Source organism: Lepisma saccharinum, chromosome 19, assembly GCF_977018435.1.
Source record: "Lepisma saccharinum chromosome 19, izLepSacc3.1, whole genome shotgun sequence".
NCBI lineage: Eukaryota > Metazoa > Arthropoda > Insecta > Zygentoma > Lepismatidae > Lepisma > Lepisma saccharinum.
Genome location: NC_139247.1, coordinates 291,052 through 579,409, shown reverse-complemented (window position 1 = coordinate 579,409; position 288,358 = coordinate 291,052). Strand labels below are relative to the sequence as shown.

At 37.2% G+C, this 288,358-nt stretch overlaps 4 protein-coding genes across 4 annotated transcripts; 3 read left to right on the top strand and 1 right to left on the bottom strand.

Moving 5' to 3' along the window:
* Positions 1–133,584: 133,584 nt before the first annotated feature.
* Positions 133,585–181,388, bottom strand: LOC146002755 (uncharacterized). Its single transcript, XM_083140690.1, has 3 exons — positions 181,210–181,388; positions 143,489–143,916; positions 133,585–135,026 (listed from the first exon to the last, which is right to left on the bottom strand). Exons 2-3 carry the CDS (start codon positions 143,884–143,886, stop codon positions 133,739–133,741), a joined length of 1,686 nt encoding a protein of 561 aa, XP_082996816.1. The 5' UTR covers positions 143,887–143,916; positions 181,210–181,388; the 3' UTR covers positions 133,585–133,738.
* Positions 157,791–159,316, top strand: LOC146002754 (protein GVQW3-like). The gene is made up of 2 exons (XM_083140689.1): positions 157,791–158,334; positions 159,279–159,316. Exons 1-2 carry the CDS (start codon positions 157,791–157,793, stop codon positions 159,314–159,316), a joined length of 582 nt encoding a protein of 193 aa, XP_082996815.1.
* A 4,865-nt stretch (positions 181,389–186,253) lies between the features above and the next one.
* Positions 186,254–204,185, top strand: LOC146002753 (uncharacterized). The gene is made up of 3 exons (XM_083140688.1): positions 186,254–186,342; positions 188,416–190,793; positions 204,178–204,185. Exons 2-3 carry the CDS (start codon positions 188,483–188,485, stop codon positions 204,183–204,185), a joined length of 2,319 nt encoding a protein of 772 aa, XP_082996814.1. The 5' UTR covers positions 186,254–186,342; positions 188,416–188,482.
* Positions 204,186–204,356: 171 nt separating this feature from the next.
* On the top strand, positions 204,357–238,325 carry LOC146003059 (uncharacterized). The gene is made up of 3 exons (XM_083141225.1): positions 204,357–204,580; positions 224,005–224,411; positions 235,913–238,325. Exons 1-3 carry the CDS (start codon positions 204,560–204,562, stop codon positions 237,525–237,527), a joined length of 2,043 nt encoding a protein of 680 aa, XP_082997351.1. The 5' UTR covers positions 204,357–204,559; the 3' UTR covers positions 237,528–238,325.
* The last annotated feature ends 50,033 nt before the right edge of the window (positions 238,326–288,358 follow it).

Genomic DNA, 288,358 nt, shown 5'->3' with positions numbered 1-288,358 from the left:
ACATCTTTGACATTAATACCTGAATCTTCAGGATTTTGACTTGATATCAAGGTAAATTTGCTGCAAATCAATTTTTTTAAGCAACAAAACTGTAAATATAGAAATTTTACCTATTTGATAAAATCTACCAATCACGTAAATTCTGGAAAAATAACGTATGGTGAACACTGATCTAAATTAATGCAACGGTACTCGGATATGCTAATCGACACTGGACCTGCAGTTAAAAGTGGAAACAACCCACCTACAGTGAGTTTTTAACTGACAACAAACCTGATACCCTTTTATAACTAAGCCACAGTGTTGCCACGATAACATTGGGTACGTTTTTTTTTTTGCTAAGTAAAGTAGGATACACAAGTATTTCTATGTAAATTTCCATAATTCTCCTATGGCATCCAACTTGATTTTAAAAATTTAATTTCTACTTATGTTGCTCTATAGGCACATAGATCAAGATAAGAACAAAACACAGCTTGTTTTGAATTTTTTACAATACATGAGGCTCGCATTCTATTAAACAAGTAGAACAAACATTGTGATGGACAACATTTGCTGGGTAATATTACTTATTCATCCCACTTATCAAGCCTGCACAAGAGTTTCTCAATTTTATTAAATAGGAAGAGAAACAAACGCAGTATATTTTAGGTATTTAATATATTCTTTCATTGCGGTTTATGCAACAGATTTAATATGCACAATGAAATTTCAATATATCGAAACCTTACATTTTCATGTTAATTTTAACCATCATAGGCACACATTTTTTTAAAGTTATGGAAGTAACATATTATTTAGGTAAATATAATTAAAGTACAAAAATTCTGAGTGACATTTGACAACGAATGAAAGCATAATTCAACTTCAGAGAATACATTAAGTTTTGCTACACAAAACATTTATAACAAACAATAAATGGACAAATAACACTTTTCTACACACATTTCGTTACCGAAATGAAAGTAGCCATTCTTTAATAATTTGAGAAGATATAATCTTATCCAGGGCCTCGAAATAGGTATGTTTTTACGCCACTTCATGCAAAGAATGCTTACATTGCAAATAATTAAATATATGACACGTAGGAGCTTTCGAAGAATAAACATAAAGGATGCAGCAAGTAGGCCAAAGGCGTATCCATGCATGGGCTCACCGACTCAGGGCACTTTTTGCAAAACTACCCTCCTGACGCAAACACAAGAGGCGTTCTTTATGGATTTGGGAGTGTTGATTTCGAAAGTGAAATTGACTTGTGTTGGTTGGTTCTTGTCATATATCCTTTAAATTTTCCTACATTACGGGCGCACGTAGGATCTTTTTCAGGTAGGACACAATTATCGATGAATAATTTTGAGGAAGGAAGTAGGCAAGTACACAGCAGAAAAGAATAAAGAAGTAAAGTTATCCCCTGTAAACTGTACCGTGTCATTAAAACGGTGTGTAGAGGTAGGATCCTACACATTCTCGGTCTCGGCCATAGTGGATGTGATGTTATCAGTTAAGCTTCAACAGTCTTTAACCAATTGCTTAGAGGCTGATCTAACTTAAAATCACCGTTATCCCGTGACAGTAAGATACCATAACGATCTGTGTGGTCAGAATGCATACATTATTAAAGATAAAGAATGAAGTTAAACTTCAAGGAATACATTACAAAAAATAAATGTTTTAGTTAAAGTTATAAGTGATCCATTAGACAAAATAAAATATATTGGTGATATGTACAAAGTAATAATTAGATGAGATGAAGCATGTAGGTATTCTACAAGGAATACATTGCAAGAAAACTGTCACATACACAACATTTTAAAAGAAGCTTCAAATAATACTTCACAAAGATAAAGCACATAGATAATGTTCAACTCATATAATACAAAAATAAAGCAAATAGGTTACCTTGAAAAGACATTACAATAGATAAAGATCATTGGATAAATTTCAAACAATACATTACAAAGAATAAAACCATTTCTATTCCATTAATTAAAATATTATCTAAAACCTATGCAATAATTAAGGGACAACACATCCTCCATGTTAACACCTTTGTTATCTATATATACAGTATTGTGTGTGCTGCGAGACTATACTCTCACTAGACATCTTCACGACAGACACCCAATTTGATGCATAAATAATGTATCACTACATGATATTAAATATTGAACAATTACTTATAAATTTTACAAAGTAATAATTTCGTATTAAATTTTTCCATACGAATATTGTTTTCTACGAACTGTTAAAATGATCAATAGTAGTAAAAATCAACATGTACATTATTTTTGTAAGTTGATATTTCAAATTAATTTTATAGCTTAGAGTGAGCTTGTAATTTTGCAAAGTTTCGAAACACATAATGTGCTTATTAAAATAAATAGTGTGCTTTCGTGTGCTAACGAATGCCTAAACGTAGTACAATTTAGTTGCTCAATTTTTTTTTTTATTTGTGGCGATTTTATCGATATCAAGCCAGAATAACCACAATAAACTCATTAATATCTTTATTCATATTTGTGTGCTTATTAAAATAAATAGTGTGCTTTCCTGTGCTAACGAATGCCTAAAAGACAGTACAATTTGGTTGCTCAAAAATATTTTTTTGATTTGTGGCGATTTTATCTTGATATGAAGCCAGAACTGTAGGTGCAGTCCCGATTAGACTTACAGCATAAAGTGGACTTAAAAAACCAACTTAATCAAATCAGCGTGCGTCCCGTAGCCAGAACCCAAGGCCTGGCAGAGACACGTGCTGAGTTTAGTTACGGTAGGGGGCTGGGCCACGTATAATGTGATGGGTGCAAATAACTCAAGTGTTGACGTAGCCAAATCAATCAAAAAAAAAAAAAATGAAAGGACAATAGGGTCTCTGCAGCGCCGTCCCTGACCCCGGATACTGTACCAGGGATACAGGGCTCATAGTATCGCCAATTCGATTTCGAAGGTAACAATTTTATTTCAGAATATATTATGCATATAAATACTAATCAAAATTGAATCAGTAGTTTTAGATGTGCTTCAAAAATTAATTTTCTTACACAGAATCTAATTTGTCCACTCTGACGGTACTGCAGAAGTTGTTTTCTAACCTTACAAATGATAATTAATTAACATGTAACTGCGAGCAAGCATATTGATTTTCGCACCTGGGCCTCCCTGATGGTACAGTGGTTGTGTCGTCGCCTTGTAATCAAGGGGTCCCGGGTTCGATACCCGGTAGAGCCACAAGTGGTTCGGATCCCACTTTAAACTGTAGGTCCAATCCCGATTAGCCTTACTGTGCATAAAGTGGACTTAAAACACCAAATCAAATCAAACTCATGATTTTCGCACCGTATTGCAATGATTAGTTGATTTGATTTGTATTACGGTCCACTATATGCACAGAGGTCCTCCTCCGTGGCCGTGCAGCCTAAGTCGCTGTGCTTTGAACTCCGACTGCGGGACGGCATAGGTTCGAGTCCGCCTGGGTTCTCGGCCTGTCTCGGCCTGTGTATAGGACCGGTGGCAACCCACCATCGCGAGGAAATTGGGGAGCTACGAGTGAGTAGCGTAATCCGGTCTCGGAAATCTCCTATAAGGCTGGGGATTCGATGTGCTGACCCCACGTCATCCCATTACCGGTTAATAAACTCCAGACCCCTAGGGTAGGATTGTGGGAGGGAGACTTGCAGTCGGGAGATAGGCCTAGGGCTGTCGAGCCACGGATTATTATTATTAGAGGCTAATCAGGACAAGAGCTAAAACTTCCAGTGGAATCCGAACCACTTCATGAAATGTTACCTCCACAGGGGATAGAAACCGGGACACCTCGATATCAAAATAACCGTTTTAGCGCTAGACTATCTGGGCTCGGAGCCCAATTTTAATATTTCGAATTCTTAGCATTTCAAAATTAGGTAGTTGTGTACTCTTTGATTCCTTAACATCGTATTTCTCCCTCTCGAATATTTGCAGCGAAAAGAATAGATATAACGATGAAACCAATGAGGGAGCATCGCTAACACTCATGCAATTGTCAAAACTGGAATGAGGAACTAACGAACAGAAAATGAATACTGTATAACGTTCTTTAGATTTTGAACGTCGTCATAAATATTATTTTTTTATGCTTGTTAGACCTACTTCGAAATATACTGATACGATTTATAGAGGCTAATAATGCCCCAATGGAAGTTTTATAATGGAAAATGTAAACTTCTACTTTTTAAGTTTTCGGTCCGCAGGTTGTTGCCCCAAAGATGTTTTTCCCTGATTGTACATATTATCCGTTTGACAATAAATAACATCATTATAATGTATAATGTATATGTTTAACACACACGCATGTAGGCTATATATACTAATTATATTTTACATTGCAAAGGTTATGTGCAAATGTAACTGTTGATCAGTGTGTGATTGGGTTCCAAAACTAGGGGGGGCAAGGTGCAAAAAGTGGGGGAGGGGAGGGCAAGAGCAGTTTATTTTCCCATGGTATGTAAGATTTGGTATAGTGCTAGGGTAAAAGTGGCAAAAAGTGAGGGGAGGGCAACTGTTCCCCTAATCGCCGCCACTGCTGTTGATACATAAACAAAATGAAAGATCACGAAAAACAAATGGAAGAAAAATCTCTTTTTGTAAAAACTGTGACTGACGACTCATTGCGAAGGTAATTATTTAGCCTACTCTAGGCCTATTGCGAAAATTGTTTTTCAAATAATTGTTTCATTAAAAATAGCTCAACATTGTTTGTAATAATATAGTATATTACAATTATAGGACAACCTATTGCATTTGCTTTTGTGATGCAAAAATAAAAATAATAAACAATGAGTAAAAAAAATAAGTATATTCTTCCGACTATAATTTTTTTTTCTATAGTTTGAAACATTTATTTTACATATTATGCTGTTCATTAGATAACATTTTTGTAATCTGTAATTTTAAAGGCAGTGTATTGTTTGTAATAAAATATTCCAAACCATATCAAGGGTAGAACTACAAATATTGTCAACTGACCCCGAACATATGGTCAACTCACTCCACATACGAGGTGAATTTACATTACTGACACTCTTCGAAAATAAAGACAAACTCTTACAAGTTTTAGAAGTATGGTGAATTTTTAATTCATAGTGATCGAAGAAACTAGACGTATTGTTTGTTCATAGCATGTCGTCAATAGTAGATCTTATTTTTTAAGAACTTCAAAAACAGAAGGGTGCCTTAGAAAAATTGTTAAATGTTTCAAATTTCGCCACGACAGATAAATGGAAATAATGGCGATACACTTGAAATCATGGAGTTTATTGTTAGGAATATAGTCGAAGTCTTACTTTCAAGTAACTTTCAAGAATTATATGGCACGTTTGTTATTCTGTATTAACGATACAAGTGTTGCAGAAAACACATGCTGCACTCATGGCCGTCCGGAAGGGGGGCCGTGTCCCCTTCCTGGAAAATGAAAGTCAACCAAAAATTATCTATTTTTCACATATAATTTCATTTCAGCCACAGTAATATGTGTTAATTATTGCATGAATATGATAAATTCAAATTTAAACAATATTTTTTTGAGGGAGCAACACTATAATTGGGGAAAATGTGCATTATTTGCCATACCCCCTGGAAAAAACTACTTTCCTTGCCCCTCCCTGGAAAAATACTGTGGACGTCCATGGCTGCACTCCATATTTTAAAAAATGATAATGAAAATTTCCATAAGAGAACTTGAAATATTAAATATATATATATATATATGTGTGTGTGTGTGTGTGTGTGTGTGTATGCATATATATTGAGAACTGAATTTGAAAATTCAGGCGCCAGTTGAAAATCCCTACATTTTACATTACCAATTTCGCCTTAAAATAAGCACTCAGGGAAGCTATTATCAATTACACAGGACAGGCAAAGGCAACCTTATTTTCACGTAAAGATTCGGAAGAGTTTGTGGTGGATGACACGCATCGCACACCCAAACCCAGAGCTATAGAGCAAGGAAAAAAACCTTGGGACGGGAAGTCCCCGCGCAGCTTTCCTTTCTTCCCTTCTTCCCTCCACCTCGGGCCATAAGGAAGCATGGTCCACTCTCCCCCTCTCCTCTCGCGGGGGTACGGTGCACAGGAGTCGCGGCTTCGTCGGGTACAAGAGATCTGACCAATAAGGACGTTTGAAACCCACGTGACTGTCACCGAAAGAGCTCTCCCCCCAATTTGTGCTGGAAACAGCAAAAGAAGACGGCCGCGCCATCTACTGGCCACCGATGGATATGCAATTTCAAAGCGCAGCGAGGTTTAAATGTGGGGTAATCCTCTACTCCTTAACTCCTCTATGCTGAGGGCCAGAGAGAATGGAATTGCTTTTTTGGTGTGGAACGGGTGGGAGCTGGAGAAGTGTAGGTATTGCATGTGGTTGGTGGGTTTTATGTGGATGGAGGTAGTCAGGTGTCCTCCCTCGATGTGCACGTCCACATCCAGGAAGGTGATCTGGTTGGGGGAGTGTGTCCAGGTGAATTTTAGGGAACGGAAGTGGTTAAGTTGGTCCAGGAAGGCTGACAAGGATGGTTCTCCATGTGTCCAGAGCATGAAGATGTCGTCGATGAAGCGGAGCCAGAGGAGGGGTTGGAGGGGTTGGGTAGCCAAAAACTCTTGCTCTAGTTGACCCATGAAGAGGTTTGCATAGGATGGGGCCATTCTGGTACCCATGGCTGTACCTCGGATCTGTAGGAAATTTTGGTTTTCAAAGGTGAAGTTGTTACAAGTGAGGACAAGGTGGGCTAGGTGGGTCAGGAAGTTGGTGCTGGGGTTGTGAGGTTTGGGTCTGCTATTGAGATAGAATTCTATGGAGCGGAGGCCATGGGAGTGAGGTATGTTGGTGTAGAGGGAGGTGACATCAATGGTGGCTAGGATAGGTATTTGGGGGCAATGGTGGGAGGGTGCTGATTTTCTGGAGGAAGTGGTTGGTGTCACGGAGGTAGGAGGGCAGAGCTTTCACAAGAGGCTGGAAATCGGAGTCAACAAAGGCTGAGATTCGTTCTGTAGGTGAGTTATAGCTGGACACAATGGGTCTGCCAGGGTTGCCAGGTTTGTGGATTTTGGGCAATAGATAGAAGGTGGGGGTACGGGGATTGTCGGGTATTAACATGGCGGTGGTACGAGCTGTTAGGCCTTCAGGTGGGCCGCGGGTGTGGATGAAGTCCCGGATTTTGGTGAGGTGTTCGGCGGATAGGTCAACTGTGGTGGGTTTGTAGGTGGAGGGGTCAGCCAGCTGGCGGTTGGCTTCCGCCAGGTAGTCTTGAGAGTTCAAGACCACCGTGGTGGACCCCTTGTCAGCTGGGAGGATTTTGATGTTGTGGTTGTTGCGGAGGTCTCTGAGAGCTTTCTGTTGGGGGGGATTGAGGTTAGGTTGGTTGTGAAAGTTATTTTAGAATGAGCTATCAGAGGTGGTGGAAATGACGGCAGTGATGTATCTTTCCAAGGGGTGGTTGGTGGGCAGGGGGGGTGGATCTTGGGAGGAGGGGGGGCTAAATTGAAGGAGGCTCGGGTGGGTTTCACTGGTAGTAGTTTGGAGTGAGGGATTTTTGGCCCAGAAATGTTGCCATCGGAGGCTGCGAGCAAATGTGTGTATGTCAAAATGTAGGCGGAATTGGTTGGGGGGAGTTGTGGGGGAGAAGGTGAGGCCTTTGGATAAAACAGCTATTTCATCAGTGCTCAGTTTATGGCTGGATAAATTGAGTACAGTCTGGTTGTTTTTGAGTGGGTTAGGTTCATTGGTGGTCATGGATCTGGTAGGGGTGGGTTTGTCCGTGGACTGGTTGTTTCCCAAGGTGCGATGTATGGGAGTGCAGTTTTGGTTTTCAGGGGGGTCTGTGGTGGTGTGGGAGGGGTGGGCAATGGTAGAGGGGGTCGGGTAATAGCGGGCATGTTGGTGTGGGACTGAAATTGGGCGGTAGTGGAAGGGGAAGGGTGCAGCCAGTCTGAAAAGCTTGACGGCAGAGATTGGAGAATTTTTGGAGGTGTTTAGTGTTAAGATCACTGGCAATGGAATGGGCGGTGTGCCAGAAGGAGTCTATTTTGTGATGGTGGTTACCTGGGGTCAGCAACAGGATTTTGGTAAGGGATTGAATAGAAATGGACAGTTCTCGGGCGCGATTTAGCTGGGATTTGTACATGGCGTGGGTCAGTTCAATAGCGAAATTTCTCGCTAGTGGAAAAATCGTGGGTTTTATGCTTGGGGGCATGGCGGAAAACGGCAGTTTGGGTGTTAGGCCTAATATCAAACATGAGTGCAGGAAGCGTGCATGGGACGTAGCTTTGGTGTAGGAAACAATAAGAGATCGCAGGCGGTTCAGTTGATAGGAGTTATACGTGAAAGGATTCATACCAAAAGTGGATAATAATGGATAAAAGCAAGGAGGGCCAAAAGGGCTAAGTAAAAATCAAATAAGGTAAAAGGAAACACTCACCGGACAGTAGGAAAATTCAAAATTTTCGCTAATTTATAGCATCATCGGTGTGAGAAGAAACAGAAGACGGAACCGGAAGTTGGGGTCCTGCAGAGTTGCCAGGTCCCCATTGAAGAAGAAGCGGTGCGTAGAACGAAAAAAAACACTGTTTCGTCACCAGGCTCGTCGTAAACTGTTGAGGTGGGGATGATATTGGGTGATGAGTGCAGGTGGGTTGGTGGCAGCCTCCGATGGCAACATTTCTGGGCCAAAAATCCCTCACTCCAAACTACTACCAGTGAAACCCACCCGAGCCTCCTTCAATTTAGCCCCCCCTCCTCCCAAGATCCACACCCCCCCTGCCCACCAACCACCCCTTGGAAAGATACATCACTGCCGTCATTTCCACCACCTCTGACAGCTCATTCTTAAATAACTTTCACAACCAACCTAACCTCAATCCCCCCCCCAACAGAAAGCTCTCAGAGACGTCCGCAACAACCACAACATCAAAATCCTCCCAGCTGACAAGGGGTCCACCACGGTGGTCTTGAACTCTCAAGCCAACCGCCAGCTGGCTGACCCCTCCACCTACAAACCCACCACAGTTGACCTATCCACCGAACACCTCACCAAAATCCGGGACTTCATCCACACCCGCGGCCCACCTGAAGGCCTAACAGCTCGTACCACCGCCATGTTAATACCCGACAATCCCCGCGCCCCCACCTTCTATCTATTGCCCAAAATCCACAAACCTGGCAACCCTGGCAGACCCATTGTGTCCCGCTATAACTCACCTACAGAACGAATCTCAGCCTTTGTTGACTCCGATTTCCAGCCTCTTGTGAAAGCTCTGCCCTCCTACCTCCGTGACACCAACCACTTCCTCCAGAAAATCAGCACCCTCTCACCATTGCCCCCAAATACCTATCCTAGCCACCATTGCTGTCACCTCCCTCTACACCAACATACCTCACTCCCATGGCCTCCGCTCCATAGAATTCTATCTCAATAGCAGACCCAAACCTCACAACCCCAGCACCAACTTCCTGACCCACCTAGCCCACCTTGTCCTCACTTGTAACAACTTCACCTTTGAAAACCAAAATTTCCTACAGATCCGAGGTACAGCCATGGGTACCAGAATGGCCCCATCCTATGCAAACCTCTTCATGGGTCAACTAGAGCAAGAGTTTTTGGCTACCCAACCCCTCCAACCCCTCCTCTGGCTCCGCTTCATCGACGACATCTTCATGCTCTGGACACATGGAGAACCATCCTTGTCAGCCTTCCTGGACCAACTTAACCACTTCCGTTCCCTAAAATTCACCTGGACACACTCCCCCAACCAGATCACCTTCCTGGATGTGGACGTGCACATCGAGGGAGGACACCTGACTACCTCCATCCACATAAAACCCACCAACCACATGCAATACCTACACTTCTCCAGCTCCCACCCGTTCCACACCAAAAAAGCAATTCCATTCTCTCTGGCCCTCAGGGGACAGCGCCTGAACACTTCACCCACCTCCCGCCAGAATTATAACCTCCGCCTACACCAGGCCCTGGTTAACCGTGGATATCCCTCCATCCTGGTCACCAAGCAAATATCACGAGCTGCCTCACATACCACTACCACCAAGAAACCTGCTGCCACCAACCCACCTGCACTCATCACCCAATATCATCCCCACCTCAACAAAATCAGGCACACACTGCACTCTCTTCTCCCAATCCTCCACAGTGATCCCGAAACCAAAAACATATTTCCTGACAAACCCAGGGTGGTTTTCAAACGGCCCCCTAACCTCCAAAACATCCTGGTCCACAACACTCCTTCACCACACATCCAACACCCCCCTGCCCATAAATGCAACCGACCCAGGTGCAAGACCTGTCCCATCCTCATCACTTCTCACACCCTCCAGGTGCACACGCCCACTGGCAAATTTACCCTCCATCCCAAAGGGACCTGCCATGCCTCAAACCTTATCTACATCCTCACCTGCAACATCTGTGGTGATTTTTACCTGGGGGAAACATCAACGGCCCTCAACCTCCGCATCAATAACCACCGCTCCTCCACCTACAACCTGGACTTCACTGTCGCCGTCCACACCAACCACCACAACATCAGTTTCAACGACTGCTTCCGGGTAGCGCGGTAACATTATCGTATGGGTAAAACGGATTCCTTCAAATTTCCTTCAAATTTACAGGAGAAAGTACTTACGGAAATCATTTTCTTGAGCGTTTTGGAAGTTCCTGAATGTAGATTTGATCCATTTTAATGTGAATGCGTTTTGTTTTCTGCGAAAATCTCTGTCCGACACGCTGTTTCTGCTCCCGCCATTTGCTTTTTGCATGAGAGTGCAATGTTCCGTGTGTTAAGACGGTGCAACCCCGTAGCCAGTGTTTCATCCTCGCCGTGTTTTCACTAGAACCACCTGTCGAGTTCGGAACAAGCCATTTTCCCGAATGGGTGTCACTTATCGCACAACATTGTAGCAACATTGTGTTCGGACGTCACAGGAGAGAGCTGTTTTTACAATTTTTCTTTGTATTTATGCTAATGGAACCTAACCTAAGAGGCCTAACCTAACCACGTAGGCATTCCTCGTCTGACGTCAATATTCAAGGTTGCAAGATTGTTGTGCGTAAAGGAAGAGAATTAACGAATTACGAAAGAAAGATGGTTCCGACCCGAATGGGTGTCACTTATCGCACATCACTGTAGCAACATTGTGTTCTGATGTCCCAGGAAAGATCTTTTTCATGTTAGGCAATACAAGCTAACGCGTCTCTTAGCGAAAATAATAATTTTTCTTTGTATCTATGCTAATGGAACCTAACCCAACAGGCCTAACCTAACCATGTAGGAATTCCTCGTCTGACGTCAATATTCAAGGTTGCAAGATGGTTGTGCGTAAAGGAAGAGCATTAACAAATTTCGAAAGAAAGATGGTTCCGACCCGAATGGGTGTCACTTATCGCACAACACTCTAGCAACATTGTGTTCTGACGTCACAGGAGAGACCTTTTTCATGTTAGGCAATACAAAGATAACGCGTCTCTTAGCGAAAATATTATTTTTTCTTTGTATTTATGCTAATGGAACCTAACCTAACAGGCCTAACCTAACCACGTAGGCATTCCTCGTCTGACGTCAATATTCAAGGTTGCAAGACTGTTGTGCGTAAAGGAAGAGCATTAACGTATTGCGAAAGAAAGATGGTTCCGAATTGCGAAAGAAAGATGGTTCCGAATTGCTGTGTATGGACAATGAACGTGGTAAATCGCAAGGTTATTTTACAAGTTCTACACGTAAATGCGACGTATTATCATAATTTCAAATAGGGGCACGAAAGTAGATATTTTCCGGTGAACGAGGTTGCACCACTGCATAAATCGACAAAACACTCTCAGAACGCCCCCTAAACCAGTATGCTATCACGGCCATAATGTGTTACAGATTCGAAACAACAAGTAACAGTAAGTACTCGTAAATAGAGAAAATAAACATTATCTTAGTTAGAAATGCATTATTTCGCCTTAAAAAATGTTCCGCAACACGTTAGCAATGTAAAGAAGTCCGAAATATATGATTCGTAGGTGTTTCACCCATACGATAATAGTACGCACCTCTGTTCGCAAAAGATGGGAGAGGGCCTATATATCGGCCATGAGTGCAACCACTCCACCTGGCCTGAACAAGGCCACCCAGTAATGCCCAACCCTCACCCACCCTCCCAACTCATCCTACCCACTCACAGTTTACGACGAGCCTGGTGACGAAACAGTGTTTTTTTTCGTTCTACGCACCGCTTCTTCTTCAATGGGGACCTGGCAACTCTGATTTTGAATTTTCCTACTGTCCGGTGAGTGTTTCCTTTTACCTTATTTGATTTTTATATATATATATAAATATATATATATATATATAAATATATATATATATATATATATATATATATATATATATATATATATATATATATATATATATATATATCTGAAGTAAAAATAAAACAGACTGCTTCTTTTCACAGTTAGGTTGCTATATTACAACAATGTAACATTGACAACATCCATTATATAACGTATGTTTTTTGTTTGAAAGATTGCTAACCGTTGGTATAACTGTATCTTTAGTCAAAATGAAAATAAATATCTGATGAAGAAAGCGTGTGTTCTCCTGAAACGTCAAACGAAAAACAGTTTTCTTATGCTTGTAATAACCGTAAACTACATGAAAATAATTCTACAATGTAAGCAATGCATACATACAAAAAAAAACTACCATTAAATATTGCTGCTTTTCCGGAAAATCTTTTCTCCCACCATCCAAATGAAAGTGTGCCTATTCAGAAAAGAAAAAGATGTTCAGTGTTCCATTGTTATTCTCAGCCCAAACATTCTCTGCTGTTTCTTTTCATTTGTTTATTTTTATGACATGGAAATCTTTTATGAATATATATATATGGAGATTATTTTTAAAAATCTGTTGAACGAAACGTCTTGATATCCCTAGTTGTATTGCTTGCTGTTTTCCTAGCTGATTTGCTGGTACTCCTCTGCATAGCGACTCAAACAGCTTCAATATTCTCAGGCAAAGCCAAACATGTTTGGAACGATCACGCTTCAATTCCAGTACTGGTCCTTCCATTTGAAACTTTTCATGCAGTTTGTGGATCATCTTTCTAGAGGGTGCCCACCGAGTATGGAAATGTGCATGAATACGCGTCTTAGTCACAACAATGATTTTTGTTTCAGAAAAAAATAGCACAGTTGCAGATCGCTGTTGCTTTGCAAGTCTTACTTAGTCTGCCATGTTGTCTACCCTAGATCCCTAGTGGCAACACCTTGAATTATGCTTCACATTTCATGATCCAACATTTCCAATGGCTATTGCAACTGATCTTGATACACATGATGCCATTCTTCATCTCAGATGTGAAAAAGAAAAAAACAAATAGGGATCATTTTGTGTGCCACCCTGTATAATACGTCACATAAACTTAATTTTTTACTTCTGTTGCTTTGGTCTATTTGGCATCCTTTTCCTTAATTTCTCTCTCTGTATCATTTCTAGGTACCAATTTGCATTTTCTACAATGATTCTCACTGTAGTGCCATTTATGAAAAGATATAAAGTCTTGATAGGAGACTTGGTAATTTTGGCAGCTGCACATGGTCCAGGAAGCCAAAAAATGTTAATATTTTGTGTACAAAAATTCGAACATGAGCAGGAAACTTTTGTCATTTCCCAGTAAAAAATGTCCATCTTCTTTCAGGATATTTTTCTCTTCATCGCCACTTGTCTCATAATTACTATCATGTTCTGACTCTCTTACATGATCTCTTGCTACACGATCTGATTCTTGAGTCAATTTTTCATCTTGAAATGCTTCAGTCAGATGAAGTATGTTCATCCTCGTTTGAAATATCCACCAACTGCCGCCGTATAAACTCCACCTGTCTTTTATACGTGATTGTTTTGATGGATTTCTTAAAAAATGAAACATCAAGTTTAAAATGTGGTCACCAAACACAGCAAGAAAAACTGCTAAAATAATTCACTCATAAAGCACAGTAAGCAAAAGTTTTAAAAGTATTAGCAACAAAAAAATCACACAGGTTAGCAGGCACACAGGGGTAAATTTGACCCCCAGGAACTTTGGAACATTTTCACCTTGCTTCAGTTACATATTGAAGGAAGTGATCTTGACATGTGAGTAGATTAATTTAGGAAGGTACTAGTAGGCTAGTAGTGTCACCAGCCCACAAATGTCGGGGCATAAAAGGATCTACCTGGAGGTCAAATTTACCCATACATGCCTACTTAAGGGTTAATAACATATGTCTCCTCACTGATATATGTCTATATATCAATTAGAAATTAGATGTACTCTTCAAAAAAAATTCTTAGATAATGCTACGCATTTATGTCTTACACTCATTATGTTCCAAATCAAAATTTCAGACCCAAATCGCTTCAAATAGGATTTCTTTCTTGCAGGTCGACAGTAGCAACAACATTCTTCTCTGCATCAAAGACTAGTGAAACTAATCTAGAATCTACAAGGGAAGGAGAATCTACAAAATCTTCAAACACTGAAAGTTCGACATGTAACAAATCATTTATATGGAAGGAAGATCTTGAAAAACATTTACGAATTCATACTGGAGAGAGGCCCTACATGTGTTCAACATGTAACAAATCATTTACACAGATGGAAGATCTTGCAAGACATTTAAGAATTCATACTGAAGAGAGACCCTTTGAGTGTTCAACATGTAACAAATCATTTATACTAAAGGAAAATCTTGCAAAACATTTACGAATTCATACTGGAGAGAGGCCCTACATGTGTTCAACATGTAACAAATTATTTACACAGAAGGAAGATCTTGCAAAACATTTAAGAATTCATACTGGAGAGTGTTGAGTGTTCAACATGTAACAAATCATTTATACAAAAGGAAACTCTTGCAATACATTTAAGAATTCATACAGGAGAGAGGCCCTGCATGTGCTTTTTGTTCTTGATTAAAACCGTGTTTATAACATTTAAAACTTGTTTACAACAATAAAAACTGTTTGTTTGTTTTTTTCTTTAAGGAAGATAATTTGCCAACCCTGTATGTTATCCCATGGGTATTCATGAAGATAGGCTTCTTTGTTAACTGAATATACATATTTATCCACGAACAGATTTGTGTGCATATTATACAAAATGACAGATTGAATAAAAGGGCAAAGTTGCAAAACATGCAAATAACCACAGACTATCAAATATGTAGTATTTAAATGTGTTTGAAACTAACATAAAAATGTTTAAGATGATGTGTTTTAAACTTTCGTTAAAAAGCGAAGTAGTGTGTTTTAATGTTTAACACAAGCTGTTTCAAACGCTTTTGTTTCAAACATGCCAACCCTGTGCCACATTGGATGTTTCGGATCCACTATTAGGCAGAAAAGCAGAATAAGGAACATCAGAAACACTATACGTGTACGTATGTTGTTAGCTATAGACGGACCACAAGAGAAAGAACCTTTGGCCAAAAGTATTCACGCACCTTCCCCACTATTCTTGGGACAGTGTTGCTAGATCAGACTTGAAAAAATTGGGAGATTGTTCCTTTAGGAACCATAAGATCTGCGAGTAGTGGATGAACAACTTTATCTGGGGGTGGGGGTGGACAGGTATGCACACCGGGTGGCAAGGAGGGCAATTGCCTCCTAATCAAGGGGTGCCTCCAGGATCACTCAGCAACCCAACATTGTTGAGTAGCAAGAATCCTGGAGGCACTTGCTACCTGGTTGTTGAGACAGAGTGACCACGGCTTCACTCAACATAAAATTCTCTCGCTACCTGCAGTCAACATATTCATCTGACGTCTGCTAGTTGCAAGTAAGATGGCGGAAATTAGGTGTGTTGAATATGAATTCAATGGATTAAGGTATTCAGTAACGGAGCCAGAAGATATTCACAACCGATTGGAAAAAGGTAAGTAAAGTATATAGCTCTAAGTTTAATAATTTTTAAATAATTTGGCCCAAGTGCACCTTCAGGCTGCGTATACGGTATACTTAAATAGTAGCATCTTTCCCGCCACTTTATTCTTGGAGTTATCACCAACCAAATACTGCAGTATATAATTTATGAACCCAACACTGTTCACAACATTAAGTTTTTGCGAAACGGTTAAGCATGCTCATGCATATACGTGTCCATATAGACCGTGTTAAAAATGTAAACATAAACATTCGTAAGGTCTTGCCCGTTCCCCCCGGAACTTCCGATTTAGGCCAGTCCCCGTTGTTGCCAGTGCAGATTCACCGGCATACGAAGTAAGAAATGATCGCTTGTTTTCATCAGTTGTGCGACGATAGTCAAGAAAGGTATTTCTTAAAGTTCTACTATGAAGGAGTGGACGTCTAGAATCCGTCGGATGATCAACTGCAGAGCAGATTATTAAAATATGAAGTGTCTTTGTGGCTGCCAGTTGTTTAGCACACTACGTACATACAAGTATCTCATGTACACGCACGACGAACATTTAGATATATTCAATTATTTTGTAAATGGAAAAGTGAGGGGAAGATAATTCTATAAAACTAATGATATTATTATATTATAAAGTATGCTTAAGTGAATCTTTGCCAACAAATCTGCAGAAGTAATGACACATAATAAATGCTAGTAAATATATGTGCTTTCAACGTCGCCTTTCCGCCTGAGAGATTTAGGGAAAACCTATGATATGGCATGTCATTTTCACTTGCACGAATTTACTTCAAGCAACAAGGGAGTTTTCAGACTGAATCGACAAGCGATATCAGGATTTAGCACAGAAGCATTCGATCTAAAGCAAACCATTCACCAGTCACGCTTGTGCAACTAACAGGCCGGGGTAACAAAATTCACGGTATTGATAAAACGATCCAGTCCGAGCGACACCTGCAATTTTGTTGTTCGGAAGGTGTTGTTTATTTTTTAATGTTGGTTTCCAAGAGACACGTATCGCTGCAGTCTGGAAGCTTCCTTTCGAACCAATTCACCACGAGAAAATGTACGTGTTGCTTGGACTGGACTGTTGTTTTCTCAGTACCAACCATACATAGTGTCGCCTCACTCTGTTGTACTCGTATGCAAGGTGAATTGTTTCCTTTACAGTAAAGGGGCTGTTGCTTGTTGCTTCGGTGTGTAATCTCCGTGCCACTTAAAATAAAGTGAATCCTCAGTGATCAATGAAATTTTTCGAACCGAAGCGACACGACAAGCTGCACGTGTCGCTCAGATTCCCAATGGCGTGTATTGTGCCGCCTGAGACTTGATTTCCCATGAGCGGTAAATGCTTATTTATAGACTAAATGGGCCTGTGTCACTTGTCACTTCGGTACGAACCACTGCTGTCGCGTGTCGCTTCGGTTTGAAACCTCACTAAGAGGGGTGCTTTTCACCACAACACTAGTGGCGGGCCAAGGATTTTCGAAAGGGAGGGGTTATGTGTATATTTTTTAAGTAGTCAGTCGTCATTTTGCCATATTTCCCAGCCTTTGACGTTCTTTTCTTTAGAAATACTGGACCAAAAGTGGGGTTATAACCCCCACCAACCCCCCCTTGGGCACGCCACTGCACAACACAATATGCACACAAAGGATCAAAATGCAGGTCGTAAAAATCCTTTCCAGGTACCAATCCTTTCTTGTTCTGCTTGTATCAACAGGTTTCGTCTCTCTACGTCCTTCGGAAACCTACGAAGTGATACTTGACTCGATAAATTTGTTCACGATCGAACTGTGCAAACATATGCTGCACAGCTGACACGCTATTTCCTTGTAAAAGAATCTCCACTTTGCCCTTTCATATTAATGTCCATAGCATCGTAAGCGTAACCGGATGTTCGTGGGGGACCAGATGAGTGCGCATGCTCCGCAGTAGCTCCACCTTTAACACCGTCTATTGTGACCGAGCATATTAAGTGGTCGACTTGAGATCTCGCTACCCAAGTTCCCGGGCCCGAGTCCTGGTATGGGCATGGATATCATTTGTGAATGTCCCTTCATGTATGTGTCCAGCTTCTTTTACAAGGATTATTGACATCACGTATCGAGACTATTTCCTGTGTAAAATACATTATATTATTTTGACTGGTGCGCCATGTCAAGAAATGCACTGTTTAAGAAGATAGTTTTTTTTTTGATAATCGGGGGGAGAGGGATATTCCGATCATTTAGATGATTATCGTGAAAAAGTTAATAATAAATACTAGTAGTAAAATATTGTTGTATATTCCTGTTTAAACGCGTGCTCGTGCAACCTTATTTCTATTGCTTCTGTGTAGAGATTTTTTTTTCTCAGCTTCAAAACAAACAGAAGAGAATACTTGCTTGGAAAGGATCATATTTTTTTAGCAAGTTTTCAGTTTTTTCTGTAGAAAAGACGGCTTATGCATGTATACATCCCATACATATGTGCATGCATTTTTTTGACACAAACAACCGTGTAGTGTGTATAGGCAATAGAGGCTTCAAACACTCACATGTAAATACGTGTCAATGAAATGAAAGGATGATTTGAGCCTGGATACTATTGTGTGAATTATTTATCTTTCAACACAATTGAAAATTGTGTGCATATTGTGTCAGTTTCCAAATGCTTGGTGTTAATAAATATGGTATGTCACACAAAAAATAGTGTGGTAACATTTTGTTCATGTTGAAATACGAAATTCACCCTGAACAAATTACATAGTACAACACATTCCTATGTTTATAAAAGTTGTTTGTATGACTTCTGCATGTTAATGTATGCCCCTTGTAACCCAGTGATAACAGTTATTAAATTTGCATTTCATATTTTGACTTTGCAACTGCATTCTTCAAGAGCTGTGCTGGAGCTGCTGAATTGACAGGAGTGACTGACAGTTCCCTAAAAGGTAGGTTAAATAAAGTGTGGACACTGAATAGAAATTTATGTGACTTTGTTAGTAGGTTCCATAACTTATATGACATAATGTATGAGTAACCAGAAGCTTGCATAAATTGCTTGGGTTAAGTGTGGTATCAAATATATTTCAAAGGAACATCATGTATGTTTGTATGATGTGCAAATATAAAAGACCACAAGTGCTCACCATCTTGTAACAAAAGTGAATGAAAACAATAATACACTGTGCAGGAGAATATGTTCTGGGCACGATTGATTTTGGAAACAGTAAATTTGAAGAACCTGTATGGGCCCAAGTTCCTTTGGTTTTATTGCAATTTCATCATGCTATGAATGCAATTTTTACATGGTTCGATTTCGATGTACGTCTGTTAACACATATTGTAGAGTTTTAGTGATTACTTAAGGTTTTGTAAGGTATATGCTTTCGTGGTTATGTTAGGCAGGTTAGGTTTGGTTCCGTTAGCATTAAAATAAAGTCCCTAAATGCATTCTACTAACGTTCCGATTTACTTGAACATTCATTCCCAGGCTCTATGATATTTACTTTCGCTTCTTGACAGAGGATATCTTGTCCATGAGAAGTGTGTAAGGTAATTATCAAGTTATTTTATTTTCAACATTAATAACTTTTTTTGAGTCCAAACAGTGCTCATTACTTTAAGGAACATTCAAATTTCGTGTGACAATGATTTCCAAAATTCTACGATAATTAGTCTTTGTGCTAGGAGAAATTATAAAACAATCGGAACCATTACTGTGTCAGAAATAGGGCTGAGCCAATACCAATCTATCCATTGAAATTTTCCACTGATACCATTGTTCTTGATTCATTAGCAGCTTGTTCAAGAGCAACACGTGTTCCTTTCCAAAGGTTCATTCACCCTTCCTTGTGACATCTGTTAAATGCTGAACAAATCCCCACCCTTCTGGGAACCAGATGATTGACAAGATCAAAAGCTGCGACCAAACTTCTTTTGGACATGTAAAGGTTGTGTGTAAATAAAATAAAGCATTATTTTCCAATTCCTGCTCGCACACTCTTGCAGTAAGAAAGGTGAAAGTTTCTGAAACCAGCATTACTATCATGCTGGGTTGTTTCCGGGCCAGATGATTGCAGGGCTGTGTTTGAATTGACAAGCACTCTTTCCCATTTAGTCGTTCGAATCTGCATGTCCCCTTGAAGTACGGTTGCCACTTTCCCCACCAGGTGTCAGCTCTAACATCACCAACAGCGATCTTGGGTGCAGGCGTACACTACAGAAGCAGAAGGCAAACATGAAGCAAACATCACAATGATTTCCACCAAGGTAGTACTCATATTACATATGTGGCATGTGGTTTATTCTTTTACAACTTTTCTACGTACAGTGTTGTCGATAAAATGTTCAAGTAGCGCAGAGTTTTACATAGTCTATTCAGTAAATGTTGTTTCATCAAAGTAAACATTGCAATTGCAGTATGGCTCTCAAGTGCAGGGCAACAGCAAGTTGAAACATGCACCTTCCAGCTAGGTCATGTATTTTGCCAATGTAAACAATGGCAGTAGGCAGATTCTGCTGGTGGAACACTGCTCTAGGTGGCATCTGCTGCCAATTTGGATGCTGCGTAACGGTGTCGGGGGCCTTTGCCCAAGCACTACCGTTAGGGGTTATGTAACTCAGACGTCTGGGCGTAGAGCTGAAGGAGATTGCATTATTACCTAGGTAGAGTCGTAATACTATATAGGAGAACCTTTAAGATGTAGACATAATTAGGTGCATAAGTAATGATTAACAATAACAAGGTTTATTATAGATAACAGATGTGGCTGATATATGCAGAATATCCCAACCTGTGTTAAGGGAAGGGAGCTGAAATGAAAGAAGGGTAGATTAGCGATACTTAGTAGTCTTGAAGCGAAGTTCCTTGTCCATCTTCTAAGTGCCTGAAGATAGCCTGGATTTGGCTGGGTGAATAGCCATCTTGGGACGGAGACTGGACAGTACCTCCAGCCGTAATTCAGATCTGCTGGTAGACTACCACACCACTAGTCTTGTGACTAGGGATTATATACTTCGGGTGTGGCCGAAACAACCTTACGCAGGGTTATTTCTGTTGCCTCGTGTCATTGTCAGGAAGTGTAGAAGGTCAGGGAGGCATGGACAGAGGACTGACTGTCCTTGCATCGTGTCATCGGTCGTTCGCATGTGGTGTCCTCACATGTGGGGCTCTCCGCATGTGGAGTAGCTGATCGTATCTGGTTCCTAGAAACCTTCTCAGTAACCGCAGCTTTCCTGTTGTTGCTGACCTTACTTCACCAAAGGGCAACACGTCCATGTGGACTGAAGACAGGCAAGATAAGATCGATCCACAGCACCTTGAGTGCTTTCTGTTGAAAACTGCACCCAAATCCAAGTTTACAGAAAGTCATGAACGTGCAGAAACTTGCACGTTACACTGCCCACAGTTCTTCAGACAGATGAAGAATTAGTGTTTACATGAAACTGAAGGAGGCACACATTCCACCGATTTTTTATGTGACTACAACACTTTTAAAATTCTTGCAACATTTCAAAAACTTTTCTTTGCATCCTCTGGGTCTAGAGAGAAGTTCACATCAAATAAAACAAAGTGTCACAAGACATTTCAAGGTGTTGTAATGCTATATGAGAATAGCTTGGAAGTTACTTAATGTCTGTAAAGGAATGTGATGTGATCAGTAAGTATGACTGTAGATAACAAGCCTTTGTTATTTTAAATCGGTATCGGTGGGAATCAGAATGTCAGCATTGGTTGAAAGTGGTGTCAGCTCAGCCCTAGTCAGAACTTTTTAATGTGACAATTTCACTTTCAAACATCACATCCCTTTGTTTGTTTTTCTGGCAGGTTCAGCTGGTGGCAGCAGCTTGGAGCTGTCAAGCTTGGAGGAAAATGCAATGGAGGAAATGATCATAGCGAGTAAAAACTTGCATTTGCATCTAACAAAAATTGCGAACATGTGGTTTCACAAGAAAGTTCAGGTCTAGTAGATTCATTACAAAGAGATTGTGTAAACCTCAGTGAATGTATGTTTTTCTCAAACACAAAAGTAGAGTACATTTTAGTGAATGCAATAAGCAAATAAGTTGATTCACAGCATATTGTTTAGAGTGACCATGCATATATTTTAATTGGCCAAAGGTCGTATCATGTGAAAGTAGTTCATTGCCACAGAACAAAAAAATCAGCCATCCCTTTCTTACATGTTGACTTTTCTGAATAAAATATTTCCTTGTAAATAAGACCTTGTCCAATATCAGTGTTCAGAGACTTGATGCACTTTCAATGTTGAACAATAGCTTGGTTTCCAAGAAGTAAATAACTACCCCCTTTCATTTGTAGCACTAACTGCTATGTCAAATCAAGATTTATTTAATAAATGAGAGAGTAATGGATTTTTTTTTCTAGGCATGTTTACATGGAAGCAGGAGTCCACAAAGCTGCCTCTGGAGGTGTACAGTAAGAGGGTACATAAGTTCCAAGACCCCAAGGTAAAAAAGAATTTGTTGTGGAGGGAAATGCAGGATGTCTTCTGTAGCAAAGGTTACGATGTTACAGAAGACATGCTGAACCGCAAATTTTGCAATATGAAGAAGAACTTCACTACAATTTTAGATAATAAGAAGGCTTCAAGGAGAGGAAATGTAAGTTGGAAATTTTTCAGCACATTCCTAGAACTGTTCGATACAGATCGAACAGTAAATTTCAGTCCTACGTTGGCCATTGGCCTGTTCCTGAGGCCTTCCTATGTCAACTTCTTCCTTGGGGTCAGTGGTGCCAGTGCCTTCCTCTTCCTCCTCCTCTGGATCATTGGTGCCAGTGCCTTCTTCTTCCTCCTCCTCCTCCACCACTCCCCCTTCCAGGAACAATAGCTCCATTTCACATGGAAATGGACATATATCCAAAAGGCGGAAGCTTGAAGTCCATCGGACAACAATGGAGGAGCTAGCAGCAGCAAGGGTGCAGGAGGTTCAAAAATTAAGGCTGGCCATCGAGGAGAGCAATGCTCTCAAAAAGGAGAGCAACGAGATTCAGAAATGCAGGAATCACATGTTTCATCAAATGCTCCAGAGACTTAGAAAATAAAGTTAGATACATCTAAATAATAGTTGAAAATTTTATTATGTAATGTAAATGCTATGCTATTTGGATCACTGCAGGACATGGGATGTAAGGAAGAATGAAACTAAAAGTAATTCATTTTTGAAATTACACAGTACAAGAAGCAAAGATTACATGACGACAATGCTATCGATCTGCATAAATACCAGTACCGGTACCGAAATATATACCCTGCTCGACCCGTGTGCCACATCCCTAGCTGCTCCCTTATCCCACCCTGAGCCAAAGGTACCTAAACGCCTAAATGAAATTAACATCAATTCAAGAACTACAAATATATATTATGAACAAAATATGTTATGTATTACACCAAAGGTATCAGAAGTAACAATACAGATCAAATTAAGTAATGTACATACATCCAAGGATGGAAAGGATGATACATAAAGTAACATATATATAAAGGTGTTCAAGGTAGTCTTATCGGCGCTTCCGTTTGTACTGAGCACCCTCGTTTTCTCGTTTCAAGATCCAACAATAGTCAGCTAACATAGTAATCCCACACTTTCCCTTGTACCTTTCTTCCAAGACACACATGGTCTGATGAAATCGTTCACCATGTTCATCTGATACTGCACCTAAGTTTTCTGGGAAGAAGTCTAAGTGACTGTGTAGATAATGAAGCTTTAGGGACATGTGACAACCCATTGCATGAAAACTCAGTAGCAGTTCTTCTACAAGTTCGGCATAATGTTCAGATTTTCGGTTTCCAAGGAAATTTGTTATTACATTCTTCAGTGCAACCCACGTTCTTTTCTCGTTTTCATGCAGGATTTCGTCGAATGTTGATGTTTAATGAGTTCTCTAATCTGTGGTACGACGAAGATTCCTTCCTTTAACTTTGCATCTGTGATATGTGGAAATATTGTCTTTAGGTACTGGAAACTACCACCCTCTTTATCTAGTGCCTTCACCAACACAATCATTACTCCTAATTTTATGTGTAAAGGTGGTAAGTACACATTTTTTGGATGAACAAGAGGCGTGTAACTAACACTTTTCTGTCCAGGAACCATTGCTTTCTTGTGGGCCAGTGTTTCACACGATAGTGTTTCTCTTTCACCCTGCTATTCCGTTCACACACAAAACAAGTGTTTTGTATATCCTGACTACATTCCCAAAAGCAGACCAAGAACCTTAAAATCAGCACAAATGTGCCAAGGATTATCCGCATACTTCATTCTGTCAAGCAAGAGCTTCATATTTTGGTATGATTCTTTCATACCTAGAGCAGGCGACTGGAATAGCAGGGTGACTATTGCCATTGTGTAATAACACAGCTTTAAGACTGAATTTCGAAGAATCAATAAATAAACGCCATTGATTCATGTCATACTCAATGTTTAATGCAGTCATAAGTCCACACACATCTGTACAGTACACCAAACCTTCCTGACAGCTGAAAAAATTCACTAGATCACTCCCACGACAGCGATACATTGTTACTTTCGTGTCCTTTCCCAAAAGGTTCCAACCTTGTAGCCTGGAAGCTAATAGTTCAGCCTGTGATTTGGACAATTGCAGATCTCTCACGAGATCATTTAGTTCTGCTTTGCATATTATATGCGGTTCCTTTGCGTTCCACACATACGCAGGATCTTCACTTCCTTCACTTTCGGATTCACGTTCAGTATCACAGTCACTCAACGTCCAAGCATTTGGTGGTACAGGAACAGGTAACTCATTACAGTGTGGGACAGGCCTAATAGCAGGAAGGTACACATGGATAGTTGATTGACTTGTTTGTTTTTGCGGCTATTCCAAGAATGTTTGTTAAACAAAAATAACAGTCGGTGGTGTGGTCTTTTGGTTCACGCCATGCCATTGGCACAGCAAATGGCATTGCCTTGTGTGTTCCGTTCAACCATCCCCGAAGGTTCACAGCACAGGATTTACAACACACGTGCAGAGCCCATTTTTTATCCTGGTTCTCGACTTTGCAGGAAAAGTACAATTCATAAGCTTTTTCCACAGCAGGTGTCAGGTGAGTAACATTGGTCTTAACAGCCACTCTTCCACATATGTAACATAACTTGTTTGGGTTATTTACACAACTTCTTGGCATGATTTACAGTAAAGAAACATCAAACACATATAATGTCAGAACCGGAGATACTTGTCACATCCCAACAGGAATATCTAACAGTCACACGTAGCAACAAACTGAAAACTTTGTGCTGCAAGTCCAGCTTTCAGTACCTTCTGAGCAGTACATTAACACTGTGTGAACTCATACAAGAGTTCTCGGAACAGACAAACATCCAGAAAAACAATGAATAACAACACACAAACACACTCTCAATAATGTACCATTGGCTTCTGATATGGATTTTCACGCAGTGTTGCAACTCCACAAGGGGAAGTGTTGCCACTTTGAAAGAGGGAAATTTCGAATTTTAAAAATTCCTTTTTTCCATTTGCGGGAAAATGGAGGCTGATACAAACAAATGCAGTAGTGCACCTACATCAGGGTACCAATGGGTATTATGGTCACTACATACCATCCAGGAAAGAAAACCTTTGTTACACAGTGTAATCGTCGAAGCAGCTACTCACAAAGTGATAGGATGCTTCCTGCATGAGGAAGTTTCAGCCTTTTGAGTTATATGAAAATGGGTTGAAAGCATTGAAAAATTTTATTTTCTTTAATCTCCATGCAAAAACCTTTCAGTTTTGTCATTTTTTATTTAAGTTCACTTCATGCTGAAATAGGTATTCAGGACTGGACCGGTCACTTCCGCTACAGTGGCACTGTACTACTGGCCTCCAGTAAACAGTAATCCAAACCACTATCAGCCTCCACTGGGTTATCAAACACCTTGATTAAAAGTGAAATTGATGGCATAAGTGTGCAGAACATCCCGCACCTCAAGTAGTATGTCTGAATACGTGAGATGTGGAAAATGTTGCTAATTTTAATCAACAGAATGCAAGAAGCGACTAATGTCCTGCTGTCACTGGCAAGAGTATCTATCTATCTATTTGATGGAATTTCGAATGAAAATATTTTTGTATATATATTTATATATATATATATTCACAGATTTATGATGTTTTTGTAACATGTAGACATTTTTCCAGTTCTTGAACACATAAAAATACACTCCCTAATAATTACCTAACAACACTAAAAACTGCCATGGAAAAACATTGCTAGTTTTTTTGTCTTATGTTCAAGGGCATGAAGCCATTATCTCTGAATGAATATTGTTTTTTAAAAAAATATTGTACAGCTGAACTATAACACAATTAAGATAAGTGGGGTGTAAGGGATGCTCCTTGCATGTAGTGCACCCAATAGTCAACCTCACTTCCACATAGTCCACCCTGGACTCCAGACTAAAAAGGCTCTGGCGACTGGCCCCATGGCCAGTATAATTTTGTTTGTGTTGTCCTGTGTTTTGTCCTTATTTGTGCTGAGTGCTCCTTTACAGCCTCAGCTTTTAATGAAAGTCAGAAGATTTTAATATTTTATGATTTTAGTTCTGCAATGTTAGAGTTGTTTTGTGTAACGATAATGGGGTTGACCCCATATAATGTGACGGGTGCAAAATAGCCTTAGTGCTGACGCAACCAAAATTTTAAATTCAAATTCAAATTCAAATTAAGATAAGTAATAATAAGCATCAACCACAAGATATTGAATTGAACTTAGCAAGGTGAGCAATGTTGAGTGCAAGTATTTTTTCATAATGTGTAGAAAGATGAATTGTGTTAGTCTTAGGCATAGAATGCACTTGAAGTTTGTTCGTCCTATGACTCTGGATATTTGTAAAATCAAAACTCAATTGCTGTCAGGAGGCACCTATGTACAGTACACTTCCTTAAAAATGGCTGTCATATTTTACTTTTTTCCCCCCTTTCTTACAAGCACCCAGATAAAGCAATGAAGTGCCATAAGTTATCACTACATTTTCTGGTCTATTCATTTTTGCGTTAACGACAATACACTTGAATATAATCATGTAATGAAGTATTATGTTTATCTTATGTTCAACATTATTAATACAAAGGATAATGTTTTGTGTCTTGCAATACTGCTTTCTTAAATGAACCAGTGCCACAAGCAACCACTCACAATGCAAGTGTAAGTTGTTCAAAAAAGCATCTCATCGTAGAAACATTTCCACCTATTGATAAAGCATAAGTTATACATGGAGATGTGCATTTTGGTTTTTGACAAAAACTATCTTGTTTTGTCATGAAATCAACTGCAAAATAGTCACAATTTTATATACCACTTTAGATCTGATATTTCACTGCTATAACACCAACATTTAACTTTATTTCCCACTTTTGAACCTGAAATTGACTTTTGTTTTTTTAACTGAAATTTGCTTTTTATTCATCAAAAATATGTGTACTTATACCACATGCCATCTTTTCACTACATAGAGAAGTCCAGTTTTGGGATGTACGTACTGTTTTCCTCTAGCTTTCACCACATCACGTGGCTTCATCAGGAGATAGGACAAGAATAGCCTAAATTTAAAACATGTAGGTTAAAAAGGTAAAAGTGCCCTGCCACTCCTTCCTACTCCAACTCTCACTGGCAACTGGTTGGAGGAAAACAGTAAGTATACGCCAAAACTGAACTTCACTACCAGGGTGGCCACTCTAGGACCATGAAAAAATGCAAGTATAATTCCCAGTTTTCAAGGCGAACTTTCCAAAAATTCAAGGCAACAAGCAGAAGTTTTCTCTATTTCAACCATATGTAAACTGCTCGCCATTAAAAATGCAACACCCAGAAGGAGTAATCGGAATCGGACGAAATGTGCACAGTGTGTAGAGGAGAGGTGCAGAAGGAAATGATTAGGTGTTCAAGGCCGTCATGCGTCATGTGAGCCTGCCACGCCATCTGGTAAGTGGTACCTGTAGCAGGTCAGATAGGTGCATACGAGCAGGGAAAGTGCATGGTCGTGAGTGTAGTGTGTTAAAATCGGACAGCAATGCCACGTTGTTGAATACGGCAGCGATTCCAGCAGGTTTCCCAGTTCGATCGCGGCCGAATTGTTGCATACCGTGAATGCGGATTTTCCTACTGTGAGATCGGTGTCCGTGTAGGACGGGAATGCATCCACAGTGATCCGTGTATGGAACCAGTGGGCCCAAGAAGGCACTGTAGAGCGACGTAGAGGTTCACAACGTCCGCGTCAGATGACGGAACGAGAGGACAGACGTCTGATATGCATAGCCCTTACAGACAGAACAGCCATGTCAACGAGGATTGCGCATGAAGTACGGGATGTTTTACAACGTCCACTGTCCCCACGAACCGTGCTTCGTCGTTTGGCGAACCGGGGAATTTTTTCCCAGCGCCCACTGTTGCGGATTCCTCGGACGCTAGAGCATAGGCGTTTGCGTCTGAGATGGTGCCAAGACGGTCGTGCATGGATGGCGGAGTGGAATGCTGTAGTGTTCTCTGATGAATCCTGCTTCTGTATACAACATCATGATGGACGTACACGCGTGCGGCGGCACCGTGGCACTAGGCTTCATGATGCCTGCATCATGCATCATCACACAGGGCCTTCATTGGGTATCATGGTATGGGGTGCCATCGCCATAGGTGTTCGTTCGCGTCTCGTACGCATTCAAGGGACATTGAACAGCCAACGGTACATCACACAGGTTCTCACCCCTGTTGCTGTCCCATTAATCCATGCACTGCATAATGCCACTTTTCAACAGGATAACGCGTGCCCCCATGTTGCAAGGAATGTCCTCGCATTTATGGAAACTAACCATGTGCCCCTGCTTCCTTGGCCAGCACGTTCGCCGGATATGTCGCCAATTGAACATGTCTGGTCCATGGTGGGTCGCCGGCTGGCCCAACTCAGGTTTCCAGCACGTAATGTTGAAGACCTCTGGCACCGTGTGGAAGCCGCTTGGGAAGCCATACTGCAAGCAGACATCGATAGACTCATTCTGTCCCTGCCTCGCCGTGTTGAAGCAGTTATTGCAACCCGTGGAGACTGTACATGCTACTAGCTCCTTGGGGTTATGCAACAATGTTCTATGTGTCACATGTCACACCACCGAGCTCTAACTGTAATCATTTTCTTATCTTATTATGAACTACATATTTGCCAAGTTTCGTGTTTCTATCTCATTTCCTTCTGGGTGTTGCAATTTTAATGGCCAGCAGTGTATTACAACCTTTCATTATCCACACACAAAAATATATTAACATCATAAAATAAAAGGTCTTTGTGATTCTAATGTTTCCAGAAATTCTAATTCCATTCAATTAAACGGTACATGTATTTAAAATATTTAAGGTGTGGAGTTTACATTTGCCACTCCACATACTTGTATGTAGACTCGAAACACATCTCAAACACAAGTAACAATTGTTACAGGATATATTAATGTACGAGAAATTGTTAATTGTGTAAGAATTTCAAACTCGCATTTACTTACTACTTCATGATAGCTTATCTTTCATCAGCCAGACAGATTTTTCTGCAAAGAACAGTAAACTGATTGAAAGAATTCTGTTTTATTTTCAACGCTGCTTCCTTCCAAGATAAAAATAATGGCTAAACTGTGAAAAACTTCCACGATGGCATTTATAAATATGTATACATTCAGTGGCATCCTGGATAAATGTATGTCGTAATTTTTCATGTCTATGGAGAAAAATTCATGCAGAATTCACACAAAATTCCCGAAGCCATTAATTCACACACAATTCCTGGAATTCCCGGTGAGTAGCCATCCTGACTACTAAGTAATTTCCACATTTATTCACTACTTTTTTATTTTCTTCAAAGCCTCTACTAAATCTACTTCACAAGTAATGAGAACAAATCTTTTCAGCCATTACTACTGAAACACTTTATTCATTTATGTAATAGATATGATACAATATATAAAAGTTCATGGATTATGACTCTGATGATGACATAGATATGGATACCGTTTTAAATGTAGCTATAGAACTTACAGAAACACTAGAAGATGAAAATATTACAGGACCAGGAAGACTGACTCACAGATACCAAAATTTATTCAAAGTAACAGTTCATTTTTTACAATGTTGTTGACTTCAATCATAACATACCCTAACAATAATTATGATACTATAACAATGATTGAAAAATTAATTTTAAGAAATATCAGAATTGAACTACCTTCACTGCTTAACAAAAAAAAAAAAAATATTTGAGGGTGATTACAAACAAAATTCCCTGACCCATCCAGGTTTTCCAGTACAAGAGCAAAAAATTTCCTGACCAAATCAGGGCAATAAGTGAACATGTCTGGAAGAAAGTCTATATTTTGGATAAACGATTATGCTTAGAATCCAAATTTTAGAATATCAACTTTACATGTAAAAGTTATGAGAATCTGAATAGTAATTGAATATTGGGTAGAGGAATATAGTTGCTATGTAATGTAGTACTTGAATTATATAGACTAATGATTAACGAATAATTCTCTTCCTTTTAATAAATAACAATTGTAGGGGTAGACAAATCTAAAACAAATTTGGGCTCCAGCCTGTTTTGAAGGAACCATGATACTTTATTGGTGCAAATATGAGCTAAGAAACACCAAGATAAACTTCACATTTGTAATGAGACCTTGAATACATAAATTAATGATTTATTTAAGACTATTAAAAGGAATTCAGTTTTTAAGAGACTAATAAAAATTGCCATCAGTCAACTTCCAGTCATCCTTAAAAAATTGCATTGTCTATGTATTAGATTCCTAACAAAAAAAAGGGTCTTTGTGAGTGCCTTTTCATTGTATCACTCACTCATCCTCTCTTCGCAACTAGCCAAAAATGGCAGAAATGCAGAGTAAAATAAACCAAATCAATAAGTTTGCACCTGTTACTTAAAGCAAAGAGTACTCAAAACTCCTATGAGTGAACTTTAAATATTAAGAAAATGTTTTTTTAGAACTTAATTTGAAAAATCAGGTAAAACATTTCAGGCACCATGATGATCAGGTGGCCTCTATTTGTATTATATGTAATGATAAAATTTAGTAATATATTACTTCAGATAATTAGTTACCAAACACCCCTCACCGAAAAACAAAAACAAATTGCAACAGAAAAGTAGTAAATACCTAATCCAAATTATTGTAGTATGTACATGTCAAGGAGTTCAAAACATGACCTCTCTTCCCAGAATATTTAATAAACAATTTCTACTGTAACTATAAATTGTGCACAACAAACTGAAAATTGCTTGCTTGTCCTAGTGCTGCAATTTTCATCACTTTTCCAGGTTTTCCAGACTGTAGACACCCTTCATATTTTAAATTTACAGTAAAGTAACAATGTAGTTTCGATTTTGCTCACCTAAATTTCCATGCTGCACTTCCCCTGCTGCAAATTCAGGCCCATCTACAACCAACTCATCATTTGCCTCATCCACAACAACTGGTGCAGTGTCATGCAAAAGGATAAAGTTGTGGAGCATACATGCTGCCCCTATTATCTTATTGGCAAACTCAATGCTGTTCACATCCAACATTTTTAATCTAAATTTTCCCTTCAGTAATCCAAAAGCACGCTCTTGTCGACCTTACACTCGACAATTTATTATTATACCTTTGCTGTTCTTCCAAGAGGTGGCCATTGTCTCGAAATGGTGTGATAATGAAGTGCAGCATAGGATATGCAGCATATCCTATTAGGTGATGATTTGGTTGAATGTTGTGAGCCATCAACTTTTCATAACAGGACTGTTTCTGAACACTCCGGCATCGTGCATCCCTCCTGGCATCCCAACAAAAATGTCTCTAAATTTTAGAATGTTGTCGCATATACCCTACAAAATCACTGAATGGAACCCCTTTCTATTGTAAAAGTCAACACTATTACCCAAAGGTTGTATAATTGGGATGTGTGTCCCATCAATGACCCCAATAATTACTGGTATGCCTCGAGATTTGTTTTCAAGGACCTGAAAAGATGAATACAAAATGAATATAGGGGCATTTCAGAGTTACATTTCACATATAAAATGAATGGTTCTAGACATGAGATGGATTGAAATGTTCATAACGAATTGATTTCATAGAATTATGAAGTACTTTATGATGTCAACAAAAAAAACTTAATTGTGATGACAGCTTGAAAACATGAAAAGCATTAACAAAAATGTATTACGTGTGTGACATTTTAAAAATGTGCAATGTTTATCGTGACTGGTCTGTGAAGCATATAACCTACAGATGCTAATAATTTTTGTTTATGAAATATGCCAATTATATGCCTTCAACATTCAAACTTTATTGCGATTTCATCATTCTATGAATGCAATTTTTACATGATTTGATTTCGATTTATGTCTGTTAACACATACTGTGGAGTTTTAGCAATTACTTAAGATTTTGTTCAATATATGCTTTCATGGTTAGGTTAGGCAAGTCAGGTTTGGTTCTCTTACCGTGAAAATAAAGTCCCTAAATGCATTCTACCTACTAAGGTTTCAATTTACTTCTATATTTATTCTCACTAGTCTACAATACTTACTGTCGCTTGTCAATGGAGAATACCTTCTCCTTGGGAAGTGGGCATGCTTGTGAAAAGTAATTTTTAAGTTTTACTTTCAACATAAATAGCTTTTTTCGAATACAAACAGTGCTCATTACTTTAAGGAAGGTTCAAATTTCGTGTGACAATGGTTTTCAAAATTCTACGATAATTAGTCTTTCTGCTATGAGAATTCGAAAAAATAATCATAAAAATATATTACCAAAATATATTTTTTCTTAAAAAAAAATATAATTACTGAATTAAATTATGCACATCTGAACTTACTGTGGTTATTTCTTGGGACTGTGCTGCATCTAGCCATGTGATGTATTCATTCATTCTGTCACACATAGCTCCAACCACTTCATTAAATATATAGTGGGCTGTGCTATGTGAAAGGCCAAAACGGTACTTTATTATCTCCAACCTTCCTAGCCAGTGATGTTATCAAGGACTGCAAGAGAAGCATAATTTGAACACTGGGAGATTGAATCAAACATTATTACTGAAAACAACATGATTACTTATAAACATAATACTGTTTACAATTTTGCAACTTATGCTCAATGACCACCATTTCTGTTCTTAAATCACATATAGTATTCTCAAACGTAATAATGGCATTAAACTATTTACGAATAATGATCCAATTCTAAAAGCACATTTTCAAAACTAACTTTTCTATCAGTTTTAGAGTATCGTATGACATAGGTAAAATGTAAGTATTCCCGAAATGCATTTCTTTTTTTTACAGGAGAAAGTACTTACCGAACTGACTTTCCGTACACTTTTGAAAGGTCGTGGAAGTGTTTTTTCTCATCGCTTAATTTATATCACCAGTATATCATGTATTTTAGAAGATTAATGTCTCTCCAATCCACGAAACTTGTTGCCTCTATGTCCTTCTAGTAAGTGAACCAAATGCTGTGTGCACTCGATGACATAACCCCAGGTCAGTGTTTCCAGCCACGCTGTTTTTTTGCAAGAACATGACAATTTTGAGGATGACAAATTTAATTATGTTTGCCTAACCTAACCTTGTCGTGCATGGTTCGTGGGGCTATCCGTGCATGGTTCATGGGGCTATTTATGAATGTTTTTAACAATTTTGAAGACGACAATTTTAACTATGTTTGCCTAACCTAACCTTGCCGTGCATGGTTCGTGGGGCTATTTATGAATGGTTCGTGCGGCTATTTATGAATGGTTCGTGGGGTTATCCATGAATGGTTTGTGGGGCTATCCATGCATCGTGCGTGGAGCTATTTATGAATGGTTCGTGGGACTATTTATTGTAGAGATATGGTAATTAAAAGTACGAGAAGCCTCGTCAAGAGATTATTTTATGCTTGTTTATTCACTGGAATTGTCCGACCGGCGAGCAATCTCAAGAATGCGCACACTTCGTAACTTTCTCGATGCCTTGACTGAGAGGCAAATACGTGATTCTAACATGATCCAGCCTGCTCGAAAGGTGTAATAACCTTTCGAGGCAGAATATTATAAAAGCAAGCTCGCCCTAGAGCTCGCGTTCATTTATCTTATTTTACTCACACACTTTACAACGAACAAACTACAACGATGGTGTACGAAGTATACGGCTGCATCAGCCTGCAGCCAATCATGCAGAATTGCTCGGAATAGTAAGTCAAGGGTCACAGTATCGACCTTGGCATCAGTCACAATTCGGTCTGCAAGAAGCATCTGGACAAGAACATCATTCGCCTACCAGGTATGAACAAGCGTAAATAACCTTAAATTAAATCTTCCATATCTCCTTTCTCTTAGTCGGAGCAGGTTCAACTCACAAGTATATTTAAGCGCTACCTAAATGTGTTATTGAAGCATTCCTGTGACCTCAGATCCCTCTAAGATGGGATTACAACATGATGGAGGTGCTTCAGGCTCTTTTTGCAATTGAGTACCCTTCCGTACAAATTGCTTTAAAATTAAATTAGTTCCCCCCTTTCCTACTTTGGGAGCATTTTCGGAATTCAATTTTTCAGTAGTCACAATTTAATACTCCCACAGTATGCTTAAGATGCGTCAGGCCAAGTGACAATTTTGTATATTACCATATGGAATACAACCCATCTTTTCTTTTGTGCCGTTCTCCCCCACCTCACACACATTCTAGTTCTCTTGCATAATATTAATTCTGTACGTATTTAAGCATCCATCACACGGGAATGAGAACAATTGCTTATATTTATTTGAGAAACGACATATAAATGAATTAACTAACTGCATACCACTACTTTCATTTGCTCTTTGGTCAGCACGACGAACTTTAGTCTATGAATACGTAACAGATAGCATTGCACGAACACCTAGATGCCTCCCTCGACCAAATCATAGAGTTAGCTACTGCAATTACGGCGGGCCCAGTACAATCACAACCCCTATAACCAGCCCCCTCCCCTCCACTAAACCGGTTAAGATCTGCTAACAGAAACTACATCCAATTCTTACTAGGATTAGAAACACCCAGCAGAACCCGACACCAATCCTTAGCATACACCCCAACTAACATACCAACTAACTCTAACAGTACTAATAGCCCCGATAACGTTACTGCAGAAAATTCCACCACTAACATGGCCACTCCTGCGTTCTATCCGACGCCTTTCAGCGGAAACGACCCCAAAGAAGGCGAACCCTTTTTCCTGAGGATAGAGAATGTCGCTCACGCAGCTGGATGGTCGGAAGCGAAGCGAAAAGAGATGTTGCCTTTATTCTTAACTGACACAGCTCTGACATACTTTCACGACATACAGAAAATACCTAACTTCACGGACTTGACATATACCCAAATCAAAAATGAGCTAAGTACCCTGCTCAAAGGAGCTTTCCTCCATGCAGAGCCTGTCCAGATTGTTTTGGCGTGAAAACAGTTGATTACAGAGCCCATTCACGCATGTTATAGCTAAGAAGGCATTGGTCCAACAGTATTTCCCAAACGCCACTGAAGAATAGACTTTATCCTATATAATCACGGGACTGCGAGCTAAATACATTGGTTGCTTAACTAACAAACACTTTGCCAAAGCAGAGGAATTAATAGAACACCTACACAATTTTGAACGCCAACAATTATTGATTAATTCCCGCATGATGGAGGAGAAGTATGAAATTGATACGGCTATAGCGCAAGCAACCTTGCATCAGACATTGACCTCCGGGCCACTTCCCAGCTGCTCTTACGCACAAGTTTGCTCCCCCCTCCCAAGTAATACGCCAACTCCGGCTCAGCAATTTGTAGCGTACAACCAGAATTCAACTCTTCCCACACCCCGCTTATCAAGTCCAAAGTCTGCAATCAACTCATGTCTTTCCCTCGCAGACAGTTCAACAAGGACAAAATTTCTCCTCTCAAATATCCGTTCCACAGCCTGTTACGGCTTCCCAACCAAGTTCCCAAATTCCACACTATGGGGCCCCACCAGCTGTGGCCAGCGCTCAACCCACTGACAACACCACCACCTATAGTGACGATGTAAATAAGCTTTCCACGCAGCTTACAAATATGTCTTTCCATTCTCGCGAGGAACAACTGAATCCAATCTCATTACTTAACATTTGTGCTAATGCCTTTGAATTTGAGAAGAATGGAAATCAAAACACGCATAATGGGGATAATAGATTTGAAAACAAGGGGAATAATAACTCCTCTCCCTACAGAGGTAATTATAGGGCTAATCGAAGAGGAAAATATAGGTCGAACTCTAGAGGATAATTTAGAGGAAATATTAGGTTTCAAGGTAGAGGTCAGAATCGAAATATGGGTAATCGCGACGATACAAATACATCGGACTGTACTTTCTGTGGTCGATATAACCACTGGAGTATTAATTGCTATTACAAACCACAAAGAGACAATAGTTTAAACTAGAATCATCTTCGGTTTGCAGGAACGAAATCGAAGATATTGGTAGAATAGACAAAGTTCCCATAATTGAGTAAGATGGCTTGTATTATATCAACAGCAGTATACAAGAGATAGAAATAGATTTACTTATTGATGTGGGTTCCCATATATCAATTTACCCCTCCCACCTCCTCCCTTCCGAAAGAAAAACTTACAATGTAAAGTCCACAATTCAAGGTGTGTCTGGAACAAAACTGAGTGTGTCTGAAATTGTAGTACTTCCTATCAAAATTGGAAAATATAAATATTCGCACCCTTTCAGAATCATAGATTCTACAACCAACTTTTAGGAAATAACTTTTTGCGAACACAGAGGTGCGAGATGTCGTTAAAAGACAATACAATAACTCTTCATCATTTAGGACATACTCCAAATTATAGTATTTTGAGGTCAAAGTACAAAACTCACCAGGTGTCGTATGACATATTCAACCAAATTGAAAATGCAAATGTGTATACGGGGAAAGCTACCCTTTCAAACACAATTCAGCTAAATCCACGATCCAAAACTTATATGAATTTGAAACTTACCACTTTGACACCTTCCACTCATAAGTCTGTACTTTCTACCCCATCTGCTTCCCTTATGACTCAGCATGCAGTAGTTCTTCCCAATGCTACAGTAAACTCTCAATCACCTGTCATTCATATACACAACCCTACTGAAAACACAATCACTTAGGAAACAGACACGATATTATGCAAAATATTGACATGTGAAATTTTAAATGACGTCACTTCCATTTGGGAAAATAAAAGCGCAGATGTCACATTTTCATTCGCTTGTAATGAAAATAGCACAGCAAAACAACACATTAGTGAAAGCCAACAGAAATTTGATCCCTCCCTGCTCAAAGTTAACCCTGAAATTCTCCCAGAAGAAAGAGAAAAAATCCTAAAGCTCGCATACAGGTATGCAGATATTTTTCTCTGGCCAGGGGATGAATTAACTAAAACTAACGTTTTGGAATATGACATCAAGCTTACAGATAACACCCCAGTGTATGCCAAAACCTACCCTATACCCTTTCATTACAGAGAACCCATGAAACAGGAAATTTAGAAGTTATTAGACCAATGTGGTATAGAACGCTGTGAAGGGAGTCCCTATCGACACCCAGTCCTATTATTCAAAAACCTAATTGGACTTATCGGTTTATTTCCGATTTAAGGGCTCTAAATCTTTTAATAGCTCCGATTTATCTTCAAATTCCACATATCTCCACTATTATGGCAGAAATGGCTGCTAAGCAATTCTTCTCCATCTTGGATTTTTCCAGTGCATTTTTTCTGGTCCCATTAACAGAGCGTTCTAAGGACATTACTGCCTTCTCCATTAACAATCTTGGTAGTTTTAGATATGCTCGTTTATGCCAGGGATTGAAAACATCCCCCGGTGTAATGAACCGCGTAAGCGAGCTCGCCCTTTGTGGAATAGAAAGTTCAGAACTTTCTATCTACACGGACGATGTGATAGTTTATAGTTCAAATCTCCCAGACATGATTAACATACTGGACAGAGTCTTCCAAAAGTTAAGAAAAGCATCCCTTTAATTATCACCTTCTAAGTGTAGGCTAGCCTTTACTGAAGTAAAAGTCCTTGGTAATATGGCTTCTTGAAAGGGAATTAAAATTTCTCAACATATTCTTAAAGCTATTTTGGAATATCCCACCCCTAACACCAAACGCAAGCTTCGTAGTTATTTAGGACTTGTAAATTTTATTCGGGGATTTGTGCAAGGAATTGCAGGACCGACAGAATGTTTATTCAAGCTTCTCAAACAGAATGTCAAGTTTGAATGGACTGATGAACACTAGAAAAGTTTCGAAACACTAAAACAAATTATAACATCAGCCCCTATCCTCCGCCCATATGACCCTAAACGCCCCTCATATGTGTTCATTCATGCGTGTGCAGAAGGCATTGGCAGAGCGCTGTTACAGTCTGACGAAGAAGGAAATTTACATCCCTGCTCTTACTGCTCGAGATCCTTTAACACCAACAGAGAAAAAATCTGACACATTTTCCCTTGAAATTGCAGGTGCTTATTATGTTCTGAAAACTTTCAATTTTGTTCATATGAATCAACGATTTGTTGTCCTCACCGACAATAAACGATTATCCTATCTTCGTTCAACTAAACACCTTAGTTCCATTTTGGGAAGAAGAGCACTTTATTTTCAAAATGTTGACTTCGAAATCAGGCATATCAGCGCCAGTAAAAATGAACTTGCGGATGCACTTTCCCGTGTAAGCTTACCGCTTGAAAAGACTAATCAGGACAATAAGGACGATGATGATGATGATGATCTGTTCTTTCATCAAGTATTCCATACACAAGCAGAAGATTTTGATATTAGCACAGAACAACGTAAAGACCCCTATTTAAGAGACATTATTGATATTTTAGAAAAAAAAGATCAAGCTAACAATCCTAGGCTAGAAAAACTCTCCTATTCTTATGTACTCAAAAATGACGTCTTATACAGAACGACAAGAATCAAAACAGGATGTCGGGATAGGCTTTGCATCCCCCACGCATTAAGAAATCAAGTGTTCGATCTTATTCATACACATAAAATGAATGGAAGTCACCAAGGCGCACAAAAATCATATAATTTAATGCTCATGCGCTACTTTTTCCCTAACATAAAGAATTTGTCTATGATAAGGTTCGACATTGCATCTCTTACCAGATCTCAAAGAAACCACAAGGTTCTACCCCCATACTCTCCAGATATTCCCCCTGCCCCTCTTCCTTTCCAACAAATTCATCTTGACGTCTGTGGACCTCTAGTTTCTTCTAAGACGCACAAATACAAATATTTTTTATCAATAGTCGATAGTTGTACTAGATACGTCATCACAGCTCTTTTGGCTAATCATGATACACAAAACATAGCAACAGCTCTAGTTGAGAAAGTTTTTCTAGTCCATGGTCTCTCGACCACTATTTATTTAGATCGCTCAACACCAAATTCAAGCTTCCTTTTACGGGAGTTAGCCAATATTACCAGCGTACAGCTCAAATTTGTAGACACTTGTGCACATTTCACGAACAGACTAGTTGAGAGCTCATTCAGCTATTTAAAGAAAGTCATGAGAGTTTTTGTATTGGAAAAGAAGGATGAATGGTGTGTCACGTTTAGCCATAATACTACACTCCATTCTGGATTACGTCAGAGTCCATATTTTAGTTTGTTTGGCTATAACCCAAGGATCCTAGCAGACGCAGTCCTCCCTTCGAACCCTGACAATATCTCCCAGACAAACGCACAAAGACTTGAACTATTGACATCCATACGTAAGACCGCTCATGGGAATTTACAAAAGCGTTTCGAACAACAGAAACAGTACACAGACCGCACTTCTAGACAAATTTAGTACTCACCAGGCCAACATGTGTGGCTCCTAGATTGCACTCCGACTTCTGGGGTTTCTAAAGCGTTTGCGTCCTCCTATAAGTACAAAGGAACTATTCTTCGAAAAGTTAACGAGAATTCCTATGAAGTTACTTTCATTGATGGCAGAAACAAACAGAAAACTGATACAATCATGGTTTCTAGGTTGAAAGCCCGCTACGACTAGTGCCATTAAACACCGCTAACATATATATTAACATTTATTAACACATTCCACTCCCGTTCTCTCTTTAGCCTCCTCGCTACGTACATTGCAGATGCTAACATCCCACGCTCCAGCATTTTTCCACGCTTTCCCCCTCTTCACTTCCCGTGAACACAATGCACTTCTGCATCAGAACGAACTCATTTTTATTTTAAAAGCCCAGGATTACAGAACTCCCTCCTAATCACCTGAATATTTACAAGAAATCCCTTGCCTAATAATTAATTCCACCTGATACTTAAAGTTATTTTCATAATTTGCGACTATACGCATAGTAATAGTCTGTACATATCACTTAGCTGATTTGACTCGTAAGTACTTAGCGCGTTTATGGTTCTAACTACGTAGCAAACATTTTTCCCCATTTGCTGGTACACATACGCTCAAATGACGAAAAAAGAAAGAAAGAAAGAAAGAACTAAGAACAAGATGAACGACTTAAAGAACAAATGAACTGCGTAGATCTTGCTGAACTTTAGGCTTTTGGCCTTAGCAAATTTTTATTAACGCTCAGGTGTAGCGCGAACTGCTTCTTTGTAAGCTGCAATGCACTAAATATGTTAACAAACATATAATAAATATAGACAAATGTTCCCACTGTCTCCTTTGATTATAGAGTTCAACTATTCATACTACATATCACATGAAATTAAATACCTACTCTCTCTTTCCATGAACTTTTTATAAATCTATTAGTTATTATTTTTCAATTTTTCATATTTTTTTTTTTGGTTAGCAGCGAATCGAAGGCGCTTAATCCTTTACACACATTACATGTAAAATTCTTGCAATTATTTTTCTATACGACATTTACACATATTACAGACGGAAATGTCTCGTAATCACATAGTTCGTTCTATTATCACTGAACTTTCCTTTCTTTTCTCATTTCAGACTCCCACCCCAAGATGTCTCCCGCTCATTATGCTATTATCGCGACCATCGCGATAGCTCTTATCGGCATCCTTATCCTATTGATTCTATTAATTACATCTTGCTGTTGTTCCCCCAAATCACGTGTTATAACATCCTCAAAACGATTAAAGAAACCTTCTATAAGTTCCCCAATTGCTTTACAATCAATTTCACATGCCCCGGAGACAACAATTATCCCCCCTCTTCCCCCGCCCCTTCTTCTCTGGTACGAAACAACAAGCAACTATTCCTAACTGATGTACCACAACTTTTCCGAAAGGAAGTAGACTTCCGGTACCTCCAGTGGGCCTCCTCCCCCGCCCTCTTTCCCCGGCTTGTCCGGCTATTCCCCCAGCTCAACCATTGTCCCCCTGCGAAATTTCCCCCCTGTAAACCTGTCATTCATAAACAGGTCCATAATATAAGTAACCCCGCCCCTTCGCCGTCACTTCGATCATGTACTGCTTTCCCTCCCCCTCGAAATTCTTCCCCAGTTTATTTTGAAAGTCCTTTTTCTGTTGAGTTTATTACTCGACATCATTTATTATAACTCTGCTCCGCTCCCTTTTCATTTTCCTTAATTTTTCCTTTTCGCTTGTTTCATCATCATCGCCGCAACTGCTGCTGAATCATTCACGTCAATCTGCTGCCTGTGCTTACGAGAGAGAGATCTTGGCTCTTTGAAGTGAACGGATGAATATTTTTTATAGTGGAGTTCCATCGCTGAAGGACCCTCTCCCGTCTGTAACCATCGGCTGCCTTTCTCATCATCCCGGACGCGCAGCAGTATCGCAACATTTTACAACCATCCAACTCAGAATGTCGCCCCTCAAGCTGGCATCTCCCGCTCTAGTGCACAGCGACATCATACGCTGGAGATTCACCTTCGCCTGAATGCCATTCCTATGACGTCATGCAAAACTTCCTCGGCAAAGCCCCTCCCGCCCAGTGCTTGTTGACATCGACTGCATCACGTGTTGCGCTCAGTTACTTTCTTTCACCGCAAGTGTGTTTCGGTGCTTTGCCTTTCAAACTGCCGCCGTGCTCACGTGTTTCGTCTGTGTGAACATTTTGTGTGAATCACCAGGTTTGTGCCCACGGGTGCCGTTGTATATTTTAGTGCATTTACATTTTCAAGCCCCGTGTGAAGTAAGCTGCTACGATTCTTCGTTCTGATATGGCGTTCTTTTGTCTGCTATTGTGAGCCCCGCCTCTGGCGACATACAGCCTGTCGCGTTGCCATAGAGACCATCGCTCGACGCTCCGCTCCGCCGTAGGCTTGGCTATTAGTGTGCTTTGGACTGTGCAAACAATCAACAAACCCACGTGTGTTGTGCAAAGTTCTTTTCGCTGTGTTATGGCCTGTGTTTTCCGGCCGTCCTAGTGTCCCTCGTGTTTTATTCAAAACTAGTTTATATTTCAATACTACACGATTCATTTATATGCCTCAAGACTTCGCTCGTTAGTGCTCCAACTATTTGAGTACACAAGAGGCTTTACCCTCCAGTTTCATTTTATACTTGTTTTGTTCAACGGTGCTTGGTGATATGAATATTTTGGTGATATGAATAATTTGGTGAATAGTTTTGGTGTATTGGTGTTCTACGGTTTTGGAATTTTAATAAATGATAATTTTAAATCTAACCTTCTCTGACATGGTTGATCGACCATCACAGAATGGATCGATTGACTTAACAAGGGGAATGTAGAGATTTGGTGATTAAAAATACGAGAAAAACCTCGTCAAGAGATTATTTTAATATTGTTTATTCACTGGAATTTTCCGACCGGCGAGCAATCTCAAGAATGCGCACACTTCGTAACTTCCTCGAATCATTGACTGAGAAGCTAATACGTGGATCTAACATGATCCAGCGTGCTCGAAAGGTGTAATGACCTCTCGAGGCAGAAGATTATAAAAGCAAGCTCGCCTTAGAGCTCCCGCTCATTTCTCTTATTTTACTCACGCACTTTACAATGAACAAACTACAACGATGATGCACGAAGTTTACGGCTACATCCACCTGCAGCCATTCGTGCGGGATTGCTCGGAATAGTGAGTCAAGGGTCACAGTATCAAACCTTGGCATCAGTCACAATTCGGTCTGCAAGAAGCATCTGGACAAGAACATCATTCGCCTACCAGGTATGAACAAGCGTGAATAACCTTAAATTAAATCTTCCATATCTCCTTTCTCTTAGCTGGAGCAGGTTCAACTCACAAGTATATTTAAGCTCTACCTAAATGTGATATTGAAGCATCCCTGTAACTTCAGATCCCTGGTAAGATGAGATTACAACATTATGAATGGTTCATGGGGCTATCCGTGAATGTTTCGTGAAGTTTTCGAACCTGGAAATAAATACAAAATCAGTAACACAAAAGTAGGTATTTTTCGATGAAGAATGTTGTAACACTGCATAACCACTAATCATCGACAACGCTAGTCAAGATTTCTCCGCTATATTGCTTGTAACGCAATCGAAAATGAACAAACAAGAGTTACTCGATATGTCAAAAATTGAGATTATTTGCGTGAAAAAAACGAAATGGCACCTTCAAGAATCCTTAGGAATGCAGAATACGTGAGTACCAATGTGAAAAAGAAGAAAATAATGGAATTTCAGACGTTTCGGGGATACTTAACTTTTGATCATAGCTCAGGTTTACATCCGATAAGGTCACACACACTCACACAAAAGTTCAGTGTTGTGTTGAGCTTGTACTCCTATACACACATAAATACTAATTTAAAATCATAATATAGATGCGTAAATAAAATTCGCCACAACCTTTTTACCATCAATGTACTCCTCCATGATTATTATTATTTTGGAGAAAGACTTTTGAAATTATGAATATGACATTTTACCCCATTGTATGTTTCGTTAGATCTGCACATCTTCTACATTGAACATTAAAACGTACTTTTATTTGAGAGGATTCTATCTGTAAATAGGCAAAATCAACTGTGCAATATATGTCAAATGGGAATCATACTCGGGATCGTCTAAATTGAAGGCGTCAGCGTTACTGCAATGAATTTGGATTGTTTCTTTACGCACACTTTATACACAGTTAGGTTAATCGGAATTCGACCTACAGTTTAAAGTGGAATCCGAACCACTATCTGAATCCACCGGGTATCGAATCTGGGACCCCCTCGATTACAATTCGTGTCATTAATACTGAGCCATCAAGGAGGCGTTAGTCTTTACTTTTCCAATAATCACTAACGTAGTGAGGTTACAAGATGGGACGGACGCAAAAATTATTATGTAATACTAATTATTATTATCAATAATAATAATAAAATAATGTAAAACGTGCCTCCATGGTTTGCCTAGTCATTCTAAAATGGCTTGTGAACTCATCTAATTTGTACAAGAGAACTGTTTCTTCAAAGAAGTTTTGGTTTCTAGGAGGTCCTGCAATAATTTCACCTTCTACTGGTTCTGTAAGGTCCATAGCTGCATTTAAAACGGCATCCATATCTATATCGTCATAAGATTTATAATCCAGGAACAGTGGGATCATATCCAACAACATATCACGTTCTGCCATTTCTCTGTTCAATTGTTATCAGCTGGGTAAGTCGTTACTTCTCAACACTTGCATCCAGGAATAGCCATAAAACAGTGTGACCTAGCAGGTCAACATTTGCTACTATGTTGAGCGATCCTGGAGGCGCCCATTGTCATCCACAGAATCTTTCCACCAATGGCAAGCAAGTTTTGGGGGGGGGGGATAAATTTGGCATATTAGCCCGTAAGTGTGTTGTCCACCACAGAAAAGACCATTTGAGTTTGAAATTATCATGCTCCTGCATCCAATTATAATAATTGATGTAAATTACTTATTTTATAAAATTGGTGGGAGGTATGGTATTCATCCTTACACCCTCTTCCAGACGTCAATGCCTCTGTTCCAAGCAACTATGGGGAAGGGGGTGCATTATTTCCTTTGTAGTTGAACTATCCACTCCTTTATCAGCAAATTTCTTGTTATTAACACTCGCATGCTTTAAAGTTCCATGGTATCAGTTTATTAATGAAATGTCATGAGAAATCAATAGGCTTGGCAATGCTGGCTCGGATCGCACTGAAGCACTTCCCCTCTGCTTTCCCTACACCTGCGAGTGCGATGAGATAAAATCTTTTTCTTGTGATTCCATTATAAAACCAATATTTCTCGGAAACTCAATTCCTGAATTCTCATTGTTGGTAAAAATACATTTTTGCTCTGAGGGGCATGGAAAGAAAAATAGCTATACAGCCTTGTCCTTGGGTGAAAAGTAGGGTTGGTATGTTTAATACAAAAGTGTTTGGAACAACTTATTTAAAGCATTTGGTACTTGACATTTGATAGTTGGGGTTATTTGTGTGTGATGCAACTTTGTCTTTTCATTCCATCTGTATCATTGTGTTTATTGTGCACATACATCAATTTTTGAAAATGTATATTCAGTTAAGAAAGAGAGATATTGTAATATGTACCCATGGGCCACTCTTAAAACACTTGGCTATTCTTTCATGTGTTTAAGTAAAGCATTTTAAAAATCGAATAGTATATGGATGAAACTGTTTTGTTTCCCACTTAACAGATTGTACATAGTTATTAATGCCAATATTTTGTTGCAGTCACAACAAAATTCGTATTTCAGGGAACAGAGTAGCTAGCTACCATGTGGATAGAGTGGGACTTGGGAATTATGGATTATTTTATTTTCTTGAACAGCTTACATGAAAAATTTAAGAGTAATGCAAGCCAGTATTTTAAGAAGAGAGTCAAGTGAAATACAGTCCTTGGATGATTAACACATTTATTATTAATCACTAAGGCTAAGATCTTTATGACCTAAAAATCACCAAAATATGCAAAATCAAATATTCTTGTATGACCTAAAAATCACCAAAATATGCAAAATCAAATATTGTTGTATGACCTAAAATTTTACAAAATATGCACTATAATTTGAAAAATATGCCCTTATAAGTAAACTCTTTTCAAACATCAATATCTAACATATGCTGAAATATTTTGACATACGTACTATTTTTGCTTCACTTTATGGGCCCTGAGTTGGAGTGCACAATGAATAATTTCTGTAAATTTTCAAATAAATGAAAAGATTTTGTTGCAATACAAGAAAAAAACGTCGAGTGAACTTGGAAGAATGAATTCACTTAAAAAATGACTGTATATTTCTTGAAAGAGCAAAAATATACTGAATATGACCAAAATCCATCAAAATACACTATTACGTAGAAATGGCAAAATATGCCCTTAAGAAGCTCAATTCAGTTAGTTTCTTCACAATATGAATTTCTATATATTTAGGGAACACATCACCAAAGAAAATATGCTAAATCATGAAAATCCTAGCCCTATTAGCCGGCTGACATGGTGGAGTGGTTAGAACTTCACGTTATGATGCCAGGGGCCCAGGTTCGAATCCTGGCCTGTGCATGGATGTTTGTGAACGTCCATTCATCACATCATCACTCATCCCCATCTTCACAAATTAGCCTAAAGCAGCAAAAAAATATCGTAGCCCTATTAATCACTATTCTTAGAAAATGAGTCTTTTAGACATTATGTTTTATTTCTTTTTTTTTTGTTCTTGATTACATGTTTAAGCAAAAAACGGTTTGGTTCTGTTTAAATAAAACAAATTTTGTCAACCCTGGTGAAAAGGGCTCTATGGATTGAGAAGTTTAAGAGCCACTGCTCTGCAGTAACAATCTGATTTTTTTGAGCTGTAGCAAGACTTAATACAAAATAGTTCTTTGATTTCCAAGTGGACACCTGGCATTATTTATTATCTGTTTATTGAGTAGTTTACAGTGTGTTGTATTTGCGTGTAACGAGTACAATATTTTACAGTATACAGAGAGTTGGTAATGCAACACTCAAGAAGAATTGTTTTGAAGTAGATAATATGTATAGATTTGATGTGACTTTTAAATAAATGACTGCACTGTGAGCAAAGCAAGCAAGAAACACAATTTTTACAATTATATCTTTGCAAACTGAAAATACATATTATTAATTAAAAGAAGTGCCCATACTTTCATTTCACATTGTCTCGCGACTTTTATGCTTTACAAACTTTTTTCACTAGCCTATTTACCTCTGCATCTGCTTCCTTCCCCTTCCGTTCTATAGTGCTCTGCTCTGTGTGCAAATAATAATTCTAAATGTTCTATGTTTTGAGTGAATACTCCAATTTCTGCTCACGAAATGATATTCTGGTAGATTTTAGAGCATAGATGTGTTGGGTTACTAGGTCACTATAAGGTAAAAGTAGGACATGCTATCTCAAAATGTAGGGCTTTTACGCCATGTCTCAAAGGTCCAAGACAGTTCTTGAAGCGAGCATCCTCTGAAGTATGGTATTGCAGTGCAGTCTTCAAGTCGTGGACTGGAAGTGAAAGTCTTTCGAATTGCACTTCGACTGCAGCGCCAAATACGATCAGTAGATAAAACTGAATACTCGGTTGTTTTCTCCACGTTTTATACACTTGTCTTTCACCATATAAATCACGTTGCATTTTCAAATGTTCATACACATACATTTCCACACATTAGAAGCACTTCAAAGAAACAACTTCCTGACCCATAACATATATTTAACCTGTGTTGCTGGGTTTCTATGTCCACGATTTTAAACAAACAAACAACGAGTGTGGAAATAACGTGACCGAGTCAGCATCCATCTGCACTGCGAGCTATGCACTTGCGTACTCCTGTTCTTGGTGCTTTCGAACTGTACTAGGTGATGTTATTTCCGCCAAAACCATGCTTCAAGTACGTACTTCTTACCTCTCGGACAAAGCCTTTGTCAATGTATGGGACAAATCATTCGTAGTAAAAATACACATTTATAGAAAATGTTCACTATCAATGTAAAATTGGCACATTTCATTTCTTAAAAATATTACTTTTTTTATCTAAAAATTCACAAAATGAATTCAATACACTTCTTAGTACACCTTTTCTATGTTGTATTTCTCAGAGAAGCCAGTTTTTTCTCAGATTTTCAGGTTTGGTCAAAAAATGTTTGTGAAATTCTGAACAAACTTTTTGAAATTAAACTGAACCAGTACCACACCTTTTACAGAATCTATGAAAATTTATTTCTCTCAAGAGTCCATTGTGTTGTATTATTAAAAATACTTCCTCAACTTTGCATTATGACCTGGAGTGGCAAACAAATATTCAGCAGATAATATAACGTAACTTGTAAACAGTGGGATATGATGAGTTCAAGGCCTGGACTATCTCACTTCATGGTTTTAGATTTCTGAAGTGAAGTGATATTCTGTCCAATTCTTCCCTTCAACTTAAAATTTCAAACTAGCAATTCCAATGTTTCAATCAAAATTAATTTCACTATTCAGTTTAGAAGTGTAGTTCATAGATTTGTACTTTGCATGATTTAAATTTGTCCGACGGAGACACACATTTTCTTAATTCAAAATATGTGACATTGGATGTAAGGCTAATGATGTAGGACGTGTCCAGGAAAAAGAGAACGTGTGGTAACACTAATTGTGTAGGATAAGTTTTTATATTAAGACACGCTTTACATGAAAGTATTTTCATTGACATTTTTCTTAACATTCCTGCAATGATCTAATTTTGCCAGATAAACTAAAGAAACGTTATTGTATTTTGATGCTATTGCATATCCCATGACATTTTTCACATTAAGATGATCGGTCATAATTTCCTTAGCATTTCACGTAGCATAACCAATCATAGGTGAGCTCTAGGTCACGACTGAGTGGGTTGTAAACAATGCATCACTTCACATTTTTAAAAGCCAATAACTGTTAAACCGAGGATATCTTCCATTGGAGACAACAAGTAGATTGTGTTATTTCATTTCTTTTACATTATTTTGTTATATTAACATTATCTTGTTATATATATATATCAACATCGATATAACAATCTTTTTAAAATATCTATAGACATCCAATATTTATAATATCACTTTCCTTTAAAATATTTTTATGTCCAATAATTATCACATTCTTCGAAATAGTCGCATAGGTCCAATATTCGTATTCCTACACTATCGTATAGCTGCACTTTTCTAATTATTCTGGTGGTCTAGAATCATCCGTTCTTCATTGCATGGACTTCCTTCTCTCGGACGAACTTATATCCACTCTGATCGTTTGGATTACTTACTGGCAGGTAATCGCATATACTTTCCTTGCCGTCACTAAACTCCAAAGTTTGTGATCTGTATTTAGGTGTGTCCTTGACCTATACGTGTGAACTTTCAGATTCTTCATCACGAGCAAGTCCCAATGCGTCTGCGAGTAAAACTAGCGGCGTTACATTAACTTCTCTTTAATATTATGGATTCCTTTACTCTCCTTTGCAACATCCTCACCCTTTTCTTCACACAATTACCACACTCTAAGCACTTCAAATTAGGACGACGGTGAAAGTCTACCCATACGTGCTAACTTCTTATCAGTCGTAGAACATGGACTCAGAATTATCTCGGGGCTTGCTGGGTGTAAAGAAAGGTTATACCAGGTTTATATACTATATCTATAATGTTTATTATAATAACAACACAAAGATGTCCATTAGCACACGTGTCTTTACCTGTAACTCTTACGTGCATTTACCTGTACCATGCACCTGTATTTACGAGCACCACTTTTGGTCTCGAATAGATAAAGGGGAGCAGGGATCATTCAATTCATTCCATGCAGTGAGGTGAAAGGGGGTCCGTTACTTTGTAACCCCATATTTTTGTACCATCAAAACTTCATTTGCCAAATTTTGTACTATTATTGTACTACTCAAAAATGCTAAAAATATTTTTTGTACCACTAATTTACCGTCGAAAATCAAAAATCAATTTTGGAGTTACAGATTAACGTCTCAACCTCATCATTGATTTCGGCTAAGATATCCACATCAAAATATTGTACTATTTATGTACCATTTTGTACCACTCCTTAAAAATTTTGTACCCATCAGAAACAGTCAGAAAAAAAGGCGGGAAAATTAGTATATTGCAACCATATATTTTTGTACCATCTCGAGTTGCATCGAAGAATATTATGCTTTTTTTACTATTTTTTAAAAATTAAATTTGCAATAAGTGGATATCCGATTTTATACCGTTATTAAACCCCCCCCAAAATTTTGAAATTTGTATTTATTTCTCAGAGGAAGCAATTCACAGAAAAAATGGACAAAATTTTATCGAATGTGTGAGGTTCTTGTCTGCTTAATGTCTGAAAAAAATGTCTAGAAAAAGTACTTTCCAATAAGAACATCTATTATTTTTGTACCATTACGGAAAACCCAAAAATAATTTTTCAAATTTTGGATTTCTTACATCAATGAACTAATTCATATGAATACATGGACAAGATATTATTATATTGGTGAGTTTCGAGCTCCCCAACCCATCAATACAATTTTATAGATATGTACTTTGTATCAAGTCCCTTTTCAGTTTTCGTAAAGTCATGAAAAACCCGGGAAACATTTTATAAATTTCACATTCCTCTCAAAGACACGCACTTCACAAGAAAGTATGGACAAAATATTAACGAATGTGTGAGGTTTATATCTGTTTAACGTTCAAAAAAAATGTCCTAAATGAGTACTTTCTATTAGGCCCCTTTTTGATTTTTGTATCGTCACGGAAAACCCAAAATAATTCTCAATTTTTTTTTCATTTCGATGTACAAATTCCATCGAACCCATGGACAAAATTTTATTATATTAGTGAGCTTTATAGCTCTTTAATCCTTCACAATAACGATAAGTACTCGTACTTTGTATCAAGTCCCTTTTTGATTTTTGTACCGTCACGGAAAATCCGGGAAATATTCTTTAATTGTTACTTCTTCGCTGAGACACGAAATTCACAAGAAACTATAGACATAATTTTATCGAATGTGTGAGGTTTGTATCTAAATAATCTTTACATAAAGTCATCTATATAATTACTTTCAATTTAGCCCTTTATAATTTTAGTTCCGTCACGGAAAATCCGGGAAATATTTTTAGATTCTACTTCTTCAATGAGACACGAAATTCACAAGAAACCATGGACCAAGTATTATCGAGTGTGTGAGGTTTGTATGTACATAATCTTTAAATAAAATCTTCTATGTGATTACTTTCTATTAAGATCGTCTTTTATATTTGTACCGCCACGGAGAACAAGAAAAATATTTTTGAATACTAACATCTTCGCTGAGACACGAAGTTCACAAGCAACTATATACCAAGTAATATCAAGTATATAAGTAATCTTTAAATTATATCTCCTATATGGTCACTTTCTATTAAGCCGATTTTCGATTTTTGTACCCTCACGGAGAAGCAGGGAAATATTCTTTAATTCTTACTTCTTCTTTGAGGCACGAAGTTAACAATAAACTTTAGACCAAATATTTTTGAGTGTGTGAGGTTTGTATCTAAGTAATGTTTAGATATAGTCATCTATATAATTAAATTCTATTAAGCCCGTTTTTGATTTTTATACCGCCACAAAAAATCCTGGAAATATTCTTGAATTCTTACTTCTTCGCTGAGACACGTGATTCAGAACATACTATGGACCAAATATTATCGAGTGTGTGAGGATTGTATCTAAGTAATATTTAAATAAATTCTCCTAAATGATTACTTTGTATCAAGTTGTGTTTTTTATTTGTGTACCGTCACGGAAAACCCGGGAAATATTCTTGAATTCATACTTCTTCACTGAGACACGAAATTCACAAGAAACCATCCACCAAACATTATCGAATGTGTGAGGTTTGTATCTAAGTAATCTCTAAATAAAATTTTCCATATCATTACTTTCTATAAAGACAGTTTTTGATATTTTTTGCGGCACGGAAAACATGGTAAATATTTTTAAATTCATACTTCTTCGCTGAGACATGAAGTTCACTAGAACCTATAAACCAAACATTATCAAATGTGTGAGGATTGTATCTATGTAATCCTTATATAAAATCTTCTATGTGATTACTGTCTATTAAGGTCGTTTTTTTTTATTTTTCTACCGTCACAGAAAATCCGGTAAATATTTTTGAATTCTTACTTCTTCGCTGAGAAAGGAAATTCACAAGAAACTATAAATCCAAATATTATCGAATGTGTGAGGTTTGTATCTTATTTATCGTTATATAAAGTCATTCATATATTTTCTTCCTATTAAGATCGTTTTTGATTTTTGTACCATCACGAAAAATCCGGTAAATATTTTTAAATTTTTAATTCTTCGCTGCGACATGAAATTCTCGAGAACCCATAGAACAAATGTTATCGAATGTATGACGTTTGTATCCAAGTAATCTATAAATAAAATCATCTATGTGATTACTTTCTATTAAGCCCGTCTTTTTATGTTTGAACCGTCACGAAAAATCCAGGATCTTTTTTAATTCTTTCTTCTTCGCTGAGACACGAAATTCACAAGAAACTATGGATCAAATGTCATCCAGTCTGTGAGCTCCGAATCTAAGCAATCTTTAAATAATATCTTCTATCTGATTACTTTCTATTAAGCCTGTTTATTATTTTTGTACTTTCACGACATGAAATTCAGAACAAACTATGGACTAAATGTTATCGAATGAGTGAGCTTTATATCTAAGTAATCCTTATTTAAAGTCATCTATATATTTACTTTCTATTAAGCCCGTTTTTAAATTTTGTACCGTCACGAAAAATCCGGAAAAAAATTTTGAATTCTTATATCTTTGCTGAGACACGAAATTCACAAGAAACTGTTGACGAATCATATCGGGTGTTTGAGATTTATAATTAAGTAATCTTTATATAAAAAAAATCTATATGGTTACATTTTATTATGCCAGTTTATCATTTTTGTACCGTCACGGAAAACCCGGGAAATATTTTTGAATTCTTAAACCTTCGCTGAGACACGAAGTTTACAAGGAACTACACACAAAATTATATCGAATGTGTGAGGTTAATATCTAAGTAAACTTTATTTGAAGTCATCTATATAATAACTTTCTATGAAGCACGTTTTTTATTTTTGCACCGTCACGAAAAATCAGGGATTTTTTTTTCGTCTTCGCTGAGGCACGAAATTCACAAGAATCTATGGACAAAATATTATCCAATTGTGTGAGCTCTGTACCTAATTAATCTTTAAATAAATTCGTCTATCTGATTACTGTCTATTAAGCCCATTTTTATATTTTTTTACAGCCACAGAGAACCTTGGAAATATTTTTGAATTCTTACTTCTTCGCTGAGACACGAAATTCAGAACAAACTATGGACCAAAGATTATTAAATGTGTGAGGTTTGTGTCTAAGTAATCTTTATGTGAAGTCATATAAATATAATTACTTTCAATTAAGCCCGTTTTTTATTTTTGCACTTTCACGAAAAATCCTGGAAACATTTTTGAATTCTTACTTCTTCGCTGAGGCACGAAATTCTCAAGAAACTGTCGACCAAAAATTATCTAGTGTGTGAGGTTTGGATCTAAGTAATTTTGATATAAAATTTTCAATATGGTTAGTTTTTAATAAGCCCGTTTTTTATTTTCGTACCGTCACGAAAAATACGGGAAATATTTTTATTATCCTTAATTCTTCGCTAAGGCACGAAGTTCATAAGAAACTATAAACCAAATTTTATCGAATTTGTGAAGCTTGTAACTAAGTAATCTCTAAATAAAAGCTCCTATATGATTACTATCTATTAAGACCGTTTTTTATTTTTACACCGTTACGAATAATCCTGGAAATATTTTTAAATTTTAACTTTTTCGCCGAGACACCAAATTCACAAGAAACTCGTGACCAAATATTATCGAATTTGTGAAGTTTGAATTTAAGTAATCTTTATATAAAATATTCTATGTCATTACTTTCTATTAAGCCCGTTTTTATTGTTTTTTATTGAATAATATTTTTTTAATTACCTACTAATATAGTATTGTTGTAGTTAGTTACATTTGGAATCAGATACATGCTGTAGAATGCTCTCAGAGCTATGGATTTTGGATAGATAATATCATCATGGAGATGTAGTTTCAAGACCGAAGTTTCGCTGGAGAGATGAAAAATTCCAATATTTAATATTCACACTGCTTTTTGAAAATCTTGTAATATGATGTTATGTATTTTATTTAATATTCTAATCATCATAATGCAAACATGACCACATATAATTTGATCGAAATCTTGAATACGTTCATGGTTGTAATAAATCTTAACATGTTTTAAATAATGAATTAATTCTGTAGGCGGTACCCCTCCAAAAGAATCGAAAAGAAAAGCATTGTTATTTTGTTTATAATAGCATATCCAGTGGGTATCGATATTTTTTCGACATGTCCAAATTCACCACGCCACATTCTCGTGAGAAAGGGGGACTATCTTTAGGGAGAGAATCAGTCATGAAAACTCCCCTGATATGTCGAGTTTTAAATATTTTAACTAAAGATTCAATGTCTTGGTTTGTGAGCGCTTCTTCTTTCTTTTTAATTTTCTGTGTGATCTGGACTTCACACCACTGCCTAATTTTCTTTCCATGTCAAGATTATGACGTTCTGCTCTTCTAGTTCTGCCTTATTCTTTTTTGAGTCAATTACAGTTTTGTCAATAGCAGCACTACCCACAGCTAACCTCCCCACTGCCCCTAAAGCTGCTAGGATGGCTGGAATGCTGAATATGAATCCACCACTATGTGATTTTTTTTCTTGTATTTTGCAAACGTTTTAAATGTGGTGTACTAAGTAATAATTTCATTCCATTTATGTTGGCTATACACTGCCTCATCTTTTCCTGTTGTTTTTTAGTTAAAATTGGATTAATTTTTAAATTTCTAAGATCATGATATGGAATTTGGTATACAATTCCTTTAGGTTTCATGTTGTTTCTTAAGTATTATTTCTATTATTATTATTATTATTATTTCAGGGTATTTATATTTATGTATTACAGACCCCATCCTAATTTTAGTTTTGTATTCATAGCAATGTTTGTACCCAATGCTGTTATTCGTTCACCTAATGATGTATCTTTGCTGGTTAATCTTCCAAATGCAGTCTCTTCCAATTTTTGATCAGCCACATGACGAGCATCCAGATCTTTGTGTGTGTTGTATGCAATGTCATGTTCTTTACAAGCTGTATCGAAAGGATTGATCCCTTTGTCCCCCCTTTTTAATCGTTTCTCAAGTTTTGTCCCAGGACCACAGTATTGGTAACCAGGTACGTGTAACTCGAATGGAAGCTTATTAATAAAATCAATTACCAAACCTCGACCTTCTGCTACATTCCAAAATTTAGGGGGTAGAGTATGAATAATTTTAATTAAGTATCCTATACCTTTGGGATCATTTACAATAAAATGAGCTAGTTTATTGCTAATCATGTCTACAATACCCATTTTCTCGTTGTAAAAGTTGTTGTTTCCAGCATTTTTCTCCCCTGCTATAAGCAGCAATCTATCTATGAGTTTTCTCAAATCATCTACCTACACAAATTCTTTATGTAAGGTATTGTATTGTTTGATACCACTACCAGTTTTGAGTTGGTTCCAGATAGGTTTAATAAGATTCTTGTATTTGTCCCCACTGCTCGATTAAACACGATTTTGAGTGGCATCGTTATTTTGATATAAGGCATCAGATAGTATCAAAATATCTGAGTAACTCTGATAATCTTCTGTAATTTTTTTTTGTTGTTTCTTGGTGATACTTGCCTGTACTCATGTAATCTCTTGCCAAGGGACCAAACTGGATTTTCTCTCATTCACTTATAGCTTTAGTAGGTGGTTGTTGGAGGGTCAGAGGTGTGTGAATATTGGATAAAGGCATAGGAGGAAAATCTGCATAATTTTTAGCAGTGAGGGGTACCAATTCATTTATGAAATTTTTATTTTGCTCTGTGATACCCTTAATCTCTTTACCGAGACCACTGATTGCATCGATAATTGCAATTGGTTTTGACGTTTGTATTGTTCATAGAATCCTCGATTATCAGATTTCCAACCTTTGAATCGTTTGGTGTTAGGTTTTCTAGTCATGTCGATGGTAACAAGTCCAAAATCATCACTGTTCTAACAAGATGAACAGAATTTTGAAAATTGGTTGTAATTTAAGTCACTTCCCACATAATCGTCACATACATGTTTAAGATTAGTATGATCTTGACGAAACAAACAAATTAGGTTTGTATTATCTCGTAGTAACTGTTTGGGAATTTTTGAATAAGTTTGAGCTAAATAAAAGCAGTCTATTTCTTTGTGACGACCCCGTGTAAAGAAATTTTGAATTTCGTTTTGATTTTCTAGAATGACATCATCAAAAACTACAACAGAATTTTTTAAACAATCATTTAGAGGTTTTACTTTTGATGCAAATGTAGCTATCTTAAGTCCCTCGTACAGCTTCATGAGTTGCTGATATTTCGGTTGTTCTAAACTTTTAGAGAATACATACAGGTGTCTATTTTCCCAATCTAGCCAATTAGGGGCGAGCAGGAAATTATCTACCAGCAAAGTGGTATCTCCACAAACCCCAGAAGGGGGACCTACAATGAGGCACCTTATATTATCAGGTAACAACTTCCCATTTTTTACTAGTTTCTACTAAATCTGGTAAACGCTGTACCACATTCCATGTTGGTGACAAAGAATCACCTGCTTTGCCTCTATCCAACTTCCTTCTGGCAGTCCCAGCCATTTAACATACAATTTATTTATTTTTCTTAAGTAATATTTTCTCAATTACATATGTATCTCTATATTTTGTTTCACTGAGTTCCTCTTCATAGAATTTCCCCTTCAATATTTTATTATAATTATCTTTTATGATATATGTATTTCTATTTTCTGGTAAAACTTGAACTACAGTGAATAACTCTGTACTCCAATTTTTGGTGAATCCATTTTCAAATAAATGTTTAAATTTACTGACTCTTACCTAATCTCCTGTTTTATATTTTGGTTTCTTGGTAGTGTATTTATATTTTAGACAATAAACAGTAGAAATCAACCTAGACTCATCAGACTTGGTTACCTCAGCAGGTTTCATGTGAATAGTTCTGTGCACTGAATTATTATAATGAGGAACTAGCTCGGGTAAAATTTGTACCCATTTATAGTTACCCTGTAGAGTAAATTGCCTCCACATGTGATTTTTTAATGTTCTGATGAATCGTTTCACTATACTGGCATTAAGACCACTGTATGTAAAATAATGTTTAATATTATGTTGATTCATGAACTTGGTAAATGTGGAATTGTAATTTTTTTTCCTCTGTCTGTCTGTAAATATTTTGGAATCCTACCCTCATTAAATATGGACTTTAAAGCCTCGGTACCTTGTGTTACTTTGGTACTTGTATATGTTTTCCCTTCTTTACATAACCAAACTCGCTCTCGAGTTCACGTAACTAATTGCTGGACGTCGCATATTGTTAAAATACCTTTCTACTTGTATATTTCTCATTCTGTCATTATGTTACTGATTAGTTTCAAGCACAAACAGTGTAAAAAGATAAAGTAGTACATATGGTAATATGGAAATATGCATGTGAAGTATCTTCGGTTCAGATAAATGGACCGAATTGATACTAGGGTATTTTGCAAAAATTTTTAAAATTGACTCACATGAATGAGTGGGTTCAATTATTTCTTTACACTTAGAAAAACAAATAAATTTAGCTTCTAATATTAAAAAAGCAAAATTTTTAAAAAATAAGGGGACATTATCTAAATCTTGCAATTTTTGTGAATTTTGCTCTATCAAAATGAGTGATTGAGCTTTGACAAAAGAGACATAATTATTTTTAACACTATAAAAATGGTAAAATTTGGATTTTTTAGATATTTTTCTCTTGCAAAATTAGCTGAAATCGGGGTAAAATGAATAAATAGCAAATAAATGGCTGCAAACATAACTATTATACTACTCTATATATTTATTTCCTTTTAAGATGGTTTCGTGATTTTTGTACCGTCACGAAAATCCCGGGAAAAAAATTTAATTTTTCGCTGAGACACGAAATTCACAAGAAACCATCAACCAAATACTATCGAGTGTGTTACATTTGTATCTAAGTAACCTTTATATAAAATCTTCTACGTGTTTACTTTCTATATAGCACCTTTTTGATTTTTATACCGCCATGGAAAAGACGGGAAAACTTTTTGAATTCTTACTTCTTCGTTGAGACACAAAAATCACAAGAAACAGTTGACCAAACATTATCAGTGTGTGAGGTTTGTAACTAAGTAATCTTTATGTAAAATTTTCAAAAAGATTACTTTCTATTAAGCCCGTTTTTTATTTTTTTACAGTCATGGAAAAACCGGGAAATAATTTTGAATTCTTACCCTTTTCTGAGACATGAAGTTCACAAGAAACTATAGACCAAAATTATCGAATGTGTGAGGTTTGTATCTAGTATTATTTATATAAAATTTTCTATGTGATTACCTTCCATTAAACCCGTGTTTGATTTGCGTACCGTCACGGAAAACCCGGGAAATATTATTGAATTCTTACTTTCTCGTTGAGACACGAAGTTCACAAGAAACTATTCACCAAATATCATCGAGGGTGTGAGGTTTGTATCTAGTAAGCTTTACATTAAATTTTCTAGGTGATTACTTTCCATTTAGCCCGTTTTGGATTTTCGTATCCTCACAAAAATTCCGGGGAAAATTTTAAAATTTTAAATTTTTCGCTGAGACGAAATTCACAAGAAACCATCGACCAAATATTATCGAGTGTGTGAGATTTGTATAAAAGTAACCTTCATATAAAATCTTCTATGTGTTTACTTTTTATAAAGCACATTTTTTTATTTTTGTACCGCCACGGAACACACGGGAAATATTTTTGAATTCTTACTTCTTCGCTGAGACACGAAATTCACAAGAAACCATCAACCAAATATTATCGAGTGTGTGAGGTTTGTATCTAAGTAATTTTTAAATAAAATAATCTATGTGATTACTTTCTAGTAAGCCCTTTTTATTTCTGTACCGTCACGGAAAACCCGGGAACGACTTTTTAATTCTTAATGCTTCCCTGAGACACGAAAGTCACAAGAAACTGTTGAACAATCAATATCGAGAGTGTGCGGCTTGTATCTAAGTAATCTTTATATAAAATTTCCTATATGGATACTTTCTATTTAGCCCATTTTCGATTTTTGTACCGTCACTGAAAACCTTGGGAATATTCTATAATTCTTACTTCTTTGCTGTGACACGAAATTCAGAACAAGCAAGGGACCAAATATTATCGAGTGTGAGAGGATTGTATCCAAGTAATCTTTATATAAAATCTTCTATGCGATTAGTTTCTATTAAGCCTGTTTCTAATTTGTGTACCGTCACGGAAAACCCGGAAATTATTATTGAATTCTTACTTCTTCGCTGAGACACGAAATTCACAAGAAAGCATCGACCAAATATTATCGAGTGTGTGAGGTTTGTATCTAAGAAATCATTAGATAAAATCTACTATTTGATTACTTTCCATTAAGCCCATTTTTTATTTTTGAACCGTCACGGAAAACCCGGGAAATATTTTTGAATTCTTACTTCTTCGCTGAGACACAAAGTTCGCAAGAAACTATAGAGCAAATATTATCGAATGTGTGAGGTTTAGATCTAATTAATTTTATATACATTTTCATTATGATTAATTTTTATTAAGCCCGTTTTTATTTTTGTACCGTCACGAAAAATCCGGAAAATATTTTTATTATCCTTAATTATTCGCTAAAACACGAAGTTCACAAGAAACTATAAACCAAATTTTATCGAATGTGTGAAGCTTGTATCTAAGTAATCTCTATAATAAAATTTTCTATATGATTACTTTCTACTGGGACCGTTTTTGATTTATGTACAGTAGTAGAAGAGGGGCCTAAATCGCACCCCCCCCAAAATCTAACAATTTCATAGTGAGCTCTCTAATGTAATTTAACTGAAAATCAAGATTTTAGCTGATTTTCCAAGTGTAAAAAACTGAAAATTTGCTTCACGCAAGGGCTTAAATTCCAATTTTATTGTATAAAAATTCTAAGATTTAGATAATTTCCCCCTATGACACCCAATTTTTTAAATTTTACTTTTTTAAAAAAAATAAAGCGAAATCCATTACTTTTTTAACTGTAAAAAATAATTGACTCACGTGAGTCAATTTTAAATTTTTTTGGAAAATACCGCAGTGTACATTCGGTCCATTTATATCTGAACCGAAGATACCGTACTTGCATATTCTCATATCCTCCAGTGTTATGATATTGTTTGTGCTTATAACTAATCAGCAACATCATGGCGGTACAAGAAATATACAAGGGAAATATATTTTAGTAATATTTGTGCCCTAGCAATTAGCTACGTGAACTCGAGAGTGCTCTGTCATATGACTTCAGCTAATCGTATTACTACCGGACGATATATAAAATCATGAGTAATGAATCTTTTTCCAGCAAGTATATTTCTTTTGCAACTAGATGGCAGCATCTAGTGATACTTACTGCTTTTATGTTCTCCAAGTACATTTATTTGCAACTAGATGGCTTTGATGATATATAAATCACTGTGTAGGAAGTATTTTTTGGAACGTAACTTGCGTGACATGCAAGAATTCTCATGTAACCTAGTTTTTACTTAGACAAATCAATAGTTTTGTCACGAGAATTCTTTGCATTCCAAACATTCCTGAGTGTATGTGTGAAGATTGACGCACTTACGGGAGCGTGTGAATATTGAGGCATTGACCTGTTAAGAATGAATGAATCTAAGTAAGGTCATAGGTTTTCGTAGTGTTTCTTTTTTTAAATTTTTTTTTAATAAACTTTTTTCTTAAGCATTAACATTGGGGGCCCTACAAACTTAGCTACGTCAATTTAAGAGCGCTCTATTATGGTCTTCAGCTAAATCCAGTCACTGCTTGAATATGTTATAAAATATTAGCTAATGAAACTTGTGTCTGACAAGTACTTTTTTTTTGCAACTAGATGGCGAGCACTTACACACACACATACTTCTATTTGTTAGTAACCCCCCTTCCCCCTTCTGGAAAAGTGTAATATGCAAGTGTATGTACAAACATTGAGGCATTGCTAAATGTTACTAGCTCGGAGAAAGTTACGCATGCTCAGTTATGAAAGCTATATTAGTACTTTCCATTGCAACTAGATGGCCAGCACTTACATACACACACACACACATACACATGCTTCTATTCTGCTTTCATGTTTCTCCAAGTACAATTATTTGCTGCTAGATGGCAATATTGTGTAAGAAATAACTTATCTTCCCCCCTTTGGGGGCTCTTGAAGATGCAGGTAACAACGAGGCAATGCCAAGTTAGAAATATTATGTTGATAATAGAGAGACAAAAAACTGACTAAATGAATGAATGAATGAATGGCGAGATCATGCATGTTGAGCGAAGATAAATCAATGTTAGCTTGTAACATTGACATATGTTGTGTGCGAACAGGGGATCGATGACAGTTCGTGACATGACATGCTAAAGAGATTCAACTTGGAATAAAGATTGTTATCTGTTATTTTATGTGTAATAAAGAAAGACAATAAGTAATAGATTTTCTCTTACAGTTTTATTGACCTTGTGATTATTTGCAAATTATTAAAACACTTATATCTCGAAAACTATGCAACATAGATTGGTGCGGTTTTTTTTATTCGCTTTGTCTCAACGTACTCTTTAAAATGAGACCAAAGTCGACATAGCTTATCATAAAAAAATATTTTATATCTTGAGAATTAGTAAAAAAAAAAATAATATATTAAAATGATAAAAATATCCCAAAAGAAAAAAACGCCAATGAATGTATTTGGCTATAAGAAGCAACATATTCCCCAAATAGAGCGAAGTCCAGACAGCATCATGCAAGTGATTTCCGATCTTGACCGTAAATTGAGAGGGTTGGTCATTATTCAACTTAATAGTATGGTACCAGGTAGACGAAAATACTGGAAAGCAACTACATGTTTTTAACAACAACCTACCGTCATATGAGATTCCTGTCACAGGGAAAATCCAGATAACTATCTCACCACCTAATGCTGCTGTGGTCCATATAGAAAAAATCTCTATAGAATTAAGCACAATAATATGTTTCCTAACATACCATACGAGGTGGAAGCTGGTCATTTCCTCTATGCTGAAATAATTGGCGATTATGATAAACTAATTCTCCTCTTTATCGAAATAAGAATAATATATCCTCTCATGAATATATAAATACCCAAAACAAAAAATAAAAATAAATAAATAAAAAATAAAACATCAATAAATAAATCAAAACAAAATGGATATATTTGAAAACAGAAGACGGCAGGAAATACCGGATAATTCCAGCGATATTGCCAGATTAGACGAACGTCTTAAGAAACTTAATATTCTTTGAATGTAAGCTTACATGCTGAAATTACCACTCTACAGTCTGCATTAATTAATCCCATAGTGAAAATTAATGGGGAACTCAAGTCTCTACTTCAAAAATATACTAACTTAGCGTCTCCCGATAATGTTGAAAATTTAAAAGAGAATTTAGCTAAATTAAAAAATGATCTTGAGAAATTTCGTCAAATTCAAACAACTACCTCGGAACATCTAAAGCAAGAACTAAATAACCAAGAGAATACTATTCGTACCGAACTACTTTCCATATTTGAAACTATCAAGACTCAAGAGCAATATGAACTGCTTAATACAAACATTCTTGAATTACGGGACCAATTTTTATCTTTTGAAATTCCCTCACTGGAATATATTAAATCCGAACTGAAAACAGACAAATTACATGCAGCCATAACAGAAGTTCAATCCAAACTACAAACATTAGAAGACTTTATTAATAATTTACCTTTATCTTCCGAATCAAATGGCATCGCTCGCAGTGTTGCCAGTATCAAATTGCAATTAGAAACTTACGAAGATTTTGGAATGATACAGGGTACCATAGCTCATATTGAAGACACTTTGACAACCATGAGAAACGAATCGACGAATGTACAGGAAACTCTGGAATTCAAGTTGCCCAGCATAACTGAATCTTTAAATGTAATTCAACGACAGATGACAAAGTTAGAGAATCTCAGCACTGAATCTGAACTATCTCATTTTCACCATCTCATAGACGACATACAGAACAAATTGCAAATACTGCAACAGTCTACTCCGACGCAAGATGACATACAGCAACTTAAAAATGTCTTAACCAGTGAAGCAGGTGCTACAGAGTTAGATGTAGTTAAACAGGCCCTGACAACACTTCAAAACACAGTATCCAATTTACCCACTTCCCAGGAGATAAGATCTGTAAAAGAGCAGAAAATAGAATATTAAAGTCAGAGGACATCAAAAATATTCAAGCTGAAATTGCTGTAATTCAAGATACTATTGCTACTTTGCCTACCAACCAGATAGTCAACGAACTTTATGCATTGTTTGAAGAAATCAGAAGTCAGGTACACGATCTTGCGAGCCAAAGTACTAAATTGAAACGTGTAGAAAATTTACAGATTATTTCAAACATTAACCTACAAATCAGTACCCTCGAAACAAGTCAAGGATCTGCTTTATCAGGTTTTACCTCGTAACTTCATGATCTCAAAGAACAATTTAAACAATTGTATGTTAATGTCAAAATCAAACCCAGCTACGATGAAGTGGTACGCACCATAAACGAATATCAAGAAACGGTATTAAGCAGATTAGACGATTTAGAATTACGTAAATTTTTCACCATTGAGATAGTTAGGCTTGAGAGTGTACCAAATATACGAGGGCACTGGACTTATGTTAATGCAGGAAATGTTTACAAAATGTACCCTTACAGTCAGTCTCATGAATTTTTCCTTGATGGCGAAATTAAATTTTTAAAATTTGGCTATGTAAAGAAAGGAAAACATGTGGAAGTGCCAAATTTCACCATACAGAGAAAAGATTGCGTCTATAGAGCACTTCAGATACATATTGCATATTGGGATGAATCTGCAAATAAATATAAAATGCATGAGGATCAAGAATTATCTGTTTTCCCTGTGCAAGCTAATGACCAATTACAATTATACCCCGAGTATAATCCATTTTATGTCATATTTTCTTATAGAAGTCTATGTCAAGACAAGATATAGTTAATGAATTACACAGACCAGCTCGTCGTAACTACAAACGACTGAGTGTGGTAACGAAAGGAATAGATGATATGTTTCAAGGTGATCTGATTGAGATGGCTTCATGGACTTTAAAAAATTTGGATAAGATAAATCATGGTTACAAATATATGCTTACAGTTATTGATTCATTTAGCAAATATGCATGGGCTGTTCCCCTAAAATCCAAGACTGGTACTTGTGTTACCGAGGCTTTAAAGTCCATATTTACTGAGGGAAGGATACCCAAATATTTACAGACAGACAGAGGGAAATAATTTTACAATTCCACATTTAGCAAGTTAATGCAACAATATAATATTAAACATTATTCTACATACAGTGATCTGAAAGCTAGTATAGTGGAACGATTCAACAGGACATTAAAAATCGCATGTGGAGACAATTTACTCTACAGGGCAATTATAAGTGGGTGCAAATTTTACACGAGCTAGTTCATAATTACAATAATACAGTACACAGTACTATTCACATGAAACCTGCTGAGGTAACTAAGTCTGATGAGCAACGATTGATTTCTACTGTTTATTGTCAAAAATATACATACACTACCAAGAAGCCAAAGTTTAAAGTAGGGGATCAAGTGAGGGTCAGTAAATATAAACAGTTATTCGAGAAGGGATTCACTAAAAATTGGAGTACGGAGTTATTCTTTGTGGTTCAAGTTTTACCAGGAAATAGAAATACATATATCATAAAAGATAATCAAAATAAAATATTGAAAGGGAGATTCTATGAAGAGGAACTTAGTAAAAGAAAATATTGAGATACATATTTAATTGAGATAATATTGAAGAAGAAAAATAATAAATTGTATGTGAAATGGTTAGGTCTGCCAGACAAAAGTTGGATAGAAGCAAACCAGGTGATTCTTTGACACCAACATGGAATGTGGTACAGTGTTTACCAGATGTATTGGAAACTAATAAAAAATTGAGAGCTTTTACCCGATAACGTAAGATGCCTCATTGCAGGCCCATTCGGTTGTGGAAAAACCACTTTGCTGGTTGATAATTTCTTGCTTGCCACCAATTGGCTAGATTGGAAAAATAGACACTTGTATGTATTCTCAAAGAGTTAAGAACAACCCAAATACCAACAACTCATGAAGCTGTACGAGGGACTGGGCATAGCTACATTTGCATCAACAATAAAACCTTTCGACCAATGTTTGAAAAATTCGGTTGTGGTGTTTGATGATGTCATTCTAGAAAATCAAAACGAAATCCGAATTTTTTTTACACAGGGTCGTCACAAAGAAATAGACTGCTTTTATTTAGCTCAAACTTATTCCAAAATTCCCAAACAATTACTACGAGATTATACAAACTTAATCTGTTTGTTTCGTCAAGATCACACTAATTGAAAACATGTATACGATGATTATGTGGGAGGAGACTTAAATTACAACCAATTTTCAAAATTCTGTTCATCTTGTTGGAACAAAGACGATTTTGGATTTGTCACCATCGACATGACTCGTAAACCTAACAATGGTAAATTCAGAAATAAAATCAACGAGTTTTTGTACGTTGAAACGATATAAAATAACCATTAATCAAAGAAATAAATATGACGAGACACAAAATTGAAGATAATACGAAATTACGAGAGTACTTGTCCAAACGTTTCAAAGGTTGGAAATCAGAAAATCGAGGTTTTTACGAACAACACAAACGTCTAGACCAATCCATTATCGATGCAATCAGTGGTCTTGGTAAAGAGATTAAGAGTGTGACAGAACAAAATAAAAATCTCATCAATGAATTGGTACCTCTTACTGCTAAAAATTATGCAGACTTTCCACCTACCCCTCTATCCAGCATTCACACACCCCTGATACTCAAAGAAGCACCTGCTAAAGCAGCTATAGAAGAAGCAGAGAAAATCGAGTTGGGTCCCCTGGCAAGGGATTACCTAAGTACTGAAAAATTCGAAAAAAATGAAGTGTTTGGATTGTATCAGACCATGGAACCAAATGATGGCGTAGTATGGAAAATTGGCAAATCTAAAGTAACATTCGAAGGGGATAACATAAAAATTAATTTGGGCGGGAGAAACAGCTGGTCCAGATATCCTGGTACTGTTGGGCTATGGGAGCTCATCACTAAGAAACAACCAAAAAATTTTACACAAGATGATTATCAAAGTTACTCAGAAATTTTGACACTCTCTGATGCTCTGTATCAAAATAATGATGCCAGTCAAAAGCGAGTGAAATCGAGCAGTGGTGACAAATACAAAAATCTGATCAAGCCCATCTGGAACCAACTTAAAACTGGTAGTGGTATAAAGCAATACAATACTTTACATAAAGAATTTGTGCGGGTAAACGATGTTAGAAAACTCATACTTAGATTGCTGGTTATAGCAGGGGAGGAAAATTCTGGGAACAACAACTTCCATAATAAGAAAATGGGTATTGTAAACATGATCAGTGACAAAATAGCTAATTTCATTGTAAACGATCCCAAAGGTATAGGATACTTAATTAAAATTATCAATACTTTATTTCCTAAATTCTGGAATATATCAGTGGGTCGAGGTTTGGTGAATGATATTATTAATAAACTTCCATTCGAATTACACATATCTAGTTACCAATACTGTGGTCCAGGGACAAAACTTGAAAAAAGGTTAGAAAGAGGAGACAGGGGTATTAATGCTCTCGATGTAGCTTGTAAAGAACATGACATTGCATACAACACACACACAAAGATCTGGATGATCGTCATGTGGCTGATCAAAAATTAGAAGATGCAGCATTTGGAAGATTAACAAGCAGAGATGCTTCTTTGGGTGAAAGAATAACAGCATTGGTACAACTATTGCTATGAATACAAAACAAAAATTAGCGAGGGGGTTGTAATAAATAAATATATAATATAAATACCCTGAAAAATAATAATAATAAATAACAACAACATGAAGTCAAAAGGAGATGTATACCAAATACCATATCACAATCTTAAAAATTTAAAAATAAATTCAATTTTAACTAAAAAACAACAAGAAAGAAGAGACAATGTATAGCCAAAGGAAATGGAATGAAATTATTACTCAGTATGCCACAATTAAAAAGATTGCAAAATACAAGAAAGAAAACACATAGTGGCTGATTTATATTCAGCATTCCAGCTATCCTGGCAGCATTGGAAGCAGTGCTGCTATTGCCAAAACTGTAATTGATTCAAAAAAGAATAAGGCAGAACTAAAAGAGCAGAAGCGTCATAATCTTGCCATGGAGAAAAAATTAGGCAGTGGTGTGAGGTCCAGAGCACTCAGAAAATTTAAAAAAAGAAGAAGCACTCACGAACCAAGATATTGAATCTTTTGTTAAAATATTTCATGTCTGATTCTCTCCCTAATGGTAATCCCATTCTCGAGAATGTGGCGTGGTGAATTTGGACAAGTCCGAAAATATTGGTACCCACTGGATATGCTATTATAAACAAAATAACAATGCTTTTATTTTCGATTCTTTCGGAGGGGTACCCCTTACAGAATTAATTCGTTACTTAAAACATGTAAGGTTTATTACAGTGACGATCGTATTCAAGATTTCGATCAAATTATATGTGGCCATGTTTGCATTACGATGCTGAGAATATTGAATAAAATACCAAACATCAAATTAAAAGATTTTAAAAAAGCTGTATTATATATTAAATATTGGAATTTTCCATCTCTCCAGTGAGACTTTGGTCTTGAAACTACATCTTCACGATGATATTATCTATCCAAAATCCATAGCTCTGAGAGCATTCTACAGTATGAATCTAATTCCGAATGTAACTAACTACAACAATACTATATTAGTAGGTAATGAATAAAATATTATTCCTCCCGGACAGTATAACTTATCTACTTTACAATCTGAACTTCCAAACACTGTATTGCTATCTCAAAATTCTGTAACACACAGAGTGGAGATTGTGTCTACCAATGAAACTGTGGACTTATCTACCATGGGGGAACTTCTAGCATTCGAGAACAATAGCAAATTAGAACCAGGTGTTAGGGACGTAGGTAAATTTATACCAAAATTCTTAGCTACAGAGACATTGAATATTCACTGCAACATTGCCAAAGGTATGATTATCAAAGCAGAAGAAAATTCGATTGGTAGTCACAGAGAAACAGTTATCATTGCTACATTTAAACCAAATTCAGAATTTATGGAACCCATCTTCTATTCCCCAATCCCACCAGTCTATTTCCCTGTTTCTCTTGATAATGTTAATTACATAGAGATAACAATTACAAATTAGAAAATTGAAATCATCGATTTTGCTGATGCTAATAGCACTGCAATAATAGAAATGAATATTTAAAATATATAAATAAATACCAAGATGGAAAATATCGAGAGTTATGAATTACAGTCCTTCCCTCCAAACAGAAGGACATTTGCAAATTTGAATCAGCCCAACAAAGAGATACAGTATGACATCACGGCCGGGGATGGGTTTATTCATCCACATAGATCAGATCTGTATATAAAATTTGATGTTGTAAAACAAAGTAATGGTGAAGAATATCCCCCATCCGGGGCTAATGTTAAACTTATAGATAATTTTGTTCCATTCATATTCTCTCAAATCGAAATTAGGAAGCATGGTACAGTGATTGACAGGATTGATTGCCATGGAATTACATCCACTATAGTGGGCACAATGAAACTGTCCAAATCAGAGAGTGCATATTATAAAGTTGGTGGGTTCAAAGCTGGAACAGAAATTCAAGCAAAAAGTCATACAGTACTGTTCCCCATGAGATTGCTATTTGGATTTTTCTCTGATTATAAAGAAATTATGTGGGAAGGTGGTTTGAGTATCATATTTCGCAGAGCACCCAATGTTCATAATGCCATCATGAGATACAAAACTTTAAATGCAGATGGAACAGCTAATGAGGCTAGTTTACCCGAAGCTGCAAAATGTGTGATCCAGTCTATGGAGTTGCGAATGGCTATACTTGAATATGAATCAAATTATGCTCTCAAATACAAAGCCAACATTTAAAAAAATCCTCAAATTCCAATACAATTTTATACTTATCAATGCATTCAGAAGCCTGTAGAGAGTAAATTCTTTGAATTTGACATTACTAATCAGTTTCAATTTCTACAATACGATATGCCAGAGTTTGTAGCTGTATTGTTTCAGACAGGGGGAGATGACAATCAGGAAAAAGATAGCAGCTAGTTTGATAATTGTAAAGTTAAAAATGTGTATCTGAAGAATAGCAGAAATGAGGTGTTCCCTCGTGAAAATTATAATTTAAACATTGCAGAACAAGATTATTTGAAGTTATATGAAGCATTTAGTACTTTTAAGAGAGTAACTGAAGGAAACATAGACATGTATTATAATCCAGATGAGTTCATAGTTCACAGACCAATGTTTTTAATAAATGCATCAAAAAGAAAATTGGTAGTTACAAATGATCGAACTAATATAAAATTGATATGTGAATTTCATGAAACTCTACCGGAAAATACTACATGTAGTGCTATATTAATAGTACAGAAATCATATGTATATGATGTAAAGAATGAGAGAGTGATAGAACAATTTTAAATAGAATAGAATAGAATATAGAATTTTATTATTTACTTCTGTACCTTAGGCTTGATAAAAATATATGAATAATTATATATAACATTAAAAAAAATTAAATAAATATTTTTATCAACTTTTTAATTTACATTTATTACAATGTTTTGGGTAAACATTTTCATAGTGTCCATATTCTCTAGTATGGATGTTACAATCTAATATTTCTAATTTATTGTCATGGCCATCGAGAGCTATTTTATTTTTTATTGTAGTATAAACAACACGATGTTTGTTGGTAAGATAATATGCAGACATTAATTGTTTTTCATTTCTATTTTCAAATAAACAATTTTTAAAATCATCCATGGTCAGTAGGGTGTATCGAAAAAAACTTTCTTCGAAATGTTAAGGTGGCTAGTGCGGAAAAGTGGCCATTTGTGACCAAAAACACGTCTGATTTTTTTCAGATTTTTTGGAGGTCGTTTAGGTGGCGCGCATCGACCTTGAAGTTTTGATAGTGATTTGGTTATGCAACACGCACAACAATTTCACAAAAATGTCATTATTAGGCTATTTCTTGTCTTCTTTTCTGCATTATGGTCATTTATTGTTTTGTTTATGGAAAATATGTTACATTTGTGCCTTAGGGGTGGTTTCCTATGCTGTTTATGTATGCTTTTGCTCAAAAATTGTCAATTTGAGGCTAAAAACTCCATTTTTTCTATTGATGGTTTCCAATTGGTTGCGACTGTGTTTTATTCAAAAGTTTTCCGATATAAAAGACTAAATAAAATATTTTGACTTTCTAATTGCTAACAGTTCCTCAATTACTGTCCAGCGCTTCGCTTATTTTCATAGCTTATTATGCTTTGAAAAGAACCCAGAGCTCACCACGAGGATGTGGCTGGACTGTGAGCTCCACCCATGTTGGCAAACATAATTTTACTAAGGGGCAGGCCAAGATTTTCTTCTAGTTTTCTCCTTGAACTTTATAGTCACTTTTTGTTCGAAATGTCGGCATATGTTCTCTAGATTCCAATTTTGCTTTGATGTAGCCATCATGTGCGCTGGCGCCGAAAACGGAAGAAGCAGCCTCTGTGATAATTTTCACAAGTCGCTCCACTCCTTGTGTGTGGCAGGGGAAGTCTTGAATTTCAGCTATTTTTTGTTTTTAATGTAGTCATCTGCTTCTTCATTTGTAATATTATTGGTCAACGGAGGCTCGTGGAGGGAGCACGAAGCCCAATCAACTATGTCATAGTATTGGTCTGCATTAAAATTGATGGTTGGTAAAACAAAAGTGCGAATTCTTTTGCCTTTTTTCAATCCTCTTGCTTTCTTAATTCTTTGCCAACCAAGACTTCTTATTTCTGGGTTTTGGTCGGTTATTAAAGCCAGCAGGAGATTTTCAGGATGGGCGAAGAATGCGTTTTGTTGAATGACCCTATGAATCAGATCTCTCAAGAGGGGGTGGGGGAAATCGGGACAAGTAGATCAAATTCTAGAGGTTTCGGGCTCCGTCAGTTATCGATGGTTCCTTCTTGATGCCAAACCACACATACTACATAATGAAGGTGTACGCATGGGTGGAGCTCGCAGTCCAGCCACCTCCTCGTGGTGAGCTCTGGGTTCTTTTCAAAGCATAATAAGCTATGAAAATAAGCGAAGCGCTGGACAGTAATTGAGGAACTGTTAGCAATTAGAAAGTCAAAATATTTTATTTAGTCTTTTATATCGGAAAACTTTTGAATAAAACACAGTCGCAACCAATTGGAAACCATCAATAGAAAAAATGGAGTTTTTAGCCTCAAATTGACAATTTTTGAGCAAAAGCATACATAAACAGCATAGGAAACCACCCCTAAGGCACGAATGTAACATATTTTCCATAAACAAAACAATAAATGACCATAATGCAGAAAAGAAGACATGAAATAGCCTAATAATGACATTTTTGTGAAATTGTTGTGCGTGTTGCATAACCAAATCACTATCAAAACTTCAAGGTCGATGCGCGCCACCTAAACGACCTCCAAAAAATCTGAAAAAAATCAGACGTGTTTTTGGTCACAAATGGCCACTTTTCCGCACTAGCCACCTTAACATTTCGAAAAAAGTTTTTTTCGATACACCCTAATGGTCAGTCTTACTATATTTGATCGTTTCACACCCTTAGCTTTTTTAATTTCTTCTTTTTCATCTATTTTGATACAATACAATTTTTGCTCTGAGTCCAGCAAATTCTGATATTATAGATCCTGCTGCTTCATCTTTCATTTTCCCAGGGATCATCTGGTTTTCAACACTGTATAATAAATTATAGAATGGACAATCTTTTGGATAGTTACTAAAATCAAAATGTTCTTTCATATCTAGTAAATCTTTGTACAAATCCTCTGTTTCTATTTCATGTATAAAACTATCAGTATCCATATATGCTACTTTTATGTTTTCATATCTAGCTTGCATCACATCATAATATAATTTATACATTTCTAATTTAGATAATTCAAGAATTGTAACTCCCACAGCTATTGACACATCACACACACTACATCGGTGTTACTTCTTTCAATAAAAGTCATATTTTCAGTAATTTCTCTAAAACTTTTGTATGTAGGATCAGCAAAAAGTTTCAAAAGTTTTTTTCCAATTGGTCACCAAACTACACCTTAACCGATTTTTTTTGTTCTCTAAAAATTTTCCATATATGGCATTATTTATTAATTTATAAAGATCTTTCAAAACTTTAGAATTTGTTTGTATTCGATTGTTTATATCTTCCACAATATATTGAGCTAACCATTTTGTTTGATCAAATTTTAAACAATTATGGATTTTTGATATTAAGAGACCTTGCTTTTCGTAATGTTGTAACATTTGATAATGAAGTACATAATGATATTTGTTTTCGAATGTTAACATTAATTTTGTTTCTTCTGTACCTGGAACCTTTTAAGATACTGATGCCATAGCTAATCCGTGGTGTTTCTTATGACACCATGGTGGGTATAGCATATCAACTTCCAATAGACAACCTTTTGGATGATCTTCAGACCATTTAACGAAATCCTTCTTATCAAGTTATTCCTGGGTCATCCATTTCTAATTACCAACTGGGAGTGATTCAGTCATGACATACCCATATAAATTGTTCATATCAATATAGTGAATATTTAGATTTTTTATTATCATCATAATCAGATAAATATTTATTGTTTGCTTTTATATATCTTAAAGGACACTGTACTATACCACCACGTATAGCAGATTCAACAAATGTAAACTGTCCACTATCTTCGAGAAGACCAATTTCAACTCCAGTATTTATAAGCATAGCTTGCCAAGATAAACAAGGTGTTGTACACATAAAAACAGGATCCAAATTATATTTTTCAAAACAATTTTTTCGAAAAGTGTCGAACACATCAGCCAACAAGAGAACATCTAATTTCAAATCATAATCATAATAATCTCCCATTGTTTCACAACCTAGCATGTCCCAAATTGTGTGTGCAAGTTGATAATCCTCCTCGCTACATTCTCTATCTTGAAGATGGTTATAAAATGCTTCTCTCGGTGGTAACTGTCTCTTCAAATATTTCAAAATCATCCATGTATTGATAGGGGTAGACTCCTTTTCTCATTAGCAAATTTATATCATATTGCCCAAATTCTTCTTTTGTATAAATAAATTTGTCTTCGGTTAGTTGTTTGACCAGAGTAGCTAAACTGCTGGAACTGATATGAATCCAAAAAATTAAGAACAACTGTTCTTTTATTTAAATATCTGATAGTTTTTTCTACAATAATATATTTTTCTTTAGTCTGTGATATAATATTAATATTTTCTGCATCATAATGTAATTCTTTAATACAGCGTGTTTATAAATGAATGGTGCGGTTATAAAAATTAATAATAAATCGATTTATTACCTTACACGGGTAAAACCTACACCGTAAGCAGTGGCAACTGTCCAAGTTTTTGATGCGCTACCTGCTGTTTGCTTGTCATGCTTGCTGCAGGGCCGCATCGTCAATTCCGAGTCAGTCAGTTTCCGCAGCGAGCGTTAGTTCCGAGATGGCGTCGCAACAGGAAAAGGCTTTCTGTGTGCTCTGTTTTGAGGTGTCCAGATCTGTGGTAACAGTGCAACGTGAGTTTCGTGCACGGTTTAGGAAATACCCACCACACAAGAATAACATAAATCGGTGGTACCGACAGTTCGTGGAAACTGGATGCTTGTGTAAAGGGAAGAGTTCTGGTCGACCTCGTGTGTCCGATGAAAACGTTGAAAGAGTGCACCAGGCGTTTCAGTGAAGTCCTCGGAAGTCACTTAATAAAGCAAGCAGGGAATTGGACTTGCCAAAGAATACGGTGTGGAAGGTGTTGCGTAAGCGACTATGCTTTAAACCGTACAAACTGCGAATAGTGCAGGCCCTTAAACCAACAGACAAAGTTAAAAGGCGTGAATTCTGTGAAGAGATGCAGTTGAAAATGGAAGAAGAAGATGGTTTTGCAGAAAGACTCATCTTCAGTGATGAGGCCACTTTCCATGTAAGTGGCAAGGTGAACAAACACAATGTCCGTATCTGGGGAAGCGAGAAACCACATACCCAGATAGAGCATCAGCGTGACTCTCCAAAAGTGAACGTTTTCTGTGCGGTTTCCCGGGAGCAAGTGCACGGCCCATTTTTCTTCGAAGAAGCAACAGTCACAGGAGAATCATTTCTAGACATGTTGGAAACCTGGTTGTTAGCCCAGCTTAACACCAATTACGATGATTACATTTTGCAACTTGAGGGTGCTCCGCCCCATTTTCACAGGAATGTGAGAGAGGTTCTTAACCCATCAGGTCCCAGTGATCTCATATGAGATCACCTAACAAAACTGACATTTTAGTAAATATTTTGCAATAATTTTTTATAAATGCTCTTTCATATCTTTTTCAAAGGTCCATGAATTGTGTATAATGTAAATATAATTTACTAGTTTCTACTAAGACAATGATTTTTAGTGTTCAAAAATTTCATTCTATTAAGTTTCACAGAAGGGTTACCGAGAATTTTTGTTATTCATTGTTAATGTGGTATACTGACGTATTTCTGCTTTTATTTTATCATCAGTAGTTTGAAGTATATATATAGCAATTTTGGTCATTCTATATTAAAAACATCCTAGATATTTCCTCGCCAAGAAAACGGTGATCTCATATGAGATCACTGGGACTTCGACATTTCGGAACTGGCAACAATGATGTTTGGTTTATCATACTCCGCAGTTGTTTTCGTCGAACGATTAGCAACACGTACTGCTGCGTTTATGTACACAGCCAGTTGTTGCATTTATTGTTGGTGATTGTTCGAAGAACAATGTCGTGTTTTTCGCACATACAAGCATGTACAATTGACGAAATAAGGGCTATCCTAAGTGATCTTAGTGAAAACGAATCAGTTAGTGATACCGAAGTTGTTGTTCTTCCGCCGGACAAAGTAGATTGTCTTACTGATGAAGATGAAGGTGACGATGATGAGATTGGTGCAGCTAATGTCAGTGAGGTGCCATGGCCACTAGAAGTGTGTTATACCCATTCTGTTAACAGAGATCATGCTGGTACGTGCAATGAAGAAGAGGAAGTCAATGAAGATGGTTCTAATGCAGTTTTAGGGGATCCAGTTCAATCATTATACCTAGATGGCTCAACTGTTGAAAATGACGCAGTGCAAGTGAAGAAGAGGAAATGCGTTGACACCCTAACCTGTGTGAAGTGGAGGAAGTGCAGCCCCAATTATAATGATTTGCCACGTAAATCTGATATTGCATCACAGAAGGGGGCTGCATTAGTATCTCAGTGTAAGAATTTGTCTCCTGTAGAAATGTTTGAACTTTTTTTTTCTCCTGACTTGTTTGATCATATCGTACGTGAGACTGTCAAATATGCAACAACGTTTAAAAATGATACCGGTTTTGAGTGTAGTGTAGAAGAAATGAAGGTCTTCTTTGGCATTTTGTTATTTACAGGCTACCATAAGCTCCCAAACTTGAAACATTATTGGAGTGAGAAAGAAGACTTAGGCATTCCGTTGATTAGGGAAAGCATGACTCGTAATCATTTTCAGAAATTGAAATCTGTTGTGCACTTCAATGATAACAGCAAACTAAGTGAAGAGACAAATAAAAGAAATGATGACAGACTGACAAATCAAAAAACTGTTGACAAATCTTTTAAAATACGTCCCCTGCAAAACATACTGAACCGAAATTTCATGCAGTTCGGTGTCTTTCAGGCTAAATTGTCCATAGACGAAATGATTGTAAAATATTTTGGGCACAACACGCTGAAGCAATTTATAAAAGGAAAACCTGTGCGTTTTGGATACAAATTGTGGGCAATATGTGGTTCAAATGGGTACTGCTATAACTTTGAACTTTAGCAAGGACGAAGAGACAATTATGATAAAACTCCTCTTGGACCAAGTGTTGTGGAGTCACTCTTGCTTACTACCATTGATGAACCAGAAGGGTATGAAGTCTATTTTGATAATTTCTTTACAACATTTCCAATTCTGATTGAGTTAAAAGAAATAGGATTCCGAGCAAGTGGTACAGTTAGGGAGCAACAGATGCACAAGTGCCCAATTACAAATGTTAAGGATATGAAGAAGATGAAACGTGGGGATTTTGATTATCGTTTCGACAAGAACAATGACATTTTGGTTGTCAGGTGGAATGACAACAGTCCAGTTACTGTTGCCACAAACTTTGATACAGTGGAACCACTTGGTAATGTAGTTCGATATTCCAGGAAAGAGAAGTAAAGGATTACTGTGCGCCAGCCAAAACTAATCCGTAGTTACAACAAGGGAATGGGAGGGGTGGACCTCCATGACTGGTTGTGTGCAAAACATGCAGTAAGTGTTCGAGGGAAAAAATGGTACTGGCCTCTCGTGATTAGAGCTCTGGATATGGCAGTGGTAAACAGCTGGCTTATATATAGAACTGTTAACAAAAAAGAAATTTCGCTTTTGGAATTTCGCAGGCAAGTGACATTGGCTCTTATAAAGCAACACCGCCCAATCGCTCTGTCATCAAGAGTCACTTCCAGGCTGGTTTCTCTAGCAGAAATACGCTTCGACAAGAAGGACCATTTGCTGACGAGAAGAGATCAACAAATACGATGCCAGAGGCAAGGTTGTTCTGGACGACCTCGTACTTATTGCATGAAGTGTAATGTTACCCTATGCGTGGAATGCAATGTGCCATATCATACCAAGTTGTAGACGTTTCAGTGAAGCTGGAAAATTTCTTTGATATTATTTCTAAAATGAATCTAATGTGTTAATTTACTTTGTCATAGATATACTGTATTGTATGACTTGTATTATTTTAAGACTTCAAATTACATCAAATATTGGGTAGATGAGGTATGAAAAATAACATTATAATATTCTTTTGTTACTATTCCAATTATTAATACCATAAATGTGCTACTAATTTGAATAAAATAAAAACAATAAAATTCTAAAATGCATAAAATAAAATTAATCTAAGTTGTCCTTTTGTAACAGCGCGCATGCGCGTGCGCGCATACTCACACACATGCACGAAAGCACGCACACACCCCTACACGTGCGCACACACATACCCACACACTGTATATTATGCATAAAAATAAAATGTGAATATATATATATTGTGTTACATTTTCTATTTCTAATGTTTAACTTTAACCCCCGAAGTCCTAGTGATCTCATATGAGATCACCTACTCCCTAGGGAATAACGCATGGCAAACCAAAAATTTCGATTAGGTAGCTCACATTCCATCTTCAGAAGTATATATACGAAAATAAATTAAAATCCAAGCAAAAAAAGTTCTCTGGGACTTCATGGGTTAATCATGTTCTTCACCATCGCTGGATTGGATGTGCTGCAAAAGAAGACACCAACCTTCTACCCTGGCCACCGAGTTCGCCAGATTTAACACCATGCGATTTCTTTCTTTGGGGGTTTGTTAAAGACAAAGTTTATGTACCGCCAATGCCCGTGTCCCTGGAGGAAGTTTGTGAACGGATAACTAATGCACTGCAAACCATCACGGTGGACGATCTACAGCGAGTATGGAATGAATTTGATTACCGCGTCGATGTGTGTTGTGTGACCAATGGTGCGCATATTGAAGGATTGTGAATAATGGATCAGAAACCTGGACAATTGCCACTGCTTATGGTGTAGGTTTTACCTGTGTAAGGTAATAAATAGATTTATTATTAATTTTTATAACCGCACCATTCATTTATAAACACGCTGTAAATAAATGTGTATCAAAATTTTTTGAATTGTGAATAATTACTGGAATAAAAAATGGTTTTTGTATTTTCATGTTACATGAATTACAAATTGTATGGATATATTCTCCATTGAAATGGTTGTGGTGTAGAATTTTTTCATTATCTAAATCAAAATTACTTTTACAGTTCACACATTGCATGGCATTATTATATTCCTGTTGTTGTTCTGGTGTAAGTTTCTTCATTGGTATTTTTGTATGTAAGAATGGAGCAAGAATTTTTACCCACTCTCGAAGGGTTTCAATAAATTTTTGGCTGCATCTTCACCTCGATATATAAACGGTTCTCTTAAGTTATTTGGTATCTGGATCCCATAAGTATTTATTAATTTTAGTCCAAAACTAGAAGCTTCATGCTTAGCTATGTGTCTTGTATATGATGTACTTGAATCTTGGTAAAAGTTGCTATTAGTTTTTGAATTGTTTCCAAATCAGCAGAGATTATAAATGGATGTTTTAGCAGTGCCCTAAACATAGAAAATTTTATACTTTTCTTTGGAAATTTGTAGGTTACATGAGGATGAGTATTACAATTTTTAATATGTTGCTCTAATTCTTGTTTGCTTGATATTTTACCCCTTCCATAAAAAGTTTTCAGACATCTATCACATATAGTAATTTTACCATGATGTACTGTTACTTGACTTTTGTCAATTTTTGGAGATCCTGTATCAGACACTAGTGTTTTTTGATATTTTTTTTAACATATAAAAAATTTATAGTGTGTATATCATGTGGTGATGAATGATTCTGTTTGAGTACATAAATATTAGCATTTTTTTCATTATAACCATAAACATGAACAAATATCGATCGATTATTGTGTTTTTTGTATTGTTTTTCAAATTGGTCGATAGCTAAGATGTCTACTGGATATTTTATTCCTTTAATAGCTTTTTTAAATTCTATTTCAAATATTTTATATGGGGAAACACAATATTTATTATCTTTAGCTGGTTGAAAATGTGCTATGATGCACCAAAGAAAACATTTATTGTCATCATTTTGAATATTCAATACACTTTTTTTTGTTTCTGATCTGTTCTGGTAATCTAAAATAACTAGATCCACTTCCCCTTCCAAGGGGGTAATATTTTGCCATTTTCAATTCAAGTTCATGGTTTGTATCACAAAGTGACCATCCTGAATTTCTTTTTTCAAAATTTTCATGTTTTAACTTAAGTTCTTTACAAAAGCTATGATAAATATCATCTAATTGATGTTTGTTACTATATTGTAGAATTTTTGTAAGAGTATTAGAAGAATTTCTATAGTTTGATGATAAAATAAAATATATTTTGAGAGAATATATTGTAAGTTGACTATTTATTTTATTTATAATTTTGGGTTTAAGTTTAGTTATAAAATGGGGAATATCTAATGCTTCATTATTTATATCAGTTGTATCATATATAATATAATTTTAAAAAACTGATTATTCATTTTTTTAAAATTAACTTTATAATTAATTTTATATATCCAAAAATTATTATTTTTGGTTTCTTAAATTAATTTTAAAAAATTATAAAATTTGAGATTGGTTTTATATATACAAAAAAACTTTTTTAAGATGACATATTTTTCACTAAAATAATTTAAAAAATTTTTTTTTTAAAAAACAAAAAATATAAAAATATACCATCCACTGTAATAAATATTTGTTTTTTATATGTTAGTATACAAAACTATCTATTTTTTGGTAATTAACAAACCTCTTCTCTGTTTACTTTGATCAAAATCTGTTTTATAGTCATAACACCAGGGTTGGCATGTTTAAAACAAAAGTGTTTAAAACACTTTGTTTTAAACGTTTAAAACACACGGCTTTGTTTTTTTTACAAATGTTTTAAACGTTTAAAACAATGTGTTTTAAACATGTTTTTTTTAGAAGTGTTTAAAACACATTTTGGTACTTGATATTTTATAGTCTGTGATTTTTTTTTGTTTGGCAACCCTGCCTTTTCATTAAATCAGCGTCAATTAATCCGTGCTTTACGGGTTTTGCTTATCGCACAACACTTGAGCAACTTATGTTCTGACGTCAAAGGAGAAGGCTTTTTAATTTTAGGCTAAGTGCCTACGTTGTTAGGCTAGGCAGGCTAGCTGTGTATGCACAAGGTAGCAAAACTGTCGTGTGACAAGAAAGACCCGTGCTTTACTGTAGAATTCGAAACTTCTCAGTTCCTTACTTCATACCGTCCTATAAATTTGAGACTGGTGGAAGCTAGTAACTAATATCTAAACACACAATGCATGATTTTGATAATGACGTGAATTTTTTTCTCTTGCGATACAATTCATTGGTTTGTATAACTGAATGAAGCGCAGATGCTTACTTTTGGCAACATAATTTTGTACTTGGAAACAGTGGCGGCCAGCGGCCACTATGATGGGTAGTGTCAACGTGATCAAGAAATTGAAAAAAAAACCTCCGCAATGCCACCCCCTCCCCTTGCGGTTTCGCCACTGGCCAAGATATTTATTCTCGTTTGGTAACGTGGATAACAACGTGCGTTTAAGTAATAACGCACTAATCCGATTCATCTTCACTCACTAAACTATCGGGGCCTCCCCCATGGCGCAGTGGTAGCGTCATTGCCTTGTAATCAAGGGGTCCCGGGTTCGATACCCGGTGGAGGCACAAGTGGTTCGGATCCCACTTTAAACTGTAGGTTCAGTCCCGATTAGCCTTACTGTGCATAAAGTGGACTTAAAACAGCAACTCAAATCACTAACCTATCTTTAAACGCTACAGGACACTTCCCTAAAAATATAACAATTACAAGAGGAATGGAAGAACAAATCCTATCACCTTCTCCTCCTCCATACACACGTATTCTAACTGGATGTCGAAAATATCTTTGTTATGAAAAGAAATTGTCGAAATGCCAAAGGAAACTCGCATCATCTTTGGATTTTTCACATTCATATTTTTAAGAATGTCTGAATGGCCCCCTTGGTGCATCTATTAACAATATTATTAAAAATGTTCATTTAGCTTTGGAAAAGTACTGGGTTCATTTCTCCAAAAGTAGGCAGAAATTACTTCCCTTCCCCAACGGGTCTTACAACTCAGTCGTATTTAGCGACTTTTCTCTGAAGGTGGCAACTGTGTCAACACTGCGAAAGTTCCCCCGCCGTGCCAGGCCAAGACGGGCACGGTTTCTTATGGCTAACCCTGCCCCCTGCCACTTTGTTCTCGGCTCATGGTGGAAATGTTCCTCGGTGAGACATCTTCAACCCTCTGCACGTGTGTCAACTTGGTTAGACTAGCTCTTGGGCGGCACGGACTGTTTCCTCGCGAGGGTACGAACGAAACAGCTGGCGATGCAGTGAGGAGGTTGGGGCGGTCGTCACGTCAGCTTGGCCGATTGCAAGATTCGAATCTCCTTGTCTGTAAACTATCAATGTATTCATTTAACAATACTTGGCGAGGTATGTGTTTCTTCTGAGGGTAGTGCCATGGCACGTCGGCACTGCGTTGGAAAGATAAATTGATCTGGAGAATCTATTATGACACTGCAGGTTGTTTTCTGCTATATAAACTGTTCAGGAGGCAGAAAATATTTCACCCTGATTTTTGCAGGACGAGGATAGTAATTCTATAATATTTAGTTTTTGAAATTTAGATGAATATAAATCCTAACCTACTTCAGCAGTGGTGGAAAAAGGGGGCTATTACCCCCAACTTTTGTCCCTGCAGTAGAGGTGTGCGGGATCTCGAAAAGTCGGGACCGGGATCGGGAAAGAAAATTTCCGTCCCGATCCCGACTTCGGGAAAGACTTCCCGACTTTTCTGGATCCCAAGCAGTAGGAAAATGCCGAATGGTCATTCTAAAAAGTCGTCAATTCTCGATGTTTTCTGCATTGGAAATGTCTGAAACTTTTTGGAAATTGTTAGTATTTGTACCAGAAGTGCAAAAATAAGCACTTAAGATGGAAATTACGTGTAGAATTCGAGATTTCAAGAGCTTTGGGAAATTTCGAACATATCCCGTCCCGAAAATTTCCCGACTTTGTCGTGAAATTGAGAATTTCCCCGTCCCGAATGTCGGGATTTAAAGAATTTCCCGTCCCGACCCAAAAAAATCTGTCCCGCATACCCCTACCCTGCAGTATGATAAACCTTATCTCCAAAGGGAAATAAACTGTCCTTGCTGCCACTGTACTCATAAAAATGAGTATTTTTTCTTCAACGCCTTTAACTATAATTTACTGGGAAAAGGTTGACTTTCTTTTGTTTAAAACATGTTTAAAACATGTTTTTTTTAACTCATGTTTAAAACTGTGTTTAAAACAAAAAAAAACATGTTTTAAACAAAAAAAACAGTTTGTTTTGTTCTTTTTAAAAAAAAACACAAATTTTGCCAACCCTGCATAACACTAGAGGATATGAGAATATGCAAGTACGGTATCTTCGGTTCAGATATAAATGGACCGAATGTATACTGGGGTATTTTGCAAAAAAAATTAAAATTGACTCACATCAGTCAATTAATTTTTACAGTTAAAAAAAGTGATGGATTTTGCTTTAGTTATTTGAAAAAGTAAAATTTTAAAAATTGGGTGTCATAGCGGGAAATTATTTAATCTTAGAATTTTTATACAATAAAATTGGAATTTAAGCTCTTGCGTGAAGAAAATTTTCAGTTTTTACACTTGGAAAATAAGCTAAAATCTTGATTTTCAGTTAAATTACACTAGATAGCTTACTATGCAACCATCGAACAAATACTATCGAGTGTGTGAGATTTGTATATAAGTAACCTTTATATAAAAACTTCTATGTGTTTACTTTCTATAAAGCACCTTTTTGATTTTTGTACCGCCACGGAAAACACAGAAATATTATTGAATTCTTACTTCTTCGTTGAGACACAAAAATCACAAGAAGCTGTTGACCAAACATTATCAGTGTGTGAGGTTTCTAAGTAATCTTTATGTAAAATTTTCAATATGATTACTTCTTATTAAGCCCGTTTTTTATTTTTCTACAGTCATGGAAAAACCGGGAAATAATTTTGAATTCTTACCCTTTCACTGAGACACGAATTTCACAAGAAACTATAGACCAAAAATTATCAATTGTGTGAGGTTTGTATCTAGTAATATTTATATAAAATTTTCTATGTGATTACTTTCCATTAAGCTCTTTTTTGATTTTCGTATCGTCACGAAAATTCCGGAAAGAATTTTTAAATTTTTAATTTTTCGCTGAGACACGAAATTCACAAGAAACCATCGACCAAATATTATCGAGTGTGTGACGGTTGTATCTAAGTAATTTTTAAATAAATCTTCTATGTGTTTACTTTCTACAAAGCACCTTTTTGATTCTTGTACCGCCACGGAAAACACGGGAAATATTTTTGAAATCTTACTTTTTCGATGAGACACGAAATTCACAAGAAACCATCGACCAAATATTATCGAGTGTGTGAGGTTTTTTATCTAAGTAATTTTTAAATAAAATAATCTATGTGATTACTTTCTATTAAGCCCGTTTTTTATTTCAGTACCGTCACGGATAACCCGGGAAATACTTCATAATTCATAATTCTTCGCTGAGACACGAAAGTCACAAGAAACTGTTGAACAATCAATATCGAGAGTGTGCGGCTTGTATCTGAGTAATCTTTATATAAAATTTCCTATATGGTTACTTTCTATTTAGCCCATTTTCGATTTTTGTATCGTCACTGAAAAACCTGGAAATATCCTATAATTTTTACTTCTTTGCTGAGACACGACATTCAGTACAAGCAATGGACCAAATATTATCGAGTGTGAGAGGATTGTATCCAAGTAATCTTTATATAAAATATTCTATGCGATTAGTTTTTATTAAGCCTGTTTCTAATTTGTGTACCGTCACGGAAAACCCGGAAATTATTATTGAATTCTTACTTCTTCGCTGAGAAACGAAATTCACAACAAACCATCGACAAAATATTATCGAGTGTGTGAGGTTTGCATCTGAGAAATCCTTATCTAAAATCAACTATTTGATTACTTTCTATTACGTCCATTTTTATTTTTGAACCGTCATGGAAAACCCGGGAAATATTTTTGAATTCTTACTTCTTTGCTGAGACACGAAGTTCGCAAGAAACTATAGAGCAAATATTATCGAATGTGTGAGGTTTAGATCTAATTAATTTTTATATAAATTTTCATTGATTAATTTTTATTAAGCCCGTTTTTATTTTTGTACCGTCACGAAAAATCCGGAAAATATTTTTATTATCCGTAATTATTCGCAAAGACACAAAGTTCACAAGAAACTATAAACCAAATTTTATCGAATGTGTGAATATCATAGAAAGCCACTAAAACTGCAGAAACGTAAATATGATGAACGTTCTATACTCATGTTTATTGGAAAACTAAACAGCGAAAATTGGGAAGATATTTATAATTTACCTTCCACAAACGAAAAATTTAATCTCTTTCTGAACAAAATTATCTTGTTACACAATGAATGTTTTCCACCTAAACAAGTTATCATATCCACTGAGTGTAAACCATGGGTCATAAACGGAATCAGAATCTCAAGTAGAAAACTAAAAATTCTCCATTCTGAAAGTAAGGTGAATCCCAATCCATCTTTTCTGAAATATTACAAGAGCTTTAAGCAAATATGTAAAAATGTACTCCACCAATCAAAAATTAAAAATCAATAATTCAAACAATAAATGTAAATCAATGTGGGAAATTATAAGAAATGCATCAACAAAACACCAATCTTTACGTAATAATATGGTGATATGCATTAATGGAAAATAAGTCCAACATCCCCCTAATGTTGTGAATGCTTTCAATGAGTATTTTGTAAATGCAGTTCCAAATAGAAGGAATGGGTTTATGGCTGCTCCAGAACACATAACAGTAAATGACAAGTCCTTGTTCATTTCCCCCATTACTGAACAGGAATTAAAGATAATCTTCAGGCGTATAAAAAACAAACGATCTTCCGGCATTGATGAAATACCAGACTTCCTAATTAAGAAATGTTATAGTTCCCTATGTCAACCATTACTACATATAATAAACAATTCCATTGAACAGGGTATTTTCCCAGACAGGCTAAAGATAGCTGTTGTTAAACCATTACTGAAGAAATATGACCCAAAGGATTTATCAAATTACAGGCCCATTTCGCAACTCTCAGTCTTCTCAAATATTATTGAACATGCAATAATGATGAGAGTAGAAAATTTCTGTAGTAAACACTCAATCTTAAGCTTGTCGCAGCATGGTTTTAGGTCTGAACGAAGAACGAAAACAGCATTAGCAGACTTAGTAGAATGTGTCACACAATCGCTGAATAATTGTAATCACACAGTAGGAGTCTTTTGTGACCTATCAAAAGCTTTCGATTCTGTAAATCACGAGATATTGCTGTGGAAACTTCAAAAACTTGGTATTCGTGGACTACCACAAAAGTGGTTTCAATCTTACCTTACCAATAGAAAGCAAATTATAGAAATCGCTCACACCACAGCAAAAGGATATGTAACACATCAGCACTCCACCATGAAAAGTGTAACATGTGGGGTGCCTCAGGGAAGTATTCTTGGCCCTCTTTTGTTTCTTATGTACATAAATGATTTACCAAATGTTATACCCGAGGCAAATGCAATATTATATGCTGATGATACAAATATTATAGTAACAGACACTTCCAAAGATGCTCTACAATCTAAGGCTAATAACGTATTAAACAAATTAGATGACTGGTTTTTAAATAATAATCTACTCCTCAACAGCAAAAAAAAAAAATTACATTACATTTTCTACAATCCAAACCAGAAACCAAATAAGCCTCAATTTAATATCTGGGAATACACAACTAGAGCCTAAAAAAAATCAAAATTTCTGGGTATCATTCTGGATGAACACCTTAGCTATACAGAACACATAAACATGCTACAATCAAAATTAAGTAGTGTGTGCTATGCCCTTCGAGAAATGGTAGACATCTCAAGCACCCAAACTGTCAAGTGCCTTTATATGGCAAACTTTGATGCTTTATTAAGATACGGGATTATGGTTTGGGGTAACAAGGGCCACTCCAATGTCCTTTTTATGCTTCAAAAAGGAGCTATAAGAATCATAGCTGGAGTAAAGAAAACTTATTCATGTAGAACTCTTTTCCGTAAACTTAATGTGTTAACTCTTCCCTGCATATACATTTATGAATGCTTAATTTATGTTAAGCAAAATATTTCCAACTTTGCCACAAATGAGGAAATACATGGCCTAAACACAAGAAATAAAGACAAACTTCACATAAAACACTGCCGCCTTAACTTATGTAAGAAAGGTCCCTTAAACTCTTCCATAGATCTCAACAATAAACTACCACAAGATGTGAGGAAAGAACCGAAATTGATGATATTCAAGCACAAGATAAAATCAATGCTTCTGAAGCATGTTTTTTATTCTATAGCTGAATACATGGAAGCGACTTTTACATAAGACAAATGTACAAAATGCAGTATAATCACATATTATTCTTGTAAAATTAAATGTCAAATGAAAGTGGATAATTAGTATCACCTAGAAGTAGGCTGCAATGTTCTATATCTTCTCATGTTATATTTTTTTTTTGTGATTTTGATGTAATACCAGAGTAAGACCCAATTTTTTTACAATTTTTGGCTATATATTTTGTATTTGTAAAATCTATTAATGTAGTATTGTATTGTAATGTAAGTATTGACATGTCCTATATTACCATGTACTGTAATTTGTACACACCGGTAGTCCTTGGACGCAAATAAACTAAACTAAACTAAACTAAACTTCCTCATTGAGACACGAAATTCACAAGAAACCATCGACCAAATATTATCGACTGTGTGAGCTCTGTATGTAATTAATCTTTATATAAAATCTTATATGTGATTACGTTTCATAAAGCCCGTTTTTTATTTTCATACCATCATGGAAAACCCGGGAAATATTCTATAATTCTTACTTCTTTGCTGAATCACGAAGTTCACAACAAACTATAGACCAAATATAAGCAAGTGTGTGAGGTTTGTACCTCAGTAACCTTTATATGAAGTCATCTATATAATTACTTTCTTTAAAGCCCGTTTTTGATTTTTGTACCGGGAAAATCCGGGAAATATTTTTGAATACTTACATCTTCGGTAAGACACGAAGTTCAATAGAAACAATATACCAAATATTATCGAATGTGTGAGGTTTGTATCTAAGTAATCTTTGTGTTGTCGTTTATATAATTAGTTCCTATTAAGCTACTTTATGTAGAGATTACTTAGATACACACATCACACATTCGATAATTTTGGTTTATAGTATCTTGTGAACTTCGTGTCTCAGCAAAGAAGTAAGAAGTCAAAAAAATTCTCCGAGTTTTCCGTGACGGTACAAAAAACAAAAACGGTCTTAATAGATAGTAATCATATAGAATCTTTTATTTAGAGATTACTTACTTACAAACTTTACACATTCGATAAAATTTAGTTTATAGTTTCTTATGAACTTCGTGTCTTAGCAAAGAATTAAGGATAATAAAAATATTTCCGAATTTTTCGTGACGGTACAAATATAAAAAAAAATGGATTAATAAAAACTAAACATATTGAAAATTTTAAATAAAAATTACTTAGATAAAAACCTCACATACTCGATAATGTTTGGTCGACAGTTCATCGAAAATTTCATGTCTCAGCGAAGAAGTAAGAATTCAAAAATATTTCCAGGATTTTTCGTTACAATGCAAAAATTAAAAACGGGCTTAATTGAAAGAAATTATATATATTACTTCACATAAAGATTACTTAGATACAAACCTCACACACTCGATAATGTTTGGTCAACAGTTCATCGAGAATTTCATGTCTCAGCGAAGAAGTAAGAATTCAAAAATATTTCCAGGTTTCTCCGTGGCTGTAAAAAAGAAATAAAAAAATGGGCTTAATAGAAAGTAATCAGATAGACGAATTTATTTAAAGACTAGTTAGAATCAGAGCTCACACACTGGATAATATTTGGTTCATACATTCTTGTGAATTTCGTGTCTAAGCGAAGAAGAAAGAATTTTAAAAAATCCGGATTTTTTGTGACTGTATAAAAACAAAAAAACGGGCTTCATAGTTAATTATTATATAGATGACTTAATATAAAGATTACTTAGATATAAACCTCACACATTCGATATCATTTTGTCTATAGTTCCTTGCGAACTTCGTGTCTCAGCAAAGGTTTAAGAATTCAAAAATATTTCCCGGGTTTTCGTGACGGTACAAAAATGAAAAACTGCCATAATAAAATGTAATCATATAGATTTTTTTATATAAAGTTCACTTAGATACAAACCTCACACAATCGATATGTTTGGTCAACAGTTTCTTGTAAATTTCGTGTCTCAGCGAAGAAGTAAGAAATATTTCCAGGATTTTTCGTGACGGTACAAAAATCATAAACGGGCTTAATAGGATGTAATTATATAGATGACTTTATATTAAGATTACTTACATACAGAACTCACACACTCGATAATATCTGGTCGATGGTTTCTTGTGAATTTCGTGTCTCAGCGAAGAATTAAAAATTTAAAAATATTTCCCGGATTTTTCGTGATGGTCAAAAATAAAAAACGATCATAATAGGAAGTAAATATATGGATGACTTTATATAAAGATAAATAAGATACAAACCTCACACTTTCGATAATATTTGGTCTATAGTTTCTTGTGAACTTCATGTCTCAGAGAAAAAGTAAGAATTCAAAAATATTTCCCATGTTTTCCGTGGCAGTAATAAAATCAAAAATGGTCTTAATAGAAAGAAATGATACAAAATATTTTATTTAAAGATTACTTAGATACAAACCTCACACATTCGATAAAATTCGGTTTATAGTTTCTCTTCAACTTCGTGTCTTAGCGATTAAGTAAGATAAAAAAAAATATTTCCCGGATTTTTGCGACGGTACAAAAATAAAAAGGTCTTAATAGAAAGTAATCATATTGAAAATTTTATATAAAGATTACTTATATACAAACCTCACACACACTCAAAAATGTTTGGTCCACAGATTCTTGTAAATTTTCTGTCTCAGCGAAGAAGTAAAACTAAAAATATTTCCTCGATTTTTCGTGATGGTACAAAAATAAAAAATGGGCTTAATAGAAAGTAATTATATAGATGACTTTATATAAAGATTACTTAGATACAAACCTCACACATTTGATAATGTTTGGTCTAAAGTTTGTTGTAAACTTCGTGCCTCAAAGAAGAAGTAAGAATTAAATATAATTTCCCTGGTTTCCCGTGAGGGTACAAAAATCGAAAATAAGCTTAATAGAAAATAACCGTATAAAATATATAATTTAAAGATTACTTATATACTTGATATTACTTGGTATATAGTTTCTTGTGTTTGTGTCTCAGCGAAGATGTAAGTATTCAAAAATATTTCGCTGGATTTCCGTGGTGGTACAAAAATAAAAAACGATCTGTATAGAAAGTAATCACATAGAAGATTCTATTTAAAGATTACTCAGATACAAACCTCACACACTCGATAATATTTGGTCTATAGTTTGTTGTGAACTTCGTGTCTCAGCAAAGAAGTAAGAATATAAAGAATATTTCCCGGGTTTTCCATCACGGTACAAATATCAAAAAGGGACTCAATACAAAGTACGAGTCCATATCGTTATTTTGAAGGATTAAAGAGCTATAAAGCTCACTAATATAATAACATTTTGTCCATGGGTTCAATGGAATTTGTACATCGAAATGAAAAAAAAAAATTGAGAATTATTTTGGTTTTCCGTGATGATACAAAAATCAAAAAGGGGCCTAATAGAAAGTACTCATTTAGGACATTTTTTGAACATTAAACAGGTATAAACCTCACACATTCATTAATATTTTGTCCATACTTTCTTGTGAAGTGCGTGTCTTTGAGAGGAATGTGAAATTTATAAAATGTTTCCTGGGTTTTTCGCGACTACAAAACCTGGAAAGGGACTTGATACAAAGTACATATCTATAAAACTGTATTGATGGATTGGGGAGCTCTAAACTCACCAATATAATAATATTTTGTATTCATATGAATTAGTACATTGATGTAAAAAATCCAAAATTTTAAAACATATTTTCGGGTTTTCCGTAACAGTACAAAAATAATAGATGTTCTTATTGGAAAGTACTCATTCTAGACATTTTATTCAGACATTAAGCAGACACAAACCTCGCACATTCGATAAAATTTTGTCCAATTTTTTCTGTGTATTGTTGCCTCTAAGAAATAAATACAAATTTAAATTGTTTCTCCCTTTAAGAACGGTATAAAAATCGTATATCCACTTATTGCAAAGAAGTGTGTATAAAGTTTAATTTTTTTTAAAAAAAATAGTACAAAAATAGCTTAATATTATTCGATGCAACTCGAGACGGTACAAAAATATATGGTTGCAATGTACAAATTTTCCCGCCTTTTTTTCTGGCTGTTTCTGAAGGGTACAACATTTTTAAAGACTAGTACAAAATGGTACATAAATAGTACAATATTTTGAGGTGGATATCTTAGCCAAAATCGATGATGAGGTTGAGACGTTACTCTGTAACCCCAAAATTGATTTTAATTTTCGACGGTAAATTGAGTGGTACAAAAATTATTTTTAGCATTTTTTAGTAGTACAATAACAATACAAAATTTGACAAATGAGGTTTTGATGGTACAAAAATATGGGGTTACAAAGTAACGGACCCCCTGGCATCTCACTGCGAGGAATGAATTGAATGATCCCTGCTCCCCTTTATCTTTTCGAGACCAAAAGTGGTGCTCGTAAATACAGGTGTGTGGTACAGGTAAATGCACGTAATAGTTACAGGTAAAGACACATGTGTAAGCATGCTAATGGACATCCTTGTGTTGTGATTATAATAAACATTATAGATATATATAAACCAGGTATAACCTTTCTTTACACCCAGCAAGCCTCGAGATAATTCTGAGTCCATGTTCTACTACTGATAAGAAGTTAGCACGTATGGGTAGACTTTTGCCATCGTCCTAATTTGAAGTGCTTAGAGTGTGGTAATTGTGTGAAGAAGAGGGTGAGGATGTTGCAAAGGAAAATAAAGGAATCCATAATATTAAGGAGAAGTTAATGTAACGCCGCTAGTTTTACTCGCAGACACATTGGGACTTGCTCTTGATGAAGAATCTGAAAGTTCACACGTATAGGTCAAGGACACATCTAAATACAGATCACAACCTTTGGAGTTAAGTGACGACAAAGAAAGTATATACGATTACCTGCCAGTAAGTAATCCAAACGATCAGAGTGGATATAAGTCCGTCCGAGAGAAGGAAGTCTGTCTGGAGAAGAAAGTCTATGTAAAGAAGAAAGGAAGATTCTAGACCACCAGAATAATTAGAAAAGTGCAGCTATACGATAGTGTAGCAATACAAATATTGGACGTATGCGAATATTTCGAAGAATGTCATAAACATAATTATTGGACATATAAATATTTTAAAGGAAAGTGATATTATAAATATTGGATATATATAGATATTTTAAAAAGATTGTTATACCGATGTTGATATATATAACAAGATAACGTTAATATAACCAAGTAATGTAAAAGAAATGAAATAACACAATCTACTTGTTGTCTCCAATGGAAGATATCCTCGGTTGAACAGTTATCAGCTTTTAAAAATGTCAAGTGATGCATTGTTTACATCCCACTCAGTTGTGACCTAGGGCTCACCTATGATTGGTTATGCTACGTGAAATGCTAAGGAAATTAGGACCGATCATCTTACCGTGAAAAATGTCATGAGATATGCAATAGCATCAAAATGCAATAAGGTTTCTTCACTTTATCTGGCAAAATTAGATCATTGCAGGAATGTTAAGAAAAATGTCAAGGAAAATATTTTCATGTAAAGCGTGTCTTAATATAAAAACTTATCCTACACAATTAGTGTTACCACACGTTCTCTTTTTCCTGGACATGTCCTACATCATTAGCCTTACATCCAATGTCACATAATTTGAATTAAGAAAATGTGTGTCTCAGTTAGACAAATTTAAATCATGCAAAGTACAAATCTATGGACTACACTTCTAAACTGAATAGTGAAATTAATTTTGATTGAAACATTGGAATTGCTGGTTTGAAATTTTAAGATGAAGGGAAGGCTTGGACAGAATATCACTTCACTTCAGAAATCTAAAACCATGAACTGAGATAGTCCAGGCCTTGAACTCATCATATCCCCACTGTTTACAAGTTATGTTATACTGGGTGTCTCACTTAAAAGTGGTACGCCTAACATTCATTCTGGCGTTCACAAATAAATGGGTGGAATCAGATTAATGTAGTTGCCTACACTGAAATATCGCATTACTTGAAGTCACACGTAATTGTTGAATATTGTTGAGTTGCGTTCGACAGTTTAAAAGTGATTGTTTGCGGAGATTGTTGTGCAAAAGTTTGCGGAGAAATGGTGCAGTTTGCAATTGAACACCGGATAGATATTGTTGAATTTTACATAAAGACAGGGTCCATTAAAGAGACTAAAGAAATGTTTGTGGCGAAATACGTCGGTATGAAGCCTCCCACAACCAATGCAATTCAAAAGATGTATAACAAATGGAGACTACAGGATCCGTTAGAAATGTTTTGAAGAAGAAGCGTCCCACAGTGAAGACCCCGGTGGTAATGGACAGAATTTGCAGTAACATATTGAGAAGCCCCAAGAAATCGATACGAAGATTATCTCAACAAGTTGGTGTATCCCGCACAACATGCCATCGTGTACTAAAAGAGCTCCATTTCTGACCATTTCGTGTGACCGTAGTGCATGAATTGAAAGAACCAGACAAAGCTAAACGAGTTACTTATTGCAACTGTATGTTATCTTCGATTGCTGATGGTTACTTGGATCCTATGCTCTTCATGACAGATGAAGCTTGGTTTCATCTTTCTGGTTACATCAACTCACAGAATTGTAGATTTTGGTCACAGGATAACCCACACGTCGTGCATGAGGAACCTCTTCACGCAGAGAAGATAGGCGTTTGTTGTGCAGTGTCGGGAACACGCATTATCGGACCAATTTTATTTGAAGAGACTATCAACAGCGAAAGATATCTGCAGATATTTGAGTCGTTCTATGCACAGTTAACAGAAAATGAAAAAAGACACGGAATCTTTCAACAAGATGATGCCACTGCCCACACCTCCAACCAGAGTATGACCCGTATAAGTGAAGTGTTTCCCGAAAACAGGCTTGTCAGCAAAAACCTTTGGCCTCCGCGATCGCCGGACTTAACATCTTGTGATTTTTATTTATGGGGAGCTCTGAAAGGAAAAGTGTACGCTAATAACCCTCATACGATAGACCAACTGAAAGAGAACATCACAACCGAGATAAATAACATCTCCCCTGAAGAATTACGACGTGTTACTCAGAACATTGTACTGCGAGCGCAGCGATGCCTGGATGCTGGTAGATGGCACTTTCAGCATTTGTTATAAACCAGACAGTTTTACACAGTAAGTGTACCTAACCTAACATAAGATGTGAAAATGTAATTATATGATGACACATGTCTTGAAACTCTGCAGTATTTACATATGAAAAAACAATTCAACTAGTATGAAAAGCAGTCAGTGAGTCGTACCACTTTTAAGTGGGACACCCGATATTATCTGCTGAATATTTGTTTGCCACTCCAGGTCATAATGTAAAGTTGAGGAAGTATTTTTATTAATACAACACAATGGACTCTTCAGAGAAATAAATTTTCATAGATTCTGTAAAAGGTGTGGTACTGGTTCAGTTTAATTTCAAAGAGTTTGTTCAGAATTTCACAAACATTTTTTGAAAATCTGAGAAAAAATTGGCTTCTCTGAGAAATACAACTTAAAAAAGGTGTACTAAGAAGAGTATTGAATTCAATTTTTTGAATTTTTAGGTAAAAAAAACATAATATTTTTAAGAAATGAAATGTGCCAATTTTACATTGATAGTGAACATTTTCTATGACTGACTGACTGACTCCCTAGCCTTCTTAAACCCGAAGGTTCATGGCTGCAGCAACACAGGCCTTCCATCTTTCCCTATCTTGAGCAAGTTCTATATACATTTTTCCATCCCTACCGATTTCCCTTAGGTCCATCTCAACGTTGTCCCTCCATCTTCGTCTTGGCCTTCCTACAGGTCTCTTACCATCAGGTTTCCCAACAAGAATCCTGTAAACTCCTCTTTCCTCTCCCATTCGTCCCATACTTCGTATCTGGACATGAATACAAATTATGTAGTTCTAAATTAAGTAACCTTCTCCACTCACCTGTCTCCTCATCCCTTTTAGGTCCAAAGATTTTCCTAAGGATCATATTTTCAAATACTCTCAATTTATGTTCCTCTTTCAATGTAAGGGACTAAGTTTCACACCCATATAATACTACAGGCAAAATTACTGTTTTGTATATTTTAACTTTTAGTTTCTTAGATATTAAACGAGAAGACAAAAGTTTATGAAGAGAGAAGTAACATGCATTTCCTGAATTAAGCCTACTTTTTATTTCCTCTTTAATATAATTTTCATTGAACATTTTCTATAAATGTGTATTTTTACTACGAATGATTTGTCCCATACATTGACAAAGGCTTTGTCCGAAAGGTAAGAAGTACGTACTTGAAGCATGGTTTTGGCGGAAATAACGTCACCTAGTACAGTTCGAAAGCACCAAGAACAGGAGTACGCAAGTGCATAGCTCGCAGTGCAGATGGATGCTGACTCGGTCACGTTATTTCCACACTCATTGTTTGTTTGTTTAAAATCGTGGACGTAGAAACCCAGCAACACAGGTTAAATATATGTTATGGGTCAGGAAGTTGTTTCTTTGAAGTGCTTCTAATGTGTGGAAATGTATGTGTATGAACATTTGAAAATGCAACGTGATTTATATGGTGAAAGACAAGTGTATAAAACGTGGAGAAAACAACCGAGTATTCAGTTTTATCTACTGATCGTATTTGGCGCTGCAGTCGAAGTGCAATTCGAAAGACTTTCACTTCCAGTCCACGACTTGAAGACTACACTGCAATACCATACTTCAGAGGATGCTCGCTTCAAGAACTGTCTTGCACCTTTGAGACATGACGTAAAAGCCCTACATTTTGAGATAGCATGTCCTACTTTTACCTTATAGTGACCTAGTAACCCAACACATCTATGCTCTAAAATCTACCAGAATATCATTTCGTGAGCAGAAATTGGAGTATTCACTCAAAACATAGAACATTTAGAATTATTATTTGCACACAGAGCAGAGCACTATAGAACGGAAGGGGAAGGAAGCAGATGCAGAGGTAAATAGGCTAGTGAAAAAAGTTTGTAAAGCATAAAAGTCGCTAGACAATGTGAAATGAAAGTATTGGCACTTCTTTTAATTAATAATATGTATTTTCAGTTTGCAAAGATATAATTGTAAAAATTGTGTTTCTTGCTTGCTTTGCTCACAGTGCAGTCATTTATTTAAAAGTCACATCAAATCTATACATATTATCTACTTCAAAACAATTCTTCTTGAGTGTTGCATTACCAACTCTCTGTATACTGTAAAATATTGTACTCGTTACACGCAAATACAACACACTGTAAACTACTCAATAAACAGATAATAAATAATGCCAGGTGTGCACTTGGAAATCAAAGAACTATTTTGTATTAAGTCTTGCTACAGCTCAAAAAAATCAGATTGTTACTGCAGAGCAGTGGCTCTTAAACTTCTCAATCCATAGAGCCCTTTTCACCAGGGTTGACAAAATTTGTTTTATTTAAACAGAACAAAACCGTTTTTTGCTTAAACATGTAATCAAGAACAAAAAAAAGAAATAAAACATAATGTCTAAAAGACTCATTTTCTAAGAATAGTGATTAATAGGGCTACGATATTTTTTTGCTGCTTTAGGCTAATTTGTGAAGATGGGGATGAGTGATGATGTGATGAATGGACATTCACAAACATCCATGCACAGGCCAGGATTCGAACCTGGGCCCCTGGCATCATAGCATGAAGTTCTAACCACTCCACCACGTCAGCCGGCTAATAGGGCTAGGATTTTCATGATTTAGCATATCTTATTTGGTGATGTTTTGCCTAAATATATAGAAATTCATATTGTGAAGAAACTAATTGAATTGAGCTTCTTAAGGGCATATTTTGGCATATTTTGCCATTTCTACATAATAGAGTAAGGATTTTTGGTCATATTCAGTATATTTTTGCTTTTTCAAGAAATATACAGTCATTTTTTAAGTGAATTCATTCTTCCATGTTCACTCGATGTTTTTTTCTTGTATTGCAGCAAAATCTTTTCATTTTTTTGGAAAATTTACAGAAATTATTCATTGTGCACTTCAACTCAGGGCCCATAAATTGAAGCAAAAATAGTACGTATGTCAAAATATTTCAGCATATGTTAGATATTGATATTTGAAAACAGTTCAGTTATAAGGGCATATTTTTCAAATTATAATGCATATTTTGTAAAATTTAGGTCATACAAGAATATTTGATTTTGCATATTTTGGTGATTTTAAGGTCATAAAAATCTTAGCCTTAGTGATTAATAATAAATGTGTTAATCATCCAAGGACTGTATTTCACTTGACTCTCTTCTTAAAATACTGGCTTACATTACTCTTAAATTTTTCATGTAAGCTGTTCAAGAAAATAAAATAATCCACAGTTCCCAAGTCCCACTCTATCCACATGGTAGCTAGCTACTCTGTTCTCTGAAATACGAATTTTGTTGTGACTGCAACAAAATATTGGCATTAATAACTATGTACAATATGTTAAGTGGGAAACAAAACAGTTTCATCCATATACTATTCGATTTTTAAAATGCTTTAATTAAACACATGAAAAAATAGCCAAGTGTTTTAAGAGTGGCTCATGGGTGCATATTACTATATGTCTCTTTCTTAACTGAATATACATTTTCAACCATTGATGTATGTGCACAATAAACAAAATGATACAGATGGAATGAAAAGACAAAGTTGCATCACACACAAATAACCCCAACTATCAAATGTCAAGTACCAAATGTTTTAATGTTTAAAACAAGTTGTTCCAAACACTTTTCTATTAAACATACCAACCCTACTTTTCCCCCAAGGACAAGGCTGTATAGCTAATTTTCTTTCCATGCCCCTCAGAACCAAAATGTATTTTTACCGACAATGAGAATTCAGGAATTGAGTTTCCGAGAAATATTGGTTTTATAATGGAATCACAAGAAAAAATCTTATCTCATTGCACTCGCAGGTGTAGGGAAAGCAGAGGGGAAGGGCTTCAGTGCGATCCGAGCCAGCATTGCCAAGCCTATTGATTTCTCAGGAGATTTCATTAATAAACTGATACCATGGAACTTTAAAGCATGCGAGTGTTAATAACAAGAAATTTGCTGAGAAAGGAGTGGATAGTTGAACTACAAAGGAAATAATGCACCCCCTTCCCCATAGTTGCTTGGAACTTTCATCGGCTTGAAAATAATAAATTTTCTTCAAAATTATACAGAGGCATTGACGTCTGGAAGAGGGTGTAAGGATGAATAACATACCTCCCACCCCTTTGGAAAATACTAAAAGTATATATTATTTCAGTCACAGTAATTTACATAAATTATTATAATGGGGATGCAGGAGTGTGATAATTTCAAACTCAAGTTGTGTTTTCTGAGGTGGACAACAAACTTACGGGGTAATATGCCAAATTTATCCCCCCCGAAAAAAAAAAAAACCTGCTTGCCATTGGTGGAAAAATTCTGTGGACGTCAATGGGCGCCTCCAGGATCGCTCAACATAGTAGCAAATGTTGACCTGCTACGTCAAACTGTTTTATGGCTATTCCTGGATGCAAGTGTTGAGAAGTAACGACTTACACAGCTGATAACAATTGAACAGAGAAATGGCAGAGCGTGATATGTTGTTGGATATGATCCCACTGTTCATGTATTATGAATCTGATGACGATATAGATAGGGATGCCATTTTAAATGCAGCTATAGAACTTACAGAACCAGTAGAAGGTGAAATTATTGCAGGACCAAGAAGACAGCCTCCTAGAAACCAAAACTTCTTCGAAGAAAAAGTTCCCTTGTACAACGTGGATGAGTTCACAAGCCATTTTAGAAAACCATGGAGGTAAGTTTTACATTATTTTATTATTATTATTGTTATAATAATAATAAGATCCTTAGGAAAATCTTTGGACCTAAAAGGGATGAGGAGACAGGTGAGTGGAGAAGGTTAATTAATTTAGAACTACATAATTTGTATTCATGTCCAGATATTATTAGGATAATTAAATCAAGAAGACTTAGGTGGGCAGGCCATGTGGCACGAATGGGAGAGGAAAGAGGAGTTTACAGGATTCTTGTTGGGAAACCTGATGGTAAGAGACCTGTAGGAAGGCCAAGACGAAAAGATGGAGGGACAACGTTGAGATGGACCTAAGGGAAATCGGTAGGGATGGAAAAGGGTATATAGAACTTGCTCAAGATAGGGAAAGATGGAAGGCCTGTGTTGCTGCAGCCATGAACCTTCGGGTTTAAGAAGGCTAGGGAGTTAGTTAGTTAATAATAATTAGTATTACATAATAATTTTTGCGTCCCATTTTGTAACCTCACTACGTTAGTGATCATTGGAAAAGTAAAGACTAACGCCTCCTTGATATGCTCAGTATTAATGATGCACCTTGTAATCAAAGGGGGTCCCAGATTCGATACCCGGTGGAGGCAAATAGTGGTTCGGATTCCACTTTAAACTGTAGGCCGAATTCCGATTAACCTAACTGTGTATAAAGTGTGCATAAAGAAACAATCCAAATTCATTGCAGTAACGCTGGCTCCTTCAATTTAGACGATCCCGAGTATGATTCCCATTTGAAATATATTGCACAGTTCATTTTGCCTACTTACAGATAGAATCCTCTAAAAATGAAAGTACGTTTTAAAGTTCGATGTAGAAGATGTGCAGATCTAACGAAAAATACAATGGGGTAAAATGTCATATTCATAATTTCAAAAGTCTTTCTCCAAAATAATAATAATCATGGAGGAGTAACATTAAGGGTAAAAAGGTTGTGGCTAATTTTATCTACGCATCTATATTATGATTTTAAATTAGTATTTATGTGTCTATAGAAGTACAAGCTCCACACAACACTGAACTTTTGTGTGAGTGTGTGTGACCTAATCGGATGTAAACCTGAGCTATGATTAAATGTTAAGTATCCCCGAAACGTCTGAAATTCCATTATTTTCTTCTTTTTCACATTGGTACTCACGTATTCTGCATTCCTAAGGATTCTTGAAGGTGCCATTTCGTTTTTTTCACACAAATAATCTCAATTTTCGACATATCGAGTAATTCTTGTTTGTTCATTTTCGCTTGTGTTACAAGCAATATGGCGGAGAAATCTTGACTAGCGTTGTCGATGATCAGTGGTTATGCAGTGTTTCAACCTTCTTCATCGAAAAATACCTACTTTTGTGTTACTGATTTTGTATTTTTTTCCAGGTTCGAAAAACCCATGAACCATTCATAAATAGCCCCACAAACCATTCATAAATAGCCCCAAGAACCATGCATGGTAAGGTTAGGTTAGTCAAACAGTTAAAATTGTAGTCTTCAAAATTGTTAAAAACATTCATAAATACCATGAACCATGCACGGTTAGCCCCACGCACCATTCATAAATATCTCCACGAACCATGCATGGCAAGGTTAGGTTAGGCAAACATAGTTAAATTTGTCATCCTCAAAATTGTCATGTTCTTGCAAAAAAAAAAAAAAAAACAGCATGGCTGGAAACACTGACCGGGGGTTACGTCATCGAGTGCATGCAGCATTTGGTTCACGTACTAGAAGGACATAGAGGCAACAGTTTTCGTGGATCGGAGAGATATTAATCTTCTAAAATACATGATATACCGGCGATATAAATTAAGCGATGGGAAAAAAAACACTTCCACGACCTTTCAAAAGTGTACGGAAAATCAGTTAGGTAAGTACTTTCTCCTGTAAAAAAAAGAAATGCATTTCGGGAATACTTACATTTTACCTATGTCATATGATACTCTAAAACTGATAGAAAAGTTAGTTTTGAAAATGTGCTTTTAGAATTGGATCATTATTCGTAAATAGTTTAATGCAATTATTACGTTTGAGAATAATATATGAGATTTAAGAACAGAAATGTCGGTCAATGAGCATAAGTTGCAAAATTGTAAACAGTATTATGTTTATAAGTAATCCTGTTGTTTTCAGTAATAATGTTTGATTCAATCTCCCAGTGTTCAAATTATGCTTCTCTTTGAAGTCCTTGATAACATCACTGGCTAGGAAGGTTGGAGATAATAAAATACATGCTGTGGCAGTGGATAAGAAGGTGATGATGACCGTTTGGCTGTTGGCTAAGCAAGAGAGTTTCCTTGCTGCAGGAGACCATTTTGGCCTTTCACATAGCACAGCCCACTATATATTTAATAAAGTGGTTGGAGCTACGTGTGACAGCATGAATGAATACATCAAATGGCCAGATGCAGCACAATCGCAAGAAAGAGCCACAGTAAGTTCAGATGTGCATAATTTAATTCAGTAATTATAATTTTTTTAAGAAAAAATATATTTTGGTAATACATTTTTATGATTTTTTTTTTCGAATTCTCATAGCAGAAAGACTAATTATCATAGAATTTTGAAAACCATTGTCACACGGAATTTGAACCTTCCTTAAAGTAATGAGCACTGTTTGTATTCGAAAAAAGCTATTTATGTTGAAAGTAAAACTTAAAAATTACTTTTCGCAAGCATGCCCACTTCCCATGGAGAAGGTATTCTCCGTTGATAAGCGACAGTAAGTATTGTAGACTAGTGAGAATAAATATAGAAGTAAATTGAAACCTTAGTAGGTAGAATGCATTTAGAGACTTTATTTTCATGCTAAGAGAACCAAACCTGACTTGCCTAACCTAACCACAAAATCTTAACTCCACAGTATGTGTTAACAGACATAAATCGAAATCAAATCATGTAAAAATTGCATTCATAGAATGATGAAATCGCAATAAAGTTTGAATGTTGAAGGCATATAATTTGCATATTTCATATTATTAGCATCTGTAGCTTATAGGCTTCACAGACCAGTGAAGTCAAACATAGCCATATTTTTAAAATGTCACACACGTAATACATTTTTGTTAATGCTTTTCATGTTTTCAAGCTGTCATGACAATTAAGTTTTTTTAGTTGACACCATAAAGTACTTCATAATTATATGAAATCGATTCATTATGAACATTTTAATCCATCTCATGTCTAGAACCATACATTTTGTATGTGAAATGTAACCCTGAAATGCCCCTATATTCATTTTGTATTCATCTTTTCAGGTCTTTGAAAACAAATCTGGAGGCATACCAGAAATTATTGGGGCCATTGATGGGACACACATCCCAATTAAACAACCTTCGGTAATAGTGTTGACTTTTACAATAGAAAGGGGTTCCATTCAGTGATTTTGCAGTGTATATGCGACAACAGTAAAATTTAGACATTTTTGTTGGGATACCAGAACGGATGCACGATGCCAGAGTGTTCAGAAACAGTCCTATTTATGAAAAGTTGATGGCTCACAACATTCAACCAAATCATCACCTAATAGGAGATGCTGCATATCCTATGCTACACTTCATTATCACACCATTTCGAGACAATGGCCACTTCTTGGAAGAACAGCAGAGGTATAATAATTAATTGTCGAGCGTAAGGTCGACAATAGAGCATGCTTTTGGATTACTGAAGGGAAAATTTAGATTAAAAATGTTGGATGTGAACAGCATTGGGTATGCCAATAAGGTAATAGGGGCAGCATGTATGCTCCACAACTTTATCCTTTTGCATGGCACTGCACCAGTTGTTGTGGATGAGGCAAATGATGAGTTGGTTGTACGTAGATGGGCCTGAATTTGCAAAGAAGTGCAAACTTATCGATTTGGTTTAGTTTACTTTACATTTCTGCCATTTTTGGCTAGTTGCGAAGAGGGGATGAGTGAGTGATACAATGAAAATGAACTCACAAAGGCCCTTTTTTTTTTGTTGGGAATCAAATACACAGACAATGCAATTTTTTAAGGATGACTGGAAGTTGACTGATGGCAATTTTGATTAGTCTCTTAAAAACTGAATTCCTTTTAATACAGTCTTAAATAAATCATTATTTTATGTATTCAAGGTCTCATTACAAATGTGAAGTTTATCTTGGTGTTTCTTAGCCTGTATTTGCACCAATAAAGTATCATGGTTCCTTCAAAACAGGCTGGAGCCCAAATTTGTTTCAGATTTGTCTACCCCTACAATTGTTATTTATTAAAAGGAAAAGAATTATTCGTTAATCATTAGTCTATATAATTCAAGTACTACATTACATAGCAACTATATTCCTCTACCCAATATTCAAGTACTATTCAGTTTTTCCTCACTTTTACATGTGAAGTTGATATTCTAAAATTTGGATTCTAAGTGTAATCGTTTATCCGAAATATAGTGACTTTCTTCCAGACATGTTCACTAATTGCCCTGATTTGGTCAGGAAATTTTTTTCTCTTGTACTGGAAAACCTGGATGGGTCAGGGAATTTTGTTTGTAATCACCCTCAAATATTTTTTTTTTTGTTAAGCAGTGAAGGTAGTTCAATTCTGATATTTCGTAAAATTAATTTTTCAATCATTGTTATAGTATCATAATTAGTGTATGTTATGAGTGAAGTCAACAACGTTGTATATAGTATCATAATTAGTGTTAGTGTATGTTATGAGTGAAGTCAACAACATTGTAAAAAAGGAACTGTTACTTTGAATAAATTTTGGTATCTGTGAGTCAGTCTTCCTGGTCCTGTAATATTTTCATCTTCTAGTGTTTCTGTAAGTTCTATAGCTACATTTAAAACGGTATCCATATCTATGTCATCATCAGAGTCATAATCCATGAACTTTTATATATTGTATCATATCTATTACATAAATGAATAAAGTGTTTCAGTAGTAATGGCTGAAAAGATTTGTTCTCATTACTTGTGAAGTAGATTTAGTAGAGGCTTTGAAGAAAATAAAAAAGTAGTGAATAAATGTGGAAATTACTTAGTAGTCAGGATGGCTACTCACCGGGAATTCCAGGAATTGTGTGTGAATTAATGGCTTCGGGAATTTTGTGTGAATTCTGCATGAATTTTTCTCCATAGACATGAAAAATTACGACATACATTTATCCAGGATGCCACTGAATGTATACATATTTATAAATGCCATCGTGGAAGTTTTTCACAGTTTAGCCATTATTTTTATCTTGGAAGGAAGCAGCGTTGAAAATAAAACAGAATTCTTTCAATCAGTTTACTGTCCTTTGCAGAACATTCTGTCTTTCAGATGAAAGATAAGCTATCGTGAAGTAGTAAGTAAATGCGAGTTTGAAATTCTTACACAATTAACAATTTCTCGTACATTAATATTTCCTGTAACAATTGTTACTTGTGTTTGAGATGTGTTTCAAGTCTGCATACAAGTATGTGGAGTGGCAAATGTAAACTCCACACCTTAAATATTTTAAATACATGTACCGTTTAATTGAATGGAATTAGAATTTCTGGATACATTAGAATCACACAGACCTTTTATTTTATGATGTTAATATATTTTTGTGTGTGGATATTGAAAGGTGGTAATATATATGGTTGAAATAGAGAGAACTTGTGCTTGTAGCCTTGAATTTTTGGAAAGTTCGCCTTGAAAACCGGGAATTATACTTGCATTTTTTCATGGTCCTAGAGTGGCCACCCTGGTAGTGAAGTTCAGTTTTGGCGTATACTTACTGTTTTCCTCCAACCAGTTGCCAGTGAGAGTTGGAGTAGGAAGGAGTAGCAGGGCACTTTTACCTTTTTAACCTACATGTTTTAAATTTAGGCTATTCTTGTCCTATCTCCTGATGAAGCCACGTGATGTGGTGAAAGCTAGAGGAAAACAGTACGTACATCCCAAAACTGGACTTCTCTATGTAGTGAAAAGATGGCATGTGGTATAAGTACACATATTTTTGATGAATAAAAAGCAAATTTCAGTTAAAAAAACAAAAGTCAATTTCAGGTTCAAAAGTGGGAAATAAAGTTAAATGTTGGTGTTATAGCAGTGAAATATCAGATCTAAAGTGGTATATAAAATTGTGACTATTTTGCAGTTGATTTCATGACAAAACAAGGTAGTTTTTGTCAAAAACCAAATATGCACATCTCCATGTATAACTTATGCTTTATCAATAGGTGGAAATGTTTCTACGATGAGATGCTTTTTTGAACAACTTACACTTGCATTGTGAGTGGTTGCTTGTGGCACTGGTTCATTTAAGAAAGCAGTATTGCAAGACACAAAACATTATCCTTTGTATTAATAATGTTGAACATAAGATAAACATAATACTTCATTACATGATTATATTCAAGTGTATTGTCGTTAACGCAAAAATGAATAGACCAGAAAATGTAGTGATAACTTATGGCACTTCATTGCTTTATCTGGGTGCTTGTAAGAAAGGGGGGAAAAAAGTAAAATATGACAGCCATTTTTAAGGAAGTGTACTGTACATAGGTGCCTCCTGACAGCAATTGAGTTTTGATTTTACAAATATCCAGAGTCATAGGACGAACAAACTTCAAGTGCATTCTATGCCTAAGACTAACACAATTCATCTTTCTACACATTATGAAAAAATACTTGCACTCAACATTGCTCACCTTGCTAAGTTCAATTCAATATCTTGTGGTTGATGCTTATTATTACTTATCTTAATTTGAATTTGAATTTGAATTTAAAATTTTGGTTGCGTCAGCACTAAGGCTATTTTGCACCCGTCACATTATATGGGGTCAACCCCATTATCGTTACACAAAACAACTCTAACGTTGCAGAACTAAAATCATAAAATATTAAAATCGTCTGACTTTCATTAAAAGCTGAGGCTGTAAAGGAGCACTCAGCACAAATAAGGACAAAACACAGGACAACACAAACAAAATTATACTGGCCATGGGGCCAGTTGCCAGAGCCTCGTTAGTCTGGAGTCCAGGGTGGACTATGTGGAAGTGAGGTTGACTATTGGGTGCACTACATGCAAGGAGCATCCCTTACACCCCACTTATCTTAATTGTGTTATAGTTCAGCTGTACAATATTTTTTTAAAAAACAATATTCATTCAGAGATAATGGCTTCATGCCCTTGAACATAAGACAAAAAAACTAGCAATGTTTTTCCATGGCAGTTTTTAGTGTTGTTAGGTAGTGTATTTTTATGCGTTCAAGAACTGGAAAAATGTTTACATGTTACAAAAACAGCATAAATCTGTGAATATATATATATATATATATATATATAAATATATATACAAAAATATTTTCATTCGAAATTCCATCAAATAGATAGATAGATACTCTTGCCAGTGACAGCAGGACATTAGTCGCTTCTTGCATTCTGTTGATTAAAATTAGCAACATTTTCCACATCTCACGTATTCAGACATACTACTTGAGGTGCGGGATGTTCTGCACACTTATGCCATCAATTTCACTTTTAATCAAGGTGTTTGATAACCCAGTGGAGGCTGATAGTGGTTTGGATTACTGTTTACTGGAGGCCAGTAGTACAGTGCCACTGTAGCGGAAGTGACCGGTGCGTTGCTGAGTCTCACATAGGCTAGTCAATAGCTCCAAAATATGCTTTTATGCAAAGAATTTGGATATTTTGTTTTGCACACTGGTTTAGATTACACTTAAAACTGTTGGTCCAGTCCTGAATACCTATTTCAGCATGAAGTGAACTTAAATAAAAAATGACAAAACTGAAAGGTTTTTGCATGGAGATTAAAGAAAATAAAATTTTTCAATGCTTTCAACCCATTTTCATATAACTCAAAAGGCTGAAACTTCCTCATGCAGGAAGCATCCTATCACTTTGTGAGTAGCTGCTTCGACGATTATCAAGTGTTAATATTTAGAAAGAAAAAGGCAACTACCCTTAAATTGAATAGGGAGTTTAAATACACATACATGCTGGTGTCCATAGATCATCACGTCTTATAAATACTTCAGAGGAGGATGTTCAAATATTATCTGGCAAATTTCTAATGCAGATCTTAACTTCCGGATAGGAATTTGCTTTGAATATTAAACCTCACTATATTAAACATACAGCAATGTGAATGAGCATGATGTTGGACCACATGCAACACTGTGTGGTTTGAGGAAGCTGTCTTGTGCAGCCTGTCATGCTAAGATGCTGCTGTTTGTCACCTGTGAATGATGGTTAGGTAAGCAAATTAATGTTATGAACGTTTCTTCTAGTGCTCCAGCATGCTGGACTTCTGGTAACACTCGTTTCACCTCAACTTCTGTGTAGTCAATGACAATGGGATCATTACAAAGCTGAAGTGTCTGACTGCATGTATAGTCTCAACTCGTCTCACCACACAGATAGTGAAGAAAGAACATGGTTAGAAACAAAATAATGTTTAGTGTGTGCTATGGACTTTTAAGTAGCAATCGCAAACCGAAAAACTATTCCATGTTAACCAAGTTCAAAATAACTAATCCTTTTACAGTTATATTTCAGTGGTCTTTCCTTATTTTTGTCTGTAGTACTAGATAAATTAAAATTACTATGTTCCTTGTTTTACATACACATATTTATGAGCCCTATACTATAGGCAGTGACTTCGATTTTTCGCAAGGTAACACCAAAAATGATGATAGCTGCAATAAAGTGTTTATGAATGTGAAGCCATTGAATAATGCATATTTTCCATAAAATAGCGAATTGTGGCCTGTTTGCATTATTACAACTCTTGTGTTTTAGGTTTGAAAGTACAAAGTGTACAATATTCTGCATTTATAATGTGCATTTTTATAACATCTTATCCAGCAGAAAACTATAATGCATGTAATACAAAATATAATTCAGCGCCATGAAATCACATGTAAATTTCTGTCTTCCCAAAGTTCTTTTTTATTTTCTATCACAACGCTTTGCATCACAGAGCAAAGTTGGGGATTTTGATGGAAGACCACGGGAGCCAAACCATCGGTGTGTGTCACAGAAGCATTTAGCCTTGACAAGCTTAGTGGCATGATTTTGGCAGGAGCCAGTGGACTTTATTGCCTCATGCGATCGTATTTGTTGATCACATGCCTATTCCTCACTGCGGAACAATTGGAAAATAGCTTCCTCAAAAATCAGTTTCAATGTGTCAAACTGTCACAAACAGGCGCAATTTCAAATACATACTTGTTTAAGATACATAAAGCTGTAACTTTAGACATATATTTGCAGGAAAATGCGCTAATATAAAAATTCACTGACGAAACAATAACACCGAAAAATCGAAGTCCCTAATTATAGGCATGCTTTGTGTGAACTACCGAACATTGCTCATTACGGCTTTTGTCAATAACTTGGAAACAGGTACATTAAAATGAAGATCAATTCATTACAGGGCATGGAAACAAACAACTGCAAAAGAACATAAGTAAAATGATAGACTGATTGGAAAAATTTAGATGTATCTAACTTTATTTTCTAAGTCTCTGGAGCATTTGATGAAACATGTGATTCCTGCATTTCTGAATCTCGTTGCTCTCCTTTTTGAGAGCATTGCTCTCCTCGATGGCCAGCCTTAATTTTTGAACCTCCTGCACCCTTGCTGCTGCTAGCTCCTCCATTGTTGTCCGATGGACTTCAAGCTTCCGCCTTTTGGATATATGTCCATTTCCATGTGAAATGGAGCTATTGTTCCTGGAAGGGGGAGTGGTGGAGGAGGAGGAGGAAGAAGAAGGCACTGGCACCAATGATCCAGAGGAGGAGGAAGAGGAAGGCACTGGCACCACTGACCCCAAGGAAGAAGTTGACATAGGAAGGCCTCAGGAACAGGCCAATGGCCAACGTAGGACTGAAATTTACTGTTCGATCTGTATCGAACAGTTCTAGGAATGTGCTGAAAAATTTCCAACTTACATTTCCTCTCCTTGAAGCCTTCTTATTATCTAAAATTGTAGTGAAGTTCTTCTTCATATTGCAAAATTTGCGGTTCAGCATGTCTTCTGTAACATCGTAACCTTTGCTACAGAAGACATCCTGCATTTCCCTCCACAACAAATTCTTTTTTACCTTGGGGTCTTGGAACTTATGTACCCTCTTACTGTACACCTCCAGAGGCAGCTTTGTGGACTCCTGCTTCCATGTAAACATGCCTAGAAAAAAAAATCCATTACTCTCTCATTTATTAAATAAATCTTGATTTGACATAGCAGTTAGTGCTACAAATGAAAGGGGGTAGTTATTTACTTCTTGGAAACCAAGCTATTGTTCAACATTGAAAGTGCATCAAGTCTCTGAACACTGATATTGGACAAGGTCTTATTTACAAGGAAATATTTTATTCAGAAAAGTCAACATGTAAGAAAGGGATGGCTGATTTTTTTGTTCTGTGGCAATGAACTACTTTCACATGATACGACCTTTGGCCAATTAAAATATATGCATGGTCACTCTAAACAATATGCTGTGAATCAACTTATTTGCTTATTGCATTCACTAAAATGTACTCTACTTTTGTGTTTGAGAAAAACATACATTCACTGAGGTTTACACAATCTCTTTGTAATGAATCTACTAGACCTGAACTTTCTTGTGAAACCACATGTTCGCAATTTTTGTTAGATGCAAATGCAAGTTTTTACTCGCTATGATCATTTCCTCCATTGCATTTTCCTCCAAGCTTGACAGCTCCAAGCTGCTGCCACCAGCTGAACCTGCCAGAAAAACAAACAAAGGGATGTGATGTTTGAAAGTGAAATTGTCACATTAAAAAGTTCTGACTAGGGCTGAGCTGACACCACTTTCAACCAATGCTGACATTCTGATTCCCACCGATACCGATTTAAAATAACAAAGGCTTGTTATCTACAGTCATACTTACTGATCACATCACATTCCTTTACAGACATTAAGTAACTTCCAAGCTATTCTCATATAGCATTATAACACCTTAAAATGTCTTGTGACACTTTGTTTTATTTGATGTGAACTTCTCTCTAGACCCAGAGGATGCAAAGAAAAAGTTTTTGAAATGTTGCAAGAATTTTAAAAGTGTTGTAGTCCCATAAAAAATCGGTGGAATGTGTGTCTCCTTCAATTTCATATAAACACTAATTCTTCATCTGTCTGAAGAACTCTGGGCAGCGTACGAATTGGCAGCAGATGCCGCCTAGAGCATTGTTCCACCAGCAGAATCTGTCCACCGCCATTTCTGAAACTGGCAAAATACATGAAGTTGGAGGGAAAAGCTGGAAGGTGCATGCTTCAACTTGCTGTTGCCCTGCACTTGGCAGCCATACTGCAATTGCAATGTTTACTTTGATGAAACAACATATACTGAACAGACTATTTAATACTCTGTGCTACTTGGACATTTTATCGACAAACTGTACGTAGAAAAGTTGTAAAAGAATAAATCATATGCCACATTTGTAATATGAGTACTACATTGGTGGAAATCATTGTGATGTTTGCTTCATGTTTGCCTTCTGCTTCTGTAGTATACACCTGCACCCCAGATCGCTGTAGGTGATGTTAGAGCTGTCACCTGGTGGGGAAAGTGGCAACTGTACTTCAAGGGGACATGTAGATTCGAACGACTAAATGGGAAGGAGCACTCGTTAATTCGAACACGGCCCCACAATCATCTGGCCCGGAAACAACCCAGCATGATAGTAATGTAACATTCACCTTTCTTACTGCAAGAGTGTGCGAGCATGAATTGGAAATTAATGCTTTATTTTATTTACACACAACCTTTACATGTCCAAAAGAAGTTTGGTCGCAGCTTTTGATCTTGTCAATCATCTGGTTTCTAGAAGGGTGGGGATATGTTCAGCATTTAACAGATGTCACAAGGAAGGGTGAATGAACCTTTGAAAAGGAACACATGTTGCTCTTGGACAAGCTGCTAATGAATCAAGAACAATGGTATCAGTGGAAAATTTCAATGGATAGAATAGTATTGGCTCAGCCCTAGTTCTGACACGGTAACGGTTCCGATTGTTTTATAATTTCTCCTAGCACAAAGACTAATTATCGTAGAATTTTGGAAATCATTGTCACACGAAATTTGAATGTTCCTTAAAGTAATGAGCACTGTTTGGACTCAAAAAAAGTTATTAATGTTGAAAATAAAATAACTTGATAATTACCTTACACACTTCTCATGGACAAGATATCCTCTGTCAAGAAGCGAAAGTAAATATCATAGAAGCGTGGGAATGAATGTTGAAGTAAATCGGAACGTTAGTAGAATGCATTTAGTGACTTTATTTTAATGCTAACGGAACCAAACCTAACCTGCCTAACATAACCACGAAAGCATATACCTTACAAAACCTTAAGTAATCACTAAAATTCTGCAGTATGTGTTTACAGACGTACATCGAAATCGAACCATGTAAAAATTGCATTCATAGCATGATGAAATCGCAATAAAACAAAAGGAACTTGGGCCCATACAGGTTCTTCATATTTACTGTTTCCAAAATCACTTGTGCCCAGAACATATCCTCCTGCACAGTGTATTATTGTTTTCACTCACTTTTGTTACTATATGGTGAGCACTTATGGTCTTTTATATTTGCACATCATACAAACATACATGATGTTCCTTTGAAATACATTTGATACCACACTTAACACAAGCAATTTATGCAAGCTTCTGGTTACTCATACATAATGTCATATAAGTTATGGAACCTACTAACAGTCACATAAATTTCTATCCAGTGTCCACACTTTATTTAACCTACCTTGTAGGGAACTGTCAGTCACTCCTGTCAATTCAGCAGCTCCAGCATATCTCTTGAACAATGCAGTCGCAAAGTCAAAATCTGAAATGCAAATTTAATAACTGTTATCACTGGGTTACAAGGGGCATACATTAACATGCAGAAGTGATACAAACAACTTTTATAAACATAGGAATGTGTTGTAATATGTAATTTGTTCAGGGTGAATTTTGAATTTCAACATGAACAAAATGCTACCACACTATTTTTTGCGTGACATAAAATATTTATTAACACCAAGCATTTGGAAACTGACACAATATGCACACAATTTTCAATTGTGTTGAAAGATAAATAATTCACACAATAGTATCCAGGCTCAAATCATCCTTTCATCTCATTGGCACATATTTACATGTGAGTGTATGAAGCCTCTATTGCCTATACACACTACACAGTTGTTTGTGTCAAAAAAATGCATGCACATATGTATGGGATGTATACATGCATAAGCCGTCTTTTCTACAGAAAAAACTGAAAACTTGCTTAAAAAATATGATCCTTTCCAAGCAAGTATTCTCTTGTGTTTGAGTAGTAGTAAATACAATATTATAAACTCAAGAAAGTATGAACCCCCCTGAAGCAGATTTGGCTACACTTAAAACAAGCTCAACATGCCCATATGAGTTTTTTGCTCAAGTGTGGAACCCTGTCTAATCCAAGATTTTTGTAAAAAAGCCCTCATGGATTCCATGAGAAAGTATGAACCCCCTCAGATTGATGTGCCTATACTTACAAAAGGCACTTCTGTGAGATTGCTGTCCATAAACTTGTCAAAAATATGCCCCTCTTGATATTTTTTTTGGCCACACTTAAAACTAGGCCAAGATATAGCCATATACACACCCATACCCACCCACCCACACACATATTTACTTCCGGTTTAAGTTCAATTGGATACCAGGTTCAAATTGTATATTAAAACAATGCAATATGCAGAGCCTCTCTAGAATTGCTCCGTGACTCTCTCATTTCTTACATCATAAACATATGATTTTTCACCTATGAGAATAACACTACATATGGTGTCATCAGGTAATGCCTCATGGAATTCACAGATAATTTTAATATTTGTTCTGTCATTCACCACAACTTGTTTTCTTTTTGAAGCATTGATTACAAACATGGGTCTCTGTGCTTTGAATTCATCTGGTGTGTAATACATGTCAGTATTGCCTGTAGTGACCCTCTTTGGACATGTCTAAATTATAATTTTCTCTGGGAAAGACCTCATTTCTGCCATTTTTAAGATATATGTTCTTGATGTTGCAGCTATCAAATTTACTTGAATTTTTTTCCTGATTGTTGTGTCTCCCAGTCTGAAACAATACCACTACAAAATCAGGCATGTCGTATTGTATGCTGGAGAATGAATTTGTAGCATCAAACTCATAATAAGCACCAGATGCGGGCTTCTGTACACATTGATATGTATAAAATTGCAGAGGAATTTGTGGATTTTTTATTATATCTGCTTTGTATTTAAGAGCATAACTGGCCTCATATTCAACAACAGGGATTCTTAACTCCATAGTCTGAATAATGCATTTGCCTGCATCTGGTAGGGTATTGGGCAGAGCTTCCCCTGTAGAGTTTATTGCACTGTACCTCATCAAAGCATTATTATCATTGGCAGCTCTTCTAAATGTAATTCTTAACCCACCCTTCCACATAATTTCTTTGTAATCTGAGAAGAATCCTGGCAATAGGCGCATCGGGAACAGCACTGTGTGGTTCTTAGATAATATCTTATCACCAGCCTCAAATCCACCGATTTTGTAGTATGAAGCCTCGGTTTTGGATAATTTTAATGTGGCCAAAGCTGTGGAGGTAATGCCGGGATAATCCACTCTGTTTATAACAACGCCATGCTTTCTGATCTCAATTTCAGAGAATAGATGTGGCACAAAATTATCTACCAATCTTATATTTGTGTTTGCCGGATAATCGGTACCATCGAGCTTTACAACATCAAATTTGATGTATAGATCTGCTCTGTGGGGGTGTATAAATCCATCCCCTACATCAAGATCAACCTCAATCTCTGTGTTGGGTTGATTTAAATTTGCAAATGTCCTCCTGTTTGGGGGGAATGATTGTAGCTCATAACTCTCAATATTTTCCATTTTCTTCTTGTATGTATTTTTATTTAAATGTTAATCTCTATGATTGCAGTTGTTGTGGCTCCAGCAAAATCAACTAATTCTTCTTTTTCATTAGTGACCATCAATTCAATATAATCTATTCTATTATGGCACACAGGAAAATATAATGTTGGGGATGGATTGTAGATAATAGGCTCCATGAATTCAGAATTAGGTTTGAATGTTGCAATGATGCCTGTTTGTTTGTGAGTGCCTATGCCATTTGATTTGGTGATCATACCCTCAGCCACATTACAGTGAATATTCAGAGTTTCTATGGCTAAGAATTTGGGTATATTCATAGCAGTGTGTTTGATGCCTGGTTCAAGTTTTGTGTTGTTCTCAAAGCCTAACAGCTCTCCTATAGTACCCAGATTCACTGTTTCTGTGGCAGATACAATCTCTACTCTGTGAGTGACAGAATTTTGACTTAACACTACACCTCTGGGTAATTGAGCATTTAGAGTGGACAGATTATACTGCCCTGGAGTGATGACAATTTTTTCATCCCCTACTGCAATTGTATTGTTGTGGTGTGTAATATTAGGGATCAAGTACATGCCATAAAATGCCCTGAGAGCTATTGTTTTGGGATATACAATGTCATCATGCAATTTGAGTTTCAATATTGAATTTTGGCTGGTGAGATGGAATACCCCCATGATGTTTTAAATACCACAAGGCTTTTTGAAAATCTTCAATTGATGGTTTATTTATTTGAGACATATATCTAAGAACAGATAAACACAAATGTCCGCAATTAACATCTTTGAAGTTTTGAACACGGGCATTATTGTAATAAAGATTAGCTGAATTTAGATATTTTATTAAATTTTCAGGTGGAGCACCTCCAAATGAATCAAACACAAATGCCTTATTTTTTAAATATTTAAGATAGCAAATCCAGTGAGTGCCCTGATTTTTGTACTTATCCAAATTAACAATGCCACACTCTTTGTTGAGTGGTTGTTCTGGTAAAGAATCAGACATGTACACACCTCTAAAATGTTTGATGCCCAGTGGCCTGATTAAAGCTTCAATATCTTGGTTTGTAAGCGGCTCTTGTTTTTTTTAAACTTATTCATGGCTCTCTTAACACCTTTGCCTTGTTTCTCAATGGCCAGGTTATGGCGCTTCAATTCATCTAATTCTGCCCTATTTTTCTTGGCATCTATTACTGTTTTTGCTATGGCAGCTGATCCCCCAGCCAAGCTCCCCACAGCCCCGAGAGCAGCTAAGATAGCAGGGATGGTAAATATAAATCCCCCCACATGTGATTTTTTTCTTGATTGCTGTAATTTTTTTAATTGGGGGGTACTAAGCAACAATTTCATACCATGCCCCTTTGCAATACAAGAATTTTTTTTCTTGCACTGCTTTTTGGTCAAAAGGCTGTCAATAGTTTTAAGAGATTTGAGACCTGCATAAGGTATTTGATACATAACACCCTTGGCCTTCATTGTAGGTTTATTATATACATATTCACAACCCCCACCCCAATTTTTGTTTGGTGCTCATAGCTATGGTGGTTCCCAATGCTGCTATTTTTTCACTCAAAGAAGCATCTTTGCTTACAAATCTGCCAAATGCAGCCTCTTCTAATTTCTTGTCTGCAACATGTCTCTTGTCAAGATCAGAATGTGTGTTGTATGCAATATCATGGTCTCTACAAGCAGCATCTAAGGGATTAATACCAGGATCCCCTCTGTTTAATGTATGGTCCAATTTTGTACCGGGACCACAATATTGATAGCCTGGAATATGTAGTTCAAATGGCAGCTTGTTTATAATGTCATTAACAAGGCCCCGACCCTCAGAAATATTCCAAAATTTGGGGGGTAGAGTATTAATAATTTTTATAAGATATCCAATCCCCTTAGTGTCATTCACTATAAAATTAGACAATTTGGTGCATATCATGTCCATAATTCCAACCTTTTCATTGTAAAAATTGTGGTTCCCAGCATTTTCCTCCCCAGCTATTACTAATAACCTATCTACAAGTTTCCTGACATCATCAACCCACACAAATTCTTTGGGCAGGGTGTTGTATTGTTTGATTCCACTGCCAGTCTTGATTTGTGACCATATGGGCTTGATTAAATTGTTGTATTTTGCCCCACTGCTCGACTTGACTCTTTTTTGTGTGGGATCATTGTTCTGGTATAGAGCATCTGATTTTATTAATATTTCTTTGTAATCCTCATAATCCTGATCTGTATAGCTGCCAGGCCTTTTCCTAGTCATCAATTCCCACAATCCAGGTGTTCCGAGATACTTAACAAAAGCACCTTTTTCTCCAAGCCGAGATTCTGAATATACAATTATATCATCTCCCATAAATGTTACTCTGAAATTGCCAATTCTATGTATGATGCTGCCATCAAGCTCTGTGTCAGCATATAAGCCAAACACCTCATCTTTATTGTCTTTAGGTGTGGTTAAATATTTTTGAGCAAGAAGACCCAATTCAATAGGATCCTGACTAGCCTCAATTCTTCTAGGAGCAATAGGACTAGGTGTATGAATACTTGAAAGTGGGGTGAATGGATAATCTAATATGTTCCTAGCAGCTACAGGTACAAGCTCTGTGAGCAAATTTTGATTTTGCTCTGTAACAGTTTTGATATTCTTACCTAAATTATTAATAGCATCAATTACAGGCTGTTCTGTTTGTTTGTGTTTTTCATAAATTCCTCGGTTCTCTGATTTCCATCCCTTAAATCTTTTTACAAGATAATCTCTTAACTTAAGATCATCAATGATTGGCCTTTTCATGGTTATTTATTTATGTTTCAATGTCTAGAAAATTGTTGATTTTATTTCTGTATTTGCCACTATTGGGTGTTCTTGTCATATAAATTGTGACAAACCCATAACTGTCCTGGTTCCAGCACTTGCTGCAAAACTTGGAAAAATCATTGTAGCTCAGGTCCCCACCTACATATTCATCATGTATGTGTTTGAGGTTGGTATGGTCTTGATGAAACACACATATAAAATTGCTGTTGTCCCGGATCAGTTGCTTGGGTATTTTTGAAAAAGTCTGTGCCAGGTAGAAGCAATCAATGTTTTTGTGCCGGCCCTGTGTAAAGAAATTCCTAACCTTGTTTTGATTATCCAATATAATGTCATCAAACACAACAACAGAATTATCGAGACATTCATCAAGTGGCTTAACATCTGGTTCAAAAGTGGCAATATCCAATCCATCATAAAGCTTCATCAACTGCTGATATTTTAATTGTTCCAAGCTCTTAGAAAAGACATACAAGTGCCTGTTTTTCCAGTCTAACCAGTTGGGTGCTAATAAAAAATTATCAATCATTAGTGTAGTTTTACCACAAGCAGATGGCCCAACAATAAGACACCTAATATTATCAGGTAGCAATTTGCCATTTCTCTTATTCTGTTGTTCAGGTTCTGGCAGCCTTTTTATAACATCCCAGGTGCTCATATTATTATTTTGTTTGCATCGATCCAGCTGTGTTCTGGAAGTCCCAGCCATTTGACAAGTAACTTTTTGCCTTTTCTGCGGATAATTTTTTCTATGAGATATGTGTCAGGCTGTTTAGTTTTGCTGAGCTCTTGTTCATAGAACCTGCCTTTGAGAATTTCTCCTCGGTGATCCTTTATTATATATGTGTTAAGAGTCCCGGGTTTAACCTGAACCACTGTAAATAATTCAGTGCTCCAGTTTCTTGTAAAGCCTCTCTTGAATAAGTGCTTATATTTGCTGATTCTTACTTGATCCCCCACCTTGTATTTGGCCTTTCTTTTTGTTGGCTGGTATCTAGGATAATAAACAGTGCTGATCAATTTTTGCTCATCAGATGAAGTTACTTCAGAGGGTTTCATGTTGATTGTGGAATGGACCGAGTTGTTATATTTATGTAGAAGTTCTGGAAGAATATTAATCCATTTATAATTACCTTGAAGTGTAAATTGTTTATACATAAGATTTTTTAAGGTTCTGTTGAATCTCTCTACAATTGAGGCCTTGAGATCACTGTAACTCGAATAATGTTTTATTGCCTGGCTTTTAATAAATTGTTGAAACACTGAATTATAAAATTCTTTGCCATTATCTGTTTGCAAATAGCGCGGGGATCTTCCACTCTGATTGATGATTGTCCTGAGGGCTTCTGTAACACATTTTCCAGTCTTGGATTTGAGTGGCACAGCCCAGGCAAATTTTGAAAATGTGTCTATTACAGTGAGTAGATACTTGTAGCCCTTGTTGATTTTGTCTAAGTTTTTCAACTGTCCACTTGCCATTTCAATCAAGTCGCTTTGCCATAAATCATCTATGCTTTTTGTGACTACTGGGAGTCTCTTAAAATTATGTCGGGCCTGTCTGTGTAATTCATCAACAATAATTTTTCTAGACATAATATGTAAACAAGAATATTGCAACTATGGGGTGTTCAGCAGCTGATACTGCAGGATTTTCTAAATATAATTTGTCCCCTATTTGTATTTTAAATTCCAAAGAGCCATCATCTTCAACATAAGATGTTTCTAATGTATTGGGGTCTGTAAAATCCTCTAATTCCACACTGGTGATTTTCACTTTGTTATCAGCATTTGTTATTGATAAGGTGGGGTAGTGGTGTGCCTGTGGCTGAAGCCAATATTTGATCTTGATTGGTCTCAATGTGCCCCCAACAAAAAATTGGTAATAAAATTGTGCAGGGGACAGCATATATATTTTGCCACCTGGTGTAAATGGAGAATCATATTCTTTGTTGGGGATGCTGTACAATTCAAGAATTACTGAATGTTTTGGATTCTCGATTATGCCTGTTATTTCTTTTTCTGCTGTAAGCAATCTACTTGTTACAGATTCAAGGTGCTCATTGATAGTCCTAACAACATCATCATGGCCTGGCTTGATTTTTATGTCCACAACAAGTTTCTTGTATTGTTGCACAATTTCTTGTAGCTGGGTGGCAAAAACAGACAAAGCATTTGCTTGATTGGATTCCATGGTCCCTAGCTGTTGCTTGATATTAGCTACAATTTGTTGCAAATTTTCAACAATTGCCAATTTTGAATTTTGAGCTGTAAGATCATGGACCTGTCTTCTGATATCCTCAAATAGGGCATGCAGTTCATTAATATGTTGATTGGTTGGTAGAGTGGCCACTGTCTGTGTGAGATGTTTGATCTCTGCCTGGATATTCTTGATATCTTCTGATTTCAATATGCGATTCACTGCTCTCTTTATATTTTTAAGTTCCTGTGATGTAGGCATATTTGATACTGTATTTTGCAAAAATTCAAGTGCCAATTTCACATTGTTTAATTCAGAAGCATCAGCCACATTTTGCATAGCATTTTGGAGCAGGGCTATATCTGCCTGAGAGGGTGTGGATTGTTGTAAAATTTCAAGTTTTGTTTGGATATCATCAATTAAGTGATGAAAATGAGACAGTTCAGATTCAGTGTTGAGGTTTTCAAGCTTTGTGATTTGTTGCTGGACACTGACAAGGGTATCTACAATCCCAGGCAATCTGGATTCTAGTACATTTGACAAATCACTTTGCACTGCTGCTATTGTACCTTCAAGATGGGTTATGGAACTTTGAATTTTTCCAAAATCTTCATATGTTTCAAGTTGCAGCTTAATATTTGCAACACTCCGAGTTATTGCATTCAAAGCATCAGAAGATGGCAAATTGTTCATAAAATTTTCAAGTGTCTCAATTTTTTCTTTAACCTCAGCTATGGCATTGATCAGAGGGTCCAGATTAGGTATTTGGAGTGACTGAATCTGTTCTTTTAGAGTGGAAATCACTAGATCAAAATCTTCTTGTGATTTTATGCTTTTGACAATTGTTTGGAGCTGTGTCTGGACATTATTTATCTGCTCTTCCAATTGTTGTTTCAATTGCTCAGAGTTGTTAGCCTGGGTCTTAAATTTGGCTTGAAGAGCTGCTACAGCCTCTTCCAAACTTTGAAAATTATCCAATGTGGCCAAATCAGTATATTTCTGAAGCAGCAATTTGAGTTCAGAATCAATTTTAAGAAGAGGGTCCATGCATTGTGATTGCAAATTTGTAATTTCTAATTGAAGACTGGCATTGAGTGTGGTTTGTAAAGCTTGTAAATCACTTCTTAATTTCTTGACTCTGACATCAAGCATCAGAATCTCATCACTGTGATCTTCATGTCTTGTATGGCCAAAAATATCATTAGGCATTTTGTTTAGTAGTTATTTATTATAGAGTATCTGATTCTTAATTCTATAAAAAAGGGTATAAGCTTGTCATAAGATCCAGGGACTTCAATATATAAGCAGTCACCAGCAGAAACAGTATAAACAGTGCCAGAAACCATGTTTGAGTGCTTAATTCTGTAAATATTTCTCCCTACTGAAATTTTGACATCACCCTCAGGGGTTGTAATAAATTGCAATTGCCCACCTACAGGTAATTGGTAATGATTTAAATTATTGTTAAATATGTACAATGTTTTGCCTGTCTCATCATCAACATCTGTAAATATGCTGTTCAGATGAATAATTAACAAGCCACTCAGTTTAGATATCATATCAGAAGAGGGTTGTGGTGTTGGCAGCTCCATAATACCTTGCTTTTTGAACCCAAATAAGTTCATAGGCATGTTTATTTATTTCAAATCATGCTCTGTAATTGGGCATTGATTCCCATTTTTCAAATCACAATGACCCCATGGTAAAGTATGAATGCCACATGATAAAATGCATCTTTTATCATCATGTGGGTCCAGAGCCACTTTTCTTACAATATTGCTTGTCAATAAGTGATCCACACTCTGAATTCTGGATTCTGATGTTTTGATTAAATTCTGGGATTTGATGCAATTTTCATAATCTTCAAATTGGAGCTCTTTTTCCACAGTTACTCTGCCAATGCCCTTGGCCTTTTTGACAACAGCACTACATGTTTTAAAACTGTACATCTTGGCACTTAACCCAGCAAATTTCACAATAACATCACCAAGTGTCTCATCTTCTAACTTGCCAGGCACTTTTTTGTTGTGGTGGTGTTGAATCTCTTTATGTTCACTGGTATCAAAGTATTGAAACAATTCAGGCTGTGCCATATCTTGATAAACATTTTCTGTTTTAATATCAAGAACAAAACTATCCGTGTCCATGTACATCAATTTTATATTATCACCATAAAAAGGTTTCAACACATCATAATACAATATTAACATATGTAATTTGGCCAATTCCAATATTGCAGCCCCTACATAAATAGGTTTATCAAACTTAATCTTTGTTTTTTTCATGTTGAAAAGTGCCATATTTTCATCATAAATTCTTCTGTAATTGAAATTAGGCTTTGCAACCAATTTTTTGCTCAGGCTGGGGTCAGTAATTATTTTAACATCGGTATGTTTTCTGACATTTTCAATTGTTTTGCCATATACAGAATTGACCATCAATTTAAACAAGGCCTTATCAAATTGGCTCTTTGCAGATGTTCGAAGCTCCGTATTTGTATTAATATATGGTTTCAACCATTTTGAGTGCCTGAACCTTAAGACTTTGCCAAGTTTGGTCACTTGAACACCATGTTTCATCAGGAACTGGAGGTTTTTGTAATATATGACATAGCCTTGTTTCGGCTCCAGAGTCATCATGAGCTTCTTCTGTTTAGAGCCAGGTGAGCACTGAACCTCAGGAATTGGGGGCAGATCAGAAAATTTATTGTGCAAATCATCAGGAATTGTCAGATCAACCTCTAAGAAGAGGCCATAGTCACTGTCATCAAAGTCCTGAAGATCCTCAATATTGAAATCTTCAACCCATTCAAGCCCTGCATATGGCAGTTTTTGCATCATGGCATGACCATAGAGGCTGTTTGCATCTACATACACTATATAATTTGATGGCCGTGCTGGATCATAATCAGGCATATATTTGTTATTTGCTCTGGCATATCTCTGGGAACATTGCACCATCCCCCCTCTTATACCTTCCTCCATGAACAGATACTTATTTTGATCTTGGATCAGATCCAATGGCATTTTAGTGTTTAAAAACATTGCATCCCATGCTAGGCCCGGGGCACTGTAAAAATACACTGGGTCCAGTTTATAATTTTGCATAGAAGATTTTCTGAATGCCTGCATTATATCAGCTAAGAGGGTTACATCAAGTTTCAAATATGCCATGTGATAATCACCAAATGTCCGGCATTTTAAATTGTTCCACATCAATTGGGCATGGTGATAATCATCATCAGTGATTCCAGATCCTCTGATTTTGCTGTAAAACTCTTCTTGTGGTGGCAAAGAACATTCATCAAATTTAGAAAAATCTGTAACATAATCATATGGATATACACCCTTCCGCCTAATTAATTTCAGGTCCTGATTTGGAAACAAGGCACATGTGATTTTGAATTGATCATCAGATAATTGAGTGGCCAGTGTGGCCAGGCTAGCAGATAAAATTCTGTAAGAATCAAGAAATCTTATGTGAATAGGAACACCATTAACTTTAATTATTTTGCTAATAGATATATATTTCTCATCATTTTCAGCTAAAATATTTAAATTCTGCTTGTCAAACCCCTCATATCTGATCAAATGATGGAAATCATAATTGGATGCTCCATGGCAAAATATGGGGACAAATCTTGGTCTCTTGATCTTAATATTACAGCTATTACACAGGGCCATTAAGAATTTACCATCTGTATGAGAATGGTGTTTCACCTTGATATTTGTATCTGAAAATTCAGAATCACATACCGGGCATTTTTCTGCATTGTTGAAATCTTCAATCTGTTTCTCTGTTAAAGGCAACATGGGTTTTGATTTTAATAAAATATTAGATGCTATGTCACGGCACTCATTTTCTATTCTATGTGCAAATATTTTGATGGCATCTGGCCCCATGTATGAATATTCTTTACTAACAACACCATCCTGTACAACCACATAACAAAAGCTGGAAGGTTCATGTAGCTGGTATGGTGTAATTGAAGATTCTTCAGGATCTGGATTGCAGGATGCAAGAGATTTGAGGATTGATTCAAAATCACAGACAATATATGCTGGGTGTTCCAACAAGGCTTCAAACTTTTTGAATTTGCAATTCTCACTTGGCATTGGCATCACCATATGAACAGGTTTATGGTTGCCACAATATTTCAGATGCTCAATTAACTTGTTTTTGGCAATTTCTGCATTTACTTCCCGAACCCCCTTCACTATTTTTTGACCATCAAATACACATAAACATCTTCTGCACAACTTGAATATTGTATTGGATTTGTCTAGTTGTGTTCTCACTAAAGCTTCAAGATTATGTATCAGAGTGTAATGATATGTGCCATCCCCTTCAATTAAGAGCAGATCAATCGGAACAGCAGAATCATCATCAAATGTACTGATTCTGAGAGGTTCTATCGGGCAATTGCCAGTGGAACAAATAAATACATTAATAGATAATTGTTTGCCATTAATATCCCGGGCCTTTTTTTCAAATTTATCAATATTCTGAACTAACATTGGATATTCCAAACCCTCCATTGCATCGTCAAAAAGATGTTCATGTTGTTTGTAATAACTTATTCTCTGAGGATTCCTTGAAACTGGAAACAAAGCAGCTAATATACACCACAAAAAGCATTTCTGGTCGGTATTTTCAATATTAACCACGGCTCTTTTGTTTTTAATATTGTCAGGTAATGGCAGATATGTAGATCCTTGTAATGGGCAGAATTCAGAAATATGAACATATAACTTGTGTGGAGAGCCGCATAGGCTCCATCCAGACTCTTTTGCCGCAAATTCAGAGTGTTTAATATTCAATTGATCTATCAACCTGCTTATTATTCTGTCTGAATTTGTATTTGAATATACCGGTACAGTTTCTGTTTTGTGGGGCTGTGTAAATTTTGTGCCATTTGGCTTCTTATATTGTGTATACAATTTGAGGGACAGCTTATAAGGGCCATTTTGTGCATTTAGAATTGCCTGCAGATCAGGATTTACACTGCTCAAAAAATTCTGAATACCACATCTTGGCTCTGATACAAACCGATAATCCCTAAGTTGGGCATTAAAACTGCTATGGATGGGTGCATAGCATGGCTGCTTTGCTGCTCTGGCATTAACAGGTGCTTCATGCTTCCTTTTCAAACCAGATGTGGATGGTTGTGGGGGCAATATTGATGACTGTGCAGAACAAGTATCTTTATGTGTATATGTGAAGTATTGCATGTTATATTTTCTATTGCATTTGGGGCATATTTTTGTGGGAGTTCTGTATTTGTCTGGGTCACAAATCTTTTGGTGCTTGATATATTCTTATTGCATTGATTACAATATTTTTGACTTGGCATTTTTGTTGTTGTTTATTATATACAATTTCCTGGGCTTCAATTCAAAATTCTATGCTGGATAAAAATATCAGTTGGGTTCAGCACTGTGCTTTGTGTGTGTGTATGTGTATGTGTGTATGTGTGTTAATATTTTTGGCTTTGGTATTTATATACAATTTCTTGGGGTTCAAATCAAAACTCTATACTGGATAAAAAATATCAGTTGGGTTCAGTACAGACAAAAAAACTGCATAGCTCTATGTCAATTAGTTCTTGATTCCCGGGCGGGGAATATTAATCCCACAGCTCCGCGGGGCGAGAATCTGAGAAACTGCCCCGAATATTGATCCCACAACTCTGCGACGCGAGAATAGAACTGCCCGGGCGAGGAATATTGATCCCACAACTCCACGGCGCAGGAATCTGAGAAACTGCCCCGAGTATTGATCCGTGCAGAGGAACTGGCCGTGCCGCAGCTCCTCGGTGCGGGAATCTGAGAAACTGCCCTGAGTATTGATCCGTGCAGAGGAACTGGCCGTGCCACAGGCCCTTTTTCCCCCCTTTCCCCCCTTTTTGCCAAAAATTGGCTTTTATTGTATCAATGTATATTGTTTCTATGACCTTACTTGGGTTATTCCGCCAAATTATATGCTTCAATTCTCCTATACTTTGGTGGAGCCTGTTCAGGTTCTGCCCCCCACTTGTGGGTTCCACCGCCGATCCAGCAATGGTGAAGAATCTGCACTGTGCCCTGGCTTATATAGATTTGCAGAGCCAATAGAAACACTGCTTATTTAAACCAATCAGAATATAACACATAATCACATTATGTCATAAGTACCCAATCAGAAAACAACACGTATCTAATAATTTAATAGATAATAATTTGTTGCACAGCATGATGCAATATAAATAAACCAGAAATGGGCCACAACTTGGCCACAAGTGGACCGGAAGTGGGCAGAAATGGGTAGAAATGGCCAAAAATAGACCGGAAATGGACCGGAAGTGGGCAAAAATAGGTAGAAATAGCCAAAAATAGACCGGAAGTAAATATGGGTAGGTAGGTATGGGTGTGTGGCTCTTATAAGCATCTTGGCCTAGTTTTAAGTGTGGCCAAAAAAAATATCAAGAGGGGCATATTTTTGACAAGTTTATGGACAGCAATCTCACAGAAGTGCCTTTTGTAAGTATAGGCACATCAATCTGAGGGGGTTCATACTTTCTCATGGAATCCATGAGGGCTTTTTTACAAAAATCTTGGATTAGACAGGGTTCCACACTTGAGCAAAAAACTCATATGGGCATGTTGAGCTTGTTTTAAGTGTAGCCAAATCTGCTTCAGGGGGGTTCATACTTTCTTGAGTTTATAATATTGTATTTACTACTACTTGTTTGTTTTGAAGCTGAGAAAAAAAATTCTCTACACAGAAGCAATAGAAATAAGGTTGCACGAGCACGCGTTTAAACAGGAATATACAACAATATTTTACTAGTATTTATTATTAACTTTTTCACGATAATCATCTAAATGATCGGAATATCCCTCTCCCCCCGATTATCAAAAAAAAACATCTTCTTAAACAGTGCATTTCTTGACATGGCGCACCAGTCAAAATAATATAATGTATTTTACACAGGAAATAGTCTCGATACGTGATGTCAATAATCCTTGTAAAAGAAGCTGGACACATACATGAAGGGACATTCACAAATGATATCCATGCCCATACTGGGACTCGGGCCTGGGAACTTGGGTAGCGAGATCTCAAGTCGACCACTTAATACGCTCAGCCACAATATGGACACATATTTGCATGAGCATGCTTAACCGTTTCGCAAAAACTTAATATTGTGAACATTGCTGGGTTCATAAATTATTTAACTGCAGTATTTGGTTGGTGATAACTCCAAGAATAAAGTGGCGGGAAAGATGCTACTATTTAAGTATACTGTATGTGCAGCCTGAAGGTGCACTTCGGACAAATTATTTAAAAATTATTAAACTTAGAGCTATATACTTTACTTACCTTTTTGTAATTGGTCCTCCGGCTCCATTACTGAATACCTTAATCCATCGAAATTGTATTCAACGCACCTAATTTCCGCCATCTTACTTGCAACTAGCAGACGTCAGACGAATATGTTGACCGCAGGTAGCGAGAGAATTTTATGTTGAGTGAAGCCGCGGTCGCTCCGTCTCAACAACCAGGTAGCAAGCGCCTCCAGGATTCTTGCTACTCAACAATGTTGGGTTGCTGAGTGATCCTGGAGGTGCCCTTCGATTAGGAGGCAATTGCCCTCTTTGCCCCCCAATGTGTATACCTGTCCACATCCACCCCCAGAGAAAGTTGTTCATCCACTACTCGCAGATCTGATATTTTAGCACATCTTATTGTTCCCCAAGGAACAATCTCCCATTTTTTTCAAGTCTGATGTAGCAACACTGTCCCGAGAATAGTGGGGAAGGTGCATGAATACTTTTGGCCAAAGGTTCTTTTTCTTGTGGTCCATCTATAGCTAACAACATACATACACTTATAGTGTTTCTGATGTTCCTTATTCTGCTTTTCTGCCTAAAAGTGGATCCCGAAACATCCAATGTGGCACAAAGGTGGCACGTTTGAAACAAAAGTGTTTGAAACAGCTTGTGTTAAACATTAAAACACACTACTTCGCTTTTCAACGAAAGTTTAAAACACAGCATTTTAAACATTTTCATGTTAGTTTCAAACACATTTTAATACTAGATATTCGATAGTCTGTTGTTATTTGCATGTTTTGTAACTTTGCCCTTTTATTCAATCTGTGTTATTTTGTACAATATGCACACAAATCTGTTCGTGGATAAATATGTATATTCAGTTAACAAAGAAGCCTATCTTCATGAATACCCATGGGATGACATTCAGGGTTGGCAAATTATCTTCCTTAAAGGAAAAAAAACAGTTTTTATTGTTGTAAACAAGTTTTAAATGTTATAAACAGGGTTTTAATCAAGAACAAAAAAAAAAGGTTTTAAACAAATCAAACATTTAAAACCTTGTGCAAGAAGACTTATTTTCTAAGAATAATAATGATTCTTGTATATTGTATATCTTTCTTGTACATCCCACCAAGATCATCAGATATTTGATTGATTGATTTGGTTTATTTTACTTCGCTTCTTGTGCCACTTCTAGCTAATTTGCGAAGTTGGGGATAAGTGATGATATTTGTGAATGGACAATCACAAACATCCATGCCCAGGCCAGTATTTGAATCCGGGACTCCTGGCATTGTAGACATACAGAAGAAGAAGAAGATGAATTAACGAACGTTTGTTTGTGCTCCGCAAATTTGTTTAATTTACTCAGTTTTTGTGTCTATACTGGATATTCCTGTTATAAAACAAATGCAGTAAGTACTATAGATTATATACATACATAAATCAATCGAAACTAGTAATGTAAAGTGATATATTTAATCATTTCTCGTCGCTCAATACAATGTAAACAAAGAACAGCAGTTTCAACGACAAGTGTAGTCACATCGTTTATACAGCACGATTGGAGCACAATCGTTCGGCATGAATGCGTGTGCAGTGTGTTCGAAACCTGTTTCGAGGCAAGAACTTTTATCAAAAATACAGTGTAGCAACTGTGTTAATTGGTTTCACACGAAATGTGTTCAGCTGAAAGACGCAGATGTAGAATTTATAAATTCTACGAAACAAGTATGGCGCTGTAAAAATTGTGTAAAGGATAGACGCAGTAGTATATCTCTTGAAAGTGTTTCGGAACCAAGTGAAATGAGTCAGCCATCTATGATGGATGTATACAAACTATTGCAAACACTATCAAAGGAAGTGGAGGAACTGAGGAAGCAAAATAAAGAGACAGAGCGGGAATTGAGCAAATCATTGGATTATGCTCATCAAAAACTGGATGAAAATGTTGATTTAATAAAAAAGCAATCCGAGACCATGGCCACATGTCTTGGACAGGTGGAACGGCTGCAAGAGGAGAACACTCAACTCAAGAAACAACTTCAGGAGACGCAGTTGCAGCTTGATGAACTTGAACAATACGGGAGAAGAAATACAGTGGAAATTTTCGGCATTCCCGAAAACCTAAATGAAGATCCTTATGAAATTGTGAAAAATGTAGGACGGGCTCTAGATATGCAAGTAGAAAATGAAATGATAGACACTTGCCATAGGTTAAGGAAACTTCCCCATCAAAAATCAGCAGGTATTATTGTCAAGTTTTAAGGCGGGCAAAGAGAAAATTGTACAAAAACGAAAGGTTAAAAGGAATCTTAATTGTACCCATGTAGGATTTTCTGGTAATGACAGTGTATATATTAACGAAAGTTAACACCACTTCGTAAGACCATATATGGTCAAGCAAGAAAAATAAAACGAGAGAAAAATTATGCATTCTTGTGGGTTGACAGTTCAGGTACGATTAAACTAAGAAAAAGGGAAGGCGACAGAAATGTTTTTGTTTTAAACACAATTGAAGATATTACTAAATTGTCATGACTTTAAATGGCTTCCCCAAATGATATTTCCATTTACTATCAAAATGTTAGAGGTCTAAATACAAAAACACAAGAGTTTTATGTAAATAATATTGTGAATAGCTACGATATAATTTTTATTACTGAAACTTGGTTAAATAGTGGTGTATATAGTAATGAATTGTTTGATGATAACTATAATGTGTTTCGACATGACAGGTTAGAAAATAAGAGAGGAGGAGGCGTATTCATAACAATATCTGGTAATGTTAAGTTAAGAAAGAAAACAAATGATTCGGTGGTTCTTATACTAAACTCAATAAATGATGTCCTCAACTTGAAGTAAAGGTATGACCGAAACCGATAACTATTTTTCAATATATTATCAAAATGTAAGAGGAATTAGAACTAAATTAGATCAAGTATACAGGAGTATATTAACCGCCAATTATGACTTTATATTGTTAACTGAAACTTGGTTAAATAATAGTATTTTTGGCAGTGAATTTATAGATGATAGATACCTTGTCTTTCGTCAAGACAGAAATTATAGAAATGGGGGTGGTTCATTAATAGCTATCTTAAATTGCTTCCGTGCTCAACAAATTGAATTTAACATTGACAACGTACAAGTGGTTTGTATTAAGGTTGTAATAGACGGAAATGTTCACATTATTGTCTCAGTATATTTTCCACCAAATTCAAAAATTGAAACATATCAAGATTTTTTTGTAAAATTTGAAGATGTCATTAACTTCAACCCTTATAATATTATACTTATTGGTGATTTTAATCTACCTCTTGTAACTGGTCCAGATTATGATCTATTGGAAGGTGATCGTATTTGTTTAGCATTAGCAAATTTTCTTTCTATGTTTAATCTCCATTCTTCGAATAGTATTAGGAATGGCAATGGAAGAACCTTAGATTTAGTATTAACTAATTTAACTAATATTAATGTCATTAGATCTACTGATACGATTGTACCTGAAGATTACCATCACCCTGCATTGATTGTCGAAATTGTAAATACTTTTATAAAATTCAGAGAAAAGATCAGTGGCGTACCCACTTATAATTATTCAAAAGCGAATTTTCTTGGCCTATATAAGGACCTGGAGAAAGTAAATTGGGATCAAATAATTATACATCATAATCCAAATATTGCATTATCACAATTCTACTCATTACTAGACGCAGTTATAAGTAGGTATGTCCCTAAAAGGAAAAGATATAAAATATCATATCCAAGCTGGTTCACATCTGAAATAATAAGAACTTTAAAGAACAAAGAATATTATAGGAAAAGGAAGAACTTATCATATTATAACAACATTATGTTTATAGAGACACGTAGGAATTTAAAGAGTATGATAAGTAAAGCATACAAGTCTTATTTGAGAAATGTTGAAGAAAATATCACTGATAACTCAAAGATGTTTTGGAATTTCATTAAAAACAAAAAGAGAAATTTAAGTAAACAGAAACAAATGACTTATGAAGCCCAAAATCTTGAGTCCAGCAAGGAAATTGCCGATTCCTATGCTAAGTATTTTAACAGTGTGTATTCCTCTTCTCCCTCATCATATTCAATTCCTGAACCTTCCTATACTGAAGTAACTCATTGTCTTACATTCACTCAGTAACTAATGATGATTATAACGAATCTGTAAAAAAAATTAAAATCGAGTAAATCTAGTGGTGCGGATCAAATTCCTACTTATATATTTAAAGCTTGCGCTGACGTATTACGCATACCACTTTGTCATATATTTAATCAGATATTAAAAACCCAAATATTTCCCGATATTTGGAAAATTAGTAAAGTAGTCCCCATTTTTAAATCTGGTAATGCTTGTGATGTAAAAAACTATCGACCTATATCTCTTATATCCGCTTCGTCTAAGATATTTGAACAAATTATTTATAAAAATTTTTTTAACCATGTCAAACCATTTATAACTACAGAGCAACATGGGTTTTACCCGAACAGAAGTACTACAACTAACTTGATCACATTAAGCCAATTTGTTTCTGACTCATTTAATGAGGGATCCCCAGTAGATGTAATATATATTGATTTTGCCAAAGCTTTTGACAAATTAGATCACTCAATTTTGCTTCAGAAATTATCAAACTTTGGCTTTTCCATAAGTTTATTAAAACTAGTAGCTTCCTATTTAAGTAATCAAACCCAATTTGTAACATATAATCAGGTAACCTCTTTTCCGTTTATTGTGCACTCTGGCGTACCACAGGGTTCAAATTTGGGCCCTTTATTTTTTCTATTATATATTAATGACTTACCACGAACAATTAAATACTCCAAGTGCTTATTGTTTGCCGATGATGTAAAAATATACAAGAGAGTAAATCATGAGACTGACTGTCTAGCTCTCCAATCCGATTTAAATAAATGTTGCGTTTGGTCACAAACAAATAAGCTTTCTTTTAATGTCAATAAATGCTTTGTACTTTCTTTTGCTCGACGACATATGAGATACACTCACAAATATATAATTAACAGTAATTCTTTAAGTAGAAAAAGCATTACCAAGGATTTAGGAATATGGTTAAACAACAAACTCACCTTTGATACTCACATTGAAAAAGTAGTTAACGACTCTTATAAAATGCTTGGCTTTGTTTTAAGAAACTCCAAAGATTTATTTAATATCAACTCTTTAGTATATTTATTTAATAATCTTGTACGAACAAAATTAGAATACGGGAGTACGGTATGGAACCCATATATCTCATGCCATATCAATAAAATTGAAAAAATTCACAATAAATTTTTACGACATATTTACTACAAAAAATACAAGAGATCTTCATATGCAGATCGCATCTCCTATGTTAAATTACTAAATGAATTCTCATGTGATACACTTCAACGAAGACGCGAAACGGCTGACCATATATTCCTATACAAACTTGTCAATGGTATACTTGAGTGTGAAAATCTTATACAGTTGATAAACTTTAACGTCAATTATAAGGTATTAAGAGTAAGACAACCATTTTACTGCAATAAATCAAACACAAAATTCCATCAAAATTCTCCAATCATTAGATTATTAAGTAAACATAATAATATTGTCCCGAATGGAATTGATTTGGATTTTGCTTTTAATATTAAAAACTATCTATATAGTTTAAACAACATATTAGATATAATATACAATAAAACAGATCTAATTCTAGAGTGATTTATTTATAGTCTCAAATATAGCTTTCTAAATTTTGTATACATATAAACGAATTCAAATTTGAACTTTTGCTTTGTATTGATTATTCCTGTTTCCTATTTAAATAGTGGTATTCGTATAATTTCTTTATTATTCTCAAGCTTTTATAGTTTGTTACTTGTTTATGTTTTGTTTCTTCTGTCCTTTAGTTTTCTCCTCTGTTCAAAATTTGTAATATGTATATGTATGTAATTTTTTGTATTTGTGTAACTTTTGTATTTGTATAACTTTTTGTATTCATATTTATCTAATGTTTTGTGTAATAATTACTATGTGTTTGTATCATGTATTATATATTTATGTAAATTATATTGTATATAGCAAATTGTAATGCCTATTGTAATTGGAGCATTCACTCTGTTATAGGCGATTGGTTAATAAATAAATAATTTTTTAAATATGTATGAAAATAGTTAGTTTACCAATGGTAAATATGGTAACACGAAGAATACACCACTGGCGTAATACAAGTGATGAGTGGCCACACAAAGACTTATGGCTTGTGTAAAGGTCAAGGGAAAATGATATGTGCTTTAAGTTCACAATGAATGCATGAATTATTACAATATCTTAAAATAATCTTCTGTTATTTCATTCAAAACCTTTTGACAGTATCTGTGGTAAGACTGTCTGTGTATGTGAACAGAACACTTTTGGCAAACAGAAGTGTAATATCAATTAATCAGTGATGCAAAATTAATGTATACTGATGATTTTCACTGAGAATTTTATATTTTTAAAATTACCTGAGATTTCCAGGTTCTATAAGTGGGTGAGACCCTCCCAAATATTCACAATGTTATTTCATGAAGAATTTTAGGCAGTTTTTCTTGTTGTAAAAATGCTTATTTACCAGCATCACAGCAATTGTGAAGTGAATATGCATAATCACATAACACTATATGTAGTCGTAATCCCAAAGCTTGGAGACAACCAGATTTCGAGTTCTCTCTTTTGAAATATGTCTTGTTACAAAAAATCAGGCAGATTAAACTATTTGACAACAGGATGGAAATTAAGATCATTGACAGTTTCTGCAGATGCTATGTCATAAATAGAGGACAACATAGAAATGACTTCACAAGATTTATTTTCCTTTGAAAAATGAAGACTGGAAGTGAAAATTAACCTAAATAACCTTCTATGACTTTTTGGAATCTTGTGCTTTAGTATAATACTACATTTTGTTGGATTTGATGTAATTTGGAACTAATAGAATCCTATGTAAGCTGAAAACTTCTACATCACTTGGCTATAGAAAATAAACATTTCCATAAAATGGCTCATTTACTACTTGAACAGTGAGTCGAATTTCAGTTTTGAGTCCCATTAATAAGTTCTCAATATGTTTACTTAGAGTTTACTTCAGTTTTGCAATTCGTGTCTCAGGAGTCATGCACAGGATAAGCTATTTTCAATTATGCATATACGTATAACACAGTTTTATGCATTTATGAACATAGGAAAGATTGGCCTAATGACTAGTGAAGTCATAGTTTTTATTAGTCTATGAAACATATAGCGTTTAGTACAAAGGAACTGCATCTCATCAGAAATAGGAAGGTATAGCATATATTTTTACGTACATATTATTTTAAAGTTCCACAGATATAATTTGTTAGCGGTGTGTGAAGTAAAAGAGATGTATACCAATGTTTAATCAATTGTGTATTGGAAGTATTGAAGTATAATGTACATATAAAGAGAGCTGATTCATGGAAGCCTGCTAGTTACTCAACTTATGTATCATTCACAAAATGTATTAATAATCTAAAATATATAAGAGTTGTCAAATTTGATTAAGAGTTCATTTTTACTATGTTTCCTAATCTGAAGATATACAATTCTAAGACGTCACATAGTTGTAATTAGATTCTATCTGTCATGCTAGATGTTGGGTGCCCCGAAAACTAATTTAAAATTCCTCTTTCTAGGAAATTGGTATCTACATGCTGGAAGTATCAATGAGGACAGCCTGAGAACTAGGGGTTCCATGCTTAAGGTGGCATAGTGGCTGTTAATCCTCGAGTGGTCCCAGCCAAAGAAGATAAGTTGCAGTCTGATAAAAGAACCACTCAGTAAGGTGAAAGAACTAATGGCTTGTGACACAAAATTCTTTACATTACAAAATCTTTTTAAATTTCTCATTTTTCAAATTATTTATTGTACATGAAATACATGCCACAACATAAAAGGTTTGCATCAAGTATGAAACCTTGAATATCTTGAAATAATTGGATTCTGTTGAAAAATATATTAAATGTTGAATAAAAATGGGACTTTTAAGATGTATGAATTCCTGAATGTCGTCTAAGATCTCCCTTCTGTACAAATGATTTGTTACATGTTGCACACACAGGGCTTCTCTCCAGTGTGAATTTTTAAATGTCTTACAAGATCTGCGTTCTGTGTAAATAATTTGTTACATGTTGAACACATGTAGGGCCTCTCTCCAGTATGAATTCTTAAATGTCTTGCAAGATTTTTCTTTAGTATAAATGATTTGTTACATGTTGAACACTCAAAGGGTCTCTCTTCAGTATGAATTCTTAAATGTCTTGCAAGAACTTCCTTCTGTGTAAATGATTTGTTACATGTTGAACACTCAAAGGGTCTCTCTCCAGTATGAATTCTTAAATGTCTTGCAAGATTTTGCTTCCGTATAAATGATTTGTTACATGTTGAACACTCAAAGGCTCTCTCTCCAGTATGAATTTTTAAATGTCTTACAAGATCTACATTCTGTGTAAATAATTTGTTACATGTTGAACACATGTAGGGCCTCTCCCCAGTATGAATTCTTAAATGTTTTGCAAGATCATCCTTCTGTGAAAATGACTTGCTACATGTTGAACACATGTAGGGCCTCTCTCCAGTATGAATTCTTAAATGTTTTGCAAGATTTTCCTTCAGTATAAATGATTTGTTACATGTTGAACACTCAAAGGGTCTCTCCCCAGTATGAATTCTTATATGTTTTGCAAGATTTTCCTTCTGTATAAATGATTTGTTACATGTTGAACACTCAAAGGGTCTCTCTCCAGTATGAATTCTTACATGTTTTGCAAGATTTTCCTTCAGCATAAATGATTTGTTACATGTTGAACACATGTAGGGCCTCTCCCCAGTATGAATTCTTAAATGTTTTGCAAGATCTTCCTTCTGCATAAATGACTTGCTACATGTTGAACACATGTAAGGCCTCTCTCCAGTATGAATTCTTAAATGTTTTGCAAGATCTTCCTTCTGTGTAAATGACTTGCTACATGTTGAACACATGTAGGGCCTCTCTCCAGTATGAATTTTCAAATGTCTTGAAAGATGTTTCTTTAGTATAAATGATTTGTTACATGTTGAACACTCAAAGGGTCTCTCTTCAGTATGAATTCTTAAATGTCTTGCAAGATCTTCCTTCTGTGTAAATGATTTGTTACATGTTGAACACTCAAAGGGTCTCTCTCCAGTATGAATTCTTAAATGTCTTGCAAGATCTTCCTTCTGTGCAAATGACTTGTTACATGTCGAACCTTCAGTGTTTGAAGATTTTGTGTATTCTCCTTCCCTTGTAGATTCTAGATCAGTTTCACTGGTCTTTGATGCAGAGAAGAATGTTGTTGCTAGTGTAGAGCTGCAAGAAAGAAATTCTATTTAAAGCGATTTGGGTCGGAAATTTTGATTTGAAACATAATGAGTGTAAGATATAAATGTGTAGCATTATCTAAGATTTTTTTTTGAAGAGCACATCTAATTTCTAATTGATATATATACATATATACCAGTGATAACCTGGAAGGAGACATATGTTATTAACCCTTAAGTAGGCATGTATGGGTAAATTTGACCTCCAGGTAGATCCTTTTATGCCCCGACATTTGTGGGCTGGTGACACTGCTAGCCTACTAGTACCTTCCTAAATTAGTCTAATTCACATGTCAAAATCACTTCCTTCAATATGTGAGTAACTGAAGCAAGGTGAAACTGTTCCAAAGTTGCTGGGGGTCAAATTTACCCCTGTGTGCCTGCTAACGTGTGTGATTTTTTTGTTGCTAATACTTTTAAAACTTTTGCTTACTGTGCTTTATGAGTGTATTATTTTAACACTTTTTTTTCTTGCTGTGTTTGGTGACCACATTATAAACTTGATGTTTAATTTTGTAAGAAATCCATCAAAACAATCGCGTATAAAAGACAGGTGGAGTGTATACGGCGGCAGTAGGTGGATATTTCAAACGAGGATGAACATACTTCATCAGAAGCATTTCAAGATGAAAAATTGACTCAAGAATCAGATCGTGATGCAAGAGATCATGTAAGAGAGTCAGAACATGATAGTAATTATGAGACAAGTGGTGATGAAGAGAAAAATATCCTGAAAGAAGATGGACATTATTTCCTGGGAAACAACAAGATAACTCACTGGGAAAAGTTTCTTGCTCATGTTCAAATGTTTGTACACAAAGTATTAACATTTTTTTGGCTTCCTGGACCATGTGCAGCTGCCAAAATTACCAAGTCTGCTATCAAGACTTTATAGCTTTTCATAAATGGCACTACTGTGAGAATCATTGTAGAAAATGGAAATTGGTACCTAGAAATGATACAGACAGAGAATTTAAGGAAAAGGAAACCAAATAGACCAAAGCAACAGAAGTAAAAAATGAAGTTTATGTGATGTATTATACAGGGTGGCACACAAAGTTTTTTTATTTATTTGTTTTTTTTCACATCTGAGATAAAGAATGGCATCATGTGTGTCAACAGCAGTTGCAATAGCCATTGGAAATGTTGGATCATGAAATGTGAGGCATAATTCAAGGTTCTGCTACTAGGGATCTAGGGTAGACAACATGGCAGACTAAGGAAGACTTGGAAAAAAAAAAAAAAAAAAAAAAAAAAAAAAAAAAAAAAGCGATCTGCAACTGTGCTATTTTTTTCTGAAACAAAAAGCATTGTTGTGACTAAGACGCGTATTCATGCACATTTCCATATTCGATGGGCACTCTCTAGAAAAACGATCCACAAACTGCATGAAAATTTTCAAATGGAAGGACCAGTACTGGAATCGAAGCGTGATTGTTCAAAACATGTTAGCCTTTGCCTGAGAATATTGAAGCTGTTTGAGTCACTATGCAGAGGAGTCCCAGCAAATCGGCTAGAAAAGCAGCAAGCAATACAACTAGGGATATCAAGACGTTTCATTTAACGGATTTTTAAAAATAATCTCCATACATATCCGTAAAAGATTTCCATGTTATAAAAATAAACAAATGAAAAGAAACAGCAGAGAATGGTTGGGCTGAGGATAACAATCCAACACTGAACATCTTTTTGTTTTCTGAATAGGCACACTTTCATTTGGATCGTGGGGGAAAAGATTTTCCAAAAAAAGCAGCAATATTTAATAGTAGTTTTTCTTGTATGTATGCATTGCTTGCATTGTAGAATTATTTTCATGTAGTTTACAGTTATTACAAGCATAAGAAAACAGTTTTTCGTTGTGACATTTCAGGAGAACACACGCTTTCTTCATCACACATTTATTTTCATTTTGACTAAAGATACAGTTATACCAACAGTTAGCAATTTTTCAAACAAAAATAATCCGTTATATAGTGGATGTTGTCAATGTTACATTGTTGTAATATAGCAACCTAACTGTGAAAAGAAGCAGTCTGTTTTATTTTTATTTCAGATATATATTTTTTTACACTGTAACATTGACAACTGAGAAGACTTATGGTTCAAGCTTGCAGTGGAATTATGGAACTCATGTGTCGAATGGTAACATTGGTGTTTCCTTGACTGAGGTTACCAATAACAAAGGTGGTCTATTGAACATGTATTGAGGTAGTATATTTTTCCAAAATGTAACCTTCTTGTGATGTATGTTTCATTGAAAGCTTCTTTATAATATAGGTGTTATCTAAGAACAAAATGGGGAATCATTTCATGCACCACCCTGTATGATGTAGGAAAATAATACAATCGTCACATTTAGTATGATGTAATTAAAAAAATGATTGTGAAAATTGATATGCATTAGAATCTCAGTTTTTTCAATGAAAAATGTTCTAATTAAAGACATGCATTCTCTTCTTTAAATTTGAACATTGTTAAATTTACACAAACATTTGATGTGTATGATCATTTTTTTCTTTTTTTGCATTTACTATTATATACTTGCCTCATTAATAAGAGTTTGATTTCACTATTGCAATGAAAGATTATGTACTGGTGAAAACACAATGTCTGTTTATATTATATTATGAAGCTAATTGCCACCCATATTTATATTTGAAAACTACTTTAAGTTGTTAAAAATGGTAAATTTGATCACATAAAGATTCTCTATTATCCATATAAATTTTACTTTATTACACTTAATATTTTATGTTTGGGGGGTCAAATTTACTCTCAAAAGATGAAAGAGACACACCTGGCTAAGGGTTCAAGACAATTTATGACAGGATATTTGAGAAAAAGTGTGCTACTACTTCACATGGTTTTAAACTTTCTTATGCCAATTCCACAATGAAAATTACCAATTAGTAAGTATAACACAATTATTCGACATTTGAAAATGATACAAATGATGAAGAATGAAATATTTTTTGAAAATAAAAATACTGTTTGTATAACACTAACAATACCTTCAAGTACAGTATATATCTCTCTTATGGTTTTCATTGTAGAGTCGGTCAAAATTTGGGTTGTGCAACTATTTAAACACATTGTATAAGGCATTCCATATCTGGAGTACCCCATTATGCTTGCAAGGTGAAGCACCCTAAAATATAAATTTGCATTTGATGTTTTAAAATGTCTTAAAACAATTGCCATGATGATAATAAAAGCACGTTGGTTCTTTGCAGTAACAATATTAAAGATGATGGAAATATTCTAAGCCTGCTTTCCCTAGGTCTATTTGAGACTGATTGCTTAATACTAAGTTATTCTATGTTGCCTTTCTGCCAATTTTGGCAAATCACAACAATGAGGATGAGTGATGATATTATGAAATTGCTCAAGCAACACTCATGAAGAACAATCATCTCCAGCCCAGGATTAAAAAACTCGGGACGCCTGCCATTGTGGCATGCTGTGGTAACCAGTGCACCACGAAGGTTCGCAATTAGGCCTACCTGAATTGAAATTGGTATATTTTGGGAATCACGTACACACAGCATAGTGCCAAGTACAGACTTTTTTACAATAAAGTTATGTTTGCTTTGGTATAATAATACAGAATCTTTTACAAACATACTATTATCGCAATACAGACATTGGCATGTCCAAAGAGGGGTGGCTGGTGGGGATCATAAACCCCCTTTTGCCCAGAAAAAATAATTTAAAAGGCAGGAAAAAACTGCAAAGAGATGGCTGGCTACTAAAAAATGTATAGTCCCCCTCCCCCTTCGAAAGTCTTTGGTATGCCACTCTATATAGAGCTTGGTAGAGCTTTTTTCTATGCACATTTATGCACATTAAGGCTAATTGTGACTGGGGACTTGCAGTTTAAAGTGGGATCTGAACATTTTGTACCTCAAACTTGCATCAAACCCAGGACACCTTGATTATAAGGAGGCAACATAACCACTATGCTATCCACCAAAGGAAGAAAAACAAAAAATGTCCCACAACTTCTCAAGGCATGGACTGCTCCACTGCGAACAAAGAAAGGGAGGAAAATGGGCTGTCCCACTTTCTGATAGGGGAGGAAGTGTGATAATTTACATTGATAATTCTTAATATTTATTTTTTTCTCGGGAATGGAAAGAGGCCTCAATGTTTTTTTAAATTATTTTTTTTCCATTTCCATGTATTAGTACAATTATTCAGCTACAAGATGGCATACTTAGTTTATTTTTTGCTTGATGCTGTTTTGAGATGTGCCTAATTCTGGAGTTGTGGATTTCGCAATTTTTTTAGTATTTAAAGGGTTATATGTGCTAACAGCATATCCAAGTAATGTGCTATACCAGGTAGCCTCTTGTAATAGTGAGCTTCAATGCCCAGTAAACAATTCTTTGGGGTACTGTTGCTTAAGATACTAAGAACCAAAAACAGGAAAAAATTGCACTTTGGACCCTCTTTGTTGCTGCATAACAATGGAAAGCCACAATGTCCCATCAAAACAATTGAATGTATATAAGCAAACAGTCTTATATTAACAGTATAGCAAAATAAAAGTTTGGAATGGTGTTGCTTTGCAAAGATACAGCACTCCAAACTTACTCATGTTTCACTTTTCATGAAAAATGAAGGGTGTGACCTTGAACTTCAACATTTTCTACACGGGAGGGAAAATTATTTCAGGGGTTCAAATTTGCACAATATTAATTTATCATTACCTACTTCTTCAACATGTAAGAAAATGAAGCCAAACAAAAAAAATGCAACTATGTCACTTAGTTCGAATTTCAAAATAATGGCTCCTAACAACATATATTGATTGATTGATTTGTTGTATTAAGTCCACTTGATGCACTGAAAGGCTAATCGGGACTGGACCTACAGTTCAAAGTGAGATTCAAACCACTTGCGCCTCCACCGGGGATCGAAACCGGGAACCCTTGATTACAAGTCAACGACGCTAACAACAGATATCTATGTCATAAATTCTTAATGTATATTAACATAATTTATGACAGTTGAATTAAAAAAAGGGTCTAGCCTAAAATCCTTCAAATCACTGAATAATCATTGAACTTGCGATGAGTACTGCACCAGAGAAAAATCAGGCAAGCTGAGCAGAAGCATTTCTTGGGGAATGCGTAAATACTTACAGATATAACATAATCTTACATTACATTATTACAACACTTTGCACTCGGTAAATAACAAGAAAAAAAGAAACAGGAGAGGGTAGGATTTGAATCTACGATGTTTCATTCTTGATGAAAAACTACAACAGGGGGACTAACAAAACTGCTCCATGAGATTACTATGGAGAAATTGTGTAAAACATATTCATGTCAGTGGAAAAAAACATGTGCCAGACTTCTGAACCATTTTTCACCACAGATCAAGGAAAAGTCGCAATTTACAGAATTGAGCAGCATTGTGCAAGATATCTTTACTGATATCTCACCTAAAATTGTACGAAATTTGTCTCATTGCATTCAAATGTAACGACAATTATTTCCAGGTGGAAGAGAACCTGTACAGTGTTTCAAACTGCACAAATTTTTGTGCCACTTATTTTATATTTGTGAAATAGGTAACACACAGCAAAGGGACTGAAAGACTGGTTTTGATTTATTTGATAACATCCACAATGTGTTTCCACAATTTTATACCAACTAGTCAGGACATTATATATATATATATATATATATCAAATAATATTGCACTAAGTATGGAAAAAAATTAACTCCCAAGTTTAAAGAAATTGGTGGCATATAACAAGATTCCTCCTGAAACAATCCGTTCATGAAATAAGTTTTCTTCTGTTCTATTAATTCAAAACATGTATGCTGTTGATTAAAAAACTGTTTTTAAAATGTTTACAATATAAATAACATTGCTCTTTCTTTGGAACAAAAGTAAAGTTTTGCCAACACTAACCTTGAGTTGTAGCTACAGAACAATAGCTTACAAGCTAATAAAAGAATCATTTCCCAGATTGTTGTTGGCAAAATTGAGATGTTTGCAGTATAAGCTAAAATGGAATGCTGAATCTTGTGATGCATCTGCACATTTTTTTTTCTATTTGCTATATTTTAGTAGCAGTTTAATCTTACAATATTGAGATACAACTTAGGGGCCAATGATCGATTGTTTGTCCTAGAACAGTGGTTTCCAAAGTGTGTACCTCGGCACCCTGGGGCAACTTGGCTGGCTTACAGGGGCATCGCAAAATGTTCCAATATATTCAATCAATGATGTGATGTTTTCAAATATGTGCTTATTTAGTACTTTTTACACATAAAATGTTTTTGAATTGTAAATATGTGTCTATTTCTGAACTTAAGGCAAGCAACCTAACCATAATAACTGAGCGTTGCAAGTATTAGATAGGCATACATTCTGATTTGGGTACCGTGGGAAAATATTCAAACCGTAAGGGTGCCATGAATGAAAAAGTTTGGGAACACGTGTCCAAGAATATAGTGATGAATACTTCTAAATCAGTGACCTTAGATGTGTTTTTTAACCTAATATTCACTTCATGGTACACAAAACACAATTAGCAGAGACATTTGGTCCAAAATGTGATCCACATAGGAAAAATGTATTCCAGAATATTTTCACCATTTTTTTAAATCTCAAAACCTGGTTCTATACACACTCAAAAGAGAAAAGTATTGTAAATGCAAATGGCACAAAACCAAATATTAGAATCCTAAAAAAAAAATATAAAATTAATCAAACCTAACACACCTAACCTAATATAAAGAAAATTATGATTGGCATTGAACATAACAACATGAATGTGTTAACACTTTTTAATCTAACACTCCCTAAGAAGAGAAAAACAATTATCTGTTAGAAAAGTATCTTTCAGTGACACGCTGAAGGATATTTAAGAATATGTGCCAGTGTGCATGCGGAACTCCTTACAGAATTATACTAACATTTGTAAATAACATGAAAGTACTATCAGCACTGCAATCACTCTAATACAAAGAATTTGCCTGCACAAATAAATTCCTTTGAAATCAAGCTTACTGATGCAAGAACAATAATCCAAATTACCACCTACAGCATGTTTCAAAATGATTTGAACTATAAAAACATGTTCCATGTGCAATGCAATATAATAACCAATTGAATATCCTGAGAAATACATGAAGCACATCCTTAAGTATTTTTTTTAATGGCCTCAGCAGTTCTAAATTCTGAATTCTGCCTACAACTTACAGGCTGACCAGTTGTAAAATTGTTGCCCGTGGTGTGGAAAAAGCATCTTGCAAGATTATGTTCGTCATGAGTGCGCAACATCAGTTTCATACACACTTTCATTAAGATCCTACATCTAAGAACTCTATTGTATTAGTGCTGAGGTGCAAACCATTGAATAGAACATCCTGAAACCTGTCTGGATGGAGTTAGATTACCATATTGACGTGTGCAGAATAATGAAGGGTGCTCATGCACACATTGAGTATTTGTAAGGTAACTTCGCAATAACCATTGGCACTTAACTTGGACAGTTACATAACACTTGTGTGAAATGGCATCTTATTTTGAAAATTTATGAACAAAATATAATGAGCTGAAATCGTTCAAATAATTTTGAAACACAGTGTATAATTATTAATAGTCCACACGCAGAACATATCACAAGGAGTTGGCAATGATGTCATGACATGATAAATAGTATAACACTTGTTACTTTGCTACAACACCCCTCCGTGAACTAAAACAACAGAGGCAGACCTCCGTGGCAAAGTGGTTAGTTAGGTCCTGGGTTCAAATTCCTGACTGGGAATGGGTGTTCACAATTAGCCAAATGTGGAAGAAAAGTGATGTAATATACCAAATCAATCAATGAAAAACAACAGAAAGAGTTCATATGGAACAAAATATTCATAAACCAACCATATTTTGATCTTGAAAATTGGAAACCGGGGGACTTGGAATCCATGCTTCATTGTTTAAGTCCTACATGTAAGAATTCATAACTCTGTCCATATACAAGAAGCAATTCTGAAATTTACAAAATATTTAAGTTGAGGAAATTTGAGGAGGAAGTATGGCTTCCGTGGCAATTCAGTCTAAGGTGCTGTGCTTTGGACTCCAACTGCGGGACAGCATGGGTTGAAGTCTGCCTGGGTTCTCGGTTTGTGTACAGGGACCGGTGGCAAGCCACCATCATGACGAAATTGGGGAGCTACGAGTGAGTAGCATAACCAAGTCCCAAATATCGCCTTTAACGGCTGAGGGTTCAATGTGCTGACCACACGTCACCCCATTACCGGTTAAAGATAACCACACCTGTAGGTATGATTGTGGGAGGGAGACTGGCAGTCAGGATAAATGCCAAGGCCCTTCCAGGGCTGTGGAGCCACATGTTACATTATTTTATTATTATGATTCAAGTATTGTGGTACTTTTCATTAATTTGAAAATACTTCAGGCACTCACCTTTCTGTCTCTGCTGATGGACCTTCATGTTCAATTGTGAGTTCACTCTTCACATCTTCAGGCTCTACATTAACATTGTCACTCTCATCACTTTTGCATCTAACACCACCAAACTTTGCAATGTCATCACTGGTATCCAAATCTTTACTATCCTCCTGCAAAAATGCATTCATCCCAGCACAAGAGTTCAAGTAAATGTGAAAGGAGCTACGAGCAAAATCATTTGGCTCTTCGACTTTCATTTGTCCCTTCTCTGGTTCAGATTTAATAACTGATGATGATGCTGGCTGCCAAGTGTTTTCGGTTGACTCTTCATTTGGTTCACTCTTGATTGAACAACTCATGACGTCAGGTTCTACCTTCAGTAGACTGGACAAAGAGAGATCGTGAAACTCCATTAGTGTTGATGAAGAAAAGGCACTTGCTATCTGAAAATACATTTTACACACAAACATCACATGGTGTTCTAATTGAAGACAATATACAATACATACATAAATATGTATGCATGGATGTGTGTGTGCAACAAGTAAAAAAGGAAAGTGGAAACACTCACCAGAAACTGGAAAAATTCAAATTTTCGCAGCTGCGAGTGACATCTTCAGTGCTAGAAAAAAAAATTGAAGTTCTGTTAATGTGATGGTTAGGAAGGGTTGGGAAAGACTTTCTTTTTCCGCAGGTAACTGGGTGTGGTTGCACTCATGGCTGATGTGTAGTCTCTCCCATCCTTTTCATACTGACGAGTTGGCAGATTCGGATAAGGAGAGGATGATCGCTACCCAGAAACAATAATTGAAAGGCATATTGTGATGGTTGGTATAGATGGCAAAGGTTAAGTCCAGGTTGTGGGTGGAGTGACAGTTGTTGATCCTGATGTTTGAATGTTGTAAATGATTCCCCCAGGAAAAAGACACCACACATGTTCCAGGTGAGGACATAGAGAAGGTTTGAGGTGTGGTAGGTCCCTTTGGGGTGGAAGGTAAAGGATATCCAATGTTGACCAGGTTTCATGAAGGCAGAAGTTGTAGTCCTGTCAGGAGATTGGTTGTGTGTTCAGGTGTTGTCTCCTGAGGGACAGATAGAATGGGATGGCTTTCTTGGTGTGGAATGGGTGGGAGCTGGAGAAGTGTAGGTGTTACAGATGCTTGGTGGGTTTGGCATGTATGGGTGTTTTTAAATGACCTTCCTCAATGTGCATATGCAGGAAGGCAATTTGGATGGTGCATTGGGCCCAGGTGAACTTGATGGAGCAGAAGTGGTTGAGGTGGTCCAGGAATGTGGATAGGGATGGTTCTGCATGTGTCCAGAGCATTCAGATGTTGTCTATAAAATGGAGCCATATGAGCCGGTTTTAGGGGTTGGGTCACTAGGAACTCTTGTTCGAGTTTGACCATGAAGAGGTTGGCACAGGATGGAGCCATTGTAATAGCCATGGCTGTGTGTCGGATTTATAGGTCATGTTGGTCTTCAAAGGTGGAGCTGTTGCACATGAAGACAAGGTGGGCTAGATGGATGAAGAAGTTAGTGCTGGGGTTGTGGGGGTTTTCGTCTGCTGCTGAGGAGGTTGAGAGCTTTGATTCATTTGGTTTATTTTAATTAATTTTCTGTGACTTTTGGCTAATCCTGACAATGAATGAATGATATGTTGAAATTGATGAAGAGACACTCACAAACGACATCCATGCCCAGGTCTGGATTCAAACCCAGGACACTTGGTGTCATAACACAATGTGCTAACTACTCCACCATGGAGGGAAATAGATATGTTGGTTTAAAGGGAAGTTACATCGATGGTAGCAAGGATTGGTTTGGGGGGCAATGGTGTAAGGGTGTTGATTTTTCTGGAGTAAATGGTTGGTTTCAAAAAGATAGGAAGCAGATCGTTCGCAAGAGGCTGGATATTGAAATCCACAAATACTGAAACTTCTTTGAATGGTGAGTTGTAGCTGGGACCTAAGTTTTAAACTGTGCAGTCTTTAACTTCTTACAAACTTCTCAATAAAGGCCAATGAATGCCACTAAATGTAGTCTTCACTCTTTCATTAATGTGTAAGGTAATGGAGGCGCAAAAGAAAATGACTGGAAACCAGTCACAGGAGGGGCACCTACCAAGTTAATTAAAAGCAGTATGTACTGACAAGATAAAAGCTCTATATTGGCTACATATATACATATCAGCTGTTGCAAGGAGAGGAAGATTTTGAAGAAACAATTGCAATACCTCTTCATTTCAGTCATCTATTGGTCATATTTCTGTCATAACACCAGATGTTAGAGTAAGTACATTATGTTAGTAGATGTTAATATTACTGTGTTTGAACACATTAGTAAGAACAATTGGGATAATTGTGTATGGGAATTATGTACAGGGTGGCTCAATAAGTCACTTAACACCCCCAGTACAAGGTCACTGCAGCGCGCAACATGGAAATGGTGATGACCAACCGTTATCAGGCCAAGGGGGGACCACATTGACGCCACCCACATGGTCGGCGGCCATCTTGATGTCCGCCATCTTGAATTCAACTTCAGAATTTTAAATGGGAAGGGGGTCGTGCGAAATATCAAAATGGGCTAGAATTTCACGAGAAATGCAATGGTGAAGGTTTTTTCGACGTATCTTTAACCAGTAAAAAGTTATGACAGAATTCTTGTACCAATTTGCTCCTTTTCGAGGTGTTAGAAAAATGCCTTAAAATTTGTTTAGTGCTTCGGTAATGCATCGAGATCAAAGTGACGTCTATGGAGAGACGTTCGCATGCCATTGCACATTATTTTAATTGGATACATCCATGAAGAGCTGTGCATTATGAATGGTTGTCGCGAACAATTTACAGTGTGACGCTTCCATTGAATTAAAAGTCCTTCACAGTGACAAGGCTAATGTTTATGTTCATAAGGAAGTTTATAAACAGAATATGTGACCTTGTCATCTGATAACTAACTTTGGACAAAAACAGGTTCATAACGTTCCCATAAGTGTTCTGGTGTTCTTCCCTATTGAAAAAAACTCTGTAAAAAAGTACCTTCTTCCATAAGCAAGGATGAAAAAAACTGTTTATTTAACAAATCCAAGTAGCCCTAAGCATTTAAGGTTCCGTTGATGGAAAATTGACTAACCAATCGTGTTCCACACAGCAAGCCACACCATTAACTTACCAACACTAACCATTCAGCTTTGATCTGTCAAAAATGGGTTATCAGATAAAAATCATCGAATATTCTGTTTATAAACTTCCTTATGAACATAAACATTAGCCTTGTCACTGTGAAGGACTTTTAATTCAATGGAAGCGTCACACTGTAAATTGTTCGCGACAACCATTCATAATGCACAGCTCTTCATGGATGTATCCGATTAAAATAATGTGCAATGGCATGCGAACGTCTCTCCATAGACGTCACTTTGATCTCGATGCATTACCGAAGCACTAAACAAATTTTAAGGCATTTTTCTAACACCTCGAAAAGGAGCAAATTGGTACAGTAATTCAGTCACAACTTTTTACTGGTTAAAGATACGTCGAAAAAACCTTCACCATTGCATTTCTCGTGAAATTCTAGCCCATTTTGATATGTCGCACAACCCCCTTCCCATTTAAAATTCTGAAGTTGAATTCAAGATGGCGGACATTAAGATGGCCGCCGACCGTGTGGGTGGTGTCAATGTGGTTCCCCCTTGGCCTGATAATGATTGGTCATCGCCAATTTCAAATTCCATGCCGCAGTGGCCTTGTACTGAGGGTGTTAAGTGACTTATTGAGCCACCCTGTACACAGTGTATTGTGAATCGTTTGCATGAGATACCTAATAAATTGAAGACTTGGTGCTATTTTCCTCTTTAATGATGATTACATTGTTCCATGTACTTTGTAAGAATTAAATGTACACGGTGTTGACATATTTGCAGCATTATTTCAGCGCCAAATAAAATAGTACTGCAATATATGTAGTAATTTGATACAGGTATGAAATGCATGCTAGATAAAATCAGGGTGGATAAAAATCATAAATTTTATTTAAAAAAATAATTTTTGATTATTTTTTATATCTACTTAAAAAAAACTCAAAATTGCTTGTATGGTTTAAGGCACCATACACATAAATATATGTTTTATTATAGAAAAGCATCTTCTGGCCCTGTAACATATTTGAACAGTTTGAAAAAAACAAATTTAAAAAAAATGTGTAAATATACATTTATCTGTTTATGATACTGTATATACACTGCGCGAAATATTTTCGAGGGCATCTGTGTATGTGTCGAGCACACGGAAAAGAAAAAATAAAGGTAAAAGTAAATGACAGGCCCCTTTTGAATTTAATGAGTTATTGTTTGTTTCGAAAGAAAGAAATTTATGAAAATCTTGGTTGCTTCGTACGCAATACATACGTTACTATAAGATACACGCCCTTCAAGTTTATACTACCAAAAAAGCATGATTTGTTATTGGTGATATATACAATGTAGTGAATTGTCTGCTACTATTTCTCTGTTTGGTTTCAATTTATGAATCACTTCACTAAACTAGGAGCCAAACGTTGGTCTGTCCATTTCTTGGTGATAATCACCCTTCCCTTTCTTTGCACAGAACAGTAAACATGTCTCCAACAAAGCCTTCATTGCTGCCAGTGCATGAAACAATAAGCCTCCCCCTCCCATGTCGTTGGTTGCTTCAACCCTGGTGGTGGGTTTGCACGCTCCCACAGTTGAATCAATGTACGGCCCAGGTTGACGCATGCCTCGTCCTTTTTTTTTTTTTTTTGCAGCTTTTTTTGTCTTCAAACTACAAACAATCATTTTCTACTCCTAAACTCAACCGCAAATCATTCAACATCCAAGACAGTTTGTGCATGCATTGACAGCAAATCACCTCAAGGACTGTTTTATTTTGGTCTTGTTGCTGTAAGGAGGAATATGTATTTAAAACAACTTGTTTAACTTTGAAGAGCTTTCTCCTTCAGATTATGCTCAAAATAACACTCGGGCAAAGTCGGACACTGAACAGGAGACCTCGATTCAGCCATTCTCGCCGCTGTACAGTACGAATAGCAATGAATCACGATAAAAATAGGGTTAAAATAGTGGGATGTGCAACACTGATATCACTGATTACACGTGCTTTGCAACATATTCAGGCTCACTCGACTCGCTCTTGAGCTTTTGTATTCCTTCAGTGCTACCGGACTGCCCACTTGACGAATCTGCAGATTCAAGTTCATCTGCACAGTGATTGCAACCGATCAAGTCCATGCCTGCTAATGGGAGTATCATTTTATCTGTGTATTAGGCCAGCCACACACCGGATCTGAAACGATGCAATGCAACGAGTCACAACGCGACGATATGCAACACGACGCGGGACACAAACCGACACGACGAGTGACTTTGCTTCCGACAAAATGAAACAAATATTAATTATTCTTATTAGTGTTTCTTTCTGTAAAGAAAGTGTTCGGTACAAGTTAGTTTGTTGTTATTATAAGTTACTGTGTTTATTATAAGAACTGCTCTAAATATTGTGGTATATAAATTGATCATTAGACCTCGGATTTTACGTATTTAACCGATTTTTTCCTTTGCAGGCAAATGAGAAATAAAAAGATATATCAGCGTTTCATTAAAAAATGCAACAACTGATGAAGTTTTATAGTGGATAAAATAACCTAATTTGCTTGTTAGAACCTATTTTAGGTGTTTGTGCCCAAATCAAACATTTTCTTAGGTTTTTTTATATTTTTAAGGTTTTATATTATTGTTACATCACACAGAGTTATTTGTTCCGTTTCGTAATGAAAAAAATTCAATGACTAACTTGTTTGACACATACTCTAGAGAGCAAAATTGCTAATGATACAAGTATTAGTTTTACAACAATTAGTGGATCATTTTGAAAATGATGCATAGAAATAAACATTTGGTTAGAAAATTAATATTTTTGATGGTTATATAATTATCTATTACAATTTCTCATGGTCCATTTGAAATTTTGTTTTTAACAATTGTATCTAATTAGTATTTTTCAGGAACTATGAACAATTTTAATTTTTTTGGAACCTACTTCAGGTTTTTTTTAGTCTAATTTAATATTTTTGAAATCTACTTTAGGATTTTTAGAAGCTATTTTAAAATTTTTAGAACCTATTTCAGGATATTTGGAACCTATTTTAGGAACCTAAAAATCTGAGGTCTAATGATCATGCATACATGTACTCACACACACACACACACACAAACACACACTTCTTTCATTAAAATAAGATTCTTTTACTTTCATTCTCACATATAAAGGTTACCGGTATGGCATGCTGTTGCGTACCGCCTGAAAAAAGCATGGCTTTTTATTATTATTGCATCTAAAGTAAATGTATAAACACAAGATCTATGACATCTGTCATTTCAGGAATTTAGGTTCTTATTTGTATGACTCGAGTCAAATGTTTCGTCCGGTGTGTGACAGCTCATAAGAGCCCCATGTTAAACGTTCCATCGAGTCAGTTTGCAACAAAATGAGTCATCATGTCGGATCCGGTGTGCGGCTGACCTTACACATTAAATTACTGTTTTGTTGCAAGTGTGCAATTGTGTAGGGAATGAAACCTGTCTCAGTGGAACTATATATTCTGCGAGCACGTTTGGATCTACATATGTAAAAACCTGCTGCAAACTTAAACTAACATGAGGTTTAGGTGCTTCATCTGTGCTCTTGAAATAGCATAAATGCAAGGATTTCATGCAAGAATCATCACACTTTCGTTGAAGACACCAGCATTCTGAAGGATTTGAGGTGCATTTAAAAGCTGATATTAAGTGATTATAACTTTTGTAGGATTATTTTTGATAATATTCTTGTTTCTACGGCTGAAAGAAGACGAATGACAGATAGTGAGTGCTGGCGTGCTCTCGGATGCATTGCATTGAAGCAGGACAGTCAATCAAAGATGTCGCTGTTTTCTTTGGTGTTGATCATTCGGAAAATTCTCGATTATGGAAACAATTCCAAACAAGTCAAACAGTTGTCTGGAGACCTATGCCCCATCGTCCAAGGTTTAACACACCCCTCTGATGATCGATATATTACTATAGTAGCCAAGCAGAATCAATGAGCGACCTCCACAACTGTTACATCCATGGTTGCAGTGGCACTTGGTAAGACAATATCTGTCAGTATTGTTCGCCAAAGGCTCAACATGAAGGGATTGAATGCCAGAGTGCCTCGTGTTTGTGTTGCATTAACCATCCAAGACAGAGAGGCAAGATTAAAGTGGTGTAGTCAAAATGTCATTTGGACTGTCTCGGATGGTGCAATGTTCTGTTCACGGATGAGTCTAGATTTGCCCTGGAATCAGATGTTAAGCATGTAAGGGTCTGGAGAGAATGAGGCACAGGCAATCAGGCTAAGAACATCATCGAACATCACACATTCACAGGAAGCAACATCATGGTGTGGGCTGGAAATTCAATGGGATATCGCACAGGTCTGCACATCTGTAAAGGTGGTTCTGTGACTGCTGTGTGGTATCGGGATGATATCCTAGTCCCTATTGTGAGACTCTACACTGTAGCAGTTGGTGCTGATTTCCCCCTTATGGACGATAATGCCCGTCCCATGGAGCCAACATCATTGACAAGTACCTGGAAAGTGAGGGCATTTCTCGTATGGAGTGGCCGGCATATTCCCCCAACATTAATCCCATTGAAAATCTTTCAAATGCCCTCGGGCGTGTTCTTTCTGCATGTTTACCTCCTCCAGCAAATCTCAGAGAGTTGGAAACTGCCCTAATGGAGGAATGGCCATTGCTTGCATCTGTGATGGTTGATCACCTCATCGAAAGCATGGAAAATCGTTGTAAAGTTTGTTTGAAGGTCCGGGATGGTCACATACCATATTAATGTAAGTTTTCTCTTGGTCACATACCATATTACTGTAAGTTTTGTTTGGTTTCTTTGCCTTTAAACATCATTACGTTAATGACCCAAATGTGACATCATCATATAACTTTCGAAGAGTAAATATTTTTTTAAAATATTTGTACACAATTCTTGTTTTCTTTAATGCATTAACACATTTGGTACCTTCATGTGCAATTTTGTGTTAATCAAAGCTTTACTTTTCCAGTTTTGTTGATTTGACCATCGCATGCTTAACTTTTGGCAGCGTCTTTATAAATCTACCATGAAAATGTTTATTCAGTGTGTTAATGGAACTATAATAATAATTTGAGTAACTTTTTCCTAGAGAATATAAGACATTCTGGATGTAATCTATAATTGTAACTTAAAATATTTCTTTATAGTTTTTGTAACTTAATTTTGGTGTTTTTTTATTTGAGATTGTAAAATATCAGCTGCCATGCTTATTTACAGCATGTTTACCTGTTAATATGATTAGTATTTTGTATATTATTCGGCACAAAATATTGGCTATTTTACATATTATTGATTTTTAAATCAAGATATTTTAAGTGTGATTACAGTTTACATATTAGATTTCCTATCAAACGAGCTTCACCCCATTAGTACATATATGTTGTTTCCTTTCTTAGACCCTAATATACACCTTTAAATGATGATGAGATTAATGAACTATCACAAAAAGAAATTTGGATGTCGACAAATTTCTTGTGTACATTATTCTGTAAATTATTTTTTTAAAGTGATTAAATCAGTGGATTTTTTTTTAAAAAAAATACCTGATTTCAATCAATCCACCTTGGATAAAATATACTCTACCCTTGTAATATAAAAATGTAAAATAACGATGCTGCACAAAAGTGAGTTCATTTTCTGTAAGTTATTGTCCTGCTGTGACGAATTCATGAAATTATGACAGTTTATAGTTCTTCAATTAGGCTCCACTTTCATAGGTAAAGTAGGTTCACCGTGAAATAAAATATTGCACATGGCATGATTTGTAATGGAAAGATTTTAACCTTTTGCCGCCCAAGGCCTTTTTCACATGTAAGCCTCTCTGTCCCGAGCCGATATTGAGCAAAATGCAGAGTTTCAATTAAATGAGTGTAGATCGGAGGCTAATTGCCCTAGAGAGATGAGTGATATACCGTTGTACACGGAATGAACCAGAGATTCAGACTGTATGAAATTTCTGCAAATTCGGCGTATATGTGACGGGGGGAGGGGGCTAACTCTCAAAATTCCAAAATTTCGGGAAAAAAATTATGACAGTGTCGACATGCACATGGAAATGATCGCTGACATGTAAGGAACACAAAAATATTTGCATTATCATCATATGACCAATGTAACTTGAGTTGTACCACCAAAAGGAATGGTCGGCACGCCACTGATTCAAGCTTCAAAATGCAGCGGTACCTTGAAATGACTTTAGCTAAGAGACTATTTGCCCCGGAAATATGAACGATATACCGTTGTACGCAGAATGAATCACAGATTCAGAAGATATATAATTTATGCACATTCGGCGTATATATGGAGGGGGAAAGGGGGTAAATCCCCTGAAAATACTTTTGTTTAAAAAAATGGTGTTTCTCCCCCCGCCCCCCCGAAAAAAAGGATATGAAAAGTTCAAAATGCACATAGAAATTATCGCTGACATGTAAGGAACACAAAAATATTTGCATTATTATCATATGACCAATGTAACTTGAGTTGTACCCCCAAAAGGAATGGTCGCCATGCCACTGATTCAAGCTTCAAAATGCAGAGTTACATTGAAATGACTATAGCTCAGAAACTTAATGCCCTAGAGATATGAAAGATATACCGTTGTACGCAGAATGAATCACAGATTCAGACGATATATAATTTATGCACATTCGGCGTACATATGGAGGGGGGGAAAGGGGGGAAATCCCTTCAAAAATACTTTTCTTTAAACAATGGTGTTTCCCCTCCGCCCCCCCGAAAAAAATGTCAAAATGCAAAATTTATGCAAATTTGGCGCTTATATGGAGAGGGAAGGGAGAAAAACCCCCAAAAATTATTTTAAAAAATTGTCATTCACCCAAAAAATGTTCTTGCACTTGGGCACAAAACGACACCTACGCACAACATTCACGGACGAAAAGCTAGAACGTAGTGAAAAATGAGCGCCGATTCTTGCAGCTGCTTGAAATTCTATTTTTATACAATGCTGGGTAACCCCTGTTGCCACTTGTGGACACTTGTGCTAAAAAAAAAACAAAGGTTTCCTTCAGCGCGCATCGAAATTCCATTCTCACAACACAGATTCAACAACCAGTCTTCCCCGTCCCCCTCCCCCACCCCCTGCTTGCGCCCTCACGGAAAACTTTCATTTTGACATCAGATACTGATAAACAAGCTTCCTTCGAATGCACTTAGCAGGAGGGAGTGAAAAGCATTGCTTTAGAACAACAAAGCCGGTCTTCCTTTGTCGGCAAAAATTTGATGTTGAAAAGAGCCGCAAAAGAGAAGTACCTTTTCCCGCCTTTTCCCCTCCATTTTCATGAAGACAAAAAAAAATGCAAAAAAACATTTCTGTTAAATACATGTGTTAGGAACAATATAAAAAAAATAAAATCGGAATTCTAGCCAAAAATAGAAAAGTTATAACGTAAAAACTACGACCTTGACACAGTATCTCGATCGAGATGCTTGGGACAGTGAGGGTTATATTTGGGTATCTCGTTCGAGATGCTTGGGCGGCAAAAGGTTAAATGCAAATCAGAGACTACCTCTAAGTTGTTGTAGTTTAAAGCCAAGGATATCAAACGACTCCCTCGAATTTCGAGGAAAATTTCCCACAGAAGATTAACTGATTATAAAATGATATCAGATGTTTCTGGGTATGGAAAAGACATTTGCAGAGTAGCAGGCATTAGAATGAATTCAGAGATGGTTTTCTTTTTATTACAATGGGACCATAAGAATCAATTTATTTAATATAATTCTTGTATAATTTCACCACTTGTCACGAAATCATAACTGTATTCACTTTTATGTTGGACATAATGACACTAATTAATTTTCACGACAAGACTTGCAGCCTATCTGCCTAATCTAAGAAGCACCAACAAAAGTGGTTGAAAGTACATTCCCTTCATTTACCAGACAGTGGTGAGAGAAAAAAATTTTGTGGCAAAAATGTCGAAGTAATGTGTAGGTGGGAGTTTAGTATTCATAGTTTTCCCAGAGTCTACCATACGTTTTAAGGGGGAAATAATTTTCTCTAGTTAACAAAAGCTAATCAACATAATGTACTGAAGGTGGCCCAAGTGACTGGTGTAACATGATGATACAGTAGGAAGGAGAGTACTCCAATGAGCGTTTTTTTGCTTAGTGCCAAACAGTTCACATGGACGATGCTAGACAGCATACGCAATTGAGAGTTTCTTCGCTCGAGCGAATAATGCTCCGTGTCAAAACAATTGGTATACATTTGAAGCCCGGTAGTAAACATATAACCATAACTTGTCTGTGATAGTAGGCCTCAAATATGGAAAGTGAGGTGAAAGATACAGTGAAAATTATGTGAGCACAGTCATCATCTCCATGTTAAAACATAGTTTAGTCTATCTTACCAATACATGATGGAACATGAAAATCAATAGACAATTATGGGCTGAAACTACCATGCAGATTTTTACACATATATTTCTATGATTATTGGTACCCGATCAAGTATGTATGAGCAAAGTGGTACCTTGCAGTACTCTAGTGGCTAGCATGAAGTCCATCTATGCATGAAAAGCATTTAGTGGAAACTGATTACACCCAAGTAACCAGAATAGATTTCACATGGGGAAGGTTGGCAAATTAAAGTTGATCTTAAGACAACAGTTGTTGCCAATGCTTCACCAACCATGGAAAAGTGAATCAAAATCAGTTATAAACATACTTTCTCCTGTCAAGGCAACATTCTAGGGTCTACTGTCAATTCTAGAGTGTAAAATAAATTACATGTAATATTGTTCATCCGGAATATTTCAGTCACAGCACATGCTGAAAATATATTATGTTGATGAGAGTAACTGGTCACTCACCTTTGTCAGCCGCCATGGATGAAGGGTATTTCTGTGTTGGGAATTCCTTATGGTTTGCCTGTTTAGCTGTACCAAAACAAGAACATTCTTACAGGTCTTCTTCTGAAAGTGATTCATTACCTACATTTATATAAAAAAAAAAACAATGCTATGTGCAGGCTAGAGTACTGCATCGAACCGCATTTGCTTTCGAATCTACCATGCTCGAGAGTGCACACTCAATCATACTGCACTCATAGTGGAATGATTGGATTGGAATATTTCAGAACCTAATGAGCAGCATTGTCAACCTAAAACCCATACATGGAAGGAAGCCACTCTATGCAATTACAATTCTAAATCATAATGCAGTATATTATTATGTAAGACTAAAATACAGCACATAGGAAAGTATGCAATGTCTACAGACCAAATCGGAAAATGGATACACATGCTCGGAGACCTGCCTAAGCAATTACAAATATATTATCACAGTGCAAGAAGTACATGTACAATATCATTGTTCACTTACTGAACAGGATAATCATATTCTGTGAAATAATAAAATGCAGTTAGAACATTTAATCAAACATCATTTTAATGTGACGATAATCGTAGAAACATAAAATGTCAGCCTAAGCAGTTTCAGCCCATAATCATCAATTTTATTTTCCCATATCTCGGTAAGACACATAAAACTGCATTTTAACATGGAGATGATGATTATGTTCACTTATTTTTTAATTTCACTTCACGATCCATATTTGACGGCCCACTACCATAGACAAATTATGGAAATAAGCCTACTAATAGGGTTCAAGACTTCTGAATGTGTTTCGCTTGAACAGAAAAACTATCAATTCTGTTTGAGCGAAATATTTGCTGCTCGATGAAAAACACTCATTGCAGCACTCTAGTGCAGACTAAATGTGTAAAACTGAGAAAACTCTAAAAAATAATAATAATAATAATCTAGCACTTTAAGGTACCTTGAAAACAATGACAGGGTGGCTACAAACAAGCAGAAATGAAATTCCCTGACTTTTCCAGGTTTTCCAGGACAAAATTTACATTTTTCCCTGACAATTACAAACTAAACTAAATCGCCGTTTTTGCAAATGAAAATAATGAACTGATATGGATTCAGGTATGAATTTGTTAAGTACCAATATTATCTTCTATGAAATTGACTTAATTTCTCTATTCTCTATGATTTCAATTCAAACAGCAAAATAGTGAATTTGGAAAATTATTACAATTAACAAGCTAGGGAAGTATTATGGAATTTTATCATACGCAGTAAGTTTAAAATAAAATACTTGATTATTTTTAAACTTGCGACTAAATGAGACAAGAGTGAAGAGTGACTGATTAAGAAATACAATTTGTTATTTATCAGTCTCCTTATACATTCTCCGTATTATATGTTGATATTTCCACTGAGGTTTGGAACCCTCTGCTTGCAAGTACCATGAGTGCGGACTCATTTTTCGACGCATAAAGATACTTCTCTCTTCTCTGTAAAGCAAACATATAAGTGTAACAACTGAATTGAACAAAAGAAAGTGTCATATTACCTTACATTATCAATGGGATTTCTGCTTCAGTACAGTATATCCAACTGAAGAACTGTGAAACTGACAACATGCAGTTATACCATTATTGCTGACGAAAAGGGTATGTAGGTGTTAGAAATTTAATGCAAGGAATTTATAGAATTGCATTGTATAGGTACCTGATTAACTAACCAAACATTATTAACTCTGTTAATAACAGCTTCTAAAAGTTCATATATGAGGGGCATCCTGAAAAAAAGCTCCAATGGCACCTATGCGCAGCACTAGTGGTCGGAGAGAGACACACACACCACTCCCTGTACAGCCCTGGCCTTGCATGTACCTACTTTGATCTATTTGTTTAACTGAAGAGGTTTCTGGCAGGATAAGGGTTTCGCAGCTACACTGAGGTAGAGAGAGTTCCAGTCCTTGCTCTCAGATACATATGCCATAGGCATACAAAATTTAGTGCAATCCTACGACAAATGCCAGAAAAACGGTGGTGATTATGCCGAAAATTAGGTTAGAACTCACTGTTACTAATGCCATAAATTACAACTGATATTCTTGTTTTATTTATGCCTATTTATACGAGGGGCGTATCATAAAGAATTACACTTTATTGTTTGAATGCAAAATGAAATGGCGTAATTCCACGCACTGCGCAGGATGGGCGCATAGGTACCTTGTCTACCGCCAGGTGGCAGCACAGTGTGACAGTGCGTAGTCTGTGGCCTGTGCAGCCGTAGAAGCAAAACGTCACGAGTGCTGTTGCGGACAACATGGAACAAGATGAACGTGGTCAACGATGGACGAGTTGGTTTTTGTGGAAGGAAGGGGAAACAACGGCACGTATCCATAGACGGTTAGTGGTTGTGTGTGGCGAGTATGCAGTGTCACGGAAAATGGTGTATAATTGGGTAACTGGCTGGAAAAACAGTCAAACATCGACGGAGAAGGGAAAGAGTCCAGGGCGACATGTGAGTGTGAAAACAGACGCAAACATTGCGCATGTGGAAAATGTCATACCGGAGAACAGGCGTGTGACGTTTACGGAACTGGAGAGGATTACGGGATTAAGCAGACGAACCCTGCAACGCATTGTGCACAGTGACTTGAAAATGGGTAAAGTGTCAGCTCGGTGGGTACCGAAATGTCTTAACGCATGCCACAAACAACAATGCGTAGACATTTCCAGGGAGCTTTTGGAACTTTACGACAAGAATCCAGCTGATTTCATGGGGAAGCTTGTGACAGGTGATGAAGTGTGGCTGCATTACCACGAACAGGAAACCAAATCCCAATCCATGCAGTGGAAACATAAGGGTAGCCCCCCACCCAAGAAATTCAAAACAGCGCCCACGGCTGGGAAACAAATGGCCACTGTGTTTTGGGATAGTGATGGCATCATCCTCATTGATTGGCTACCGAGGGGAACCACCGTTAACAGTGCAGTCTATGTGGCAACACTGACGTTGTTGCGTCGTGCAATTCAAAAGAAGAGGTAAGGCAAATGGGGCAAAGGTGTGCTTCTCCAACATGACAATGCCCGGCCGCACACCAGTCGTGAAACAACAGCTGCTATTGACCGACTGAGTTTCAAGGTGTTACCACATCCAGCATACTCTCCCGATTTGGCACCGTCCGATTTTCACTTGTTTGGTGCCATGAATAAGCCCCTGCGTGGTCACCATTTCAACAATTGTGAGGAACTCCATGAGGCTGTCCAGCGATGGGTGCACACAACTCCGAAGAACTGGTTTCAAAATGATCTTGAACGACTTCCACACCGCTGGCGTAAGTGTCTACAGCTCCAGGGGGACTATGTTGAGAAAGTTCATATAGCCGATTAAATGTATATATGTCTGTATGTATCGGATACAATAAAGTGTAATTCTTTATGATACGCCCCTCGTACCTAGGGACCTTCATGTTTTGTTATTTTTTCCAAAATTCACATTTTCATTTTAGCGCATTTTCTGGCAAATATCTGAAATTACACCTTCATGGTGTTTTTAAACTACTGTTTCAAATTGTAAGTCACATGTCCTACGCCTCTTCGTGGGAGTTTGATATCTTGAAAGTTATTCTGGGAAAGTTAATTTCCATACCCCCTTTTTAATCTTAAGGTAAGGGTTTTAGATAATGGAATTTTCCCCATATATATATGGAAGGGTGCATAATAACCATAAATGGCGACACACCCAAAAAATTTAAATCAATCAATTTCATGTGACAGATACCGATATACTAGGGCATTTTTATTTCAGCCTCTGATGGTGACGAAAGGAAGCCTATGAAGCACTAAAAAGCATTGGCATCCCCCCTGCCACTACCACCACCACTGCAAAGTCTAACGCTTCAGTTGAAGCTGAGCGACGGGCACGTAGAGATGTCCGCTACAATCGACTCTCCCACCAAGTCTGAGGTGCGTCGTGTGATACGATTTTTTACAGGCAGAAGAGCACAATGCAGCGGAAATTCACCGTTGAATGTGAATGAGATGTGCCGGAGAGGCATGCAGGCATCATGACAATGCCTGACCACATGTTGCTGCATCAACCTAAGACATTCTTTATGGAATCCACTGGGAAGTGTTTGATCACCCTCCCTACAACCCTGACCTGGCACCGTGACTTCCCACCTTCTCCAGGCGATGAAGAAGTGATTTGGAGGATGGTGCTTCCACAGCAATGTGGAGCTTCAGCAGACCTGGCTCAATAGACAGGCGGCACTTTTCTTTGCAGAGGGTATTAGAAAGCTGATGCATTGGTATGAAAAATGTCTGAATCTTCTTGGTGAATACGTTGAAAAGTATATTATACGTCATGGAGTTTTGGACTTTTAACCACTGTTAATTTTTACAAAAAAATAAATTTTTTTACCTACGTTTCGGAGGTCGAATCTGCCTCCGTCTTCAGGGTAGCGTGTAGTCTGTTATGTCACATAAATGGTTGCCTCCTAGGCACCAAAAATTGGCATTATGTTTTTTGACTTGTTAGTGTTAAGTTTAACAAAATATGCATTTTTGTTTTAGAACATTTTTCTGTCAAATATACCAAAACTTAATGCTCCATTGTGCTTTTAAACTATTATTTTAAATTGTAGGTCACATGGTCTATGTATTTTCATGATAGTTTGATCTGTTGGAACAGAATTTTGAGAAAGTAAAAATAAAGTGCTCCCCTGCACTTTGCCATGTGTATAGGGGTGTGGAGTTAGGGCCCTTCACTTTATTGATCACGGCTGAAGGTGGGGGTGATGTGTCAGCACCATGCTCCTAGCTACCTTTATCCCTCAAAGTTTCCTCCATGTACCCACTTGCTATGATGCTGGGTGGGCACCAGAGCAATTTGAATAGGTGGAAAAGATCCCGGTTCTCCCCGCAAGGGATCAACCATGGGTCTCTCGCATGGTAGCCAGACACCCTAATGACTGAGCTCCATTATTTCTTGCTCGACAAATGTCAACGGTGTGCACTTAGCTTGTAATTCAAAACACATCTCGCACGACAAATACTGCACGTTCTATGTACATAAATATGGCCTAGAAAAGACAAGAATGTTGGATTTCATGCAATTTTTCGTTGTTTTAGGACATATCTTTAAAAAAAAATCGCTAAAAATGCCAACAATTCGCATTTTATGCCAAATTCGCATTATTTCGATATTTTCTAAGGGACGAAAAATGTGTCAAGACATCACTGCACATTCATAACACACAGCTTCCCAGTCATTACTATTTTTCACGGTTTTCAGGTTTGCAAAAAAGCAATGTCCCTACTAACTGGAAATTACCTTCTGGCCACCCCTCTTATAAATCAGTAGATGGAAAGTGAAAATTTAGCAGGGCTGGCAAAGAAAAGTCAATTCTTGAAGAAAAAGATATGCTTTTATGATTGAATGATTCGAGTAAATATATTAAAATATTTACATATTTATTATTAGTATTTTATTTCATAATACTGGACATTGAGAGATTAATGACCATCTCTCACGAGTTTAAACAGACAAGACAGAGAGTGGCGTTAATTTCATTGCAATACTAGTGTTTTGCAGTAAATTTGAGGTTGGGAGCATGCACTTGCCAATTTTTATAACGTTCACCAATGTAGATTTATGTTTCACTTTTCTGTGATAGTATTCAATATATATCCAGTTTTGTTGGATTCTTCTTGATATCTAAGAATAGTGCAATGTCATTGGAAACGTATGTTAACTTGTGTGAAACCAATAATATGTCAGGGTGATGAAAGAAAATCTTTGTAAGCACTGCTACATTCAATAAGGTGAAGTGAGCCAGAAGAGTAATAAAATTCCAGCAGCATATTTGCAGTCTACAGCTCTTCTTGCTTATGCATGTGATTATTGTTGGATGTTGCAGTCCGAAGACATCCAACAAAAATCAATTCCATACGAGTGGCATGCATGCAATTTCTGTCGCATGTTGTAGTGAGATACTTTGTCGGGTGGCGATATTCGACAAAATCGTATGCATCAATGGAGCCCATTTGTTTCCATGTTCCTTCAGTATGTCCAACAAAATGCCTTACAATAATGACAGACAACTATCGGAAGGCGCCACCTGCTCCCATCCCCTCCACCTGTTGACAGTTATGTCCCCTTACTACTCCCATACGGACAAGAAAAAATGATAATTCAATGCATTTTCCATGTAATATTTAGAGGCTTAACACATTTTTCTGCCCCTCCGGAAATTTCTCTCTCCCTCTCTCTCCTCCTGCCATCACTGGTTTCTGGGGTCGTGGTTGTGTTGTGCATAAAAGGGGCCTAAAAGTTGAGGCCGAAACTTAGCAACAAGATTTCCTGTTCCTGTGCACAGTTCCATAACAATATCTTTTAAAAAAACATTCAAAGAAGAAAAAATTCCCTGACATTTGACTAACTTTCTTTGGACACCTCAACTACCCTGACTTTTCCAGGTCTGTCGCCACCCTGAATGATAGCATATGAATGAGAAAGTGTTGTGTAAATCACAATAAATTACATACATTATACAGGTTGCCACAAAACTCTTTGAACAATGCTTGGGTGCTGGTAGATATCATAAAAACAAGTAATTTTTCCCTATAAAGTTTACCTCGAAAGTGCTTAGTTTCTGTGCTATACGGGCTTAAAATATATCCTGTACATATGCAACCCAACACAACAAATTCTTGCACGGACATAACTACCAGGGGCGCATGGCAAGGTTGCCACTAGTGCTCCTCTTTAAGAAAGACGACTTCAAAACAAAAACTTGGGAGTCTTGCCTGAGCAAGATCCAAAACATTAATGATACTTACGATGTTGTAAGAAGCATTGACAGTATTTATAAACTGACCAAGAAAAATAATGGGCAGACTGAAATTCAAGATTACTCATTCTACTGTAAAATATCTCCATAATTGATTGATTTGGTTTATTTTAATTCACATTTCTGTCACCTTTGGTTAATCTCGAAGATGAGGATGATATGGTGAAATAACAAATGATACCAATGTCTAGGCCAGGATTTAAACCCGAGACACATGGCACCATAGTGATCTGTGCTAACCACATCACCACGGAGTGTTTCGTGTATCATGCAATATCAACAATTGCAAGGGACACGTGACACAAAACTATTTGAACTTGTGTTTCAGTGGCTTCTATGAAATTGCATCACTTATATCTCCAAGTCTTTGTGATATATATTGAAAGTATATTTTACCTTTATTTTCAAATTCAATATGCAGCTAAGTAACACTATACTTGATAAATAAAAGAGCTTTTCACTTATGAAATGACATTCAAATGTACAGATTTTTAAATATTTTTTTTTTACGTATTTACCTGTTCTTTCTCTTCATGATGGTTTAGATTGTACTCTACATAAATACCATAAAAAAGGTAAAGTGCTCCCCTGTGCATAGCACATGCAATGAGGGCGTATAGGGGGTAATGCCCCACACTTTCTTGATCCGGTCGTGAGTGAGGGTGATGTGATCAGCATCACGCCCCTGACCACCTTTACTCCCCAGGGTTTCCCCCAGGTAGCCATGTTATTCGACGCTGGGTGGTGCCAGTGCAGCTTCCAACGTTAGAAAAGTTCCTGGATTTGAACCGGCCGGGGATCGAACCTGGGACCTTTAGCATGGTAGTCAGACGCATTACCGACTGAGCAAAACATTAATATTGTAACCTCAATTATTTCATATCCTGGTTTCACTTTTCGCAGGAATGCCCAAATAACTTCAGACTGTGGTAAGGACAGAGAATTTAAACTTTAGGGGACAACTGGGAAGGATGGACACCATGTGACTGGTTGCAAAAAACAAAAGAAAATCATTTCTCTATGACAAGGAGTTCTCGAGCTACTTTCTCTATTCTTCCTTTTCTTAGTTCATCACAGCAAGTTTGAAAATTGCACACTTGTAAAGTTACAGTTGAGAGAGGTTGGACATATGTACAGGACTTCCTCCGTCCACTGAAGATTGACAGGAGAATTGTGTAGGTTAAGGGTTATTGCCATATGCATGTGAATATTAATATGAGTTGTTCCTTGGGTTTTTACACAAAAAAATATGATTTTTTAAAAATGTAGCTAGAAGATTGTTGTACTTAACTACTGATTTAAATCTGAAGAATTTTTAATAAATTGTGAGCATTGAACTAGTCATGTGCTGTTTAATACAATACAATTTCTTCCACTGACTTAAAAGGATAAGATATGACCCTTTTGCATATTAATTAATTGGAGAAACTAGAGAAGTAAGGAAATATACACTCCATTACTTATTTCTGAATAGGCTATGTCCACAATATTTTTCCTGTGTCATAAACTGCTGGTAAATATTTTCCCATCACGTAAAGCATTTTGCTGTAAAAACCAGTCTTCACTTAAACAAATTCATTTCATCTAGATGTTGTACTCTCTGTTAAAAGGTATGGATACACATCATCAAGTGTTGCTCTGTTACATGTTTACAATGGAGGTTAACAATAGATATTGAAAGAAAGTACACCTGCCATTGAATAACTTTTTATAACTACATAGAAAGGAGCAAAATGGCTTTTGCCTATAACTACTTCTACCCTGTGTACGTAGAGAATTTTAATTCCAAATGTAATTCTGAATGGAGGACATAAACAAACAATGATTTCTTATGTTTAAACTGGGATTCTTAACTGTCTTCTTGATAAACTGTTAAGATCAAAATCAAATGATTAAGATGCCTACCATTTCTAATACTGAAGAACCAGTTAAGGTTGGGTTCGGAAGGTACACATATTATCTCCCAGTATGCAGATACAGTCCATCACAAAAAAATAGCACCACTCTTAAAAATTGCATGCTTGGCATGATTTAATAAAAAATCATGATTTTCATTCACCCTGTATGTGACCATGGCTCCACCCTAGTTCTTGTCCGGTTCACAGGCTTGCAACAAAATTAATTGTTTTCTATATCGTCCAGTTGCCGGAAGATCACATAATAATTCATAGCGGAGCACAACCGCAGTAGTGCTAGTTTCTTGTGATGGACTGTATATACAATTGGAAAACGAATACACCTTAAATGTCATGTTTATGATTCATCCAAAGAAGAAACACAAGAGATATATAATTATTGGTACTAGAAAATGAAAAATGTACTGCGGTCATAAAGTGAGTATTACTGCTTTAAAAATGCATTGGTTATGTTTGGTTAGAATGTCATAAGAGTTTTTCTCGGTAGCAAAATTTACAGGTGCTACAACTCACTTTTCTCACGTCAAATTTCGCCAGAATTATTGCTTCCTGCAGCTTCATTAAGGTGTATTAACTTTAAACGGAAGTTCAAATCCCTTTGCATATTTTGTAACACTTTCTCTCGCCTCTCTATACATGTAGTAAATAGCAACCAACATTTGCAACTAAAATTATTTCTCTTGCTGTTTTAATTTCAATGATCTTTATTCTTGGGCGTGGTAAGCACAAATATATATATATATATATATATATATATATATATATATTAGGGTGTTTCATTTTGTAAGGCAAAAAATAAAATTTTAAATTTTTGCAGACTTTGCTTACGCCCCCGAGTCTCAGTGATGTAAAAGATATATATGCCAAATTTCAAGAAGATTGGATAATATTTAGAGGTTGCACACTTTGATCAGTTTTGTAAAAGTAGGCAAAAAATACGATTTTTAAATGTTAATTACTTTTATTGGGAAAACTAGAAATCACAAACTTAAAATAATATTAAAACTAGACACTAAGATTAATAGGTAATATGATAGGCAAAACATGTGTTATATTAATCAACTTTGAACGATGCAATCCCTTCTTTTGTTCGCTTAGCGACGACTTTTCTGTGATGCTCGACTACCCTCAACAAGAATTGTTTTTCTTGTTTGTCCATGACCGATTCGTTAAACTTTTTTATCAGAGCAATTCCTCTTTCTGCGGTATTGCCCGACCCTGTGGCCGAGTGGTTAGCACATCGCGCTGCGACGCCAAGGGTCCCGGGTTCGAATCCCGGTCGGGCTTGGTTGTTTGTGAATGCCCATTCATCAATTTCATCACTCATCCCCATCTTCGCAAATTAGCCAAGAGGCACAAAACGCGAGGTAAAATAAACTAAATCAAATCAAATCAAATCAAATCTTTCTGCGGTATCATTGACCACCTTAAGAGCATTCACATGGCTTCTTAGACAATCACTTCAGTATTCTGTCACGTCGTGGATCCCAAACAATTCAAAGAACGTCTTTGTTTTATTAGTAACGAAATGGCTCAGGTCTTTTCCTTCAAAAACTAGGTTTTTACCCTCTAATCGTTTCATTTCCTTTTTCTTTGCAGGTTTGTTTTCTAAATTTTTAGTCATATTTTCCTTATCAGCCTGAGTAGTACGTTCGTCCAAAAAAGCCAATCCTACGTTTGTTTCTGACAGATACCAAAGGTGTCTCTTAGCAACTGTGAGAGCACTTTTTTTTACGTCTGCATCTGGGTAAGTGCTCAGAAGCTGTAGCATATCCAAATCATTCTTTGGAGCCCATCGACTTACAATTGCCTCGTGCCAAAAGCGAACATATATGAGGCTGACAAAATGTGCAACCCGTTTCATTCCTTTCAATTCTCGTTGAGGAATATTCAACTGTTTAGTGAAGAGGACAATTTTAAGTGCATATATTGCCTTTGCCATCTACCTTGCTTGATGCAGAGCCCCTGGGATCCTGAAACTGAAGTCGTTTTGAGACCAACCTCCTAGGTACAAGAGTGAGAGTTGTAATAACTCTTTGTAGTCTTCTCTTGGATGACTTCCGTCTTTTAGGACATTTTGGATGTAGTTAACCATTTTCACTCATTGTTCTTCTAGAAAGCCTTGAACAGGACTTTCTTCATCCAGCATTGTCTTATATGACTTCTTATCAAGTGAAGCCCACAGACTTTGGAACTTCCGAAAAATCTGGATGTCAGGACCACTTGATGGTATGCCACAACACTCCTCAAACATTCCTTTCAATATTAGTTCATGGGTGTGATGACGGCAAGCCAACCGCAGCAATGTTCGTCCGAATTCCCTTTCAATTCTGGTACATGCCCCTTGGATCAGTCCTGTATTAGATGCTGTAGTATCAAAACACATACCGATGATATTGTCACGTAACCCAAATCGGTCCACTTCCCGAATAACTACTTCAGCCATCTGCTCACCAGTGCTTTTCAGGGCAACAGGTACGCCAATAAAATGTAAAAAATCTTTGCCAGTCACTAGAACTGCAACTATCTTCCAAAGTTTTGACACTCCCATGGGCAACTGAGGGCAACAATTTACTATCCCAATGCAACAACAAATGAGGAGGATTTTCAAAGAGTGACTCTTCGATTTTCTTTGCCATTTTACTTCTATTGATCGCCCGAGCTCGGTAAACGGTAGCTGGAGATACGGAAATTTTTGAAACATCGTGGCCAAGGCTCTTTGCAGTTGCTATAAATGAAGTACTTGCTTGTCAAATAGAAAGCTGTTCTAAATCCCAAGTAGACGTGAGTGTCTGATCAAGAGGTTTTAATCTAGGACTTGAACGTAATTTTTTCGTTGCTGGAGGCGAAAACTCGGCCTCTTCGTCTCTAGGCGCTGATGATGATGGAGATGAGTCTTCCAGTATAACTGTCTTATTGATTTCAGCGATAGCTTTGTAATGTTTATTCTTATATGAATCATTTTTGTCTTCTTTTGTAGCTACTATTAGTTCTTATTTTCGAGGCGAAAACCTTGTCTACTCCACTCATTGACTAACTCATACAATCTTCTCTTTGTGACCTAAGAAATTCTTTATCTTCTTGTGATACGCTAGTCATGCCCATCACATTTTGCCGGGAAATGTCAAATAACTCGACGAGATCACCTTTCCAAATCTGCCGTTTCACATTTGCTTTATCCGTGTTTCTCGATTTCTCTTTACCCAGATTTGGGTATTCTTTGTACAGCTTCTGTATATCAGCATGGATATTCTCCTCCGTCTTAACAGGGATATTTGCTTTCCTCCACACTTCCTGTAGTTTAGTACTGGTAGATTTAGCAGCATCCGAAAATGTTTATTTTATTTCCTTGTGATGGTAAATATAAACAAAAAGTACTTGTTCCTTTGAAGGGAGCGAGCTCCTAAAAACTCACCACGAGGCACCTTTTCTAGCAGCCAAATTCCTCTTTTGTTCCCATTTTAAAGTTCAATTACCTGCAAAAGATGAAATACATGAGAAGCCCATTAGTACAAAGCACTTCAATATTAGAAATTTCACTAGTTTGAGATAAAAGTGATCAAAGTGTGCAACCCCTAAATATTATCCAATCTTCTTGAAATTTGGCATATATATCTTTTACATCACTGAGACTCGGGGCATAAGCAAAGTCATATGAAAATCACATCTTTGGAAAAATGAAACACCCTAATATATATATATATATATATATATTTTAATGTTATGTTTAGCAAAGCATTCAGGCTGGTTTGTATCAGGGTAACTTAAGGGGATAGACTACGGCCGCAATCTTGAAAATTCGTCCCATTCATTTACATGGTAAATTGCTACTGTGATTGTGTAGCTCTGAAATGGAATTTCAATATTCTGCTTGCAGGACATTGTTCTTCGTACTCGTCCGTGTGTGTACTCGTACATATATTATAGATTGTATAATTACATTATGCGCAAAATAATAATAAATCGCAAAATACATCTCTCACGTCTTTCCACTTAATTTTCTTATTTCACAAGAAGAATATTAAAAAACCGACTACGTAGATCACAAGAGGAAACATTTATGCTGCGATTGCTATACTTTTGTTACTGGCAAGATTGCGATTATTTTGCAATTATATTAACATTCCAGGTGTGCAACGTATTTTTATCACGGCAAATTGTGCTGCCACCTGCGACACCGCCTGGAACTTCCAGCGGGCGGAGGGATATTCGAGTTGGACAGCTTCTGCTAGCTAAAAGTTTTTCGGGTCTCGCGAGTGTTGTGTTGTCAACATAAAATAAGAAATTACGTCACCGCCAAAAGAAGAGAGGATTGTTTCTATTAGCAAGAAAAAAGAGGAGAGCAATTAACTTGAAAATTTGGCGAGAGAACAAAAGCCGCATAACTGTCTTTTATCACTTTCCTAATGCAGATAATATAAGAAAGTATAATTGTCACGCCAACAATTCCGGCCGCAAATTCATAGGTCCGCGAAATCTGTGTTCTCCATACCCTCAAAATAGCCGGAGGGGAATGGACTGTACCGTTCCTCGACCCTCTCTCAGAGAGCTGTGTTGTCACTGCCAAATGGTCAACGTCGAATTTCAGAATCCTTTTTTGGAATGAATGGTCGATTACCAGAGCCAGGCCAGGGAGGAACTTTCATCTGTTGGGAGCAGGGTAATCTTTTCCATTGGAAAGGAAATATTACGTGTAAATGTACTGAACCCTTCTATTTTGTTTGTCCAAGCTTGTGTTACATATTTATGCTGGTTGATCACATGACATAATAAATAATAATGATAATACTTGACCTCCATGGTGGAGGTATGACAGAAATTGTCGTAGGTTCGAATCCCAAGCAAATATGCATGTGTATTTGTTCCATCACTTCATCGTTCATCATCATCGTCGCAAATATCACAAAAGTTACAAAAGCGACATAAGCAAAATAGAAATAACAATAATGTTTCCATTATTTTATTTACATCCGGATATCTGCTTATTTTTCTTGTTTCCTTGAATATTTGAGAAATATTCGTTAAAGCATTATCACTAAATTCTATGAAACTATTGGCTCTCAAGAATAATAGCGAGTAAATTATGATTTACTCAATGTGGGGTTTGAGAAATGAAAAATAATGAAAATTTGAAATAAAATATTATTTAGAAGCGGAAATGACTGAGTGAAAATAATGGAAAGTAGTTTACCTGCTGATAAAACTTTTGGGGGCCACGGACAAATCAACTGGATTTTACTGCATAAAAAAATGCTATGGTCCTAATAGGTGGAACACTGACTATCATGGTTGTATGCAATGGAGGGGGCAAGGGGGGCCACGTCCTTCTGGAAAATGAAGGTCCACCTAAAAGTTATATATTTCACATATAATGTCATTTCAGTTACAGTAATTCATGTTCATTATTATAAATTAGTTGAAGAAACATAATAATTTCAGACTGAAATACTGTTTTTCGAGGGGTCATCACTATTATGGGGGAAAAATGTGCCTCCTTTGTTCCCACCTGGAAAGAAAATTACCTTGTTTGCCCCTCCCTGGAGAGAATCCTGGGGACCCCCATGCTGACTAGTGGTACGATTATACCCAAATTACAGTCTGGCCTAGCTCTACTAACATGTAACGTATCATCATCTTTTATGTGAACGACAGAATTAAATTTGATATAATCTCATAATCAGTAGTGGTGACAATGAGAATGAATATGCGAATGATTCTATTTCGATAAAAAGGGGCCAAAATGTGATTGGATTCGATGAATTAAATGTAAGAAATTGATCCACGAAATTTGCAGAAAGGACCATTCATGTTGTAAAAAATTCTAAACAAAAGCAATTTTTTACTTCAATGCTTCTTTTATTACTATATATTTAATTTGCATTGTATACTGAATCTTATACGTTGTAATACAGTGTTCAATTTCCTTTCTCTCTCTTTGTGATATTGCATATCTTGTTCTACTATCCCCTTGTTGAAGATAGATGTAAGTTTTGACGCATTTAGTTTCATTGCATTTCTTAACCTTTTCACATTGGGCCGAATACAATTGTAATAGAATTAATTATTACTTTTCTAGTTTACAGTTTACTAAACACGCACTATATTGACTGATACTATATATGTTTTTCCCATTTCATTTTAAACAAACATAACTATGTCATCTTACCCAGAGTTACCTTGTAAGTTAATTGTATCGGGTGGGCTGAAAAGTTCGTAGGCTGACTCATAGATGGCGTTACTAGAATTAAATCCATGTGATTTTTACTTAGTACTAACCTTCAAAAGATTCGTGTATAAATTTCACAGCTGCCGGATAATTAGTTCGTGAGATATAGCATTGTGAGTGAAGCAGCTTTTGTTATTGTGAAAAAATGGATAAAAAAGAATTTCGTGTGTTAATAAAGCATTGCTTTTTGGCGAAAAAAAATACTGTTCAAACCAAGGCTTGATAAACATTATTCGGACTCTGCACCAGGAAAATCAACCGTTGAGAAGTGGTTTGCTAAATTTAAACGAGGCGAAATGAGCATCGAAGACGATGCACGCAGTGGACGCCCCAAAGAGGCTGTTACCGACGAAAACATCAAAAAAGTCCACAAAATAATTTTAAATGATCGTAAAGTGAAGTTGATCGAGATAGCTGAGACTTTAAAAATATCAAAGGAACGTGTTGGACATATTGTGCATGAATATTTGAACATGCGAAAGCTGTGTGCAAAATGGGTGCCGCGCGTGCTCACAATCGATCAAAAGCAACAACGTTTTGATGATTCGGAGCAATGTTTAGCGATATTCAACCGTAATAAACACGAATTTTTCCGTCGATATATTACAATGGATGAAACATGGCTCCATAACTACACTCCAGAGTCCAATCGACAGTCAGCCGAGTGGACTGCACGTGATGAACCGAATCCAAAGCGTGGAAAGACGCAACAGTCGGCTGGCAAGGTTATGGCATCAGGATTCTGGGATGCGCATTGTATTATATTCATCGATTACCTCAAAAAGGGCCAGACAATCAACAGCGATTATTACATAGCATTGTTGGAGCGTTTAAAGGATGAAATCACGAAAAAATGGCCCCATTTGAAGAAGAAAAAAGTGCTGTTTCATCAAGACAATGCACCGTGTCACAAATCAATGAAAACGATGGCAAAATTATATGAATTAGACTACGAATTGCTTCCCCATCCACCACCATATTCTCCAGATCTGGCCCCCAGTGACTTTTTCCTGTTTGCAGACCTTAAAAGAATGCTGGCTGGAAAGAAATTTAGCACTGATGAAGAGGTAATCGCCGAAACTGAGGCCTATTTTGAGGCTAAAGAGAAATCGTACTATTAAAATGGCATCGAAAAATTGTATGACCACTATAATCGTTGTATCGCCCTCGAAGGCAACTATATTGAATAATAAAATCGAATTTTGTCAAAAAAATATTTTTTACTATGTTAGCCTACGAACTTTTCAGCCCAACTGTTATATGTATTTGTTGATTAGTATGCGTCCATTTGCATAATATTATGTTTTTAGTTTCACCTCATGTCCTCACTGTACGCCTTAGGACTGTAAAAGCAAACGATTCGCCAACAACCGGAAACGATCTATGCACCTGAAAGATCATAATCAGGTCAAAATGCACAAAATCAAATGATCCCTCAAGTGCCGGGTGAGGAACTCCCTTTAGTATGTAAGAAGGGGTACTTCGAATAGTGGATAAGAACCCGTGGACCCAGCCCCCGTGGCGGAGTAGTTAGCACATCGCGCTACAACGCTAGGGGTCCCGGGTTCGAATCCTGGCCTGGGAATGGATATTTGTGAGTGTCTATTCATCAATTTCATCATATCATCATCACTCATCCCCATCTTCGCAAATTAGCCAAAAGTGGCACAAAAAGCGAAGTAAAATATAGCAAATCAAACCAAGCAGCCAGTGCAGGGGGAGGGGGGGGTTATAACCAGGCTACCATTCTCCTCATAAGGGGATACAAATATTGGGAGGGCCAGTTGTCCTGAGGTAACGGGGCCCTCGGTTGGACTCGTAACACATGAAATATCATCTGCATAGAAGACACAACATGAGATTTGGAACATGGAAGATCGTCACTACTACTGGAAAGGATAGTGAAGTAGAAGCGATGCAAAAATATAAATTTAAATGACTGGGATTAGAGAAAAGGAAGAAGAAGAAATTGAGTAAAGCCCTCCGTGCATTGTGCAATATTCTCCTACTGCTCTGTGTATGTAGTATGAATCAATGCTTCGTTTCTGTGTAACAATAGAAACTAGAAGTAACGTGTTCTATTTGCTTGTGTATAATAAAAACAACAGTACATTATAATTTTCTTCGGGCACTCTAGAAATCAGTATTGACAACAGATTCTCTCCCTGCAGGAAATGAAAATTCTGGGTACACACTATACTACAGAGAGAGAGATCTGTAAATGCTAAAGTCGAAGATTTTGCGCATGAAATGAAAAATTTCGCTATCGAAGACTTTTACCACAGAGTAGATAATTTAGAAATTATCTACTCTGTGGTTTTACTCATATTACTGCAGTTCAGTTACATTTTCCTTGTAGTTTAACGAACAATTCATATGCACGATTTTTAGAATTACCGTTCTGTCTCAGTCTCCGTTCGTTCGTTCGTGTGTGTGTGTGTGAGGGGGACATGTGTATAAATTGATAATCGCGTTTTTCTATCACGCTGATGCCACCTGATTTGCGTGAAAATTTAACCGCTAATTTGGCCACGACAACTGAACCAAAGCCCACCAAAAATGTTTCAACCAACATTGAGCCCAACCAAAAAAAATTTACTGGTGACGTCACTGCTTATCTATCTCAATGAGGGGGGGGTTGGTTAGCACATGGAGGAACAACTGCCCCCTGGAGATAAGCAGTGGCGTCACCAGTAATTTCTCTTGGGGTGGGTTCAAAGGTAGTTGAAACTTTTTTCGGGAGGTTCTGGGCTATCATAGCTTCTTCAGCCGAAATCGAAATTTAAAAACATGATTTCTCATTTAGTTGATTTTCTTACAAACTGTGGTTCAATAAAACGTGATAGGAGCTTGACTTGCGTAGGAACATTTTGAACAGGTGAAGAAAGCTGGGAGGGAAGTGACGAATTCTGAAGTGATCGTTGGAAGATAGACCTTCCTAGGATATTGCATCATGCCACTGGTTGACAGAGATTTCTGACCCCGGGGAGGGGAGAATAGAATTTGGTGTCGCATGAACTTATTTCCGCATATTTTTATTTATGCCGAAATTATTTTTCATGGGAAAGAAATATTTGAATTGACTTACCTATTAAAAGGTTTCAGCTCCTAGTAGAGCGATCCAGACCATTTATCTTATTATTTGCAAATAAAAAATGATATTGATTTAACACAATATACGAGTTTCTCGCAGGGCCGCCATATTTGCGAGCAGACTTCCAAACAAAAAGTAGGAAAGTAACTACGCGTTGCATAAAAGACAGAATAAGTGAAACAGTAAAATCAGAGATATTCCACTTTCTGAGGTTGTATTATTTAATAGTACTAGTATTATTTTACTGTTCTTGGTTCTTGAAATACTGTAATTTATAATGTTCGTAAAAATAACACTATTTCCTGGTGAGATAATTTGATTTTGCCTTGACGTTGTATTTATTTATGTCTTTAATATATTTTTATGTCTACTTTCTTCAGATTGAAACATAATTTCTATTACGATTTTTAATAGTGATATTAATGATTAATTCATATGTAGTCCCAGTCAAATGTTGCTTTCGGTGTGAACTGTCTGGCCTTCTATACCCAATGGGAGTCGCAAATGTCAGTGTTGGCCAAGCATCGTGAGGATTGGAAAGGAGAAGGCTTCGCCAAGAAAGCCAAATAACAGCGACAATTAGTTTGATTTATTTATTTGGCTTATTTTTCATCATTTTTCTGCCACTTCCGGCTAATCGCGAAGATGAGAATGAGTGATATGATATTATGAAATTGATAAAAGGAGACTCACAAAAAACATCCATACCCAAGCCTGGATTTCGAACCCGGGAATCCTGGCGTCGTAGCGTGCTGTGCTAACCATTCGACCACGAAGGTCGGCACCCCACTATAAAGACAATTGGACTCGTTTTGCGCTGAGCAGGTGTTATCCAAAGATAAGCCACTCGGCAGGTATTGAATCTCAGAAGACATTTTCACCAAGGAGTGTATTATTCCAAAGCTGCCACCTGGGTGGTGCAGAACTGACTTCTGTTCTAAAAGGCTCTAGGTTCGAATTATGGCCATGGTTTGGATATTTTAGTGGATTTGTTCTATTCCCTGCTTCATCGGCTCAACATTTAACCTCGCCGTGAAAAGCGACAAAGGTTTTGGTTCACTAGTTGCTCAGATAGGCAAATCGGAACTGACGTACAATGGAGTTTCCGAGCCACTGTATAATGTGTTCTCACCTGGGATCGAACCCGGTCCCCTTGATCACAAGGCGACAGCGTTATCCACTACGTTATCGAGGATGCCTGAAATGCAGATTTTGGAATTTATTGGTAACAACACGGAATAACCATCACCAAAACAATCTCATAGAAAATTCCAACCCAACCTGAGTCGCTGGTCAACCTAGCCTCGGGGACAGACAGAAATCAAAACAAAAGCAGTCGAAGGATGTTGGTTGAATATTCTGCGAGGAAGGAATTTACAGTCCCGGAAGGATGGGGAGGGGAGCTTGAACGAGGGTCGGCGCGTGTTTCGTATTTTGTGGGTGAATGTTTTATTTTTGCATATACTATTTTTTGCTGTTTGTAAGTAAAATACAGAGTGAGTAACTTACATTTTAGGAAAGGAATCAAATGGCAACATTGTACACAGATAACACTATAACACTTCCTTATAGTAGTTTGTTTTTTTTCGCTAAATTAAATTGAAATATAAAACAACCTTTCTTATCTTGTCTAGTCCAACGCATAACATACTGCCAAAGTACATCTACGTTTCGTGTGCTGCACTAAACATGGGTAAATTGTAGAGGAAGAACTGCAGCGACGGTGGAAAATGCAAATGAAACGGGGAACTATATTCCATCGCGGAATAAGTCACACTCTTGCGTTGGGCCCGCTCGCGAAACTATCGTTGGTGGCTGCTAGTAATTCGGAAGTTTCACCACCAGATGTCTCAGACGTAAGGGTGACAAACTCGTCTCCTTGGTCCATCGCGTTAATAGTAGAAACATTCATTGCATTCATTTTTAACGTGAATACGTGTTATAACTATAACACTATTCAAACTAAAAACAAATGCCTGATCAAAGGAGTGTGTGTTCTTCCGAAATATAACACCAAAATTGTGTTTACGTGGTTCTAAAAACAGTAAACAGCAAGAGGAATAATTCTACAATGCAAGCAGTATGTACACAAGAAAAATTATACACAAGCAAGACCACTTCATTCTCGCTATTCAAATGATTATTACTCTATACTGGAATGCATGATAATATAACTTACAGTTGAGTATTTTTAATGAAATATCCTTCGTAGTTCTTGCCATTCATAGGTTTCAATTTCTAGATTTCACATCCTTAGCATCTACACAATGTTTTGTAATTGTTGGGGTTATCTTGGGCTAGAATCAATTTACCGTCCTTTTTTCCTTTCGGTGGTAAGCGATGGGGGTTAACGACACTGCAGGCTCATGTTTGCATCTGCGTTGTGAATGCGTGTCCTTCACTCATTTGCGTTCGGAGTGGTGTGTATTATCTGAATGGCGTACGCCTGGTTGGATGGCTTCTGGAACAGGAAGTGCTTGGCAATTACTTTCGGGACCAGAGACAAGTGTCTGACATGGTGCGAGAAAAACGCATTGTTGAAGAAGGACAAGATTTGCAGGATAGATAGGTGCAAGATGATTCTGGAAGTAAATTATGGAGCTGTAGGAAGGTTTCGTTGTCAAAAATCGGGGCATTGTACAGGATATGTTGTGCAGAGAATACACAACGGATTGAATCCATTTGGCGAGTGGCTAAGGTTTTCTTCCAAAACAAAAAAGATCCTTCGGATTCTCTTGCGGACCACTTAGTAGAGTTCTAATGAAAAAGGAGTGCGGGTGTGAAAAAAAAAGGTTCAAAAACTTATAGATAGTGTAAAATACGTTTATCCCCAGTAACAATTTAGTGCATCATTGAAAACCATTATTGTTCACTTGTTTCCAGACTGCGGCACTTATTTTGGAAAGTACTTTTTTTTCCTTCTTTCCGGTTTCTGTTTACGATAGCCACATGAATCATTCACGCTAACCCCAAAAAACATGCACGGGTAGCCCCACGAACCATGCATGGGGACGAGGTATGCCTACAAAGTTAGGTTAGATTTCATTAGTACTCTATTCATCAAAAAATTCCCTTCGTACATTCAATTCTGCATATCCGGACAACAGTTTTTCTCAATTTCCTCCTACATCGTTGTTTTTCCTTGCATCAGGAATGACGTTTTTTCATTCCTTATACAATAAGCTTTCCAACGATATATGACATGCCTCCCCGATGGCGTCGTCCCCTTTTAATCAAGGTGTCCTGGGTTCGATTCCTGGTGGAGGCACATAGTGGTTCGGATCTCACTTTAAACTGTAGGTCCAGTCCCGATTAGCCTTACTGTGCATAAAGTGGACTTAAAACAACAAATCAATCAATCAACGATATATGACACATATCACTTACGAAAAGCATCTAATATAGACTCTTACCTTATCTTGTTTGAGTTGCTTTCCATGCATAGATTAAGCTATGTCTAAATTTGAATAGCAAAACAAAGATTTTTCCCTCTTTGGACAATGATTTGTTGTTTACATTTGTTCTTGGTACAGGAAATGTAGACAGATCATCGCTTGCTATCTTGAGTCAGGATTTCACTAAATGTCTGCCATCACATCTCAAAATCATAAATTATAATTTTCTCTCTCGCAGAGATTTATAATTATTATTTATTTTTATTTTATTTACAGTAGAGGACATTTTGTGAAACATTTTGATAAAGCCAAACCAGAGGGATAAAGGTAAAAAGGTAAAGTGCTCCCTTGTGCATAGCACCATGCCATGAAGGCATATAGGGGGTGTGGGGGTAACGCCCCACACTTCTCTTGATCCGGTCGTGAGTGGGGGTGATGTGATCAGCAAACCCAGAGGGATACCGAAATCGATATGTTGTATCATATTACTATATCATACCCAATTTACTACAGGGCCTCCCTGATGGCACAGTGGTAGCGTCATTGCCTTCTGATCAAGGGGTCCCGGATTCGATACCTGGTAGAGGCACATATTGGTTTGGATTCCACTTTTAACTGCAGGTCTAGTTCCGACAGTGGCATCTCTTGGCCTCAAATTTGGCCGGGGCTTATTTTTTAAAGAATTTAAAATATAATGACAATTCACATGAATTACAAAAAATAGTCATTTTTTTCTTCTAAACTACAAAACTGGACTTATTTTTTTAAAGAATTTAAAATATAATGACAATTCACATGATTACAAAAGAAACAGATATTGATGTGAAACATACCTTTCTACGAACGTTGACTCCTGTTCTTCTGCTCAGAAAATTTTGTTATTACTTTTCGTTGAAGCTCTCTATGTTTGAAATGTATTCTTTCTCTATTGTAAGCAAGTGCCAAGGCATTTGGTCTGTCTTGTCCCATTGCATTTCTTAAGCAGGTTTTAATACGCTTCAATGTGCTGAAACATCGTTCAGATTCAGCTGTTGCCACTGGAGTTATTAAAACTATGTTTGTCATTTTTACTGTTTCTGAAAAGGTACCCTCTAAATAATTTTAAATAAAAAATGAATGCAATCTACTGATTCAACTCTTCACTACAATAAAGAACATGAAGTTCCCTCTTTAGTTTTCCCTCTTCCATGAAGGGATAATAAATCTGGGAAGATGCCTCTGTTTAAAGATTTTTCTCTTTCATTATGTCCTCATAGAGCAAGTTCATGTCGATCACAGAGTTTTAAGCAATCGATAATTCTATTTAAGATATGCCTATTTTTCCGGACAAATTCATTGTGTCTTGTAATTGATAGCCTATGTCCTTCATCAATTTGTGTTCGAACATCAACCCTGCCAAACTCACTCAAACATGGCGAATGAAAGCCACCACAACGCTACAGTACAACACGCGACGCGAAGGAACTATCCCCGAATCAGCACTCAAATCCATTGGACTCTCCCCTTCTCTCTCTGCTAGCATGTGACCTTCACTGTAGCGTAGGTGTTTGTAGGCCACGCCTTCCTTTGCGACGTGCCCCGGAAAACGATAATTGACATCCATGCGCTAGGAGCGCTGTCCTACCCATTGCAACAGACGATGAATTTACGTGGGTAAAAATCACGTTTTAAAAGACTGTGTGATAGTTATGCGTTATGATGATTGATAATTACGTGAATACGTCTGTTTTTCTTTAGGGGCTAAGCCCCAGAAGCCCCAAGGGACGAGACGCCACTGAGTTCCGATTAGCCTATCTGTGCCATAAAGCGGACTAAAAACACGAACAGTGTTCTTACCTCTGTATATATGAATTGGGTAGACTGATGTTCATTCTGTCGATACAGTGCTTGCCACTGTTAAAACTCTTTCCCACTTGCCAAAACCAGGAGAAGATAACAAGAGAAGAGGTAGTTGCTTTCAGGCTAGACGTTTGTTTCCATGAAACCTGTGATTAAACTGTTCAAATGATTACAGTGCAGGAGGCCTTTGAAAGAGCATTTCGCGGGCTAACAGCAGACGTCGCTCGCACACTATTGCCGATACTCTCCTGTCGTCTGCTCCTCAGCCGAACAAACAGGCCGAGGTAGCAAGAGGCAGAGGTCACTCACACTTCCAGAAGCTGGGTTCCCATGCAAACTCCAAATCCATTTTCCCTGAGATTTCCCTGAGTTTTCCAGAATCGTCATATTTTTTCCAGAGTACTGAATGCACAGTAAATGACTACTATAATTTTACAATGGCCTCCTCCATTTCTCCTCATAGCCATACGATCCTCACCTTCTTTATTACTGTTGTTTTCTGATGCTAATAACAAAACTAGTTCAATAATAAAATAATTACACTTCTTTGCATGTAATTAAGAACAAAGATGACCAGTTTTCTAGAACTTTAAACAACTCTGAAACAATTTCTAACATATCTGATATAGAACATTGAAATTTATAAATGGATACAATATCAATTAATCTGGAATGCGTACAATAAAAGTTAAGACAAACAAATTATTGGAATTTTTAAAACATATAAAAATGAAGTGACAATTATCAGTACCGATTTAAAAAGGAATAATAAGTTACTGAGACTGAAATATAAAACAAGAAATGTACTTAATGTCTAATACAGCAAATTAAGAAACTTTACTTCTCAGAAGCTTCAAGTTTTTTTTAATTGTTCTGGAATAGCCTTTGCTTCTTCTTGCATCTTTTGTTATTTGGCTTGTAAAGCACGGATCTCACGTTTCATTTCTTTCCTTTGTTTTCTTTGTGATCACATTTCTTTCTCATCTTCTGCAATGCTTCTTCGTATCTAATACGTGCACCTGTAACACTCTGGATCATATCTTTGCTTACTTCTACATTTGACACTCCTCCTACCACTTTCACTGCATCATAAACTTGCCGAATAGCCACAACAGACTCTTCTTTCAGGTTGTCTATTAAAACCTGCTTATTTACAGAAAACCCACTAAATGCAGTAAATACATAATCAACAATATTATACACAAAAGATGGCAGAAAATAAATATTTCCCTAAACAGGACAATCCATTTTTTTTCCTATTTTGTAAAAAAAGAAGGAAGAAAAAACTTAAAACTACTCCCTAATAAGGGAAATCAGATGAACACTGGTTAACTTTAAACATCAGGTTATCTGTATTATGCATTTTCCAATTCTTGAAATATATTTTACGTCATGTAAAAGATCGAAATCGGTTAATTAAATTTTCAAAAGCGCAAAATTTATGAGGGTATACACTTGGTCACCAGCCCTGGAATCACATTTAAAAACAAGAAACAGACAAACAAATAGATACGAGTTCCTTGCTGAAAGAGAAATGCTACAACAGCCTGGATTATCCACAGATAGGAGCATATTATAATCCCTCAGTTTTGCTTCATTGGGAACCATTAATCAATTACAAGATTTTCCACGAGATTTCCCTGAGATTTGTATTTTTTTTCAAATTCCCTGAGATTTCCAGGTTTTCCAGGTGTGTGGGAACCCTGCAGAAGGGTGCAGCGAGCTAGCTGTGGTAACCGGGCTCGCTCATTCGCGGACCTGATTGGTTCTCGCAGACACACCCCCATATTGCCCTCTGCTGCAAGCCCGCGAAACGATATTTCTAAGGCCTCCAGCACTATATTACCCTTTTTGGTAACAGTTTCATACATCGGAGACACATTACTTCAATTTTACACAAGAAACTACTTACGGAAATGAGTTTTTCAAAGGTTTACAATGTTCGTCGAAGTATTTTCTTTCATCTGGAATATATTTGACCGGGAAATCATGTGTCTTTCAAGATAAATATCACAGCGACACACAATTGACGTTGCTTTCATTTGCTTGCCCAACGACAACCGGATGCTGCTTACGTTTGATGACGTCAGACCCTGTCAGTGTTTCAACCCCCCATTTTTTTTTTACTATGCTTGCCTAACCCAACCTAACCTAATCTAACCTTATTGGAAATGGCTTGTGGGGCTATCCGTGTATGGTTCGTGGGGCTCTCTGTCAGAGAATTAATTTTCAACGAACAACATGAATTTCAGCTATGAAACATTCCCAAATCACACAAAACACCTTCCCGATGTTCGACAATGCTACAGGAACTTATTACGGTAAGTAGTTTCTTCTGTAAAAATAAATAAATGTGTCCGAAGGATAGTAAACTAGTACCCCCTCTTTTTTATAATACATGTCAATATCACTTACAATTGGCCGTTATATATTTTCTTGGAACTTCTCTTTGTAGATATCACGAAAATTCTTTGTAGTCCAATTCAGGTAGTATGAACTTGCCTTCTTTCGCATCTCCATAATGTTTGGTAATTTTCTCCGAAGTGGTTTCTTGAATGTTGAATCAAAAATGACAAAATAGAAACCCTTGGAAACTTGTTTTTCTTTTTGGTACGGGAAATATATGTACATCCCCGCTAGAGTGAATGTTTCACAAAATGTCCTCTACTGTAAATAAAAGAAAAACATATAATATGCCATTCGGGAAAAAGTCGATAATAGTTAATTAAGTAACTTTGCACGAAATAAGTCGCACACTACCGCTTTTAATATGTTCCTCTTTTAATGAAACTGAATTTATTTAAATACCTAAAACATCATTAATGATAAATTCTACATTGCTACGAAATACCGATATTTCGGGAAATCACGAGATCTCCTATTTTGCTGTGGGGTCAGAAAAAATGTAAAAATCCGGTGAATAACCCCCTGTACAGTGGGATCCATTTGTATTACCGTGCAAATTGTCCACCACCATGTTCGTGCACTTTATTTGACCCGATAATACTCATGGATCCCACTGGTACGTACGTAGAGTTGGATCCGTAAGTATTGCTGACAAATTGTCCAAGACTATTTTCGTTGGTTTGTTTTTTATCTTCATGCTACGTATTTTTAAGAATTGTATTACCACTTTAGTAACAGTAGTATAAGCCGGAGACACATTAAACTCGTTTATTTTCAAATAAAAATCATTGCTACTTACCTCATATGCATACCGGAACATTTTTCAAGCTGGGGATCACTTTTTTTCCATGAAAAAAGCGTTATTTTTAACATTATAATCATTTATTGGTCGTTGCTAATTCGGCCGGCAAATCTTGACTCACGTTGTCTGTCGTCAGCTGATGTTCAGTGTTTCCAAACTTATGAACCGATAAATGCCGCACAAACTATTCACAAAAGGTTTTTAAGCGAAAATTGAGGCAAGACTCTACTTTACGTCCTTATCTGCATGGTGATTGTTTCTTTGCGTTCGCGGTGCGCGATCGTGGTGCGGCACCCGGCATCTCTTCGGGTAAGTACCTTTTTCCTTTTACACTTTCTGTTCACGATAGCCCCACTATCCATTCACGGGGTCGAGGTATGCCTACGAGGTTAGGTTAGGCCTGTTAGGTTAGGTTCCATTAGCACTCATTTCACCCCTAAGGTAAATTTCTCGTATCGGACAAACAGCTGAAATTTGCTACTTCTTTTCATTTCAATATTCGTACTTACGTATTCTGCATTGACAAACATTGCTGAAGGTGACATTTCGCTAATTTCACCGAAAATAGCTATATTTGCGACATATCGAGTAAGTTTTCTTGGTTGCTTCTTCCCTTCCGTAACACGGGAAATGGCCGTCACAGTTTCACCACCGTAGTCCATATGCAATGTTTCAACCCCACCACGCGTAGAAAGTGCAAGATAAGCGAAATTGAGTGATCCGCGATCGGTACAATTGCTCATTATTTACCGGTGAGGAGGAATGTCGGAAATGTGTTCGGGAATGTAGTTTTGATCCATTTTAATGCGAATGCATGTGGTTTTCTACGAAAATCTATTTCCGACGAGCTATTGCTGCTGCCGCTATTTGCTTTCTGCACGAGAGCACAAAACACGCTATTGCTGCTGCTGCTAGAAGCCGATGTTGTCCGAATGTCGGAAACGTGTTCGGGAATGAAGTTTTGATCCATTTTAATGCGAACGCATGTGGTTTTCTACGAAAATCTATTTCCGACGAACTATTGCTGCTGCCGCTATTTGCTTTCTGCACAAGAGCACAATACACGCTATTGCTGCTGCTAGAAGCCGATGTTGTCCGAATGTGGGAAACGTGTTCGGGAATTAAGTTTTGATCCATTTGAATGCGAATGCATGTGGTTTTCTACGAAAATCTATTTCCGACGAGCTATTGCTGCTGCGGCCATTTGCTTTCTGCACAAGAGCACAATACACGCTATTGCTGCTGCTAGAAGCCAACGTTGTCCGTATATGCTAAATTGGACGAAAGGTGTGCTAATGGAACCTAACCTAACAGGCCTAACCTAACCTAGTAGGCATACCTCGTCCCCGTGATGGTCCGTGGGGCTATCGTGAATTTTTAGGCTAACGTCAATGGTTTTTGGGGCTACCCGTGGATGGTTTGAGGGAAATAAAGAACAACAGTAAGTACTCGTTAATGTAAGAAATATACATTATTTTCGTTACAAATTCATTATTTCACCTAAAGAAATGTTCCGCAATGCAGAATGTTACGTTAACTACATTAACGAGTACTTACTGTTGTTCCTTATTTCCCACAAACCATGCACGGGTAGCCCCAAAAACCATTGACGTGAGCCCAAAAACTCACGATAGCCCCACGGACCATCACGGGGACGAGGTATGCCTACTAGGTTAGGTTAGGCCTGTTAGGTTAGGTTCCATTAGCACTCCTTTCGTTCAATTTAGCATCCGCGCATCCTGCACACGTCATTTTCAAAACGTTGATCACGTTCAACTGATCATACGTATTTAAACGTGTGACCAGTTACATAAACGTATATTTGGAAACACTGGCCCGGATTACGTCATCACGCACAGGCTACATCCACCTGGAAGTAAATGGATGCAAGAGCTCTCGTGCAACGGTCACACATTTATATCGAAAAAAAGATGATTAACCGGCAAAATTGAATGAACGATGCGAGAAAACACTTCCCCGAACTTCCACAACTATAAAGAAACTGCATTCGGTAAGTAATTTCTCCTGTAAATTTGACGAAATCCGTTTGTCCGATACGAGAAATTTACCCACCCCTAAATATGTGCTTCATCATCTAAAAAATTCCTCAGTACGTTCAACTACGCATATCTGGAGAACATCGGTTATTCTCGATCAGGGTTGGCAAAATTTGTGTTTTTTTAAAAAAGAACAAAACAAACTGTTTTTTTGTTTAAAACATGTTTTCTTTGTTTTAAACATGAGTTAAAAAAAAACATGTTTTAAACGTGTTTTAAACAAAAGAAAGTCAACATTTTCCCAGTAAATTATAGTGAAAGTCGTTAAAGAAAAAATTAGGGGTGTGCGGGATCCCGAAGAGTCGGGACCGGGATCTGGAAAAAAAATTCCCGATTTTTCGGGTTCCCGAGCAGTTAGTTTTTGTACCAGAAGTGCAAAAACAAGCACTTAAGATGAAAATTACGTGTAGAATTCGAGATTTTCAGAGCTTCGGGAAATTTCGATCATTTCCCGTCCCGAAAATTTCCCGACTTTGTCGGGAAATGGCGACTATTTCCCGTCCCGAATGTCGGGATTTAAAAAAAATTCCCGTCCCGACCAAAAAATTTCTGTCTCGCACACCCCCTAGAAAAAATACTCATTTTTATGAAAATATATTACTGAAGTACAGTGGTTGCAAGAATAGTTTATATCCCTAGTAGTACAGCAAAGAGAATTCCACGCCCGAAAATGAGGTATAGTGAGGTACACAGTGTTGCCAACCTCTTACTCGAAAAAATAACCAAGGTTTTTCTTTTTCGGTCTAACCTAACCTCAAACAAGGAGCTGGCAACCTTGCTTGAGGCTTTTCTCGCAGTGTTGCCAGCTGGGGCTCGGTGGGGCTCAGTGCCAACCTCTTACTCGAAAAGTTACCAAGGTTTTTATTTCTTGGGCTAATCTAACCTAACGCGAGGAGCTGGCAATCTTGCTTGAGGCTTTTCTCGCAGTGTTGCCAGCTGGGGCTCAGTGGGGCTCGCAGTGTTGCCAACCTCTTACTCGAAAAAATGACCAAGGTTTTTATCTTGGTCTAACCTAACCTCAAGCAAGGAGCTGGCAATACTGCTTGAGGCTTGTCTTGCAGTGTTGCCAATATTTTACTCGAAAAGTTACCAAGGTTTTTATTTTGGTCTAACCTAACCTAAGGCAAGGAGCTGGCAATCTTGCTTGAGGCTTGAGGCTTGCTTTAATTAATTGCATAAATCAAGGTTGCCAACCTACTGGTATTTCTACCATGGTTTTTTTACAAAAAAAAGAGAGAGGGGGAAGAGTTAAACAACCGACAATGCTGCCAACACCTACCTATAGTTTTTCTTACTTGATAAGGGTTTAGCCAATTTATACACTGGCGTAACATACACACACTGTGCAATAGAGCCGGCAACAAATATATACTGCCGTAAAAGAGAGATGGCAACACAGTGCGTGTGTGCGTGTATAATATGTAGCATTATTAACTAGAGTGTGTTGGCAACCTACCTGCAATTAAAAAAAAACTAGAGACGTCAATGTTGCCGTAAGATAAAGAGGGAGACTAAGCTGGCAACAGTGGTGAGCGAATATGCCTTATTTCCAAGTTCTGGGCGTCAATGTATATCGGGATTTTTGTAAAAATCTTATCGCGGGAACGATGTGCTGCACATGCATATGCGCGCACCTGTATTGTGACGCAAACAAACAAATAAATAATTGTTGTTTTTTAGGATTCCTGGCCCCTAACCCCGCCAGGGTGCGTGGTGCCCAACCCAAAAAGGTTCTAACGGCTGCGACTCTAGATAGTCGCACCTCTGTAGGGTTTCACGTGTTTTTTTTTGTATGGTAGTGGTGGTGTCGGCAATAGTGGGTGGGTTAATTGTTGTCGTAATATTTTGGTTATTTGGCAAAATACTGCTAGTAACTAGAGGAGTTAGCGTGGGAACGTGAGGCGGCGGCATCTAATTATCTCCTTCGCCATTATCCCCACCGGAAGGTCTACTCCACCCAGTTACGGCCAGTTTTTTTTGTGCGGGTGACCTCGGTGGGAATAATGGCGGCGGAGACAATCAGATATTATCGCCTCACGTTCCCACGCTCATCATGATTTGGATCGCTGCCTTTGGAGCTTTCTGCGTCACTGGCGTGCCCAGCAGCGAAACCAACACAATATCAACGGAAGGTCTACTCCACCCAGTTGCGGCCAGTTTTTTTGCTATTCTTCGCACATCAGTTGCAGTCGAGTATTGCTACTGGGTAGTCGCATAAAAGTGTACGCTATACCAAGTGTAAATATCAAGTGTAATAGAAGCCGAATTAGTTTGGTCTGTCAGGTGAGTACCATATCAGCATAAGTTATACGCACACAAGTTGCTTGACTAGCTATAAAACTAAAATTTACGCAGTAAGGCTAATCGAAACTGGGTCTACAGTGGGATCCGAACCACTTCCACTGGGTATCGAACTTGGAGTTTACAATTATACAAGTGTACAGGGGAAATTTTATTTTTTTTGAATTTGTTGATACTCTCGATTGGATTTTGTTGTTTTAAGTCTATTTTATGCATAGTAAGGCTAATCGAAACTGAGCCTACAGCGAGATCCGAACCACCTCTGCAGGATATCGAACTTTGAGTTTAAAATTATACAAGTGTACAGGGGAAACTCTATTTTTTGAATTTGTTGATACTCTGGATTGGATTTTGTTGTTTTTTAAATCTATTTTATGCACAGTAAGGCTAATCGGGACTGGACCTACAGTTTCAAGAACTACTTGTGCGGGTATCGAAGCCGAGATTACAAGGCTATTGCAGTGCTATCGCAGAGGCTGTTGGAAGTACTGATTGATTTGATGTTTTAAGTCTATTTTATGCACAGTAAGGCTAATCGGGACTGGACCTACAGTTTCAAGAACTACTTGTGCGGGTATCGAAGCCGAGATTTTTTGATTATAATGCTACCGCTGCGCCATCGCAAAGGCTAGTAGAAGTACATAGTTATTCGAATCTTATTTATTTAGACTTACAGTCTAAAAAAATATCATGGTATTATTATTTCTGCAATTATTTGCAATCTTGGCCAGAGAGAGGAGAAGAGGAAAAAAAAATAATATTTTTGTTTCAATATCGAACCTATATTTTAAATTTATACATGTGTGTATGCGTGCAGGGAGTATTTTTTTTTGATCGGGTGGGTTGTAAGGTGAGTGAACATGTAGGAAAAATACTGGTATATTAATTGATTGATTGATTGATTTAGTTTATTTTATTTTGCGTTTTGTGCCTCTTGGCTAATTTGCGAAGATGGGGGTGAATGATGAAATTGATGAATGGATATTTACAAACAACCAAACCCAAACGGGATTCGAACCCGGGACCCTTGGCATCGCAGCACGATGTCCTAACCACTCGGCCACAGGGTCGGACAAGTACTGGTATATGCATAGACCAAAGTTACATGGTTCTAGGCCCCATAGGAGCCGAGAAAATCAATGTCTTGGAAAATGTCTTAAGACAAATATCTTAATCTTTAAGAAAGTCGACTTCCGGTCTGTCAAGATGTTACTTCCGGTCTGTCAAGAAAATTTTCTTAAGACAAAAATCTTAAGATGTTTTCCAAGACATTGATTTTCTCGGCTCCTAATTGAGCTAGGATGATGATTTTAGGTTTGTTGGATAGGATTTGACGAGAACTATTCGACTGGCAAATAAAATCAATTCCACCCCCTCAAGTTTCGGAAATACAGACAATTTTTTTATTTTTTGAGAAACTTGATTTGCTGGCTTAGTTTTTACCCTATTTCGAAAATTTTAATAGTATTCGATACAAAATTAGAAGTACTCTACAACCTAATGGAGGGATGATGACTAGTGCCTGCTGTTTTTGAGTTATTTTGGATTAAAATTTCAAGATGTAATTTCTAAGATGTTTTGTAATTTATAAACTATGGGTTGTAGGAAAACGATTCTTGCTCTATCTGCTATTGCCCGACAAATACTATAAACACAAATAAATTTTTTAAAAAAATAAAGATCGAAAATAATTTTGTTTTCTGAAAATAAAAAATATGTGTATGGAAAAAAATACGATTGTGTAATTTTTTTATGATGTATGTTTGCATATAAAAATAAGTATACCTGAAAGTTTTAGAATTTCAAAATAACTATATATATATTTGCTATTATATCAGCCAAAACAAAAAAAATATATATAAACAAGTATATTTTCATAGTTTCACACCTCTACTAGATTGGTAGAAAAATATACTAGTGGGCAATAAAATCTGAAGAAAATTCGTGTCTAGCGAAAGTAAGCTAAATAAAATTACACATACATACAATATTTATTGTGTTTTTTTCCATCTACAATCATATTTTTCTTATATATTTTTTTATATTTTTTTATAGAGTTGATTAAAACACATATTTGAGGAAGACAACGCTTCCCATATATAAATAAACATACCCCGAAAAAATGCCCTCTATGAAAAGTTGCCCTGTGTGCAAAAAAACTATATTAAGCAAAAATTTTGCAAGACATTGTCGCACCTGCGTGCCAGACAAGCATTTGGCTGCCACTGAACTGTGTTCCGGATGCAATAAACATATTACGATTGCGTATGCCAAGAAACATAAGCTTACTTGTCTAAGCAAAAATACATCTGGGGCACAGCCTTCGACCTCCACCAAGAGAGAGGCAGAAGCAGCCACCATCAATGCACCACCCGCCAAACGTGTCAAGCATGTGGCGAAAGCGAACCAGTCTGCTTTCCAGCATTTGTTAGAAGACTTTCCTTTTACTTCGGAGGACTCATGCGACGTGCGTAGCTTTTTGGAGAACGTGCAAGCCCAAATTATTTCCATTCTCGGCGATGCGCTTGCAACGCACTCTACCAAATTCTACGCATCGCTTTGTTGCTGGTACAAGAAGCCGTCTGATGAAATTTACAGCTTCTGCCACAACACCAAGGCGAAGACGCTGCATTTGGCGGATGTCGACAACCTCGAGGACATCTACAACAAGTTTGTCGAGGAGCTGCTGGCAAAGCAAGAAGAACATGAAGCTAAGGGCTCGGGGGGTTCGCTGTGTGGTGAGCCTCACGAGCTGCGCGTCAAACTTTCCAAGTTTGTGCCTCTCTCCGCCTCCAGCTACGTCCGCTTACCAAAAGCAATTGCGGCAAAGACGGCCGTCCTGAACATCCAAAATAAAGATAACAAGTGCTTCGTATGGTGTGTGCTTGCGGCGTTGCACCCTGTTCACTGGAAAAACCATCCACACCGAGTTAACCACTACCTACCCTATGAGCCAGAGCTGGAAGATGCCATTGCTGGGATTGACTACCCGGTGGAGGTCTCGGACATTCGCAAGTTCGAGGCCCGTACACACAACCCTCGGTTGGCCATCAACGTTTATGGCCTCACCGACAAAAATGTGGTGTACCCCATCCGGGTGAGCGACATAGACAACAATGATGCTCGAGAAATCCATCTCCTACTCATCAAGAACGAGACCCATCACCACTACACTCTTATTCGCTCCCTCTCTAGACTTGTGTCGAGTCAAAAAAGCAAGCATCATGGTAGCATAGAAGTTTGTCGAAAGTGTCTGATCACTTTTGACAACCAACAACAAAAACACCAGAGCTTACAAGAAGAAAACATCGCTGCCGAGAAGCTTGCTAACCACAAGCTCTACTGCAATGCCAACGAGCCGGGGGTGGCAGTCTTACCCAAACCTGGCACCGTGGAGCGTTTCCACATGCACGGTGCCATGGTGGAGCACCCCGCTATCATCATCGCGGATTTCGAGGCCTTCCTCAAACCCCTGTCCACTTGCGATCCCGATCCTGAAGTTTCTTCCACCACCCCTTACCAACTCCACGAGGCATCCAGTTTCGCATATGTTGTGGTGCGACGAGATCAACACATCGCCCCCGAGCCCTACGTGTACCGTGGTCCCGACGCAGCCAAACACTTCCTCGAGAGGATGGTTGTCGAGGCCATCGAGATAAGGAGGGTACTGTTGACCCCCAAGCCTATGCTCCCACTGTCCCCCAACGATCAACGAAGACATGACGAGGCCATCGCTTGCCCTGTCTGCGTCGAGGAGTACACCGCCAACAACCGTAAAGTCCATCACCACGATCACTTTAACGGTAGGTACGTTGGTCCTTGGTGCAACAGATGTAACCTTAAGGCCCAGGACCCGCACTTTATCCCTGTGTTTTTTCACAATGGCTCGGGATACGACTTCCACCACCTGATCAAGCATCTTGGGTACGACAACGCAAGAATCAATGTCCTGGCACAAAACGAGGAGCGTTACATCAGTGTGAGCAAACAAGTGCCGATCCCAGCATCCGACTCTACCGTCGAGCTTCGCTTCCTCGACTCCCTGAGGTTCCTCCCGGCAAGCCTCGATGCTCTCGCAGGGAAGCTTAGCGACGAGCAAATACTCATCACCTCTGCAAATTTTCCGAACTTGGACGTCGGTCTCTTCAGGCGTAAGGGGGTCTACCCCTACGAATACGTCACCGACTCTACCAAGTTTGCGGAGACGTTGCTACCTCCCCAGGCGAACTTCTACAGTCAGCTACGAGGCTCGGGCATCACCGACGAAGAATATCACCACGCCCAGTCCATGTGGTGCGAGCTGGGTTGTCGAACTCTCGGAGACTACCACGACGCCTACCTCAAACTTAATGTGACGCTCCTCGCCGACGTGTTCCAGACGTTCCGTGCAACCGCAATGAAGATTTACCAGCTGGATCCCGCCTACTTCTATAGTCTCCCCGGACTGGCGTGGTCAGCCATGTTTCTGGTAACGAAAATCAAGCTTGAGCTTCTTTTGGACGTGGACATGGTGCTGTTTGTGGAACGCGCTATCCGGGGTGGAATGGTCCAGGTGTCGCAACGGCACGCGCACGCCAACAACCATCACATGGCTACTAGCTACGACTCCACCCAACCGTCGAGCTACATCATGCACACGGATGTGAATAACTTGTACGGGCACTCCATGATGCAGCCACTCCCCTTTAGAGGGTTCGAGTGGGCTGATCCTTCCAACTTCGACGTTGAAGGTTTTGACGATTCGGAACATGGGTTCTTCGCCGAGGTGGACCTTGAGTTCTCCAAGAACGTGCAGGATTCGTTCTGCGATCTTCCCCCTGCACCCGAGTTCAAGTGTCCACCCGATTGCAACCAGAAGAAGCTCGTCATGGATTTCGAACCCAAAAAGAATTACGTCCTTCACTACCAGAATCTCCGGTGGTTGATGCAGCAAGGGGTCACAGTCCACGCAGTTCACCGTATCCTCAAGTTCGAGCATTCTCCGTGGTTGCGTCCATATATTGAAGTTAACACTGAACACCGCACCGCAGCCACGTCCGAGCTTGATAAGGATTTCTTCAAGCTCATGAATAATGCGGTGTTTGGCAAGACCATGGAGAATGTACGGAATCGCGTGGACATAAAATTGGTGACGAGGAAAGAGCGATGTCGTCAGCTTGTCGCGAGTCCATTGTTCAAGTCTCGAACAATCTATAACGAGCAGCTGGCTCTGATTCACATGAGGCAAGGTGTGGTGAAACTCACCAAGCCCATCTACGTTGGAGCCACGGTTCTGGATCTGAGCAAGCTCCACATGTTCGAGACATACTACGACATATTACGTCCACACTACGGCCACAACATCTCGCTTCTCTACACGGACACGGACAGCTTGGTGTACCACGTTCACACAGCCGACGCATACGGGGATATAGCCACAGTTCCATCTTTGGTTAACCTCTTTGACACGTCAGGCTATCCCCAACCGAACCAGAGCGGTATCCTGGCCCGCAACAAGAAGGTGCCTGGCAAACTCAAAGATGAGAAGGACGGAGATGTGATTCTCGAGTTTGCAGGTCTTCGCGCCAAGGCCTATACCATCAAAGCCGAGGGTAGCGTTACCAAGAAGGCCAAGGGTGTCGGCAGACAGGTGGTTCGGGAGCATCTCACATTCGAGGACTTCGTGGATTGCCTCAAGACCAGGTCGTCGGTTCTAAGAGCAGAACAGCGCATCCAGAGCGTCGACCATGTGTTGACCACCAACAAAGTGAGGAAGATTGCCCTGGATCCCAACGACGACAAGAGGTGTGTTCTCCAATGTGGAATCCACACACTGCCGTGGGGGCACTATCGCTTAGCAGAAAGCAAAACCTGCAACATATGCCCATCTTCAACAGAAGATTCATAAAACAAAAACAAAAAAAAACAAAAAAAATCATTTTGTTAGTTATTACAAAAAAAAACACTGACTGTCATTACAAAAAAAACTTTGACCGTATTTTAAATAACCAGCATACCTATGAATCTCTTTGGTTTCCGAAAACAAACCAACATGGAGACTGTACACCGCGCGACGACAGATCATGAATTTCTACCTTCCATGTTAACTAAACTCAACGGTCTACTGATTGTTCACCTTAATAGCATTTGGACGAAATTGGATGACGATGTAGGCAAGATGTTTTATGTCTTTAACAACAATTTACATTTTTACAAAATTCCGATCGATGGAAAACTTCAAATTACCGTGAATCCGGAAAACGTAGGCGAAATCAAAATATCTACCGGCAAGAACATTTTTCGAATCAAGCACGACAAGATGCTTTCTAACATTACGTACGATGTTTCTGCAGGAGATTGTTTATACGTGGAACTCCTAGGAGATTACGACAAACTTATTCCTCTCTTCGTAGAATTACGAATCGTCTATCCTATTATAAATAACCGTTAACCAAAATGCCTAACGATATTTTCGGCAACACCAAGCGTGTAGACCACGCAGAAGAGATTCTCATGTTGGACGTCCGAATTAAAAAGTTGAGGAGCGATTTGATTGCTTTGCAGGAGACCTTAAACAAAAGTTTAGAGTCCGAGATCGCTACGCTCCAAACGCAATGTCTCGACCCCATTCTGAAAATCGATTCCGAACTGAAAACGCTCATAAAAAATTATGTCGACGTACCTTCTTACGACAACGTTCAAAATATACAGTTGAGCGTGGATAAGCTTCAAAATGATTTGGCCAAATTGCAGCAATTTCAATCGAAAAATGAAGATTTGGAAAAATTGAAACTCGAAATCGAAGAACGAACTTCGGCAATCGAAAAGAATTTCTCTGAACTTCAAACCGTCGTGAAGGATATTGATGTAGAACGCTTGCATGTTGTTGTTTCCAAATTACAAGAAGAATTCGCCAGCACGTTGGAAGAAATTAAATCCAAGTTACAGACTTTGGAAGATACCATGACGAACCTACCATCGTCAGACGAACTGCAAGTCATCGGCAAAAGCGTCGCGAACATAAAAATTCAATTGGAGGCTTATCAAGATTTCGAACACATTCAAACCACCATCGCTACGCTTCAGGCATCTCTGGAGTTGATCAACGAAGAAATTAAAAATATTCACGCTGAAGCAAACGCGTTGACGAGCATACAAGACACGTTGAGCACGGTTCAGCAGAAGATCGAATATTTAGAAAATTTGAACGTCGAATCAAACCTTGCTCATTTTCATCACGTACTGGACAACATACAGAATGACTTGGAATCGTTACGGACGAGCGTACCTTCGAGCGAAGATTTGGAAAAATTGAAAACGGCGGTGACGGCACTATCCGATTCGAGCGACATCAAAAGTTCATTGAGCGATCTCGAGAGTAGGGTGGCCAATCTCCCCACCTCAAAAGAATTACACGCTTTGAAAAGGAGCATATCACGCATGCTGAAACGACTAGAAACGGAAACGGCGAACGTGGAACAGATTCGAGACGAACTTGCTTCGCTGGTGTCGACGCTGCCCACTTCGCAGAGCGTCGCCGACCTTCACACGCAGTTTACCGAGATGCGAAGCATCGTGAACGATCTCACCGAGAAAAGTTCGAAATTGAATCAAGTCGAGAACCTTCAGAGTATCGTCGTCAACATCAGAGATCAAGTTGGAGTGTTGGAATCCACGCAGGAATCGACGCTGGCCTCTTTCGGTGCCAAATTACAAGAACTCAACGAAAACTTCAAGCAGTTGAACGTGGAAGTGAAAATCAAGCCGTCATTTTCTACAGTAACGGATACCATCGTCGAACATTTGTTGCCCGTACAAAATACACTGGGACAGCTTCACAGCAACCTTGTTAGCGTCGATACTAAATTCGCTAAACTGCATTCTCTGCAAGCCATCGAAATCAACAGCGTACCCAATCAACAGAGAATCTCCACGTTCGTCGAAGGTAACAAACTGTACATGTTACATCCTTATCATCCGTACTACAAGTTTCTCCTCGATGGCACGATTCAGATAAATGAATTTTCGTACTGGTCTCACGGCAGAAAAGCTAGCGTTCCCACCATGACCTTGATATCGAATCGTGGTGTCCAGAAAGCAGGAAACATTCCTCTGGCACGTTGGAACGAAACGCGCAACATATATGAAATACACGAAGACGAAGATCTTACCGTTTTTGACGTGAGTGCCGGCGATAAGCTGATCGTTCAAAACACGAGCGAAGTGCCACCCTCTTTGAATCCCATCACGCTGGTGCTTCTCTTCAAACGTAATCTCTAAAAATGTCTAGGCAAGCCATCGTCGAAGAATTGCATAAACCTGCACGTCGCAACTACGAACGTTTGGCGGTGGTAACCAAGGGAATCGATGACCTCTGGCAAAGTGACCTCGTGGAGATGAGTAGCGGCAATTTGAAAAATGTGCATAAATTGAACAAGGGCAACAAGTACCTCCTCACCGTCATAGACACGTTTTCGAAATTCGCATGGGCTCTACCTTTGAAAGCCAAAACGGGGACATGCGTCACGGAAGCATTCAAGACAATTTTTCGCGAGAGCGACAGACGGCCTCGGTTTTTGCAAACGGACAGGGGGAAGGAATTTTACAATGCCGTATTCCAAAAGTTTATTCAAAAACATGACATTCGACATTATTCGACCTTCAGTCACATCAAAGCCAGCATCGTGGAAAGATTTAATCGAACCTTGAAAACACACATGTGGAAACGATTCACGCTTCGAGGAAATTACAAATGGGTCGACATACTGCCGGAACTCGTCGACACCTATAATAATACGGTACACAGAACGATAGGCATGAAGCCAGCTGACGTTACGAAATCTGACGAGCAGCGTTTAATTTCTACAGTTTACTGTCCAAAGTACACTCCCACGACTACCAAAAAATCAAAATTCAAAATTGGAGACCAGGTGAGGATCAGCAAATTCAAACGCACCTTCGAGAAGGGATTCACAAAAAATTGGAGCACGGAACTTTTTACGGTGGTTCGAGTTTTACCCGGAAACCGACACACGTATATAATAAAAGATAGTAGAGGCGAGATTTTGAAAGGAAGATTTTACGAAGAGGAACTCTCTAAAACAAAACATCCCGACACGTACCTCATCGAGAAAGTATTGCGTAGGAAAGGCGACAAACTGTTTGTCAAATGGCTGGGACTTCCGGAAAAAAGTTGGATCGACGCGAACGAAGTGATCTTGTGAGTACGTGGAACGTGGTGAAGCGTCTACCGGATTCGGAAAGTCAAACGAAAAAAAAGAACGGTGAGTTGCTTCCCGACAGCATCCGCTGTCTGATCGTAGGTCCTTCAGAGTGTGGGAAAACAACACTGCTCGTGGACAATTTTCTCCTCGCACCGAATTGGTTAGATTGGAAGAACAGGCACCTCTACGTATTTTCGAAAAGTCTCGAACAAGCGAAATACCAGCAACTGATAAAACTGTACGATGGTCTGGACATTGCAACGTTCTCTTCGGAAATAAAACCACTCCACGATTGTCGTGAAAATTCAGTCGTTGTGTTCGACGATGTCATCCTGGAAAATCAAAATGAAATTCGCAATTTTTTCACGCAAGGTCGTCACAAAGGAATAGATTGCTTCTTCCTAGCTCAAACGTTTTCCAAAATTCCAAAACAGTTAGTACGCGACAACGCTAATTTCATATGTTTGTTTCGTCAAGATCACACCAACCTCAAGCACGCGTACGATGACTACGTAGGCGGAGACATGAACTACAATCAATTTTCGGAACGCTGCTGCTCCCACTGTTGGAACAGTGACGATTTCGGATTCGCGACGATCGACATGACGAGAAAACCTAACGAGGGAAAATACAGAAACAAAATCAACGACTTTCTAAACGTTGCAACGTTGTGAGAAACGATGAGTATAAATAACGCTATGACGAAACGAAAAATCGAAGACGAAAATCTCAAGCTTCGCGATTACCTCGCGAAACGCTTCAAAGGTTGGAAATCCGAGAATCGCGGATTCTACGAAGAGAAGAAACGTCAAGATCAACCTGTGATCGACGCCATCGGCGATCTAGGTAAAGAAATTAAAGGTGTCACGGAACAAAATAAAAATTTGATCAACGAACTCGTACCACTTGCAGCTAAAAATTACACCGTACCCACGCCCATTTCGAGCATTCCTTCGACGCCGTTCGAACTAAGAGACGTACCGCCACGACGTCGAGCCATAGGTAGCACGTCGTCGTCTTTGGATAAGATCGAGTTGGGACCTTTGGCACGAGACTACCTGAGCACGGCGAAATTCGACAAGGATGAAGTTTTCGGATTGTATCCGAGCATGGAGAGCAACGAAGGCGGCGGTGTGGTTTGGAAGATTGGAAAATCGAAAGTTACCTTCGAAGGCAACGACATTAAAGTTAATTTAGGCGAGAAGGATAGTTGGAACAGGTATCCGGGTACGGTGGGACTGTGGGAACTCGTTGCCAAAAAGCAGCCGAAAGATTACACCGACGAAGATTACCAGAGTTACAAGGAAATTTTGATCATGACGGATGCCTTATACCAAAACAACGACGCCTCGCAGAATAGGGTCAAATCCAGCAGCGGCGAGAAGTACAGAAATCTCATCAAGCCGATATGGAACCAGGTGAAAACAGGCAGCGGCGTCAAACTCTACAACACCCTGCCCAAAGAATTCGTTTGGGTGGACGACGTGCGCAAGCTCATAGACAGGTTGTTGGTTATTGCAGGAGAGGAGACTGCAGGCAATCGTAATTTCTACAACGAGAAGGTAGGAATTGTGGACATGATCAGCACAAAACTTTCCAACTTCATCGTGAACGACGACAAGGGCATAGGTTACCTCATTAAAATTATCAACACGCTGCCTCCGAGATTCTGGAACATGGCCGAAGGAAAGGGACTCGTGAACGACATCATCAACAAGTTACCTTTCGAGATGCATTTACCCGGCTACCAGTACTGCGGACCAGGTACCAAACTCGAGAAAAGATTGAAGAGAGGAGACAGGGGTGTGAATCCGTTGGACGCCGCATGCAAAGATCACGACATCGCTTACAACACCACTCGCACCGAACTGGATGCACGTCACGAAGCAGACAGAAAGTTAGAGCACGCAGCTTTCGAAAGATTCGTCAGCAGAGACGCTTCGCTGGGAGAAAGAGTTGCAGCACTGGGCACCACCATCGCCATGAACACAAAACAAAAACTTGGGTGGGGTATATAAATAACATACAGTAAAAAAAAAAAAAAAACACATCATGTCTGGTATAACCGTCTTGCCACACGAACTGTTGTGTAAAATTTTTAAACACGCAGTAAACGGAGATGTTAATAAACTTTTAATCATAGCGAGATCAACGCCGGAATTTCGCATCCCTTGTGAAATGGCTGTTAAGGATTATCTTCGGGAGATCAGTGGCATGAGGTGCGGTGATCTCGACACTCTTCTTTCGGCTGCAGGGGAAAAATTAAACGAGAGGATGGACGAACTGCACGAGGCGAGGCAGGGAAGAAGACAATACACGGATGATTGGCGTAGATCTAAACAAGAGACGGAAGATATTATCACGCACATCATCGTGTTTTCCGAAGCACGAACTTTTTTCCTCTGTCGAAAACTTGATATATAAATAACACACACACTGAAAATTTCTCTTCAATATGACGACTGAAAAAATGAGTGACTTTCAAGCATTAAAACAAATGCTAAATTTGTCAGTAGAGTATGTAAAAATTCAGGAATTAGAAGTGGACAAACCTTACACGATAACTTCCGGTTCAATTGTTTCTACCCAGTATGGTCCCAAGGCGCGTTTGTTGCTCAACGCACAATACAGTCTATTTTTACCAGATCGATACGCTAACATGTTATCCGACGAGAAGCTAGCTATTTTAATCGAGAACAAAACTCAAATCGTGTACAAGGGTACAAAAGAACTTCTTGGTAAGAAAACAAAGCACGTAATAGAATTTGTGTAACAGCTCTGCGCGAAGTATATCCTTGAAAAAAAAAATTACACGGAACAAAAAAATCTCAGAACATTTATATATAAATAACATACCGAAAAAAATTACACAAAACAAAAAAAATCTCAAAACATATATATAAATAACATACCGTGAAGATAACATATAGAGCATCAACATGAAGCCCAAAGGTGTCGTGTACCAGATACCATACTCCAATCTGAAAAATCTAGGTACCCTCGATGGTTTACTCACCAAAAAACAACGCGAGAAGAAACGTTCTTGCTTGATGAAAGGACACGGAATGAAATTACTTCTCAGCACACCTCAATTGAGACGCTTGCAGCGTTCGCGGAAACAGCAAAAAATCGGAGGTTTCATATTCAGCATCCCAGCCATCCTGGCAGCATTGGGGGCTGTTGGAAGTTTGGCCGGCGGAAGTGCCGCCATCGCGAAAACCGTCATCGACTCGAAGAAGAACAAAGCCGAGTTGGAAGAACAGAAACGTCACAACCTGGCTATGGAGAAGAAGGGGAAAGGTATAACCAAAAAACAAAAAAGCAACCTCGATGCTTTGAAGAAATATATAAAAAAGAAGAAGCCCTGTCCAACTTCGATATTGAATCTCTGATCGAACTGTTGGGAATAAAAAACTTCAGGGGTGTTTTCATGTCCGATTCTCTACCCTCTGCTGTGAAGAAAAAGGAGTATGGCGTGGTCAACCTGGACAGTTACAAAAATCCTGGTACACATTGGATATGCTACCTCAAAATTGACGATAACAATGCATTTGTTTTCGATTCGTTCGGTGGCACACCACCTGCCAGGTTGGTGAAGTATCTCAGTGTTGCCAACCTCTACTACAATGACAAACGCATCCAGGGTTTCACCGATGTTAACTGCGGCCACCTATGCCTTTCTGTTCTCGCATACATGTCTAAAATAAATAACCCGTCGGTGGAACATTTTCAGAAAGCATTGTGGAATCTTAAATACGATGGGCGTGTTCCATCTCACGAGCGAATCTTCAATCTTGAAACTCACGCTGCACGACGACATCGTCTATCCTAAATCCGTGGCTCTGCGTGCATTCTACAGCATGTACCTCATACCTAACGTCACGCAGCACAACAACAAAATTAGCGTCGGAAGCAAACACATTGTCGTCACGCCAGGTCAATACAATCTTTCCACTTTGCAAGCTCAGTTACCCAAAGGCACGTACCTTTCTCAAAATTCGGTCACGCACAGAGTGGAAATCGTATCGGCAACGGAGACCGTGGACCTGGGCACCATAGGAGAACTTCTAGGTTTCGAGAACAACACCAAACTCGAAGCTGGCATCAAGCACACGGCAGTCAATATTCCTAAATTTCTAGCCATCGAAACTCTGAACGTTCACTGCAACGTGGCGAAAGGCATGATCACGAAATCCTCGGACGGGGAGCTGCTGGGAAGTCACAAGCAGACAGGAATCATAGCTACGTTCAAACCCAGTTCCGAATTCATGGAACCGATCATCTACACACCCTCTTCGCCGATCTATTTTCCAGTATGCCGCAACCGCATAGACGACATAGAGTTGGTGGTGACAAACGAGAAAGGAGACGTGGTGGATTTCGCAGGTGCCACTACGACGGCCATCGTGGAGATCAACGTATAATAAATAACACACATAGTGAAAATGGAGCAAATCGAAAGTTACGAATTGCAATCTTTCCCTCCCAACCGTCGCACGTTCGCCAATCTCAACGAAGCAAACAGGGAGATCGAATACGACGTGGACGTAGGCGATGGGTTCGTTCATCCTCACAGAGCGGACCTCTACCTTCAATTCGACGTGGTGAAGAAGGAAAACGGAGATGCGTTTCCGCCCAATGCAAATTTGATACTCGTGGACAACTTCGTGCCTCACCTGTTCTCGCAGGTGGAGGTGAGGAAACACAACACCGTCATAGACAGAATAGATTATCCAGGCATCACGTCGACGGCAGTGGGAACATTGAAATTATCCAAAACAGACGCAGCATACTACCAGGCGGGAGGATTCGAAGCGGGGACCAAAATATCGACTAAAAGTCACACGGTGCTTTTTCCCATGCGTCTGCTGCCGGGATTCTTCTCGGACTACAAGGAGATCATGTGGAAGGGAGGATTGCGCGTCACGTTTCGAAGAGCGGCCAACGACAACGACGCACTGATGCGATACACCAACTTGAACGCCGACGGCACGCCGATAGCCAACACATTACCTGAAGCGGCCAAGTGCGTCATCCGGAGCATGGAATTGAGAATGCCGATCGTAGAATACGAAACAAACTACGCCCTCAAGTACAAAGCGGAGATCTTGAAGAGTCCGCAGGTACCGATTCACTTTCACGGTTACCAGTGCGTGCAGAAGATGGCGTCGGGAAGTCACATGGAATTCGACGTGACGACGCAGTTCAACAACATACAGTTCGACATGCCAGATTTCGTCGTCGTGCTCTTTCAGACCGGGCGCGATAACAACCAGGAAAAAAATTCCAGCATGTTCGACGACTGCAAGATCAAGAATGTTTATCTGAAGAATGGCAGAAACGAAGTGTTCCCGCGCGAGAATTACAACCTCGACATGACCAAAGACGATTACCTCAAACTTTACGAAGCTTACACCTCTTTCAAACGCGTGACCGAGGGAAGCATGGACATGTACTACACGCCCAGCGAATTCAAAACCCGCAGACCCATGTTCGTCATCAATACCACGAAGAGGAAGCAGGTGGTGGTCAACGATCGAACCAACATCAAGGTCGTCTGCGAGTTCCACGACGCGCTGCCCGAGGACACCGTATGCAGCGTTATCCTGATTGCAGAGAAGTCCTTCGTCCACGACGTGAAGAACGAGAGGGTCACAGAGCAGTTTTAACAAGTTTTTTACATTTTTTTCTTGCACAATAAGAAATTTTTGTACTAGCACAATCAGTTTCAATGGCACAATACGAAAATTTCACTAGTTCAGATCAGTTACAAATGTCTATTTCATTAGTTATCAGTTACAATATCTTTTTTGCACTATAGCACGAGAGACAATCAGAAAATTTGCACAAAAAAAATTTGTTGTTGTTTTTTTTTTACACGAGAAAATTAACAATAAAATTCTTTTTTTATCGTTTCAGATGCTGTCGAAACATCAAAAACACATACACACACACTAGAAAAAAAGCATGCAACTTTATTTGTAACACACACACATACATTATCCATCTTCATCAAAAAAATATTATAATAAACATAATTATTTTTATCTATATCTCACAATAAAACTCTATATCCAAAAATATTACAACATCAAAATAACACTAGAGTCGTTAGTACACGTTGCATGCATTACGGAGGTCCTCTGTAGGGTTTCATGGAAGTTTGGGGGGAAAAAAAAAAACACGTGAAACCCTACAGAGGTGCGACTATCTAGAGTCGCAGCCGTTAGAACCTTTTTGGGTTGGGCACCACGCACCCTGGCGGGGTTAGGGGCCAGGAATCCTAAAAAACAACAATTATTTATTTGTTTGTTTGCGTCACAATACAGGTGCGCGCATATGCATGTGCAGCACATCGTTCCCGCGATAAGATTTTTACAAAAATCCCGATATACATTGACGCCCAGAACTTGGAAATAAGGCATATTCGCTCACCACTGTTGCCAGCTTAGTCTCCCTCTTTATCTTACGGCAACATTGACGTCTCTAGTTTTTTTTTAATTGCAGGTAGGTTGCCAACACACTCTAGTTAATAATGCTACATATTATACACGCACACACGCACTGTGTTGCCATCTCTCTTTTACGGCAGTATATATTTGTTGCCGGCTCTATTGCACAGTGTGTGTATGTTACGCCAGTGTATAAATTGGCTAAACCCTTATCAAGTAAGAAAAAACTATAGGTAGGTGTTGGCAGCATTGTCGGTTGTTTAACTCTTCCCCCTCTCTCTTTTTTTTGTAAAAAAACCATGGTAGAAATACCAGTAGGTTGGCAACCTTGATTTATGCAATTAATTAAAGCAAGCCTCAAGCCTCAAGCAAGATTGCCAGCTCCTTGCCTTAGGTTAGGTTAGACCAAAATAAAAACCTTGGTAACTTTTCGAGTAAAATATTGGCAACACTGCAAGACAAGCCTCAAGCAGTATTGCCAGCTCCTTGCTTGAGGTTAGGTTAGACCAAGATAAAAACCTTGGTCATTTTTTCGAGTAAGAGGTTGGCAACACTGCGAGCCCCACTGAGCCCCAGCTGGCAACACTGCGAGAAAAGCCTCAAGCAAGATTGCCAGCTCCTCGCGTTAGGTTAGATTAGCCCAAGAAATAAAAACCTTGGTAACTTTTCGAGTAAGAGGTTGGCACTGAGCCCCACCGAGCCCCAGCTGGCAACACTGCGAGAAAAGCCTCAAGCAAGGTTGCCAGCTCCTTGTTTGAGGTTAGGTTAGACCGAAAAAGAAAAACCTTGGTTATTTTTTCGAGTAAGAGGTTGGCAACACTGTGTACCTCACTATACCTCATTTTCGGGCGTGGAATTCTCTTTGCTGTACTACTATCCCTTTGGAGATAATGCTTACCATACTTCAGGGAAGGGGTGTGCGGGACAAAATTTTTTGGGTCGGGACGGGAAATTCTTTAAATCCCGACATTCGAGACGGGAAAAATTCTCAATTTCACGACAAAGTCGGGAAATTTTTTAAGCACGGGATATGTTCGAAATTTACCGAAGCTCTTAAAATCTCGAATTCTACACGTAATTTTCATCTTAAGTGTTTGTTTTTGCACTTCTGGTACAAAAACTAACAATTTCCGATACGTTCCAGACATACATTTACAGAAGAAAATGTCGAGAATTGACTACTTTTTAAAATGACCATTCTGTATTTCCCTACTGCTTAAGACCCCGAAAAGTCGGGATCGGGACGGGATTCCCCCCCCCCCCCCTGCCGATCCCGGTACCGACTTTTCGCGATCCCGCGCACGTCTACTGCAGGGACAAAAGTAGGGGGTAATAACCCTCTTTTTCCGCCACTGCTGAAGTAGGTTAGGATTCATATTCATCTAAATTTCAAGAAACTAAATATTATAGAATTACTATCTTCGTCGTGGAAAAATAAGGGTGAAATATTTCCTGCTGCCTGAACATTTTATATAGGAGAAAACAACCTGCTGTGTCATAATAGATTTTCCAGATCAATTTATCTATCCAAAGTACAAAATTGTGTTACCAAAAGTAAGCGTCTGCGCTTCATTCAGTTATACAAACTAATGAATCATATCGCAAGAGAAAAAAAAAATCACGTCATGATCAAAATCACGCATTGTGTATTCAGATACTTCCACCAGTCTCAAACTTACAGGACGGTACGAAACAAAGAACTGAGAAGTTTCGATTTCTACAGTAAAGCACGGGCCCTTCTTGTCGCACAACAGTGTTGCTACCTTGTGCATACATAGCATACTGTCTAACCTAACAACGTAGGCATTTAGCCAAAATTAAAGGTAGTGTCTGCTGCCACGTTCTTTTTCTGCTGTAACCCAAAAGAGATATGCGCGTGGTAGCAGACTGTTTTTATCGTGATTTCATCATGCTATGTATGCAATTACGTCCGTAACACATACTGTGAAGTTTTAGCGATTAATTACACAAAAATGTTTTAAGATTAGGTCCCTTACCATTCTTCTAATAATAAACCTAAATGCTCTCGTAGTTAGGTTAGGTTCTGTTAGCATTAAAATAATAGAACTAAATGCTTTCTAAGAAAAAGGTTCTAAATTACCTGTACATTGATTCCCACTAGTCATATACTTGCATTTTTATCGTCTTCATTTGTTCTTAAGATTTATAACATCGTCTTAGCAGACGTATTACGTGGCAGGAGCAAATTTGACGTTTATTCTTACTGCTGACACGCGCGTGGCAGCAGACTCGGCCCTATATTATATGTTTACAGTAGAGGACATTTTGTGAAACACTCGCTCTAGCGTGGATCTGCATATATTTCCTGTACCAAGAACCAAAACAAGTTTCCAAGGGTTTGTATTTTGTCATTTATGATTGGAGAAACGACTTGCCGTGTACTCAACACAGATGAATGAATGAATGTACATGTGAAAAAAGAATTAACTTAATGTTAAGGCAACTTCAGAAAAGCGGGGAAAATTACCGGAGATTATGGAGATGTGAAAGAAGGCAAGTTCGTATATACGTACCTGAATTGGCATGAAACTGTTACCACGAAGGGTAAGTGATATTAACATGTATTACAAAATAGAGGAATAATCATTTGAACAGTTTGATGGAAAGACAGTGGTCTTACCTCTGTATGTAGAATGTAGGCTTGCCAAATAATGGATAATCCAGAGAAGTAAAGGAATATACTCTGTGACTATTTCTGGGCAGTTCAGTAATATTTTCCCTGCACCATAAACTGCTGGCAATTATTTTCCAGTCAGGTAGAATATTTCGGTAACATTATCGTATGAGGGAAACGGATTCCTTCAAATTTACAGGAGAAAGTACCTACGGAAATCATTTTCTTTAGCTTTGTGGAAGTTCCTGAATGTAGATTTGATCCATTTTAATGTGAATGCATGTTGTTTTCTGCGAAAATCTCTGTCACGCTGTTTTTGCTCCCGCCATTTGCTTTCTGCACGAGAGTGCAATGTTCCGTGTGTTAAGATGATGCAACCCTGTAGCCAGTGTTTCAGCCTCGCCGTGTTTTCACTGGAACATGACGTGTCGAGTATTTTTTTTTTTTTAAACTATGCTTGCCTAACCTAACTTAACCTAACCTAACCTTACGGAAGATGGTTTTTGGGGCTAACGTCAATGGTTTGTGGGGCTATCGTCAATGGTTTGTGGGGCTATCGTCAATGGTTTGTGAGGCTAACGTCAATGGTTTGCGACATATTAGCATAATTTCAAATCGAGGCACGAAAGTAGATATTTTCCGGTGAACGAAGTTGCAACACTGCATAAATTCCGGACTTCTTTACATTGCTAATGTGTTATTTTCGAATGCGGAACATTTCTTAAGGTGAAATAATGCATTTCTAACTAAGATAATGTCTATTTCTTCTATTTATGAGTACTTACTGTTACTTGTTGTTTCGAATCTATAACACATTATGGCCGTGATAGCATACTGGTTTAGGGGGCATTCTGAGAGTGTTTTGTTGATTTGTGCAGTGTTGCAATAATGTCTATTTCTTCTATTTATGAGTACTTACTGTTACTTGTTGTTTCGAATCTATAACACATTATGGCCGTGATAGCGTACTGGTTTAGGGGGCGTTCTGAGAGTGTTTTGTCGATTTATGCAGTGTTGCAACCTCGTTCACCAGAAAATATCTACTTTCGTGCCCGGATTTGAAATTATGCTAATCCGTCGCAAACCATTGATGTTAGCCTAACAAACCATTCACGTTAGCCCCAAAAACCATTCACGTTAGCCCCAAAAACCATTCACGTTAGCCCCAAAAACCATTCACGTTAGCCCCAAAAACCATTTTCTGTAAGGTTAGGTTAGGTTAAGTTAGGTTAGGCAAGCATAGTTAAAAAAAAGAATTAAAAATACTCGACACGTGGTTCTAGTGAAAACACGGTGAGGCTGAAACACTGGCTATGGGGTTGCATCATCTTAACACACAGAACATTGCACTCTCATGCAGAAAGCAAATGGCGGGAGCAGAAACAGCGTGTCGGACAGAGATTTTCGCAGAAAACAATACGCATTCACATTAAAATGGATCAAATCTATATTCAGGAACTTCCACAACGCTAAAGAAAATGATTTCCGTAAGTACTTTCTCCTGTAAATTTGAAGAAATCAGTTTCCCTCTTACGATAATGTTACCGAAACTACTTAACGAAATTGAGTTTCTATAGCATTCTGAAATTTTGTGGAGGTATTTTCTTCCATCGTGGAATCTATTCGACCGGGAATTCATGTATTTTTGAAGAAAAATATATCCGACGCACAATGACCGTTGCTTCTTCTACGTGAGCTGGATGTTCAGTACATTTCATGACATAACCCCCTGTCAGTGTTTCCAACAACGCTGTTGTTTTGCAAGAGGTGAAGTTGAATTTTTTTTCAAAACTGTATCGCATTGTGTTATGAACAAAATTTTAACTATGCTTGCCTAACCGAACCTACCCTAACTTTGCTGGAAATGGTTTGTGGTGCTATCCGTAAATGGTTTTTGGGACTATCTGTGAATGGATTTTGGGGCTATGTGTCAATGGTTTGTGAGGCTATTCAGGTATTTTTCGGTTACGATGGTTGGAAATAATGCATACCCACATGATGCACGACACGACTCAAGCTGTACCCACAATATTGTGTGTTACGGAAGTGAAATAATTACTGTTATTGTCAAAAATTTAAATTATTTTCGTGAAGAAAGCAAAATGCCACCTTAAAGAATCTTTTGCAATGCAGAATAGGTAAGTACAAATGTTAGAAACGATGAAATAAACGTGTTTGGTGGAGATCGCACTGGTACCAAATTCATTTCATCAAGATGCTGATTTCTCTGTTACAATGTTACTGTTGTATTTACAGTAGCATGACCACAACCAGAGAACAGCTATTAATCACCAGTCTTCCAGAACATTTTAAGGTAACGGTTCCGATTGTTTTATGATTTCTCCTAGCACAAAGACTAATTAATTTGGAAATCATTGTCACACGAAATTTGAACCTTTCTTAAAGTATGAGCACTGTTTGGATTCGAAAAAAGTTATTTATGTTGAAAAAACAACTTGAAAATTACCTTACGCACTTCTCATGGACGAGATATTCTCTGTTGGCAAGCGACAGTAAATATCGTAGAAGCGTGGGAATGAATGTAGAAGTAAATCGGAACCTTAGTAGAATGCATTTAGGGACTTTATGTTAATGCTAAGGGAACCAAACCTAACCTAACCACGAAAGCATATATTGAACAAAACCTTAAGTAATCGCTAAAACTCCGCAGTATGTGTTAACAGATGTTCATTGAAATCGAACCATGTAAAAATTGCATTCGTAGCATGATGAAATCGCAATAAAACAAAAGGAACTTGGGCCCATTTGAATCTAAAACAGTTGAAGGTTATAGTATAGAAATCTCCAGGAATTTTATTATTCAATTAAAATGTAAAGAGGGGGTGAGACGGGGTACATCCTTACTTTGTAGCTCACTAATCAGTGAGAATAAAATCTACTGGACAACTGAAGTTAGATATTCTGTTAAACAAAACATGACTAAGCCCTGCGACAGGTTAATTTTGCAGCAACTTTTCACATATTTAGACCCAAAACGTGCACGCAGAATATAGTTCCGCTGCAATACTGTCAATTATTTCACTGTCTGTGATATGAACAGTTCGGCTTTTGTGGCAAGACTGGCACAGGAGATGCTCAGCCACGTTCTCACGTGGATTAATATATAAAACCTGCTGCAAATTTAGCCTGTCGCGAGGCTTAGTTCAATGCTCGCAATTTATTAAAAATGAAATAAAAATATTCCAACTTAATAACATTAGGTTAATCATTGAAAATATTATTATTTACAGGCTGGGTATTTTTTTAACCCTGCATGCTTCTTGCTGGGTTAACAGTGACAAGAAATCAACTTGCAAACAGAACAAATATATCAATCAAAATATGTGTGAATGCAATTCACCACTAAAGTAAAGTAAAGTGTTCCCCTGTGCTTAGCACCACGCCATGAAGGCATATAGGGGGTGTGGAGTTAACGCCCCACACTTTCTTGATCTGGTTGTGAGTGGGGGTGATGTGATCAGCATCACGCCCCTGACTGCATTTACCCCCCAAGGTTTCCCCCAGGTACCCATGTTATTCGATGCTGGGTGGGCGCCGGGGCCGCTTCCATCGTTAGAAAAGTTCCCGGATTTGAACCGGCCAGTGATTGAACCCGGGACCTTGAACATGGTAGTCAGACGCATTACCGACTGAGCCACCGCGGCCACTCCCACTACTTTGATCAACTCTTGAAGCACATGTTAGTACTCGTAATGCAATGTCAATATAATTGTCTGTATTCTAAAGATATGTGCGTAATAATAAGCGGTATGTTATGGATCGCCATGTCATGCCTCTCCATCTGCAGTCATGTACTGTCTCGCCCAGAGCCAAACTGAACACACCGTTTAACATACATTTCAATAACTCTTAATCTACAGAATTCTACTGTTATATTTATTGGGCACAACCTCTTCCAATGGGAACATTTCAAGTGTGCAGTTTTCAGACATGCTGCAATGTACAAAAAAATGTAGCTTGAGAACTAATATTTGTAGAGAGATTATTTCCCTCCCCCTTCCCAGAATGACATGGTTTTTAGTGGAGGTGAAATTTATACATTGCACATCCCTAGAATAGAGAAAGTTAATGGCAAAGAAGAACGATGTCCCCCATCAATATTCATTGTGAGATTGCAACACTGTGAATTATACTGTGCATGACTGCTTTTGTGTAGCTGAATGTTCTTTCTTTGTCTTCTTCTAAGCCACATAGTACAGTGCGTTCAACGAAAAACTGGCCCTGCGGTACATTTTTAATAGTTGGCCCATTTGCCTGTTTCCTATTTCCCACCTCTACCTTTCCTCTCGCACCCCCTTACTCCCCACTACAAGTACACATACATGCAAGACTAGCATAACAACGAAACAGGCAAATGGGCCAACTATTAAACATGTACCACGGGGCCGGTTTTTCGTTGAACGCACTGTATTACAATGCTAACATCAGTCGTGTGCTTGGTGTACAGTTGTCCCCCATGTGCCTAAACATGTAACAAGGAAAGTATGAATGCGTCGAAAGACAGAGCACACTGCAGATTCCGATGTTATACAGAAATGGGTTAGTGAGCGAAGGGAGGACACGTAGCAATGTATTAGTGCCGAATGTGAATATGAAAGTGCTGTGTGACCAAAAGTGAACATGCCTTGCTTTGGTTGTTTTGTATCTAGGCAGGTGGGGACCACTGTATACCAAGCATGTGACTCATGTCAACTTTATAATATTCCATCGTTTTTAAAAAGCAGCACAAAATTGCAGCTGATGACAAAAAGGACCAAGAAAAAAATAACATTTTGCACTCATGATCAGTATAACTTACTTTATATTTCATACCTTATAGATAGCTGAAGGTTTGCAAGAGAGGTCTATGCCAAATGCCTGTGCATGTTACAAAAAATGGCATGCCTAACCAAGAGTTAAAAAGAAGCTGCTATTTAGTGTGCCTGTGTGGCCACCGCAGACGAAAATGAATGAAAAAATGTTGTATTTACAAGTGTTACATTCCTACAACCATGCAAAGTTTCATTGAAAATTGGCTGATACTTCTTGGGGGCGGGGGGGAAATAATAATGATGTGTAAGAGGAACAGTGTTGCTATCTTATGGGAAAATATTCCAAAATTTCACTTCTCGCATCAATCCTATTAAGGCTGGATGCACCAAATTTGCAGGGAAACACAACCAAAAGCACTCTCTGAGGATATGTAATACCCAGCCCCAATTTTGAAAAGAAAATGGAAATTATACCACTTCTTTTAGGTCATAATTTTGGTAAATTTTGAAAGTTTTAATATCCCCCTGGACCCTTAATTCTCACACAATTATAAGCATAAAATCAAAATTTATTATTTACTTACGTACAATGGGTATATGCATTTGAGTACATACCAGTTCCAGTCAACATGTGAATTGTGATTGGATAGTAACACAGGTTGTAACAGTTTTTATATGAGTTTTAAGGGATTTTAAAATGTGGGAATAGTCCTGTTTTAGTCATTTGTTATCCTAGTATTCAACCTGTCCTATATCCTTTCTAAATGACGATGCTTTGTTGATTACCGTAAAGCTGACTTCTTGACCTGAAGAAGGGGGCAGTTGCCACCAAAATGTTGTCTTTTACCCACTGTACGTAAGTAAATAACAAATTTTGATTTTATGCTTATATATGATAGTGAGTAAGTCGCATGCATCCAAAATATGAAATCTCACACATTGTTAATGTATTGTGTTGTTTTGTTCTCAGAAGAAAAACAAATACATTTGAAATTCTTGCTTGCTAATATTAGTAAAAATGGTTATAATATTTGTGATCTGATTATGTCATACCTAGATATGCATGCCTTTAACACAGTCTCAAATCATTCATACAAGTAGGTAATGTGTAACGAATTGAATATACCGCGTGAGGCACCTAAAAGTACCACCTGAAATAGCGAAGAAACCAGAAACAGTAGCGATGTGAGGTTTGCGGGAAACAATAATATCAAATGGGGCTCGTAAATCGGAGGTATGGGGTGGGTCGAAAAATATCGACAAATGGGGCATCTGGAGCAAAGTCATATTTTTTTAAATGGAACGATGTACAATAACATGCATAATATAAAAGAGCACACGCAGAGCAACACAACGCCGTTGGTCTCATGCATCTACTGCACATAGGAACGAATATATGGCCATTTGAAAATATGTAAACAAACTAACAATTGGCCCACTTGACCGTCAGTACCACGGCATGTACAAGTATGAGATGTCGGAAGCCATTGGTCAAGATGAAGACAGAACGTGTCAAAGGAAGAAAAAATACAGTAGACATCGTCAGCACCATGTATTTGACAGTGTTACAGCATAATGAAAATGACCATGACAGTATGTCGAAGAACCACTGCGTAAGCGAAAACCTGTCAAAGTGTGTGTTCAAAGTGGTGGCCGTCAGCTGCGATACAGGCAATGAGGTGCCCACGCAAAGATCGTTGCACAGGATGTAGCATCTCATAGGGAAGTTCCCTACAGGCCGCAGTAATGCGGTGTTGCATATCCTCTGGAGTTGTTGGCACATCCCGGTAGACAATGTCCTTCAGCTTTCCCCACAGGAAAAAGTCTAACGGTGTCAAATCTGGGAAACGAGCCGGCCATTTGACAGGCACTGTGAGCTGGGCACCCGTCATGTTGGTACAGTCATGTTCAAAAAATCTGTCGCATGGATTTTTTCTAAGTCCAACGTCTTACGAAATTATGTTGGTAGCTCTGAAACAAGGAAGTGTTGTGAAATATACGATCCTCCAATCAGAGTGAAGTTCGATTCGGAGGAACAGGAGGCGTGACTCACGGTCTTGTCCACAGGAAGTTCAACCAATGCATCATTTCCAAATATGAGATAACGTCCCCATTGATTAAATATTGTTTCAATAATGCGAATCGGCAGAAAGATTACGCAAAATTTTACTTTGTCATTTTAATGCCTTTAATCCTTTCAAATTAGTATTAAATTGTCCCAATTATAGTTCACGAGCTTCATATAATGTATTCATGTATGTGTTTGACAATCATATATCACTCATTAGAACAATTTTCACATTGTTTTCACTACGTGAAATGACATTTAATTTACATTTACGATAAAGTAGTGGTTTGGGTGTAATAACGGTTTTCATTAATTAATTTAGAGATGCATTTTTATTTGTTGAGTTAATGATTAGGTTAATTCGTTATTTCTCACGAAAAGAGGGAACCACAGCTGAAAGAAAATACACAACTTGTATTATTGAGGTCAAGAGTTCGTTTGAACATCACTTTTTGCACACATAGGCTAATCACGACTCGGGATACATTTAAACATTATGCGACCTGACTGGAACTCAGAAAAGGACACACTGATTACAAGACGTCGATACATTACCACTTGGTCTGGCGAACGCCAATAATAATGAGGGGTTGTGGGAGTGGGAGAGGGGTGACGGAAAGTAGAATATAAATATTATTTTGGGGGGTATTTAATGTTATATTCATACACATACAAACCTAAGAAAATATTTATTTTGACACATGTGTGTGGGGGGTGGGGAAGGCAGAAAAGAGAGGGACAGAAAGATATTGTTAGAGATGGAATGAAGAGGTGATTGTGGAAAATGTTTTATTTGACGTTCAGTAATAAAAACAATCAAATCAATGATGATTATCTTATAAATACCATATTTAATGTAAATTTGTTTTAAAAATTCATACCACCTTTATTTCATTTGCTACAAAGGAGCGTTTGGGTGTGTTGTTTATAAAGAGGCAGGTGGGGATTATATTTCTAATGCATATTGAACGAATTGGTCTTAACTCATAATCATGCCGTAAGAAGGAACGAACTCGTGGGGTAGTGGTTATCGCACTGGGTTGTCACTCTAATGGTCGTAGGTTCAAATCCGCACGATGGCAAAAACTTTTCGTAAACTTTATTCGTTCCCATTGTTACTATTTAAATTAGTCTTCTTTGAAACTAGCAACGAAAGATCATACAATTAACTCTCTCTCTTTCAAAATGGTAATATGAGGACAGGTTTCTTATTATAAGAATTGGAAATTTTAGTGGTCTCAACGCATCTAAAATCCAAAATACTAGATCGACGTTATTTTCTACTGAATTCTAAATCCACGTTATACACAGATAGGCTAATGGGGCCTGGACCTACAGTTTAAAGTGAGATACGAACCACTATGTGTCTCCACTTGTTATCCTGCACTGAACGTAAAACAAACAGCTCCCTGCCCCCATTTTTAAATCAAATTTACATTAAATATGGTATTTATAAGATAATCATCATTGATTTGATTGTTTTTATTACTGAACGTCAAATAAAACATTTTCCACAATCACCTCTTCATTCCATCTCTCCCAATATCTTTCTGTCCCTCTCTTTTCCGCCTTCCCCACCCCCACACACATGTGTCAAAATAAATATTTTCTTAGGTTTGTATGTGTATGAATATAACATTAAATACCCCCAAAATAATATTTATTTTCTACTTTCCGTCACCCCTCTCCCACTCCCACAACCCCTCATTATTATTGGCGTTCGCCAGACCAAGTGGTAATGTATCGACGTCTTGTAATCAGTGTGTCCTTTTCCGAGTTCCAGTCAGGTCGCATAATGTTTCAGATTCCAATTTAAATGTATCCCGAGTCGTGATTAGCCTATGTGTGCAAAAAGTGATGTTCAAACGAACTCTTGACCTCAATAATACAAGTTGTGTATTTTCTTTCAGCTGTGGTTCCCTCTTTTAGCGAGAAATAACGAATTAACCTAATCATTAACTCAACAAATAAAAATGCATCTCTAAATTAATTAATGAAAACTGTTATTACACCCAAACCACTACTTTATCGTAAATGTAAATTAAATGTCATCTCACGTAGTGAAAACAATGTGAAAATTGTTCTAATGAGTGATATATGATTGTCAAACACATACATGAATACATTATATTAAGCTCGTGAACTATAATTGGGACAATTTAATACTAATTTGAAAGGATTAAAGGCATTAAAATGACAAAGTAAAATTTTGCATAATCTTTCTGCCGATTTGCATTATTGAAACAATATTTAACCAATGGGGACGTTATCTCATATTTGGAAATGCTGCATGGTTGAACTTCCTGTGGACTAGACCGTGAGTCACGCCTCCTGTTCCTCCGAATCGAACTTCACTCTGATTGGAGGATCGTATATTTCACAACACTTCCTTGTTTCAGAACTACCAACATAATTTCGTAAGACGTTGGACTTAGAAAAAATCCATGGGACAGATTTTTTGAACATGACTGTACCACATGTCCCTCCTTGTCTGAAGTGGTATGTCCTCCAATAGTACAGGCAGTTCATGTTGTAAAAACTGTATGTATCGGTCAGCATTCAGTGTCCCTTGTATAAAAAAGGGCCAATGAGATGTTCACCCATTATACCACACCACACGTTCACACTCCATGGGCGCTGGCGTTCCACTTGGCGAAGCCAATGTGGATTTGTTACTGACCAATAGTGTATGTTCCTTAGGTTGACATTCCCGTGATTGGTAAAAGTTGCCTCGTCAGTGAAGAGGATACGTGACAAATCGGGTGTGTCGTGTCGTAACAACCATGTGCAAAACCGAACACGGTCCACAAAATCATTCCCGTGAAGTTCCTGATGGAGGGTGATATGATGGGTGAAATTTGTGTGTGTGCAGAATGCGCAATACACTTCGCTGACTCATCCCAGCATCCCTGGCAATTTCACGGGAGCTAACGTGCGGATTCACAGCAACAGCGGCGAGAACATTTGTTGCACCTGCCTCACCTGTAGTAGGCTTGTTCCGCACACGTGCTCGTGGTGTTACACTTCCGGTGTCTCTTAATTTAATAAATAACTTACCAAACAGACTCTCGAGATGGCTGTCGTCTGTCCGGATATCTCTCTGCGTACACACGGTAGGCTTCTGAGGCATTCTTTCGGCATTCCCCATAAATCAGGATCATGTCCGCTTTTTCTATGTTTGTGAACACCATAATCTTCGCTCTTACCACTATGATTGCTTGCTATGAACTAACACGATCTCGTGGACCTGCTATCAAAACTTGCTCTGCATAAAGGCAGTTCTGTCAGGCACCTGAGAAGTCTTACATGCCGTGGTACTGACGGTCAAGTGGGCCACTTGTTAGTTTGTTTACATATTTTCACATGGCCATATCTTCGTTCCTATGTGCAGTAGATGCATGAGACCAATGGCGTTGTGTTTCTCTGCATGTGCTCTTTTATATTATGCATGTTATTGTACATCGTTCCATTTAAAAAAATATGACTTTGCTCCAGATGCCCCATTTGTCGATATTTTCCGACCCACCCCATACCTCCGATTTACGAGCCCCATTTGATATTATTGTTTCACGCAAACCTCACATCGCTACTGTTTCTGGTTTCTTCACGATTTCAGGTGGTACTTTTAGGTGCCTCACGCGGTATAAAATGTCAATAAGTGTGTGTGTTTGTCAGAGAAATATTACCTGAGTTAATGTAACTGAGCCTAGATTCTATATGGCCCCTGTGTTCCAGTGTAATCTACCAATAATAAACTATATTTCACAACTTTAACCAATTAGAGAAACATCCTCAAAAAAATAAAAATTAGGAAAAGGCCTTTATTATGCCACTTGGGCCAGAAGGAAATTGTACCAAGATACACTAGACTCAGCCTGTGTAAGTTGTGTTCATCTTGGTTCCAAGTCAGCGAAGATCTGCCATGCCACGCCTCTGTACAGCTCTGCTACATAGCAAATGACAGGCCTCGTTTTTGTTACCTCACATTACCCCAGTGGTGAGCATTCAAAGTGGTAAAAAATTGAATTTTGCATAACTCCATGGATAATTAGACTCCCCGAAAGTGTCGAGAGGAGCCCGTGAGAGACTAAAATGCCACAAAGCAGTGGCATGAGGTGTGTTTATCATGCAAGCCTGCCTGCCCCTTGATGGACTATTGTTTTTAAAAATGATATATTCAGTGCTTCGGTTATCTAAATGGTCACCACATGCTACTGCATTACCCAAACACAACTTGACACCATTGACGGAATCTTATGAACTACCTCCCTACAAAAGATATCCACTTTATAAGCATAATAGTTTCTCTTGTGTGTACACGTTGCTTGCATTGTAGAATTATTTTCCTTAGTTTTGTTCTAAGAAAATGGCTTTCACAATAACAGAATAAACCAATTCAAAAAATAAGTCGCAAGAAAACTAAAGGAAAGAGAAATACAGACAAAGATGAAAAATCGGTTAAAAATAAATTTGTGTGCATTCCATTCCACAAGGAATTCTCACATAAAATTGCCAAAATTTTTAGAAGATTTAATTTCAAAATTGTGTTTAGATCACCAAGAAGTCTGGAATGTATATTTAATGAATTCAAAATGAGAGACTACCAGATGTGGAAACCACAGGAATATATATAACACCATTAAGCCTTGTTTCCATGATATAAAAACTAAATATGCTGACCAAGGCAGAAATTTATTTTATTATAAAACCTAAACTAAACAACATTTCAACCTTCTAGCAAGGTCCTCTTCAGACTCTGAACCAAGTACAAATGTAACCAGGTACACAACAGGATGATATATATATATATATATATACACACACACAAAATACTCCCCTCCAGACTATTAGAAAGTAGTTCTGGAACAATCTAGCAGGTGGCTTTCCCTTGTCAACTGTACTTTCTGCTGAAAGAGAATGTCGCTGGACTCTTTATCTCACGCCCTATTTCCTTCATTCTTCTTCCTTCTTCTCTCCTCTTTCTCTCTTGTCCATTCCACTCTTTCTAACGCCTTCTTCCATTCTTTGTTTAACTTCTGTCCCCCATTCCAGTGCATTGTGTCTTCTTCACCTTTCTTCTCTATTTCCTTGGACTCCTTCCATTTTCTCACTAGCATTCTCTTCTCCCTTCCTATCTGGCACAATAATTAATTATTTTTAAACCAGTTTTGTATTCACTGATAGATTAAATGTTCTCCCTGAGCCTACATCTGGCCGTGTATGCTACACTTACGTTTTATGATTTTCTCTCATCACTTTCAAGTGAGTTGATGTAATATACACTTGTAACTACTACTTGTTGGCAGGTAATCATTATTACCTAAAACACTGGCACTAGAACATTTCCTTTCTTTGGACACTTCCCTTCGTGGGTAGAGAATCATGATGTCACCATTCTTTGGCTACCTTTTACTTTCAGTTTCTAAATTCACTAGCTAGTTTACTTTGTATATACATAGATGTAAGAAAAAATCTATCAACAATTGAGGACCTCTACAGAAAATGGGCCCACATCCACATTTTCTTAAATTAAAATTTAGGCTTTAGGTACTCTTACTGGGGCACATAATGAAACAAAGGTAAGTGCAAAAATCTCATTGCGTGTTTGAAAAACAGCTTTATAAAATTTCCACTCTGTTGGAAAAGGTCCTGTGTCCTGTCACGTGCCAGTTTCGATGACACAATGAAGGTTGCTAGGATGAATGGTTTCTCGGAATCGACGAGAGATGGCAGCACGCTATATAAAGAGGAGCAAAGGAAATCATAAAAAACTTAGAGTGGAGAAGAGGGATTATGTATATTATAGTAAATTGAGAAATATATAAAAGAAGAGTTCAAATACTATAAAAGAAATAAATAGGATGTTGTATATAGTAAATTAAAATAATTAAGAATATGGCCACATATGAAACGTTTAGGAAAGTTATTAAGTAAGCGAACGAATTCAGAAATCTCTTTTTATTTTCCTGACGAGGAGAACATCGTCAGTGTTTTGGTTGTTTGTCCTCGGTGGCGTTGTTGTCAAATTAGACGCCCCGAGGCACTTTACGGTCGCGCTCCTTTTTAGTCGCACTGGGCCATTGGTAGCGCTTGTTATTAGCGATCCTGGCTATTCCCCTTTAGTTGTTAAATAGGAGGTGGCGCTATTGTCAGTTTCGTCGACCCTACTCTTTCTACAAGTATAGCTTGTATTGTTTTCCAAAGAAGCGGGGAAAGCGAGCGCATAAATCAGATTACGCTTTAAAAAAGAAAGATAATAAATTAAAAGAAGAAGTAGCCTTTTCCATATTAAAAGAATAAGAAGCCTTCTCGATTATCAAAGAAGAAGAAGCCTCTTTGATAATAAAAGAAGAAGAAGCCTTTTCCATATTAAAAGAAGAAGAAGCCTCTTTGATAATAAAAGAAGAAGAAGCATTTTCCATATTAAAAGAAGAAGAAGCTTTGTTGATAGTCAAAAAAGAAGAAGCCTTTTCGATAATCAAAGAAGAAGAAACCTTTTCGATTATACATATATATATATATATTCTCTGTATTTTGTATAGTTCTCAGAATATAGATCCACATTTAACTATATCCTCTTGGCTATAAAATGCTTTCTTATTTGGAATTCTCAAATAAAGAACCTATCCCCCTGAGACTAAGATATCTGTAGCCGTGGTAAATAACATTTAAGTACGTACCCACAAGGGGCGTTACAGTCCATAGACATTGGCCCATATTCCACAGAGGTTCTAGGTGTTGTTGAAGTAGGCTTTACTGATATGAACATGTTTGAACCTCACAACAATGTAAGCAAGGGAAACTTTGGTCAGAATTCTTTAAACCAAGGTGAAAGGTTTCGCGAATGGAACTATAGAGTCGTTCCATGTCAAATCACCCAGAGGTGGTTGCTTGACCATTTTGTTAATTTTTTATATTTTCACCATAGGTGGTCTTGCTAGTGACCTGCTGAAAAAGATTTTTTTTTTTAAAAAATCTTCCGCCATCTTGGATTTCTGCTCATTTTTCATCACTGCGGGAAGCAAAAATGAGCGTTTACAAGGGTTTTGAAAAAAGGTTGCTGTGTGATTTCTATTACAGATGGAATGTTCTAGTTTTCACTGCCTGAAAATAGAGATTCTGGCCTTTCAGAAAATGTATATATATGTAAGGTAAGATTTAAGTAACTGGGACTTTAATGGGTTTCAATATAACCATCGTAACGGGAAATTTTGCCAATTTTAAAGGTCTGTAAAATCAAAAGGGCTTGAAACCACAGGATGGAATTCTTTTTACAAGAACTATGAGTGGAAGGCTTTTCAGCCATGGTGAAACAAGTCCGGGGTTGTAAGCCCTTCTGTCCGATTTTTAGTTCCGAAATCCGAAAATTTCCAAAATTTGTGAATTTCAAGGTCAAATATCTCTAAAGGGGGACCTTCCAAAAATTTGAAATTTTGTCCATGGATACTCCTTCTAGTACTTAGTAAAACTTGTGAATTTCATTTTGGGGTTCACACCGATGTTCATGTTACAGGCTGTCAAATATCTCTAAAAATGACATCGTGAAAACATAATAATAAATAGGTTTAAAGTGACCTGATTTCCATTATTTTATAATTAGTTATTATATAAGGGTAAACAGAAATTAAAATAGATAAACTAGTTAGTTACTAGCTGATATATTTCAATATATACTTAGTGTGCTTTTGTTAATAAAAATCAAATCAAATCAAAATCACTTTTTGGATTGAGAAGACAAATGTTAGTAAACAAACAAGAGTACTATTATGTCAGTAAGTATATACAAGTTGCATGCACATGTTTCTTAAAGGTTTATGAATATCCAATACTATCAAACCTTACTCAATACATCCACTCTGGTACAGTCACGGACACTGCTGGGTTGTAACAATCGCATTAAAAAATAATGGTATCGTTACAACCCAGAAGTGTCCGTGACTGTACATAACAATTGTATGCGAAATATAATATATACAACAATTGTCTGCGAAAAATATCATAAGCTACCTGTAAAACATGACAAGCATTTAAACGCTTGAGAATATACGTATTCAAGTTCTTCCTCTATTTTTTGTATCCCAGTTACATATACCACTGTGATATACACAGTTTACAATTCAATATATTACATCACAATGACATTTACAATTCCATATATCACTACACATAATACAACATTACATCAATATATATATATATATATATATATATATATATATATATATATATATATATATATATATACACACACACACACACACTATCTACACATGGACCTCAAAGTTACAGGGGATCTTGTCTGTCTCTCAATCCATGAAGCCATGAAAAAAAGATAAAAAATATCTGACTGGTGCGTGGCCCCGAAAACACTGATTGGCACGGAGATGATTGATCAACGGACTATTTCTTCTTATGTGCTTGTAACTTTAGTGACAGTTCTGTGTTTTTCTGTTGAGTAATGGTGTATGTTCTCCCAGTAACAGTGGTGAAGTCACATGGTGTCAGAACATCAATTATATTGTTCAACTTCACCCAAGCAACATCATTTCTTTGTAAAGTAAAGCTCGTTGATGGTCCACCAGGATTGAAGAACATCACTTTAACATCATTGTTTTTTTTTGACATTTCAATTACTTTGCCTACATACCACCTGTTATTGTAAATGCAAACGACATTGTCATTTTCAATTATTTCATTAAAATGAAATATTCGTGGTAAGTCATCAATTCTGAACTCTACATGATTAATTTGAAATGATGCAGATCTTCTACTGGTGAGAAGAGTTGAAGAGTCCTTGGGTATGTAGCAGTGGTGATCTCTTGTTCCTTCAAATCTATGAGCTTCATTGAAGGGGTCATTCACAAACCCTTGCTCATTTTTTGTCACTTTCAGTCACCATGATGAAGTTTATCCTTTAATATTTTCCACAAAACACAAAACTCATACATGTCCTTTGGTGTAAGAATAAGGCCCTTAGTTGGTCGCTGCAGACTTGCCTTTGCCACAAGTCTTTTTACCGTCCCACCAATCCCATCACAAGGACCCTTGCCATGGCTTGTGGCAAAAAAAAATGCCACTCAGTTGCCACAGCGAAGTCCTGTTTATGCTTACATAAGTTACAAAAATTCTTTCTGTTCTTATATTGGGCTCCTGAGCCATATTGAGAAATAATAAATTTTCTTTAGATTTGGGATGAACGTTTGAACAAATTGAATCAGCTGCTTTTGGAAAGCGTAAACAGCAGTTGTGTTGTGTACAATGCAGTCACTTATAATACAAAGACTTTTGATGCATAGATCATCTGAAGAATTAGTCTTAAAGTAGACACAAAAGGGGTGGACAGTAGCTTGAGCGTTAATCCAGTGGTAACTCTGGATTTCATCTTGTACAACAAATGTGAAGTTTTTAGAGAAATCACCAATCACTACACATTCATCCGGAGAAAGACTTTCTTTCGTTCTTTTGCAAAATTCTGATTGACTCTGAGCAATAAAGTGGTGACATTTTAATTGCAGTAACTTCGAAGCTAAATTTTCTTTAAACTCTGAAATTGTTTCTACAACAGTGATCAAATTGCAACGATCTGTTGTTATCCATTGTTTGTAAGTATTTTTTTCTCGTCGTCATCATCAGAATTGTCCAAATCAGGATTCAGTTCATGTAATTTTAAGTATTGTGTAATTGTAATTGTAAACTCTGTATATCACAGTGTATATGTGACTGGGATACAAAAAATAGAGGAAGAACTTGAATAAGTATATTCTCAAGCATTTAAATGCTTGTCATATTTTACAGGTAGCTTATGTTATATTTCGCAGACAATTGTTGTATATATTATGTTATATTTCGCATACAATTGTTATGTACCAGAGTGGTTGTATTGAGTAAGGTTTGATAGTATTGGATATTCATAAACCTTTAAGAAACATGTGCATGCAACTTGTATATACTTACTGACATAATAGTACTCTTGTTTGTTTACTAACATTTGTCTTCTCAATCCAAAAAGTGATTTTGACTTGATTTGATTTTTATTAACAAAAGCACACTAAGTATATATTGAAATATATCAACTAGTAACTAACTAGTTTATCTATTTTAATTTCTGTTTACCCTTATATAATAACTAATTATAAAATAATGGAAATCAGGTCACTTTAAACCTATTTATTATTATGTTTTCACGATGTCATTTTTAGAGATATTTGACAGCCTGTAACATGAACATCGGTGTGAACCCCAAAATGAAATTCACAGGTTTTACTAAGTACTAGTAGGAGTATCCATGGACAAAATTTCAAATTTTTGGAAGGTCCCCCTAGAGATATTTGACCTTGAAATTCACAAATTTTGGAAATTTTCGGATTTCGGAACTAAAAATCGGACAGAAGGGCTTACAACCCCGGACTTGTTTCACCATGGCTGAAAAGCCTTCCACTCATAGTTCTTGTAAAAAGAATTCCATCCTGTGGTTTCAAGCCCTTTGATTTTACAGACCTTTAAAATTGGCAAAATTTCCCGTTACGATGGTTATATTGAAACCAATTAAAGTCCCAGTTACTTAAATCTTACCTTACATATATATACATTTTCTGAAAGGCCAGAATCTCTATTTTCAGGCAGTGAAAACTAGAACATTTCATGTGTAATAGAAATCACACAGCAACCTTTTTTTCAAAACCCTTGTAAACACTCATTTTTGCTTCCCGCAGTGATGAAAAATGAGCAGAAATCCAAGATGGCGGAAGATTTTTAAAAAAAAAAAATTCTTTTTGAGCAGGTCACTAGCAAGACCACCTATTGTGAAAATATAAAAAATTAACAAAATGGTCAAGCAACCAATTGATTTAAAATTGGGTGATTTCACATGGAATGACTCTATAGTTAAGGTACCAAGGTCACACCTAAAATGGCTCTTCCGGAGGTTTATCTCTGGAACAGGTAAAGGGAAAATAGTCGAAAATGGTGGTGATAGAAAGGGTATCCCGAAAGTGGCCTGTGTAGTATGACCCAACTTGACCCAGAAGCGTTCGTACAGGGTGCCAAAATGAAATGTATTTTTAATGTTCAACTGGTGCCTAAAACATGGTTCGTTTCGTGATTATTTTACACGGTACCTATTTGAGATGGATATAACCATCAATTTACATTAAAGGGAGGATGTTTTGTGCTACCATGTGGTATTTTGTGTTTAGTCGATCTGACCAATACCAAGCAAGTATATCATTTAATCATAATATATTAATGTTTCCACATAGAAAAGGGCCTGTAATATTAAAATAATAGTTTATTAAAAATTGTATTGACGTACGTCACAATTTATTTTCATGCAAAATGTTAAAATACATTGTATTACTTGAAATGAAAAATGATGCTCAATAACAAGTGCATGATAACATTTTTTTTCTCTTAAAATTTTGTACTTAGGTTTTTTTTCCATAGAAGACATCAATTTTTGAAAATGGTTAGTAGATCTAGTGATTTATCTAACAGCTTTCTGGAGAACTGTCACTAATGTGGGAATTTATCTGGCACTTTATTTCTGTAAATGGAAATAGTCAATGTCTGTTTTCAATGACTGAAATAAAGAAAGAATGAGGGCCTCCCCAGTGGAGTAGTGGTACCATCGTCATCTTGTAATCAAGGAGTTCCAGGTTTGTATCCTGGTGGAGACACTTAGTGTTTTGGATCCCACTTTAAAATGTAGGTCCAGTCCTGATTAGCCTTAAAAATGGACTTAAAATGCCAACTCAATCAATCAGTCAATGACTGAAAGATAGACCTGGAATGTGCTCAGACTCAATGAGGATCTGACCACATCTAAAATATCTTATGCCTGAACTTTGCAATGCCATAGAATGGGTCTTTATGCTTTCACATAACAACCATCTCCTTGCGAATTTATTTTGGGGATTCCCCTTCAAGAACAACTCTGACTATATTTCTCCACCATACTACTTCCATGTATATTCAGCTAACAGAAAATCTAGCCTAGATTTAGGGCTTGAATTTTCTTATGTAGTACATAGATATGCATCACATTTCACAAAAAATACCTTGTCTGAAATATGTGAAACAGGTTGACGCTATTCTTTATTGAACTACCCATGTACAAATCCAAATTGGTGTGTATTTCATTAGAATAGCTATTTACAGGGCCACACATTCAGAAGATAATACTGAATTTGAACCCAAATGTAGCAGATTGGAAACATCACTTCCTTCTAGTAATTTTTACATTCTTTAAGTTTTGATTGGAATCTTAATAATGGTGTCCCAGATCACAGTTGAATTTCAGATAATTTTTTTTTTCATTCTGTGAAATCGGAAGGTAAAATTAATATTGAAATAGATGATACAGACTTAGGAATCCATGAATGTGTTGCATAATTCTAAAATCCTCTGTTCGATTGCCAGTTGACATCTTCTCTTTCAAAAGCATGTGTTTGTGTGCGTTGTATTTTGTCTTCAATTTGAACACCATCTGAAGTTTCTGTGTAAAATATATTTTCAGATTTCAAGTGCCTCACCCTCATTATCACAGATGGAATCTGCCCCTTTGCCCCCACTACTGAAGGTAGAACCTGACCTCATGACGTGTTCAGTAAAAAGCGAGTCCCAAGATATCCCTCTTCATGAGGAGTCAAATGGAAACACTTGGCAGCCATCATTATCATCACTTAATAAATCTGAACCAAAGGAGGAACAAATGAAAGTCGACGAGCCAGGGGATGTTTCTGATAGCTACTTTCACGTATATTTGCACTCTGGTTCTGGGATGAGTGAATTCTTATCAGAGGATAAACAGTTTGGTGGTGTTCCATTCAACAGTAATGAGAGTGACAATGTTAATGTGGAGTCTGAAGATGTGAAGATTGAAATCACAATTGAAGATGAATGTCCAGCTGCAGAGACAGAAAGGTGAGTGCATGAAGTATTTTCAATGAGTACCACAATATCCTCATCAGGGGTAGAAAAATACAGGGCACCCATTTCTCATAGTGCCTGAAAATTCTCACTGGCTGCCTGAATTTTCCAATTCAGTTCTATATATATATATATACACAGGGTGTCGCAAAACTCTTTCAACAACTCTTTGGTGCTGGTAGATATCATAAAAACAAGTAACTTTTCCCTATAAAGTTTACCTCGAAACACTTTCATAACCATAACACTTTCAGTATTTAAGCTCAAAGTTTCCAAATAAAAGTGAAGTCAAATTGTAGTCAGGTGTCTTTGAAGGACCACAGATCCAGACTGTCATGGAATATACTGCTTTCATTGGACTCATGAATGAAGATGAAAAGTCAGCCTGGGTTGCTTTTATGAATGTGGCTAAGGGCTTTCTTGGAAACGTGAAAGCAGAGAACTATCAAGAGATTTTGCAGGCATTTAGGAAGTTGGGATGTAGAATGAGTGTTAAGATTCACTTTCTCTACTTTCTCTTACTTCCCAGAAAATCTTGGGAGACTGAGTGAGGAACAGGGAGAGATGTTCCACCAAGACATTAAAGTTAGGGAACAGTCCGGTGGAATGAGGCTGTGATGGCAGATTACTGTTGGTGTTAGATGAGAGATTCTTCCATACCTCACAATAGAAGTGCGAAATGCCACATAGTTCAAGTGATTTGACTTAGTTTAAAACCTCATACATTACTCCAAGACATATTTTGAAGACATTTCATGTAAATTTGTTTCACTTATTTATTTTATTTATTCCTTGTTTTGAATGGCGAAGATAAGGCACAACCCTTTTCTTCCACTTAACCCTCTCTACTTCACATTTTAGAAATTTATTTTTATAGCTAACTGTTTGTGAAATATATAAAAACTAAAAACATTAAGATACCAAAAAAATAAGTATATAAAAACTAAGAACATTAAGATACGAAAAAAAAGAAAAACATAAAAAATAAAAACAAAAAATGCATACACACTAAGAAAAGTAAAAAATACTTGTAAAACATAAACACACACAACAAACATCCTCAAATTACAGGAAAAGTCATTGAGTGTTGGTCCTACAAGTTTACACGAAGATTATTTTCCTGTTTTCAGTACTGGTAAGTTGACTCACAAGGAAATATTTTGCATTTAGTTGGTCTGTAGTTTAATCACTATGTATAGTATATATATAGTATATTATAGTAATACCGAATTCTTTTTTCTTTCATTTCTTAAAAACCAAGCTAATATCGAAAAAGTAATAATGGATCTGGATTCATAAACAAGACTGCTCGGACTAGGTAGCCATTTTAACATTAGTATCAGATTAACATTAAAATACTTTTTAATATATCTTTAATTTTTATCATTCTATTTTTTTTTATTATTATTATTATTATTATTATTATTAATGTATTGCCACAAACTTTAGTGTGTAATCTAAGTGTATATCCATGATGACCATTTTCTCTTCATTCTTTAGTTATATGTAGAGTTGGAAGTGGTCGGAAAAAAACAGCTTTTTTAGAAAAAAAAACAGTTTTTTTCCACTGCTTTTTTGGTTGGGCTTTTTTGAGCTTTTTTCACAAAAGTGTTTCAAATCAATTAAAATACAGGAGTTGGCAGTATTTTTCCTGTTCCATGGTTTTCGTTTATCTCCCTAAAATAGACACTCATTTCTAAATATAAAATACAATTTACAATCTGAAATTCGTAGCTAGACATAAACAGTGGTTTCAAGAAAGCTGGCTTTTTTGAATGGGCGGTTCTTTCCGAGTGTTATCTTCATATTTCGGTAGGCTTATTAAATATATATCTATTTATCGTTACGGTAGTATAAACATATTTACATAACTACAGTAGTTTTGTATGTGTTTTTGATAGGAACCTAATAGTATATGATTTTCAAGGTTTGAATTTGTTATATGAACACGTACATGAAGCAAAAAAGAAAATACTGCTATACATTTTGAAAATCTAGTATTAGATCTCTTTACATGAAATTTTGTGTTCAGTAAAATATATTTGTATTCTGGATTTCCAGTACATCATGTATTAAATGGCCGCTAAACCTGGGCACGGAGCAACTAGTGATGCATTTCTTGCTGTTTGTTGCAGTGGTTCTCAACCTTTGTGAGACCACAGTCCAGTAAATTTATTTCTTACAAGTCAATGCCCTGATCCCAACACTCATAAATAAATTTCTGATCTTTAAAATTTATGTGGAAATTAATATGCACCCTTAATTAATATTAATATATCAACTATGGTATAATCATAGTTCAATTGTGTATAGACTTGCTGTCAAATATAAAATTAGATTTAAATTAGTTGTCAACCCCTGGTGCAATGGACCTTTTGCAGACCAACAGTTGAAAAACAATGGCACTAAAACTGAAGCAGAAGAAAATAAGATTTGCGGCCAGCAAATGACAAAAATAAATCTGTTTAAGAAGTCTGGACTGAACCTACAGTTTAAAATGAGATCTGAAGCATTCTGCCTCCACTGAGTTTTGAACTTCAGAGCCCTTCTTATTACAAGGCAACATCATTACTTTATCCCACTCCAGAGGCCCATTCATGATTATGAAAGGACCTTCTATGAAAATGCCAGCATTTTATCCGGCAGTGCTTGCAATTTGTTTTTTGTAATTTACATGCTAAATTAAATCTTAATCTCTGTTGAAGTAACTAACAATCTCATTAAGTATAGAAATATTCAGACCAAAGCAACACATTACAGTTGGGGTGTAACATTAAAGTGGCAAGCGACATTGGCCCCTTCAGTCTATAAGCAAGCATTCACCACACATGCACAAACAAGACCGAAGTGACAGGATGCGTGAAACTTTTTTGTAGTTTGGATGGGCAGAGATTGAGGGATCAGTTCACAGGCTTACCATTGCTCCTTGCTTGCATCTTCTGCTCCAATGCCATCTTATAAGGGCTTGATGATAATATTTCGCACCTCTTGAGATTTCCTTTTCTTGCACGTTCTTCTCTTTTTGCTGAGTTTCTTGTCCGAGTTTTGGTCACATATTACATTCATTTCCACTTTCGGATTTCTTCAGTCTGTCTTGAATAGAACTTTTAGCCATGCTAAAATACTCTGCTGCTCCTGTTACACTCATTCTTGACTGTAATGCATGATCCACTCCTAGTTTCATGGTATCCTTGGACAACAAACCGCAGGTTGTAGTCCTTCCTTTGAATTTTGGAATCTTTCTTATGCTCAGTGACTGAAAATGAAATAAAACGGACTGTTACTGAAGTAAGTCTAACTATAGGCTCAATCCAGCATTGTCCGGGGCTACCCCTTTTCACACTGTCTGCGAGTACCCGCCATGCATGTTTCACATTTAACATACTTGGAGCCTAACATGACGTCACTACAGTGTTACGTCATATGGCATTTTACAAACATACATCATACCTTGTAAACTGTTACTGTGTAGTACAGTTCCACTTACCAAGAGAGCTGTCAGATGCTCATAAATATTATCTGTGTAGACTGTAGTCTTCAACGAAAACACAAAATGCACTGGTGTGACCACATCTATGATAACATTCAACTCAACTGAAATGCCACATAATCTCTAGTGTAGGGAAGTCTTACAGTGATAAGTAGGTGTTGCCATCTCATCGCAATTCACGAAAACACATACTGTACGTGTCTACCCTCTGTCCGCAGGTACCCACTTTCCCCCTAATAATTTTCCAAATTCACTATTTTGCAGTTTGAATGCAAATCAGAGAGAAATGAAGTCAATTTCGTGGAAGCTACTCGTAATATAGGTACTTAATATACCTGGATCTGTATGACATTCTTATTTCCATATGCAAAAACATGAATTTTGTTTATAATTTTCAGGGAAAAATCTAAGTTTTGTCCTGGAAAACCTGGAAAAGTCAGGGAATTTAATTTCTGCTTGTCTGTAGCCACTCTGGCCTGATATGCCCACCAAGTGCATTTTGCCTCCCAATTACATTACATGTATGTTTTTATGAACAAAAGTAATAATGAAATATTGGGAACATCCTAGGAAACTATGTAATTTATTATTTTCAAACAGTTGAAAAATCTAAAAAAAATGAAGGTGGTGGGCCTGCAAAGTGCCTCCCACCAACTCCCCGGTTAGCTAGTGTTAAAATTGTATCTGAACCAATATGCAATATGTGTCCACTGGGATTGGCCAATATCTGTCTCTTGGTTGCTAAATGATGTAAATTTGTTTTAGCTAGTTGTAAAATACAGGGTGGCCCACAGGATATAGTACAATATAAAACTATTATAGATATGTGTAGCATATATTTACATCAACAACAGTCATACATATCAGTTGTACACATATTGCCATTTCTTATAATCACACTTTTAAACTTACATGACAAACACTATTTTTTTAAAAAAATAACATTAGCCAAATTGCCTCCATCTGCATCGATGCATTGCTGAAGATGTTCGTGAAAGCTTCTCATGACGTTCTGAATGATTTCGGGAGGGATGGCCGCAATCTCTTCCTGGATTGTGGCTTTCAACTCATTAATATTATGGATACGGCGTGAAAACACTTTATTCTTTAGGTAGCCCCCCAAAAAAAATCAGGGGCGGAGAGATCGGGTGATCTTTCAGGCCATTCAATATCACCAAATCATGAGATTTATCAATGTGGAAAGTGGCGCCTCAGTTCAGTCATGAAAATATGGGCCGTATGAGGCATAGCACCATCTTGCTGAAACCATGTCATGTCTCGAAGACTTTGTCCCTTCAGTTGTGGAATGAAGAAATTGTTAATCATGTCCACATATCGAACGGCATTAACACTCACTGTACACCCGTTTTCTTCAAAAAAATATGATACAATGATTCCACTGGACAGTCCAATAGCACACCAGACCTTGACCTTTAGGCTTCCCTGAGACTGTTCATGAATCAGTTGTGGGTTAGTGTCAGAGTAATAGCGGAAGTTTTGTTTATTCGCAAAACCGTTAAGATGAAAATTTGCCTCATCAGACATCACAAGATGGGGCAGTATTGCATCATCGTGGTTGATTCTGTCCAAAAAGGTTGTGCAGAATCTCCGCCTGCTCACTTTATCTACCGGCTGTAATTGTTGAGCCATTTGCACTTTGTAAGGATGGAACTTTAAATCCTGTTTAACAATCCTCTGGAGGGATGTGTGGGAGATTTGTAATGTTGTGGAATGATGACGAAGTGATCGCTTTGGGCTTTGTTGCAGAGCTACACGTGCACTTTCAATATTCTCTGGCATTCGAACTGTCCTTTCAGGCCCTGCAGGCTTCACATTGATTACCGAACTAGATTGACGAAATTGGTTTATGCACCGGGAAATTGTCATTCTGTCTGGAACAGTGAAATGGTGCTCTCTTCCATGCTGCATAGCACGTTGGACAGCCTCGATGTTAACTGTAATTGGTAAAAAGCCAAAATTTCCATTTTTTTAAAAAAAAACCCTGGCTTTTTATTGGTAAAAAAGGTCCATTCAAAAAAGCTGACTTTTTTTGCAACTCATGTATTATGAGCATGTGTTTGAAATTGTTTCCTTATTGTGTCCGTTGTGCTTGTCAGCTCTATTCCTTTATGTGATTGTTTATGTTTCTCTGCGTGGGCTCAATTGCACCACAAGTGTTTCTCTTTGCACTACTGGAAATTATATCAAACAGTTTTCCTTGAGTGATGTGTTAACGTCAAAGAAAGTGTGTATACCCGTGATTCACTAACATCCAAAACTTCACAAGAAGGCAACATGTAAGTACCCAAATTACCTTATGTCATCTTCTTTCCAACTTGCTTCTACATTCATACTTGAAACAATACTAAAATACGCTAGGATTATGGAAGGGAAGTTTCGATTTCCCTCACATTTACAACAAATAGTCTTTGCTTTCTCCCTGATGTCGACTACACCATGTGAAAATCCTGCAAGTAAGGGTTTCCTCCCTCCTAGTTATTGCCCCCCCAAGCCCACCCTTCCTAACCCTTGCTCAGGTGAACATCAGTCCTTGTCTTCGCTAAAATTAGATGAGCTGGCCACCAAAGTGCACGAATGTGCTTTGATATCTTCGTGGCCACCGAGAGCTGGTCTTTCCATGAAGCCTTGCCTCAACCTTCTCCATACCTGGTTATGCAGCAATAAAAAACGATAGAAGCACAAAGGGTGGGGTGGCCTAATTCTGTATCACCGTAAAGATAGAAGCACAAAGGGTGGGGTGGCCTAATTATGTATTACCGTAAAGATCTGAATGTCAAGATCATTCCCTCTTGCAACAATCACAAAAATTACGACGAAGTCGAAATTATTAGTGTAACGGTGAAGCTCCAACATTTAACTCTGGGAATATTTGGTGTGTACAAAACTCCTAATATATTGTATACAAAATTATCGTGCCTAGAAACCACAATCTTGGAAGTTTTCCCACTTTTTTACAAATTACTTGCTCTAGGAGACATAAATGCAGATTTCCTTTCTCTCCATAAACCAGAAACAGTATATTTACAATCAATAGTCTACTCTTTTGGCTTCGTCCAGATCATTAACCGACAGACCAGAATAAAGGCAAACAATCAATCACTCCTCGATGTACGTAGTAATAACGGATGACTAAGATCATGTACACTCATTTCACGTAAAGGCGACATTTGCCATCGAAAAACCAAAATTATTTAAACAGTTTATCACATATCGAAACTTCTCTACCTTCGATGAGATATATTTGATAGGGATGCTGCAACAATTGAATGGATGCTAATGGATAGCTTCGACACCATCAACGATAAAGTACACTTCATTACTCAAATCATAATAAATCTCTTTGACAAGCATGCGTTCCTTGAAAGTAAATAAATAAAACGAAAAAAAAATCTCCCTTCATATCAGAAAATACGAAACTACTATAAAACTCTGTGACAGTGCCTTAAAAAAATAAAAGTACACAAAAACGCAGGCAAATTTGGACTATTATAAATAACTGAGAAACTTTATTACCTCAGTCCAGCAGCAGGAAAGGAAACCTTTTTTAATCATCACCTCTACTGCAACAATAACAACAAAGAGTTGTGGGAAAAATTAAAAACATGGGGTGTATACAGTAAAAATATCAACAATGAGATATCTCCCAACTTGAGAAACGTGGATTCAATTAACAGACATTTTTCTAGCATATGCATCAAGCGGATGTTTCAGAAGATACCGTTAACAAAACTCGAGAGTTCTTTAATTGTAACACTTTTAACGATAGTGCTCAAACTTTCCACCTGCAAAAAATAAACGAAACTGAAACAATGAAAGTGATAAATGAAATATCAGCCTCTGGTAATGATGGAATATTTATAAAAATGATTAAACTATTACTGCCACACATCTTACGTCCCCTGAAGCACATGGTAAACACCTACCATAACCAAACACTCAACTACATATTTCCTTTCCATCAAATCACTGGATGCAAAGTTAGCTTTGCTCAATGATGATTTATCCAGCATAAATACTTAGTGTAAATATAACAGTCTAAAAATAAACCCACAAAAATCAACTTTCTCTGTTATTGGTTTGGGAAATAGTCTCTCTCTGATAAATTCTAATGAGATATGAATCAAACTAAACATGTCCATAATCCCTTATTCAAGAGTTGTCAAAAATCTAGTCATCATTTTCGATGAACACCTTAACTGGGACATTCATGTTCAAAAACAAGTTTAAAAACTTATGCTGTGCTAAGGTCGATATACAGTTTCAAAGAATGCCTAAAAGCAGAGATTAAAATTGGATTAATACACTATCTACCAACAAGTAATTGGGCACCTGTGATGGTGGTTATTTTAGTATCTAATTTGAATCATTTAGTGGTACCATTGGTGGTTGTTCGTGGCACAATGAACTCACAGACATACTGTACAATACTAGACAATGAAATGTTCCCAACCTTGTGGCATTTTTACGGAATGGACCCCTGTTATTTCCAGGATGACAATGTTAGGTGGCATGTTTCGGAGGCTACTATGCAGTGGTATGCCGACAACAATGTTCACCGATTGGTCTGGCTTGCACAGTCTCCTCATCTCAATCTCGTTGAACACCTTTGGGAGGCATTGGACTGGCGGGTGAAGTCTTGGGTAAATGTGGCCAAATTCCATTGTCCAACTGAGTGAGATCTTGCAAGAGGAATTTCGATGCATTCCAATGGACGTCCTCCACAAACTAGTCGAGAGCATGCCTGACAGAGTGGCTGCTGTTATAGCAGCAAGAGGTGTCTCCACAAAGTTCTAACAGGGTTCGCACCACCAGCAATCATTTTGTACACGTGCCCAATTACTTTTTGGTAGATAGTGTAGAATCACTGATCTCTCCTATCCCAGACTACTGTGACGTAATCTATGAACCAAATCTATCCGTTCGAAACAAACCAAAATTCAGAAAGTCCAAAAATCATGTTTCAGTTTCGTGTACCACATAAGAATATGTGATCATATCCTCCCAACCTTAAACGCAAACAAAATGTTGAACATGGCCCGACACCAAGAATTACATCTGTGTTGCTTTACTCATAATCCTTTAAAAACAAAAATACCTCAAAAACTGTTCCATAAATTAAAATTTTGAAGGAAATAGATTTGGTGTTTTAAGTCCACTGTATGCACATTAAGGCTAATTGGTACTGGACCTGCAGTTTAAAGTGGAATCCGAACCACTATGTGCCTCTACCGGGAATCGAACCCGGGACCCCTTGATTACAAGGCTACAACGCTACCACTGCGCCATAGGGGAGGCCTTAAAATTCAGAAGGAAAATACATGATTATAGAACAAGGAGAAAGCACGCAAAGCACACACTAGTGTTTTTCCAATCTGCTTTTACACATTCAGCTGCAAGAGCATGGAATGTACTTCCTCCTTCCATGATGTCCCTCACTAATAGCAATGCAATAACTACAAAGACAAACTCAAAAATCTATTGTTAATTGAACATTATCTGTGTTCCAGCACTCACGAATAGTAGCTCTCACTTCTGAACCAACTTCCTAAAAAAAAAAAACTAAGTATTTTCATTTTTCATTTTGCTATTACTTTCTCCCTTGCACATTGCCAACCCTTGATTATATTTTGTTTTTTTGTTGGGCAATAAATATAATGTATAATTTGTATTTGACTTGCATATATGACACCAAGCACAATCATGTTGATTAATGTGTCTATCCTTTGTGTATTTTTTTTGTGTGTAAGGGAGCCTTTATTCTCACTTTTGTATTTGTTCTTTTTGTGTGTCTTCCTTTTTCTTCACTTCTTTTCTTGTTAATTGTATTTAGTATGCAGTATATGTATCCACCAGGGGTAGGTGGAAGAACAGCTGCATGTTGAACCTCGCCCTTTAATAAAGGAAAATTGAAATTGAAATGGAAGTACACGAAGAACATACATAATGGAGGGCTTACTCTTCTTGTTACATTTGTAATTTGATATTTCATGTCACGTTTGTGCTACTTCTGACTTATTGCTATGATATAGATAAGACATGATTGAATGAAATTTATGATGGGACCCTCACAGAGAACAATGATGCACATGATGGTACTCGAACCCCATGGCAATATTGAAGGATATCACTCAATGCACTCTGCCACTGAGCTGGTCATTTTCATTTATCTTGAGCACCTAGTTTTTTTACTGAATAAATCATAATAAACGTTATTGTAACATTTCTTCTTTGTCTCCCCGATGGCATAGTGGTTACGTTATCACCTTGTAATCAAGGGGTCCTGGGTTCGGTATCCAGTGGAGGCACATGGCGGTTTAGATCCACTTTAAACTGTAGGTCCAGCCCCAATTAGCCTATCTGTGCATAAAAGTGGACTTTAATAAAAAAATCCAACTCAATTTCTTCTTTGTTTTTGCGACTAGTATCTGCTATATGTTTAGCAAAACGAATGACTTCTATTTACACACCGAATTAGACATTTTAACATGCACATTGAAACTTATTGAAATTCAAAATAGCAAATACTGGCTGATTGCTCCTGGACCTTACACTAAGTTAAAGATAAAAACATTTACCTTAATATATGTGGACACAATTCGAGAGAGAGAGAGAGAACAGAGTGGTAACACTGTTAGATACTGATGAAAGTCATAACACACTACCCCACTTTTAAAAGCCAGAACCCCTTCCCCATTGGAAATAGGATAGAGGATACAGAAGGGGAGTGACCTTGACATGGTCAGTCACGGAGTCTTACACTTGCAAAATTGTATCCAAAAATCCATGTTCCATATAGCCAGCTGGTATCCTCAACTGTGCAGTGAGGCTTCACTAGGCGACAAAGTTAAGAGGCCTTCTCTCAGGGTAGAAACCACCACCAAAGCATAACCACCTCAGAGCCAAACATAACTTTTTTTTTAAAAAATTTTCATCAAATCATGTTTCTAGACTTTAAGTTCTTACAAAATTTATTTTGTATTGTTTGTTCTTGAATATTCATTTATTGAAAAACACCATGCGTCGTGTGGGACACTGGGTGTGAATTGGAAATTGAAATTGAAGTTGAATTTTGTTGAATTTGCAGTTGTCTGCTAGCTTAGCATATGGATTTCCTCGGACTCTGGCTAAATGAGGCATGAACACGCTCCACATTGTCATCAGACACCTTTCTTTTTGAATACTTACCTCTTATCGGCAACAAAGAACCGGTTTCGCGTAACTGTTTTTGCCATTTCTTTATTGACATGTACGATGGAACTTCTTCTTTAGCACCCAAACCATAACATGCACAAAATCGTCTGCACAAGTGTCTGAGACTTCACTTCAGACAACGTTAAGACACAAAGCACCTTTTCTTTTGGCTACCACATGATGAATGGCTACTGAGAAACTGATAATATCAGTTTTCAAGATATTCTGGCTACTGTGCATGTGCAACTACCACTGAATGTGTTGCTAAAAAAAATTGAGTCATTCTTTAAAATGAAACAAAAATCACATCATTCTGACAGTTCGTTTGGAAGTTATGAATTTTTATTTTATTATATGTATAAGCTGGACAGGCTGCAGATCAATGCAGAACTGAATAAGATAAATTTTGATGTAACTTGTTTTTATGTAGGTCTACTGGTTTGAATTGGTGTCCAAACTCGAGTATCTATAATTTTTGATCCGACAATAGTGTAACGCATCTAGCTGGAAATGCCTAATATCACACAAGAATATTCATGGACTTCTGCCCTTACAAAAACATATGAACATATAGGTAAAATACTCATCTTGTCGCCTGCTGAAGGAACAACTTTTCTTTTGTGATATCATGGTGTGTTACTACTATAGGTTACAAGTACGCATTACGAAAAGTTACTTTTATTGTTTCACAAGAAGTGTTATTATTTGGAATTCATGTTTTATTCTTCAGTATTGTAGCCTATGGTGAAATATTCCTGTGTAAGTTTTCTTAAACACGTCTATCTTCTTGCAGGTTATCACTGGAATGCACATCAATTAGAAGTGAATTTATACAGGAAAAAATGTATAGTGAAAAAGATTCATGTCTTAGGGAGACTAACTTTGTTGCAAATAAGAACTTCGGATCAAAATCACTACCAATGAAATCTCTTACCTGCAGCTCAGTACTGCTGAAAACTCTCTGCTCTGGGACAAGGAATAGTGAAACTAATTTAGAATCTACAAGGGAAACAGAATATACAAAATCTTCAAACTCTAAGGGTTGTACTGTTTGCAAGGATGGCAGCAATTTGTGTGATCACAAATGTGAACATGTAGTTCACATGCAAATTGATATTAGTGAAAAATCTTTTGTGTGTTCAACGTGTAACAAATCATTTTCACAGAAAAAACACCTGAGACAACATTCAATTATTCATACTGGAAATAAACCCCATGTGTGTTCAACGTGTAACAAATCATTTGTATGGAAAGCAGTTCTTAGACGACATTCATTAATTCACACTGGAGATAAGCCCTATGTGTGTTCAACGTGTAAGAAATCATTTTCACAGAAACAACACCTTAGAACACATTCAATAATTCACACTGGAGATAAGCCCTATGTGTGTTCAACTTGTAACAAATCATTTTCACAGAAACACGACCTTAGACAACATTCAATAATTCATACTGAAGATAAACCCTATGTGTGTTCAACGTGTAACAAATCATTTGTATGGAAAGGAGTTCTTAGACGACATTCATTAATTCACACTGGAGATAAGCCCTATGTGTGTTCAACGTGTAACAAATCATTTTCACAGAAACAACACCTTAGAACACATTCAATAATTCATACTGGAGATAAGCCCTATATGTGTTCAAATTGTAACAAATCATTTAAACTTAAAGAACACCTTAGAGAACATTCAAATATTCATACTGGAGATAAGCCCTATGTGTGTTCAACATGTTACAAATCATTTTCACGGAAACAAGACCTTAGAAGACATTCAATTATTCATACTGGAGATAAGCCCTATGTGTGTTCAAATTGTAACAAATCATTTTCACAAAAAAAATACCTTAGAATACATTCAATAATTCATACTGGAGATAAGCCCTTTGTGTGTGCAACGTGTTACAAATCATTTTCACGGAATCAAGACCTTAGAAAACATTCAATAATTCATACTGCAGATAAACCCTATGTGTGTTCAAATTGTAACAAATCATTTTCACGGAAACAATACCTTAGAAGACATTCAATAATTCATACTGGAGATAAGCCCAATGTGTGTTCAACATGTTACAAATCATTTTCACGGAAACAAGACCTTAGAAAACATTCAATTATTCATACTGGAGATAAGCCCTATGTGTGTTCAAATTGTAACAAATCATTTTCACAGAAACAATACCTTATAATACATTCAATAATTCATACTGGAGACAAGCCCTATGTGTGTTCAACGTGTTACAAATCATTTTCACGGAAACAAGACCTTAGAAAACATTCATTTATTCATACTGCAGATAAACTTTATGTGTGTTCAACTTGTAACAAATCATTTGCACAGAAAGGACACCTTAGACGACATTTAGTAATTCATACTGGAGATAGACCCTATGTGTGTTCAAATTGAAACAAATCATTTGCACGGAAAGAACACCTTAGAGAACATTCAATTATTCATACTGGAGACAAGCCCTATGTGTGTTCAACGTGTAACAAATCATTTACACGGAAACAACACCTTAGACAACATTCAATTATTCATACTGGAGGTAAGCCCTATGTGTGATGAACATGTAACAAATCATTTTCACAGAAACAGCACTTTAGAAAACATTGAATATTTCATACTGGAGATAAGCCCTATGTGTATTCAACTGGTAACAAATTATTTTCACGGAAACAAGACCTTAGACGACATTCAATAATTCATACTGGAGATAAGCCCTATGTGTTTTCAACATGTTACAAATCATTTTCACGGAAACAAGACCTTAGACAACATTCTATTATTCATACTGGAGATAAGCCCTATGTGTGTTCAACTTGTAGCAAATTGTTTGCACAGAAACGACACCTTAGACAACATTTAGTAATTCATACTGGAGATCGACCTTATGTGATGTCAACATGTAACAAATCATTTGCACAGAAACAAGTTCTTAGACAACATTCAATTATTCATACTGGAAATAAACCCCATGTGTGTTCAACTTGTAACAAATCATTTGTACAGAAATGACTGAAAAATGTTTGTGGAAGTTTAGTAAATTGGAGGAGGGATTTAGGGAAAATCCAGGACTTCATCCACACCAGAGGCCTTACAGCAGTCACCATAGTCATTCTCATCCCTGGCAACCCCCGCACCCTGACTTTTAACTACTGCCCAAAAGTCACAAATCTGGCAACCCTGACACCCATCATGCCCAGCTACAACTCACCCATGAAGAGAATTTCAGCCATTGTTGACTTCCACCTCAATCTTCTTGTGAAAGCTCTGCCGCCTACCTCAGTAATACCAACCACTTCCTCTAGAAAATGAACATTCTCCCACCACTGCCTCCAAACACCATCCTTGCCACTATCGATGTAACTTCCCTCTACATCAACATACCTCACTCCCATGGCCTCCACTCAGTGACATTCTTCCTCAGTAGCAGACCAAAACCCCAGCACTAATTTCCTGACCCACCTAGCCCCTTGTCCTCATGTCCAACCACTTCACCTTTGAGAACAAGCACTATCTTCATACCCGAGGCACAGCCATGGGTACCACAATGGTTCCATCCTATGCCAACCTTTTCATGGGCAAACTCGAACAAGAGTTCCTGTAGACCCAATCCCTGAAACCTCTCCTCTGGATCCATTTCTTCAATGACACCTTCAAGCTTTGGACACATGGAGATCCATTCATATTCACCTTCCTAGACCAACTTTAACACTTCTGCTCCATCAAGTTCACATGGGCCCACTCCACCAACCAAATCACATTCCTGGGTGTGCACATCAAGGAAGGTCATTTGGAAACTTCTATATGCAATACTTACACATCTCCAGCCCACATCCATTCCACACCAAGAAATCCTAGCCCTCAAGGGTCAACACGTCACCCATTTCCCGACAGAACTACAAACTCTGCCTTCCCCAAGCCTTGCTTCAACCATGGATATCCTTCCATCATGGTCACCAAACAAATATTCTGAGCTGCTTCATAGACCTCCACCAAGAAACCTGCCACGAATTTCCTTGTACTTGCCACTCAATATCACCCCCAACTCAACAAAATCAGACACACACTACGTTTCCTTCTTCCCATCCTCCACAGCGATCCTGACACCAGAAACATCTTTCCTGAAAAGAAAAAGGCTAGTGTTCGAGTGTTCATCATCACACCGTGGGGCAGCATATTCACAAGAACAACTACAAGGATATCCCAAAGGATGGCTATTCTAACTGCAGAGAATCATCCAGCTGCGATTCTCCCCATTTTGACATTCGATTTGCTAAGCCCAACAGTTACTATTGAGTGAATCATTTCCCTAGACAGAATGCAATTGCTTGTGAATGTTTACCACACTTTCATTTCTCGTCAATACAAATTAAATGACAGCTTGCTTTCTCTGACTTCTGTCTCTTTAGCTGACTGCTTCAATGGTACATATATGCTAAAGATGTCTAATTTGTTGGAGAGAAATTCCTCCGTTGGTATCTTGTATCAGGAGTGAGGAAAAAACGATGCACGTTAGTAATAGACAACGTGAGTGTGTGTGTGTGTTTGCAGATGCTACCTTATGGGGACACTTTTCAGTTGTGAATCCACCTGTGGGGACCAAAATCCGGTCCCCACAAGGAAATCGTTACGAAAATACATTTAGAAGCCTCGGATCACTGTCCTTGATTTTTTGAGGAATGATAACGGAATTACCTAATAGGAAATACATGCAAGAAGCTGATGCATAGCATGCTTACTTGGCCAAATTTGTTTTTCACGTGTCCCCACAGGGTGGCAAATTTCAATGCAACGTGTTGGATTAGCTTACTATTTTTCACACCAGGTGGCACAAAAATCGCGTTCATGTTACACACCCACACGCTCTGATTTTATCGCCCTTGTTGGTACCCAGGGGGAAGTGGAGTAAGGGGGGAGGTTCTGGGTGGTGGTGCAGTGAGAGGGGGAGCACGTACACATGATTTCTTTCCGTGTAGACTTTGTGGGTACCGGACAAGGGAGGATGTACCGGCGCTCGTCAGGAGAGGTTGAGACAGTGTCTGGCTGAAGGTCACTTTTTACCCCACAGCTTTCTGGAATTCGATTTCTGATATACTTTTAATTCTTATTGTTTGGCGTCATTGCCCTCTATCTAAATCTGTGTTTCGCAACTGGTGAGCCTCCACAAGGTCACGTGTGTGCTGCGAACATTTGTCTGTAGTAACAAATTGAATGTAAATTATTTAATCTGACTACCATGCAAGAGACCCAGGTTCGATCCCCAGCGGAGGAGAACCGGTATATTTTCCACCTGTTCAAGAGGTTCCGGCATCTACCCAGCATTGTATAAAGTGGCCACCTGGAGAAAACTTTTTGCGAAAGAAGACGGCCATGGACATGCTGCTGATCACTTCACCCCCACCTTCGACAGTGATCAAGAAAGTGTAGGGTCCAAACCCCACACCCACTTTACTCCTTCATGGCATGATGCAATGCACAGGGAAGCACTTTATTTTTTACTTTGCAAATTTGTTTTCTTATGCTTGTATTTTTTGATCTGTCATTGTCATGACTTAAATAAGATGCCTCTTGATGGCATGGGTCAGTTTGTTTTTACACATACATAATCTCTACAGGCGTTTCGGATTCATATAATCAGCTGCATGAATCGTTTCAATAATAATAATAATACCAAAAGTACCTACGTATGAGTGCAGTGAATTGGATTATTATTATTATTATTATTATTGTTGTTGTTATTATTATTATTAGTAGTACCGTGCGTCCATTTCGATCTTCAGCCGAGAGATCGGGAGAAGCGTGGCGGGCGGCGCTGACGGAGATGCCGACATTTGCGGCCTGTAATGCCCACTTATTTTTATGGACATATCCAAACATTTATATAAATATTGCAAAACGAGCACTAACCTGTGTTATAAGAGTTGTTCAAACTGATATCCACCAAGTGCCAAGTGTGTAGACTTTCGGGGAGAATATGTTGAATAGCCTGAAACTTTCGTGCCTGTAGCTAAAGTCCTTCTGAGTCCGGCCGAGAACTTATCAGACCCCTCATAACGTGAACCTTGCAGCTGGCATTCCAATCGTCTCACTGACACAACACACATTCACACTGCAATAACACAAACAAGTAACGGCAAGTAACCAATAATAACACTTGCGCACAGTACGAAATTAACACGATCTTGGTTTACATCTGCTCGCCACTATATTCACAGCTCTGTCGCAAAGGAACAAAAAACTCGAGCTCGGAGATTTCGGATTGCAAGGAAGCTCACGAACACCATTGACTTTTAACGTTTTCGTCTACAGCGTAATCTTGATACAGTGTTGCACATTCGAAACCTCCAAACGATCCCCATCGACACAAAACTCTTTCAAGGATATAAACTTAAGCTGGACGTTACTGGTCAAAACTACGATTAAAATGTTTTATTATCTGTGGCTTTTAACATCGTATCTAAAGCGTATTTTTTTGTGTATATAAGGGCAGAACTTGGATGAATTACAGACGATAAATTATACCACAGGTTAATGCTCGTTTTGCAATATTTATATAAATGTCTGCATATGTCCATAAAAATAAGCGGGTATTACAGGCCGCAAATGTCGGCATCTCCGCCAGCGCCGCCCGCCACGCTTCTCCCGATCTCTCGGCTGAAGATCGAAATGGACGCACTGTAGTAGTAGTATTTTAACTGATTATATTGTAACTCATTCCTAAACTTCTAATTTATATCAAGAGTGCCGTAATGTATTGTTTTTAGATAAATAAATTTTATGATGTGCCGTGTTCAGTACTGGATAATTTATGGTATTCTGCGAGGACAAGAAAGTTGTGGAACATTGCTCAACCTTTACTTTTACAGATGACCGAGTATTTTGAGGGGTGTAGAATTATCAGAAGGAAAAATGGGGGAACACCATACTTTCGGTGGTATTTTCTTATGCCCCGGTACCTGAAAATTAACTGAGGGCGTGAGTTACACGATTTTTCTTTTACGGATTCCCTCTTTGATTCATTCTTTATTTTCCTTATTTTTTTGTTTACAGTAATTCACTGTGACATTGGCATGAAGAACTAAATTTGTTCAGTTTTCCTGAACAACGTTGGTTTTACAGCATTCTACGAGGAGATAAGTAAGATTAAAATTAAACGTTAATACGAGAGTCACTATTTATATTTTGAGCCTTGGCAACACTGATTGAAGTTAGGTGCGATTTGACGTTTGCACGGAATCGTCTGGCATTATTGACCATAACATACTTCAAATGTTTTGTCAATAGCTTGATTTGTGTTGTTTATGTTGCCTTGGAGATTGCGCGACAACAATAAAATGGAATTTTATCGTGAACATTTTCGTGCGATGATTTTTTACGATTTTCGATGTGGATTATCAAGACAAGAGTGCATCGATCAACTTACTTCCACATTTGGCGATGAAGCCCCATCCTTTGCCACTGTGAAACGCTGGTATAACGAATTTAATCGTGGCCGCCATTCACTCACCAACGAGATTCGTGAAGGTCGTCCAAAATCAGTTGTTCAAGAAAACATTGATGCTGTGCAAAATCTAATACTGCAAGATCGTCATGTGACATACTGTGAGATTGAGGCAACCATAGGCATTAGTTCCACCAGCATATATAAAATATTACATGATCATTTAGCTGTGAGAAAGGTATGTTCTCGTTGGATCCCACACAATTTGACAAAAACTCAAAAAGACGCTTGCGTCAATTGGTGCAAACAAATGCTCAATAAATACAATCGTGGTGCTTCAAAAGACGTATATAAGATTGTAACAGGTGCCGAATCATGGATATATGCATATGAGCTGTAACGTAAACAGCAGTCGACTGTATGGGTGTTTCAAGATGAACCCAATCCAATGACTTCTTCTTGTTCCCGAATGTCAAGAATAAATTGCGTGGACAACGATTTTCGTCGGCGGAAGATGCCGTTGATGCGTTCAAAAACCATATTATGGAGGTGTCTCAAGAAGATTGGAAAAACTGCTTTGACAAATGGTTCGAACGAATTCAAAAGTGTATTGACCATAAAGGAGAATACTTCGAAAAACAATAAAGCAGTTTTCAATGCCAAATTCCTGTTTTTTCATTGTTAGGCTCAAAATATAAATAGTGACCCTCGTAATAGTAGAAGGTAAATGTGTGTTAGTGTTCAACATAATATTTATGAATACAGATACAAAATCACATAAGTGTGTAATTGGTTTGGTAATGTTTTGTTAGGATTAGGGCTATTAGAGGGGACTGAGTAGACAATATTTGGAATAGGAACCCATGGCCGGAAAGTACTGTTTTCCTTCTACAACCATGACAATATGTTGGATGTGCCTTTGTTGGTATGCAACCGGGAAGGCAGTACATGGTGTCAGAAGATCACCTGATGGCACGTGACGTGTACCCTGCGGCGGTATCCTGCCTGGAGCCCCATTCACGTGCCTGTGCGTCTCCGATGAACATGGTTGAGTACACGTTTGCAGAATACATGGACATGATCCTTGTGTATGCGCAGCGGAAGGGAATGGAAAAGGAGCTCGTCGGCTGTATCAAGAACGTCATCCACAACATGCAACTCCATCGCATACTCTTTTTGCCAGCATTACGCAACAGCCCCGAGAACGAGGGACCTTCACCGCCAACAGGAAGGACTGTGGTGCTCCGAAGAGACACCGCATACCCGAATTGGAAGAGGCTGTACTGCACAGGCACGTGAATGAATTGGGCTCTACACACAGAACTCAAAGTGTGTCAATTGACACACAAAAGTGCATATTTTTTTGACTCCAATGACACATTAAAAATGAATCAAACTGAAAGATGCACCTAAATGCATCAAAATAAATGTGTCAAATGATTCACTAAAATGCATCAAACTGAAAGATGCACCTAAATGCATCAAAATAAATGTGTCAAATAACATATTAAAGTGGATATTTCGTTTGATGCACCTAAACGTGTCGTTGGAGTCAAAAAATTTGATGCATCTTTAGTGTGTAGAGTAACACATTGAAATGCATCAATTTTTTTCTTTTTCTTGCTCATGCAGGTTGCATACCTGCAAGGGAAAAGTTCCAATACATTTCTCCACTGTAAAAAATATTTCACTTTTCAAACACTCTCTTGAAGCACTTCACATTCAATGTGCTTCAGTAGTGTTGTATATGCTGAAAAAGTGATGGAAAGGAATATTGTCAATATTATATATTCTGCAAGTGTGTTAAGTGCATTCTATAAATTATTTTATCATTTATAGTACACTTCCCACATTTAGAACATGCTGAAAACACTTCTTAGTACACAACGAAAGAATTTATCAGTACTGTAATATTTTAGGTGGAGGGAGCTTAGTGTAAATTTCTCTAGTGCAGGGTAATGGGGGTGCTAAGCTACATTTAATTTAAAAATTGGGCTTTTCTTATTCACATTTGTACATATATAAACACACCTTTCTGTTTCAAAATGGCATAGCCTTGTGAGTTCATGGTTGGTTATATGTGCAAATTTTGAATTGAATATTGAAACTGAAATGACACTTTCAGGAGATATTGAAAATAACTTTTGCACAAAATGAGAGATCATAGCTGAAAAAAGAAAGTAAATAAATTTTCCTTCTCATTTAATCTACATGTTTATGCCTTATCGTGTATACATGCAGATTAACAATCACAGAATAAACCAAATAGGAAAAAAATTCAATTATGAACAAAAAATAAATGATGCAGGAGTAAAGAAGCATTGTCATTAAACAGAAAAAAATCAACAACCTGTAACCTAAAATGAATATAAAAAACAGAAACACTATGAATACCATTTTCAATCACCACACCATTGTTGCTAATGAACAATAAGAGAAACTTAGGTGCAATTCATAGTAACAAATGATACAGAAGATCCTGAGACAGAACATTTATTGTTTGTCACAGATACACTGGTGCTTAATGCATAATCTGCTTTCAATCCTTGAACTTCTCACATTAGATAGATGGCTTGAGGTGATAGTCTGTCTTTATGGCCTAATAGTATACATATACTGGACTAATGCCATGCATGTAGCACAACTTTTGGGGTAGTCTAATTCAAAACTATAGTATATGTCAACAAGTGCATAGATAAATGTTTGTAAAGTGGCACACTGCACTTTCTAGCATCTGCAGCTACCAGGACAACATTCCTTCCACTAATAGTGCCAGATAGGGTGCTTCTTTCTCAAAATCTTTTGTTACCAAATGGTGATACTTCCTGAAAAAAAGCATGCATAAATATCATTTTTTTTTCTTGAATTTAATTACAAAACATCACATTTATTCCTGATCAAGTATTATCCAATTAAAACAATCTCTCTCTCGCAATGAGATTTAATGTCCTGACTATGCATCAACCCACAAAAAAAGAAAAAAATACATGGTAGAACAATGCCCTCAAATGGCTGTTGTACACTGACATTAAATTTGACTTATTTAATATCTGCCATGACCCAAGAACACAAATCATCACCATGCTTTGACATTCAAGCAGATCCCTGTACCAATTTGCTTCCCTTTTACCTACACTAAATTCCATGACTCCACATCCCTTTGAGGGGTCAAGGCCTGCCAGACAGACAGCTTTTCATTGGATAATATGTGCTTAACGCATTGTGTACCATCAGCACTGTTACTGGTGTTCAAGCTCACAGTATTTTATTTATTGCATGTAGCTCCCCAACTGTTATGATGTTGGGTTAACACAGAACTTTGGAACTCCAAAGAGTTCAAACCAAGAACCACTCATATTAAAGGCAACAACAGTAACCAAGAATTCAGCTCTTCTATTTTACTAATGACTACAAAATATTTAGAATCCAACTAGTCAACTTCTACCCCTTTAGTATATTACTTTCACTGTTCCTCCCCTCAACTACAGCAATTAAAGTTTGTATGCACTTACCTTTGATGCATGAAGACGGGTACACAAAAACACTCCTATACAGGCCAGATTTGAACCCAAAACTCATCACGAGCACTTTCTCCTTTATGTTGCATGTCTTTGCACAGGGCCAAGAAGTTGATGTGAAGTTACTGTAAAACAAAAGAAATACCATATTTACTGCTATGAAACGGAGAACATTCAAGGTTTATTTAAATTAGCACTAGGAAAATATTACCATACCCAGGTGGTGTAAATATAATAGCAATAATATTCTTTGTAAAACTATAGAGGAGACATTCTGAAATATACTTATAGGCCAAAAGAAAGTGATTAAAGATATATAGCATACTCAATTTAGTTCATTTATATTACTTTTCTGTTCATAAACGTTTATCCTATACATAAAAAATTGATTTAAAAAATACGGCCCAACCCTGTGGCCGAGTGGTTAGCACATCGCGCTGCGATGCCAAGGGTCCCGGGTTTGAATCCCGGTCGGGCTTGGTTGTTTGTGAATGTCCATTCATCAATTTCATCACTCATCCCCATCTTCGCAAATTAGCCAAGAGGCACAAAATGCGAAGTAAAATAAACTAAATCAATCAATCAATAATTTAAAAAATACAAGACTAATTTTTCCTGTTTATATCATATAATATGAATGCGAAACATCACAGAGGAACATTACTTGGAGCTTTGAAAATATAATAATTAGGGACTTATGTGAGACTAAAACAGATGAAGAGAATGCATGGTTTTGAATTATGTAATTTGTATATGAATTACAATTGGAAACCCTTCATGACTTATCTCTCTTTTCTTCTCTTCCCTCCCCCTCTCACTCTTTTCTCCTTTACATCCTTTCCATCCTACCACCTCTCTTTCCCTCACAAAAGGATAGACAATTTGAGAGGGAGAGAGAAAGGCAGACGGAGGGCTCACTCTATCACTCTCCCATCCTCTTCTTACTCTTTTCTTCTTTTTTCTGTTCCTTCAGAGAAAGGATGACTGTCTCACACACATATTTCTGTCTGTCTACCTCTAGGAGAGAAGAAAAATGGAAGAAATGCAGTGAGAGAAAAAGGGAGAGGAGAAAGAGAGAAAGGGAAGATGACACACACACACACATTTCTCTCTCTCTAAATGAGACACACACTCTCATACATATGTGTGTGTGTTGGAGAGAAGAAAAATGACAAATCCAGTGAGAGACGCAGAGAGGGAGAGAGAGATAAAGGAGAAGAGGGAATAAAAGACATGAGTGAGGGAAGGAGTCTATTTCTCTCTGACAAAGAGAGAGAGAGGCTGAATAGAGAAAGCAAGTGGAATGAAAAGAGAAAAGAAAGGATGAAACAAAAAGAAAAACAAATAAAAGGAGAAAGAGTTCTCTCTGCTTTTCTACCACTTTCCATACCCAAATGTCATTGTAATAATTAAATTTCCAAGTCTTTGATGTGTATAAAAGTTTGTATGTTAACAGAAAAAAATACCATTCCATATCTCAAGCAATTAAGAAAGTGAAAGAGAATATACATGACTGTTTCTCGTGTTGGCCATTATTTATGTATAGTTAAGTTACTTAAAATAATTTATCACTTGCATAAAACAATATTTAGAGTGGTGTATTCTGGATTTTCCATCTGTGGATGACAGTTTGTATTTAAAGGTGGTAGGAAAAATTTAGAGCCAAAATTACTTTATGACTTAAAAATGCATATTCCACATGTCATTAGGATAATAGGCATTGCTACAGATACTTTTGAAAGGAAGCATAAAAAGAGGTAATATGCACAAATAGATAAAATAAAATAAAAGAGGCAAGATATAGTTATTGCACATTAAGCAGTATAAAAGCAAAATTAAACAGCAAAATTGACATGATATCCTTATCTATAACTTCTATAAGTATAAAAATAATTTTCCACAAGAGAACTCCACTACTGAAAGAGAGAGAGACAGACAGACAGACTACAAACATTAACAGTTAAGCATATTGAATTAACCCGAGTCTCATTTATAAAGCTGGTATCAAAGGTATTAAGCTGTTAAGATCTGATCATTATGTCATTCAATAAGAAGCTATTCAGATTGTGAGTGATGTTATGAGTTATCAGGATTTTCGAAAGGAGGAGGGGTACATATGCTTATTTTTATTAATGAGCCCCCAATTTGCCATTTTTTCTGCCTTTGATGTTTTTTTAAACATTTTTTAAGGAATACTGAGCAAAAGAGGTGGTTATAAGTTGTGACCCCCACCAACCCCCTTTTGATATGCCACATGGATGTTGTGTCAAGCAGTTTAATAAATTTGAGCCTTAAATGTGCCTAATGTTGAAGCGAAGGAAATATATTCTGAAGACAGTTTAAATTAATTCAACTTTGACTTCTTATATTTATATTTGTTAACTCGCAAGTCCAAATTTCAAACATGAGGAACACTTTCATCATGGTAAATTGTCTACGGAAAGTGAGATCTTCTTATCACTGATTGATTTGGAAATGCAAATATTCATGTTTCAGATAACAATATGTAACACACACTTATCTTTTGCATCCTTGGTGGGTAGATATCCACAATAAGCACAGAATAATCCCTCTTCAGTCGAATCATATGCCTCACAATTCTCTGCACGACAATAGCTTCTGAATATTTCTCTCTTGTCTTCATGACAGGAACAATAGGTGCCTTAAGAATAATAATAAAGGAAACTTTTGCATGAGAACTAGTGATATCAAAACAAAATACTAGTTGAGTATATCAATTTAATGGTACAGTTAAGAATAATGAGCAACAGACAAGTAGCATTTAAAAATATTTTTTATATAAAGTCCTAGGATGATCATTTCATTCTTATTACTAAGATGAGTGATATATATATATATTTTTATTGTTTAAAGTGATGTTAGTATGAAATGTTAATTCGATATTATCTATTGTCTAGTTCTTGAAACTACACTGGATATGGAAAATATCCAATTAATATTGCGTGCTAATGTGGCGTGCCCAAGGAGAGTTATTGGTGGGGGTTATAACCCCCTTTCGCCTGCACTTAAAAAAAAAAAAGAACACCAGATGTACGAAAAGATGGCAAAATGAGGACGGACCACAAAAAAAAGTGCGCACGCCACTGGTAGAACCATTGTCTCTAGCATTCATGGATTTTTTAATATAATATTTCTTATCTTGCACATATATAGGGTTAAGATATTCTAGATTTTTATTAAGCCTACTCCTCTTTTCTAAAAGAAAAAAACAACATCCAGAATGTGTAAATGCCTCTCATTCGTTTCCCTATTTCTTTCCCCCTCTCTCGCTTCCCTATTTCTCTCTCTCCCATGTATTCGTATTTTTTCCCTTTACCCTCTCCCTCGGTTCTTGTATTCCGCTCTTCGGGGTATGTCTGTGTATCTCTTCGCTTTCCTTCACTCTCTGTCCGGTTCTTCAATTCTCTTCCTTTCTCATATTCTCTGCCGCTTCTTTCACCTATTTTTTCTCTCCTTTAAAGCACTTCTTTCTTATGATGACATGCGAACATGATGTAAATATGTCCAACATCTCCACATAAGAAAAAGTGTTTTAAAAGAGAGAAAAGAAAGGGAAAGGGAAGAAGCGGCAGAGAATGTGAGAAAGGAATAGACTTAAAGAGTCAGACAGAGAATGAAGGAAAGAGAAAAGAGATAGATAAATATAAAGGAGCGAGTTGGGCACACACACACTGTGAAGAGAGAGAGGAGGAGGAGAAGAGAATTGTTTGATATACGTATATTTATATTTGGGTGGTCACTGATTCACATCTCACGACAGCCTAAAGAGTTCTCGTTGTCTTGTTGAGTCTATTCAGGCGACTGCCGGGATAGTGCCGCTGATGCTTTATTCCCTGTCCTTCATTTTCACTTTGTATACACCGTTATCCTCTCGTCGCTGTTCAGTTAATTGTGAGACCTCCTCGATGGCGCAGTGGCAGAGTCGTCGCCTTGTCATCAAGGGGTCCTGGGTTCAATACCCGGTGGTGGCACATAGTGGTTCAGATCCCACTTAAAACTGTAGATCCAGTCCCGATTAGCATAACTGTGCATAAAGTGGACTTAAAACACCAAATCAATCAATCAATAAATTCAGGTAATTGTGCAAATAAGCAATGATGAGTAAATAAACAAGCACCCAATCACAAAAAAATATCCTTCAATTTTCCACTTCTCATTAACTTCATTCATAGTTTCCAGAAATCTTTCAGCAGACGTGAATAAAAAAACGTAGGTCGTTCCCTGTGACGTAAGCATATCAGAATCAGCTGCCTTGTGACTTGAGAATTAAAGGAGAAACGTGACAGTTCAGATTGCAATGCCTCGATTCGTGATGCCCACACAAATGCTTGGAACCGAATGTCTCGTGTTTCGTTGTTGATAAAAACACAGCAGCCCCGGAGAACATTTGTGGAAGTTGCTCACAGCATGTCCACTGCTCCATTTCGACCTTGAGTTCCTTCGGTGGAATCACTTTGAACTGCATCTTGTGATGTAGGTATATTGGAAGTCAAACGTCCCATCTTGTGAACGTCGAATTACATACATCTTTTATTATAAAGTTGATATTACAAAAGATATGCTACGAATGATGCGATAAAAAATTAATGGAAGTTATTTTCCTCAGGACGTCTAACTCCCAAGCGGGAGACCTGGGTTCGATTTCCGGGTGGGGCATGATATACTTTCAGAATTTTTTCCGGCCTTGTCCCCGCATAAAGTGGGTCTGGGCTCACACAGTCTCAAATCTATTGCTACCTGGGGCCAACCCTGAGGGGTAAAGGCGGCGGGAGCATGCTGGTGAACACATCACCTCCAAAAGGACGAGTTCGAGTTCGAGAATATGAGGAGTCGTATACCTATATCCCCTAAATGTGCCTTTATGGCACGGTGCTATCAGCACAGGGAACTTTACCTTTTACCTCACATTTATCACAATAAACAAGTTATGTTTAATATATATTGACAAATATAGTTCTGACTGGGTAAAGGCTGTGTAATATCTCACTTTATTTTTCATGATTTTCTGTAAAGTTACTAAACATGATATTTATTGCCATATTATTTTTTATTATATTTTTGGGTTATTTTACATTCCTTTTAGGACACTGATTAGCGAATGTGTAAAGTGTTTCTGTCCAAGTCCATCAGCCCATATGAACGATCAGTGTCTCAAAGCTACAAATTCAAAAATCTGATAGACCTAACAGATAGTAGGTAAACACATCTCTATCGGACTGTCCGTCTGTCTAGCCGTGAGGGACAAGAGTCGATGCAAGGTGAGACATCTATATCACAGAATCTGTTGACGCTACATCCGCAAAAATAAACACAATTTAACGACAAAGAAAATTCTAAACAATCCCAGTATAAATTATCTCTAATCCAATCCAAAAGTCGGAAACCACCCATATATTTTCTCCAGTTATTATTTTTTTTTTATTTATTTAACAAATGATGCCACAGAACATTGTTTCATTGAGACATGCATACATTTTGTGCATTATATATGTGCATTACATATATCTGTGCATAACATAAATTGTTTCACATATTACTATACAGACGAACCCCTCACCCCTTTCTCTACTAATCCAGTAGGGCTCTTTTGGATGATTGAAATGACATACTGTTTATATCAACGCTCGGATCACTTGCTACTACTTCATTATAAGTTTTACCCATTTTCTACATCGGAGATATCTTTACATAATTTGTTCTAGATTTTGGTACATGAAGCAACCTGGGTTTCGGTCTGGTTCTCATTTGAGGTACATGATATTGTAATGCAGATACTAACCCCATTTTTATATAACGTGCTAATCAGATTAAAATTAAACTTTTCTTCATTTTTTCCAATGTTAAACTGCGATACAAGTACGGATTGAATTTAGGATATACTTTGTCTTCTCTATATTTTATGAACCTCAAGAACTTGGACTGAATCATTTCTATTTCCCTCATATGTTTTATTTTTGTCCAAGGGCTGCCATATTACCGATGCATAGTCTACGAGTGAGCGTACTAGGGAGACATACAAAAATAATTAATATTGATGTACTTTCTATATCTTCCCAACATATTTTCAGCAATCCTAATTTCTTATATGCTTGGTTAACGATATGATGCATATGCTCTTTAAAACATAGATTTGGGTCATATGTGACACCAAGATCCATGAATTTAGTGACCTTAGCTATTTGTTTTCCTACCATCTGACACTGGAAGTTTCTTTTTATTTCAGCGTTTGTTATAGTAGACATTACCTGACATGTATCAAGATTAAATGAAACACTATTATTTCCGCTCCACTGTAGTAATCTATTTACGTCTGCCTGCAAGTCAAGGCTGTCTTCGTCAGAGCAAATTGTTCTAAATATTTTTACATCGTCAGCAAATATAAGTCAACGTGATTTCATAATAATTTTCGGGAGGTCATTAATAAAGAGTAAGAAAATGAATGGGCCCAAATTGGATCCCTGCGGTACCCCAGAAGGCGTAGGGTATTCCCGAGATATGTATCCTCTATAATTGACAAATTGCTTTCGGTCCATTAGGTAAGATTTTAGCAGCACAATTACTTTTCAGAAATATTAAAATACGATAGCTTCTGAAGTAAAATGTCATGATTTACCGCATCGAATGCCTTGGCCAGGTCAGCATAGAATGCATCTTACCTTTCTCCTTTCGTCTAATTCATAAGCTACAAAATGTGCAAATTCGGCAAGGTTTGGGATTGTTGACTTCCACGATATAAAACCATGTTACATGGGAGATATAGCCGGTCATACGTTGGCCATTATTCTCTCGTACAGTATTTGTTCAAACACTTCCCAAAAAACTGAGAGAATTTACACTGGCCTAAAGCAATTGACGTTCTTTGCATTTGCCTTTTTTGGGAAGGGATTAACTTTAGTGATTTTCCATTTTGATGGGAAGTTGTGATGTTCTAAAATGTTATTGAATATTATACTCAATGGTTTTATTAGCGGTTCAGCGCACCCTTTGACCACAGGGAGAAATGTTGTCCATCCTCGCTGCTATTTTGGGTTTCAACATTTTAATTGCTTCCTCGATATCGTTCAATTCGATATGCGATATATCGAGTTGGGAAAGCACTCGGGTTTCGCACTTATCTGATTCAACTATAGAGTACTGTGAAGCATCTTTGTACACCGATAGAAAATAGGTAGTAAATGCATTTACAATATCGTGCCCATTGTGTAAGATTTCATTGTTGTAACAGTTGGGCTGAAAAGTTCGTAGGCTAACATAGTAAAAAATATTTTTTTGTCAAAATTCGATTTTATTATTCAATATAGTTGCCTTTGAGGGCGATACAACGATTATAGCGGCCATACAATTTTTCGATGCCATTTTTATAGTACGATTTCTCTTTAGCCTCAAAATAGGCCTCAGTTTCGGCGATTACCTCTTCATCAGTGCTAAATTTCTTTCCAGCGAGCATTCTTTTAAGGTCTGCAAACAGGATAAAGTCACTGGGGGCCAGATCTGGAGAATATGGTGGATGGGGAAGCAATTCGTAGTCTAATTCATATAATTTTGCCATCGTTTTCATTGATTTGTGACACGGTGCATTGTCTTGATGAAACAGCACTTTTTTCTTCTTCAAATGGGGCCGTTTTTTCGTGATTTCATCCTTTAAACGCTCCAACAACGCTATGTAATAATCGCTGTTGATGGTCTGGCCCTTTTTGAGGTAATCGATGAATATAATACCATGTGCATCCCAGAATACTGATGCCGTAACCTTGCCAGCCGACTGTTGCGTCTTTCCACGCTTTGGATTCGGTTCATCACGTGCAGTCCACTCGGCTGACTGTCGATTGGACTCTGGAGTGTAGTTATGGAGCCATGTTTCATCCATTGTAATATATCGACGGAAAAATTCGTGTTTATTACGGTTGAATATCGCTAAACATTGCTCCGAATCATCAAAACGTTGTTGCTTTTGATCGATTGTGAGCACGCGCGGCACCCATTTTGCACACAGCTTTCGCATGTTCAAATATTCATGCACAATATGTCCAACACGTTCCTTTGATATTTTTAAAGTCTCAGCTATCTCGATCAACTTCACTTTAGGATCATTTAAATTTATTTTGTGGACTTTTTTGATGTTTTCGTCGGTAACAGCCTCTTTGGGGCGTCCACTGCGTGCATCGTCTTCGATGCTCATTTCACCTCGTTTAAATTTAGCAAACCACTTCTCAACGGTTGATTTTCCTGGTGCAGAGTCCGAATAATGTTTATCAAGCCAAGCCTTGGCTTGAACAGTATTTTTTTTCGCCAAAAAGCAATGCTTTATTAACACACGAAATTCTTTTTTATCCATTTTTTCACAATAACAAAAGCTGCTTCACTCACAATGCTATATCTCACGAACTAATTATCCGGCAGCTGTGAAATTTATACACGTATCTTTTGAAGGTTAGTACTAAGTAAAAATCACATGGATTTAATTCTAGTAACGCCATCTATGAGTCAGCCTATGAACTTTTCAGCCCAACTGTTATTCAAAAGTATTACTACCTGAAGCTCTCTTTTTATTTCTAATATAAGCCCATACATTATTTACATCTATTCTTATGTTTTACTCCGTCACACGGATGTACACTTTGTACGCTGCTGTTAGCCGTTTCTTTATCTCTTTCCTAAGATTCTTGTATTTCCCTTCGTGATACTCTGTGTTGCAATTACCTTTTTCCCGCTTTTTGTAATGATATAATTTTGACTTTAATATTTTCCTAATAATGTCACCATTGAACCACACAGGATATTTAGGTGTCTTGATGCGTTTCAGTGGTACGCAGTCATTCAAAATATTATATATAATATCATAAAACGTATTAGTTAGTGTATTGACATCCTCAATATCGGATAGATTTTCCCAGTTATAGTCTGTTAATTTTCGATATAAAGACTCGAAGTTCGCTTTTTTGAAGTTTTATTGAAAATGTACATTTTCTGCTTGAGTTGAAACATGGACCATTAATGTAGCCATATGCGGTATTAGGAGATAAAGTGCTTCATCTCTGAGGCATGTTAGATACCCCATCCACCATATTGGATTCGACTTATTTGATTTAACCTTTTTTTAAATGGGAATAGGGGTAAGTAACACATCAAACATCTTTGACCGTTTTCGAGTTCAGGAGAACCATGATTAAGTACGTAATTTTGTATTATGCAGACACTCAAAAATGAATAAAAATCTCTTAAAAAGGATTACAAAATGTGATATTTCAGAAAATTTCATGTTATTTCGGTATGACACATGATCCCCTTTCCATTTAAAAAAAATAAGTGGATTTGAAGTTATAGCAGGTATTCTTGGTGCACTCTTTAGTCCAAGACATAATGGTAATGATATGATTGGTTTAACGTTATGCGTTGTCATGAAATTGTGTGGTTCCATGTTTTTGCCTGTTTATACATCAGTACTTTTTGACACCCCGTAACTTCGAAAGTAATACAGATATCTTAAAACCGGATTTCACCATTCACTTTTTCAGAAAATTTTACATGAATTTGATATGTAATTTGCCTATTCCCGTTTGAAAAAAGAAGAAAAACTTTCTATCCACTTTCATCAATTCATTCTCATTGTGTTGCGGTTAACCTAGAGAGGTAGAAAAATATCGTAAAATAACAAAACAGAAGAAAGTAAGGTATGGGCACATAGACTCCTACATACTGCATTTATAATATCTGTAGAAATTATATGGGTGTTTCTCTTTCGACTTTCGAATCACCCTGAATTTTAAAGTGGTGACGTGACCGAAACTGTTCGACCTATAAATTGAAATTTGTCAAACCAACCGGACGCATTATTAAAAGTCTATATTGCGTCTTTCATTTAATTGTTGTAGTCATTCACGAAATAATTGGATAGATAGTCAAAAACCATAAAATAGAAGCGTAGATAGGTAGATTTATCAAATACTAACATGGAGCGGTATAAAGTATCTGGATGTGAGTATCCGTCTGTTTATGGGAGGCAATGAATCGAAAGTCAACAATGAAAATATTCTTATACTTAAATATCTTGGACTCAATTAAAGCTACAAACGTGTAATTTGATAGATATGTTAAATAGCAACTTCCATGGGCGGAACTTGGGACCTGACTTGGGGGGGGGGGGGTAGGATCAAATTTTTTTCATCCCATAACCACTGTATTTGTAAAATTATAAAGTTATATTATTATAAAATCAATTTTTAATTAAACTTTTAAAACCATTAATTATTTATTGGAAAATTGACAAGCCGAATAGAAATTTTAAACACACAGAAAACTTTTGTTGTTATACTTAATTCAAACTTAGGAGATAAAAGAGCATTCTTCTTTCCGGTTGCAAATATTAGTCCTTGGGGCTTGTTTTAAGGTGGCCTTCCCTACCTGAAAATACTTGTTTCAAATGATACACGTTAGAAATTTTAATATTTAAGGAGTTAAGGTCAAACTGTTTCAACAGTGAATAGATGATGATCATTCACATTCGCTGACGCCAGAATTATTTAATATATAGCAAACTGTCCGCATTTAAGTATTCAATTTAATATTTTTGATATTTAAAGTAACATCTGGCTATTCATGTGGGAATTTACAAATACAATTGTTGTCAATATTCTTTAAACTGTAATCAATGGACCCAGGTTCGATACCTGGTGGAGGCCCATAGTGATTCGGATTCCACTTTAAACTGTAGGTCCAGTCCCGATTATCCTATTAGTGTATAAAGTGAGGTTAGATCAACAACTTAACAAGATAATTTATACGTCACAAAGCATGAAACTTTTCAGATTTGTTGACTTTCTGCTATCCACTGTGCACGTCCCAGCACTTGAGCCAGAGAGAACTTTTCACACGCATATATCTTCCACGGTTTCATGTTATTCCCGGTGGCCGTGAAGAGCAGGACTTCCTCCATGCCCTAAGGACCACACAGTATTTCTAAAGCCCAGAAAACCTGGACAATACTTACTTTATAAATTGGACATTTAACCAATGTAGTTCTCTCTTCTAAATTTTGTAGTCTTTTCTGTGAGAGGGCGCGATAGTTCACTCTTTGTATTTCTGCCACTTTTTAAAGAACAACAATCAGATCTCAAGCATGTATATACGATGACGTCCAAAGTGTACCTGGAGAGGGAAGGGGTGATTCTGAATTATTTATCATCATCTTTTTACCCCTGTATCCTCATTAAATAATAATATATTTCAAGAAAACTGGTCTTGTGCTTTGGCCAGAATTTCAGGCCTTTGAAAAATCTGTGCCATGGTGTGCAAAGTATGCAGTACGGTGTGAGGTTGTTTGCATGAATTTAGTTTCATCTAGCACAGTATAGTTAAACTATTTTTTAGCGTGTAAAACACGTCGTGTTATTTTACAATTTGTTTGCAGCAAGTTTTGTCACTCATGTTGAGCAGTTAATACCTCTAGTGCATAATGGTTCTATTATTGCACAAGAAAACTATAAATGAGCCCAGCAACTCATCAATTCCTCCTCTGTAAACGATATACTGTATATTCTTCAAATACAAGTGATAGAAATGCAATAGTTTGAGCTATCTGTGTTGAAAAATAATGGTACTCAGCCACGCAAGAAATGTTGGCATCCCCAAGAGTATCCGTGAGGTCATAAACATATATATACCATAACACAATTTCGAAGGTGTTTTTATGCCTAGCATATTTCGATCTTTATATAGCATATAAATCCGATCCGCCACATACCACATATAGCACACAAGTATGAGTGAAGCTTCTAGTTCTAATGAGCGCCTCCCCGATGACGCAGTGGTAGCGTCATCGCCTTGTAATCAAGGGGTTCCAGGTTCGATACCCGGTGGAGGTACAAAGTGGTTCGGATCCCACTTTAAACTGCATGTCCAGTCCCAATTAGCCTTACTGTGCATAAAGTGGACTTAAAACACCAAATCAATCAATCAATCAAACATCTAATCAAGCTTCAGTCTCCTTTCTTGACGAGTTGCATCCGAGTAAAATTCATTTATAATTTTGGTAAAAAAAAGGTAAACTGCTCCCCTGTGCTTAGCACCACGCCATGAAGGCGTATAAGGGGTGTGGGGGTAACGCCCCACACTGTCTTGATCCGATCATGAATGGGGTGATGTGATCAGCATCACACCCCTGACCGCCTTTACCCCCAGGGTCTCCCCCAGATACCTATGTTATTCGATGCTGGGTGGGCGCCGGGACCACTTCCAATGTTAGAAAAGCTCCCGGATTTGAACAGGCCGGGGATCGAAACCGGGACCTTGAGCATGGTAGTCAGACGCGTTACCGACTGAGCCACCGTGGCCACTATTTATAATTTTGGACCTATTAATATCATTCGTTTGTTAAATATATAAAACAGCAATAAGGTGAAGTATTTAATGCCCAGTAGTTTTGAGTATACAGTGTATTTGTCCTGAGCCTTCGAGGGTAAGAAAGAATGCTCATAGCATCCTGAACTCACGGAGTTTGTCAATAATGTTTTGAACAATTCATTTCAAATTTGGAAAATGTTCTCGTAAATGTTGTTCCTCACACACAAGAAAGTTCTGGGTTGAAACTGAAGATCAGTATTCTTATATTCACACATTCCTGACAACACATTGAGTTCTGAGCTATTTTCTGTCTCTGACATTTTATGGATGGAATATACCTCTCTTTCACTCAACACCTGATTTTTTGAAGGGGGAGAGGGGGTAGTTGCCCGCCCTTGCCCCCGCCAAGTTATGCCTATGGCAACTTCTCCCAGCAAAATGTTCTCAAATGGTTTGTCTGTGAGTTAGGGTAAACAATTTGACAACATATATCTGTCGATTGCTCAGAAATAATTGCAAATTGGATTGAAAGTAGTCTTAAGTCTAGTATTATGGGATAATTGATATGTCGATAAAATTGTCTGTCTGTCAATGTGAGTTCAACTATGGATATACTACTTTCTGATTAGTACCCATAGCATAGAGCATTTGCAGTTACACTGTAAACACCGCTCTAACTTCTTTTTACATCTCTACGACGTGTCATAAGCATGAATCATGAACTCATGAAATAAGTGGAGGGATTTTTGCACCTGCATGCTTTACTTAGAATTTCAACCTGATGTCCATAACGCTATTCTTGATCATTTTTACGTACACTGCTGTTATCCTGTAATCCACCAGCCCGAATAATAAAGCAAATTTGTATGTGAAAATTTAAAACTGTGGGTTAACTTTATTCATGTATTATAATTATGGACAGAAAATACATAAAATGTGAGCTCCCGCTTTTATTCATCGTACCTTCATCAACTATTTGTTTTGTTAACGGTAATGTCGAAGTTGCCAATTCCGTACATAACTGTGGAACAACGTGCTGCACATGTAAGAAAAATATTATTTAAAGTTCTATGTAAAATGAAATACACTAACCGTCGGAGTGGTCAGCGCCAGGGGCATGAGTATTCTTTATAAGTATCACTTAATCAATTTTGTCTAATCATCACTCATCCTCATCTTCGCGACTATCCAAAAGTGGCAGAAATGCGAAGTAAAATAAACCAAATCAATCAATCAATCAATCAATGAAATATACCAACTTGAAGTTTACAAAATATATTTACATGTAACTTGTACATAATCAATTTACAATCATTTGATGGAAATATATTTGTTAATTTGCGGTGATTAGAAGACAGTCAAAAGTTCTACCAATTCTTGACTTTGGTGGTTGAGACATTTCATTAGTATGTTCTTAAAACGTGCTCATTAAAATTTCCGAAAAGCAGATATTTTGATGCATTAAGGAAGATTCAGGCCAAAGCAGATTTCAGAGGTATAAGCAAACAAGAAACAAGTGTCGTTTGAAATGAACATTAAGAAGCAAGTGTGACCTGCCACACCGGGGCGAGGCAATAAGCAGCTCAGTTGCCTGTAGATTGGGTGATTCTCGGAAAGGTTTGTTTTTCCTATAGTCTAGTTGCACCGTTCACGTGCAGTGAATGCTATTTTGAAGATTGCAAAGAAGATCCAGGTGTTGTATCCCTTGCATTTTGTTGCTTTGGTATGAAACCCTCTGTTGCTTCAAGCAACTTGCTTGTCTCCTGTACATACTTGTTATTTGTATCTTTTGAATGAAATCTTCGTAACATAAATGTCATAGCCAAGAAAAACCTCGGAGCACTTGTAATGGTCGGATTGACCATTACTGGTTGTGGAAATATGTTAATTAATTGCTGGCCAGCTACAAGGTCTAGGGTTAAGTAATATGTTTTTCATGTGTGTACTTTTATGTTATTACTGGATGTAAGTGTATGTGCTTATTGGATTGTGTTATACTGGATATTAGATTCCCCTGTTTTTTATCACTCCAGTAGGGGAGATGTCTTTCCAAAGACCCTTACAGTAGAATTTTCCAACGCTACAGGGTCCACGTCCATGGACGTTTACCCAGACTATAAAAAAGCCAATTGGGCTTTTATAGAAAACAGTGTTTCCCCATCTTTCCATGACGAGGAATGTCTCCTCAAGTTTAGTCCAATTTTGGAGGCTAGATTATTATAAGAATGTAGCATTTGGTTTAAGCCAACCCCTGTTTGCTGTCCCAAGTCCCCTTTAGAAAAGTTTTGAATATTTGTATATTGCCATATTGAATAATTGATGCGCAAAAGAAAGAGTAAAGGCGTAAGGAAACACATTTGTAATGAACGGAATATCATTTCAGCTGAGGGTAGGCCCGCAGAGATAGTTTTGCTAACTCTGCGGTAAAGAAAGTGCCGATGGTGTAAGCCATAGGTGCGCAATTATGTTGATTTAGAGCTCTGTTAATTTGGTGTATGCAAGACACACATAGAAAGGATATGTAAATATGTGTATATATATATATATATATATATATATATATATATATATATATATATATATATATATATATATATATATATAGCAACATATAATAAACAATGTAATCCTACTAGAAATGTTGTTGCTGTTGTTGTTGATTTGGTGTTTTAAGTCCACTTTATGCACAGTAAGGCTAATCGGGACTGGACCTACAGTTTAAAGTGGGATCCGAACCACTATGTACCTCCACCGGGTATCGAACCTGGGACCCTTTGATTACAAAGCGACGACGCTACCACTGCGCCATCGAGGAGGCCCTACTAGAAATGTTATGATTTGCTGAATTAACTCGAAGAACTATAGTACTGTCCATTTTAAACCAGTTGTTTATTCACTTGATGTACATGCGTAACGAACCAGGGACTAAAAATATAAATTGTTATGTGAACCCCCCCCCCCCCCCTTTCGTATTTCCGGCTCAAATATAATCTGCTCGCTTGGCACCCAGGTGAGGTGAAAGGAGAGATTTGAAGGATTAAAGCTGGAAGTAATCCTAGGTTCGAATCTTGGGTAATCGATATATGTTTGTTCCGTCATATGTCTCATCAATTCATCCTTCATCCTCATTGTCTTGTGATTAACCTAGAGAGGTAGAAAAAGGACGTAAAATAACAAAACAATTTTTCTTGTAGGGACAATTTTTCTTGTAGGCTAAGGTATGTTCATGTACGCATGTGTCAAGCATCTGTACGCCAGTGAGGTGCCGCTCCTCCACCCTTGTATTCCTCAAATTGTCAATTGTTTGTTATCATTATACTGAACAAAGTTGTAAAATTGTAATCAACAGGGTCGTAACGAGTAGTTTCATTGTGAAGCAATTAATCTTCGTTTTTAAAATATGTTCTAGATTTGTGTTTGAACAAGTTGAAGCTAGGGTTGCAGCTTATCATCTTCTCCATGGGTATCAAGGCATTTAATAATGCCCTGAGTTGTCCTGAAGCACAGCGTCGAACGACATTATGCGAGTGTGTCTACGAAAACCAATCCAGTCAGGAAATTGACCATCAGCTTGTAGATCCACTGTTTAAAAGAGTAGCTCTGACAACACTCGCTTACAGCAAGCAACTGAGTGTGTAGATATTTGTGCGACATGAAAGCACTGTTTTTGTTGTTGTGGCAATGTTTGTACAATTCAAGATATCGCCAGAGGTTAGAGTAGTTGCGCTAGAGGTTAGAGTAAGTTTAACTGGTTGAAACAAGTTTGCCACTTCTACCCAGTAGAGGCACATAATGGTTTGGATCCCACTTTAAACTGTAGGTCCAGTCCCGATTAGCCTTATTGTGCATAAAGTGGACTTCAACACCAAATCAATCAATCAATCAAGTTCGTCACTTCGCCGAAAGAAAAACTAAACATCTCTCAACTTACAGCATTTTGTAATCGCGCAAAATAGCGAAAATCCATTTTCCTCCTGCCTTATCGAAGGCCTTGACCCAATTTTGCTCAAATGAATTATCACTCTAGTCCTCAAAGGTATACAGCGACTAAAAAAATCTGCCTAAAAGCTCTAAATTTACAGTAATTACCATCTTAGCAGATTTGTAAGTTTTATATTTTGTTCCCGCTTCCCTCCCCCCACCTATGCACTCAAAAGTAAATTTCTTACTTGCAAATTGTACATCTATTGTTTTTTGAGTTTCGATGATTAAGCTCTGAATATTTAGTTTCTACAGAGCATTGCAAATGTCAAAAAAGGTTAAGTAGTGAATATGCATAAATATATTTACATACATACATACATACATACATACATACTGTTCTGCAACACTCCACCCTTACCGGGCCGCTTCTGGCAGGAAAAACCCAAAGAATCAACTAAATAGGCTCGTTAGTCCTGGGTTCCCATCCCGTTCCTCACCAAAGCGCTCGGAACCAAAGAATCAATCACAGGCAAGAACTTACTGAAATAATGTTGCAGAGTGATTGCTGAAAACTCGCAGAAATAGGCTTTATACATTTATTTACAATTCAACAAAACAAGGCTCGGATTCTTCCAATAATTCTCTAATTTACGTTATTTACATTCCTCTAATTTGAGCCCCACGGCAGAACTGCCAAGTGGAAGCTAAGCATCGGCAGAACTTATATTAAGGATTAAAAATAGAAAGGGGGCGTTTAGGGGTTTCGACCAAGGTTACGTTAATTATTAGGCATGGATGTTCTAATGTAAGGAGAAATTAAAATGTACCATTAGAATTAGACACGGAATTATTCATCGTGTGGACGGTCTGAAGTTCAGCCAATGGAAAAGGACGATGATGTTCCTTCTACATTGGTCTTCGTTTACTAGCCAAATTTACCATGAATTTATCATGAATTTAAGAATCAGGAATCAGAAATCAGAACACTGGACACTGAAATATGTTACGAAATAATGTTTAATACATTTCTGTTGAAATACTTACAACCTCTGGTCGCTGACCTACACAAGACAAAACACTCGCAGACCCATGACGCACCGGGTCAAAACAAGTTAGCAGCGCAGACCGCTGATGGTTGACGCTGTACGTAAACACTATACTCTAGCACCATTGCCTAATTAGTTAAGTTAAAGAAGTTTGAAATCACAAAGCTAGGAGCCTAAACTTGGTCCAGAGAAGATAAAACAGTTTCTCTCTGACCTACAAAGGTGCTGAAAGTTTTTACTGTGAATGTTCTAAAACTGTCTCTAAAACTCTGTCTGCCGAACTGTGTTTTCTAAGTCCTTACTTCGTCTTTTCTTTTCGTTCTCGGAAGAATTGTCCTTCACTCTATTGGTCGTTGAACTTTTAGCTCCGCCCACACGTGGTCACTTCTGCATGTAGGGGCGAGAATTGTTAAACACGGGGGTGATAAGGGTGAGAATCGCTTAGCACAAAAACACAATAGCACCTTGTTTGAGAGCTGGTCTCGAGGATGAAAAGTATCTGTTCTAATTAATTTTTACTGCTCACCACTCGGTTTTTATTGCTCACAACTGGGACACTTCGTTAAAGTTATGCCTTCCTTGGCTGCCAAAATCCCACTGAAGCGAAGAGATACGAAGAGAAATGTTCTGGCAGGGTTGGAGTTCAAGATTCTGTTCTAATCACTCTTGTCAATGAGCTGTCTCTGAGCCAGACTAGGGGGCGGTTTTCGTGGAATATATGACGTCTCGTCCAGGCCGACATGTGGGGCGATTGTCTCGATTCAGAGCCTGGCCACCTGCAAACTCTCACGAGAACAGAGGATCTTTGTTTCAACGAGGGAAAAAGTCTTCTTGGGGGTTTTAAATTTTAAATGCCTGAAGTTCCAGGTGATTAGATCCTTCTCAGCTTGGATTTATCTTGACGTGAGCCGAATTCAGATGAATTTGGATGGGACAGATATGGGAGTTTATTGCCGGACACACTGTTTCCTTCACCTTGGAGTAGGGGCGGTGATATATGCGAGGCTTCATGGGAAAGAACGCTGGTTTCTTGAGGGAGCTGTTTTCTCAGAGAGCAGAAAATTGAGATCTTGGGGGGAACGCGTAGAAAGACCGATGGAAATGGTAATTGGCACATGGAAATGGTAATTGGCACATCGGTTATAAACTGCCTCGGTATGCTTTTCCTCATGGGAGGCCACTGGAGACCGAAGATCACTCTCCCTTCTGCTACCCGGTTCATAAACACTCTCTGTCCTGTCCTCTGCCAGAGGGCATATTTATACTTCCTCCCTCGTCGCATGGGGAAGGGCTGAAAGTTCAAACCCTATTGGCTCTTTTAAACTACACAGAACCATGGAAGAAACCCAAGCATACAGAATCATACACAAACACAAAAAAGAAACAAAAAACAAATACTGTTTGTAACAATACATATGTACATATAGGTAGGTATATGCATGGATGTAAGGTTAAGTGATGGTTACATCCAATGGCTGGAAGCCCTCTGTTATGCTAAATGAAATGAGGTATGTATCATCAGGAAAGCAGGTCAATATTTCTGCCAAACCTCTCTTTTTGTTGTTGGTGTTGTTATTTCCACACTATCATTTCAAGCTTATTTCTTAAAAAATAAAATAATGCGGGTTCAACCTTACTTTACCCATCTTTGCACACCACTAGGTTTCGTGCGAATTCTCTTGTCTTTACAGTTACACATTATTTCACACGCATTTGTTTATGAGAGCTGTGAATTCGTGACAAGGCAGAAGTCGCTAGCAATGTTATGAAAAAAGCACAAACTCCCTAGCTCCTCCAATGTTTGTTTTGATCTGGTGGGGCCTACACAACACTAGGCCCCATCTCACAAACAAGGGTGTTCTAGGAATAACCAAAGAGACAAGGGAATTATGAAACATACATTGTTTACATGAATGTAAAATTAAGTACAGGTCTGTAAGTAACTCTCAAAGTATCTTGATACAAAGTTTCGTTGCAGTTTGTTTCGTTCATTACAAACAGACGTTTATTATCATTATTGTTATTATTATTTGAGGCTCACCCTGACTCAAAAAAATTAGTACCTTGGAATAATCCTTGGGAGTAAGGGCAGCCGGAGTGTGGTTCTGAACACATCACCTCCAAAATGGCCGAGATCAAGAATATGTGCTCCCACCTCCCCTAAATTTGCCTCATGCACGGTGCTATATGCGCGGGAAACTTTACATTTTACCTATTATTATTAAATATGTGAGATATCTATATGCTCTTTGTGGTATTAGTTATTTCTTCGTTATTTTACGTCGCTTTTCGTTGGTTCGATGTGGCTTACAGACTGGGTATTTGTTTGTCTCTTTCAGTACGGAATAAACATAACTTGATTCGTAAGGTTAAGTGACAGTTACATCCAATGGCCCACGTCGTCTTCATGACCGCGTACGTGACTTCATATGCTTAGAAAAGAAATTCAGGTTGTTTCCACTTGACCTTGGAAGGGGCGGACTATAATTGTGCTTTGGTTCCCCAACCTCCACCCGCATACGTTCAGTGGTAGATGCTTAGTGCCCTGGTGCCTTTGAAATAAACAATAGCGTTAGATCAGCGGAATTTCGGTTCCCCCGTTTTTCTGTTCCTCCTTATGTATTGACGGTTTCAATTATATATATATGTACGAGGCGCTAAACTAAATCTAGTTAACGTCTCATGGATATAGTGGACCAAGATTGTTCCGGCCTTCTAGAAACGAACTTGGTTGTAACATCTTACTTGCTAATAATTGAATTAAATTAATGGCATCTGCATCGTTAGTAATGAAAACCGCGGTAGCTCAGCTAGTGTCTGACTACCATGCTAGAGACCCGGGATTTTTTCCACCTGTTCAAGCGGCTCTGGCGCCCGCCCAGCGTCGTATAAAGTGGGTACGTGCAGGATACTCTGGGAGATAAAGGCGGCCCCACCATCGGCCGTGATCAAGAAAGTGTGGGGCCTTAACTCCACACCCCGTATACGCCTTCATAGCTTTATGCAAGGCACAGGAGAACACTTTATCTTTTTATGTTATTAATGAAACGAAGGTTGGGGAGCGAGGAGAATGTGTTAAGACATAGAGGAAAAAGAGTGGTATTTTAGGAAGGTTATTAATTAAATGAGTTAAACAGTGTGCGAATTAAGCGAAGGGGGTGCCTGTGATTTCCTCGCCACAATAAATTTTATCCCCTGCAAAATAAAATTATTTTTATCCCTGCCAGAAGTGTTTTTATCCCTTTAAAGAAAAATGGAATTGAAAGGATATATTATTCCATGTCTTAACTATGTAACAGACACAATTGAAAAATCATATGTCCATTAATGGTCCAGTCATAAGATTTCCCTGCCCCAAAGTATGCAGCTTTGTGGATTAAGGAAGGACACCATTCCGAAACTGACAACCTCACCGTGCCGAGACAACAGAAACTCAAATTTTCGTGTCATAGTGCTGATATTTTACACTTATTAAATTGTTCACAAGAAACTTGTAAGATTGGCATTAAGTATGAACTTGGCAATATACAGTTGGTAACGTTTTCCGTGTTAGTAGTTCGATAACTATTTTCGTGTATGAGTTTGGGTTTACTTAGAATCAGGGGGGCCGCCAGGAGCATCACCCCTTCATTTTCTTCCTCACGCCGTCCAGCATCCCTTCTTCAACTTGTTAAACCATGTCATATTCAGCGTAGAAAGGTTTTGAAGTGAGATCGGTATTACTGCATACACCAGGCAAGTCATCGATCTTAATCTGACATCAGGCATGTATCCAAGGGGGGGATGCTTTGGGGGCTCGAGCCCCCCCCCCCCCCGAAAATTTTCTGTTTACACTAGATAAAATGAGGCTTTTAGTTTCTTGAATAATGTGATCATAATTTGAGAGTTATGATTATTGAGACAAGACAGAGAATGCTCTATAACCCTCTTATTGTTAATAGCACGTATCCAAGGTGGGGATCGGAAATTTTTCAATTTACTTTAGAAAAAAAATAGTTTTTTGTCTTCTTGAATAATAGGACAATGACTTAAAGAGAGAAATAATTATCAAGGTAAGACGAAGAATGTTCTATAACCCTGTTGTTCATAATATTGCACGTAACTTCTTGCACTTTCGGTGTTGTCACAGCGAACTTGAGCACTATGGAAAGACTTGTCAGCATTTGAAAGCTGCACAACAAAGGTAGCGTCACAAGTAGGACGATACGTTGTAATTTTTAATCTCTGGAAAGCGTGAGAGGGAACGTTCTTGAATAAGAGAAGGAGTCGAACTACTATTGGCTATATTAACGAATCGTTTTCCTGCTGAACGTTCTAGAATATGAGAATATTCAATTTCCCGGTTGAAAATAGAATCGAATCGAATAGAATCGGTTAATAAGACTTCAGAGGTAAGTGTGACAACTCATACAGTCGATTAGTGATCAGTCAGTGTCCATTGGTATCTTTATAAGATCTAGTGATTTGAAAATGAAAAGTAACGAAGTCTACTTCTAGTTTCAGTTCGTGTCCAAGGAAGGACACAATGACGACAGCGGAACTTCCGGAGCCTCAGTGTAGTGCTAGTTCAGGTCGAGAGCCGAAGAGATCGAAGGTCTCTTTCTTTAAAGTTAATATTTCAGCAATACCGGATATTGGAGCAGTTTATTAAGAAAGAAATAAACTGCACAAATCAACTGAAAAACAGTAGTTGTATTTGCTATAATATAAGGGCGATAAATGATGAGCCCCCCTCAAGCAGATTTGTCTATACTTAAAACAAGCTCAACATGCCCATATGAGCTTTTTGCTCAAGTGTGGAACCCTGTCTAATCCAAGATTTTTGTAAAAATGCCCTCGGGAATTTCCCGTGAAATGATGAGCCCCCTCAGATTGATTTGGCTACACTTACAAAAGCTGCACCTGCCAAATTGTTGTCCATAAACTTGTCAAAAATATGCCCCTTTTGATATTTTTTTTGGCTACACCTAAAACTAAGCCAAGATGCTCATAAACCCCCCCCCACACACACACACAGTATACAAAACACACTGCTGAACCCAACTGATATTTTTTATTAAGCATAGAATTTTGATTTGAACCCCAAGAAATTTTATATAATAAACCAATAACAAAAATGCCAAATCAAAAATATTGTAATCAATGCAATAAGAATATATCCAGCCCCAATTGGGTTAAGCACCAAAAGAATTGTAATCCAGATAAAAGCAGAATTCTCACAAAAATTTGCCCAAAATGCCATAGAGAATATAGCATGCAATACTTCACATATAAACATACAGATACTTCTTCTGCACAGTCATCAACATTTCCAAACAAAATTGATTGGAAATATTTGTGTGATTGCCCTGTATAACTTAGATTGCAAGGCCAAATTTTGTAATTTTTCGAGCTCTTCACTATTTTTCTCCTCTTTGCAATAGGGTATATCGTGTATGTGTTTCCAGCATAATCATACTGCATTTCTACAAGAAATTAAAAATTTATATTAAAACAAGATATTAGATACAAAAATATCTTGTTTCTGTCAGAAATTACATCAAAATTGTCTGCAAAACTTATGTTTCTTTTGAAATCATTAGGGGAGCAGATGTTGTTGCATCCTATAGTTAGGAATGAAAGATTTGGATATGATGTGAGAACCCTAATTATATTGTCATGATCTGGTTTGTATGGAAAATGAACCCATTTAACAGCATCTGGGTTCTTGGATAGACCTGTGTAATTTGTCTGTTCCAGAACAAACTCATCATGATCCAGAATGTAATTAAAAGTTAAAAATTTGCCAGTTGTTCCCCACAGTTTAGTTTTTATACACGATTTTGTAAAATTTGGAAACAGGTGTGTGAGAATAACAGGGCAAAAATAATTGTCAACAATTTCACACCCAACCCAATATCCAGAATAACAATTATAGAGCCACAGATCCTCAAGTGTTATTTTACCTAAATCTAAATATTGTATGTGTGTTCCTCTAGATCCGATACTTTCTATTGTTGCAACACTATTCTTCCCAACATCATTAAACTCATCAACAAAATAGCTAAGCTACTCAGATTTAACAAACTTGCTCATCTACAAAAAAATAAGAGTTAAGCATAAATGCAAAAATTATTGTGATTTCCACTGAATTCAAGATATACCCTAATAAAAATATATCTTATACCCTTGGGTATGATAATTTTACAGCTCTTGCCCGGGTGAATAGTTTCACCTACAAATACACGTTTGTTGAAATACTCAACACCAATATAGTGAATTGTTGGGTTTTGAATGCAAATTTTGACATAATTTGTTTTAAAATATTTTCTGTCTGTTCTTCTTATTATTCTTATCCCATATCCCGTTAGTGGCTTATAAGATTTTAATTTAATTCCTCTCCTATTATACAACTCAAAATGTGTTTTGGGATCTCTGCTGGGCATCTACAATTGAAAAATTGTTAATGTTATCACATCCAATCTCATATTCAATATCTTCCTGACCATCTATTATCAAAAATTAGATTCGGATGGGTAAATTGTAACTCTCATTACTTCCCCAAGTTCAATATTAAAATATGACATAGTACATTTCTTGAAGAAGTAATTGTTTTTTGTGATAATCATAACATATGTCTCTTCTGTGTCTTTATTCCTAACAAAACCTCTTCCAATGCCACGCATTTCAGACAAAAATCTAATAGGGCGATCCTCATAAGAATAAACAATAGCTCGGGTTAATGGATCCATGCTACAAAAGAATCAAAAATAAACTCCAAATCTATACATCAATCCCAAAAATACCTCATTCTTGTATCTTGTATTGATAGCTCTTAAAGTGATTTTATCTTTCAAATCATACAGATTATATCCTATGGTGATGTATTTCAAGTTTGGATAATATTTTAGGTTAGTGTATATAGTTTTGTAACCACCAACAAGATCAAAATGCATCCATTCTGTACTGTAGTCCATAAGCAAATCGGGGGAAGCATTGCAGAATAATCTTAGAACTTGGCTATTGTCGATTGGGTTGAAACAAATATCAACTCTGTGATAATAAATTTTATTGTTTGTTTCTGTGACAGAATACCCTATTAAATTTGGAATGTATGACCCAACCTCAAACTCAAATACATCGATATTGCTGCATATGTCTTCTGGGGATGAGTTTGTGTTAATTATGTAACAATGTATGTATTTTGATTCTGATATCTCTGCAATTTTTTTAAATTCAAAAAATTGCACCATGCCAAGCTCCAGGTATTGTATCCTGGAAACATTTTGGGTGAGTATTTTAATTTGCTCATCACACTTGACAGATAGGATAGGAAAATTGCACAGAGACGTGCTAACAATATTTTTTTTTTGCTAACAATTTCAAGTTCCTTGAGTGGGAATATGTTGTTTCTAAGATCAGCATTGATTCTGTAGTACAGCATTGCTGTGGAACATGTCAAGTCCTTGGATTCTGTCACACCCATTCTAATACAATTAATATCACAAGTACCATTACAAGGCACGCACCGCATAAAATCATAATTCCAAGCGATGGCATGGAGTAATCATTTTTCCACGATTCCATATCATACAAAAAAATTATACTGCAATTGGAGCTTCAGCAGTTCGGGACTGTGCAATATATTGTCTACAAATGTAGGAAAAATAATATTGTACGGGTTGCAAACAAAACTCCCAAAGCTTATGTATTTCAGGTTTCTTAAATTTGAAACAGAATCCAAACTGTCTGGAAGTTCATAAAAGTGAAGCCATTCTACAAGCGGGTCTATCTCAGCTTCTGCATGATATATTTGAGCAAGAGGTGATGTGTTTATAATATTTGTTGGGTTGTAATATGTTATTCCATAATTTGACCTATACTGGTGATACCTGGAAATGGATATAATTTTTGAATTTTGGCTGAATGAAAATATATCAATGTTCTGTGTGAAGTCTTTCAATTCTCTAAATTGATCCAATCTTGTGCTTATAATTGTTGCCCTTACAAGTTTTGCATATTTTATTTTATTTACAATCTGTGCAAACATCTTAAACCTAATAGGACCTAGCTCTATTATATCATAGGTTAAAACATCCAATGCGAGCAGGGATTCAATATTGTTTTTAGCAATAAATATGCTCTCTTCTATATCCATCATGTCCATAATTGATAAGGAGACACAAATTTACAACTATTGTAATTGATTGAAGCAATGCGGTGAAACTTGATATTGCATTGATTACATATTTGTTTTGATCAAAGGCATGAACTATGGCACATCCAGATTGAATGGCTGCATATATTAAGTATAAGCCAAGAAAAACAATCATCTGTAAGAAAATGCACTGCATTAAATACAGACACCATATGTTCCATAATCCTCTGCTGTAATGCCGAGACTCATGGCCTCATGGTTGATGTGATACTCATTCATCATGTACAAATATAATTCATTTACACCTAGATCCTTCAAATCTTTACAGAAATCTGGAATATTACAAATATCTTCTGGTGAGCACAAGCTGTGATACACAGTGACATATTTTAAATTTGGAAATTTCTCTATGAGGATTTTCCTATCCTCATCTGTGGGGATACTATCAAAATGGATCCATGTGACTGTTTCTGTGTTTGGGATCATGTCATAATATGGGGAGAGAAGAAAAATGTGACCCACATTTGTTACACATTGCAGGAATTTCTCACCATACAAATTTAATCTGTATGCATTTTGATATTGTTTCACAATGGGCCTCCCATATTTCAGTGAGAGCTTCTTTCTCAATTCTGGCCTGAGCTGAGACCTGAGTTCCTCAATATCAACTTTGTCGTCAAAATAGAGATCACATTTTTTTATGAATGGGTATATCTGAACTTTCTTCCACTTTTTTCTATATGCTCCAATCTCAACAAATTTTATGGACTGTGGTGGATCCTCCATTGCTTGAAAAGGCAAAACATACAGATTAAAAACTAAAAAATTGAACTACAGGCTCGTTGATATTATAGATGTTATACAAAATTGGATGTATTATCTTATAATGGAGCATGAGTCTCAACTGATCCCTAAGGCTCACATGTATTTTCCTATTATTCCCCCCAACAAACTGAACAATGTGCAGGTTTTTAAACACCTTTTTGAATTGCCTGCTTTCTGAAAAATCTGTATCTTGTAAAAGCCACTTGACCTTTGCACTTTCAGTTTTGGATCCCCCAATAGTGTCCAGATAATCATATGAGTATGCATATACAAATTGCTTGTCTGGTGAGGAATATTTGCGTTTGTAATCAGATCTGTCCCAGTACAAGTGATCACCCCTAAACATTTTCTTAAACCCATCCATTACATCTTGTTTTGCAGACAGATTATATATGCACACCAGATTTATGTTTGATATGAATTCCAGATCCTCCAGGGTTGTGTGATCATCAATAAATTCATTTTTCAGATGCACTATGAGAATTTTCGCAACAGTGTTCAATTTTTTAATCTCCTCAGCAATATTCCTGAGCGAATCTGGTTTAGAGAAATATACAAGCTTGGTGCTCAACATGTCTCTGCAATCAACATCCAAGTATAATCCCTCACAAACAAAATCCAAATTTTGCTTGCCCACAAAACTCATGTTGTGTTCAAGCAGAATCTCTACACACTGATGTGATAGGGGTGTAACACCATGGTCAAGACCTAGAATCTTATTCTTGCTGTGAATAGTGTTTTTGGAATTTTGAATGGAATCAACTATAAATGGTTGCCCTTCCTCATTAAATACAATAAAAGATCTTTTATACTCGGACAATGGGCCCGTGTAGACATATGGTCCATAAAATGAATTATAATCAGGTGGGGGCGCCATATCTAAAAAAAAATTATCAATACATTACTTTGCATGAAATAGGTATTTCTATGTTAATAGCATATAATTCTACACACTAAGCATGTACATGAGTAACTTATTAAAATATGCAGCATAAGAAGAATTGTTGAATTTTACATTCATGAGGCATTTGCCCCCATCATATATATTCCCCTCCTCATCTGTTATAATGTCTGCACCATTAAATCTAAACCAACCCCTATTATTTATATGAAGTTGGGGTATGTAGAAAAATACAAAAAATTTATTGTGCACTTCAGCAGATGCCTTGCTGAACCATATTACATAGGATCTGTAATAACAGTGAAGCATGAATGCATCTATTCTATAGTGATATACCTGTGATTCATGGTAATGTAAGCATAGGGCTAGGTGATTGTTGAAACGTTTATATAGGAACAATGGGCATTGTGATTTGAATATTGTGACATTGATTGCCACTTATAATTCATTTATTCATTGTCCGAGTATAAAAGATCTTTTATTGTATTTAATGAGGAAGGGCAACCATTTATAGTTGATTCCATTCAAAATTCCAAAAACACTATTCACAGCAAGAATAAGATTCTAGGTCTTGACCATGGTGTTACACCCCTATCACATATTGCTGAGGAGATTAAAAAATTGAACACTGTTGCGAAAATTCTCATAGTGCATCTGAAAAATGAATTTATTGATGATCACACAACCCTGGAGGATCTGGAATTCATATCAAACATAAATCTGGTGTGCATATATAATCTGTCTGCAAAACAAGATGTAATGGATGGGTTTAAGAAAATGTTTAGGGGTGATCACTTGTACTGGGACAGATCTGATTACAAACGCAATTATTCCTCACCAGACAAGCAATTTGTATATGCATACTCATATGATTATCTGGACACTATTGGGGGATCCAAAACTGAAAGTGCAAAGGTCAAGTGGCTTTTACAAGATACAGATTTTTCAGAAAGCAGGCAATTCAAAAAGGTGTTTAAAAACCTGCACATTGTTCAGTTTGTTGGGGGGAATAATAGGAAAATACATGTGAGCCTTAGGGATCAGTTGAGACTCATGCTCCATTATAAGATAATACATCCAATTTTGTATAACATCTATAATATCAACGAGCCTGTAGTTCAATTTTTTAGTTTTTAATCTGTATGTTTTGCCTTTTCAAGCAATGGAGGATCCACCACAGTCCATAAAATTTGTTGAGATTGGAGCATATAGAAAAAAGTGGAAGAAAGTTCAGATATACCCATTCATAAAAAAATGTGATCTCTATTTTGACGACAAAGTTGATATTGAGGAACTCAGGTCTCAGCTCAGGCCAGAATTGAGAATGAAGCTCTCACTGAAATATGGGAGGCCCATTGTGAAACAATATCAAAATGCATACAGATTAAATTTGTATGGTGAGAAATTCCTGCAATGTGTAACAAATGTGGGTCACATTTTTCTTCTCTCCCCATATTATGACATGATCCCAAACACAGAAACAGTCACATGGATCCATTTTGATAGTATCCCCACAGATGAGGATAGGAAAATCCTCATAGAGAAATTTCCAAATTTAAAATATGTCACTGTGTATCACAGCTTGTGCTCACCAGAAGATATTTGTAATATTCCAGATTTCTGTAAAGATTTGAAGGATCTAGGTGTAAATGAATTATATTTGTACATGATGAATGAGTATCACATCAACCATGAGGCCATGAGTCTCGGCATTACAGCAGAGGATTATGGAACATATGGTGTCTGTATTTAATGCAGTGCATTTTCTTACAGATGATTGTTTTTCTTGGCTTATACTTAATATATGCAGCCATTCAATCTGGATGTGCCATAGTTCATGCCTTTGATCAAAACAAATATGTAATCAATGCAATATCAAGTTTCACCGCATTGCTTCAATCAATTACAATAGTTGTAAATTTGTGTCTCCTTATCAATTATGGACATGATGGATATAGAAGAGAGCATATTTATTGCTAAAAACAATATTGAATCCCTGCTCGCATTGGATGTTTTAACCTATGATATAATAGAGCTAGGTCCTATTAGGTTTAAGATGTTTGCACAGATTGTAAATAAAATAAAATATGCAAAACTTGTAAGGGCAACAATTATAAGCACAAGATTGGATCAATTTAGAGAATTGAAAGACTTCACACAGAACATTGATATATTTTCATTCAGCCAAAATTCAAAAATTATATCCATTTCCAGGTATCACCAGTATAGGTCAAATTATGGAATAACATATTACAACCCAACAAATATTATAAACACATCACCTCTTGCTCAAATATATCATGCAGAAGCTGAGATAGACCCGCTTGTAGAATGGCTTCACTTTTATGAACTTCCAGACAGTTTGGATTCTGTTTCAAATTTAAGAAACCTGAAATACATAAGCTTTGGGAGTTTTGTTTGCAACCCGTACAATATTATTTTTCCTACATTTGTAGACAATATATTGCACAGTCCCGAACTGCTGAAGCTCCAATTGCAGTATAATTTTTTTGTATGATATGGAATTGTGGAAAAATGATTACTCCATGCCATCGCTTGGAATTATGATTTTATGCGGTGCGTGCCTTGTAATGGTACTTGTGATATTAATTGTATTAGAATGGGTGTGACAGAATCCAAGGACTTGACATGTTCCACAGCAATGCTGTACTACAGAATCAATGCTGATCTTAGAAACAACATATTCCCACTCAAGGAACTTGAAATTGTTAGCAAAAAAAAAATATTGTTAGCACGTCTCTGTGCAATTTTCCTATCCTATCTGTCAAGTGTGATGAGCAAATTAAAATACTCACCCAAAATGTTTCCAGGATACAATACCTGGAGCTTGGCATGGTGCAATTTTTTGAATTTAAAAAAATTGCAGAGATATCAGAATCAAAATACATACATTGTTACATAATTAACACAAACTCATCCCCAGAAGACATATGCAGCAATATCGATGTATTTGAGTTTGAGGTTGGGTCATACATTCCAAATTTAATAGGGTATTCTGTCACAGAAACAAACAATAAAATTTATTATCACAGAGTTGATATTTGTTTCAACCCAATCGACAATAGCCAAGTTCTAAGATTATTCTGCAATGCTTCCCCCGATTTGCTTATGGACTACAGTACAGAATGGATGCATTTTGATCTTGTTGGTGGTTACAAAACTATATACACTAACCTAAAATATTATCCAAACTTGAAATACATCACCATAGGATATAATCTGTATGATTTGAAAGATAAAATCACTTTAAGAGCTATCAATACAAGATACAAGAATGAGGTATTTTTGGGATTGATGTATAGATTTGGAGTTTATTTTTGATTCTTTTGTAGCATGGATCCATTAACCCGAGCTATTGTTTATTCTTATGAGGATCGCCCTATTAGATTTTTGTCTGAAATGCGTGGCATTGGAAGAGGTTTTGTTAGGAATAAAGACACAGAAGAGACATATGTTATGATTATCACAAAAAACAATTACTTCTTCAAGAAATGTACTATGTCATATTTTAATATTGAACTTGGGGAAGTAATGAGAGTTACAATTTACCCATCCGAATCTAATTTTTGATAATAGATGGTCAGGAAGATATTGAATATGAGATTGGATGTGATAACATTAACAATTTTTCAATTGTAGATGCCCAGCAGAGATCCCAAAACACATTTTGAGTTGTATAATAGGAGAGGAATTAAATTAAAATCTTATAAGCCACTAACGGGATATGGGATAAGAATAATAAGAAGAACAGACAGAAAATATTTTAAAACAAATTATGTCAAAATTTGCATTCAAAACCCAACAATTCACTATATTGGTGTTGAGTATTTCAACAAACGTGTATTTGTAGGTGAAACTATTCACCCGGGCAAGAGCTGTAAAATTATCATACCCAAGGGTATAAGATATATTTTTATTAGGGTATATCTTGAATTCAGTGGAAATCACAATAATTTTTGCATTTATGCTTAACTCTTATTTTTTTGTAGATGAGCAAGTTTGTTAAATCTGAGTAGCTTAGCTATTTTGTTGATGAGTTTAATGATGTTGGGAAGAATAGTGTTGCAACAATAGAAAGTATCGGATCTAGAGGAACACACATACAATATTTAGATTTAGGTAAAATAACACTTGAGGATCTGTGGCTCTATAATTGTTATTCTGGATATTGGGTTGGGTGTGAAATTGTTGACAATTATTTTTGCCCTGTTATTCTCACACACCTGTTTCCAAATTTTACAAAATCGTGTATAAAAACTAAACTGTGGGGAACAACTGGCAAATTTTTAACTTTTAATTACATTCTGGATCATGATGAGTTTGTTCTGGAACAGACAAATTACACAGGTCTATCCAAGAACCCAGATGCTGTTAAATGGGTTCATTTTCCATACAAACCAGATCATGACAATATAATTAGGGTTCTCACATCATATCCAAATCTTTCATTCCTAACTATAGGATGCAACAACATCTGCTCCCCTAATGATTTCAAAAGAAACATAAGTTTTGCAGACAATTTTGATGTAATTTCTGACAGAAACAAGATATTTTTGTATCTAATATCTTGTTTTAATATAAATTTTTAATTTCTTGTAGAAATGCAGTATGATTATGCTGGAAACACATACACGATATACCCTATTGCAAAGAGGAGAAAAATAGTGAAGAGCTCGAAAAATTACAAAATTTGGCCTTGCAATCTAAGTTATACAGGGCAATCACACAAATATTTCCAATCAATTTTGTTTGGAAATGTTGATGACTGTGCAGAAGAAGTATCTGTATGTTTATATGTGAAGTATTGCATGCTATATTCTCTATGGCATTTTGGGCAAATTTTTGTGAGAATTCTGCTTTTATCTGGATTACAATTCTTTTGGTGCTTAACCCAATTGGGGCTGGATATATTCTTATTGCATTGATTACAATATTTTTGATTTGGCATTTTTGTTATTGGTTTATTATATAAAATTTCTTGGGGTTCAAATCAAAATTCTATGCTTAATAAAAAATATCAGTTGGGTTCAGCAGTGGGCTTTGTATATTTTGTGTGTGTGTGTGTGTATGTGTATTAATATTTTTGGCTTTGGTATTTATATAAAATTTCTTGGGGTTCAAATCAAAACTCTATACTTAATAAAAAATATCAGTTGGGTTCAGCAGTGTGTTTTGTATACTGTGTGTGTGTGTGGGGGGGGGGGGGTTTATGAGCATCTTGGCTTAGTTTTAGGTGTAGCCAAAAAAAATATCAAAAGGGGCATATTTTTGACAAGTTTATGGACAACAATCTGGCAGGTGCAGCTTTTGTAAGTGTAGCCAAATCAATCTGAGGGGGCTCATCATTTCACGGGAAATTCCCGAGGGCATTTTTACAAAAATCTTGGATTAGACAGGGTTCCACACTTGAGCAAAAAGCTCATATGGGCATGTTGAGCTTGTTTTAAGTATAGACAAATCTGCTTGAGGGGGCTCATCATTTATCGCCCTTATATTATAGCAAATACAACTACTAAAAACAAAGTTCTGAGTGATGATTTAGTTGTGCCCGGACCAAATTCCGTGTATACGGTTTGTAACCTTATATAATGAAAAAATGCATATGCATGTGTGAACTTACAACAGATGGTAATATTTTAGATATTGGCTTTGTTATACTTGTTACCCAGCAAGCCTTGATGAGTTACTAGAGTCTCATGTTCCCGACAAAAGGAGTAGCGGACTAACTTTGTGACTTCTAGTGTCCAACTGGAGGATGTTGCAACATCGCGCTACGACGCCAGGGGTTCCGGTTTCGAATACCGGCCTGGGCATGGATGTTTTTGAGTGTCCATTCATCAATTTCATCATATCATCACTTATCCCCATATTCGCAAATTAGCCAAAAGTGGCACAAAAGTCGAAGTAAAATAAAGCAATTCAATCAATCTTCTAAAGTCCTGAAGATCCAAGTCACAAGGATGGAAAATTAGGGCTTTGTTAAGGTTAGGTGTGAAGGCAGGCACAACACCCTAAAGGATCATATACAAACCTGCGGGAAGTACGATCTTACTTAAGTCTCCAATATGAAATGATACAAACTTCTGGTGAGTTCATTATAAATAATGTGTCGGAGATAAAGAGTGGTGTCCCCAGAATTTTCGAAAGGGAGAGGGTTATGAATACTATTTTTGGTGGTCAGTCCTCATTTTGCCATATTTGTCTGTCTTTGACGTTCTTTTCTTAAGGAATACTTTGTCAAATGGGGTTATGACTCCACCAACCCTCCCTTGGGCACGTCACTGTAGACAAGCATTTGATCACATTGAGAGACGAAACATTAGATGTGTTGGGAACTGTGCATTAATTGTTTCTCGATCCAGCTATATTCGAGAAAACTTCCTTTGTTTCGTGCCGATATATGACAAGACTGAGGAAGCTGTGATAGGCATCTTTAAACAGCCGGCCCTCGTGGAGGAGGGTTTACTCGTATCACATCGTGCTACGAGGCCAGGGGTACCGGGTTCAAATTCCGGCCTGGACATGGATTTTTTTGAGTGTCCATTCATCAATTTCATAATATCATCACTCATCCCAATCTCCGCAAATTAGCCAAAATTGGCGCAAAAAGCGAAGTAAAATAAAGCAGAATCAATGAATCAATCACAATTTTGAACACTTGCGAGTGCCTGAATATGCAAAATTTGGTGGGTTTCGGCTTTTATAAGAGCTACAAACATGGGAGGACAAGACACATTTGTGGTGTTCTGGTTCGAATCAGAGAGAAATATTCGAGAACTGGCTGCATTCAGTTCGCAGCCCACAGTTTGAATCTCGAGTTGTCGAGTGGATTGACCATTCCGTGCATGTGTAACAACTTCGTAAAAACACTCACAGATACCACAATTGTTTTGATGCCTGATGAGAAGAAATGGGTGAACACATACTCGGATGGTTCCAGCACACAGGATTAATGCTTGGAAGCAGAAGAGCCGTGTGATAAAAAATGTTCCGATTTCACGTTCTAATTAAAATTGCAGCCTTAAACAGTGGCGACGATTTAAGGGATAGTTGCTCCCCATTTTTTTTTGCCTCCTCACTGTGGCCTCTTAATGGTAAGCCTTGTCTAACAAGAGAAAGTAAACTTTCCTTGCACCGCCCCACCCCCAGGTTTTGGAACCCAATCGCCACCACTGGCCTTAAACATGCAATTCTGAGGTTCTATCTATACCTCTTAAAAATATGTTGTTAGTGTAAGACTGTTTGCTTTTATATATTCAGTTGTTTTTATGGGACATTGTTGCTTTCCATTGTTATGCGGCAATAAAGAGGGGCCGAAATACAGGTTTCCACTAAATTTTTACTTATTTCTGCCCGTAATATCTTGGTTAAACAACACTACCATTTCTTTTTACTCGGCATGGAAGCTCACTATTATCACTCACTGAAATAGCACATTACTTGGATATTGACGCTGTTAGTAGATATAACCCTTTAAATATTAAATTATTGCGAAGCCAGCAACTTTAGAATTAGGCTTTTCTCAAAACAGCTAAAGGGAAGAGTAAAACTTGGTATGCCATATTGTAGTTGAATATACAGCGTAAGTCAAAATGATGTTCCCGATTTCGTTCATTTCTTATACGAAAGGTAATGAGCTTTTCTTGCATATGTAATTATTTTATGGAATACAATCTCAAAAAGTTTTTTTTTCTTTCTATTGAAGACTCGTAGTTACGCTGTCAGCCACCAGAAGGCAGTTTAGTAGCAGTGAGAAAAATGGCTACCACTGGACAGCAGAAAGCGTTCTGTATTCTCGTTCAGCGGCATTTCCGAACAAGATTTGTGGTTGAACCGCCTTCTGGCAAGTCAATTAGAAAATGCTACAACATTGGTGGAATTGCATGAGCGTACCATAGCCGACGTGGACCCTGACATGCTAGGAAGAGTGTGGCAGGAACTTGATTATAGACTAGATGTGTGTCGTGTAACACGTGCATCACACGGAGAACATTTATAATGCGCCAGGAAAAACATTTTGAGTTTTTCAATCTGTGTGTGTAATATCAGTCATTTACGTATCATTACAATGAAATAAATAGACACTGAAATTGGGAACATCATTTTCACTTACGCTGTATGTACTAACACATGGAAATAAAAAAAAATCATTGGGCCTCGTCCTAGTTTTGAGGGGAAATCATCAAAATGTTATGAAATGTCAATGTAAATTATCACACTTCCTTCCCTATCAGAAAGAGGAACAGACCTTTCTCCTCCCCTTCTATGTTCCAACTGTAACAGTTCCTGTCTTGAAAAGTTGTGGAAGAGTTTCAGTTTTTCTTTCTTTGATGAGTAGCGTAGTGGTAATGCCACCTCTTTGTAATCAAAGTGCTCCGGGTTTAATGTAAGGTGGAGGTCCAAGTTGTTCGGATTCCACTTTAAACTGCAAGTCCACAGTCCCGAAAAGCTTTTATGTGCATGAAGTGGGTTTAAAAATAAAACTCTACCGAACTCTACATACAGTGACATACCAAGGACTTTCGTTAGCCATCTTTTTGCCACCATTTCCTGCTTTAGACATTATTTTTACTGGGCCAAAGAGAGACTATGATTCCCTCCACCAGGGGTGGATGGCCCCCTCAAGGTCTTGAACACAGTCTCCCAAATAAAGAATTTCAAGGCAGCAAGCATAAGGATAATAGTCCAAAACTCATAACTAAATTCGATCATCATAACCCCCCAATATTATTTTGATAAATATAGTAACTGATTTTAATTTGGATGCAATAGCCTGTCAAATTGTCGATAGTTAAATCTTAAAATGTATATTTTCGAAATGCAGAAAGCTAGCACATTGATTTTTTAGATAATTTGAAATGTCAGAAAATAAATTATGTGTACGCAGTGTTTTTGGACAAAGAATAGATGTTAAAAAGCCCACAACTTAATGATAAGATAGAAAAATCTTACTGGGCACACCACTTGCATATGCATGATTTTTCTTTTCGGAGGTGGCCGGAATTGTAAAGGTGGATATTACATAGCTGCTTCACTGTGTTCTGGGAGAAAATGGGATATAAAATATTTCATAAATATTATTTTTTGTCTTCCTTTTTAAAGTTGTTCAAAAACAAATATCGGGGGGACGTTTTAAGGGGAGTTTGCTTTTATCATTTTGCCCTTCCCCGAGTTTTTTACTGCTTTCATTTGAAAAAAAAAAATGATTTTCTCAAAATTTCAGAATTTCAAATTTTCTCAAAAATTCATATGTAATTGTGGAGCTACAGCACCATCATTTCCCCCAACCACTACCCTGCGTACACCAGTGGGGCAAACCAAATACATCGATGTTAATAATCTCTATGGATATGCTATGGTAGAGAAACTTCCTTATGGAGGTTTCGAATGGATAGAACCAACTTCCATAAATATTATTGATTTTGACGATTGTGAATTTGGTTTCTTTGCAGAAGTGGATATTGAATTTCCAAACAATTTGCATGATATTTTTTCCGATTTACCACCAGCACCCGAACTTAAATGTCCACCTAATTCTAATCAACACAAGCTTTTATTAACTTTGGAGAAAAAAGAAAGATACGTTCTCCATTACAAAAGTCTACAGTTTTTGATTGCGATGGGTGTTAAGGTATTGGATATTAGAAGAGTTCTCAGGTTTAAACATTCCGAGTGGCTCAAACTATACATTGAAACAAACACACAACATAGAACAGTTGCCACTTCCGATTTAGACAAAGATTTTTTCGAATTGATGAACAATGCTGTATATGGCAAGACAATGGAGAACGTGAGAAATCACGTGGACATGAGATTGGTTTCAGATGAAAATAAATGCAGTAAGTGGGTGGCTGATCCTAGATTTAAATCACGAAAAATTTACAACGAGAATCTGTCACTTTTCAATCTAGATATAAAAGTGATAAAATTACGAAAACCAATTATGTGGGAGCAACAGTTTTAGATTTATCGAAACTTCACATGTTTCAATTTCACTACAATGTTATGCAACCTTCCTACAACAATAGCATTTCATTACTTTACATGGACACCGACAGTTTTATTTGTAGCATTAAGACATCGAATCTATATGAAGATGTAAAAAATCCGTCCTTGCTTGTTTATTATGATACTTCTTCCTACCCTCAACCGAACAGATTTGGAATTCCATCTAGTAACAAAAAAGTTCTACGTAAATTAAAAGACGAGTGTAACGGTGACATCATTCTCGAGTTTGCCAGTTTGCGTTCCAAAATGTATACATTTAGAACTGAGAGCAGCATCACGAAGAAAGCTAAAGGTGTTGGTAAAAATACTGTACAAAACTAACTTTCATTTCAAGACTATATTGATTGTGTGAAGGAATTAAACCTGCAGCTACGATTGGAAAAAAGAATCCAAAGTGTAGACCATGTGATTACAACAAACAAAGTTAGGAAAGTAGCATTAGATCCACATGATGATAAAAAATGTATTTTGTCTTGTGGGATCCACACGTTGCCTTGGGGGCACTATCGTTTAAATAGTAGTAAGAAATGCGTACAATGCACTTAAAAGAAAACTAACCTTATGGCTGGCAATATTTCTATCAACACAAGCATATAAAATAACCATGCCTATGAACCTGTTTGGCTTCAGGAAGCAAGCTATGGAGGTACCCATCCAAACTGCACCATCATCATCACCTCAGAACTTGGACCTGTTGCCCTCCCTACTATCTAAACTCAATGGTTTGCTCATTATTCATCTCAACAGCATCCTGACCCAGTACGATGATGATGTGGGCAAAACTTTCTATGTATTCAACAACAACTTGAATTATTACCAGTTCCCATCTCTGGCAAACTTAAATTCAATATAAATCCCGAGAACAAAGGGGAGGCCAAGGTTTCCTCTGGCAAGAACATCAAGCATGATAGGATGGACTGTACCACTACGTACGATGTATCTGCTGCCGATCGCCTGTACGTGGAGCTCTTGGACAACTATGACAAACTCATCCCTCTTTTCATAGAAATGAAAATCACCTACCCTATAATAAATAACCATAGCAACAATGCCTAATGACATCTTTGGTTACACCAAGCGCGATGATCATGGCAACGAGCTACTCATGCTTGACGTCAGGGTGAAGAAGCTGCGAAGCGACCTTCAAGCTCTGCAGTCCACGCTCAACTCCAGCCTCCAGTCAGAGATAGCCAGCCTGCAGTTTCAGTGCCTGGACCCCGTACTCAAGATCGCTGCTGCAAAAATGTACCGACCTCGCGTCAATAGACAACTTTGACAACTTGGCACTGAGTGTAGGCAAGCTCCAAAACGAACTTGTGAAGCTGTAGCAAATGCAAACTTCTGACGTGGAACAGCTGAAGCGACACTTGCAGGACCAAACTAGCACCATCCAGACTGAACTGCAAAACATTATCCAGAGTATAAAAACTCAAGATGACTACGATCGCGTGAATGCAAGTATTGCCAAATTGCAGGAACAGTTTCAATCGTTCGAAATTCCTACGTTGGAAAGCATCAAGGCTGAGCTTCAAATGGACGCTTTGCATGCGGCCATCAACGAAGTTAAAACTAAACTCCAAACGCTAGAGGATTATATTGACAATCTATCTTCGTCCAGCGAGCTGAATGCCATTGCCCGTAGCGTGGCCAGCAACAAACTCCAAATTGAGACCTACGAGGTTTTTGGGAAGCTGCAAGGCACCATAACGCACATTGAGGATGCTCTCGCCATCATCAAACATGATCTGGCAAACGTACACGATGCACTGGAATCCAAACTGCCTGGCATCAGGGATACTCTGGCCAGCGTCCAACAGCAGATCACCAAGCTGGAAAATCTAAACACCGAATCAGAGTTGTTGCATTTTCATCACTTGATCGACGACATACAGGCTAAGTTGGAAACTTTGCAACAATCCACCCCCACCCAGGACGACATAACACAATTACAAGAAGGCATGCGCGCTGCTGCTGCTGCCTCACAGTTGGATGCGATGAAAAAAGCTTTGGAGTCGCTACAAAACACGGTGGCCACCCTGCCTACCTTGCAGGAATTGAGAAGCGTGAAGAGGGCTCTCAACCGAATACTCAAATCCTCCTTTTTGTCTGCATTTGCAATAGTTTTACTTAACTTTTTCTTCTTTAGGTTTTCAAATGTCTGTTTGTAGTTGAAAAATATGACTGTCAAATTCATGCTCATAATATTTCTCCTTAACTGCATGATCACAAATAAATAATCCGTTGTTTCTCCAATTGCTTATTTTTGGTAATCACTTGTCTTGTCATTTCTTTTTAACACTGATTGGCTATTAATTTGTTCTAAGAGCAGACACTGATGTAGAACTATTTTCTGAAGGAGCCAGCAACTCTAAACCCTAATACTTTGAACTCCTTTCCGCATCCAACTGGCTTACTCAGGTTTCACATTGAACAATCTATGGTTTCAAGATCAGCACAGCAGTACCATTCGAAAGATCGTAATGTTAAACAGAGAACAGCAACTTATCTTCTCAAACATTAGAACAGCTAATCACTCTCTGCTTCAAAAATTAAATACATTTTCCCTCTGATCACATGAAGGGAACTCTTACCACCTTTACTGAATGAACTTTACAATATTAGCACAGCCGATTTTACTTTAAATAATTCTCAAGAAAGGAGAATTTTCCAAGAACAAACATGAACATAAAAGATGGTGCCAGTAAAGACATTCATATCAAATGCACCAATCATATTCAGTGCATGCACTTCAACAGGTGCCATTCCATCACATCCAAAGGCCATACTTATACTTCTCTAATAATCTAAAAGTTTCCAATAACTATACAATAAATGCTTCAACACTAGAACGCCAAAGGATTTCATATATCCCATAGAACAATGGAACATTTAAAATGCATTTAAAAATTATAATTATTTTAGAAAGGGAACATATTTTTAATTTATATTATTTTCTGTGCATTATGTATTACAATCAAAGTGTTTAGGAGGTGGTTTGTGATTACAAAAAAATATATATATAATAATCAACAACTGAACACTCCAGAAACACCACATGAAACTGCTACTTGATGCCATATGTTCCAAGACATCCATCCCAGTCCAAGAAGACTACCGACATGACAACATGTAAATTGTGACCAATGTGAACATGCTATAGACAAGATGGCACAAGAACTGCAACCTAACGTTAATATTGATGAATGTATAAATGAAAATTTACAGGAGCCAAATTGACCCCTCCTACTGTTCTAGGAGTATAACATGAAATTTGACAGAAAAAAAAATATTTTGTAGATTTCACTATACCATCTTAAAAGGACAAATAATTACGAAAAGTCACAATATCTCGAGGAAAAATAAGAAAAATGGGATAGTTATTAAATAAACGGTGAAGGTAGGGGTCATTTTGACCCCTCTCCCCATTCTAGAGTTAAGAGAATCAAACCTTTTCCTCTCCAAACATCTTCGTAGATGCATGATATACATCTCCAAAAGATGCAAATTTCAATGTGTGATTCATCTCCTATTCTTATCTTTCAACTTCATCCAGACTTTGGAGAATCAAACTATACCATTCAGTCACATTCATATGTCTTCCAATCTGAACAAATATCAGATCAGTTTTCAATATTAAACCCAGAGTTGCTTTCCAGTTTCTGAAGAACACCTTAGACCACACTAAGCTGCTTCATCCCCTCTTCCGTCAGTCCACACCTGGATTATAATTGACACTATTTTCATCACCTATCTACAATCGTTGTTCAAGTCAAACCAGGACTTTTGAGAATAACAAAACACACACAGACATGCACTATTGTAGCCAAAAGTCACTAGACACCAGCCAGGAAACTAATAAGACATCAGACCTCCCTTCACTATTATTACAGCATTTACTCTTCAGGGCAGTTTTTTAACTAAGTTCTGGTATATTTGTGGAATTTTTCTCCCATACGTCCTGCAGCCTCATGAATAGTTCATAGATGGTTTTCGGTCGAGTGGGTCTGTTGTGCAACCGATGCTCCAGTTCATCCCAAAGATGTTCCATGGAGTTCCAGTCGGGGCTTTGAGTGAGCCAGCTAAACATATCCACCTGATTGTCCTCAAACCATGATGCAATGTTCCCTGCTTTATGGACAGGGACATTATCATGCTGATAGAGAAAAGGGTCCATTTCAAACTGTTGCCACAGTGTCAGCAACATGCTATTGTCTAAAATGTCCCCATAAGCACCACTGTTCATGTTGCCATTGACCAAAACTAATGGACAGAGTCCAAACAAGAAAAACCACATTTCTTCACTAAACACATTCTCATGCTACAAGACAATACATGAGAACATACTGCTCGTATGATTTTCACCTGTTTGCACCCTTAAAGGAGTTCTTCACAGGTCAGCATTTCAGCAGTGATGAAGAGGTTTAGCAAGCAGTCTGATCATAGTCTGACATACTGACAAAAATATTTCTACACTGCTGGTAAGCACTAGTGAAATGCTGTGATAAGCATATTTGTGCAGAGGAAGATTACGTTGGGAAATCAGTCTTTGCTAAATGTTAAAACATAATCCATTATTCTGAAAAATGAAAAATCTTAGTTTAATCCGGACACTCCTCATACATTAAGGCTATGAAAAACAGCAACCCAAACACCCGAAAGTGTACCTACACAACACCTAATCTCTTTTGTGTTATGATGTGCATCCATTATGATGCCTTCCATCTTGGAGAAAATGTTGCACATCTATCAATATTTTTTAGATGTTAGCTTTTATTTGGCATGATAGCAATTTTCTGAAGGGTTTTGTGAAAGTTGAAGTCGAATGGGTCTGTCAGGAAATAGGGTCTTAATCTAGGCATGATGTGGTACCACATGCAGAAGACACATTCTTACCTCTCCAACAATTTAAACAAATGCAAATATTTTAGTACATATGGTCAAAAACCAGCAGAACTGGTTCTTTAACACTACCAGCTGGCAGTACTGTGTGAAATAGAATATATTGAGTTTGCATTGTTCTTTATTTTCATTTAATATTTACAGTATATAT

Bases quoted from the DNA above. Each gene is read 5' to 3' on its own strand.
- LOC146002753 (XM_083140688.1), top strand. From the start codon at position 188,483: ATGCCCTCTATGAAAAGTTGCCCTGTGTGCAAAAAAACTATATTAAGC.
- LOC146002755 (XM_083140690.1), bottom strand. From the start codon at position 143,886: ATGGAGTTTCACGATCTCTCTTTGTCCAGTCTACTGAAGGTAGAACCT. The intron at 135,027-143,488 runs GTGAGTGCCTGA...TCTTTCTTGCAG, and splicing joins CCATCAGCAGAGACAGAAAG to CTCTACACTAGCAACAACAT.
- LOC146003059 (XM_083141225.1), top strand. From the start codon at position 204,560: ATGAAACTGTTACCACGAAGG. The intron at 204,581-224,004 runs GTAAGTGATATT...ATATATTTTCAG, and splicing joins TGAAACTGTTACCACGAAGG to ATTTCAAGTGCCTCACCCTC. The intron at 224,412-235,912 runs GTGAGTGCATGA...ATCTTCTTGCAG, and splicing joins CCAGCTGCAGAGACAGAAAG to GTTATCACTGGAATGCACAT.
- LOC146002754 (XM_083140689.1), top strand. From the start codon at position 157,791: ATGGAACAAGATGAACGTGGTCAACGATGGACGAGTTGGTTTTTGTGG. The intron at 158,335-159,278 runs GTAGCCCCCCAC...TTTTTATTTCAG, and splicing joins CATGCAGTGGAAACATAAGG to CCTCTGATGGTGACGAAAGG.